General features: G+C 50.5%; 16 protein-coding genes and 2 long non-coding RNA genes across 28 annotated transcripts in view; 10 read left to right on the forward strand and 8 right to left on the reverse strand.

Annotated features, from left to right (window-relative positions):
• Window positions 1-7723: 7723 nt before the first annotated feature.
• On the reverse strand, window positions 7724-15080 carry LOC128800978 (uncharacterized). Its single transcript, XM_053966543.1, has 11 exons — window positions 14780-15080; window positions 13801-14559; window positions 12861-12964; window positions 12257-12409; window positions 11921-12031; window positions 11276-11417; window positions 10550-11103; window positions 9865-10047; window positions 9532-9642; window positions 8476-8614; window positions 7724-7965 (listed from the first exon to the last, which is right to left on the reverse strand). The coding sequence occupies exons 2-11, from the start codon at window positions 13961-13963 to the stop codon at window positions 7859-7861; spliced, it is 1767 nt and encodes a 588-aa protein (XP_053822518.1). The 5' UTR covers window positions 13964-14559; window positions 14780-15080; the 3' UTR covers window positions 7724-7858.
• Window positions 14312-19429, reverse strand: LOC128800830 (uncharacterized). The gene is made up of 9 exons (XM_053966273.1): window positions 18551-19429; window positions 17621-17724; window positions 17017-17169; window positions 16681-16791; window positions 16036-16177; window positions 15400-15863; window positions 14780-14932; window positions 14449-14559; window positions 14312-14344 (listed from the first exon to the last, which is right to left on the reverse strand). The coding sequence occupies exons 1-9, from the start codon at window positions 18711-18713 to the stop codon at window positions 14312-14314; spliced, it is 1434 nt and encodes a 477-aa protein (XP_053822248.1). The 5' UTR covers window positions 18714-19429.
• A 3304-nt stretch (window positions 19430-22733) lies between these two features.
• LOC128800977 (uncharacterized) lies at window positions 22734-34080 on the reverse strand. Its single transcript, XM_053966542.1, has 18 exons — window positions 33780-34080; window positions 32801-33559; window positions 31883-31974; window positions 31267-31419; window positions 30931-31041; window positions 30286-30427; window positions 30021-30113; window positions 29030-29181; window positions 28699-28809; window positions 28051-28192; window positions 27121-27224; window positions 26517-26669; window positions 26181-26291; window positions 25536-25677; window positions 25271-25363; window positions 24280-24431; window positions 23949-24059; window positions 22734-23442 (listed from the first exon to the last, which is right to left on the reverse strand). The coding sequence occupies exons 2-18, from the start codon at window positions 32961-32963 to the stop codon at window positions 23275-23277; spliced, it is 2193 nt and encodes a 730-aa protein (XP_053822517.1). The 5' UTR covers window positions 32964-33559; window positions 33780-34080; the 3' UTR covers window positions 22734-23274.
• Window positions 34081-48588: 14508 nt separating this feature from the next.
• Window positions 48589-52253, forward strand: GKN2 (gastrokine 2). The gene is made up of 6 exons (XM_053966274.1): window positions 48589-48627; window positions 49580-49633; window positions 50130-50261; window positions 50742-50852; window positions 51638-51791; window positions 52091-52253. The coding sequence occupies exons 1-6, from the start codon at window positions 48589-48591 to the stop codon at window positions 52180-52182; spliced, it is 582 nt and encodes a 193-aa protein (XP_053822249.1). The 3' UTR covers window positions 52183-52253.
• Window positions 52254-62609: 10356 nt separating this feature from the next.
• Window positions 62610-67672, forward strand: BMP10 (bone morphogenetic protein 10). The gene is made up of 2 exons (XM_053966574.1): window positions 62610-62950; window positions 66400-67672. The coding sequence occupies exons 1-2, from the start codon at window positions 62617-62619 to the stop codon at window positions 67341-67343; spliced, it is 1278 nt and encodes a 425-aa protein (XP_053822549.1). The 5' UTR covers window positions 62610-62616; the 3' UTR covers window positions 67344-67672.
• Window positions 67673-76334: 8662 nt separating this feature from the next.
• ARHGAP25 (Rho GTPase activating protein 25) lies at window positions 76335-91128 on the reverse strand. Of its 2 annotated transcripts, none has more exons than XM_053966451.1 (11): window positions 90789-91128; window positions 87364-87548; window positions 86705-86792; window positions 85440-85559; window positions 84470-84674; window positions 82668-82800; window positions 81926-81999; window positions 81272-81393; window positions 80159-80343; window positions 79136-79704; window positions 76335-78495 (listed from the first exon to the last, which is right to left on the reverse strand). In XM_053966451.1, exons 1-11 carry the CDS (start codon window positions 90847-90849, stop codon window positions 78285-78287), a joined length of 1953 nt encoding a protein of 650 aa, XP_053822426.1. In that variant the 5' UTR covers window positions 90850-91128; the 3' UTR covers window positions 76335-78284. The 2 variants fall into 2 exon arrangements, with proteins under 2 accessions (XP_053822426.1, XP_053822425.1); XM_053966450.1 differs by having other exon boundaries at window positions 84470-84677.
• A 4097-nt stretch (window positions 91129-95225) lies between these two features.
• On the reverse strand, window positions 95226-117031 carry CDS2 (CDP-diacylglycerol synthase 2). 2 transcript variants are annotated; one of them, XM_053966454.1, is made up of 13 exons: window positions 116908-117031; window positions 108586-108728; window positions 107764-107860; window positions 107014-107111; window positions 106626-106765; window positions 105249-105307; window positions 104616-104698; window positions 103714-103801; window positions 102886-102954; window positions 101773-101925; window positions 101412-101531; window positions 100412-100515; window positions 95226-99338 (listed from the first exon to the last, which is right to left on the reverse strand). In XM_053966454.1, the coding sequence occupies exons 3-13, from the start codon at window positions 107818-107820 to the stop codon at window positions 99209-99211; spliced, it is 1101 nt and encodes a 366-aa protein (XP_053822429.1). In that variant the 5' UTR covers window positions 107821-107860; window positions 108586-108728; window positions 116908-117031; the 3' UTR covers window positions 95226-99208. The 2 variants fall into 2 exon arrangements, with proteins under 2 accessions (XP_053822429.1, XP_053822427.1); XM_053966452.1 differs by lacking the exon at window positions 116908-117031 and adding an exon at window positions 116470-116550.
• Window positions 117032-117180: 149 nt separating this feature from the next.
• On the forward strand, window positions 117181-120471 carry PCNA (proliferating cell nuclear antigen). Of its 2 annotated transcripts, XM_053966456.1 has the most exons (6): window positions 117200-117531; window positions 118349-118446; window positions 118813-118880; window positions 119286-119480; window positions 119746-119869; window positions 119964-120471. In XM_053966456.1, the coding sequence occupies exons 1-6, from the start codon at window positions 117311-117313 to the stop codon at window positions 120044-120046; spliced, it is 789 nt and encodes a 262-aa protein (XP_053822431.1). In that variant the 5' UTR covers window positions 117200-117310; the 3' UTR covers window positions 120047-120471. The 2 variants fall into 2 exon arrangements, with proteins under 2 accessions (XP_053822430.1, XP_053822431.1); XM_053966455.1 differs by having other exon boundaries at window positions 117181-117531; window positions 119286-119869.
• Window positions 120472-120890: 419 nt separating this feature from the next.
• On the forward strand, window positions 120891-127203 carry TMEM230 (transmembrane protein 230). The gene is made up of 4 exons (XM_053966457.1): window positions 120891-121349; window positions 123738-123865; window positions 124226-124348; window positions 126020-127203. The coding sequence occupies exons 2-4, from the start codon at window positions 123770-123772 to the stop codon at window positions 126158-126160; spliced, it is 360 nt and encodes a 119-aa protein (XP_053822432.1). The 5' UTR covers window positions 120891-121349; window positions 123738-123769; the 3' UTR covers window positions 126161-127203.
• A 6494-nt stretch (window positions 127204-133697) lies between these two features.
• LOC128800932 (uncharacterized) lies at window positions 133698-136885 on the reverse strand. The gene is made up of 2 exons (XR_008435069.1): window positions 136755-136885; window positions 133698-134074 (listed from the first exon to the last, which is right to left on the reverse strand). It is a non-coding gene; the product is annotated as an uncharacterized LOC128800932 (long non-coding RNA).
• Window positions 136886-136895: 10 nt separating this feature from the next.
• SLC23A2 (solute carrier family 23 member 2) lies at window positions 136896-189605 on the forward strand. 2 transcript variants are annotated; one of them, XM_053966448.1, is made up of 17 exons: window positions 136896-136988; window positions 158847-159109; window positions 160041-160139; window positions 163106-163222; window positions 164625-164782; window positions 168424-168512; window positions 169776-169846; window positions 170616-170675; window positions 170980-171161; window positions 173982-174102; window positions 175681-175837; window positions 178423-178570; window positions 179115-179220; window positions 181809-181938; window positions 182399-182536; window positions 183716-183811; window positions 184819-189605. In XM_053966448.1, exons 2-17 carry the CDS (start codon window positions 158978-158980, stop codon window positions 185049-185051), a joined length of 2037 nt encoding a protein of 678 aa, XP_053822423.1. In that variant the 5' UTR covers window positions 136896-136988; window positions 158847-158977; the 3' UTR covers window positions 185052-189605. The 2 variants fall into 2 exon arrangements, with proteins under 2 accessions (XP_053822423.1, XP_053822424.1); XM_053966449.1 differs by lacking the exon at window positions 170616-170675 and having other exon boundaries at window positions 136897-136988.
• A 3406-nt stretch (window positions 189606-193011) lies between these two features.
• RASSF2 (Ras association domain family member 2) lies at window positions 193012-205823 on the forward strand. Of its 2 annotated transcripts, XM_053966680.1 has the most exons (13): window positions 193012-193061; window positions 193514-193683; window positions 196387-196471; window positions 196862-197165; window positions 197756-197831; window positions 198724-198875; window positions 199706-199803; window positions 201189-201337; window positions 201417-201518; window positions 202131-202182; window positions 202823-202944; window positions 204237-204334; window positions 204656-205823. In XM_053966680.1, the coding sequence occupies exons 4-13, from the start codon at window positions 197107-197109 to the stop codon at window positions 204723-204725; spliced, it is 978 nt and encodes a 325-aa protein (XP_053822655.1). In that variant the 5' UTR covers window positions 193012-193061; window positions 193514-193683; window positions 196387-196471; window positions 196862-197106; the 3' UTR covers window positions 204726-205823. The 2 variants fall into 2 exon arrangements, with proteins under 2 accessions (XP_053822655.1, XP_053822657.1); XM_053966682.1 differs by lacking the exon at window positions 193514-193683 and having other exon boundaries at window positions 193046-193061.
• A 7343-nt stretch (window positions 205824-213166) lies between these two features.
• PRNP (prion protein) lies at window positions 213167-218408 on the reverse strand. Its single transcript, XM_053966646.1, has 2 exons — window positions 218300-218408; window positions 213167-215452 (listed from the first exon to the last, which is right to left on the reverse strand). The coding sequence occupies exon 2, from the start codon at window positions 215448-215450 to the stop codon at window positions 214671-214673; it is 780 nt and encodes a 259-aa protein (XP_053822621.1). The 5' UTR covers window positions 215451-215452; window positions 218300-218408; the 3' UTR covers window positions 213167-214670.
• Window positions 215090-225058, forward strand: LOC128801031 (uncharacterized). 3 transcript variants are annotated; one of them, XR_008435120.1, is made up of 5 exons: window positions 215090-215126; window positions 216619-216796; window positions 217641-217811; window positions 220633-220899; window positions 224835-225058. It is a non-coding gene; the product is annotated as an uncharacterized LOC128801031 (long non-coding RNA). The 3 variants fall into 3 exon arrangements; XR_008435119.1 differs by lacking the exon at window positions 215090-215126 and adding an exon at window positions 215468-215562 and having other exon boundaries at window positions 216619-216800; XR_008435118.1 differs by lacking the exon at window positions 215090-215126 and adding an exon at window positions 215468-215562.
• Window positions 225059-227459: 2401 nt separating this feature from the next.
• Window positions 227460-234963, reverse strand: PROM2 (prominin 2). Of its 2 annotated transcripts, XM_053966662.1 has the most exons (23): window positions 234622-234963; window positions 233948-233997; window positions 233622-233824; window positions 233419-233539; window positions 233188-233251; window positions 233020-233109; window positions 232710-232909; window positions 232554-232628; window positions 232402-232465; window positions 232128-232287; window positions 231865-232017; window positions 231405-231528; window positions 230803-230894; window positions 230641-230725; window positions 230390-230536; window positions 230234-230305; window positions 230068-230160; window positions 229915-229968; window positions 229476-229556; window positions 228809-228877; window positions 228596-228685; window positions 228362-228468; window positions 227460-227840 (listed from the first exon to the last, which is right to left on the reverse strand). In XM_053966662.1, exons 1-23 carry the CDS (start codon window positions 234836-234838, stop codon window positions 227777-227779), a joined length of 2475 nt encoding a protein of 824 aa, XP_053822637.1. In that variant the 5' UTR covers window positions 234839-234963; the 3' UTR covers window positions 227460-227776. The 2 variants fall into 2 exon arrangements, with proteins under 2 accessions (XP_053822637.1, XP_053822636.1); XM_053966661.1 differs by having other exon boundaries at window positions 232128-232465.
• A 3584-nt stretch (window positions 234964-238547) lies between these two features.
• Window positions 238548-250040, forward strand: DUSP11 (dual specificity phosphatase 11). 2 transcript variants are annotated; one of them, XM_053966588.1, is made up of 9 exons: window positions 238548-238599; window positions 239356-239431; window positions 240479-240610; window positions 243728-243851; window positions 244518-244578; window positions 245458-245504; window positions 246570-246642; window positions 246994-247107; window positions 248263-250040. In XM_053966588.1, the coding sequence occupies exons 1-9, from the start codon at window positions 238565-238567 to the stop codon at window positions 249791-249793; spliced, it is 2193 nt and encodes a 730-aa protein (XP_053822563.1). In that variant the 5' UTR covers window positions 238548-238564; the 3' UTR covers window positions 249794-250040. The 2 variants fall into 2 exon arrangements, with proteins under 2 accessions (XP_053822563.1, XP_053822565.1); XM_053966590.1 differs by having other exon boundaries at window positions 246997-247107.
• A 238-nt stretch (window positions 250041-250278) lies between these two features.
• STAMBP (STAM binding protein) lies at window positions 250279-265687 on the forward strand. Of its 2 annotated transcripts, none has more exons than XM_053966592.1 (10): window positions 250279-250385; window positions 252424-252749; window positions 258435-258510; window positions 259407-259502; window positions 260166-260490; window positions 261094-261218; window positions 262381-262518; window positions 264023-264135; window positions 264717-264816; window positions 265222-265687. In XM_053966592.1, the coding sequence occupies exons 2-10, from the start codon at window positions 252442-252444 to the stop codon at window positions 265276-265278; spliced, it is 1338 nt and encodes a 445-aa protein (XP_053822567.1). In that variant the 5' UTR covers window positions 250279-250385; window positions 252424-252441; the 3' UTR covers window positions 265279-265687. The 2 variants fall into 2 exon arrangements, with proteins under 2 accessions (XP_053822567.1, XP_053822566.1); XM_053966591.1 differs by having other exon boundaries at window positions 250280-250385; window positions 260163-260490.
• A 4646-nt stretch (window positions 265688-270333) lies between these two features.
• Window positions 270334-272368, forward strand: part of ACTG2 (actin gamma 2, smooth muscle) — a 4066-nt gene continuing 2031 nt past the window's right edge. The window contains exons 1-5 of the mRNA XM_053966593.1: window positions 270334-270394; window positions 271127-271296; window positions 271382-271510; window positions 271596-271706; window positions 272347-272368. The exon at window positions 272347-272368 is cut by the window's right edge and continues 63 nt beyond it. Of these exons, the coding sequence (XP_053822568.1) occupies window positions 271171-271296; window positions 271382-271510; window positions 271596-271706; window positions 272347-272368 (388 nt within the window). The 5' untranslated portion in view covers window positions 270334-270394; window positions 271127-271170. The remainder of the gene's footprint in view (window positions 270395-271126; window positions 271297-271381; window positions 271511-271595; window positions 271707-272346) is intronic.

Genomic DNA, 272368 nt, shown 5'->3' on the forward strand with positions numbered 1-272368 from the left:
AAACTGTTTTACAAGAATCACAGAATCACAGAGGACCCACAAGAATTATCAGGTCCAGCTCCTGGGCCTGCACAAGGACAATCCACAGAAGTCCCACCTGAATATTGTCCAAACACTCCTTGAGCTCCATCTGGCTTGGTCCTGTGACAACTTTTCTGGGGAGCCTGTTCCAGCTCCCAAGCACCCTCTGGGTGAAGAACCTTTTTCTAATATCCGACCTAAACCTCCCCTGACTCGGCTCCAGCCGTTCCCTCGTGTCACTGATTACAGAGAGCAGAGATCGGAGAGGTGTTTCTCCACTGCCCCTCGGGATATTGAAGAGTTCCATCTCCCCTCAGTCTCCTCCAGCTGAACACACCAGATACCCTCAGTTGTTCCTCCCGTGGCTTTCCTTGAGACCGTCTTCACAGCCCAATGCCAAGTTTTCAATTTCATCCTGGGAGCAACCTGGGACTATGGCACGGAAACGACTTTTCCGCTGCAATTCAGCAGCTTGTTTTAAAAAGCAGTATGGCTAGGTGCGGGGATTTACACATAAAAATAAGGTCTAAATGTTGTTGCACGTGCAATATGAAATTGAACACTTCTTTCAGTTTCAGTTTTTGAATCTGCAAGCCCGAAGCGATATTCCTGATACGTACAGCTACGCCAAACGGGCATTACATTCAACGGGCTGCTTTACGAGCAGCAGCGCCGCTGTGGATTTGTGATGGGCGGACCGCGCTTTCCCTCCCTCACTGCTGCCCGACGAGAAACACCGACAAAGCCCCTGCCCTGCCCGCGAGGGATTCACCCTTTGCTCAAGGAATAAACGATCGTGCTTTTGGTACGGTGCGCAACGGCTTGAGAGGGCCGGAGGGAGCGGGGATGAGGCGGCGCCGGGCCGTGAGGGGAGCGGTGAAAGGCGGCAAAACCCATCTGAGGCGGCAGCGCCTCAGCGGACCCGGCAGAGCGGCGCTGGCACATTTATGTCGTTGCAGCTTGGTTAATTTACAGTTCTTGAGGTAATTTTTACTTACAAGACGGGTATTAGGCCTGCTGGTGCTGTGTCCAATCAGAATATCTATTTTGTGTTAAAAAAAAAAATCCCTCAGAAATCAGGTTCTTTCAAAATCTTCAATTTGTCTTAAAATACATGAAGGAATTAAAACACATTTATTAGATTGTGCGATGGCATTTTAATTATACTCAAATCACTCTTGAACATTTTTTTGTTCATAGTTTTTCAGGTGTTAACTTTATATTCTGTCTGCTGTAGGATGAGCAGAAAAACAGATTTAAGACTGCATAAAATCCTAACACTTTGTTACACTGATGTGGAATGCTTATGGGCTGTGCTCACAACTTAAATTTCAATGAAGCGCAGGCCTCACCCTTGTTGAGAGAGAGCTTTCCTAGCATGGTAAGCGACTCCAATCTTCTGCATTATTGAGAATATTTCTAGACCTGTGTACTTAAATAGACATTTTGAGAGTTGCAGTGTTGATGTCTCCTGCGGCTCACTGGAATCTTTGCTGTCATGTCCCTATTTAGAAATCTCTTTTTGAGTCTCATTATCTTCTTGATCAGTCAAAACCTGAATCAATTTAAATTCTCTACTTGATCAGTCAAAACCTGAACCAATTTAAATTTGACTAGCGAACATTTGAAATGTAATGGTTTCCCAATTAGAGCAAGAAACCTTCCAGGGTGTCATATTGCAAGTACATTCCCTGGGTTGGGAAAGAGCAACTGCTTCGCTTCATTCGTTCAGTGCTAGTTCCACGTTTTGTGCAAAAGTTTGAAATGTTACTGTAGGACACATGGTGAATTAAGGCTTTTCGTGAATTGAAAAGAAATGGTTGGAAATGTATTAAGCATTACAATGTGTAGTATTTTAATAAAAGCAGGAGTCTGTGTCTGTGATGTTAAAGCAGTTTTGCGAGCAGCTGGACCTTGCTGAGGGTGTTTTACTCTCCTGGGGACGGTATTGCAGCAGGCAAGGTATTGCAGGTATTGCAGCTGCTGGGAGCAGCTGTGCCCTGCTATTCCCTGCCTGGAGACCAGGGAAAATATAGGTTGGATATTAGGAAAACGGTTTTTACAGAAAGGGACGTAAAGTATTGAATTGATCTGCCCGGGGAGGTGGTGGAGGCGCCGTGCCTGGATGTGTTTAAAAACAGACTGGACGTGGCACTTGGTGCCATGGTCTAGATGAGGTGCTGGGGCTGGGTTGGACTTGACGATCTTGAAGGTCTCTTCCAACTGTGTGATTCTGTGTGTGATTCTGTGATTCCGTGTGTGATTCAGTGATTCCGTGTGTGAGTCTGTGATTCTGTGTGTGATTCTGTGGTTGGAGCGAGCAGCGGCTGCCCCAGGTTGCCAGCCTGGCTGCTGGGCTCTCTGTGCTGCGCGGGGACCGCGGGGCTGCGAGATCGACACCACGGACTCTGCTCTGCTCACATCCCGGCTGCCTGGGGGCGTCTGGAATCATCATCTGTGATAGGGCTCACGGCCCCCAGGGACACACTCCCAGTGCATCCCAGCAGGATCAGGGAAGAGGGCTGTGCTTGTGACACCCCAAGGAAAATGCAGTGTCAGGTTAGAAAAGGAGAGGAGAGTGTCTCCAGAAACCCCAGGCAAGGCAGACAAGAACGGTTCTTTAAATGCTGCAACTCTACAGTTGCTTTTCTTTGGAGGTGCTAAAAAATTCTTGGTTGCAGTTTTGCTTTGGTTTTCAGGTCAGTTGACCCCTTAGAGTGCCCAAGTGGCTTTTCCTGAAGAGAACAGGCTGCTGCGTCCTTTCCTTAGAGCAACCCTGGGATGTTCCCGAGTGCATAAAGTGTCTCTTGGAGTAACTCCTCTCAAAGAGCAAGGAAAGGGCCCCTGAGTGAGGAGGGAAGGTGAACATGGGGTGTTTTCCAGACATAGCGAGTTGCTGAAGTTTTCAATGAAGAAAGTAGGCTCAGGCTTTTTGCTATACTTTTAACCTAATTATAATTTGACTCTTTCAAATTTCCAACTTGCAGTTGGTTAGAGTATGCTTCTTTTCTCCTGTGTTAAACCTTTATTAAACATTCTTAAATAGCATTTGTGTGCAACTCTGGACTGCATTTAATACACTTCTTAATTCTGTTATTTGCACTTTGATTTCTGGGTTCATCAGAATAATAGTCCCTCTGTCTCTTTGCAATTGGTCAGATGGCATGACAATGTTTTTTTCTAAAATAAACCATTGCAGTACTTAGTATGTTGGTAGGAGGTTAGTTATGCTGATCTCTATAAAACCAGACTTTAGTTCACCTGATTTTAAATGGTTAATGTAGAAGATATAGCAAATAATAGGCAGTTAATTTATCTTAACTTTCAAATGTGAAATATCTTGCTCTAAGAAGTTTGAGCCTGATAAGAACATTGATCCTGAAAGAAAAAGAAAAACTGATTAGACTGAGAAAATAAAAGAACATTGTAGTGGAAATTTTTCCAACTTAGTGTTGGAAATGTACCAGGAAAAGTCACTTAAAATTCAACTGCATCATTCTAAATGTATACATCGAGCACTTGTTTATTTTGGAACACCAGGGCTGTCAGTAGCACACTCACCAGGAGCTGGGTAAGCGAGGTAGGAAGGAATTCCTCTGCACAGGGCTTGGATGTGTTTTCCAAGTGGGCTCAAGCTTTGGAGTCTGTTCCTGGAGATAATGAAGTGATTCTCTCTGCATGGCAATTGGTAGGCCCAGGTCTCTGAGCATTCAAATAAACAAAGCCAGACAACAGCGTTTAGGAAAGCCAGCACTAGAGTTCAGAACCTGTACACATTTCTTTGGTGTAGGGGAAGGGGTTATTCCTGGGCAATGCAACTTTCGAAGGAACTTTTAGAGCGATTCAACCCTGCTGAGAAAGCTCTCTTCAGTTCTTGGAGCCTTTTCTGCTGCGTGTATAGGAACAAGTGCTTTTCACTGACAATCTTTTGTCCCACTTTCAGCCACCATCCTACCTTGTCTCCTGGAGGTGGTGTAGGAAATGGTTTGCCAAGCCAAAACCTCTTGCTAGTTGTAGCAATGATGCAGGTGTTCTTTGAAAACACCTTGGTTGCAATGTAGCCCTATTAAAATGAAACAAAACCCCCTTTTTATTGCAAAAAATATACAGGGAAAGAGAAGTGTGTTGCTAGCAAGAGGCACTGGTTAAAAGAAAGGCTTTCTACAGTGCAGATAGTCACAGGGAAAGAAAAATATTGGTCCTTTCCATTATATTGTTTAGGTAAATGTGTCATGGAGGCTGACAAGCGACTTTGGTAAAAGGTAAATTGCCTCCTCCAGCAATGCCACGTGTATGATGTGTTCTTCTGCTTAGGGCAGGTGAAGGAATTTGCTGCTGAAAAGCTAATGCAGCACACAACTCTGCTGCTAATTGATATGTACTCTTACTTTTTATACATAATATCCCAAAGTTAAATCTGAAAATGGGTTTGCCTTATTGGCAGGTGCCCTGTGTTCACAGAAGCATGACGAGTTTCCTGGGGAAGTGCTCTGATAAGAGGAGGCTTTGATACCTGCCTGATTGAATTCATGGCATACAGGGAGGTGAGAGAAAAGTGGTCATGGTAAGCTCAGTGTATTGAACAGTCACTTTTAAATGAAAAATAATGATCATCAGAAACAGAGCAGAGATTCCTAGTAAACTTGTAGTGATGCTTTGTGCCAGTGTGGCAAAGGACTCAGCCAGAAGTTGTGCCTCTGACCAAAAGCACCACTCAAACCACGGGGGTGGTAATCTTGCTATGTTAAAAATGTTACATGAGTCCCTAGCGATCACAAGGTTGGTTCTAAAGCATAGGAATTGCTGAGTTCTTTTGCTGCCCTTCCTTCCTGAGCTCATTCAGGATCTGCTTTCTTTTTGTCAAACATGGCCCTTAATCTTCACAGAGCCTCTTCAGGAGAGTAGCACCTGATTATGGACTAAGGGCTGATTTGAGAAAGGGACCAGAAACTAAAGGTAGCAAAACATGTGAGAGGGAGGAGCAGTGACATGGGGCATTTTGTATCCCCTGTTATTTAGGAAGTAGATTTTAATCATTCTCTGAATTTGATATGCAGAGCCATGGCCCAGGAGCCTGTGGTACTTTAGATTTGCTTTTTTGCTGTGCCTTTTCCAGGTTCCAGAAGCAGCACTCCCAGAGGAGCTCACTTCCCAGCTCCCCAAGTGCTTTGTATTTGACAGTTCTGCCAGTCCCTGTGTGCTGATTGTGCTCTTGGCTGCAGTTCAGGGTGGGTTTGCACACTAAAGCTTCCTCTGCAGTGCCAGACTGGCCTGATGGGGACTCAGTGTCTCTCTGATCTGATGTCTCTGAACACTCTTCTCTTCTGCCATCCATTGCCAAGGATCATTATTTCAGCTGTTCCTGGAAAAGCCAGGGGATCTTACTTTGTTTGGGAAGGGGAGGCTCAACTGTCACCTGTGCTGCTCAGGGCCATACTCTGTCCTTGTGCTCCTGCCTGGCACCTTGCTGGAGCTCTGTGAGTGCCAAGGAGGTGCAGCAGACTGCCAGCACTGTGAGTGGAGTGCTCGGCTTTTCATCTGTTTCACATCCACTTCATCCTTAACTCGAGGTGTCAAATATGGTGAATGAAAGTGGTAAACTACCAAGGGGGAGGATTTACAGGTCTTCCAATCAGACTGATTTGTGGATGCCAAATGCAGACAGGTTATGTCCTTATCTTCCAAGATACCAAAAGCACATCAAAGTCTTATTTCATATGTTTATGTATGTTTCGTAAGAAAGTCCTATTTTAGCCTCTGGAAATTCCATAAATTGAGCCCTCCTCAAGACAGGCAAGACAAACCGAGCTGTACAATCCTCCTCCCTCCAGTGTCATTAGTAGTGACTTGGAAAGCAGTTTTGTCCCTGGCTTCCACCAGTCCAAGCCAACTTGGCCATTACAGAAATGCATCACCCTTGGAACCCTGACCCTCCACATCTTCCACCAGCTTCTGAGTGCTTGAGCAGTTTGTGTGGCAAACACACAGCTCAGGCACTTGCCATTAGCACAGCTTACATAACTAGTGACAGTAGCCAGGAAAAAGGGCAGGTGTATGGGGCTTTGCATAAAGACCCTGTTTTCTTTTAGTCCTTTTTAAAGCTCTGCTCAAGGCATTCTGTTTCTATAGTAAATTCTTGTCCCACTGTGCAGCAACCTCCCAAGGGTAAGAAACATTCCGGATTTCACCCTTTCCTCAAATTACTGTTTCATCCTGTGCACACACATTTTCATGTGTTTTTTCTGCTCCTTGTGGTCTAGCAAGAGTAAAACTGATGAAAATATTTCTGGTTTCATCCTTGAAGCTGGAGCTTGAGGGTTTTCTTGTAAGTATGGAATGTGATTCATTCTGTCCTTGAGCCAGTTTTTTAGGCTATGTCATGCTACCTTTATCTAGAGCATGGCATGCCCACCTGAGTGCAAATGGGAGCATGCAGAATTATGTTGGTTTCTAGAGGTGTTGCTTTGCTCTTTACCTTTTCTCCCACTATGTGCTGACTCCCTGATAGAGTAAATATTTATGAAAAGTACCTGGAGAAAAACCCCATGTGTCACCTTGAGAGTTTATTATGATCATATAATCTCAGCATAACTTGATTGAATCTTCCTTTTACATGTTTAAATTTCCGTTTGTTAATCAGACTTGAACTGAAATGCTGCAATTTTACTTTTCACTTGAAGCTCAGGGTTCCCCTGTTTATCTGGTTTTTAGTGGATGACTAGTGTTTTTTTGTGTCAAATAATGGGTCAAATTTTTCTGGCAATTTTATAAGTTAAGAGTAATTCTGTAGCTTTATAAAGTAGAAGTAGATGGGGATTGATATTTGTCAAGTGCTCTTGTCAGCTCAGCAGAAACATGACTCTATTCCTAGCTTAATTTGTATCCAATTCATACTACTGAACACTGGGAGGATCTCATAGAGAGAATCTGGAATTTGCTATCAGGAAAGAGACATGCTCCTGGCAGCAAAAATGGAAGAAATCTTTCATTTTGTAGAAGCATTAAGGAAGACAGGTTTTTTGTTTGTTTGTTTGTTTGTTTGGTGGTGGTGTTTTGGTTTTTTTTTTTTTTTTGGGGGGGGGGTGTGTTTTATTGTTTGTTTGTTTGTTTGTTTGTTTGTTGTTTTGTTTTGTTTTGTTTTGTTTTGTTTTATGTCCATGTCTGAACTAAAGACATTTGGGAGGAGATGAGTGGGAATCTTGCACTGTCCCCAGGGATCAACAGTTGTGTTAATACTGTGTATGCATCTTTAGAGTACATTTTCATCCACGCCAGTGTACAACGTGATGCCCTGTAGCCAGTCTTTGCTATGCACTGGAAAATGGAGAGTTCTATAAGAGCAACATGATAAATTCCACAGAGACTGCCCTTGCCCTAAAGAAGGCAAATTCACTGCTTTGCCCTTCTTTCTTTCTGCCTTTTGTGCCCCCCTGAATCAAGATTCTTAATGTAAGGCATCTTTCCCCGAACAGGGAAGGAAGGTCCTAACTGTCAATGCCTTGTTTCTACCATACACACCCTGGGGCTTGCCCAGCTCTTTGTCTGTGCCCTGTGTTGAGAGCTGGCAATTAAAAGAGCATTTGAAGGGCTCAAATGGGGCAGAAGGGAGACAATAAAAATATTTCCATGGAAATTTCAAAGATGATCGAAGGGTAGAGTAATGAGAAACAAGCCAGAGGTCATGTATGCAAAAGATTTTTAATTGAAAGCTCTAGTCAACAAATGATCTGTTTCAGCTTCTGAACCACGAAGAACAAAACTCTTGAAAGAAGAGATGTCAGGGAAGGACGGTATCAGGGTTGGCTTTGGGCAGCAGCTCCGAAGGCTGGATCTCAGTTCAAGAGAGGTAATGATTTCCGACCTGTCCATTACCACTGCAGTACTTCAGCTCCACAAGTCTCAAGACATTAAGTGCAATGCATGATTGTTGATTGTATTGGGGTACTTTAAAAAAACAAACAAAAAAATTACAATTAGTTAATGGGGAAGATATTAGGTCATCGATAAGAGCTCATTTTTGTTGCTTGAAGTGAACTAGGTAGTCCATAGCTGCTGTATAAGAAATCATTGAATAGACAAAGAATCTCTTTGAAGTCATGAAAAAAGACTGTCTGTAATAGAGAAATGAGAGAACAAAGCTGCTTAGAGCTACCCTTTCTCTTAATGTAGACATTGCAGGGAATATCCGTGTGCAAAATCCTACGCAATAACTTAAGCCACCTTAAACTTCACAGAAGGGAGTAGTAGTGGTATAGATCAGGTCATTTATGGGGGCTGTGACTCTGCCCTTGGTTCAGTCCTGAGCTTTGGATATGTCAAACCCTTTGTGCAACTGCTGAAACCTTTGGTTTCCATCTGACTCAAGGTGGAAGAGCAGCAAGTGTGCATTGGTCATTCCCCAAGGGAAACAAATGCCAGGTCATTTAGAGACAGAATTCCTTTGCTTGCACTCACCATGAACTTCATAAGCCATGTAGGTGGTGACTCCACTGCACATAGAGAAGACATCTGATCCATAAGACTGGAGGTTGTTGACCAGTCCATTGGTGACAAAGGTGATCTCCTTGGTAGGTCTTCCAAAACCGAACAGGTTCTAAACAACAAATACCAGCATTCAGCAAGTTCTCAGGAGCTGGTTCCCTTCTAGGCCTCTTCCTAGCACTGGAAGGATGAGTTGGGGCTGGGTGTTTGAGTCCAAACTGCCTTTAGGGACCCCTTTTAATTCCCTGGGGACCTGTGGGACCACTCACAAGCCTTGAAGGCAGCTGCAAAGGCAGAGCTCGTTCTAAGGGAGTCAAAGCCTTGAGGCAAGCCACGATCTATAGCTAAAGCTGAATCTTTTTGCTATGCCTTTACTGATAACACTCTGCAGGTTTTCTTCTGCCCTCTAGGTGTTCTTGCTCTTTAAAGCCTTGGTTTTTTTAAGGACTCAGTTCTGAGTCTTCAGTAGAAGCCAGTGCTTACCAAAGATGAGTATGCTAAATGCTGATCCCGTTTTTAAAATGTCTGTGTTAATTTAGTGGGCAGAGTTCACACAACATGGTAGTTATTTGCAAACATTTTGAGAGATGATTTAAAATATTCTAGCTTATTGGGATATTTGTTCTTAATCAACTGCACCTAAAACCAAAGCAATTATTTTTTTTTACCATGCAAGGAATGGAAGATTTTAAAGGGTACCTTTCCACATATCTACATTCTTGGGTCATAAGAGAGTATTAAAAAGAGGTCAGCATAAAAACTCATTGCAAACTATGTAAAAATTACCCAGAATATTTACAACATTAAGTAAAAATGAGTAATATTCACCTTAAAGAATTTATTCTTATTTTTGAACCTTTTAAAATAAAATATAATTCAAAATAAATTGAATTACATAATTAACAGTGTGATAGAAATAACTTCTAAACATCTAATGGTTTAAAAGGCTTTGAAAATAGCAGACTTCCACATATGTTTACTTTCAAATACTGAGCAACATTCCAAGTGACTCCTCCATTAAATTCTTACCCTCCTCTCTGCAGCCACTTTGACAAGTGCAGCAAAGGTAGGCATCTCACTCCTGTTCATGGTGGAAATGTAGCACGTTCTTTCTGGCATCACTTTTGTTGCAATGACACCCTGCGAAACAAAATTATTCAGCACTCACAATTCAGTTTTTTAGAACTGGTAACACTGGAATAAAGTTCGGATTCAAACAATAAGAAATGCCAAGAGTTTCTACCCGATATTCATGGTCTCAAAAATTTAGGATAAAGGCAACAATCCCAGCCACTGGGCCAGCTGTATGAGCAGCCAGTCTTATTGTATACTTTTTGAACAAGCCCCCTCCCTGCCACTCACCGTGTTGTAGTTCCAGATGGTTTTCCAGGACAAATGGTTGCTCTTTTGCTCTATAATTGCCCTTTGTGTTTGGCTATTGATGCTTATGCTCTGTGAGACACCAGAGATGGAGATTTGAGAGTCCCCACCAGAGATGGAGATGTGAGAATCTCCATCAGTGATGATTTGATGGTTGTTATCCCACTGCAGAGATAAGAAAACCACATGAAATATTGTCAGACTGTGCAAGTAGCTAGGTCTCACAGCATATATTTACAAAAAATCCCTGCAAAAAAACATTAAGCGCTCTGATCTAGGGAGGGATGGCAGTAGAGGTGTACTTTCAAATGAGGGAGAGATATTTAAAATAAAAAAAAAACCAAACAAAAAAAAGGCTGTGGTGTTTGGCAGAGGACATAAGAATTCTTTTTGTGGATTCAGTGAATCACTGCTGCATCAGACAGCTGTCATCTGCTGCCTTACAAGTTGATGCAAACTAGAGCAATGGCCAGAGTAAATCCACACTGCTCAAGGTCTATGATGGAAACTTCTGCTCACTCAATCATCTTTTAAAGCTTCCCCACCTTCAAGCAGGAACCTCGCGAAAGAGGAGATGCTAGGCAAGGGCATCACGGTTGGCATTGGGCAGCAGCTCAGGAGACCATCCATTGGGTTCATACAAAGGTAATGCCTAAGGTTTTCTCACCTGACCAGTGCCATTCCAATTGCCGTTCCAATTGCCATTGCCATTCCAATTGCCATTCCAGTTGCCATTGCCATTCCAATTGTTGTTCCAGTTGCCATTGCCATTCCAGTTGCCATTGCCATTCCAATTATTGTTCCAGATGCCATTGCCATTCCAATTGTTCTTCCAGTTGCCATTGCCATTCCAGTTGCCATTGCCATTCCAGTTGCCATTGCCAATGCCATTCCAATTGCCCTTCCAGTTGCCATTCCCATTCCAATCGTTGTTCCAGATGTCATTGCCAATGCCATTCCAATTGTTGTTCCAGTTGTCATTGCCATTGCCATTCCAGTTGTTGTTCCAGTTGCCATTGCTGATGCCATTCCAATTGTTGTTCCAGTTGCCATTGCCAATGCCATTCCATTGGCCATTCCAGTTGCCATTGCCGTTGCCATTCCAACTGCCATTCCAATTGCCATTCCAATTGCCATTGCTATTGCAGTACTGCAGCTCTACAACTCTCAGGACATCGAGGGTAATGCAGGATCCCAGATTCCCCTGGGGTCCTTGGAAAGCTGGAAAAGAAAAGATGAAACCCCATGAGCTGATGCCTGAGACCGTGGCTGAAGTTCTACAGGAGGTTTTCTTTGAGTTTTGAGGTGGATGAGCAGCAACTGTGCCTTAGTCATGCCCCAAGGAAGAAATGGCCAGGTCAGTAACCCTCAGAATTCCCATGCTTGCACTCACTGTGAACTTCGGAAGTCAGGTAGGTGGTGAGTCCACTGCACATAGCCGCGATGTTTATTCCGTAGGAGTAGAGGTTGTTGACCAGTCCATTGGTGACAAAGGTGATCTTCTTGGTAGGTCTTCCAAAAACGCCAATCAGGTTCTAAACATCACAAACCAGCATTCAGCGAGATCATTGCCAGAAGCTGGTTCCTGCGTGGGCTTTTCCTAGCTCTGGGAGGAGGACTCTGGACTCTGTGTTTAATCCCCAACTGCATTTAGGGATACTTTTTAATCCCCTGGGGACCTGAGGGACCAATAGCAAGCCTTGAAGGTGGCTGCAAAGGCAGACCTTGCTCTACAGCAGTCAAGGTGCAGGAAACTTGAGGGGAAGTGGCGGCACAACAAAAGCACTGAAGGGCGCCACAGAGAAGCGGTTTGCCCAGCAAGCTGCAGAGGCCAACATCCTCGGGGAGGGAATGCTGCAGCCCCTTTCTTTTTTTGGCAAAGCATTCCTACTGTGCATTTCTCATCTACATTGCTTTTTAAGAGAAAGGAAACTCTGCCACTAGGAACAACCTGATCTTCTCCAGAAAGAAAAAGCACATGAAGAAATGCCCCAGTGATCTCCAGGGCCAGGAACCTGCTGCTCCTTTGGAACCTTACCCTGCTCTCTTGTGCCAGGTGAGCCAGATTATCAAAGCGGGGCATCTCGCTTCTGTTCATGATGGAAATGTAGCAGGTGTTTTGTTGCGTGACTTTGGTTGCAATGACACCCTGTGAAATGAAATTATTCAGCACTCACAATTCTGGTTTTATCAACTGTTTATGTTGGGATAAATTTCGGATGGCTACCCAACTAACGAATGCTGAGTGCTAGTGCCCCAGACTGTGGACTCCAGACATTCAGAATAAAGAAACAATCGCCATCCCTGGGCCAGCTGTATGAACAGCCGGACTCCCTGGATGCTTTTTGAAGGAAGCCCTCTCGCTGCCACCCACCGTGTTGTAGTTCCAGATGGTTTTCCAGGACCCGGTGACGTTCCTTCTCTCAATGATTGCCACACGCCATTGCCTGTTGATGGTCACAATTTGGGACTGGCCCCCAATGATGACTTGGGTGTTGTTGAAGATGCCGCTGGGAATCTGCTGAGTCTAAAAAGCCAAGGGAAAGAAGACGGTTTGCCTTTGAAGGGAGACAGTGATGTCCCCAAAGCTTCTGAAAAATCCCTGCTGCTATGGAAGAAGTGCTGCCTCCTGGGAAATGCCGTCACTGCCCTCAGTGTTTTCCAAAGGACCCAGAATCAAGGCTGTGGCAGTGGGCAGAGGCCATAGGAATTCTGTTCCTGGATTCAGTGAATCATTGCTGCATCTGACAACAGAGGTTGGTACATGCTAGATCACTGGCCAGAGTAAATCCACACTCAAAGGGCTTGGTTGGAAACCGCTGCTGACCTATTGCCCTTTAAAGGCATCTGAACCTTCAAGCAGGAACCTCACAAAAGAGGAGGTGCCAGGCAAGAAGGGCATCAGGGTTGGCTTTGGGCAGCAGCTCGGGTTTCCCCCCCATTAGGTTTGAGAAATCTAAGGGCCAAGGTTTTCTCACCGGGAAATTGACACTGCCATTGCCAATGCAGTACTTCAGGTCCACAACTCTCAGGACATCGAGGGTAATGCATGATTCCAGATTCACCTGGGGTCCTTGGAAAGCTGGAAAAGACAAAGGGCCATGAGCTGATGCATAAGACATTGGCTGACTTGCTACAAGAGGGTGGAGGTGTCGCTAAGAGCCAACCAGGTTCATCGGAATTGCTGCTGTGGGAATGTTTGAGCTGCGCAAGGGAAAGATTCTCTTGGAGTCCCCAAAGAGCACCGGCTCTGTGGCTCAGCCAGGAATGCTCACAAAGACCTGCTCTTGAACAGCCTTTGGGATTTCCTGTGCAGAAGTCGGGGCTCTATTGCACTTTGTCCTGCGAGTCCCAATGGCTGGGCATTGCATGGTGAGGCTGCTGCCAGTTTGTGGGCCCAGTCACACAAGCTGTGAGGTTCTGGAAGAATCCTACCAAGTGTAGGTCATGTTAGCCCTGGGGAATTGGATCATTGCCCCAGGGAAAAACCTCCAGGGATCAGAGCGACTTGACTTAGAGTTGTGAAGCACAAGGCTTTGGTGGCTGTCTGAGTCAACTGATGACCAAGCTCTGACCTGAAGGACAGCGGTTCTTGGGATGACCCTATTTCTTGACTGGGTGTATCAGGGCATTGCAGGGTGAGCTAAAACACACCAGGTGCAAATTTCAGCCCCATTGAGCTTCCTGGAGAGGAGCTGTAAGGGCTTGTTTTGGGTCGTTGATGGGGGCTGTGACCCCATCCTTTTCCAGTCTCGGTCTGCCGAGGTGCCGAACCCTTTGGGCAACTGCTGAAGCCCTTGGTTTCTGTGGGTTTTGAGGTGGAAGAGCAGCAACTGTGCCCTAGTAATGCCCCAGGAGACAAAAAGTCCCGATCTCAATATATAGATACCACTCAGAATTCCCACGCTTTATACTCACTGTGAACTTCGTAAGCCATGTAGGTGGTGAGTCCGCTGCACATAGCCGCGATTTCTATTCCATAGGAGTTGAGGTTGTTGACCAATCCATTGGTGACAAAGGTGATCTTCTTGGTAGGTCTTCCAAAAACGCCAATCAGGTTCTGAACATTGAAAACCAACATTCAGCAAGCTGAGTGCAGAGAGGTGATTCCTGCTAGGCCTGTTCCTCTGCAATGATGACTCAGGGCTGGGTGTTTGAGTCCCAGCTGCCTTTAGGGACATCTTTTAATCCCCTGGGGGGCCTGTGGGACCACTAGCAAGCCTTGACAGGAGCTCCAAAGGCAGAGCTCATTCTAAGGGAGTCAAGATGCACGGAACTTGAGGTGAGATGGCAGCGCAAAGAAAGCACTGAAGAGCTCCACAAAGAACGGATTTGCCCAGCGAGCTGCAGAGCTCAACATCCTCCAGGCAAGTGGGGGTGGGAATAATGCAGCCCCTTTCTTTTGGGAAAGCATTCCTACAACAAATTCCTAATCTGCATTACTGTTGAGAGACAGGAAACTCTGCCACAAGACACAACCTGATGGTGTCCAGAAAGAAAAAGCACATGAAGAAATGGCCCAGTGATGTCTATGGCCAGGAACCTGCCACTGCTTTGGAACCTTACCCTGCTCTCTTGTGCCAGGCGGGCCAGGTCATCAAAGCGGGGCATCTCGCTTCTGTTCATGATGGAAATGTAGCAGGTGTTCTGTTGCCTGACTTTGGTTGCAATGACACCCTGTAAAATAAAAGTATTTAGCGCCCACAATTCAGTTTCTTCCAAGCATTAATGCTGGGATAAAGTCGGGATGGAAAGTATAACTAATGCTGGGTTTCAGTGCCCCAGACTAGGACTCCAAAAGTTCAGCATAAAGAACCAATCACAGTCCCTGGACCAGCTGTACGAGCAGCCTGACTCCTTGGATGCTTTTTGAAGGAAGCCCCTCCCTGCCACTCACCGTGTTGTAGTTCCAGACGGTTTTCCAGGACCCGCTGTAGCTCCTTTGCTCAATGACTGCCACACGCCATTGCCTGTTGATGGTCACAACTTGGGACTGGCCCCCAATGATGACTTGCGTGTTGTTGAAGATGCCGCTGGGAATCTGCTGAGTCTAAAAAGCCAAGGGAAAGGAGACGGTTTGCCCTTGAAGGGAGACAGTGATGTCCCCAAAGCTTCTGAAAAATCCCTGCTGCTATGGAAGAAGTGCTGCCCCCCGGGGAGTGCTGGCACTGCCCTCAGTGTTTTCCAAAGGACCCAGAATCAAGGCTGTGGCAGTGGGCAGAGGCCATAGGAATTCTGTTCCTGGATTCAGTGAATCATTGCTGCGTCTGACAGCTGTCATCTGGTGCCTTTAGAGGTTGATGCATGCTAGATCACTGGCCAGAGTAAATCCATGCTAAAGGGCTTGGATGCAAAGCACTGCTCACTCCTTGCTCTCTTTCAGCATCTGAACCTTCAAGCAGGAACCTCACGAAAGAGGAGATGCCAGGCAAGAAGGGCATCAGGGTTGGCTTTGGGCAGCAGCCCGGGTTTCCCCCCCATTAGGTTTGAGAAATCTAAGGGCCAAGGTTTTCTCACCGGGAAATTGCCATTCCAATTGCCGTTCCAATTGCCATTGCCGTTCCAATTGCCATTCCAATTTCCATTCCAATTGCCATTGCCGTTCCAATTGCCATTCCAATTGTTGTTCCAGTTGCCATTCCCATTCCAGTTGTTGTTCCAGTTGTCATTGCCGATGCCATTCCAATTGTTGTTCCAGTTGTCATTGCCATTGCCATTCCAGTTGTTGTTCCAGTTGCCATTGCCGATGCCATTCCAATTGTTGTTCCAGTTGCCATTGCCAATGCCATTCCATTGGCCATTCCAGTTGCCATTGCCGTTGCCATTCCAATTGCCATTCCATTGGCCATTCCAGTTGCCATTGCCATTGCCATTCCAATTGCCATTCCAATTGCCATTGCTATTGCAGTACTGCAGCTCTACAACTCTCAGGACATCGAGGGTAATGCAGGATCCCAGATTCCCCTGGGATCCTTGGAAAGCTGGAAAAGAAAAGATGAAACCCCATGAGCTGATGCCTGAGACCGTGGCTGAAGTTCTACAGGAGGTTTTCTTTGAGTTTTGAGGTGGATGAGCAGCAACTGTGCCTTAGTCATGCCCCAAGGAAGAAATGGCCAGGTCAGTAACCCTCAGAATTCCCATGCTTGCACTCACTGTGAACTTCGGAAGCCAGGTAGGTGGTGAGTCCACTGCACATAGCCGCGATGTTTATTCCGTAGGAGTAGAGGTTGTTGACCAGTCCATTGGTGACAAAGGTGATCTTCTTGGTAGGTCTTCCAAAAACGCCAATCAGGTTCTAAACATCACAAACCAGCATTCAGCGAGATCATTGCCAGAAGCTGGTTCCTGCGTGGGCTTTTCCTAGCTCTGGGAGGAGGACTCTGGACTCTGTGTTTAATCCCCAACTGCATTTAGGGATGCTTTTTAATCCCCTGGGGACCTGAGGGACCAATAGCAAGCCTTGAAGGTGGCTGCAAAGGCAGACCTTGCTCTACAGCAGTCAAGGTGCAGGAAACTTGAGGGGAAGTGGCGGCACAACAAAAGCACTGAAGGGCTCCACAGAGAAGCGGTTTGCCCAGCAAGCTGCAGAGGCCAACATCCTCGGGGAGGGAATGCTGCAGCCCCTTTCTTTTTTTGGCAAAGCATTCCTACTGTGCATTTCTCATCTACATTGCTTTTTAAGAGAAAGGAAACTCTGCCACTAGGAACAACCTGATCTTCTCCAGAAAGAAAAAGCACATGAAGAAATGCCCCAGTGATCTCCAGGGCCAGGAACCTGCTGCTCCTTTGGAACCTTACCCTGCTCTCTTGTGCCAGGTGAGCCAGATTATCAAAGCGGGGCATCTCGCTTCTGTTCATGATGGAAATGTAGCAGGTGTTTTGTTGCGTGACTTTGGTTGCAATGACACCCTGTGAAATGAAATTATTCAGCACTCACAATTCTGGTTTTATCAACTGTTTATGTTGGGATAAATTTCGGATGGCTACCCAACTAACGAATGCTGAGTGCTAGTGCCCCAGACTGTGGACTCCAGACATTCAGAATAAAGAAACAATCGCCATCCCTGGGCCAGCTGTATGAACAGCCGGACTCCTTGGATGCTTTTTGAAGGAAGCCCTCTCGCTGCCACCCACCGTGTTGTAGTTCCAGATGGTTTTCCAGGACCCGGTGACGTTCCTTCTCTCAATGATTGCCACACGCCATTGCCTGTTGATGGTCACAATTTGGGACTGGCCCCCAATGATGACTTGGGTGTTGTTGAAGATGCCGCTGGGAATCTGCTGAGTCTAAAAAGCCAAGGGAAAGAAGACGGTTTGCCTTTGAAGGGAGACAGTGATGTCCCCAAAGCTTCTGAAAAATCCCTGCTGCTATGGAAGAAGTGCTGCCTCCTGGGAAATGCCGTCACTGCCCTCAGTGTTTTCCAAAGGACCCAGAATCAAGGCTGTGGCAGTGGGCAGAGGCCATAGGAATTCTGTTCCTGGATTCAGTGAATCATTGCTGCATCTGACAACAGAGGTTGGTACATGCTAGATCACTGGCCAGAGTAAATCCACACTCAAAGGGCTTGGTTGGAAACCGCTGCTGACCTATTGCCCTTTAAAGGCATCTGAACCTTCAAGCAGGAACCTCACAAAAGAGGAGGTGCCAGGCAAGAAGGGCATCAGGGTTGGCTTTGGGCAGCAGCTCGGGTTTCCCCCCCATTAGGTTTGAGAAATCTAAGGGCCAAGGTTTTCTCACCGGGAAATTGACACTGCCATTGCCAATGCAGTACTTCAGGTCCACAACTCTCAGGACATCGAGGGTAATGCATGATTCCAGATTCACCTGGGGTCCTTGGAAAGCTGGAAAAGACAAAGGGCCATGAGCTGATGCATAAGACATTGGCTGACTTGCTACAAGAGGGTGGAGGTGTCGCTAAGAGCCAACCAGGTTCATCGGAATTGCTGCTGTGGGAATGTTTGAGCTGCGCAAGGGAAAGATTCTCTTGGAGTCCCCAAAGAGCACCGGCTCTGTGGCTCAGCCAGGAATGCTCACAAAGACCTGCTCTTGAACAGCCTTTGGGATTTCCTGTGCAGAAGTCGGGGCTCTATTGCACTTTGTCCTGCGAGTCCCAATGGCTGGGCATTGCATGGTGAGGCTGCTGCCAGTTTGTGGGCCCAGTCACACAAGCTGTGAGGTTCTGGAAGAATCCTACCAAGTGTAGGTCATGTTAGCCCTGGGGAATTGGATCATTGCCCCAGGGAAAAACCTCCAGGGATCAGAGCGACTTGACTTAGAGTTGTGAAGCACAAGGCTTTGGTGGCTGTCTGAGTCAACTGATGACCAAGCTCTGACCTGAAGGACAGCGGTTCTTGGGATGACCCTATTTCTTGACTGGGTGTATCAGGGCATTGCAGGGTGAGCTAAAACACACCAGGTGCAAATTTCAGCCCCATTGAGCTTCCTGGAGAGGAGCTGTAAGGGCTTGTTTTGGGTCGTTGATGGGGGCTGTGACCCCATCCTTTTCCAGTCTCGGTCTGCCGAGGTGCCGAACCCTTTGGGCAACTGCTGAAGCCCTTGGTTTCTGTGGGTTTTGAGGTGGAAGAGCAGCAACTGTGCCCTAGTAATGCCCCAGGAGACAAAAAGTCCAGATCTGTACCACTCAGAATTCCCACGCTTTACACTCACTGTGAACTTCGTAAGCCATGTAGGTGGTGAGTCCGCTGCACATAGCCGCGATTTCTATTCCATAGGAGTTGAGGTTGTTGACCAATCCATTGGTGACAAAGGTGATCTTCTTGGTAGGTCTTCCAAAAACGCCAATCAGGTTCTGAACATTGAAAACCAACATTCAGCAAGCTGAGTGCAGAGAGGTGATTCCTGCTAGGCCTGTTCCTCTGCAATGATGACTCAGGGCTGGGTGTTTGAGTCCCAGCTGCCTTTAGGGACATCTTTTAATCCCCTAGGGGGCCTGTGGGACCACTAGCAAGCCTTGACAGGAGCTCCAAAGGCAGAGCTCATTCTAAGGGAGTCAAGATGCACGGAACTTGAGGTGAGATGGCAGCGCAAAGAAAGCACTGAAGAGCTCCACAAAGAACGGATTTGCCCAGCGAGCTGCAGAGCTCAACATCCTCCAGGCAAGTGGGGGTGGGAATAATGCAGCCCCTTTCTTTTGGGAAAGCATTCCTACAACAAATTCCTAATCTGCATTACTGTTGAGAGACAGGAAACTCTGCCACAAGACACAACCTGATGGTGTCCAGAAAGAAAAAGCACATGAAGAAATGGCCCAGTGATGTCTATGGCCAGGAACCTGCCACTGCTTTGGAACCTTACCCTGCTCTCTTGTGCCAGGCGGGCCAGGTCATCAAAGCGGGGCATCTCGCTTCTGTTCATGATGGAAATGTAGCAGGTGTTCTGTTGCCTGACTTTGGTTGCAATGACACCCTGTAAAATAAAAGTATTTAGCGCCCACAATTCAGTTTCTTCCAAGCATTAATGCTGGGATAAAGTCGGGATGGAAAGTATAACTAATGCTGGGTTTCAGTGCCCCAGACTAGGACTCCAAAAGTTCAGCATAAAGAACCAATCACAGTCCCTGGACCAGCTGTACGAGCAGCCTGACTCCTTGGATGCTTTTTGAAGGAAGCCCCTCCCTGCCACTCACCGTGTTGTAGTTCCAGACGGTTTTCCAGGACCCGCTGTAGCTCCTTTGCTCAATGACTGCCACACGCCATTGCCTGTTGATGGTCACAACTTGGGACTGGCCCCCAATGATGACTTGCGTGTTGTTGAAGATGCCGCTGGGAATCTGCTGAGTCTAAAAAGCCAAGGGAAAGGAGACGGTTTGCCCTTGAAGGGAGACAGTGATGTCCCCAAAGCTTCTGAAAAATCCCTGCTGCTATGGAAGAAGTGCTGCCCCCCGGGGAGTGCTGGCACTGCCCTCAGTGTTTTCCAAAGGACCCAGAATCAAGGCTGTGGCAGTGGGCAGAGGCCATAGGAATTCTGTTCCTGGATTCAGTGAATCATTGCTGCATCTGACAGCTGTCATCTGTTGCCTTTAGAGGTTGATGCATGCTAGATCACTGGCCAGAGTAAATCCATGCTAAAGGGCTTGGATGCAAAGCACTGCTCACTCCTTGCTCTCTTTCAGCATCTGAACCTTCAAGCAGGAACCTCACGAAAGAGGAGATGCCAGGCAAGAAGGGCATCAGGGTTGGCTTTGGGCAGCAGCCCGGGTTTCCCCCCCATTAGGTTTGAGAAATCTAAGGGCCAAGGTTTTCTCACCGGGAAATTGCCATTCCAATTGCCGTTCCAATTGCCATTGCCGTTCCAATTGCCATTCCAATTTCCATTCCAATTGCCATTGCCGTTCCAATTGCCATTCCAATTGTTGTTCCAGTTGCCATTCCCATTCCAGTTGTTGTTCCAGTTGTCATTGCCGATGCCATTCCAATTGTTGTTCCAGTTGTCATTGCCATTGCCATTCCAGTTGTTGTTCCATTTGCCATTGCTGATGCCATTCCAATTGTTGTTCCAGTTGCCATTGCCAATGCCATTCCATTGGCCATTCCAGTTGCCATTGCCGTTGCCATTCCAATTGCCATTCCATTGGCCATTCCAGTTGCCATTGCCGTTGCCATTCCAATTGCCATTCCAATTGCCATTGCTATTGCAGTACTGCAGCTCTACAACTCTCAGGACATCGAGGGTAATGCAGGATCCCAGATTCCCCTGGGATCCTTGGAAAGCTGGAAAAGAAAAGATGAAACCCCATGAGCTGATGCCTGAGACCGTGGCTGAAGTTCTACAGGAGGTTTTCTTTGAGTTTTGAGGTGGATGAGCAGCAACTGTGCCTTAGTCATGCCCCAAGGAAGAAATGGCCAGGTCAGTAACCCTCAGAATTCCCATGCTTGCACTCACTGTGAACTTCGGAAGCCAGGTAGGTGGTGAGTCCACTGCACATAGCCGCGATGTTTATTCCGTAGGAGTAGAGGTTGTTGACCAGTCCATTGGTGACAAAGGTGATCTTCTTGGTAGGTCTTCCAAAAACGCCAATCAGGTTCTAAACATCACAAACCAGCATTCAGCGAGATCATTGCCAGAAGCTGGTTCCTGCGTGGGCTTTTCCTAGCTCTGGGAGGAGGACTCTGGACTCTGTGTTTAATCCCCAACTGCATTTAGGGATGCTTTTTAATCCCCTGGGGACCTGAGGGACCAATAGCAAGCCTTGAAGGTGGCTGCAAAGGCAGACCTTGCTCTACAGCAGTCAAGGTGCAGGAAACTTGAGGGGAAGTGGCGGCACAACAAAAGCACTGAAGGGCTTCACAGAGAAGCGGTTTGCCCAGCAAGCTGCAGAGGCCAACATCCTCGGGGAGGGAATGCTGCAGCCCCTTTCTTTTTTTGGCAAAGCATTCCTACTGTGCATTTCTCATCTACATTGCTTTTTAAGAGAAAGGAAACTCTGCCACTAGGAACAACCTGATCTTCTCCAGAAAGAAAAAGCACATGAAGAAATGCCCCAGTGATCTCCAGGGCCAGGAACCTGCTGCTCCTTTGGAACCTTACCCTGCTCTCTTGTGCCAGGTGAGCCAGATTATCAAAGCGGGGCATCTCGCTTCTGTTCATGATGGAAATGTAGCAGGTGTTTTGTTGCGTGACTTTGGTTGCAATGACACCCTGTGAAATGAAATTATTCAGCACTCACAATTCTGGTTTTATCAACTGTTTATGTTGGGATAAATTTCGGATGGCTACCCAACTAACGAATGCTGAGTGCTAGTGCCCCAGACTGTGGACTCCAGACATTCAGAATAAAGAAACAATCGCCATCCCTGGGCCAGCTGTATGAACAGCCGGACTCCTTGGATGCTTTTTGAAGGAAGCCCTCTCGCTGCCACCCACCGTGTTGTAGTTCCAAATGGTTTTCCAGGACCCGGTGACGTTCCTTCTCTCAATGATTGCCACACGCCATTGCCTGTTGATGGTCACAATTTGGGACTGGCCCCCAATGATGACTTGCGTGTTGTTGAAGATGCCGCTGGGAATCTGCTGAGTCTAAAAAGCCAAGGGAAAGAAGACGGTTTGCCTTTGAAGGGAGACAGTGATGTCCCCAAAGCTTCTGAAAAATCCCTGCTGCTATGGAAGAAGTGCTGCCTCCTGGGAAATGCCGTCACTGCCCTCAGTGTTTTCCAAAGGACCCAGAATCAAGGCTGTGGCAGTGGGCAGAGGCCATAGGAATTCTGTTCCTGGATTCAGTGAATCATTGCTGCATCTGACAACAGAGGTTGGTACATGCTAGATCACTGGCCAGAGTAAATCCACACTCAAAGGGCTTGGTTGGAAACCGCTGCTGACCTATTGCCCTTTAAAGGCATCTGAACCTTCAAGCAGGAACCTCACAAAAGAGGAGGTGCCAGGCAAGAAGGGCATCAGGGTTGGCTTTGGGCAGCAGCTCGGGTTTCCCCCCCATTAGGTTTGAGAAATCTAAGGGCCAAGGTTTTCTCACCGGGAAATTGACACTGCCATTGCCAATGCAGTACTTCAGGTCCACAACTCTCAGGACATCGAGGGTAATGCATGATTCCAGATTCACCTGGGGTCCTTGGAAAGCTGGAAAAGACAAAGGGCCATGAGCTGATGCATAAGACATTGGCTGACTTGCTACAAGAGGGTGGAGGTGTCGCTAAGAGCCAACCAGGTTCATCGGAATTGCTGCTGTGGGAATGTTTGAGCTGCGCAAGGGAAAGATTCTCTTGGAGTCCCCAAAGAGCACCGGCTCTGTGGCTCAGCCAGGAATGCTCACAAAGACCTGCTCTTGAACAGCCTTTGGGATTTCCTGTGCAGAAGTCGGGGCTCTATTGCACTTTGTCCTGCGAGTCCCAATGGCTGGGCATTGCATGGTGAGGCTGCTGCCAGTTTGTGGGCCCAGTCACACAAGCTGTGAGGTTCTGGAAGAATCCTACCAAGTGTAGGTCATGTTAGCCCTGGGGAATTGGATCATTGCCCCAGGGAAAAACCTCCAGGGATCAGAGCGACTTGACTTAGAGTTGTGAAGCACAAGGCTTTGGTGGCTGTCTGAGTCAACTGATGACCAAGCTCTGACCTGAAGGACAGCGGTTCTTGGGATGACCCTATTTCTTGACTGGGTGTATCAGGGCATTGCAGGGTGAGCTAAAACACACCAGGTGCAAATTTCAGCCCCATTGAGCTTCCTGGAGAGGAGCTGTAAGGGCTTGTTTTGGGTCGTTGATGGGGGCTGTGACCCCATCCTTTTCCAGTCTCGGTCTGCCGAGGTGCCGAACCCTTTGGGCAACTGCTGAAGCCCTTGGTTTCTGTGGGTTTTGAGGTGGAAGAGCAGCAACTGTGCCCTAGTAATGCCCCAGGAGACAAAAAGTCCAGATCTGTACCACTCAGAATTCCCACGCTTTACACTCACTGTGAACTTCGTAAGCCATGTAGGTGGTGAGTCCGCTGCACATAGCCGCGATTTCTATTCCATAGGAGTTGAGGTTGTTGACCAATCCATTGGTGACAAAGGTGATCTTCTTGGTAGGTCTTCCAAAAACGCCAATCAGGTTCTGAACATTGAAAACCAACATTCAGCAAGCTGAGTGCAGAGAGGTGATTCCTGCTAGGCCTGTTCCTCTGCAATGATGACTCAGGGCTGGGTGTTTGAGTCCCAGCTGCCTTTAGGGACATCTTTTAATCCCCTAGGGGGCCTGTGGGACCACTAGCAAGCCTTGACAGGAGCTCCAAAGGCAGAGCTCATTCTAAGGGAGTCAAGATGCACGGAACTTGAGGTGAGATGGCAGCGCAAAGAAAGCACTGAAGAGCTCCACAAAGAACGGATTTGCCCAGCGAGCTGCAGAGCTCAACATCCTCCAGGCAAGTGGGGGTGGGAATAATGCAGCCCCTTTCTTTTGGGAAAGCATTCCTACAACAAATTCCTAATCTGCATTACTGTTGAGAGACAGGAAACTCTGCCACAAGACACAACCTGATGGTGTCCAGAAAGAAAAAGCACATGAAGAAATGGCCCAGTGATGTCTATGGCCAGGAACCTGCCACTGCTTTGGAACCTTACCCTGCTCTCTTGTGCCAGGCGGGCCAGGTCATCAAAGCGGGGCATCTCGCTTCTGTTCATGATGGAAATGTAGCAGGTGTTCTGTTGCCTGACTTTGGTTGCAATGACACCCTGTAAAATAAAAGTATTTAGCGCCCACAATTCAGTTTCTTCCAAGCATTAATGCTGGGATCAAGTCGGGATGGAAAGTATAACTAATGCTGGGTTTCAGTGCCCCAGACTAGGACTCCAAAAGTTCAGCATAAAGAACCAATCACAGTCCCTGGACCAGCTGTACGAGCAGCCTGACTCCTTGGATGCTTTTTGAAGGAAGCCCCTCCCTGCCACTCACCGTGTTGTAGTTCCAGACGGTTTTCCAGGACCCGCTGTAGTTCCTTTGCTCAATGACTGCCACACGCCATTGCCTGTTGATGGTCACAACTTGGGACTGGCCCCCAATGATGACTTGCGTGTTGTTGAAGATGCCGCTGGGAATCTGCTGAGTCTAAAAAGCCAAGGGAAAGGAGACGGTTTGCCCTTGAAGGGAGACAGTGATGTCCCCAAAGCTTCTGAAAAATCCCTGCTGCTATGGAAGAAGTGCTGCCCCCCGGGGAGTGCTGGCACTGCCCTCAGTGTTTTCCAAAGGACCCAGAATCAAGGCTGTGGCAGTGGGCAGAGGCCATAGGGATTCTGTTCCTGGATTCAGTGAATCATTGCTGCATCTGACAGCTGTCATCTGTTGCCTTTAGAGGTTGATGCATGCTAGATCACTGGCCAGAGTAAATCCATGCTAAAGGGCTTGGATGCAAAGCACTGCTCACTCCTTGCTCTCTTTCAGCATCTGAACCTTCAAGCAGGAACCTCACGAAAGAGGAGATGCCAGGCAAGAAGGGCATCAGGGTTGGCTTTGGGCAGCAGCCCGGGTTTCCCCCCCATTAGGTTTGAGAAATCTAAGGGCCAAGGTTTTCTCACCGGGAAATTGCCATTCCAATTGCCGTTCCAATTGCCATTGCCGTTCCAATTGCCATTCCAATTTCCATTCCAATTGCCATTGCCGTTCCAATTGCCATTCCAATTGTTGTTCCAGTTGCCATTCCCATTCCAGTTGTTGTTCCAGTTGTCATTGCCGATGCCATTCCAATTGTTGTTCCAGTTGTCATTGCCATTGCCATTCCAGTTGTTGTTCCATTTGCCATTGCTGATGCCATTCCAATTGTTGTTCCAGTTGCCATTGCCAATGCCATTCCATTGGCCATTCCAGTTGCCATTGCCGTTGCCATTCCAATTGCCATTCCATTGGCCATTCCAGTTGCCATTGCCGTTGCCATTCCAATTGCCATTCCAATTGCCATTGCTATTGCAGTACTGCAGCTCTACAACTCTCAGGACATCGAGGGTAATGCAGGATCCCAGATTCCCCTGGGATCCTTGGAAAGCTGGAAAAGAAAAGATGAAACCCCATGAGCTGATGCCTGAGACCGTGGCTGAAGTTCTACAGGAGGTTTTCTTTGAGTTTTGAGGTGGATGAGCAGCAACTGTGCCTTAGTCATGCCCCAAGGAAGAAATGGCCAGGTCAGTAACCCTCAGAATTCCCATGCTTGCACTCACTGTGAACTTCGGAAGCCAGGTAGGTGGTGAGTCCACTGCACATAGCCGCGATGTTTATTCCGTAGGAGTAGAGGTTGTTGACCAGTCCATTGGTGACAAAGGTGATCTTCTTGGTAGGTCTTCCAAAAACGCCAATCAGGTTCTAAACATCACAAACCAGCATTCAGCGAGATCATTGCCAGAAGCTGGTTCCTGCGTGGGCTTTTCCTAGCTCTGGGAGGAGGACTCTGGACTCTGTGTTTAATCCCCAACTGCATTTAGGGATGCTTTTTAATCCCCTGGGGACCTGAGGGACCAATAGCAAGCCTTGAAGGTGGCTGCAAAGGCAGACCTTGCTCTACAGCAGTCAAGGTGCAGGAAACTTGAGGGGAAGTGGCGGCACAACAAAAGCACTGAAGGGCTTCACAGAGAAGCGGTTTGCCCAGCAAGCTGCAGAGGCCAACATCCTCGGGGAGGGAATGCTGCAGCCCCTTTCTTTTTTTGGCAAAGCATTCCTACTGTGCATTTCTCATCTACATTGCTTTTTAAGAGAAAGGAAACTCTGCCACTAGGAACAACCTGATCTTCTCCAGAAAGAAAAAGCACATGAAGAAATGCCCCAGTGATCTCCAGGGCCAGGAACCTGCTGCTCCTTTGGAACCTTACCCTGCTCTCTTGTGCCAGGTGAGCCAGATTATCAAAGCGGGGCATCTCGCTTCTGTTCATGATGGAAATGTAGCAGGTGTTTTGTTGCGTGACTTTGGTTGCAATGACACCCTGTGAAATGAAATTATTCAGCACTCACAATTCTGGTTTTATCAACTGTTTATGTTGGGATAAATTTCGGATGGCTACCCAACTAACGAATGCTGAGTGCTAGTGCCCCAGACTGTGGACTCCAGACATTCAGAATAAAGAAACAATCGCCATCCCTGGGCCAGCTGTATGAACAGCCGGACTCCTTGGATGCTTTTTGAAGGAAGCCCTCTCGCTGCCACCCACCGTGTTGTAGTTCCAAATGGTTTTCCAGGACCCGGTGACGTTCCTTCTCTCAATGATTGCCACACGCCATTGCCTGTTGATGGTCACAATTTGGGACTGGCCCCCAATGATGACTTGGGTGTTGTTGAAGATGCCGCTGGGAATCTGCTGAGTCTAAAAAGCCAAGGGAAAGAAGACGGTTTGCCTTTGAAGAGAGACAGTGATGTCCCCAAAGCTTCTGAAAAATCCCTGCTGCTATGGAAGAAGTGCTGCCTCCTGGGAAATGCCGTCACTGCCCTCAGTGTTTTCCAAAGGACCCAGAATCAAGGCTGTGGCAGTGGGCAGAGGCCATAGGAATTCTGTTCCTGGATTCAGTGAATCATTGCTGCATCTGACAACAGAGGTTGGTACATGCTAGATCACTGGCCAGAGTAAATCCACACTCAAAGGGCTTGGTTGGAAACCGCTGCTGACCTATTGCCCTTTAAAGGCATCTGAACCTTCAAGCAGGAACCTCACAAAAGAGGAGGTGCCAGGCAAGAAGGGCATCAGGGTTGGCTTTGGGCAGCAGCTCGGGTTTCCCCCCCATTAGGTTTGAGAAATCTAAGGGCCAAGGTTTTCTCACCGGGAAATTGACACTGCCATTGCCAATGCAGTACTTCAGGTCCACAACTCTCAGGACATCGAGGGTAATGCATGATTCCAGATTCACCTGGGGTCCTTGGAAAGCTGGAAAAGACAAAGGGCCATGAGCTGATGCATAAGACATTGGCTGACTTGCTACAAGAGGGTGGAGGTGTCGCTAAGAGCCAACCAGGTTCATCGGAATTGCTGCTGTGGGAATGTTTGAGCTGCGCAAGGGAAAGATTCTCTTGGAGTCCCCAAAGAGCACCGGCTCTGTGGCTCAGCCAGGAATGCTCACAAAGACCTGCTCTTGAACAGCCTTTGGGATTTCCTGTGCAGAAGTCGGGGCTCAATTGCACTTTGTCCTGCGAGTCCCAATGGCTGGGCATTGCATGGTGAGGCTGCTGCCAGTTTGTGGGCCCAGTCACACAAGCTGTGAGGTTCTGGAAGAATCCTACCAAGTGTAGGTCATGTTAGCCCTGGGGAATTGGATCATTGCCCCAGGGAAAAACCTCCAGGGATCAGAGCGACTTGACTTAGAGTTGTGAAGCACAAGGCTTTGGTGGCTGTCTGAGTCAACTGATGACCAAGCTCTGACCTGAAGGACAGCGGTTCTTGGGATGACCCTATTTCTTGACTGGGTGTATCAGGGCATTGCAGGGTGAGCTAAAACACACCAGGTGCAAATTTCAGCCCCATTGAGCTTCCTGGAGAGGAGCTGTAAGGGCTTGTTTTGGGTCGTTGATGGGGGCTGTGACCCCATCCTTTTCCAGTCTCGGTCTGCCGAGGTGCCGAACCCTTTGGGCAACTGCTGAAGCCCTTGGTTTCTGTGGGTTTTGAGGTGGAAGAGCAGCAACTGTGCCCTAGTAATGCCCCAGGAGACAAAAAGTCCAGATCTGTACCACTCAGAATTCCCACGCTTTACACTCACTGTGAACTTCGTAAGCCATGTAGGTGGTGAGTCCGCTGCACATAGCCGCGATTTCTATTCCATAGGAGTTGAGGTTGTTGACCAATCCATTGGTGACAAAGGTGATCTTCTTGGTAGGTCTTCCAAAAACGCCAATCAGGTTCTGAACATTGAAAACCAACATTCAGCAAGCTGAGTGCAGAGAGGTGATTCCTGCTAGGCCTGTTCCTCTGCAATGATGACTCAGGGCTGGGTGTTTGAGTCCCAGCTGCCTTTAGGGACATCTTTTAATCCCCTAGGGGGCCTGTGGGACCACTAGCAAGCCTTGACAGGAGCTCCAAAGGCAGAGCTCATTCTAAGGGAGTCAAGATGCACGGAACTTGAGGTGAGATGGCAGCGCAAAGAAAGCACTGAAGAGCTCCACAAAGAACGGATTTGCCCAGCGAGCTGCAGAGCTCAACATCCTCCAGGCAAGTGGGGGTGGGAATAATGCAGCCCCTTTCTTTTGGGAAAGCATTCCTACAACAAATTCCTAATCTGCATTACTGTTGAGAGACAGGAAACTCTGCCACAAGACACAACCTGATGGTGTCCAGAAAGAAAAAGCACATGAAGAAATGGCCCAGTGATGTCTATGGCCAGGAACCTGCCACTGCTTTGGAACCTTACCCTGCTCTCTTGTGCCAGGCGGGCCAGGTCATCAAAGCGGGGCATCTCGCTTCTGTTCATGATGGAAATGTAGCAGGTGTTCTGTTGCCTGACTTTGGTTGCAATGACACCCTGTAAAATAAAAGTATTTAGCGCCCACAATTCAGTTTCTTCCAAGCATTAATGCTGGGATAAAGTCGGGATGGAAAGTATAACTAATGCTGGGTTTCAGTGCCCCAGACTAGGACTCCAAAAGTTCAGCATAAAGAACCAATCACAGTCCCTGGACCAGCTGTACGAGCAGCCTGACTCCTTGGATGCTTTTTGAAGGAAGCCCCTCCCTGCCACTCACCGTGTTGTAGTTCCAGACGGTTTTCCAGGACCCGCTGTAGCTCCTTTGCTCAATGACTGCCACACGCCATTGCCTGTTGACGGTCACAACTTGGGACTGGCCCCCAATGATGACTTGCGTGTTGTTGAAGATGCCGCTGGGAATCTGCTGAGTCTAAAAAGCCAAGGGAAAGGAGACGGTTTGCCCTTGAAGGGAGACAGTGATGTCCCCAAAGCTTCTGAAAAATCCCTGCTGCTATGGAAGAAGTGCTGCCCCCCGGGGAGTGCTGGCACTGCCCTCAGTGTTTTCCAAAGGACCCAGAATCAAGGCTGTGGCAGAGGGCAGAGGCCATAGGAATTCTGTTCCTGGATTCAGTGAATCATTGCTGCATCTGACAGCTGTCATCTGTTGCCTTTAGAGGTTGATGCATGCTAGATCACTGGCCAGAGTAAATCCATGCTAAAGGGCTTGGATGCAAAGCACTGCTCACTCCTTGCTCTCTTTCAGCATCTGAACCTTCAAGCAGGAACCTCACGAAAGAGGAGATGCCAGGCAAGAAGGGCATCAGGGTTGGCTTTGGGCAGCAGCCCGGGTTTCCCCCCCATTAGGTTTGAGAAATCTAAGGGCCAAGGTTTTCTCACCGGGAAATTGCCATTCCAATTGCCGTTCCAATTGCCATTGCCGTTCCAATTGCCATTCCAATTTCCATTCCAATTGCCATTGCCGTTCCAATTGCCATTCCAATTGTTGTTCCAGTTGCCATTCCCATTCCAGTTGTTGTTCCAGTTGTCATTGCCGATGCCATTCCAATTGTTGTTCCAGTTGTCATTGCCATTGCCATTCCAGTTGTTGTTCCATTTGCCATTGCTGATGCCATTCCAATTGTTGTTCCAGTTGCCATTGCCAATGCCATTCCATTGGCCATTCCAGTTGCCATTGCCGTTGCCATTCCAATTGCCATTCCATTGGCCATTCCAGTTGCCATTGCCGTTGCCATTCCAATTGCCATTCCAATTGCCATTGCTATTGCAGTACTGCAGCTCTACAACTCTCAGGACATCGAGGGTAATGCAGGATCCCAGATTCCCCTGGGATCCTTGGAAAGCTGGAAAAGAAAAGATGAAACCCCATGAGCTGATGCCTGAGACCGTGGCTGAAGTTCTACAGGAGGTTTTCTTTGAGTTTTGAGGTGGATGAGCAGCAACTGTGCCTTAGTCATGCCCCAAGGAAGAAATGGCCAGGTCAGTAACCCTCAGAATTCCCATGCTTGCACTCACTGTGAACTTCGGAAGCCAGGTAGGTGGTGAGTCCACTGCACATAGCCGCGATGTTTATTCCGTAGGAGTAGAGGTTGTTGACCAGTCCATTGGTGACAAAGGTGATCTTCTTGGTAGGTCTTCCAAAAACGCCAATCAGGTTCTAAACATCACAAACCAGCATTCAGCGAGATCATTGCCAGAAGCTGGTTCCTGCGTGGGCTTTTCCTAGCTCTGGGAGGAGGACTCTGGACTCTGTGTTTAATCCCCAACTGCATTTAGGGATGCTTTTTAATCCCCTGGGGACCTGAGGGACCAATAGCAAGCCTTGAAGGTGGCTGCAAAGGCAGACCTTGCTCTACAGCAGTCAAGGTGCAGGAAACTTGAGGGGAAGTGGCGGCACAACAAAAGCACTGAAGGGCTTCACAGAGAAGCGGTTTGCCCAGCAAGCTGCAGAGGCCAACATCCTCGGGGAGGGAATGCTGCAGCCCCTTTCTTTTTTTGGCAAAGCATTCCTACTGTGCATTTCTCATCTACATTGCTTTTTAAGAGAAAGGAAACTCTGCCACTAGGAACAACCTGATCTTCTCCAGAAAGAAAAAGCACATGAAGAAATGCCCCAGTGATCTCCAGGGCCAGGAACCTGCTGCTCCTTTGGAACCTTACCCTGCTCTCTTGTGCCAGGTGAGCCAGATTATCAAAGCGGGGCATCTCGCTTCTGTTCATGATGGAAATGTAGCAGGTGTTTTGTTGCGTGACTTTGGTTGCAATGACACCCTGTGAAATGAAATTATTCAGCACTCACAATTCTGGTTTTATCAACTGTTTATGTTGGGATAAATTTCGGATGGCTACCCAACTAACGAATGCTGAGTGCTAGTGCCCCAGACTGTGGACTCCAGACATTCAGAATAAAGAAACAATCGCCATCCCTGGGCCAGCTGTATGAACAGCCGGACTCCTTGGATGCTTTTTGAAGGAAGCCCTCTCGCTGCCACTCACCGTGTTGTAGTTCCAAATGGTTTTCCAGGACCCGGTGACGTTCCTTCTCTCAATGATTGCCACACGCCATTGCCTGTTGATGGTCACAATTTGGGACTGGCCCCCAATGATGACTTGCGTGTTGTTGAAGATGCCGCTGGGAATCTGCTGAGTCTAAAAAGCCAAGGGAAAGAAGACGGTTTGCCTTTGAAGGGAGACAGTGATGTCCCCAAAGCTTCTGAAAAATCCCTGCTGCTATGGAAGAAGTGCTGCCTCCTGGGAAATGCCGTCACTGCCCTCAGTGTTTTCCAAAGGACCCAGAATCAAGGCTGTGGCAGTGGGCAGAGGCCATAGGAATTCTGTTCCTGGATTCAGTGAATCATTGCTGCATCTGACAACAGAGGTTGGTACATGCTAGATCACTGGCCAGAGTAAATCCACACTCAAAGGGCTTGGTTGGAAACCGCTGCTGACCTATTGCCCTTTAAAGGCATCTGAACCTTCAAGCAGGAACCTCACAAAAGAGGAGGTGCCAGGCAAGAAGGGCATCAGGGTTGGCTTTGGGCAGCAGCTCGGGTTTCCCCCCCATTAGGTTTGAGAAATCTAAGGGCCAAGGTTTTCTCACCGGGAAATTGACACTGCCATTGCCAATGCAGTACTTCAGGTCCACAACTCTCAGGACATCGAGGGTAATGCATGATTCCAGATTCACCTGGGGTCCTTGGAAAGCTGGAAAAGACAAAGGGCCATGAGCTGATGCATAAGACATTGGCTGACTTGCTACAAGAGGGTGGAGGTGTCGCTAAGAGCCAACCAGGTTCATCGGAATTGCTGCTGTGGGAATGTTTGAGCTGCGCAAGGGAAAGATTCTCTTGGAGTCCCCAAAGAGCACCGGCTCTGTGGCTCAGCCAGGAATGCTCACAAAGACCTGCTCTTGAACAGCCTTTGGGATTTCCTGTGCAGAAGTCGGGGCTCAATTGCACTTTGTCCTGCGAGTCCCAATGGCTGGGCATTGCATGGTGAGGCTGCTGCCAGTTTGTGGGCCCAGTCACACAAGCTGTGAGGTTCTGGAAGAATCCTACCAAGTGTAGGTCATGTTAGCCCTGGGGAATTGGATCATTGCCCCAGGGAAAAACCTCCAGGGATCAGAGCGACTTGACTTAGAGTTGTGAAGCACAAGGCTTTGGTGGCTGTCTGAGTCAACTGATGACCAAGCTCTGACCTGAAGGACAGCGGTTCTTGGGATGACCCTATTTCTTGACTGGGTGTATCAGGGCATTGCAGGGTGAGCTAAAACACACCAGGTGCAAATTTCAGCCCCATTGAGCTTCCTGGAGAGGAGCTGTAAGGGCTTGTTTTGGGTCGTTGATGGGGGCTGTGACCCCATCCTTTTCCAGTCTCGGTCTGCCGAGGTGCCGAACCCTTTGGGCAACTGCTGAAGCCCTTGGTTTCTGTGGGTTTTGAGGTGGAAGAGCAGCAACTGTGCCCTAGTAATGCCCCAGGAGACAAAAAGTCCAGATCTGTACCACTCAGAATTCCCACGCTTTACACTCACTGTGAACTTCGTAAGCCATGTAGGTGGTGAGTCCGCTGCACATAGCCGCGATTTCTATTCCATAGGAGTTGAGGTTGTTGACCAATCCATTGGTGACAAAGGTGATCTTCTTGGTAGGTCTTCCAAAAACGCCAATCAGGTTCTGAACATTGAAAACCAACATTCAGCAAGCTGAGTGCAGAGAGGTGATTCCTGCTAGGCCTGTTCCTCTGCAATGATGACTCAGGGCTGGGTGTTTGAGTCCCAGCTGCCTTTAGGGACATCTTTTAATCCCCTAGGGGGCCTGTGGGACCACTAGCAAGCCTTGACAGGAGCTCCAAAGGCAGAGCTCATTCTAAGGGAGTCAAGATGCACGGAACTTGAGGTGAGATGGCAGCGCAAAGAAAGCACTGAAGAGCTCCACAAAGAACGGATTTGCCCAGCGAGCTGCAGAGCTCAACATCCTCCAGGCAAGTGGGGGTGGGAATAATGCAGCCCCTTTCTTTTGGGAAAGCATTCCTACAACAAATTCCTAATCTGCATTACTGTTGAGAGACAGGAAACTCTGCCACAAGACACAACCTGATGGTGTCCAGAAAGAAAAAGCACATGAAGAAATGGCCCAGTGATGTCTATGGCCAGGAACCTGCCACTGCTTTGGAACCTTACCCTGCTCTCTTGTGCCAGGCGGGCCAGGTCATCAAAGCGGGGCATCTCGCTTCTGTTCATGATGGAAATGTAGCAGGTGTTCTGTTGCCTGACTTTGGTTGCAATGACACCCTGTAAAATAAAAGTATTTAGCGCCCACAATTCAGTTTCTTCCAAGCATTAATGCTGGGATAAAGTCGGGATGGAAAGTATAACTAATGCTGGGTTTCAGTGCCCCAGACTAGGACTCCAAAAGTTCAGCATAAAGAACCAATCACAGTCCCTGGACCAGCTGTACGAGCAGCCTGACTCCTTGGATGCTTTTTGAAGGAAGCCCCTCCCTGCCACTCACCGTGTTGTAGTTCCAGACGGTTTTCCAGGACCCGCTGTAGCTCCTTTGCTCAATGACTGCCACACGCCATTGCCTGTTGATGGTCACAACTTGGGACTGGCCCCCAATGATGACTTGCGTGTTGTTGAAGATGCCGCTGGGAATCTGCTGAGTCTAAAAAGCCAAGGGAAAGGAGACGGTTTGCCCTTGAAGGGAGACAGTGATGTCCCCAAAGCTTCTGAAAAATCCCTGCTGCTATGGAAGAAGTGCTGCCCCCCGGGGAGTGCTGGCACTGCCCTCAGTGTTTTCCAAAGGACCCAGAATCAAGGCTGTGGCAGTGGGCAGAGGCCATAGGAATTCTGTTCCTGGATTCAGTGAATCATTGCTGCATCTGACAGCTGTCATCTGTTGCCTTTAGAGGTTGATGCATGCTAGATCACTGGCCAGAGTAAATCCATGCTAAAGGGCTTGGATGCAAAGCACTGCTCACTCCTTGCTCTCTTTCAGCATCTGAACCTTCAAGCAGGAACCTCACGAAAGAGGAGATGCCAGGCAAGAAGGGCATCAGGGTTGGCTTTGGGCAGCAGCCCGGGTTTCCCCCCCATTAGGTTTGAGAAATCTAAGGGCCAAGGTTTTCTCACCGGGAAATTGCCATTCCAATTGCCATTGCCGTTCCAAATGTTGTTCCAGTTGCCATTGTCAATTCCATTCCAATTGCCATTCCAATTGCCATTGCCGATGCCATTCCAGTTGTTGTTCCAGTTGTCATTGCCGATGCCATTCCAATTGTTGTTCCAGGTACCATTCCATTTGCCATTCCAATTGTTGTTCCAGTTGCCATTCCAATTGCCATTCCAATTGTTGTTCCAGTTGCCATTGCTGTTGCCATTCCAATTGCCATTCCAATTGCCATTGCTATTGCAGTACTGCAGCTCTACAACTCTCAGGACATCGAGGGTAATGCAGGATCCCAGATTCCCCTGGGGTCCTTGGAAAGCTGGAAAAGAAAAGATGAAACCCCATGAGCTGATGCCTGAGACCGTGGCTGAAGTTCTACAGGAGGTTTTCTTTGAGTTTTGAGGTGGATGAGCAGCAACTGTGCCTTAGTCATGCCCCAAGGAAGAATTGGCCAGGTCAGTAACCCTCAGAATTCCCATGCTTGCACTCACTGTGAACTTCGGAAGCCAGGTAGGTGGTGACTCCACTGCACATAGCCGTGATGTCTGCTCCATAGGAGTTGAGGTTGTTGACCAATCCATTGGTGACAAAGGTGATCTTCTTGGTATGTCTTCCAAGACCTATCAGGTTCTAAACAACAAAAACCAGCATTCAGCGAGATCAGTGCCAGGAGCTGGTTCCTGCTTGGGTTGTTCCTAGCTCTGTAATGATGACTGATGGCTGGGTGTTTGGGTTCAGATTGCCTTTAGGACGCCTTTTAATCCCCTGGGGGTCTGTGGGACCACTAGCTAGCCTTGAAGGCTGCTCTAAAGTCACATGCTTCTAAGGGAGTCAAGTTGCTGGGAGCCTGAGGGGGAGTGGCAGCGCAAGGAAAGTGCTCAAGAGGAGGAGTGTGGCCGCTCTGTGGAGCCAGAGCTCCTTCCAAGGCATTTGCTCCATCACTGCCCTCGCCCCTCTGGGGCACCCGGGCTGTGACTGGAAGGTTGGCATGAGAATTCTCATCCTCCATCCCCCTCTAGTTTGGAACCATAGAGGGCAAAAGCAAGCCTGGGCAGATACATTTGCTCTCAGACTATTTGCAAATGGTGTTTAGCACCCCTCTCTGAGAACCCTGGGTGCTCAAGTGTAACACGTCTTTCTGAAAGCCCCCTTTGAGATCATTTCAAATGAATTGCTGCTCTGCTTTCCTCCTGGAGTGATTTGTGGCCTGGGCCAAATCATTGCCTGCTTTCCTGTCTTTCCTCTGAGTCCCTTGGTTCCCTCTGCTCTCTCAGCTAGGTCCAGAAGCCTCCTGTTGTGGCCCATCCCATGAATTTGGGAGAAAAGCTGAGGAATGGGTAGATGCTTTATCAGGCCCCAAATCAAAAAGGAGTCTGGCCAAGAATAGTTACAAAGCTAAGTTCTGAGCTGACCAGTGCAAACTGGTAGTGAAAAGTCTGTGAAGGACTTTGAGATTTTGGCATAATAGGATTAAGGCCCTTGAAGGGCTTCTTAGAGCAAGGCTTTGCCCAGCAAGCTGCAGAGCTGAATATCCTCAAAGAAAGTTTAGCTAGTTGAGGGAATAATGCAGCCCCTTTCTTCTTTTCACAAAGCATTCCTGAAACATGTTCCCAATCTGCATTACTATTGAGAGATGGAAAACTGTGCCACAAGACACAACCTGATCGTGTCCAGAAAGAAAAAGCACATGAAGAAATGGCCAAATGATTTCTATGGCCAGGACCCTGCTACTCCTTTGGAATCTTACCCTGCTCTCTTGTGCCAGGCGGGCCAGGTTATCAAAGCGGGGCATCTCGCTTCTGTTCATGATGGAAATGTAGCAGGTGTTCTGTTGTGAGACTTTGGTTGCAATGACACCCTGTAAAATAAAATAATTTAGTGCTCAAAATTCAGTATCTTCCAGCTGTTTATACTCGACAAAACCATAACTAATGCTGAGAATTTCTACTCTACATCATGGACTCCAAACATTCAGAATAAAGAAATTATCACTGTCTCTGAGCCAGCTGTAATAGCAGTCAGTCTCCTTGGATGTACATGAACAAGCCCCCTCGCTGTCACCCACCGTGTTGTAGTTCCAGACAGTTTTCCAGGACCCACTGAAGCTCCTTTTCTCAATGATTGCCACACGCCATTGCCTGTTGATGGTCACAATTTGGGACTGGCCACCAATGATGACTTGCGTGTTGTTGAAGATGCTGCCTTGTGTGTTGTTCAAGATTATGCCTGGAATCTGCTGAGACTAAAAAGCCAGGGGAACAAAGACATTTCACCTATGAAGGGAGACAGTGATGTCCTCGAATTTTCTGAAAAATCCCTGCTACAATGGAAGAAGTTCTGCTGCCCCCCGGGGAGTGCTGGCACTGCCCTCAGTCTTCTCCAAAGAAGCCAGAATCAAGGCTGTGGCAGTGGGCAGTGGCCATAAGAATTTTTTTCATGGATTCAATGAATCATTGCTGCATCTGACAGCTGTCATCTGGTGCCTTTAGAGGTTGATGCATGCTAGATCTCTGGACAGAATAAACCCATGGTCACGGGCTTGTTTGGAAAGCTGTACTCACTCATCGCTCTCTTTCAGCATCTGCACCTCTCAAAAGAGGAGATGCCAGGCAAGAAGGGCATCAGGGTTGGATTTGGACAGCAGCTCAGGTTCCCCCTATTTGCTTAATGACATGTAAGGGCTAAGGTTTTCTCACCTGTCCATTGCCATTCCAATTGCCAGTGATATTCCAAATGCCATTCCAATTGCCATTCCAGTTGCCATTGCCATTCAAATTGCCATTCCAGTTGCCGTTGCTGTTGCAGTACCTCAGATCCACAGCTCTCAAGACATTGAGGGTAATGCATGATCCGAGATTCACTTGGAGTCCTTGGAAAGAAAGAAAGGAATAAACAAAAACCCATGAGCTGATGCCTAAGACCTTGCCTGCCTTTCTACAGGAGGGTGGTGGTGTTGCTCAGAGCCAGCTAATTCCTAAAGAATTGCTGCTGTGGGTATGTTTGAGCAGTACAAGGGACAGATTCTCTTGGAGTCCCCAAAGAACACCAGCTCTGTGGCTCAGCCAGGAATGCTCACAAAGACCTGGTCTTGAACAGCCTTTGGGATTTCCTGTGCAGAAGTCGGGGCTCTATTGCACTTTGTCCTGCGAGTCCCAATGGCTGGGCATTGCATGGTGAGGCTGCTGCCAGTTCATGGGCTGTGATGTTCTCAAAGAATCCTACCAAATATAGGTCATGTTAGTCATGAGGAATGGGATCATTGCCCCAGGGAAAAACTTACATGGGAGGAAGCCACTTGTCTTAGTGTTGTGAAGCACAATGGCTTTGTTGGCTGCCTGGGTCAACTGATTACGAAGCTCTGACCTGAATGACAGCAGTTCTATGGACAACTCCTCTTCTTGGCTGAGTATTACAGGTGAGCTCAGGTGTGGGCTAAAACACTCTGAGCTTCCCAGAAATGTACTGTCAGGGCTTGGTTTGGGTTATTTATGGGGGCTGAGACCCCACCCTGTTCCATTCCTGATCTGCGATCATGCCAAACTGTTCGTGCAACTGCTGAAGCCCTTGGTTTCTGTGGGTTTTGAGGTGGAAGAGCAGCAACTGTGCCTTAGTAATGCCCAGGAGACAAAAAGGCCAACCCAGAATTCCCATGAATTCACTCACTATCAACTTCATAAGCCATGTAGGTGGTGAGTCCGCTGCACATAGCCGCGATTTCTATTCCGTAGGAGTTGAGGTTGTTGACCAATCCATTGGTGACAAAGGTGATCTCCTTGGTAGGTATTCCAAGACCAATGTGGTTCTAAACATTAAAAACCAGAATTCACCAAGATGAGTGCCAGGAGCTGATTCCTGCTTGAGATATTCCTAGCTCTGGGAGAATGTATTGGGGCTGGGTGTTGGAGTCCCAGCTGCCTTTAGGGACACCTTTTAATCCCTTGTGATTTGTGGGACCACTAGGAAGCCTTGAAGGCAGCAACAAAGGGAGAATATTTGCCCAGCAACCTGCAGAGCTAAACATCCTCAGAGAAAACAGAGCTGGTTGTGGGAATAATGCAGCCCCTTTCTTCTTTTGGCAAGATATTCCTACAACAAATTTCCAATCTACATTACTGTTGAGTGAAAGGAAATCCTGGCACTAGACACAACCTGATCCTCTCCAGAAAGAAGAAGAAGAAATGAGCTAATATACTCCAGGGTCAAGAGCATGCTACTCCTTTGGTTTCTTACCCTGCTCTCTGCAGCCAGTCGGGCCAGATTGTTAAAACTGGGTATCTCAGTTCTGTTCATGATGGAAATGTAGCAGGTGTTCTGCTGCCTGACTTTGGTTGCAATGACACCCTGTAAAATAAAAGTATTTAGCGCTCACAATTCAGTTTTTCCAACTTTTGAGGTTGGTTCAAAGTTGGGATGGAAGCTGTAACAAATACTGTGAGTTTCTACCCCACACAGTTTACTTCAGATGATCAGAATGCAGAAACAAGCCCCATCCCTGGGTCACGTTTTTAACCATCCCAGTCTGTCCACTTACCCTGTTGTAGTTCCAGATGGTTTTCCATGATAAATTTTGGCTCTTTTGCTCAATGATTGCCACCCTTGTTTGACTATTGATCTTCACACCTTGTGAGATACCGGTGATAGTGATTTGGGAGTCTCCACCAAAGATGATTTGCTGGTTTCCATTTGTCTGCTGAGACTGGAAAACCAAATGGAACACTTTCAGATGGTAACATTAGGCAGTGTTGTCTCCATTGCTTTTAAAAAACCCTTGCTACAATAGAAAAAGTTCTGTCCCCCCCTTTAAAAGCCAGAAGTAGCCTCAGTATTTTCAAATAGACCCAGAATCAAGGCATTGGCATTGGGCAGTAGCCATAAGAATTCTTGTCAAGGATTCCATGAATCATTGCTGCATCTGACACCTGTAATTTGGTTCTTTTAGAGTTTCATCTCTTTGAGAAGACTTCAATTCTTTTCCTTCAAAGTGTTGGAGAAAGAATCAAGGAGATTTCATGAAGCAGGGAATAGAGGCAGAGTAGCCATGCATATGGAAATTGGTCACTGTACTCACGTAATCAGCAAGGGCTGGATTCAGGACGAGTCCAAGAAGGACTGCAGTCAAAATCTGAAATGAAAATCAAATAGAAAATGTAACTGCAACTCTGGCTGACAAATTTGGCCATGACAATCCTCCTTCCCTTTTCCTAATCTGATGTTTAAGGCTCCTTTTTGGATCCTTTTTTTGCTTTCAACCTGGGATTGCATCAGTGCTCCCAAAGGGAGGCACCCTTACTTTACCCCAGGGTGCTCAAAGTAGACACATTTCTCGCTCTCTCAAGAGCTGAATCTCAAGCTGTTTCTCAGAGCTGTGCAGGCACACACAGCTATTTTAGAAGAGGGAGGAGAAAGCTTTTCCATTTCTTCTGCCCTGGCATTACAGGGAAGGGCTTGATGCACTAGTGCAGTGCTCCAGTGGTGCAAAAGCGTTGACAATAATGGGCATGGATTAGGCTTCCTGGTTTCTGAATCATGTCCAGCCAAGCCGTGAAGAAATCCTTACCTCCTCAGCTCCTCTGGGGAGCAGGGGCTGAGCTGCTCCTTCTGGAGGAGCACAATGGCCCCAGAGAAAGCCTTAGTGCTCCAGAGAGGCAGAAGCTCTTCTGAGAGATAAAGGAACGGGTTTGAATCAAAGGTTCAGTTTGTAAGGAGGAAAAGCATGCATACTTACAGGGAGATGCATCCTGACTGCAGAGCTGATGCTCCTGCAGGTAGAAAGAGCAGTGTGAACCCTCCACCTTTTATATGTTTTCAGAAATCACTTTAGAAATGCTGAGTGTTACAATAAAATTATTTTGTCATTTGTTTCCCTGTCATTTGTCCCTGAAAATTATTTCCTGGCGTAACTACTTGATAAACATGGGGATTGTACTTCTGACCCTTTTGAACCCCTGGAGTCTGATAGTTATCAACTAGGAATCCATTTGCAGTGAAAAATTAAATATGTTTCTAGTATTTTTCTAACATGTACTATTTACTTTTGAAAATTCACATCAAACCTTAGACCGGAGATATCCTAGGACTTAAACAAGAACATAAAAAGCTTTGCATTAGACAAAATATGAAAGCCTTTTTACCTTCCAAAATATACTGTATGTTATCGGGTCACCATAGCACCCAATAAAATGCAGCAGTGAGGTCTGAGGCATCTGTGCCTCTGTGGACTTGTCAAAGCAGCCCTGAGACATTTACACATTTCCAGTTTTATTAATTTACAGCTGTTGACAGATTTTTCCTCTTAAGTACATGAAGTTAAAGCAGTTTCGTGAGCAGCTGGACCATGCTGAGGGTGTTTTACTCTCCTGGGGACGGTATTGCAGCAGGCATTGTCCCTTGCCAGGAGCAGCTGTGTCCTGCTATTCCCTGCCTGGAGACCAGGGAAAATATAGGTTGGATATTAGGAAAATGGTTTTTACAGAAAGGGACATAAAGTACTGAATTGATCTGCCCAGGGAGGTGGTGAAGGCGCCGTGCCTGGATGTGTTTAAGAACAGACTGGACGTGGCACTTGGTGCCATGGTCTAGATGAGGTGCTGGGGCTGGGTTGGACTTGACGATCTTGAAGGTCTCTTCCAACTGTGTGATTCTGTGTGTGATTCTGTGATTCCGTGTGTGATTCAGTGATTCCGTGTGTGAGTCTGTGATTCTGTGTGTGATTCTGTGGTTGGAGCGAGCAGCGGCTGCCCCAGGTTGCCAGCCTGGCTGCCGGGCTCTCTGTGCTGCGCGGGGACCGCGGGGCTGCGAGATCGACACCACAGACTCTGCTCTGCTCACATCCCGGCTGCCTGGGGGCGTCTGGAATCATCATCTGTGATAGGGCTCACGGCCCCCAGGGACACACTCCCAGTGCATCCCAGCAGATTCAGGGAAGAGGGCTGTGCTTGTGACATCCCAAGGAAAATGCAGTGTCAGGTTAGAAAAGGAGAGGAGAGTGTCTCCAGAAACCCCAGGCAAGGCAGACAAGAACGGTTCTTTAAATACTGCAACTCTACAGTTGCTTTTCTTTGGAGGTGCTAAAAAATTCTTGGTTGCAGTTTTGCTTTGGTTTTCAGGTCAGTTGACCCCTTAGAGTGCCCAAGTGGCTTTTCCTGAAGAGAACAGGCTGCTGCGTCCTTTCCTTAGAGCAACCCTGGGATGTTCCCGAGTGCATAAAGTGTCTCTTGGAGTAACTCCTCTCAAAGAGCAAGGAAAGGGCCCCTGAGTGAGGAGGGAAGGTGAACATGGGGTGTTTTCCAGACATAGCGAGTTGCTGAAGTTTTCAATGAAGAAAGTAGGCTCAGGCTTTTTGCTTTACTTTTGGCCTAACACCTGTTTTCAACCCCAGACTTCATTTAATACACTTCTTAATTCTGTTTCTGCAATTCAGTTTCTGAGCTGTTCAGAGCAATAGTGCGTCTATTTGCAATTGGCCATATTGCATGGCAATATTTATTTTTGAAGCAAAACATTTCACATTGCATCACATTACTACATTTTACTATGTCAAAAGAAAAAGAAAAAAGAAAAAGAAGAAAATAAGTCAAAATAAAAATAACTTATGCTGATCTCATCTTAAATATGAGTAATGTAGTAGTTATAGCACCATTTTCTTCTAGTATTGATGAATAATTACTCAAGGCAGTATGTGAACTCTCCCTGAGAAGTTGTACTGGAAAAGGTTTAAATGCCAAAATTGGGAGAATTTTGCAAGAACATTAGTTTTGCAACTTGTCTTTGGAATTAATTCTGCTTTTTCAAAGGGTTTGTAAAAACACAGCACAGACCAGTGTAGGTTGATGATTAATTTTACTGAGATTCAGCAGCTTCCATACAGAGCAGAAGAAAGATAAATGATTGAAAATATGATCAAGAGAAGATTATCAAGGTGAACAATCTTACTAATGGGTGCACAGTTCTATGAATTTTCTTCTGCAAACTTTGTCAGGAGTAACCACAGTAATGAACAGGCAGTTCATTAATCTTAAATTTCAGTCATGAAATATCTCACTCTAAGAAGTTTCATCCTGATGAGAAGTTTGATCCTCTTAAAAAGTTTGATCCTGAAAGAAGAAGAAAAAACCTATTAGATTTGGACTGACAAAATATGAAAATAAAAATGTAGCTGAAATGCTTCCAACTAGTTGCCTAAAAATTCCAGTTTTATGTCAAGAGCTAGAGCCCAGAACCTTCCTGAGAATGGCTGGGCTCCAGGTCATTGTACACAGGAAAGTGACAGACCTGCTGGGTTTCCTTGGGTATGTATAAATGGATGTATAAAAAGTCATAAAAAAGCACAGGATCTCAGTAAGTGACATGATCATGTTTGCTTGATTCTTCTTTTATAATTCTGTTAACCTGTGCTAATTCTGGAACACCAGGGCTGTCAGTAGCACACTCACCAGGAGCTGGGTAAGCGAGGTAGGAGGGAATTCCTCTGCACAGGGCTTGGATGCGTTTTCCATATGGGCTCAAGCTTTGCAGTCTGTTCCTGGAGATAATGAAGCGATTCTCTCTGCGTGGCAACTGGTAAGGCCCAAGTACCTGAGCATCAAAGAAACAAAGCCAGAAAACAGCGTTTAGGACAGCCAGCACTAGAGTTCAGAACTGGCCATGCACATACTGAGAGCAGCTCTGCCAAGAAGGACCTGGGGCCTGGTGGGTGACAGGCTGGACATAGTGCAGAACTGGCCATGCACATACTGAGAGCAGCTCTGCCAAGAAGGACCTGGGGCCTGGTGGGTGACAGGCTGGACATGACCCACCAATGTGCACCGACAGCCCAGGAACCCCCCAGCCCTGGGCTGACCCCCAGTGTGGGCAGCAGCTCCAGGGGGATTCTGCCCCTCTGCTCAGGTGAGACCCATCTGCAGAGCTGCCTCAGCCCTGGGGCCCAGCACAGGAAGGACCTGGAGAAGCTGTAAGAGTCCAGAGGAGGCACCAGCATGACCAGAGGGATGGAGCAACTCTGCTGTGAGGAAAGGTTGAGATAATTGGGATTGTTCATCCTGGAGGAGAGAAGTTTCAGGTGACCTCATTGTGGCCTTCCAGTACTTGAAGGAGCTGACAGGAAAGATTGGTCAAGACTATTTACAAGGGTCTGGAGTGAAAGGACAAGGAGAAATGGCTTCCCACTGCCAGAGGGCAGGGTTAGATGGGAAAAAATTCTTCCCCATGAGGGTGGGGAGGCCCTGGCACAAGTTGCCCAGAGAATCTGTGGCTGCCTCATCCCTGGAAGTGTCCAAGGCAGGCTGAACAGTAATTGGGGTTATTCCTGGGCAAGACAACTTTTGAAAGAACTGTTAGAGCGACTCAACCCTGCTGAGAAAGCTCTCTTCAGTTCTTGGAGCCTTTTCTGCTGCATGTATAGGAACAAGTGCTTTTCACTGACAATCTTTTGCCCCACTTTCAACCACCATCCTACCTTGTCTCCTGGAGGTGGTGTAGGAAAGGGTTTGCCAAGCCAAAACCTCTTGCTAGTTGTAGCAATGATGCAGGTGTTCTTTGAAAACACCTTGGTTGCAACGTAGCCCTATTAAAATGAAACAAAACCCCCTTTTTATTGCAAAAAATATACAGGGAAAGAGAAGTGTGTTGCTAGCGAGAAGCACTGGTTAAACAAAAGGCTTTCTACAGCGCAAATAGTCACAGGGAATGAAAAATATTGGTCCTTTTAATTATATTGTTTAGGTAAATGTGTCGCGGAGGCTGAAGAGACACTTTGGTAAAAGGTAAATTGCCTCCTCCAGCAATGCCACGTGTATGATGTGTTCCCCTGCTTAGGGCAGGTGAAGGAATTTGCTGCTGAAAAGCTAATGCAGCACACAGCGAACCAGAAACAGTCCCAAGGCTGAAGGAGCACATTTTCAAGCATGTCCTCTAAAATACAATGAAGTTTTGTTGAAGCTTTGGTGGTTTTTAGAAAACATTTGTCTCTTTTGCCATTTTTCTTGTGCCATGGTGGCAGCTACTTACAGCCTTGAAGTCCCAGATGGTTTTCCAGGCCTCAGACCCATCCTTTGGGTTGGTGCTGACACTGATCTCAGAGTGGGTTGAGTTTTCACTGGGCTGCCCATTAAAGTTGTTCTCCATGTTCTGATTTTTGGAATAGATTAAAAGAGGTAAGGATTTAGCTTCCTGGATTCCCAGCAGTGTTTCACTCAATAAAGCATTAGCTGCAGTAGCCATGTTTTGGGAAATTATTGCTCTTGGAGATCAGATTAAAGGGGAGAAAATTTCTTGGCTCAGAATGAAGATGGGAAGCCTTTACTTTCTAAGTAATCAAAACAATTCCTTACTGTTCTTTCCCCAGCAGGATCTTGCTGGCACCAGATTACTTACAGTATTCTACTGTAATTTGTGGTCAGATCAATCATGTTAATATTTGTTTCTTTCCACACCATTATTTTCAGTGTTTATGCTCATCTCAGGACAGACTTCCCTGATTCCATGTGTGGTAACTGTCTTTTCCCCCTTGATACATCAAGCATGGAAATAATTTCTTAGTTATCATAGAAAAAATAAAATGTCATTTCCTTCTAAATATCAGACTTTAAAAAGCAGCTTCACTTCCAGAAACACATTTCTCAGAGGGAAGAGCTAAAGCCAGTAGTTCCTGTGGCAGTAATGAGTAGCTGTGTGTAGCTCTATACTTACATAGATGGCAAGAGCAGGAGCCAGGAAAACTCCAAGGAGAGAAGCAATCACAACCTGAAATGAACATTTGGAATTCAAAACACCTGAAGATCATGCTGCTTATCTTGCATCAAATTATTTTCTGTCTTAAAATAACTTTGACTTCCTGTTTACTTTGTGTACAGACCTAGCACTTTCTGCAGTGAGGTCCAGCTGAAGAGGATTGAAATATGCAGGAGAATTATTTGTTGATGAGTTCACAGAACACATGCATAGAAATAGCTCTTAGCCCCAGCAGTGCACCTTGCCCAGGCAAGAAGGTCATTCAAACACAGTGGGTTCTAAAACTTGCCCAGCCCCAATTCAGTAACTTATTGGAAAAAATGTGTTCTGAAATATTTTCTTTGTAAGAGTGAGCTTTCCACCTCGAGCTTTTGATTTCAGACATGGAGCAGATCTGAGAAATATCCATGTGCACCTGTTGTGAAGAGTTGGAATATGGGTGTACATTCCAGCTCTGTACTTGGAACACAGCAGCAAAGGGATCCGAGCATCTTCACAGTGATCTCATCCTCCAAATACAGGACTAACAGTCTAAAGGGAGGCTCAGACTCTTCTGTTCAGAAAATTGGGATATCAAACATTTGTTACCCCTTATAAAGCCACAGAGTTTCAACAACTCACTGCTGTTGCTGTTGCCCGGGTTTGTCCACACTACGGCTGATATCTTTTGGAGAGATTTCCTATTGTTATAATGAAAAATTCTTTTGGGATAACTATTGTGAACAATTATTCTCTTGAAGAGAATCCTATAAATATTGAATCGGTCCCAGATTTTATCTCCTTCAAAGGAGGATTTTGATGAAAATGGTCCAAGTCTGACTTAGAGTACTTAAAAGTAATGCTTGGGAATTTTTTCTGCACCAGTATCAGGCTGCTGTAAATACCTCAGTGTCACCATCCTGCACTTGGAGTCTCTTGTGTCACGCTCTCAGCAAACAGGTGAGCCCTAACTTTATGTGACTTGCTGAGACTGTTGATTTGCCTCTGAGTGGTGAAGGAGAGAATATTGTCCTGTGGATGTGTCACGAGTGTGTGTCACCCCTGGAACACAGCTCTTCTCTCTTTCATATTTAAGCATGTAGAGTTCTATCCCTGCCAAAAGGGAGATTTCTCCCCCGCAGTCCCCACCCCTTTGGCATTTTCACTTTGTCAGAAATCACTAAGAGTTCTCTCAGTGCCAAGAAAAGCTCAAAACCATTTAAAAGCTGCCCAGCATTAAGAGTTTTATGAGAAAGTGATAGGTGTACTTACAGGGAACTTCATTTGGATGTCAGGCCAGGCCAGCTCTGCTGCTAATTGATGTGTACTCTTACTTTTTATACATAATATCCCAGAGTTAAATCTGAAAATGGGTTTGCCTTATTGGCAGGTGCCCTGTGTTCACAGAAGCATGACGAGTTTCCTGGGGAAGTGCTCTGATAAGAGGAGGCATTGATACCTGCCTGATTGAATTCATGGCATACAGGGAGGTGAGAGAAAAGTGGTCATGGTAAGCTCAGTGTATTGAACAGTCACTTTTAAATGAAAAAAAGAAATTAGAAGCAGAAGCAGAGCAGAGATTCCCAGTAAACTTGTAGTGATGCTTTGTGCCAGTGTGGCAAAGGATTCAGCCAGAAGTTGTGCCTCTGACCAAAAGCACCACTCAAACCACGGGGGTGGTAATCTTGCTATGCTAAAAATGTTAATTTTCTGCTTGTCAAACAGGGCCCTGAATCTTCACAGAGCCTCTTCAGGAGAGTAGCACCTGATTATGGACTAAGGGCTGATTTAAGAAAAGGACCATAAATTTGTGGTAGCAAGGTTCACCGAGGGATTCTGACTCATAAGCTGAGCCTCACTCTGCCTGAGGACTGGCCAAGGTGAAATTAGAGGGGTTTAAACCCTTCTTAGGCAGCTTCTTCCTTCAGCTACTTCCTATTGGAGGGTGCCTCTAGCACTGTGGTGCTTGGGTTCAAGCACATGCCTGCTGCTTTCAGGGGTGTTCCTGGAAGATGTGTCATGAACTTGTGGGCAAAAAGTCTCCAAAAAGCAAGGCTTGCCTATTGGAATTATATCGAAGGCTTTGCCTGAGACAACCAGCTCGGGCTGTGTCACAATCACGTTAATTAGGCAAATGCCTTTTTTTAGAAATTAACCTTTAGTTTTTGTCCTTGTCTGATGGGATCAGCAGAGTTCAGTCAGTGCAATGCAAGGTGCAGATGGTGAGATCATGGCTATTGTAGTTTTCCTTCAGTAAACAAGTGCTGATCTCCCCTGCTACTCTGCCCTTACCTGTGCCTCAGCACATGGATGCTGAGGAAAGCAGGAGCTGCTGCTTCTTAAGTGTTCTTCAAACAAAATGAGTACATGAAGGCACAATCACTGAGGAAAAGTTAAATTAAGCCCTTTTTTTAACTTGTGGTGCCTGAACCCTGTTAGAGTCCTACTGTGAAATACTTACTTGACTGTCAAAATGTACTCTGAGTATTTCTGACATACCTGTAATCTTAAAAATAAAGATTCTGTTGAGAAGAAGGGACAGAGCCAGCTTTCAAGAGGAGTGCAACCTAATTAGTTTAACTGGGTTTAGCAGAATTTGGTATCTGTTTATGTGTTTTCTGATATATTGCTTAGCAGCATGGCATTGTTACTCTTGAGATAACCATTTCTCATGTGGACTTAGGTGGCATAAAGCAAATGTGTGCAATTTCCTTTTTTTCTTTTTCCATTGAGGCCTGTTAGCTGAGAGATATTTCTGTACAATCTCCTTCTCCTTTTTTTCTGATAAGAGAAATTACAGAAATGTGTTTGCTGTTAGTTTGAGTTCTTGTTTTATTGGGAGGAACCAGCCTTGATTATGACCTTCCAGCAGGAAGCAGAGTGTGATTCATGCAGGTGCCAGCACTGGCTGGTGCGGGACAGCGGATGAGGAGGAGTCCGGGCAAGGTTGCAGTCACCTGGGAACACCAGAGAACATTCTGGTGGCAACATTGTGGTCGTTGGCATTCTCCCAAAATGCAGCCATCAGTGGGGATTCAAAGGGGGAATCCCCATCCTGCTCCTTTTGTTTGTGACCTCCTGCGCACCACGGAGCCTCTGGGTTTTCATGTCACTCCCTCGTGTGCTGAGCGGGCCAGAAGTGCCCCAGGCTGTCCTGTGAGGCACAGCTGTTTTTCCCAACTCCGTCACTCCTTTCAGTTCATGTGCTCTGCCCATGGTGGTAACTGATCAGAAATGAGCAGCACTTCTTGTTAAGAATGGAATGGAATCAAGGAGTCCCACAATGGTTTGGGTTGGAAGGGGCCTTAAAGATCATCCAGTTCCAGCCCCCTGCCATGGACAGGGATGCCACTCACTGTCAGGTGGCTCAGGGCCCCTTCCAATAATTTCAGTGAAAGAAATGGCTGAAGAATTGGTCTGTTTGTTGTCTGACAAGGAGGCCACCATGGCACAGGTGTTTCTTCCCTGCATCCTTCTGCAGACTGTCAGTCAGGCTGTTAGGGATTGTGTTTCAGACGACAAAATGCAGTTTGTGTGAATAAATAGCAGTGTTATTCCCAATGTCATTTAATTCTGGACAATATCCTGTTAAATACTTTAAAAAATAGAACCAGCGATGCTGAAGTTTAAACCAGTGAATAATGGCCATTTGCAGAGTGATTGATTTACTGAGACTTACTTTAAATGTGCTTTAAATATATCTGGGTCAGGTTATCTGTGCCAACCCAAAATTCAGATAGGAGGCTTACGACATGTAGATATGGACTTGTTCGAGTCATGAAGGAAAGTTCTGTCAAGTGTTTCCCACACCTCCTGCAAGATATAAAAGTTGAAGGTCTCTGGGACTTCCTTGCGTTCTTACCTTCTGCAGCCTCTTGTTCTCATCTGAAAGAAAAATGAAGAGATTTGTGAGTATATCCATTTCTGTTGAACTTTTAATACTGTAAATTCTCACTTTTAAAAACCAAAGGATATAGAGGAAGATGCTCAAGTAAGTGGTACAATAATATGATCTGTGTGTTGTTTCTTTGGGTGGAAAGAGGAGAACTTATATTTCTTGGGTCAGCAAAGTCAGTGAAAGCCTCATTTGAGCAAAGAATGCAGAATTGCTTACAGTTCAGAAGGGGGGTTTGGTTATGATTTAATGATTGCAGTTGTAGAGGCAAATCCAGAGGTAACATGGCATCAAGGAGGGACTTCTGAAAACTGCAGAAATGCCATGGTTAAGTTATTCTGCTTTTTCAGTTACAGGCAAAGGAGACCCCGATAGCAAAAACTTTACAATGAGGAACTGAAATTGTTTTCAGCTAATATACATGCTAAGTGGATGATTTTTCAAACTGATGCTCCAGCTCCTTCCCTCAGTTCATGAACTGGGATTTTTTATGGCACTGCCTGGTGTTTCTGACGAGTGAGAATTCTGATTCCTTTTACAGGCTGCAGTCCTCATATGCCTGGGAGTCTTTTGGGCTCAGACTTCTGCGTTGGACGTGAGTAGAGTGATGAGCCTTGTCCTGCACATGAGTGTTTAAAATGTGTTGGGTCACTGGGCAGGGGCAATAGAGTAGGAAGAAAACCACAGACGAAACCAAAACCAACAAGTTACTTGTTGTCAAGTATAGAGAAAAAGAGCTTTTGCCAGAGGTTCTGTACAGGTGCAAAGTAACAAGCCAGGGGGACAGAGGTCCCCTTAGTTCAATCAAACATTTGGAGACTGGAGCAGTCTCCTGCCAGTCCCTGCTGCCCAGAATGACTGGGATGTCCCATGCAGGTTTTCCCCAGCCTGCAGGAGGGCCTGTTTTATAACTGACCTCCAGCTCAAGAGCCTCCTCAGACTGCTCCAGGGTGCAGTAAATACCAAATCCCAAGAACCCAGAGTTCCTAAGGGATTTGGTATTTACATGAAGCAGAAAGCATCGGGGGTTGTTGCGCCTGCTAAAGATGGAAGCCAGGTGATGAACAATGATTTTATGCTTTTTACCAAAGACCTTTACCCTGCGAGATCCCATCAGCAACTATGTCACTGGGACCATGACCATCCACAGCGAGGAGCACATCGTTGATGTCCACGTCCGCTCTGGCGTGTACTCCTCTGACACCATTTTTGACTACACACACGTGAGTAAATCCAAGGATCTGCCTCCAATTGACCCCTGAGGAAGTTTTTAAAATCAGAGCTTATTTTAGCGTATTCTCACCACATCTTGTCCCTGAACACTGTTTCTTTGAGGACTCCCAGCACCTCTCTTCCTCCTTTCTTCATCCGTACGATGGGGCAGTTTAAAAGACTTGTAATGAAACTTGTGGTGGCAGTTCCTGCAAGTGAAGAAGGTCCCTGACCTCAGTGGGGCTGGAGGTGAGGATGGGCTGCCAGCACTCATGGGCAGCAGAAATCTCTCAGAAATTATGCTTCCAGTCTCAGGGACAGGCACCAGGACAAGCTGGCTCCATTCCCCAAAGGAGAGAAAGGAAATGCATTCATTCCTCAGCAGCAGCCTCTGCACCACTTGCTGTTCCTTCCAGATTGCCCCAAAGAGTGGAGAGCACCAACTAATGTCAGCGTTTCTAATGATTTAACCTCAATTCTTTCCATCATAGGGGTATATTGCCACCAAGCTGTTCTCACGAAATGCCTGCTTTATCATGAAAATAAAGAAGGATATAATCCCAGACCTGCAAGAGATTGGACGTCTGGCTTTTGAGAGAGAGGTGACTTTGTGGGGAACCCTCACTGCTGGCAAGGAAGGGGTGGGAACAGTGTGGTGTGAGGGGGACCCTCCACTCTGCCCCTAAAGCAGCTCAGGAATGACTCATGCTGTCTTAACAATGATGGAGCTGTTCTGACAAGACACAGCTTGAAGGGAATATCATGCAAACATTCTTTTAAGATAATGAACCATCATGGCCCCCCTGCAGTTTTATAGGGGGTTGTCAAGGTGTCTCAAGCTGTATAATCCTCTGTCCTTGGAACTGATGTCCTTTGGCCATTTTGAGGTGATCACAATATTAAGTTCAGGCAAACTTTCCCTTTATTCATTGTCCTGTTGAAATTTTGACCTTGACACTGCTTGAAATTTATTCTTTTTTGAGAACAGAAAATAGAGATCAATTTACTTTGACCAGATTTTGACTTCCTTGTTCATGCTGAGGTTTCAGGAGACTGGAAGTATTGCCTGGAGGTGAACTGGAGTTTGGCCCGTTTTGTGTCAGCCCAGTAGCACATTTGCAGCAAAACTTGATGCCAATAATATAACTTATTATGGCAGCAGTACGGCTCAGGCTTGCTGTGTTGGCATAATTAATACCTAATGAATTTTGTTACTGAATAGATTGAAATGATTTTTTTATTTAAAAGCATGAAGTTTCTTTATCTAACGTTCTTTTATGAGGCAAAGGAAGGTGATTCTGGGTTTGGGAGCCTTCTCAAAGGGTAGAGTCCCAGTAGAGTGAAGCTAAAGCTACACTTTTGACGGTGTTTAACCTTTTCTTCTCAGACCATGAGGGATGTATATTCTCCGAATAATGTGTGGGCCCAGTTCCAACCTGGCAGTTCCAGGCTGGGGCATTTTAAAGACTGGATTCTCTATGGGAAACACATTGAAAATCTCTGCACGGGGCTGCCTCTCTACGAGCTGGTGGCCACTGAACGTAAGTCACAGGTGTCTCTGCCCCAGGGCACCTTCCTCCTCTTTGAACCCAAATCCTCGTGGTACCTTGGGGCTGTGCAGACATTTCTTCCCCTTGAGTTGCACTACAAATGTTCTGCACAGTTTTGAGACAAACAGAAGCCTTGAATAGGGCCATAATTGGGGATTGAGATTTATCTGTTTAAGACTTTTCCTAGCTGGATACAGGGACCTCATCTGGTAAGGAGATGCTGATACTGAGATATATACTGACATAAATACTGGTACTGATACTAGCTTCATTTTCTTGGGATTTTTTAGCACCAGCAGATGCTGATGGCTGTGCCAGTGCCGGCATTCCAAGCATTTTGGGCCTTAAAATCTGTGAAGAACTCATTGCAACTGAATATTGACATTTCTGTTGCAAGGAAATGCCTTTTTGCATGTTTTAGTGGTGGTAACCATGTTCTCCAGCTGGAACAGAACTCGGGTACGAGGCTCAACCTGCCTGTCCAAAGCTTTGATGCATAACAAGCCTATGACATAGAAATAAATATAATGCTTTAATAAATTAAAGAATAAATATAAATATATTAAATAAATAGAATGCTTTGTCTGTTTCTTCAACCCAAAATCAGAACACAGTGACAGTGGGCCTTGTGAGTTGCCCTTGCAGAAAAGAGAAATTTCCCCCTTGGTCCATGCCTGTGCTGGGGCTGCAGCATGGCCCAGGCGTTGGTTTGTGCTTCACAAAGAGAAGAAACAGAAACAGAATAGATTCTTCCAGTGGAGAACTTCACTTTGGCATCAGCATCCAGGTGTTGGCTCACCTTGTTAGGATGGCTGGGGGAGGAAGCAAGCAGGTGAATGAAGATAAAGGGGGGAGCAGATCCACGTTACCCCCCCCTTTGCAAAGCAGCTTGAGTCCTGCAGGGCCAGTGGAAATTTGCAGCAGTTTGAATGATGCAGTGGGTCAGAGAGGTTTTCCAAGCCTGGGCAGAAGACACTGTCCCAGCTCTAAAAGTGCCTTGGAATAAAGCTTTCCTTTCACACAATGGCAGGGCACAAAGAGCTGTGACCACTTGCTGAGTGTCCCAGTGCCTTTGTGCCAGGAGCTGCTGGAAATCCAGGATGGGGCAGTGCTGGGGCCACCTGCCTGCTCTGGGGCAGATCCCAGGGAATGGCTGAACTCTCACAGCCTTCCCTCCAGGGCCTGGAAGGGGTGTTTGTTTTGGGGATGAAGACTCAATGTTTACTGTTTATTGGAGCCTTGAGTGGCTGCCAGAGGGCAAGACATTCCTCTGGAGGAAAATGGCCCCAGGTCTGCAGTTTGTAATTTTCAAATCAGGCTCCTGGTCAAACCATCTGCTATTTAATAAAAGAGCATTTCATCACATGGTGAAGCTGTTCTTTTAGATTAATTGTATTCATGACAGGCTGCAGATTCTTGGTGGTCCAAAAAATGTTTCTGGAGGGTCAAGCTTTGTTAATTAAGTCCAGGAATAGTTGTTCTATGTTCTGTGGACCCTGAAACCAGCCTCAATACCTCATTATCTGCCATTTAATTCTGAGCTAGGGAGGTAGTGTTCTTGGGCTTCCTCACAAATGGAAGAATATTTTTTCTAGATTTAAATTTTAGTTTGTAGTCTCATGGTATCAGTCAGGCCTATGAGGAATATATTTTTTATATATTAAGTTTGCATTTTGACCTCTGTGTTTGTTGTTTGGTAAAAAAAGCTTCCATTCTTCATCTGCTCTCCCAGCCCCTCCAATGTCCAGGTGTCCAGCTCATGGGAAATTTCTGGATGCAGCACCTCAGGGGCAAATCTGGAAAAGTTTTCCTTCTGTTCCCAAATTGCAGCTCTGAATTCACAGCCCTTGAGCCTCCCTGTTGGTATCACCAACAACCACAAAGATCATGCTAGAAAAGGCTGCAGAGCAAAAGAAATGTATTCTTGATTTAAAATAACTAATCACAGGGCAAACAGAAATGTTCAGCCAGCTCTGAACAAACCAGAGAAAAGGACTTAGGCAGGAGCAAGAAGTTTGATGTTTTCTTTATTGATACTGTATTTGCCCTTGCTATTTCCTGCCATTTCTTTCTTTGTTGACTAGGCCACAGTTTATAATATGCTTTATGGACCTGTCTTGGATTATAATTAATCAGTTTTTCTTATCTTGCAGGTGCTTGATATTATAACTGGACTACAGGGAAAGACCAAAGAGGTAAAAATCAGCAACAGGTAAAAAATATCCCTGAAGATCAGATCCAGTTGTTGCCTGAGGTAACTGTAGTCTGAAAATGTCAGCCTTTAAATCCACCCTCTGTCAGCTCTGAATGTTCATGATGTGAAGGAAATCTCAGAATCATGGAGTTGTTAAGGTAGGAAAAGGCCTTTAAGGTCATCAAGTTCAACCATCAACACCACTGCCACCACGATGGTCACCATCAAACCATGTCCCCAGGTGCCACAGCCACACGTTTTTTGAACACTTCCAGGGATGGGGACTCCAGCACTGCCCTGGGCAGCTGTGCCAGAGCTTTACAACCCTCACATGAAGAACTTTCCCCAAAATCCACCCTGAGCCTCCCCTGGCCCAGCCTGAGGCCGTTCCCTCTCCTCCTGTCCCTGTTCCCTGGGAGCAGAGCCCAACTCCCCAGCTGTCCCCTCCTGTCAGGAGCTGTGCAGAGCCAGAAGATCCCCTCATGTCCCCCTTTTCTCCAGGCTGAGCCCCTTTCCCAGCTCCCTCAGCTGTTCCTGGGTCTCCAAACCCTTCCCAGCTCCATTCCTGTCTGCAGATGTGCTCAATCTTCTCAATGCCCTTCTTGCCATGAGGGGCCAAAAGCTGAATGTATTAACATATAAAACCTTTCATTCTATGAATCACTTAACTTAGAGGTGCTCTGTCTGATGTGAGACATCTGCTGTCCTGGAGCTCATGAGGTACCAGTGTCTTTGTGGGTCGTTTGCTGGCAGAGGATCTTTTTGCATTGTGATCCATTGTGATTCTTTTTGCATTGTGAGGTTTTCCAGGGGAATGGATGGAAAATTCCCAGTGATTTCCATGGGAGGCACCCAGAGCCCAGCAGCCAACCTCAGGAACAATGGTGGAGTTGTGTTCTCAGTGCACAAAGCCCACAGCTCGTTCTGATTACCACCCAAGGTCAACGTGCAGGTGGATAAGGTGGAGCTCCTTGGCACTGAGCACAAATGTAACACCTGGAGAACAGCACAGCCCCTGGGAATCTGCAGCAGGAGAGGGGCAGGGCTGCCCCACTGGCTCTGGAACCCAAAGCGGTCACCAGAATGAAAAAGGAGCCAGTGCACGAGCTTAGATCCTAAAAACACATTGGCCGGAAGAGCCTAGAGAGGGAGAAAGTGTCAGGATGAGATTCAGTATCTTGAAAGTTACCAGATGTTCCCAAGAGCTCCTCTCCACCAAAGTAATAGCACATCCTGGTTATTATCTAACTTTATCCATCACATTATCACATTATCTAACTTGCCAGCCAGGCTTGTTCTGCAAAAAGCAGGGAATTTATTTGATGTGGAAGATCACAGATCACAGAATATTCTGAGCTGGAAGGGACACACTAGAGAGCTCAGTGGGAATGTCTGGGTGTGCCTCAGTGAGTATCTCTGTGTGTGTGTGTGTGTGTGTGTGTGCACTGGCAGCTTCTGTAAACTAAAACCATATTTATTCCTGGCTGGAATGTCAATATAATGCTGATTGTTTGCCCCCAATTTTTTTTTTTTTTTTTTTAAAGCCTGAAAGGTGTTTGAAGGCATTCCTGGAATCCAAGCCATGGTATGGTTGGATGCCACTGACAGCTGAAACATGTCAGGCATCCAGGGCAGGCAGGATTAGCCCACTCTGGCCACATCTCCACCTCTCTGCAGCTCAGCCTTCCTGATCCCCATGGGCAGGGAACCTCTGTGCTCCCTCACTTGCAAGGACATCAACTTTTCCAGTCCTCTGTGCTGCACATCAATCCAAGCTGCTTTTAGCACTGAGCCCATTCCCCTGAGAACCTTCAACCTCCCCAAATTTCCCAGTGTACAGGACAATTTCCCAAGGTAAAGGTGTGACAGCTGCACCACTGGTGATCCTCTCAAACCCAGAGATGAATGTGGAAACTCTTACCCTGTTGAGAAATACCTTGTAACACATGACTTAAATTAGGAGGAATGGCAGATTTTTATATATCTTGTCTGACAGGACAGAATAAGTTTTCCAGTTTGCATTGAGTCATGAAAAGGGACAGTTATTAACATTTTCTCCCTTACAGGAAGAATTCCCACTAGCAGGGAAAAATTAAGCCAAACTGGAGAATTCAGCCTGCTAAATTAAATAGAAATTGTGTGGTCTGGGCAGGCCAAAGGTGTGAACAGGTTCTTCACCTGCTGGATCTTCCCACCCTTTTTTTTGCGAACAATGCACAGTAAGGAGAGGGAGGGAAATCATCCATTTTGGAAGACCAAAATCTACCCCTGGAGTGTTTGTCTGTAACCACTACAAATTGCTGTGGTCTTTCAAACACAGCAAGATCCATGTGCAGGAGGAAAAGAGGACAAATTCCTCACTCCAGCTTGACTCAAGGTGCTCAGATCATAAATTATCAGCAGGTGAGCATGCACCATTGCTTATTTAGAATAAGTGAATGTCTTGGCCGGTGAGCCAGGCCAGATTTCCAAGGATTACACCTCAATCCTGGTGCGTTTTTTTCTTTCTCCTGGAGCCAAGCATGGAGAGAGATTTCCATTGTCCACTAGATGGCAAATGGTGACAGCAACCTCGGCAGTCGGGACCCGCGTTTGTGAGATGGGCTGCTAAAAACACCGGCTGTGAGCCAACCACGGCTCAAAAATAAAATAGATTTAATCCTGTCTCCCTGCTCCCCAGGAAGTAAAAACTGACTTGGGATACAAAGCATTAGAATTCATTCTTTCAGGTTTCCAATCCAGTGGGATGTTTATTTTCACTTGTAATTGCGCCCCATTTGGTGATTAACTGAAGTATTTTTTGATTTCTTAATGATTTTAAACTTTTTCTCTTACATATTTAGAAATATTTATGAAATATTAAAATATAAATATAAAATATAAAACATAAGATAATATATAATCTAAAATATAAAATTTTAAAGTATATAAATATATTTATATACTTTTTATATATTCTATTATATAATGAGCCACTGCCTTCACATGGCCTCATCCTCTGCTGGGTTTGTGTCTCTCTCACTCCTGCCAGTCCTTTTCTCTGCCCTTTTTTCCATCTCACCAAGAGGCAGTTCCCACTTTATTTAATTTTCTGAGGCTGTGTGCCAGGAGAGGATGGTGATTCAGACCTACTCAAGGGGACCTCAGGTTGCTCCAGCTGTTTTTTTTTTTGAGTAGAAAACCAAATGTAGCATAAAGTCAATCCTTTTGTAGCAGTGCTGAAAGAGGAGAATACATCCTTTAAAAATCAGTTAGTGTTTGCTGGTACTGGGGTGAGAACTGAGGTGGGCATTGAACCAGGCTGCGTGACAGCTCCTCTCCAACCAAGCTGTGCATCCAGGACATTTCCCAGTTTTGTAAAGACATCTGAGGAGCTGTTGCCACTGGACCCTCATTTGCTTTGCCTCTTGTGAGCTGTTTTTTAACAGCTGCCAAGAAAAAAAAAAGCCATTTTGATGTGCTGGTGAAATTCAGAGAGGAACCAGTGCTTCAGTTTGGATAGCTGTAAGATAGATGTAAGGCTTGGATAGATGTAAGATTTTCCAGGTGAGGAGCATTCAGCAGCTGCCCTGTGAGCTCTGGCCAGGCCCCTAACCAAAGCACAGCTACTCTGAGCATCCCAGCCAAAATTTGCAGAAACCAGGCCAAGGGGAACAGAACATATTTGTAATTTTTGCTGCAATTTGAAGTCAAAATTAGTGAGGTGTTTGAGCCAGTTTGCCTTAAACAAAAGGATGGAAAACACAAAATTTGATATTCAGCTGCATGGCAATCAAAGCAGAGAGAGGCCTCTGACAACCTTAATTTATATAATTCCAGTCATTGAGTTACAAAAAATAGAATCTAGTACACTTTCATCTTAGAATTTTTAAGGCTAAACTTAAGAATTCATCTTTGAATTTTTAAGGCTAAACTTAAAAAGGTATTTTTTAATGAATCAATCTTCTCTACTGCTATGTACAATTTGCTTTCCCTTTCTGATTCCAACCCTAACATTAAATAAACAGAGCAAATATTAGACATGCTTGTCTAATTTTTCCTCATGTTTTGCTGATGTGATTACAAGCTGTTGACTTAGACATTAATATCTCGTGCTGAGATATCAGCTAACACTGCCAGAAAATATTCCATCTCTGTTTAGCACTCAACTTGTCAGTTTAATAATTCCATGTTATTAATCAAAATTGTCAGCAAAATAATTTCTGCTGACCCGAGTCTGTTTTTTTCCCCATTGTTGAAGACTCCTCAGTTCTCAAACCCAAGGACAAAATGTAGTGATTATTTCCAAGAACTTTGTTCATTTAGGGCTGGGAGAGCTTTTAAATGGAGCTCTGATTAATGAAAAGAATGGTATCCCTCAAAAAACCTGCTTGGACATGGAGCTGACAAGGAAAGGGGACAAGTCCGGGAGGCTTCTGAAAGGTTTTGTTCTGCAATCTTGCTTTTGTCAGTGTCACTGAGCTGCTCAGAGAGTTTCCTGAAGTTTAACACCCACATGAATACCAAAGCACCACAAAACAACTGCGTGATGAGAGAAAGAATTTCAAAAATGTAAAATTAAAACTTTCTCTTGACCTTTTTCTGTCAAACTGTTCTGTGAAGGGAGTGTGATAAGAAGCCTGCAGAGTCCAAACCCCTGGGATTAAACAGCAGCTTCTCTCTGTTCATTAGCACTGCTCTCACTCTGTGAAGATATCAAATAGGAATTGATTTATTTTTGACCATGTCTCACCAGGTTTGAATTAATTGGGGACAATGACTAAATACCATAACAGTTATTAAATTTTTAATATTATTAGAGACTGCATCCATATCTACCAAGGCATGTACCAACCTCATGGGAGGGGAGACAAATCAAGAGATTTTGAGACATTTCTCATCCTATAAATGACATAATGATAAATTATATCACTTAAATGGGCTGAGCAGAGAACTTGGTGGGTGCTACAAATTTCCCAGTGGAGTGCAAAGCCCAGTCATGGCAGCTCCTCCAAATATCTGCTGGAGGAGCGAGCACAGTGGAGCTGGGAGCTTGTAGGGCCTTTGCTGCACGTGACTGACAGGACACTGACAGCAAGGCCACGTCCAGCTATTTTTTCCAGCTCTTTTCTTTCTGTTTCAGTTCCTCAGGCTTTGCACTGGCTTGGAGCTCACAGCTTCTCCTCATTTCCCTGTGCTGCCACGTGGCCTCTGACCCACGACCAGCCCAGGTTTCTCTTGAGCAAATGCACGAGGATGGAGTCCCTCCCTGGAGCTTCTGCCACCTCAGCAGGATGGAAGGAGGGGGAAAAGGGAATTTCCAGAGGCACTGCAGGTAGTTTGTGTGCCCTGCTGGTTTGTGGGGTCCCCATCCTTCTTACTTGCCTGGGAATGGCTGAGGGAGAGGAGTCCTGGGCTCCCCACATGAAGCCAGTGGTGCTCCAGGTCAGGAGGAGCTGCTGTCCCTCAGTTTAAGGAATTCCCTGGGTCAGGAGCTGCTGTCCCTCAGTTTTAGGAATTCCCTGTCCTTGTGGCTGCCCAGCCTTCTCCCTTTCCTTCTTCTCCCTGATTTTTTTTCTTGATCTCACAGGCTATAATGCACGGCCATGTTTCCCCCCCTCCACCACCCTTTCAATGAATACCATCCTTTCATTTTCCAGTGCCATCTGAAATGGGAATAGAGCCCCTGGGAAGAGCCCATTTATGGACAGGGAATCCAGAGCAGCCATGAACCAAGGCACACAGGAATAAGGACTTGGGCAGATGCAGGAATGGAAACTAATTTTAGTTATTGCACTGCAAGCTCATCACACTGTCAGTGTCACACTCCTCTTTATCTCCCATCTCACACCCAGCAGTTACCTCATGCCACAGCTATCTCCTGACAGGAACCATTGTGGGGCATTTTTGCAATAATTCCATCCTTGTATTTTGGAAAACCTCAAATCACATGCTGTGGTTGCTACAGCACGTTTGCATCCCTCTCCTGCTTCCCTGCAGTGGTGTGACTGAGGTCCCTGATTAGGGAGCAGCCTTAACCCAAAATTCCTGAAAAAAATAAAAAAAGAAGGACCAGAGAAACATTTTTACACATTTTAAAAGAAGCCTACTATGCAGTAACACTCTAATGAAATTTTTAAGGTATGGACTGCTGAACCAAAACCCACATGAGTTTACAGCTGGGGAAATTAGATGTGGCACTGTATAACTGGCAGACTTTTTATCCTCTGGGGAACTATTCATGCCCAGAAAGCCCAGGGCACTGAAGCAAACACTGATCACCTTCTCCTGGGAAAGGTTCCCCCTCGAGGCTGCTTCAAGCCTCTGGCTGAGGGCAGGTGTTCCTCCCTCCCAAAAAACAGGCTAAGGAAGGGTGAAGATGCTTCAAAACCACTTCACATTCCTTCTTGCCTAGAGAGGCATCCCACCCTCAGGATCTCCTGTACCCCTTGGCCAAGGGACCTTTCTGTGACCGCTCTGCAATCCAGGCTGCCCAATGAGCACCTGCTGCTGATGCAGTGGGGTCCTTGTTAGGGTGCTGCAGATTGAATCATGGTTCAGCTGTGATGCTTATTAATGTTCTCTCTCCAGCTACCTCAGGTGATCTAATTAGCATTGATTTTTTGAAAAGCAACTTCTTTCTAGGATTCTCATTGTGTTGGTAAACTGAAGTGCATAAGGGGGGAGAAAAAGACAAACCATTTCAGTGACATGAAGTAAAGCCCTTCTGTTACACAATTCAGTTCAGAAAAAGTAATTATCAGCATGTTAAAATCATCAGCCTGCAGCTTAAAGAAACAGGAAGCTGCTTATATATCAGATGTGCTCCCTGGGTATCCCTCATGTGACAAATCCCCACCAGGGTCTACATGAAATAAGTCAGGAAACCCAGCACAAGCTGCTTTGTGTACAACCCCTGCACTCTGCCATTGTTCAAGGACTTATCAAAACCAGAGCAGAAATGCGAAAACACTTGGAATGTCTGAGCTCCTAATGAGACACGGAGGCAAGACACTTGTGGGTGAGGAAATGGGAGTCAGATCCCTGTGCTCACAACTGTTTTTGCTTTACACAGTCATAGCTGCAGGGTGGGAAATGGCATCAGGTATCCCACATTCAGAAGAAGAAAAGTTGAATAAAACGAGGTTCAAATGCCATGTCGGTGTCTGCCTCCGTGACAGCCACACTGCACATGATTTTCACAAAAATATTGATATTTAAATAAAAACATTGAGGATTAATTTAAAACAGGCATGCCTCGAGCATGGTTCTCATTCTTGTGGCTGTTTGTGATAGGTTTGGGCAAATGACAAAGGAAGAGAATTGCAGAGATGGGGCAGCAAATCAATGGATGTGCTCAGACAAAAAGCGGAGTCCAGAAAACCCAGCAGGTCAGTGGTTTAGTCTTTGGGTAAAGTTCTTAATGCCTGCAAGGAAAAGCTCTGCAGCACGAGCAGAAATGCCTCTTTATCTTGAGTGCTGAACCCCTCGGGGACAGGCACTGAGCTCTGGCCATGCTGCCAAAACAAGAGCACTTCGGAAAGTCCACGGAGAACAGGGAAATTTAAGTGGACATTGTTTTCTATGAACCAGACCAATTTTTGCCTGCACACTGCTCACTTTTTTGTTGAAATTAGCACACTAACGCAAAAAGCGCCATTAATTTTCACACGTGTTTTTGCAAAGTCATTTCTGTATTCTCCAACTGTGTCCCTGAGCTGTTTGAATTGATGACAACCTGAAATCAGAGTCACCTGTTGGCCTTTGTGTGTTTTCAATAATTTTTTATTTAGCAGTGCTGTGACTAAAGCAAGTATAACTGTGATTTGCCAAGTCACATATGAAAGATGAATGAAATAAAGATTTTCTGAATCATTTGCAAATGCTCCAGTCATGGAATCATGGAATACCTCAAGTTGGAAGCGACCCAGGAGGATCACCAAGTCCAACTCCCTGCTCCTCGGGGGATGTGATTCTCCTTGCTCACCCTGAGCTCTTCTCCTCTGCAGGGCCTCGTGGTAGCACCAAAGCTCTTCTCCCAAGCTTTGCAGAAGAACGGAATTTTTCCCAAAGAAATTCCTTCTTAAAGTAAAGACCTCACTCTAAAATAGTTTTGAAAAGGGCAGAGGGAGCTGTTGTTTGCCCTTGGCTGTTGTTTGCCCTTTGCCTTGGTGAAATGGGTACATTTGGAGAGAGGCTCTGTGGGATTCTCGTGCTCGCCTGAAATCCACGCAGATGGAAACGGTTCACATACAGCGGGCAAAGTCAGCTACCGGGAGGGAGAAAGGAAGGGCAGCTCCTCTCCGAGAAGAAACTTGTCCTATCTCTGAGAGTCCCACGCAGAATGTTTACAAAACGCTCATTAAGGGAGAGGGGATGGCGAGATAGCAACAAATCTGGTGAGCAGCTTCCACTGGCCGAGATAAGAGAGGCAAGGCGGCCATAGAGGAGAGCGAGATCCAATTACCGAGACCTGGTTTTGGGGAGGGGGAAGGGGCAGACAGACAGGACGGATCACAAGTTTCAAGACAAGAGCTTCCAAACTTGTCATCCCCCTGTGACACAGCCCAGCGGATAAAACCGCCACCGAGCCCACACCAGAGCCAGAGCTCGTTGAGCGCGGTTGGAGGCTCGGGCGAAGACATGGATTCTGTCATCCTCCAGCTCTGGGCTGTCCTCTCCCTCCTGGTTCACCTTGCAGCCTGCAGTCCCATCCTGAGCTTGGAGCACTCGTCCCTGGAGGAAGACGTGCCTCTTTTTGATGAGATCCTCTCCGAGCAAGATGGGGTTGATTTCAACACGCTGCTCCAGAACATGAAAAATGAGTTTTTGAAGACGTTGAACCTCTCCGACATCCCCCTGCATGAGTCGGCCAAGGTGGACCCGCCAGAGTACATGCTAGAGCTGTACAACAGGTTTGCCACAGACAGGACATCGATGCCTTCTGCAAACATCATCAGGAGCTTCAAAAATGAAGGTAAGAGCTGCTCATCTCTGGGGGAATGGATAGAAAGGAGCATCCTTAGAGCCAGTGTGAAATGTCCTAACCAGGTACGGAGCGTGAAGCGTGCTGGGGAAAGGCCTTTGGTGAGGATGGCCTTGGAAATCAGCAGCTGTGGCAGGGCTGCCCAGACCCCAGCTCTGGGGGGAGATTCTTCGTCCTTTGCTCTGGAGCCTGTAGGGTTTTGGGGGAAGGTGTGTCTTTAACATTGGGGCAGCACCAAGTGTAATTTCAGTTCATCAATTTCTTTATCCCCGTAGTGACAAATATAATTTGTAATCAGCTGATTGGTTTTTTAAATGGATACCTTAAGTAATATTTGAATTTAAGGCAAGACTCATTTTTACACACTGTTCAAAGTGTATTTTCAAGTGAAATATTTTAAAATTATGAGCTTAACCAGGTACAGCTTTCTGTTAATGCCTTCTCACTGTTGATCCCCATGGCATTTGTAAAGTTTTCTTCCTTTGGCATCGGTGCACAGTCCAGAAAATACACAAAAGTAAGTGAAGAGGAATTTTGGATAACCAATAGTCTGGAGTACCAGACTATATCCTAATAAAAACAAACAAAACCTGAAGAAGCCTAGTTATCACAGAATCACAGAATATTGTGAGTGGAAAGGGACGCACAAGGATCATCAAATCCAACTCTCAAGTGAATGGCCCGCACAAGGATCAAAGACATAACCTAGGCATTATTAACCTCCTGCTCCAACCAACTGAGCAAATGCCCTTGTGCCATTTCCCTCTCTTTTCTCCTCTGTTTTTCCTTGTGCCATTTTCCTCTCTTTTTTCCTGTTTTCCCTTCCACATTCCCCTCAGTTCAACAAGGACATGCTAAGGCTTCAGCACTAATATTCAATAATTTTCCAATACCTTTTTACACCAACACATTAAACTAAATAAACGTTTTTATACTGAAAACATTTTTCAACTAAACAATTCCATGCATCCATTAATCCACATGGCAAATGCAAGTGCTTTGATTCATGTTCAGTTACCATGGGGCACATGTGGCTGTTCAAGCTGCCATGGGGCCTCTCTCACCCTCTGTCCCTTTAATTATTGAAGTTAAAGACATTCTTGCATTTTCCTCAACATTTGCAGTTTCTAAATGATGAGCTGTGAGGAGAGGCTGAGTGGAAGTCACCTGAGTTTTGCAGGGCAGTGAGATGCCAGGAGAGACTCCCAAAGCTCTGTTCTGCTCCCATCTCCTGCCAGGCGCAGGCAGCCTTTACCAGCAGTGGATTTCTGCTGTGAAGAGACTCTGCACTGTGATTTAAAGTTTCTTTGCATCTCCTTTTCCCCAGTGTGGAGAAATTTGTTGGAGGGTTGGTGGCAAACCAGTTGCAGGCAGTGGTGGCCAGTTGCTCACCTAGCCGTGCCTGTCTCTGCTCAGCAGCAGGAGTGAAGGCACACATGTGGGAGGTGTTGTTCTCATTTTGTGCTATTTGAAAAAGAAACCATTAACAAATAATCACAAAGATTGCCACAGCGTGGTAAAGAATAAAACACCCTGTGGTTTGGTGATGCAAATCTGAAATCATTCCACCTGCAAAATTCAGGTTTGAAGCATCAAAATGGCACGGACTGACCTTTGCCAGGTGGTGTTGGCACCTCTCTGCTGTCCTGCTGTGCCTCTTGCAGAAATTCTGCAGCAAATGGGGAAAACTCGTCTTAAATTTCTGCCATTTCAGATTTTCTCTCACCTGTTCCAAGCCAAACCAGCAAGATGCAAAGCGAGACTGCTGATGGGAACACAGCTTCACAAATACATGCAGTTTAAGGACTGTGCAGTTCATGTTTTTCGTGTGTCCTCAAAGTCTGGATAAATAAGAACCATTCCTTTCATGCTACAGAGCTCTTTTGAAAGAGAAATTAATTGCTTGCAATGAGGACAAGGAGAAACAGGCCATGGAATTGTTTTGTTCACCTGCCTGCTGAAAACTGGCAGTAATCCCAGTTTCCTTGCTATCCATTAAATCCTTTATTATAGAAATATAACAGGTGGCATGGCTGGAATTAGCTCTTTGTTTTAACCCGTGGACCATAACAGTTTAGCTGTAAATTGGGCTGTAATCAGTGCTTAATACTTGAAACAAAGTTTTAAGGGAAATTTTTCTTTTCCTACGGACTCCAGATCTCCCTTCCCAACCCTCCCAGGGGTGTACTGGAAACAGCAGGAGGTCTGGCACCCTATGGACTTCTCAGCTGGAGAGCAGAGGCACATCTTGGCTGTATGAGAGGTGCTCAGGGTCTGCTCCTACCCTGGCTCTCCACAGTGGGTCCCGCTCCCACCTTTACCAGCTGACAGGGAAACGGAAGCAGAATCTCTCCTCCTCTTCTTTGTGAAGAGATGAAAATGCAAAATTAAATAAATAAATAAATAAATAAATAAATAAATAAAAAGGCAGGTGCCTCAAAGCCTCCAAACTGGAGTTAAACAGCACAAGTCACGTGCTGAAGTTCACAGCTTGCCTAAGTGCACTGGTGGAGCATGGCCAGGCCTTGTGGCTTTATCAGAGTCATTTTTCTACAAACACAGAAAAACTGGGGAGGACAGAGATGAAGGGAGTAATAGGTCACAAGCAGTTTGCCTTTGCATTAATTATAGCTACAGCCCCTGTGTCCCAATCTGCAGCAAACACACCCTTGCGAGCAGATCCTGTGCTGTGGCAAGAAATTAATATTGCTGTGCAGACAGCAGCAGTGCAGCCTGGACAAGCAGCCCAGGTGACAGCAGACATTGTCTTTCCCAACTGTGCTATTGCTAAAGGTGCCCAGGGGGCCTGGCTGGGTGCAGCTGGTTGCTCACCAAAGCCCACGGGGCCTGTGGCGGGATTGCTGTGGCTGCCAGGTCACCCTGGTGTCACCACCTGCTCTTCCTGATGTAAAACATCTTCCAAAGCAGCTTTTCCTCCCCAAGTGCTTGGCCCTTTCCATGTCTGAGGGGTGTTTGAGCAGCAGGGAATTCCTGCTAGCACAGGAACACTGCAGCACACACATTTCTTGTGTTTGCAGATTGTATGTTGTCCATTTCATGTTGGCCCCAGTGCCTGCACCAATGAATGTTTCCCCTTGTTTATTAAGTAATTGCTGTGCAGCAACCTAGAAGTGATTTCTATGTCATTATTAGGCAACACTTTTTTAATATGCAAAACTTCCAGTTGTCAAGGAAATCCCTGAAAACCCTGGAGCCAGAAGGAGGATCACTAAACCCAGGTCTGTAGCATGTCTGGGACCTTGTAGTCCTTACACATCTAAAATAAACTCGGCCCTTTTTCCAAGTACAGTTGTGGGAAGTGCTGAAGAAACAATTTCCTGGAGCTGTCCAGGTGAAACCCAGCATGCTGGGTGACCCTCAGTGCGTGTGTTTGTGGATGCATTGACTCTCCTAAAACATTTGATATTTGTCCCTTCCAGACTTGGATTCACATCCTATAGGCGTGACGGGAACTCGGAAATACCCGCTGCTGTTCAACGTTTCCATCCCACACCACGAGGAGATCACCATGGCCGAGCTGAGGCTCTACACCCTGGTGGAGCGAGACCAGAGGCTCTACGAAGGGCTTGATAGGAAGGTCACCATCTTCGAAGTGCTGGAGAACATCCACCTGGGGGCTGGGGAAGAGAGGAAGCTGGTGGCCCTGGCCTCCAGGCACATCTACGGCACGAGCAGCGAGTGGGAGAGCTTTGAGGTGACCGAGGCCATCCGGCGCTGGCGCAGGGCAGGGCTGACCACGCACCGGCTGGAAGTTCACATCGAGAGCAGGGAAGGGGAGGAGCAGAACGGGGAAGGGAAACTCGATATCGACATCAACTCCGAGGCCAAGCACCTGCCCCTGTTGGTTGTGTACTCTGACGACCAAAGCAATGACAAAAAGGAGGAGAAGGAAGAGCTGAACGAGATGATCGACCACGAGCAGTTCCTGGGCCTGGAGAACTTGGAGGTTGGCAATTTCCATGACCAGCCCGGGGAGGAGGCGCTGCTCCAGATGCGCTCCAACATCATTTACGACTCCACCGCCCGCATCCGGAGGAACGCCAAAGGCAACTACTGCAAAAAGACTCCACTCTACATCGACTTCAAGGAGATTGGCTGGGACTCCTGGATCATCGCCCCAGCGGGCTACGAAGCTTACGAGTGCCACGGGGTGTGCGCCTACCCCTTGACAGAGCACGTCACACCCACCAAACACGCCATAGTCAAGACTTTGGTTCACCTGAAGAACCCCCAGAAAGCCTCCAAGGCCTGCTGCGTGCCCACCAAACTCGACCCCATCTCTATCCTCTACTTGGATGCAGGGGTGGTCACCTACAAGTTCAAGTACGAGGGCATGGTGGTGTCAGAGTGTGGCTGCAGATAGTAGGAGGGAACGCGCGCATGGGGAGGGCACGGGGGGAGTATTTAATGATTCAGTCTGTAAATTTGTACATTTGGGATTTCCTATTTAATGAGGTTATTTAATGAGGCCTGTACAGATAATTGTATGTTTCCTGCCATGGGGAATGGGCACGTCGCGTAGGGATTGTATATTTTGTTCCTTTGCTTCCTTCTTGCTGCTCTTCGCTGTCCAGATCAGAGTCTCTCCTCCTGCCAGGGCATGGAGCTGATCACTGGATTGTTTGGGAGGGCTCTTGGTGCCAAAAGGGCACATCCAAATTCACGGAAATAAAGGCATATTTTTGTACTTTATTAATGTTGATTGGCATCTCCAGGGCTTTCCAGAGCTGTTAAAGATACGAGAGTGATGGGCAATCACACCTAGATTGTTCAGTGTTCTGTAATGCCTTCATAAAGATCTTTACCTGCTCATTTTTTTCTTAATTTATCTCTGTAGATCTTACGTCCTGATCATTCTCAAGCTCCTGAATTACTAAGGTGCAAACAAGGTGGTTTGTTTTCCTTTTTTTCTTCACTTTCTTCACTCTTTTCCTGTTCCAGTCAAAAACAACTGGCAGGGATGATTTGGCATCTGGAGCAGAAGGGCACCATTCCCTTTCCCATCTTTCTTAGGAAAGCAGATGGCCCAGGAGCAGTGCCAGGTGAGGGCCAAGGCGAGAAATTCCCCCTGTGCAGGTTTATTATAAAATCACTCTGAGGCAGCTCTGGCTTTGCTGCTCTCGAGGGCCAGAGCTTTAGGTGGCAGAAGGAAGTGCAATAAATTTCCTGAACCCTTGGAATCGTACCAGCTAAAATTGTCCTTGAAATTCCTACCAGCTAAGAAGCAGTGCCCATTCCCAGCCAGTAAATCCCAGGAGATGCAACTGCACAATCCGACTGGAATGGCCCAGCAGTGCCAGGCAGAGCAGCAGAGCCCTTGGTGCCAGTGGGACATGAGCATCTTCCCTTTCTGTAAGTGCAGAATTGTCGATTCACAGGGATATTCCTCCCCCCAGACTCCACAGATGGAGTCACATGCCATGTTTCCACCACTCTTCTGCAACAAATTGTGGTGATAAGGAGGTGTCGGGGCTGAGAAACAATAGACCCGTCACTTTATTTATACTAAGCTGCAAATTTGTCAGATTCTTGGGAAAGTGTAAGTGATGTTGACTCTTTTAGCCTGTACCAGAGCCTACTGTACTGTCCCTGCATCTGTTTTACACTTTTAAGGGAAAGTTATCTTCCCTGGAAGTGATAAGGGTCTTTGAAAGAATCACTCCAACACTTCATGGGAATGAACACCAAAGACTTTATCATGCACCAACTAAACCCAATTTCACCCATTTTCACACATGCTCTTCTGTGCTTCCCATAATTTATTGACCTATTTATTGACTGCCTGCCTTTGTAATATAATGTAGAATACAGAATGTTTTATTTTTTTGTGCTTGTGTGTAATCCCACTTGGATAAAGCTGATCTCACTCTACATGGAATCTCTCTGTTGAGTTGTGTGGCACAGAGAGTGAGGCTGCTGACTTCTTTTTCCTCCCCTGGATACTTGTAAATTCCACTTGTAAATACCCCCTTGCTCACAGAGCTGCTCCCTCACTGTAGTGATTTCAGTGGAGTTCTGGAGTATGGTCTCATCCAATTTACAGCTCCTCTTGCGGGGGTATCACAGCTCTAAGTGCTCAGCTGTGTAGTTTATTGTAGAGTTATGCAGTCTCCAGATAGTGGCCTGCACACTGGGCTGTGATATTGCTTTATTCCTCACCCTGTGAGTGAGTGACAGCCCTGACAGACCTTTCCCCCTGCAATCAGAGCCCGTGGCTCATGGCACGCTGGAGGAATTTGGGAGAGGTGTGACACTTGCTCTGCTGACATCAGCTGCAGCAGCCAACGGTTGAAGTGTGACCACACAGACCCTTTCAAAACTATCCACGATTCTTATGAAGCCATTTGCCAAGACAAGCCATTCACCTTGTTAGGAGTGATAATCCAGCATTAGGGAGATAATCCGACATTTGCTTTTATCATCTCATTTCTGCGGGCGCTGCCGTGGCAGAGATCTGCCCTCCCTGCCTTTCCCCCCATCCTTCCCTGACTGCACCAATGGCTCTGAACAGACTGCAGGGAAAGCTGTGCCTCAAAACCAATAAATAACCCCCTGCAGTTGCCCATAAATATGTGAAAGTCTCACTGTAAATTCTCACTTGGCAGAGCAGAGCAGTGCCTGCACGCTGTGTCTGTCACAGATTCACTCTCTGTCCTTGTCTGGCAGAGATTTGCTGGAGCACAGCAGAGTCTGTGGAGTGTTCAGGTACAAAGCAAACACAGGCCACGTGTCATTTTATCAGCTGCATGTGTGAACTTCTACAAGATCAGCAAAATTGTCAATAAATACCAATGGTGGTCCTTCAGAATTAGGGGGCAGCCACTGTTTATGTGAGTAACTTCTCTTCCTAAAGAAATGAGGAATGTCCTGCTGATGGAGGAAGATTTCAGCCAGAGTTTGTGGTGAAGGAAGTAAAGCTGTGTCTCATTGTGCTGTTCTGGGAGAAAATTGAGCATCTCTTGAATCCTTCAGCTGCACCTCAGATCAGAACTCCTGGGAGTGGTGTTTCATTTATCAGGGGTGTCTGTCAGGACTCCACAGCTGCTTCATGAGTAAAATCTTCCCTTTGCCCTTTTCAATGTAACCCTGCAAAGGTATTTCTTGGATGTTCATGCAGTTCCATGACAGAGATCAGAGAAAAAAAAAAAAAAAAAACAAGGGGGCAGTTATTTCCTAAAGAGCTCTCCCCAAACAGCAAATCAAGGCTGTTTCTGCAAGTTCAGAGGTGCTTGGCTTTAAAGCCCCTGTCCAAGTAGACACAACACTCACAAATAACAGGGTGAGGGTGTGACAAGAGCCAGGGCTGCCAAGCTGGGAGTCCCAGGAGTCCCTGACAAAATGTTCCAAGTCCCTGAAAAACTGTTCCACTGCATGTTTTCCTTTTTTTTTGTTTCTATGTTCCTTCCTTCCATCCATCCATCCATCCATCCATGCACATTAGTACTCTGACTTCTGTTTCTAAAAAATTTTTGTCACATTAAACTCTGGTGTGCATTGATTCTCCTTTCATTTCTGATCTATTTTATCTCAGCATATCAGTAGATGTTCAACTTAAATCTTCAATTCAATCTTCATTTTAGAAAGGTTTTGGAAAATATGGTTTCATGGTGGAAGTATCCATCCATCCACCCATCCATCCACCTCTGAATTATTGTAAGCTACTAAAGCAACCCTGTCTTGCCAAAATCATCAGCATCAGTAGGATTTTTGCTTTCACCTGTTTCTAGATGAGCATGTATAAGAAACTGTGAGCAGCTGTGCAGCCCCTTTTTTGCTGATTGCTGTATAAAATTCCAGGCAGTGCTTTCAGGCTAAGCAGGCAGGAACAGGCAAAGGAGTGGGAGAAAAACAAATAATCCCAGAGAGGAAGAGGCTGGAGAGCAGCTCAGCGAGGCAGCTGAGGGAAGACCTTTGGTCTTGGATTGCTGCTCTTAAATCCACACACACGGAGCCTCCAGAAGAGCATGAACCTCAAGACATCCTCCTCTCTGCTAGGGCTGTGCAGGAACGGTGACAGCCGTGTCTCCTGAGCCAACACTCAGCAGCCAGGGCAGATTTCACCAAGCACTTGGAAGGCTGAGGTTCCCTTAAGGGATCCCTATCTCTGAGCTCTCTGCACATGGGCTACAATTCCTCAAATAGATTTCTCCCCGGAGCCTCCCTGGGTTGTCCCTCCCTGGGGTGTGACCCCGGGCTCCAGGCTCATTCTGCAGTGGAGCTGATGGAGGAGACAAATTCCCACCTTTTGGAGGGCCAAACCTGACAGCTCAGGGTGCTTCTCCTGGCCCTGCCCTGCTCTGGGCTCTTTGGGGTGTTCTGAGAGCCTGTTCAGCCAGGAGAGCAGGGCACCCCTCTCCCTGGCTCTGCCCATCCCATTTGGGGGTGCCCAAATGCCAATCTTTGGGGGAAAAAAAATGCATTCCTCGATATTGTGGACACATCTCTTTCCACACCTCTGTGCCCTGCCAGGTGAGCAGCACCCTCTAAAGGCATGAGGTGAAGCTCCCCAAAATTGAGCTCACTCAGGGAAAATCATCCAAAGCAGAAGCCAGAACCTGCTCCAAATTTCTCCTCCCCAAAGCCGCTGCACTGCCCTTCTGAGACTGCTCAGAGGGCAAGGCAAACCAGAGTGCAGCAGTGCAGAATTACCAAAGGAAAATGCAATTTTTGACAGCCCCAGGCAGGTTGGTGCCTGGGTTACCCACAGCACGATGGCAGAGCTGGAGTTTAGGATTTTCTGTGACACACACTGAGCCAAAGCCCTGCAAAATCTACTGGGATTTTAGAGAGGGGGGAAAAATTAGGAAAAAAAAAAAAAAAAGGCAAGATTTCATTGCACTTGAACATCTGCTTCAAACATTTGAAAAACTACAGCCCAGTGTTAATTTAAACTTCCTTATAACCCAGTTCAACATTTGGAGTGCAAACACTGTTAATAGGATGGGAACCGGGGTGGTGGTGGCTTGCTTACTATATTGGGAAACAAAACCAGAACAAAACCAGCTTGAGATAGAGCTTTTGTTTATGTTGCTGACCCATCTGTCTTCATTAATGCATTATTTACAGGAAAAGTTAAAAAATTAGCTTCTGCTCCCCCTTCAAGTGCAGCAGCAACAAATAAAGGATGAATGGTTCGTTTGCCCTCAACTAAAAATGGAAATTCTTATCAGCACCCCTTGGAAGAAGAGGTTTATGATGTGGAGAGTATTATTGTTGGGTATTAGTGCCTCTGGCCACAGCTGGGTGTTTCCAGCCCAGGGCAGCCAGGGAGGTGCTGTGTCACAGGAAGCAGAGAGCAGCCACAAAACATCACCCTTACCTTTCTCCAAACCCCTGCTTTGTGGTTAAAAGCAGAAATGCTGTGGTGTTTCCCCTGTACTGACACAAGCAGGGTCATGGTGTGATTTTCCTGGGTGTGGAAAATTTGGGGCTGAGCCCTGGTGGCCCAGGAATCACCCAGGGCCACCTGGCCCTGAGGAGATGTTCAGTGTGATTCTGTTCCCAGCACAATCTGATCCACCTCCTGCTCAGCATTTCAAGGGCTTAGCAAGACTTCTGATTGTATTTTTTAAGTAAAGACAGGAAATAGGAGGGATAAGAGCAATCAAGAAGTCTGCCATAAAGGAAATTATAGGAGAGGAATGGATTTCCGTGGCACAGAGCAATGCTTCCTGAAGGGTGTTGGCTTGCTCCCTATCTCCCAATATTTTGTTTTCTGTGATGACCAACAGAGGCAACACGCTGTGGTTTAGTTTAGCTGGGCAGCTGCAGCAGCATTTATTCAATATTAACACCAAGGAATATTCAATATTAACATTATAAGGAAGTTGAAGGGATGAGGGCTGAGGGATGCTCCCTGCAGCTCTCCAGCTCCCCAAACAATGTCCTTCAGCTCTGTGTGACTGAGCCTGTCCAGGCTGGGAGCTTCACAAGGTGTTGAAAATGTATGTGTCGAGTTAAGTGAGAAGGTTTAGACACAGGGTGGTCTCTGCAATCAGGTACAGTAGCTGGCTAGCAACAGCAGCTAAACAACAGCTCAGCCTGCCAGGGAGCTCAGGTTTATGTTGGCTTTGCTGTAGCAACTCCTTATCTGCCAGAGATTAGAGCAGCTCCCATCAGTTGTTGTGGGATTTGGTGGAATCCGTTTCCTGAGCTGTCACCAGGGCTGGCTGGGCACGGTGGGGATGCAAAGCTCTGGGAGAGCAGAGCTGCAGCTCTGCCCCAGCTCTGCCTGCTTTTAGCATGTCCAGGTTTTATGAAAACTTGTGGTAGAATGAGTTAAATAACTGTGTTATTGAAATTTATATGATTTTATAAAATATAGGTCAAAATTAGTCAGATAAAATAAATTTAGGTTAGATATAGGGAAAGAGTTGTTCCCTGTGAGGGTGGGCAGGCCCTGGCACAGGGTGCCCAGAGCAGCTGTGGCTGCCCCTGGATCCCTGGCAGTGTCCAAGGCCAGGCTGGACAGGACTTGGAGCAGCCTGGGACAGTGGAAGGTGTCCCTGCCATGGCAGGGGTGGCACTGGGTGGGCTCTGAGTCCCTCCTGTTGATCCACAGGAACGTGAGCCCATGCTCCCTGGAGACCCACAGGCTGATGCAGAGGCTGAAAGGGGTTGAAATTATTCAATTCTGACTTTCAGCTGCTGAAACAGACACAAACCAGCAACATCATGCAAATGCAGCCTGCAATCCTAAATATTCCCTGGAGCTTCGCAACAATTTTGATGTTATTCTGGCAGGGAAAGCAGCTGCTTCCATCCACAGTGGCTGAGCTCCCTCCTTTTCGCCCTGGATTTCTTCTTCTCTGCCCATCGACAATTTGCACCAGCTGCAAATTTGCCCCAATAATATTGATTGTGTGTCCTGTGCTTCCTCTGCGGGCCCTAATTAGTGCACTGGAGATAATGAGCAGGGAGTTAATGGCAGGGGAGCGGGGCTGCCCCTTGCCAGCCCTGACTCTCAGGGCACAGCACTAATGAGCTCCAGGGTTTTGGGCTCAGCGAGCATTTAACCCTGCTCTGTCACCCCTTGGACAGAGCTGGCTCAGCCTGGCCTTGCCCACAGCAGCCCCTGATGGACTGGGAGCCACTGGGACACAATAAAACCTCTGGGAATGAGGAGTTGCAGCTCTCTGCCAGCTGCTCTCCTGACAATACCCATCCTGCTCCTGCAGCATTCCTCCCAGGGCGTGAAACCACTGTCTTCACCACAGGCACCCATGGTGCCAACGCTTCTGGCCCAAACCTTCAGCTCAAAGTTAAAAAAAGGAGGGCCCAAGCCTGGTGATCGAGTTATTGTCACAAATATTTTTACTGTAAGTTGGGACTCAGGACCCCCAAGTCTTGGTGTGGCTCTGCTTTGTGTATGCCCTGCAGGCATTTCCAAAGGCTCCATCACTTCTGTGCTTTTGGGAAAAGCAAAAATCTGCCACCTCAAAGGCCTGACCTTCACTGGCACAGACAGAGGGATCAGGTTGGTCTGAGCTGAGCTCTCAGGTGCAGACTGGGACAGACAAAGGGACCAGTTTGGTTTGAGCTGAGCTCTCAGGTGCAGACTGGGACAGACAGAGGAGATAATGATGTGTAAACATCATTAAATGTGTCCCACATCTCCTGCAAACTGTAAATGTGATTTATCCCCGTTTCACACTTTACAGAGCTTTCTTTACCCTGCATAGGAGGGATATAGCAAGAGAGCAACACGTTCCCAGTCCCCCAGTGGAAACATCCCTTCCCAGGGTGTGACAACACTCCAGTTTCCAGTGGACATTTTGACCTTTCACTCTTCAGCGCTGTCTGTAGCTGCTGTGTTGGGAACAACTGTCCTTGGGGTGCTTGGCTGACCTCCTGACTCCTTTTGGAAAGGCATTTCCATAGAGCTCTCAGCACTTCAAACCAGCACCAGACTTTCAGTGGCATCAGAAATGTGGATGCATGTGAAGGGAACACTTGACAGCGCTCAAAAATCCATCCCTGGAGCTCCAGGAAGGGACACGCAGGGTAAAGGTGTCGCTGAAAAGACTCAAAAGCCCCCAGTGGCCTTAGGGGTTGAGTGTGGATCTCACCCAGAGCACGTGGAGCTCAAGGGGAGCCTCTCGGGCTGGATGGCAGCCTGGGCCAGCCTTTATCAGGGAGACGAGGAAGGAAACACGGCAGCACTGCCAGGGAAAGGAAAGATTTACCCCTCACATGCTCAGAACACAGCTGCCAGGCCAGGACTTATCCTCATTTCGTTAGCCAGAGGTCGGAGCCTGGCCCCTGCCCCCCTGGCTGGGGGAAATCTCTCCCTGGGTGCTGAGATTACAGGAACCTGCCCTGTTCCCTGCCCATTATCGGGACATTGTGTGAAGAGGGCTGAAATATCACATCATGTTTTTACGCGTGATAAAGCAAATTTTCACAAGCCACACCAGCGGCTGCTGACGGGCCCTCGGCCACACAGGGGTGCAGGGGGACCTTAGGGACAGGGCTCTGTGTGAAAAGGGCTTTTTGTGAGGCTCCCTCCCCCAATGGGCTCAGGAGAAAGAAAAGGAGGAATTTCCTTCCCTATTCACCTTGCTGGATTCTCTGCTGTTCCCTAAAGGCTGAGCACACCCTGCAGTGGCAGCACCACCACTGCTCTGCCCCACAGAACCCAAACCCTGCCTCTGTGCTTGAAGTTATAAACCTTATTTGTTGAGAAACCCAGTCCTGCTGATGGGAGTTACCTGCTGGGGAAGCTTTTGCAGAGGAAAGGGGGAGCTCCTGCTGCCCTTGATGGGGATCCTCCTGCAGGGAGATTTTGGCAGTGTGGCTCCTCCAAGGACTGGAGCACATCAGCACTCAGAGTCTGCTTGAACACCTCCCAGCTCCTGAACTTGCAGGGTTTGGGGCTGGAACAGATGAGGATTTTCTCCAGAGAGGACAACTCTTAGCCCCTGCTACCCGGCGTGTTCCCTGGCATTATCAGGACGCTTCTTTTTTCCAGGTTATTGGTCCTGCAGGTCACTGTGGCTCCGTAGATCCCGGTGCTGCAGCAAGGTGGCAGGAAAACACAGGGAAAGAGGGACAGGGGACTGCTGCCAGCCTTTGGGACACTTCTTCCTCCCCACCTCGGTGAACAGTTGCTGGTACACCCAGTCTGGTGCATTTTCTCCCCAAAATCAGCCTGGTCTGGGGGTCTCCTTCAGCTCCCACGTAAAGGAAGGGAGGATGGACTGCATCACTCTGGAATCCTGGGGAGAACAACATGTTCTCCCTGCTCCTGGGGTCTGGACAAGGCCTCCTCAGCCACGGCTGGACACTTCCCGCACGTCCACCTCGCCTCCCACAGCAACGTGCTCCTCTGGGCAGTGGCCAGGCTAAAAAAGGAAACTTCCTATCATGCCAAAAACGCAATTTGATAAATATGAGGGGAGAAGTCACAATAAGCGTGACTGGCTTGGGATCCAAACACAATAATGTGGGAAGAAAAGTTTTATTTTATTGCCTCTCGTGCCTACCAAACCCTTGGATACAACAGAGTGAATTCAGAAAATTAATTTATTTCGTGAATACCTGAGAAAAGCAGAACAGACTTTCTGCTCTAGCACAAAGAATGCAGTGCGGGGACTGAAAGGATGGCCTGAAAGGTGTCTTACTTTCGTCCCACACAGCATGTCTGAACAGTTTTGGATGCAATGGGATCTATGGTTTAACAGCTCTAATTTGGAAAGCCATGTTACATTTACAAGGAGAGGAAAATCCTCAGCCTGATCTCAGGGTTATCACCTTGGTAAAGTTCTTGTGTCCTCGTGGTGCAGGAAGGTTAAGGGGTGAAAAATGTCTTTTTGGAGGTTTCCAGGCCTACAGGACAGGGCTGGAAAGAATCTTTTTTCTCTGTGGTAGACAATTTGTTGTGCTTTTATATGGCAGGAGCAGCATCACCCTCTGCAGGGGATCCAGAGTCAGTGCCCAAAACCTGCTGAGCTGAAAGACCCCAAAACCCCCACCATGAGTTTGTAATGTCCCCTGCCCCAGGAACAGGAGAGATTCTCTGCTGCTCCCACCCCAAAAAGCTTCCTGGCCTGGCTGCAGAAGTGGAGGGAGGGAGGAAATGAGGGCTGGGCACCGGGCAGTTTTCGGGGATCTCACGTTGTGGGGTCTCCAGCAGAACATGTGCAAGTGCAGAAAATCCAGAGCAGGCTCTGGGCTGAGCAAAGAGGACACCCAGCCCCTCAGGGATGAAAAGGGTGCAGTTTCACAGGTCTGGCATGGGCAATTCATGGTTCTCTGTCTCTGGAAAAAGCTCATTAAAAAAAAAATAAATCCTCATTCTCTTACAGCACCCAATGGCAGCACCAGCTCAAGGTGCCCGTGGCTCTCTCCCCTCCAGGCTCTCAGGAACTTCCAGCCACCTGACCTCTGCTGGAAAGTCTCTCTGTCACAGATGACCTCTATAAACCCTGCAAATGTTAATGGGGGGAATATCTTCAAAGAGTCCCTCTGATCCTGCAGCCACGGGGTTGTTTTGCCTATCGCAGCAGCGGAAGCGCAGGAATGTGCAGTTTATTTTAAATAACGTGCACTTGTCCTAATCGTGGGGATTTCTGAGCCTCAGCCAAGCCTTTGCACGTCATTACAGTCGGCTGTGAAGGAATTATTGGCCTCTACACACTTTTGATCTTTGCAGAAAGGAGCGTGTGGCATTTCCAGCCCAGATGTTCGTGATGCTGCTCCTGAACCCGTCGCAGAAGTTTCTCCTTGATGACTCCTGGGCCTCACGCTCACATTGGTGAGGAGCTTCTTGCAGAGATAAAAAATTAAATAAACGCTAAAACAGCTCTGTCAAGGTCATCTGAAATCACAGGAAAGACTCGTGAATGTCAGCTGTGAAATGGTGGCAGACACTTTGGAACCTGTGAGTGTTCCAAAGTGTGAGTTGGGGGATCCAAGGACATTTTGCCTGTGGGTATCTCCAGCAGGAAGCCAGGTAGCTGGAGGAGGGACACTTCTGGTTCCTTCTCGTGAAGGCACCACAGGTCCAGAACCCAAACTTCTGAGTGCAATCCTGACTGAGCAGCAGGAAGTGTTACCTGTTCTCCAGGTAACCTGAGCAGCTGAAAGAAGGGTTGAAATAAACACACCCAAAAAAGCTAAAGGATTTTTCTGACATTTCCTGGTTCAGAGCATGAACCAGCCCCTAAGCTCTGCTCTCCTTCCTCCCCCTGGCCTGTGGGCAGGAGCAGGACCCTGGACAATACAAGTCCCTGGCTCTGAACCGGCAGTTCCTGAGCATTCCTGCAGCTGCCTTTGGTGTCTGTGAAAAGCTGGGTGTCTCCTCCTAGTTGGTTTTGGCACCAGTTTGACTCGTGGCTTTAGTTAAGTTCTTTATCTCCTCCTCGAGCATCCTGGTTTTCTCCTCCAGCTCCTCCCGCGAGCGCTCCGCGTTCACCAGCTGCAGCTCCAGCTCCCCACTCTTCTTCTTCTCCTGCTCCAGCTCCTGGTTCAGCCTCACCACTTTGGCCCACACTTCATAGTTTTCCTTCTGGAGGCTGTGAAGGGAAACAGGGCATGGAAGGATTGGATTGGATTGGATGGATTGGATTGGATTGGATTGGATTGGATTGGATTGGATTGGATTGGATAAGGGCTGGGAAATCATTTGGCTCTCAGGGAGTCTGACCTCAGACTCCCTCAGCACCAAAACAAGCCAGAGGTACTGCCCTGAGCCCTTCAGTGGCCACATAACTTGATCCAATCAATAAATGTGATACCTGTGTATTGATAATGGGATAACAACATGTGGGGCTGATGGTTACAGCCAATGGTGTAATAATGTTGTGGTGACTTCTGGAGAGCCTGATGGTCCAATGGCGTGCTAATAGCAGGAATTATGACAGGAATTATGCAAAGGCCTGCAGGAACACTGTAGTGCCACTGAATGATGGCATAAGAGCTATGGAGCATTGATGTTGGAATAATACACCCACAGCTCATGCAGTATCACTTTTCAGACACATCAGTTTTGCACATCAATTTTCAGACAGCCTGTTCAATGCTGTATTTTATCTCTAATCACTGCTCAATGCTGTATTTTATCACACATCACTGCTATGACATCCTGCACAACACTGCTGGTGAATGCTGTGTGCAGTGTTTGCTGCCACAGCACGAGCTGCTCCCTGCAGTTACCTCTCAATCTGCCCCTCGTAGTCGCTCCTCTGCGCCTCCAAATCATTCTCCAGCTTGTGGATCACGCCTTGCAGGACCTCCCTGCTGTCCTGCTCGGGTCTGGGGTCCTCAGCAGGGCTGCTGGCGGGACTGGCAGGTTCCTTTGGCTCGTGGCAGGGGCTGAAGCAGGGCAGGAATTCCTTCTCGGAGGTGCTGCTGGCAGGGCTGAGGCTGGAGGCGCTGCCCTCGCCGCTCTCTGCCACGCTGTCACCGGCTGCAGCCCTGTGGAGGTCCAGCAGCTTGAAGAGATCATGGGACAACGTTCTCTTGTGTCCATCACAGGCCACAGGGCGCGGGCTGCTCTTCCAAAGGTCGCTGGCCAGGACATCATTCCTGTCCCTGCTGCCCTTCTCCCCCGGAGCAGCCAGGAAGGATTTCCTCGTGGGTAAGGTCTGGGTTCTTTTCCTTGGCTGCGTTTTCCACGCTCCCAGCATGTCCGTGGGCTCCGTGTCCTCCCTGGGGACGCTTGAGGGGGCAGCTGGGCCAGGGGTGCTGCTGGAATTGGGGTGATCCCTCCGGAAAACAGAGCCCTGGGGGAGACAGGGCACAGCCACTGCTTTACAAAGGGCACACTGGAACGTGCTGGGGGAATGGCCACACTTTCCCATTAAAAACCCACTTCAAATCGCACCACATTCACCATTTCTGCAGGGATCCCTTTGAAGAAAAGCCTTTAATCCTCAATGTTTTCCCCTCAGCAGCCTGAGCTGGAAAGGTTTCATGTGCTCAGCTGTTCGGCCACAAAGCTTTGGGAGTTTTCACAGTCCCCAGAACAGCAGATTTTCCACAGGAAAGTGGAAAGTTTATCTACATCATTTTCCTGATGTAAATATTCCAGGGGTGACAAACACAGTTTTTTAACCTATAAATAGCAAGTGCTTCTAGGGCTCGCTGACCTGTCAGAGCCTGCCACTGTTAACCACACGTTTAATGAACGTCGGTTAATTTGTTTATTTATCCCCCTGGGGATAAATCCAGCCTTACCATCTGCCTTTGGGTGGAGCCTCTGGGGTCCTCTGCAGCTCCCCAGCCCACGGAGCTGCGAGGGACAGGAGCTTTCTTCTCATTCTGTGGGGCAGGTGGGGAGGGAGGCACATCCTTGGAGGGGGGAAAGAGCTTCTCGTGATCACTGATCATCACAGTCATCACCTTCTGCACCTGGGGCGTGCCTGGAGGAGGCAGAGACGGTCAGGGGCAACGCCAGGGCCTCGGGATCCCTCCCACCCCTTTGGCTTTTCTGGTGTCTGAAATGGAGATGGAACAGAAAACAAGGAGCGGGACCATAAAGCCAAATAAAATAAAATGGCTTTGTGGAAAATTCTCAAAACCTGACAGAAGGCTCACATCTCTATGCAAACCTTAAGATAAAAAATACTGACTTAAAAATACCATAAAATAAGACAAACATCGTTGAAAGAAAATTAAACTAAAAACAAGTTTCAAAAAATAGCATTACAAATAAGGCTAAATACTATTTTAAAAACTAGAACTATAAAAAATACATTATAATAAGACCCACAAAAAGTAATTTTAAATTATTAACTCTAAAACATTCATTTACAACATAGTTTAACTAAAACTAATAAACCAAAAATACACTTATAATATATTGTCAGTAAAAAATAGTGAACTTGTAATTGTAATAACACAAATTATAACATCTATATTATCTCACTCTTCACATAAGACTAAAAATAGAATAAAAATTTTTAAAACAACTCTCAGTAACCCCATCACTAAGTAAAAAAAATATATATATAATCCAACATAAAAGGAGTACCCACATCTCTCTGAGTTTCCTCTGCTCCCCCCAAAAGATTTTACACCTTCCTGCTCTGAGCAGCACAGAGATGGCCTCACCCAATCCCTGAATCTGCTGAACTCCAGGAGGGGAGTTTTTGTCACTTTGTCACTTCCTCAGGGGGTTTTGTCACCACAAACACATTTACAGCCCAACAAACACACGGCTTGGCTCTGCCCTGCGCCCAGGCACATTTCTGCCTTGCTTTCAGCAGAAAATCTTCCATTCTGAGGCTGTGGATGCAGCTCGGGATTTCCAGGCCAGATGTTCCCACGGCAGTGAGTTTCTCTTTTTACCTCTCATGATAACTGCAGGGTCCTCCATCCTGGGCCTAATCAGGTTCACCCCAATCACTGTGGCCAAGTTGTCCACACTCATCTTGTTGACGCTGGAGTTCAGCTGGATTTCATAGAGAAACCTGCCAGAATTCCACAGCGGATATTTCACATTTCAGAGATGGCAGATGGCAAAAAGTCCTGCTGAAAAAACCCTGATTCATCCTCCCAGCTCTTCCTCTCAGTCACAAGGACAGAAACACTCGGGCTCAGGGCTGAACTGGTACCAGAATAAAAAGCACCATGTGAGGAGCTGCTCCCCTTAGGAACAGATCAGAAGGGAAGGGAATCCTCTCATCAAATCTCCACCCAGGCTGGGTGAAACCGGAAGCTTTTGGTGCACAAGGCTTTTGTCCAGGAAAGCTACATCTGGTTTTAATTCCCAGGTTTTCATTCCCAGGGTGATTAATGAGTGAGTTTGAGGGTGGTGATTCGTGCTCAGGGGGTTTATCCCGGGGGCTGAAATTCTCCTCTACAAAAATCAGGACCTGGTGACTCAAAGGGAAGCAAAGCACAGCTTAAGGAGGCTCTGCCCGGAGGGGTCATCCTTGGGGGTGACATTTCTGCTCCCCACCACCAAACCTGAGCTGCCCATGCCTCGTGCAGAGCACTGACCTGCAGATGTAGCTGAGGAGGTTGTAGTTGTCTCTGGGGAGGAGGGACAGCTGCTTCAGGAGCTCCTGGTGGCCCTGGATGGTAAAAAACAGCTCCAGGAGGGTTCACAGGACCCCGGAACTGCTCCTGGTCACTCCAGCCGTGCCTGGGTGGGGTCTCCTCCTGGACACTCCACCAGCCCCAGGCCAGTGGGGTGTCCCCAGCCCTGGCAGAGTTCCAAACACGTGTGGTGGCACTCGGGGGCAGGGCTGGGTGGTGAGCCTGGGGGTGCTGGTTGATGATCTCGGGGATCTTTTCCAAGCTTAGTCATTCCATGACTCTGGCTCTCCTGGCATTTGCTCCCCTCGGAGCTCCATCTCTCCCTGGAATATTCTGCAGGGCTCAGCAAGGAGGGGCAGCAGGAGCAGGGTCCCTTCCAGCCCAGCCTGTGTTGGATGAGCTCTGGGAAGAGCTGATCCTGCCTCATCTCCTCCAGTGTCTTGTGGACATTCGGGACATTTTTAACCCCAAACAGAAGCAGGAATTTAAGCTTGAAAATTCACAAACCCACGTGGCCAAATTGGGAAACCCCACTGGCTTTGGGGGAGAGTTTTTCATTTTCATTTTTTCCCTTTTTCTCTCCCCAGATTCCAAAGCTCCGTGGCTGACGCTGCTGTGTGCCTTTGCCCTCTCCAGCTCACAGCGTGCCCTGGCACCGAAACTGATTTTAAGGCCGGCAGGAGGAAAACAAAAGCACCTGTACCTTTGTCTCGTCAGCCTCCAGAGCCTGCCCACAGAGCAGGAAATCCTCGTACTGCAGCCAGGGCACCACGGGCTCCGGCAGCTCCCGCAGGTACAGCTTGAGCAGGGAGGCCACGGTGTGGACATCGGTGTCCCTGCAGGGCAAGGGACGCTCAGAGGCAGCGGGTGCCCAGGAGGCTCTGCCCCAGCTCTGCCTGGGCACAGGGAGCTGGGCAAGGGGGGGCCACGGCAGCCTGGGGGCACCCACAGCCAGGGGATGAGCTGAAGACTTGATGGCACCATCCCCAGGGTGGCAGGAGGGTGGCAGGTGCCAGTGTGCACACCTGGGCTCAGCTGGGGTGGCAGGAATTCACTGCCAGGGCCCCCAAAGCCAAGCTTTGAGCAAGCACAAAGCCACAGGCTCAGCTTTACCCAGCTGTCCTTCCCTTGGGCATGCTGGAGCCTGGCAGACAGAGCCTGCTCTGGCTGCTCCATCACCCTGGCACGGCTTGGGCACAGCTTTGGCACAGTTCTGGGCACAGCTTTAGCACAGCTCAGGGCACAGCTTTAGCACAGCCTTGGGCACAACTTTAGCACAGCTTTGGGCACAGGTTTGGGCATGGCTTTGGCATAGCTTTGGGCACAGCTTTGGCACGGCTTAGGCACAGCCTTGGCACAGTTCTGGGCCCAGCTTTGGGCACGGTTCTGGGCCCAGCTTTGGGCACGGCTTCAGCACAGCTTTGGGCTTGGCTTTGGGCATGGTTTTGGCACAGCTTTGGGCACTGCAGGAGCCAAAGCCAACAGCAGCTGCCCTGGCAGGACCCAGGGATTGTTTCAACCTCCCTGCTCTGCTCTGGGAACCTAAAATCACTTTTTTTCCCCCCACATTTAACGAGTGGGAGCTGCAGCTCTGGAGCACCACCCTGGCTCTTGTCATTGCATTCACAGGGGTGGAGAACCCAGGAAAAGGGAGCAAAGCCTTTCTCCCAGCTCCCCATTCCAAGCAAAACCTTTCTCCCAGCTCCCCATTCCAGGCAAAACCTTTCTCCCATCTCTCATTCCCTCCCCAGAGCCTCCCCAGGATTTCAGAGCAGGGTCGTGGCTGATGATCTTGGGGATCTTTCCCAGACTTTCCCTGGCTCTGGTTCTCCTGGCGTTTGCTGCCCTGGGAGCTCCATGTCCCTGTGGGATGTTCTGCTGGGACAGATGTTTGCAGCTTTGCAGCTTTGTATTTACATCCTGTCAAGGGGACACTGTCAAGACCACGGGCCTCTAATCTGACCTACCTTGATGTGGCTAAACTCTGATAAACTTCAAGCAAAACCCCCCAGCTCAATTATTTTTAGGACTGGTTGGGGCTGTAAAATACTGATATTTTTACAAGCACACATAAACATAGAGGGACTTTTTCAGAGCCCTGCTTTTGTAGCACCTACCAGTATCCTCCACCGGGCACCCTGGGTGCCTGGGCTGCAGCAGCAGCAGCGTCCTGACACTGCCCCCTCCACCCAGCCCTGCCTGTGGGCTTTGCCTTCTTTCCAGGAATCTCATCCAAGCACCCTCTGACTCCGTTTTTGTGGTTCCTCCTGGATCCCCTCTCCTCATCAAGCCTTTCTGGAAGGTTCCTGCTGAATTCCCTCTCCTTAAGCCATTCTGGAAGGTTCCTGCTGAATTCTTTCTCCTCAAGCCCTTCTGGAAGATTCCTGCTGGATCCCCTCTCCTCCTGGAGCCCGGCTGGAGGGTTCATGGCTCCTGCAAGGCTCTGGGGGTGGCCCTGGCTGGTTTTCCCGGGATTTCGGGCTGGAGCAGGGGGAGCAGCGTCACCTGTGGAAGGAGGGTCTCTCCCCGGCGTCAAAGGCGTCACGGAGCTGCCGGACCAGGTTGTCCTGGCCGGGCAGGCGGAAGATCCCCTCCTCGGCCATGCCGTGCTCCCGGATGAACTCGGCGCTCTTCTGCACCACGATGGGCACCAGGTGCTGCCCGAATTTCTGCTCGTGGGCCATGGTCTGTGCCAGGCACTGCCCAAACACTGCTGGGGACAGGGCACCGCAGCACAGCTCAGCTCAAGGTTTGGCTTTTGTGTTTTCCACATGCTGTGCTGCGTTGGTGTGGAACTCTTATACTCCGTATGAAGCGTTAGCGAGTTCTCCTTGCAGCTCAGTCAGACAAAACCATCCCTTTCCAGCCCACAACCAAGGACCATTGCAGCTTTGGGCCCAAGAAGTGCAAACAACAGCGAACTGGGGAGCCAGGGAGAGCTCAGAGCCCCTTCCAGGGCCTGAAGGGGCTCCAGGAGAGCTGGAGAGGGGCTGGGGACAAAGACGGGACACAGGGAATGGCTTTCAGCTGAAGGAGGAGAGATTTGGCTGGGAAATTGGGAAGGAATTCCCAGCTGGGAGGGTGGGGAGGCCCTGGCACAGGTCCATGGCTGGGTGACCCAGAGCAAAGGGGGCAGAAAGGATGGAATTCACACAATTCACAGAATTCAGGATGGGCTGGGCAAGAAAAGGCAGGGGGAAAGCAAAGTGAGGATTTTGGCAGGTGAAAACCAGCATTTTTTTCAAGGCTTTATCCCTGAAAGGGACTTTTTCTCAAGAACATTTTCAGGCTCAGAAAGGAGGTTGAAGAAGAAGATGGAGCCAGCCCAGAAAAGTTCATCCCTGGCTCTCCTCAGCACTGCCCCTGTTTGGAAGGGCCAAATGGGGGAAAGTCCCCCATTTTCCAGGGATTTCTGGGCCAAACCCTGGGCCAGAAGAGCTGCAGGGCACAGCCCCCTGTCCCTGTCTCCTTTTACCTCCCGAGGCCGAGCCCAGCGCCCTCCGGATGGATTTCACCCACTCCTCCATCTCGGCCTGGGAGCTGGCCATGAGCACGCAGGGGTCCTGCACTGCCCGGGGCTGCTCGCCTGCCAGCCCTGCAAAAACACATTTACAGAGCAGAAAAACTCATTTAGAGAGCAGAAGAAACTCATTTACAGAGCAGAAAAAGAACACATTTACAGAGCAGAAAAAGCACATTTACAGAGCAGAAAAAATTCATTTACAGAGCAGAAAAAATACATTTACAGAGCAGAAAAAAAACTATTTAAAAGCAGAAAAGACATTTAAAGAGGAGAAAAGACTCATTTAAAGAGCAGCAAAGACTCATTCTTGTTGTTTTTTTTTTTGTTAAATGGTCCTGGCTCCGAATTTCCCCGTTAAACCTGCAGGGGAAGAAGAGTTTGGACATTTCCCACCTTGAGATCTGCAGGGAAGGAACAGAAACTGCTGCAGCTGCAGCTCGGCAGATAATTCTGGTTTGGGGCAAATTTGGGAGAAAACTTTTGGAAACACCACAGGCAGGTGTGAGCTGCCAGTGCTTTTTTGGGTGCGAGAGAACCACGGGAGAAGCATTTTCTCTTGTAAAAAAGTCTCCACAACATTAACAAAAAGGACTTCTCTCCCTAAGAAGGCTGAAAAAAGACCACTTTAAAGGTAATCAGCTGACTGAAATTTTAAGTTTTGTTTCTTTACGTTGTCATTGAGGAAAAAAAAAAAAGTGGGGAGAGGAGAAGTATTCTGAAACTTTTGTTTCAGATTATTAATTCTGATAATTATATTATTATAATATTATTAGATATAATTCTGTTATAATATTATTTTTATTATATATAATGATATTATATAAGTATTAATTCAGATTATTAATTCAATATTAATTCTGAAACTTTTGTTTCAGAATTCTTATTTCTTATTTTTCAAATATGATGAAGGGAAGGGAAGGGAAGGGAAGGGAAGGGAAGGGAAGGGAAGGGAAGGGAAGGGAAGGGAAGGGAAGGGAAGGGAAGGGAAGGGAAGGGAAGGGAAGGGAAGGGAAGGGAAGGGAAGGGAAGGGAAGGGAAGGGAAGGGAAGGGAAGGGAAGGGAAGGGAAGGGAAGGGAAGGGAAGGGAAGGGAAGGGAAGGGAAGGGAAGGGAAGGGAAGGGAAGGGAAGGGAAGGGAAGGGAAGGGAAGGGAAGGGAGATGCCCTGGGGATTTTGGGTGGCCAGCCCAGCCCAAGAGCACGAGTGGGGCGTCCTCACCTGGGATGATTTCAAAGATGAATTTCCCTCCTTCCTCCGGGTTGGTGGCCAGCACGTTGACGGAGCTCCCCTGGAGGGACAGGCAGCCCTAGGACAGAGCAGAGCCCCTGAGTGCCACCCGTGCCAGGCCAGCGTGGTACCCGGGGGGGAACCTTGCCCTCCCACGCCAGGCAGGAGGTCATTTATACAGATATATGGACAGATATACTCTTGTATAGATATAAATGTACAGATATACTGAGTATATATAAGTAAATATACAGATGTACTCGAGTATATATAGAAATATACACATATACTCGTGTATAAATAATATACAGATATACTCGTGTATATATGTAAATATACAGATATACTCGAGTATATATATAGAAACATACAGATGTACTCGAGTATATATAAATATACAGATGTACTTGTGTATATATAGAAATATACAGATATACTGCTGGCTGCTGTGGGAATCCCCTCCCGGCCCTCCCGACCCTCCCCAACCCCCTCCCCAATCCCTCACCGATCCCATCCCCAGTCCCCTCCTGACCCTCCCCAATCCCTCCCGACCCCCCCAGACCCTCCCAAGTCCCTGCCCCGGGCTCTCCCGGGGGGCACCCACAGCTCCCCGCCCTGCACCCCCGGTCTCGGGGCTGGCCTGGCCCCACCTGCGGCTTGGCCTCGTCCTCGTCCTTGTAGTAGAGCAGGTGCTGCCCGCGGAGCACGAAGAAGCGCAGCTGCCAGTTCTTGACGATGGAGCGCTGCTTGCGCAGCCAGCCCAGCTTCAGCGGCCGCGGCTGCTCCGCGCCCGGCACCGCGCTCTGCACCGCGCTCTGCACGCTGCGGGAGCGGGCTGCGGGGACAGGGACAGCGGTGGGACAGGGACACGGGCTGCGGGGACAGGGACAGCGGTGGGACAGCGGTGGGGACAGGGACACGGGCTGGGGACAGGGACACGGGCTGCGGGAGCGGGCTGCGGGGACAGGGACAGCGGTGGGACAGGGACAGGCGTGGGGGACAGGGACAGGGCTGCGGGGACAGGGACACAGTGGCGGGGACAAGGACAGGGCTTTGGGGACCCATCACAGGGCTGCGGGGACAGCGACAGGGGTGTGGGGACAGCAGAGGGCTGTGGAGACAGGGACAGGGGTGTGGGGACAGGGACAGGGCTGGGGACAGGGACACAGCAGTGGGGACAGGGACAGGGCTACAGGGACGGGGACAGGGACAGGTGTGTGGGGACAGGGACACGGCGGTGGGGACAGGGACAGCAGTGGGACAGGGACAGGGGTGTGAGGATAGGGACATGGCAGGGAGACACTGGGTATGGGAACACTGGGTATGAGGACAGAGGGACACTGGGTATAGGGACAGGGGGACACCGTATGGGGACACTGGACATGGAGACATGCGGACAGGTGTGGGGACACAGGGACACGGGACACTGTATGGGGACACTGGATATGGGGACAGGGGACACTCTGTGGGAACACAGGGACACAGTGTGGGGACAGAGGGACACAGGGACAGAGGGACACAGATTGGGGACAGGGACACGGGGACAGAGGGACACAGAGTGGGGACAGAGGGACACGGGGACTGGGGACACAGTGTGGGGACAGAGGGACACGGGGACAGAAGGACACAGTGTGGGGACAGAGGGACACAGGACAGGCTCTCGGCCCCTGCTCTGCTGCGAGCTCTGGCCCCAGTTTGCAGAGGAAGTGGCTGCAGTGGCTGCCAGTGTGAGCTTCCTTTTTCCTGCGTGGGAGCAATTGCCTCGCAAGTGAGAAAAAAATCATTTCTGGGGCTGGTTTTTTTGTTTGTTTTTTTTTTTAATGGCATTGTGTGGGGTTTGCGTCCTCCCTGGAGCAGCAGCGACAGCAGAGTGACCCAAAAGCTTTGGAGGCCCCAGTTCAGCCCTAGGGTGGTGCCAGTGGGGCAGAACTGACATTTCTGGGGCTGGAAAGTCTCCAAGGATGGAGAAACACCAGCATGGGTTTGGCGCTGGGCAGAGCAGCATCCCTGTCACCTGCTTGCCTGGCCCCACTGGTGACATCCCCAAATGCCTCTGGGACAGCCAAGGCCTGGCAGGGGTCACTTCCAGGGGGGATTTTTGCCTCTGCAGCCCCCCCAGAGGCAGCCCAGCTGGGCAGAGTTTGCTTTGATGGCTGCAAGGCATAAACAAAGCGGTGACTGCAGGGAGCGGGGGCTGCACGTGGTGACTCCCTGAGCTGGAACCCCCTGTGCAGGCAGGGCTCCAGTCCTCACTCCAGGGGTGCCCCCACTTCCCCTCCCAAAACCCCCCAGGGCAAGGAGCCCCTGGGGTGGTGCCCCCCGAGCGTTTCCTGCACCAACGGCCTCTGGGGTTGGGCATTTCCTGCAAAACCTCCTCCCCCAGCAGGGAGAGCTGCCCCTGTCCTGCTGCCCTCGCCCCAAAATCAGGAGTCAGGAGAGGGGGCTACAGTGGCCACCACTGGCCAGAGCCTTGTCCTGGGCAGGAGCCCCCCTGGCACCCCCATTGCTGGGAACTGGCAGTAAAAAAACACCAAAAGAGCTTCGGCAGGGAATTTCTGTTTCACTGAAATCAGTTTCTTTGCAGTTCTCCAAACGCTGCCACAGGCAGGGCTAGGGCGAGCAGGGGGAAGTGTCCCCGGGCCACGAGGAGCCAGGGAGGGCAGTGGCAATCTGCAAGTATTGCAAACATCTGCAAATGTGACTTTCACATTTCTGCAAATGAGGCCACAGCAGCCCTGGAGCAGCACAAGCACACAAATTCACACAAACTCACACAAACTCACAGAAATTCATACAAAGTCACGCTCTCCCAGCAGCTGGAAGCTGCAGAAAGCACCAGGGCTTTCATCACAAGCAGCTTTTTTTGGGAAAAAAAGGCAATTCCTGGTACCAGCAAAGGCTCAGGCCTCTGTCCCATCTCCACCCTCTGCTCCCCAGAACCTTTGGTGTCCCCTGGCCTTTTTTCCTGGCTTGACTTCCCCCACTGCTCCACAGCCTCTGGGCAAAAAAATATGAATTATCCCAGGAATGAGGAGTGCAGGATAATCTGTGATAATCCATGGGGATTTCTCCCCCGGGGTGTGGGGATGGCACTGAGCTCAAGTTTCTGGGCCGTCCCAGTTCTCATCTGGGGCTTCCATCCCTTCCCTTGGGGCTGTGTGTGCAGGGAATGCTTTGGCCACTCTGGTGAAAGTGCCTTCAGACAGAAATCCAGGTTTCTTGGCAGGAAAATCCAGGCAGAGAGACCAGCTGGGTCCAGCTCTGCTCCTAGCTGGGACAAAACCAGCCCCAGCGTGGATTTTTGGCACCATGGATGGCCTGGGCTCAGGCTGGGCCCTGCAGCCCCCTAAATCCCCTCCCTGACCACACCATCACCCCTAAATCCCCTCCCTGACACATGATCACCCCTAAATCCCCTCTCTGACCACACCATCACCCCTAAATGCCCTCCCTGACACATGATCACCCCTAAATCCCCTCCCTGACCACACCATCACCCTAAATCCCCTCCCTGACCACCATCACCCCAAATCCCCTTCTGGCTGCTGACCCCACGCCAGGCTCGGGGGTTTTGCCAGCAGGGCTCCCACACTCCATCCCAAAGGTGCTCTCCGGTGGTTCTTGTGCTGGAGAAGGGCCCGGGCTGGGTGAGAGCCCAGCCGAGGCTGGGCAGGGCCGGGAGCGGGGTCAGGACACCCCAGGGTGGGGCTGTCCCACAGCCCTGGGAGTCCGAGGGCCCCTCAGCACCCCTGAGAAGAAACCACTGATGTGAGAGGAGCCGGGACCCCTGAGCCAGGGCCAGCTTGTTCCCTCCAGCCTGGGCCTGAGGGTTTGTGCCACCAGAACAGCCTGGGTGGCTTAAATCCCCCCCCAGACCCGGATTTTGGGGGGCAGCAGCCCTGTCCTCCTGCTCCCGCAGCATCCCTCGCTGACAAAGCTGCAAATCACTTGGAATCATTTGGCTCTGCCTCTACTGAGCCAAAATCCCAGCTGGGCATGGCCCAGGCCCCCCCAGCCCCTGCCCAGCCCCGGGCCCGTGTGGACACGGAAGGGCACGAAGCAACACTCGCGGTACCTATTTTTGCAGCATCCATCTTCAGGTTGAAATCCCAGTTCCGTGGCAGCTTCAGGGACATTCTGGATCAGGAAAAGTATTTTTTTCCTCTTCCCTCAAGGTGAGCTTGCCTGGGAGAGGGGCTGGAGCCCAGCCCTGATGGTCCCGTGGGGGTCCCCCCACAAAGAGCAGCACCTTGGCGAGGGCTGGTTTACCAGCGAGCTTCCTGCCTCTGAGAGCAGCAAAAACCCCAAAAAAAGTCCTTTCCTGCCCTGCTTTCCTGCCCAGCTCTGGCTTCCCCAGCGGTGCTCTCAGGTGGTGCCAGCCTTGGGCCCCCCTTGTCCCCTGTCCTGGCCCAGGGGACACCAGCCCAGCCCGGGGCCGCTCCCCAGGCGCCACTCGGGGCATTTGAGGAAGTGGTGTCAGAAGCTCTGCGTGTCCTCCTGCAGCTCTGAGAGGAGGAACAGCCTGTCCTGGGGCTCTGGGGAATGTCCTGCTGAGGGACAGAGCCCGGGGTGAGCCCAGGGTGAGCCCGGGGTGACGTCTGTGCCCGTCTGTGCCTGTCCTGGGGCATCCCCAGGTGGCACTGGGGGCTTTGGGGTTTGGCTTGTCCTGTTCTTGGCTGACATGCCCACGGCTGAGTGAAGGATTTTGCAGCCAAATGGGGATGAAATGGGGCAGCTCTGGGAGGAAAGGACATGGAAATCAGAGGGGTGAGCACCAAGGGGTTGTGGAGCCATGGTTTGGGTTGGGAGGGACCTTAAATCCCATCCCAGCCCACCCCTGCCACGGCAGGGACACCTTCCACTGTGCCAGGGTGTTCCAGACTGGACTTGGGCACTGCCAGGGATCCAGGGGCAGCCACAGCTGCTCTGGGAACCTGTGCCAGGGCCTGCCCACCCTCCCAGGAACAACTCCTTCCCAATGTCTAACCTAAATCTATGTAATCTAACTAATTTTATAAATAATATTATTTAATCTAGCTACATTTTATAAAATCATATAAATTTCAATAACACAGTTATTTAACTCATTCTACCACAAGTTTTCATAAAACCTGGACATGCTAAAAGCAGGCAGAGCTGGGGCAGAGCTGCAGCTCTGCTCTCCCAGAGCTTTGCATCCCCACCGTGCCCAGCCAGCCCTGGTGACAGCTCAGGAAACGGATTCCACCAAATCCCACAACAACTGATGGGAGCTGCTCTGAGCCCCAGAGGCTCCAGCGGTGCCTTGGGAAGGCTGAGCTAGAGCAGAGTCACAGAATAAAGCAGGGATTTATTCAAAGGATCTCCTCCATGGATCCACCTTGGGCAGCACAAAAGCCCAGCCAGGGCTGCACCCAGGATGAACCAAAATGGTCCCAAAATGAGCCCAAGATGAACCCAAAATGGTCACAAAATGAGCCCAGGATGAACCAAAATGGTCACAAAATGCACAAACAGTCACGGGGTCTCTTGCTTTTCTAAGTTCTGCTCCATTTACATATTTGGGTTAATTGTCCAATTCCAGCTTTAGGTTATGCAGTCCCGTCCTCCTTGTTTTCCTCTCTTCATTCCACGTTGTTTGTGCTCTTGGGCCTGAGATTTGGGTGGTTGTCCTTGGTCCCAGACAGAGCAGGAATTGTTTTGGCTCCCTGCTCTGTTTTTTTTGTTTTATTTTTATTAATTTTTAAATTTTAATTCTAATTTTTAATTCTTTAATTCTTTAATCTTACTGTTTTTAATATTAATTTTTTTAATTTAATTTTAATTTTTCAGTTTTTTCTATTTTTAATTTTAGTTATTTTAATGCTTTAATTTTAATGTATTTATTTTAAATTTTAATTTGATTTTAATATTTTATTTTTCATTTTTAATTTTCATTTTAATTTTAATTTTAAAATTTTTATTCTAATATTTGAATTTTAATATTTTAATATTTATTCTTTATTTGATATTTATTTTTATTTTTCAATTTTTTTTATTTTAATTTTTAGACTTTAATTTAAATTTCAATTTTTTTTATTTTAATTCTTAGACTTTAATTTAAATTTGCCCTGGCTGTGTCCGGAGCTCCCTTCGCAGCCCTGTCCTGGGCAGGATGTCACGGGGTGCCGTTCCCTCCTGCAGCACGGAAACTCTGCCTGAGCCCAGCCCAGCCCCGGGCTGCGGTCACCCCGCAGAGCCCAGCCCCGCACTCCAAAACTGCCCTGACACCGGGAGCTCAGCCCTGCACCCCAAAACTGCCCTGACACCGGGAGCTCAGCCCCGCACCCCAAAACTGCCCTGGGCGCAGGGAGCTCAGCCCTGCACCCCAAAACTGCCCTGACACCGGGAGCTCAGCCCTGCACCCCAAAACTGCCCTGGGCGCAGGGAGCTCAGCCCCACACCCCAAAACTGCCCTGACACCGGGAGCTCAGCCCTGCACCCCAAAACTGCTCCAGCACCGGGAGCTCAGCCCTGCACCCCAAAACTGCTCCAGCACCGGGAGCTCAGCCCTGCACCCCAAAACTGCCCCGGGCACCGGGAGCTCAGCCCCACACCCCAAAACTGCTCCAGGCACCGGGAGCTCAGCCCTGCACCCTAAAACCGCTCCGGGCACAGGGAGTTCAGCCCCACACCCCAAAACTGCCCCAGGCACCGGGAGCTCAGCCCTGCACCCCAAAACCTCCCCGGGCACCGGGAGCCCAGCCCTGCACCCCAAAACTGCTCCAGCACCGGGAGCTCAGCCCTGCACCCCAAAACCTCCCCGGGCACCGGGAGCTCAGCCCTGCACCCCAAAACCTCCCCGGGCACAGGGAGCTCATCCCTGCACCCCAAAACTGCCCTGACACTGGGAGCTCAGCCCCGCACCCCAAAACCGTCCCGGGCACCGGGAGCTCAGCCCTGCACCCCAAAACCGCTCCGGGCACAGGGAGTTCAGCCCCACACCCCAAAACTGCCCCAGGCACCGGGAGCTCAGCCCTGCACCCCAAAACCTCCCCGGGCACCGGGAGCCCAGCCCTGCACCCCAAAACTGCTCCAGCACCGGGAGCTCAGCCCTGCACCCCAAAACCTCCCCGGGCACCGGGAGCTCAGCCCTGCACCCCAAAACCTCCCCGGGCACAGGGAGCTCAGCCCTGCACCCCAAAACTGCCCTGACACTGGGAGCTCAGCCCCGCACCCCAAAACCGTCCCGGGCACCGGGAGCTCAGCCCTGCACCCCAAAACCGCTCCGGGCACAGGGAGTTCAGCCCCACACCCCAAAACTGCCCCAGGCACCGGGAGCTCAGCCCTGCACCCCAAAACCTCCCCGGGCACCGGGAGCCCAGCCCTGCACCCCAAAACTGCTCCAGCACCGGGAGCTCAGCCCTGCACCCCAAAACCTCCCCGGGCACCGGGAGCTCAGCCCTGCACCCCAAAACCTCCCCGGGCACAGGGAGCTCAGCCCTGCACCCCAAAACTGCCCTGACACTGGGAGCTCAGCCCCGCACCCCAAAACCGTCCCGGGCACCGGGAGCTCAGCCCTGCACCCCAAAACCGCTCCGGGCACAGGGAGTTCAGCCCCACACCCCAAAACTGCCCCAGGCACCGGGAGCTCAGCCCTGCACCCCAAAACCGCTCCGGGCACAGGGAGTTCAGCCCCACACCCCAAAACTGCCCCAGGAGCCCCCCAGCACCGCAGCCTCGGCAAGGACAGTGCCAAGGGAACTCTGTCCTGGGCACCCCTGGGGGCAGCCTGCTCTGGGCTGAACCCCAAATTCCAGGTTGGTCTGGCTTGGGAAATAGAAAAACTGGGAACTGGCTGCTCCAGGAATTGCTCCCGGAATTGGCTGCTAACTGAACATTGCTAAATACTGAACATAGCTAAGTATTGAGCACTGCTGAATATTGAACATTGCTGAACGCTGCTGAATATTGAGCACTGCTGAATACTGATTATTGCTGAATACTGAATATTGTTGAACATTGAACACTGCTGCCCCTGTTGGAGGTGGGAGTTGGGTTTGGAGGCACCTGCTGGAGTTTCCACCGAGCTCTGCTGCTGCTGCTGCTGAATTTCTGCAGGGACAGGAAGCCCTGAGAGGCAGCTGAGGCTGAGGTGATAAGTCAGAAAAACAGACAAAATAGCAGCAGAGCTAAAAATAGCATTTTGCTGGGTAAACAGAGGGTTCTGCCCTCCTGACCCCCAGCAAGGGCTGGGATCAAGGAGTGACCCAGGGGAAGAGGAGCTCCCAGGGATGTTCCCCACTCCCAGTGAAATCTGCAGGTGGAATGAATCGTGCTGGGTTTGCAGGGGGAGCAGGGCCAGCACCCATCAGGGTGAGCCTGGGTTTGTGGGGTCACCACAAACCCCACAGGGAACGTGGGATCTCTCAGGATGTGTCCCTGCCCCTCTCCAGGAAATCCCTCAGGAAGGAGAGCACAAGGCAGGGAATGAGGGAATGCCAGTTTGGGAAACGTGGAGCACCCACAGCGCTGAATGAAACTCCCCCACAGGTAATGGAATTTATATTTATTTAACAGTAACATACAGTATATAAATAGGGTAAATACTTTGAAATATACAATATTTCACATTCTAACATTCGGTCAAAGGAAGGCAACTCTACGTGTGCAGCTAGAACTGGAACCAGAAGAACGATGCACAGAGAAAGAACAGGCCAGGCTGCAGAGCAGGGGCTGCACAGGGCTGCAGGGGCTGCAGGAGCTGCACTGGGCTGCAGGGGCTGCACTGGGCTGCAGGGGCTGCACAGCTGCCACCCGGGGCTGCCACAGGGCCCTTGGGGACACAGCTGTCCCCAGGAGGGCTGGCCGGGCTCACACAGCCCTGCCCTGCTCCCAGCACCCAGGCAGGGGAGGGGGAGAGGGCAGAACCCCCCCAGCCAGGCCTGGGGGCTCCCTGCACACAGGGGACACAGGGGACATTCCCTGGAGGGGACATTCCCTGGAGGGGACATTCCCTGGAGGGGACATTCCCTGGGAGGGGACACTGGGATGGCACAGCCCAGCTCTGGGGATGCTGCAGGATCCCAGCTCCACTCGAGAGCTGCCCCTCAGCCCAGGGAATCCTGTTTCACCCTGGTAACTCTGTTTAACCCTGGGAATTCTGTTTCACCCTGGTAATTCAGTTTCACCCTGGTAATTCGGTTTCATCCCGGTAATTCAGTTTCATCCTGGGAATTCTGTTTCACCCTGGGAATTCATTTTCACCCTGGGAATTCAGTTTCACCCAGGCTGATCCCAGGTCTGGTGCTTCCCCGAGCAGGGGCTGGCCCTGCCAGCCTCACCTGGGCTACAACGAGGCAGGGAAAAGCAAAATTCCCACCCAGGTGTCCACAGACCTGGCCCAGCCGTGGGTCAAACCCGTGTCCAAACCCAAGCAGCCCCTAAGAACCCCTGGGGGTGTCCAGTGTCCCCTCCCCATGGCACTGCCGCCTCCCTGGCTGGTGGCCGGGGACACTGGTGGCTCCCACACCAGCCTGGGACCTTCCCACGGGGTCCTGTCCCCTCCTCCCAGCCCACACACACAAACCCCTGCTCCCCTCTGCCGCTCTGCCCTTCCCTTCCCTTTCCCCTTTCCCTGCTCTGAACCTTTCTCTGTGTCAGGCTAAGCTGCAGCCCTGCAGCTGCAGAGCTGCCCCATCCCTGGGGTCCCTCTGTGCCCTCCAAATCCCCGGAGCTGCAGCATCCCCAGGGCCCTGCAGGGCCACGGGGCTGGGTGAACAGAGGGTTCTGCCCTCCCTGGGCACCAGTTCCACCCCAGCAACAGGCAAAGCCAGGAGCAGCAGCTTCCCATCCTCCCCAAACCTTCCCGTCCTCCCCAAACCTTCCCGTCCTTCCCAAACCTTCCCGTCCTTCCCAAATCTTCCCATCCTTCCCAAACCTTCCCGTCCTTCCCAACCCCCAGCCCTGGCAGTGCCCAGGGCAGAGCTGCAGGAGATTCCCTGCCCATGGCAAAGGAGGTGGGACAGGATTTTAACCCCCCCTCCATCCCAAACCCAAACTCCCCACCCTGTGAGTTTAGCTGCACAACAACAATCCCAAGCCCAGCAAATGTCTGATCAGGGAATGTCTGATCAGGGAATGTCTGATCAGGGAATTTTTGACCAGGGAATTTTCTGACCAGGGAATTTTCTGATCAAGGCATTTCTGATCAATGAATATCTGATCAGGGAATTTCTGAGCAGGGAATTTTCTGATCAAGGAATGTCTGTCCAGGGAATTTTCTGACCAGGGAATTTTCTGACCAGGGCATTGTCTGACCAGGGAATTTTCTCATCAGGAAATTTTCTGATCAGGCCATTTCTCATCACAGAACAGTTTCTGTTCAGGCCGTTTCTGAGCAGGCAGCCACCCACAGGCAGAGCTCTGCTGCTCCCCCAGCTGCTCCGTGGAGCTGCTTTGCCCTCCAGTGCCCACATCCAGCACTGACAGCCCAGCCTGCCCCAAAGCTGCAGCAAAGCTCTGCCCTGCTGGCACGACAGGACAGCGACAAAAGGGTTAAAGCACACCAGCAGGAGACTAAGGACCCACCGAGGGGATTTCTCACTAGGGACAGAGCACAGCTTTGGGATATTTATCAGCACTGTCACTTCTGCCTGTGAGCAACAGCCACCAGAAGGGATTTTGGCGAAGGGCAGGGAGAGTCCAGAGAGCCCCAGCTGGCCCAGGCCCCCCTGGCACTGCCTGGCTGGACTCAGGCAAAGCCACATCAAACACAGCCCAAATATTGCCCCTGGGCACGGCCAGGTGGAAGCACCTCTGTTCTCCTCTGCACTTTCTGTATCAGGGGCTCGCACCAGAATTTGTTCCATCGATAGAGAACAAACCTAATTCCAGCTGGAAGGGAGCAACCACAGGAGAAATCCACAAGCAGGGGAAATGTGTGTGAACACCAAAGGCAGTCCTGAACTGCTCGGTGCAGAACTTTGCCACTGGGAATGCTCTGCAAGAGCAGAGCCTGCTCTGTAGCCTGTGCTTTCCACCAAACACCTGAATTTGGGGCACACAGCTCCTGCCCAGGGAGGCAGAGCAGAGCCCAGCACTGCAGGAGAGAGGCTGGCACCTGTGCTGTGTATTTACACACACTCAGGATAAAGGAAACCAGAATATGGAGGGAAAGCTCTGAATCTGGGGCATTTTCAGGTGGTTTATTCTCTGCTGACGCCAAGCCAGCTCGCAGCAGGGGAAGGGCCACATGTGGCTAAAGGTTTGTGGCAGCAACTGCTTTCAAACTCCAATGTAACTTCTGCAGGAGCTCTCCCTGTCACTCACACCCCAGTTTAAAATAAGGGAAAGTTTCTCTCTCCCATGCACAAACTATGGAAAGAAGGAAAATCAGAGTCACCTCATGTTTGGGAACATTGCATGAGGTGTAAATGGGGATGGTATCTGGTCACAAAAAAAAAAAAAAAACAAAGTTTTACAATCTTTAGGGCTCTTGTTTTTAAATAATAAAAAAGTATGACAAAATAAAGGAAAGTACTTCAATAAAAGTACAAACTATTTCTGACAAGATTCAGTGAGCAAAGCAGGACAGAAGCCTGCAGAGAAATGAACCCAGACTGAAATGCAACACAGACCTTGGTAAACTCAGCAGCACGACTTCTACAACTCAAGTAACAAACAGACATGATCCCTGAAAGAAAACAAAACCCCCAGCTGCAGCTGGAGCCCACCCAGCAAGGAAATTGGCTGGAAACTGCCCCTCAGGCTCCTTCAAATATCCCAGTGTGGGGTTTCCAAGCTTGGAGAAATGAAGAAGTGTGGTTTCTAAAGGTTATTTAATGGGGGGGAAACAAACCAAGGTGTTTGAAGGTTGTTCTCACCTGGCAGGAATTGCTCAGTGAAACTTCAACGCTCTCCAAAACTCATTTACTCCCATGGGTTTTGGAGGAATCTGGACCTCCCACATTCCCCACGCAGCTGCCACTTCCTCAGCTCCCCCTGCCCAGCCTGTTTCTGCTTTAACTGGCTACAAAAATCTGATCTGCCAGAGCATCAGCCCAGCAGGGAGGGAATGTGAGAGGCACAGCAGGAGCAGCAGGTGGGAGCAGCTGCAGGTGGAAATGGGGCTGGGTGAGCACAGGATCCTCCTCCTTGTGCCAGGCTGCACTGCTGGGGCAGCTCCCACTGCACCCCCAGCTGTCCCTGAGGAGGAGGAGGGTCCCCAGAGCTGCCACCCTGAGCAGGAGGGCCAGAACATTCCAGCAGGACAGCCACACCCTCCTGCCCCACCCAACCCTCCCGAGCCTCAACTCCTTCCTTCTCAGCTACAAACCCCAGATTTGCTCGTTTGAACCAAAGCTCTATAAATATATTATTTAGAAAAAAATAAAATAAAATAAACCACAAATGCGAACATTTACCAAGAAAGGAGGAAAAGTTACAGTGAAATGAGGCCTCGTTACTGTCTGACATCAGGCAAGGCAGGAGCTCCTGGAGGAGGCCGCTGTGCTCTCAGTCCTGTCCCAGCCGTGCCTACGCCTCCTCGGGGCTGCCCAGGACTCCCCTGTCCACCAGGTGTGCTTTGAGCGTGTTGAAGATGTGCAGCTGCTGCTCCGGCCGCAGCGTCAGGAACTGCTGGATCAGTTTGCTCGGGTTGGGGCCCCTGGAACACAAAGGCAAGGTCAGCACGGGGCTGCAGGGCAATTCCAGAACGTTCCAGGGAACGTTCCCTTCCCCCAGGAGCCCAGCTCCACCTGGGATGTGGGACTTGAATTTGCAGGGAAGACACTGCTGAGGCAGAAATGGAAACAAGTGTCCAAGGGTGGCCTTGCAAACAAGGCTGGAGGCTTTGGAGAAATATGAAACTGTGAAAATGCACTGTGGTAGGACCCACGAGGGGAATTTTAGATGGTTGGCTTTAAGGCATTTACAGCATGGTGTGGCTAAAGAAAATAATGTAATGTAATGTAATGTAATGATGTAATGTAATGTAATGTAATATAAGGTAATATAATATAAGGTAATATAAGGTAATATAAGGTAATATAGAATATAATATAGAATATATATTATATACACTATAATATATTAATATAGTAATATAGTAATATAATGTAATGTAATGTAATATAATAATTAATTATAATATATTGTAATTAGGAAATAGTTAACCTCTGATTGTGGTGGTGTGAATTATAACATCTGTATTGTCTCACTCTCCACGTGAGACTGGAAATGGAATAAAAGGTTTAAAAACACCTCTCAGTTACCCCATCTCTGGGTCAGAAAAGGACATGATCCGACAGAAATGGACTCCAAAGGCTGAACTGCAAACACAAAATAAGCCCCCAAACCCAAAACCCAGCCTGTCTGCAGAGGACTGTGAATCCATCACATTTCTCTGTGGGTGGAGAGAAAGGGTTGACTGATCTTTGGACCAGTGTGGTTGGAGAGGTGGTAATTCCATCCTCCAATCCACGGGCACCTCTGGAACTCTATAAATACCAGATGTTCCACTAAAACTTTCTCTTTTTCTCCTTTGAACTTACCAAGCTTCTGTGTACTCATTTCGTGCCCAGTAGCGACAACCAATAGTAACAATGTTTTAAGTTAAGGACCAGTTGGGTCTACCTGTATGGTGACTGTCTATAAAAACAATGGGTTTCTTAATAAAAACCAAATAATGAAGAGGTTAATCAAGCCACTATGAGCCATGGAATCAGAGCCCAGCATCACCTGATGAAGCTGGCGATGTAGACGTTGACAAAGGTGGCCATCAGGTACTGGCAGTCGAAGCGATCCATGATCCCCCCGTGGCCCGGGATGGTGTTGGCAAAGTCCTGGCAGAGCAGAGGGATACCACTGAGCCCTTCCCAGCATCTGTGCTGCCCTTGGTGACCCCACACACCACACTGACCCCCTGCCCCAGCCCTGCCCAGAAGGCTAAGTCAGACCAAGGAAACGTTGGGGTTAATTTCTCCCTGCTTCTGGAAGTTTCTGCTGGAGCCTGAGGGGCAGCTCTGCTGCTCGAAGGTCAGGGAAGGCAAATGTTTATCTGCTGCCACCCTGCCTTGCCTTTCAAGGCATCTTAACTGAGCACAGGCTGTTTATACGTGAAACCAGCCTGCAAAACATCAAGGGAAACCTCAGATTGCAAAACTTCCTGGCTGGGTCTTCCTTCCCCTACCTGCACCACAGCAGGGTTTAGAATATCACGGTTAAATTCTTAAGGTCTCTTCCCTTTTGGTCAAAAAACCCAGATCCTGCTCCAGCATTTCATCTGTGTCTGAACAAACCTCCCTTCCCCTGGAGCTCTGGGACTGCCTCGAGGGGCAGCACTTTGTATCTCCTCCCCAAGACCTCAATCCCCTCCCCAAAATCTCCATGCTCTCCCCAAAACCTCCATGCTATCCCCCAAACCTCCAGGACCTCCCCAAGATCTTCATGCCCTCCCCAAAACCTCAATCCCCTGCCCAAAATCTCCATGCTCTCCCCAAAATCTCCATCCCCTCCCCAAAACCTCCATGCCCACCTCAAAAGTTCCATTACCTCCCCAAAACCTTTATGCTCTTGCCAAAACCTCCATGACCTCCCCAAAACCTCCATGCCCTCCCCAAAATCTCTGTGCCCTCCTGAAAACCTCCAAGACATACCCAAAACTTCCGTGACCTCCCCAAAACCTCCATGACCCCCCCAAAATCTGTGACCCCCCCCCCCCCAAACCCTCCATCCTCACCTTGATTTTGAAGGCCCTCTTGAAGCCACTGGCGAAGAAGCCCCCAAAGGGCCCGATGAGGGAGGCGAAGGTGGACAGGGCGATGCTGTGGATCTGGAAGGGGTACATCCGCACGGTCTTCTGCAGCACAAAGAGCACAGCAGCACCTTCAGTGTCTGCCCCTCCTGCTGTGCCCCCCAGGCTTTAGCTCAGCTGGCTTTCAGGCGGCTTCACGTCCCAGCAGATTTGGGGTAACCCCTCTGGGATCCCAATCCCCAGCAGGCACCGCCGCGCTCCCCCTTTGCTCTGACAACCACAGTCCCGCTCTGCCCTCGCCGGTCCCACCCCACAGAACAAGAACCAGGGGCACAGAGGGTCGTACCCAGCCCAGCACGGAGTGCAGCCCCACGGGAATGTTGTACTCCTGCAGCTGGAAGAGCTCCGAGGGCTCGCAGTCCACCGTGAAGCTGTTGGTGTCGTTGTTGAACTCCACGGGGCAGGTGAAGCAGCGGTACCCCGACATCACGTAGGACAGCTCCAGGGAAAGAGAGAGAAAGCAGGACTCGTGTTTCCCTCAGGGCTTCCTCCAGGGGAAAGGCCGTGCAAGGAGGTGAGGGAGGAGGGAAGCACTCTCCCAGCTTCATTGAAGAGATTGCTGAGTAATTACTGAGCGGCAGTAATTGGCTAAGGGCAGAGGAACAGCAAGGCTGCAGTCCAGGCGGAGGGGCAGCCACAGAGAGGGTCACAAAAACAGGGCACAGCTCTCCAGGAGCGTGGAATTCCCCCCAAACACAGCCCCCAAACAGGCACAGCACCACCCTGCAGCAGCAGAGGGGAAATGGTGAATTATTGCCATCACAGGGGTTAGAAACTCCCTGCAGTGCCAGGCTCCAGCAGTGCCCGCACAGCCACGGACCACCTCAGACCCTGGCAGCACGAAAAGTTTAATATCTGACAGAAATTCAAACCCTGGCAGCAAGAAAAGTTTAATATCTGACAGGTTCAAACTCTGGGACCAAAAAAGGTGAAATATCTGACAGAAATTCAACCCTGGCAGCACAAAAAGTTTAATATCTGACAGAGATTCAAACCTGAGCAGCAAGAAAAGGTGAAATACCTGACAGAGATTCAAACTTTGGGAGGAAGAAAAGGTGAAATATCTGACATGGATTCAGGGCAGCAAGAAAAGTTTAATATCTGACAGAGATTCAAACCCTGGGAGCAAAAAAAGGTGAAGTATCTGACAGGAATTCAACCCTGGGAGCAAGAAAAGTTTAATATCTGACACAGATTCAACCCTGGCAGCAAGAAAATTTTAATATCTGACACAGATTCAAACTCTGGGACCAAAAAAGGTGAAATATCTGAAAAATTCAAACCCTGGCAGCAAGAAAAGGTGAAATACCTGAGAGATCCAAACCTGACTGCATTTTTAAACAGAACACCCTAAGAAAGGGAAAGCTCCTGTGGAGGAAGAACCACGATGGACACTCACCAGCAATCCAAAGAGAACAGTGGAAAAAAATCCTCCAATAAAACCCTCCCAGGTCTTCTTTGGGGAGAGCTGCCAGGGAGAGAGCAGAGAAATGAAAATATAAAAAAAAAATTAAAATTATTCAAATTATTCAAATTATTAAAAAATTCAAATTATTAAAAATTCAATAATCTCTGCAGCCCCTCCTCACTTGTGAGCTGCTGAGGAGGAGTTTGGTCAGTTTGTTGCTCACAGGTAAAATTTTACAAAAAAAGGTAAAACCCATGCCTTACTACTCCAGATCCTGTAACAGGAAAAATCTGCTTAACCCCATAAGAAAAAAATACAAAAATCAATTTACCTAACAGGAAAAGAAAAGAAAGATGTAAGGAAAAAAAATTGTAAGTAAAACAATTTACACCTATAAAAATAAGAAGTCTATCCCATGAAAATCTGTAGAGAAAAAATGTAAACTATCTAGAAAAAAATGTTTAATAAACGTATACACTAACCATTCTTATTATATATATTATTATTATAGATATATTACATATACACTAACCACTCTCATTATATATTATATTATATTATAGTTATAGATATATTATATAATATATATTATATTAAATATATTATATATATTATATATATACCTAACCATTATTATGATATTATTATTATAGATATATTACATATGCACTAACCATTATTATTATTGTTATTATTATTATATATTATTATTATAATAATATAGCTGGGGGAGCCCAAGGGAGCCCAAATCCCCCCAAATTCCCCCAGATGCCCCAAATCCCCCCAGATCCCCCCGCTCCCCCGACCCCCAGCACAAACCTTGATGAGCGGCGTGCGGCCGAAGAAGAAGCCGAACATGTAGGCCATGATGTCATTGCAGATCACGCAGGAGATGGGCACGATGAACCTGCGGGGACAGGGGGCACGCTGGGGGGCTGGGGACACACTGTGGGATTGGGGGTCACACTGGGGGACAGGGGGCACGCTGTGGGATTGGGGGGCACTCCTGTGGGATGGGGATCACTCCTGAGGGATCACTCCTGTGGGACTGGGATAGCCCCTGTTGGATCACTCCTGAGGGATTGGGATCACTCCTGAGGGACTGGGATAGCCCCTGTTGGATCACTCCTGAGGGATTGGGATCACTCCTGAGGGATTGGGGTCACTCCTGTGGGACTGGGATAGCCCCTGTTGGATCACTCCTGTGGGATTGGGGTCACTCCTGTGGGACTGGGATAGCCCCTGTTGGATCACTCCTGTGGGACTGGGATCACTCCTGTGGGATCACTCCTGTGGGACTGGGATAGCCCCTGTTAGATCACTCCTGTGGGACTGGGATCACTCCTGTGGGATCACTCCTGTGGGACTGGGATCACTCCTGTGGGATCACTCCTTCGGGATCCCAAATCCCCAACAGGCACCGCCGCACTTCCCCCTCTGCTCTGACATACACTCCCCAAAACCTCCGTGACCCCCCCCAAAACCTCCATGACCCCCCCAAAATCTCCATATTCTGTTCAGGGCAGAGGTCCTGGACTCCCCTGGAAGTGCCCCAGGCTGGTTGGGCCTGGAGGAACCTGGGACAGGGGATCCCAGAAAAAAACAGGGATTCCAGAAAAACACAGGGATCCCAGGAGAACACAGGGATCCCAGGAGAACACAGGGATCCCAGGAGAACACAGATCTATTTTTCCCAGCAGCTCGGGTGCAGCAGAACTCACCAGATCATCCCTTCAAAGAGGTTGTGGATGATGAGGTGGGACTGGGTGACCACGATCAGCAGCGTCACGTGGGTCCAGCCAAACTGCAGGAGAGGACAGCCCGCTCAGGACCCCTCACAAAGCTCGTTTGTTCATTCATTAGCTGCTTGTTAATTAGCCAGAGGTGCAGGACAAGAGCTCTCGTGCTGAGCTCTCCTGGCACCAAGCTCCCAAAGAACATCTCAGTGCTGGAGGAAGAGCTGAGCAGGAAGGCTGGGCTTCTGGCTGAGCTTTTCCAACCTGAATTTAACCTCACCAAAATATTAATTTGAACCTCCCCAAAACACGAATTTGAACCTCACCAAAACAAGTATTTGAACCTCACCAGAACACAAATTTGAACCTCACCAGGACATGACTTTTACCTCACCAGAACACGAATTTGAACCTCACCAGGACATGACTTTTACCTCACCAGAACACGAATTTGAACCTCACCAGGACATGACTTTTACCTCACCAGAACACGAATTTGAACCTCACCAGAACATGACTTTTACCTCACCAGAACACGAATTTGAACCTCACCAGAACATGACTTTTACCTCACCAGAACACGAATTTGAGCCCAGCAGCCCCCGAAGCGAAGCTCACCATGTAGAACTGCAGGCGATAGTGCTTCTTCACCAGACTCAGCACAAACATGCAGAAACCTGAGGGGAGACAGGGGCAGAGTCAGAGCTGGCAGTGAGCCTCCAGCAGCCAGGAACCCAAACTCCTGTGGGTCAGACTGCAACAAAATATTCTTCTACGTTTAAATAAAAATAGAAATATTACGTATATAATGTGTGTTATTATATCTATATAGAAATATGTATCATTATGTTTTTAAATATAAAATAGATATTTAAATATTACTTGATATTTAAGTAAAATATAAATATTATATATATATAATGTGTATTATGAATGTATATTATGTATTAATCTATTTTTATATATATGTATCACTATACTTCTAAATATAAAATATATATCTAGATAAATATTATTTGATATTTAAGTAAAAATATAAATAAATATAAAATGTGTATTATGAATGTATAATATGTATTATTAAACATATGTATAAACATGTATTGTTCTAATTTAAATAGAAAATATATATTTACATAAATATTATTTGATATTTAAATAAAAAATAAATATATATGAGTATTATGTATGTATAATGTGTATTATTATATGTATATATAAATATGCATCATAATTTTAAATATAAAATATATATTTAAGTAAAATATTTTATATTCAAATATAAATTTAAATATTATATATTATGTGTGTTATGTATGTAAGCATGTATTGTTATATTTATATATAAATATGTATCATTATATTTTTAAATATAAAATATATACTTAAGTAAAATATTATTTTATATTTAAATAAAATATTAATATAAATATATAATTATATGATTATATCTTTTAGATATATATTTAGATAAAATATTATATTTAAATATAAATATCTATTATATTGATATACAGAAATACATTTTTATATTTTTAAAACATAAATCTTTTAAAATGTTATTATATTTTATTATTATATTTTCTAATAGTTTATGAGCCTTTGATCTGGGCTCAAGGAGCACTGCCCTGCAGCCACACCACGCAGCCCTGGGCCAGATGAACCACTTGGCTGCCCCACGAAGATTTTGGGGTTTTCTCCTCGTTGTGAGGATTTTCCAGCACCACCACAGCAAGACTGGCCACTGCTGGCGTCCCCGGGGAGCAGAGGGGATTCTGTGCCCAGCTGGCAGATGCCCCTGGTGCCCACCTGGCAGATCTCCCCCCTGGCAGATCCCCTGGTGCCCACCTGGCAGATCCCCTGGTGCCCACCTGGCAGATCTCCCCCCTGGCAGATCCCCTGGTGCCCACCTGGCAGATCCCCTGGTGCCCACCTGGCAGATCTCCCCCCTGGCAGATCCCCTGGTGCCCACCTGGCAGATCCCCTGGTGCCCACCTGTCAGGTAGAGGGCGAAGGAGATGAAGCGATGGTATCTGCTGAGGATCCGCAGCGGCTCCTCCCTCTGCACCAGCGTGAAGAAATAATCTGTCACCGTCTCCCCATAGAAGAAATAATTCACACAGAGCAAAAAGTACCTGGGGACAGGGGAAATAATTCACACAGAGCAAAAAGTACCTGGGGACAGGGGAAATAATTCACACAGAGCAAAAAGCACCTGGGGACAGGGGAAATAATTCACACCAGCAGGAGTGGGGTTAGTGGGGTTTTGGGGTGGGTTAGTGGGGTTTTGGGAAGGAATTCCAGCTGGGTGCACAGGTGAGAGCCCAGGTGAGTGCCCAGCTGGGTGCACAGGTGGATGCCCAGGTGAGAGCCCCTCACTCACCAGCTGAGCGTCCTGAACCAGGGCAGGTCATAGGAGTGGTACACGTTGTAGCCAATGGTGATGATCTCGTGGAAGCATTTGATTTGCACGCACATCACCTGCACAGGAAGGACATGCAGGCACTGAACCCCTGGGGCTCAACACCTCAGCCCTTGAGGAGACACCTGCAGGCACCTGCAGAGCACCTCCAGCAGCTGCCACTGGCCCTGCAGGAGTCTTCCTGCCCTCCCCGGGAAACTCTGGGTGGAGTTTTTCCCTCCCAGGCCCACCCAGGAAACTCTGGATGCCATTTTTCCTTCCCAATCCCATTTTCCCTCCCAATCCCACCTGGAAACCTCAGGGTGCCATTTCTCCCTCCCAGTCCTACCTGGGAAGCTCAAAGTGTCATTTTTCCCCTCTCACTCCCACGTAGGAAGCTGAAGGTGTTATTTTTCCCTCCCAATCCCACTTTTCCCTCCCAGTCCCACCTGGGAAGCTCAGGGTGTCACTTTTCCCTCCCAATCCCAGGAGGGAAGCTCAGGATGGAGTTTTTCCCTCCCCAATCCCACCTGGGATGCTCAGGGTGTTGTTTTTCCCTCCCCTTTCCTCTGCACACACACTCTTGTGTGAGTTGCAAATACTGAGCAGCAGATTCCTCTGGTTTCCTCCACGGACAGAGGAATCCAGGATCTCTGGAACACAAGGCCCTGAGCTCCCCAGCAACCTCCCCCTGCTGCAGGGAAGGTCAGGACACCTCCCTGGAGCACTTACAATTGTCATCAAGACCATGGGGCCCAGGTAGATGATGATGAAGAAGAAGGTGATCATTGCCAGCGTGAGGATGCCCCTCACCCACCAGTTCTTCCATCTGGGCCACGGAGAAGGAAAACATCAGAGAAAGACAAGGCAGAGCAAGGCAGCCACACCAACTTCTGCTGTGTGCCACAGGAAGGACAGAGAGCCCTGGGAACCCCAAAGTTCCTCTCAGCAGTGCACAGAGACCTCGATGTGCTGATAAGGGCTGGCTGCAGCAGCTGCACCTCAGCAGAGAGCTGAGCACCTGCCAGGGCACTGAGACGGGCCAGGGCAGCCTCTGCTCCTGCTCTGCAGCTCTCCCACCCCTCGGGCAAAGCTGCAGCGTGAACTCCCATAAAATGGGGATGAGAGAGGGGATGGAGAGAGGGGATGGGAGAGAGAGAGGATGGGAGAGAGGGGATGGGGAGAGGCTGCTCCTCCAACTTCCAGCAGCCCCAGGATGGACAGAGCCCTGCCCAGGGAGTGATGGACAGGATGGATGGACAGTGATGGATGGACAGGATGGACAGTGATGGATGGACAGTGATGGATGGACAGGATGGACAGTGATGGATGGACAGTGATGGATGGACAGGATGGACAGTGATGGACAGAACCCTGCCCAGGGAGTGATGGACAGGATGGATGGACAGTAATGGACAGTGATAGATGAACAGTGATGGATGAACAGGATGGACAGTGATGGACAGAGCCCCACCCAGGCAGTGATGGACAGGATGGATGGACAGTGATGGATGGACAGTGATGGACAGAGCCCTGCTCAGGGAGTGTTTTTACCTCGAGGACAGGTTGGAGAGGGCCCTGTTCAGCACCTCTGGGGTGTCATCTGAGGTTGGCACTGGGGATGAACCCCCGAACTCGGACTTGCTCTCGCTGTCTGACGCTGTCTCTCCATCCAGCCTGTTCTCAGACTCGGACTCCTGCAGCACAAACAGAGCCAAGGAGCTTTAGCAGCCACTCTGGGCTGGCCCCAACACTTACCAGCACCCGGCTTCTGCACCAGAGAGGGAGGAGAAGGAAATATCCTGGGCATCACCCAGGGCTAAACACATGAGAAGCACCCTCAGGTGTTTCAGTGGCATCCAGGAGGGTTCTGATGGTCCCTCAGCCTCAGCAGCAGGCACAGAACAGGGCCTGTTCCCCCTGCACAGCCACAGATGCCTCCAGGCTGATTAACGAGCATCTCCAAGTGCTCCAGGGCTTGTTAGCAGGAATTTTCACAAGGTCCCAATCCCCAGGCAGGTCTCAGAGAATGTAGCACTGCCCAAATTAGCCAGGAAGAAAGGCCTCCAAGTGGGCAGGCTTAAGACTTGCAGACAGATTCCTGAAACACTGGGTGCTTGAGGAGACTAAAAATAACACTGAGCCCATCCCCAGGCAGCTGGGGAGGAAGAGCCTGGCTTATCACCCTGGCCCAGGCATCCCCTGTGGCCAGGAGAAACCCCAGGTGCTGCAGAGGGACACGCTTGCCTCTCGGGGGTCTGGAGGTCGAGGTGACCCCGGGAATGCAGAGGTCCTTGCTGCCCAGCCCACACAGCCAAAGGAGTCGGAATGCCTCTCAAGGTTATTTCTCTTATTTGTAACATGCTTTCTCAAGGAGCTGAGCTCTGTCTAGCAGGTCCAGTCTGCCACAGACTCCCACCCCCTTGGGCTGGTGTGTAGGAGTGTGCTCTTTGTTGATGGAGTAAACAAGTTCCCCTTTGTCTCCTTAAAAAGGACAAAAGCCCAGAAGTTTCTCTCCTCAATTTGGTTAAAAGACACCTCATAGGACCTTGGGGACTTCACCTCAAACTTAAGGATACCCAACTGGACAGGAGCCAAAAAGTCCCCCATAAGCAATTTACCAGAAAAGAGAACAAAAGAAGAAAATCACTTTTGTGAAGTGTTTTAGCAGAAGCAAGAACCTCTTGCCCTGGCTCAGTTTTTCTCTATAAAGAGCTTTTTTATTTTGCCTTTTATTAAAACTTTTTGTTTCCAACACTGTCACAGGAGCCATCCTGCTACTTTTATGCCACCTGAGGTAGCTGAGCTATCAAGAGTATAATGCTTATCTCTGAGAGCTTATGAGACCTGGCTTGAAGAAAAAAAGCATTAGTGGTGTTACCATTTTATACCCAAAACTACGTGTGCCATGTTTACAATAACGTGCCAATGTCTGTCATCTGTGTTGGACAGTGAAAAGTGTCACCATCACACCAGGACATGGAGGGCAAGGAGAAGGAGAACAAGGCCAGGACACACCCAAATCCCTCCATCTTGTCCCTTTGAACCCCATTCTAAAAACCCCAAAATTCCACTTTTTCACCCTGTGTTAACTCAACTACCACACTATTCAAACCCCTGTGGCTTGTAATTCCTCACACAAAGTTGGCAGTTTTTTCCACAGGCTAAGATCAAAGCCACAGGTGTTTTTGACTTCGTGCCAGGGTCTCGGGACAGCCAGGGCAGCCAGAGGGATGTCCTGGGTTCCCACACCTGCCCTGCCCCTGGGACTGCTCCCCAGCCAGCCCTGAGCCAAGTCCTGTGCTTGGGGCTGAACAGACCCAGCAGAGGCAGCTTTGCCAGGGCTGGGAAGGGGATTCCAGGTGAGTCCTGGCCCTTCCCAGGGGCACTTTTCCCTCTGGCCCAGTCCCTGGGCAGGGACAAACCCACAGCTTGCCCCTGATTCCAGCAGCACAGCTCCGTCCTGCTCCTGCCAGGAAGGAAAGAAGGAAAAGGGCACTCCCTGGGGAGCATCCAGCAAGGCAGAGTCCGTGCCCTTGGCCTCTGAAAACGCCCTGAAAAGTGACTTTGCCTGCAGGAAAAGCACAGGGGGAGCCGAGCTGCCAAATGCTGGCAGCTCTGCAAACAACGAGGCTCCAGGGGATGAATTCCCATTGTTTGCAGAGCTCCAAAACATGGCTGGGGTGCCTGCAGCTCAGCAAGGCTGGAGCTGCTCCCTTATTTAAAGCAGGAAAAGGTAGTTATTCCCTGTCAGTGGCTGCGGGCCAGGCTCTGAACTCGGAGAAGGACAAGGAGGTGGAGGCAGCTAAAAATACCTCAGTGATGTCAGAGATGATTCCCAGGGATGAGCAGAGCTCCAGCCAGCAGCACCCAGTGTCACCCAGTGTCACCTCCTCCTTTCCCTCCCCCACGGGGGAGGGAGGCTTTGGGTTTGCCCCCAGCCCCACACCTCTGCCAGCCCTCACACGGCTCTGGGCAGTGAGATGCAACCTGGCTTTTCTCTCAGGGGATTTTTAACTGACCCAGAAAACCCATCTGGAGCTCAGACTTTGGGGAGATGTAGTGCCACTCAGCTGGGAACACAAATCCACAAGGCAGCAGGCAGAGACTGGAAATTATACCACTCCCTGGAGAGCACAGATTTGGCATCTCCTGGGCCAGCACAGGTCAGGCTTTGGGCAATCTGGGCTCTGTATTTAGCTGCAGCCCCTGCTCCCATGGCAGTGTGCTCTCCAATAAAAGGATTTCTGCAGAATTCCCCTGGGAGCAATCAGAATAGCTCCAGCCAGACCAAACTCAGCTTCTCCCCAGCCCAGGCTGAACTCCAGATCCTCCAGCACGTTTCTCACCCAGTCCCAGTGTCCCTCACCCCACACAGCTCTCCAGCCTGCTAAAAGGACCCAAGCAGCACCCCTGAGCTTTGCACCCCGAAGTCAAAGCAGGAAATTGCTGCCTGCAGGATCAGAGGCTTCCCAAAGTGCTCAGAGAGCAGAAGGGAGGGACAGAGCAGCTGTGCCTGCCTCACTGCCAGTGCTGGCCAAGAGGGGATGAAAGGAAAGCTCCAGGAATGAGGAATGTGACGGTGGAACCGAGCTGATGTCCTGATCCCTGTCACATCCTGATCCCCTCCAAAGCCTGATCCCTGCTCAGCCTGATCCCCTCCAAAGCCTGATCCCCTCCAAAGCCTGATCCCTGTCACATCCTGATCCCTGCCCAGCCTGATCCCTGTCAAAGCCTGATCCCTGTCACATCCTGATCCCCTCCAAAGCCTGATCCCTGTCACATCCTGATCCCTGTCACATCCTGATCCCCTCCAAAGTCTGATCCCTGCCCAGCCTGATCCCCTCCAAAGCCTGATCCCCTCCAAAGCCTGATTCCTGTCACATCCTGATCCCCTCCAAAGCCTGATCCCTGTCACATCCTGATCCCTTCCAAAGCCTGATCCCTGTCAAAGCCTGATCCCTGTCACATCCTGATCCCCTCCAAAGCCTGATCCCTGTCACATCCTGATCCCTGTCACATCCTGATCCCCTCCAAAGTCTGATCCCTGCCCAGCCTGATCCCCTCCAAAGCCTGATCCCTGTCACATCCTGATCCCTTCCAAAGCCTGATCCCCTCCAAAGCCTGATCCCCTCCAAAGCCTGATCCCTTCCACATCCTGATCCCCTCCAAAGCCTGATCCCCTCCAAAGCCTGATCCCTGCCCAGCCTGATCCCTGTCACATCCTGATCCCCTCCAAAGCCTGATCCCTGTCACATCCTGATCCTTTCCAAAGCCTGATCCCTGCTCAGCCTGATCCCCTCCAAAGCCTGATCCCCTCCAAAGCCTGATCCCTTCCACATCCTGATCCCCTCCAAAGCCTGATCCCTGCTCAGCCTGATCCCTTCCAAAGCCTGATCCCTGTCACATCCTGATCCCTTCCACATCCTGATCCCTGCTCAGCCTGATCCCTTCCAAAGCCTGATCCCCTCCAAAGCTTGATCCCCTCCTCAGATCCCCCTGAACTGGGAATGAGCTCTTCTCACTCCCCAGATCCCCCTGAATCCCTCAGATTTTATAGGACCTTGTGCCACATACAGGCTAGGACTGGCTAATTGACACTATTTTTATACCTTTTATGCAAATTGCCCCCATCAGCCTACAAATCATCAGCTGAAGCAGCTGAGTGGGTGCTAAGTAACGGGTTTGAGCCTGAGCTGATGCACCCTGGGGTGATGCCACCCAGCTGTGGCACTGCCCTGGGGACACCTCCCCTCCAAAGTCACCATCCCAGGGCACTGCCCTCACAGCCAGGGGGGTTTTAACCAATTTGGGGCTATTTTGTTGGTTTTCTCCAACCCTGCAGGCGAGCCCAGGGCTCCTCCTTCCATTTATCATCTCAGGATTGAAGCTTCTTACAGAATAATGGGGAAAGAGGGATGCAGGAATAAAATCCAGATGAGAATTGATCCCAATTCCTTAATTCCTGCACAAGTCATGATGAAGAGAAAGAGTCCAACCCCAAATCTGTGCGAGGGCTGCCTCTCCTGGCTGCTGAACCAGAGCTGGGAAAATCCAGATACCTGCTCACTTTTCCTGTCCACGAAACCAACAGCTCTCAGCAACGTTTGCCAACGGGTATTTCCTCACCCTGAAGGAAGGATACGCAGAAAATTGAGTTTGTTTGAGCTTCCTTTACACAACTCCACTCCTTCAAGAGGCTGGTGAGAAATCTCTGCTCACTCTGAGAGGGTTTTCTCATCGGATTTTTCACACAAATATCCACGACATGATCTCAGTTGCCATAGAAACAAGCCTGCTCTCTCCCTGCCAAAAAATCTTCTGCCCAACACAGATATCCAGTTAAGTACCCAAGGCTGGCAGATTAAATTAGCTCCAGAAATGCCATTATTTAGGTGCTATCCTTGGAGCCAGGCACTATTTTATTTAGACTTCCTGCCAGATTTCAACAAAAAGCTGTGATGGAAAATGTTGTAAAATAAATGCTGAAAAGGGAAATGGAGTTGCTTTTTCAGGCAACAGAGCTGACAGCTGGAACAGAAGGGACCAACTGCACCTCTGCTCTCACCTCTGCAGGATCAAAGCAAATACAATTAATTTAATTAATACAAACCAAGCAGCTTCAGTAATGAAAACTTCAATGTTTTCCACAAAGGGCTTTAATTCCTAATTTACATCCAGAGAACTGCCCCATTCCTCTTCCCTCTTTAACCCCAGTAATGAAAACCTCAATGTTTTCCACATTTACATGGGGGAAACTGCCCCATTCCTCTCCCCTCTTTAGCCCCAATAATGAAAACTTTAAGTGTTTTCCCGAAGGGGTTTAATTCTTAATTTACATCCAGGAAAATGCCCCATTCCTCTCCCCTCTTTAGCCCAGTAATGAAAACCTCAATGTTTTCCACAAAGGGCTTTAATTCCTAATTTACATCCAGAGAACTGCCCCATTCCTCTCCCCTCTTTAGCCCAATAATGAAAACCTCAATGTTTTCTAGAAGGGGCTTTAATTCTTCATTTACATCCAGGGAACTGCCCCATTCCTCTCCCTTCTTTAACCCCAGTAATGAAAACCTCAATGTTTTCCAGAAGAAGCTGTAATTTTTAAACCCAGGATCCCCTGAGGCAGCCCAGGGGACACACCAGGGCTGGCACACCAAGCGAGGGGCAGAGCAGCACAAAGTGAAACCAGACTCTCCCTGTGTTTTGCCAAAACAGAAAATTGGCAACAAGCCCAAACCAGCACGATCCTGATGTTTACATCCCACTGAAAAGGCATTTCTGCCAGCACAGAGCTCTTTCCAGAAGCCTTCAGGGTTTCTGTCACATCGAATATGCTGGATGGCTCCCCTTGGCAGGGCTCCGGGTGTGACACAGCAGGAGTGGCCACGTCCCCTCCCCGAGCACCTGCACAGAGCCCAGAGCACCAGGAATTCCACACACCAGTGGCTCTGCTGCTCCCAGGCTCCTCCAGCACTAAAAACACAACTGCAGCAGGAAATCCAGGGCAGGGAATCCAGGGCAGGAAATCCAACCCTGCCACGGAGCAAGGAAAGCAGCACACCGAGGGTTCCGCCGAGGAACAGCCCCCTGGTAACCTCCCTGCAGCTGCATTTGGCAATTTGGGGAAATTCTCTGTGGTTTCTGGGATGGAACATCCCATTCTGCACCTCGGAGGAGCTGTTCCTCGCTGCCTGGGAACATTTCACTGCTTTTTCTCCCTCCCCTCCTGCGATTCATTTTGAGCTGTTTGACGAGGAGCAGCACAACAGGAACGTTGCCTTTCTCTAGTAAGGACACCCCAGGTCAGCAGCTCGAAGGAAATGTCACAGGAACCTCCTTCAGAACCTCCTTCAGAAGGTTCACTGCACGTGAAAACACGGCGTGGAGACAACAGGATGGTCCTCTGACCTTCTTTAGAGTACAGGATTGTCCTCTGACCTTCTTTAGGGGCAGCTAAAGCCGATCCCAGCTTGGCCCAGCCAGTTTGTTGTGCAGCAGCCCTGCCAGTCCGCCAGCTCCCAGCATGGAAAAATGGAATACAAAACTCCCAGAAGGTTTTCTGCTGCAGAGGTGAGCACAGCTCAAGGTCTCACCCTCTGCACAGCTGGAGCCATCTCAGAGCTCCTTGCCCAGTGTCAGAGAGCTCCAGTGAGGGAGGCACAGCCTCCAGGGTGAGCCACTCCCAGCACTTCTGTCCCAGATCCCTCCCTGACCACATCAGCACCACCAAGTTCCCCCAAAAGCTGCCCACACAGCCTCCAGCAGGTGTTGAACTGGCATTAAAATCGCATTAAAATCGCACTAAAACCGCACTAAAATCACATTAAAATTGCATTAAAATTGCATTTAAATTGCAGGAGAGCTCTGCCTGATGATTTGGTGCTGCTCTGAGCTGCTGCCGGGGGCTGAGGGACCAGCCCGAGGTGAGTGCATCAAAGCCCAGCACGGCAAGAACTGCTGCTCCCTGCAGCTCCTGCTCCCCCTCACCCTGCACACGTCATTTACAAACTTCTCCCTGGCTGTTTGCCCCTCCTGGTCCCCTCCTCTTTGGGGACATGCAGGAGCAGAGAGGACAAGGGTGACAGAGGGTGACAAAGGGTGACAAATGACTCACGGAGCAAACCCTGAGCATCCGGGCGGGCTCGGGGCTGGGACAGCAGGGATGGCACAGGGAAACAGAGCCAGGTTTGCTCCCCGTGCCTCTCCTGCCGTGAAAAGGAAACTTTCCTCTTTGGAAAAAGGCGATGCCAACCCTCATTAAACCCTGGGGATCATTTAGGAGGTCCCAAACCCTTCCCGAAGGGAACCTGAGGGGTTTGGAACCCTCCTGTCATTCCCTGGGGATGATTTAAGATGTGTCAAGGCAGGTTTGGACCCCCCTGCCATTCCTTAGGGATGCTTTAGGGGGTCCCAGGGCGGGTTTGGACACCCCCTGTCACTCCCTGGGGATGATTTAGGGGGTCCCAGGGCGGGTTTGGACGCCCCTACCATTCCTAAGGGAGGATTTAGGGGGTCCCAGGGTAGGTTTGGGCCCCCCCATCGTTCCCTGGGGATGATTTAGGGGGTCCCAGGGCAGGTTTGGACCTCCCTACCATTCCTTAGGGATGCTTTAGGGGGTCCCAGGGCGGGTTTGAGCCCCCCGTCGCTCCCTGGCGCTGGCCTGGCGGGCCCCGCGCTGTCCCCGCAGGGAAGGTCCGTGACCCCACCTGAGCCATCCCCCAGACAACCTCCGCACCCCGGGGCCGCTCCTGCAAACAGCCCCTCGGGCGGGATCTGCTCCGCCGGGGCCAGTGAACCGAGCGCGGGGCAGCCCGGGGGCCGCAGGGCGGCCTCACCGCGGGCCGGCGGGACCCCGCGGCGCGCAGGCCCCGCGCCCCCCGGCTCCCCCCGCCCCCTGCCGCCCCCCGGTGACCCCTGTTCCCCGGTGCCGCTCCGCACCTTGTCCTGCGGCTCCCGGGCCCCGCCGGGGCCGCGCCCGGCCCTCAGCCGCGCCTCGCTCATGCCGGACCCGCGCCCGCCGCGCCGCGCGCCGCCGCCGCCAGGGGGCGACACCGCACAGGCAAAACCGCCAACTACCAATAGCGCGGAGGGGGCGGGGCCTGGCGCGGGGGCGAGGCGTGCCCGGATGTGGGCGCGCGCCGTGATGGGCGGGGCGCGCGCGGAGGCGCTGGCCAATGGGAGGCGTGGGATGGGCGAGGGGGTGGGGCTTAGTGGGGAGAGGCATGGCCGCGCCCAGGTGTACCCGGATGGTTGGGGGGCGCCATGATGTGTGGCGCGAGAGAGCGCGCGGGAAGGTCCCGGGCGGTGGGAGAAGCGTGAGGGGTTTCTCTTAGGGGACAGACGGGTTTGTGTTATGGCTGATTTTCGCTCAGGTACCTGAGGAGAAGCGCGCACCGAGCCGTCCGTACGGCCAGGCCCCCTGTGGGGCACCAGCGGCGCTGCAGCGACCGGGCCCCGCCGCCATCGCTGCGCAACGAGGCGAGACGCGGGGGCCTGTGTAACCCGCGTGGTGATTGGCTCCCGCCGCACGGAGGGGCGGGACTAAGGGGAGGAGCGGCGCTGGGATTGGCCGGAGCGCGGCGGGGACCTGTATGTGAGCCCGGAGGGGGTTGGGCTGAAGGAGGACAGCGGCGCTGATGATTGGCTGCTGCGCGGCGGAGGGCGGGGCGGCGAAGTGCATAAAAGGGGCTTGGCGGGCCGCCTCGGCGGATTTTCAGTTGTTCCGCCTTGGATTTCGTCCGTGCGCTCCCGCTGGTGCTACTGGTAAAACACTGCCAAGATGTTCGAGGCGCGGTTGGTGCAGGGCTCAGTGCTCAAGAGAGTGCTGGAAGCCCTCAAGGACCTCATCACCGAGGCCTGCTGGGACCTGGGTTCGGGCGGCATCAGCCTGCAGAGCATGGACTCCTCGCACGTCTCGCTGGTGCAGCTCACGCTGCGATCGGAGGGCTTCGACACGTACCGCTGCGACCGCAACATCGCCATGGGCGTCAACCTGTCCAGGTCAGCCGGCGGCGGGCTCTCGCGGGGCGCTGCCATGGGGCGGCCGAGCAGGCCCGCGGGCTGTGGCGCTCAGGGCAGCGCGGGGAAGGGGGTGTGAGGGGAGATCTGGGGGCGAGGGGTTGCCCTGGAGGTGTGGGGGGTGCCGGGGGCGCTCGGAGCCCGCTCATCCCTTCTCTCCCCCCTCCATTCCCCTCACGGCTCTCGCGCCGTTTTTCGCCGCGCGTCGCGGCCGTGACGTCACTGCCGGCGCCGAGTGGCGGGAAAAGGCAGCGCTGGCGGGGGCCGCCGCCATGGGCCCGGGGGGGGGGGGGGGGGGAAATGAGTGACGGCTTTAAAGCCCTGCCGCCTTCTGGAAAGGCCCTACGGAATCCTGGGGAGCGGCAGGACCAGCACTGCCGCCGGGTCCGGGAGGTGGTGGTCCTTCCTGCCCCACTGGGCAGCCCTGTGAGGCGCTTCTGGAGGGCTGTGCCCAGCTCTGGGCTCCTCACGAGAGGAGAGACACGGAGCTCCCGCGGAGGGTGACAAAGATGAGGGGCCCGGAGCTGAGAGAGGGAAATCATCCCTGTGTGGAAATATCCATGAGAGGGGGCAGAGGATGGATCCAGGATGTGCCCAGCCGTGGGACAAGAGGAACAGGCAGGAGCTGATGCACGGGAAGTTCCACCCCGTGTATGTGGCAGAACTTTGTGGGTGACCAAGCACTGGAAGAGATTGGCCAGGGAGGCTGGAGAGCCTGATAACTGTAATACCACATCCCCTCCTGCTCTGCCAGCTCCCAGCCCCGTGAGGAGCTCTCACCTGCCTTTCTCCCCTGCAGCATGTCCAAAATCCTGAAATGTGCAGGGAACGAGGACATCATCACCCTGCGGGCCGAGGACAATGCTGACACCTTGGCGCTGGTGTTCGAGGCACCCAGTGAGTGTGGGGTTTTGGGAGCCCTTTGTCACTGGGCGGTGTTCAGGCAGCTTCACAAACCACAGGGGTGCAGAAGGGAGGGAAATGGCAGTGGGAGGGGACACCTGGTTCTTGGGACAGTCTGGAGAGTGAAACTTAATTAAGTTGATCAGTATTTTCTTTGTAAGAGGAAGAATGTTTCAGGCTGCGCAGAGATGTTTGTGGCTGTACCCTTAGAGCCCATAAAAGGCTGCTGGGGCATTCCAGCCCTAAGGAAACAAAGAGAAATCTTACTGTCATTATTGAGGGGGTTTTACTTGGGGGGAGTGGGGTCCAGTTGATGATTGTCACTCTGCTGTTTGCTGTAACCATGCTTTGCTTCTCCAGACCAGGAAAAAGTTTCTGATTACGAGATGAAGCTGATGGATCTCGATGTGGAGCAGCTGGGAATCCCAGTAAGTAACAGCTCAGGTGACTGGTGGCACTGGTGTGGAACTAGGTTCACATCAGATCCCATAACACAGCAGCCTTTGGAGCGCTGGACAGGCCTGGGGCTGGCAGGGTGTCACTGGGAGTGCCCAAAGGGTGGCACAGTGTCACTGGGAGCACCCCGGGGCTGGCAGGGTGTCACTGCAGGTACCCCAGCCATGGCAGGGTGGCAGTGTGGGTGTCCCTGGGAGTGCCCTGGGGCTGGCAGGGTGTCCCTGGCATTCTCCAGCCCTGTCAGACTGTCCTTGGGAGTGCCCAAGGGGTGGCAGGGTGTCACTGTGAGTGCCCAAGGGTGTCACCATGGGTGCCCCAGCCCTGGCAGGGTGTCCCTGGGAGTGCCCAGCCCTGGCAGGCTGTCCCTCTGCCCCCAGGAGCAGGAGTACAGCTGCGTGGTGAAGATGCCCTCGGCCGAGTTCGCGCGCATCTGCCGGGACCTGAGCCACATTGGCGACGCCGTGGTCATCTCCTGCGCCAAGGACGGCGTCAAGTTCTCGGCCAACGGCGAGCTGGGCAACGGCAACATCAAACTGTCCCAGACCAGCAACGTGGACAAGGAGGAGGAGGCTGTGAGTGGGGATGCGGGGCCCTGGGCTCGCCTGCAGAGCCGGTTCTCTGCCCTCTGGGGGATCCTGGAGTTGGGAAGGATTTGGGTTGGAAAGGGCCTTTGTAGAGGTCACCGAGGTCACTGCAGTGAGCAGGGACAGGGCCATGGAGCCCCCGAGTCCCTCCAGCATGAGCCTTACCCTGGGAGCTGCAACAGTGCCAGGCAGGCTGGGAGCAGCCATGGCCTGAGCTGTGCCAGGCCTCTGGAATCCTCTCCTGCTTGCCCAGGTTACAATAGAGATGAACGAGCCGGTGCAGCTGACCTTCGCCCTGAGGTACCTGAACTTCTTCACCAAAGCCACCCCCCTGTCCCCCACGGTCACGCTCAGCATGTCTGCAGATGTTCCTCTGGGTGAGTACCAGGCCTCTGCCTGAGCAGAACTGGAGCTTGAGGCTGGATGTCACGTAGAACCCTCCAAACTGCTTTTCTTCATTCTCTCCCCCAGTTGTGGAGTACAAGATCGCTGACATGGGACACCTGAAGTACTACCTGGCCCCGAAGATCGAGGACCAGCAGGAGGGCTCTTAACTGGAGCAGGACTGGGGGAGATCTGCTCCTGGCTGGAGGCAGCAATTCCAGAGCCTTGGAGCATCCTGGGAGCACTGTAGCTGTGTCTTGTAGATATCTTTGTAAATATTTTTCAACTCGCTGTTTTGCTATTCTGCTGTCATTGGAAATAGGAAAGCTGAGTTTTTCTAGTCTGTTCCTGTACTCCCAACAATCTCTTGGATGCTGTTGAAGGTGAAATTTCGTACTCCTTGCAGCTGCTCTTGGAGAAGAGGGGCAATATTTAATGGGTCAAGATGTATCCTGGAGTTTCCCCTGTGGAGCTGTAGCTTAGGGTTGCTGTTTTATTATCCCACCAGTTTATGTGACCTTACTTCATTTATTTTTGAAGCCGATAATTCTGACTGAAACTCAGAAAATGGAAATAAAGAATATAATTTCCTGGAGTTTGTCACGTTTGAATGCGAGTGGGTGAATGGATGCTTTTGAAGCTGTGCTGATGTGCCCTGACTCCCTTGTCAAGGCCCAGAGTTCCAGCTCTGGTCACTCAGAGGTGTGGAGGAGGTGCCAGTCTGTTCCCTGATGTGGCACTCGGGGACAGGCATTCGTGGTGACCGTGCTGGTGGAATTCACGATCCTATAAAGGCGTTTCCAACCCAAACGCTTGCCCGGTTTTCAGTACGTTTTTTTGGGAGGCTGTACTCGGCAAGACACGAGAATCCTGGGGCGGAACTGCCTGAAAAGCTGTCCCCGGCGGGTGACAGAGGATGTCACCAGGTGGCAGTGCCGGCCACGAGCGAACCCCGCTGCTGCCTGGGAGGAACAATCCCTGCCCGGCCCTGGGGACAGCCCTGCCCGGCCCTGGGCTCCTGCAGGGCCCCGCACTCCTGCGCATCCCTGGCAGTGTCCCGGGTCAGCCAGGACGTGACACCCTGGGACAATGGGAGGTGTCCCTGCCCACGGCAGGTGTGGCACTGCGGGGGATTTAAAGCCCTTCCCCACCCAAACCATTCCAGGATTTTGGGTTTAGACACTGATTTCCTGCTCCTGTGCTTCAGCTGCCTCCCTTGAGCTGCCTGGTGTCTCCAGCTCCTGACCCATTTATCCTCCAGCACCTTCAGGAAAACGTCTGGCAAGGAACACCTTTCACCCTAATGTTTTTTTAGCAATTCCTAACCTCCCGCCCCCTTACCCTGGGGGCTCTTTCCCCTCCCGGGGCGGTGCCGGGGCAGAGGAGGCTGGCCCGGCCCCGCCGTGACCTGGAAGGGAAGCGGCGTCACCGGGATCGACTTCCCGGGGCCGGGATGGAGCGGGCGAGCGGCAGGTACCGGGGCTGGCCGGGCCTGCGGTGGGCTGGGATTGGGTTCGGGGTGGATTTGGGGTGGGTTTGGGGGGGTTCGGGTGGATTCGGCGTGGATTTGGGGGTTCGGGGGGTTCAGGTAGATTCAGGGTGGATTCGGGGTGAATTTGGGGTGGTTTGGGGTTGGAGTTTGGGTGGGTTCAGTTGGATTCGGGGTGGGTTTGGGTAGATTTAGGGTGGTGTGGGTGGGTTTGGGGTGCTTCGGGGTGGGTTTGGGTGGGTTCAAGGGAAATGGGGTGTTTTGGGTGCACTTGGGTGGGTTTGGGGTGGTTCGGGGTGGGTTTGAGTGGGTTCAGGTGGATTAGGGGTGGTTTGAGTGGATTTGGGGTGTTTGGGGTGGATTTCGGGTGGTTTGGGTGCGTTCAGGTGGATTTGGGGTGGATTTGGTGTGTTCCAGGTGGATTTGGGGCGTGTTGGGTGGATTTAGAGTGCTTTGCGTAGGTTTGGAGTGGGTTTGGGTGCATTTGGGTGTATTTGGAGTGTTCTGGGTGGATTTGGGGCGGTTTGGGTGGATTTGGGGTGGGTTTGGGAGCGACACGAGGCCAGGACCCCCCCATTCCAGGTGTCCCCCGGTGTCCCCACTGTCCCAAAGCCACATCCCCGCCCGTGCTGGTTTGCCGTGGGGGAAACGCGGGGCTGTGCTCACGGGGATTCAGGATTCTGGACGGAGCCGCCGTGTTTGGGTTTCCCAGCTCCTCCACGGGGTTTAAAGCACAGCTGCCATGTTAGAAATTCTGAATTTCAGCATTAATGGTTTTGGCCAAGCTGCTCAGGCCCCGATTATTTACATGGCTACCAAACAGCACAGCATTGTGCTGGTTCCTGCTCTTGAACCATTGGGGTGCTCGCTTGGTGTGAAGCTCAGTGGGGTGGAACCTGGCCCTTAAACTTGAGATCAGAGAGAATATTTTATATTTTATACACATTTGTCCTGCACAGCCTCTTTCTCGTTGGTAAGTGAGGCAATGGGGAGGACAGGACAGCTTGTGCAAGTGTCAAATGGGAATAATTCAGAAGAAGCCACTGAGCAGCCCGGTAAATAACGGGGCAGTGGGTAAGAAAAGAGAACAAAATGGGGCAGAGCTGGTAAATCTGGCACCTTTCAGAAAGCTTGGTTTATTCTGGCTTTTTCCCCTCCTGCACATCTACCCTCAGGCATGTGGGAGTGCCTGGGGCTGTTTGGGTCAACAAGGATGTGTGGGGAGCAGGAAATGTCACCCTGCAGGTGTTTCCATTATCCACAGGGCTGAAAAGGTTTTGTCCGTGTCTGGTTTTTTGCCACTAAAACAAAAGCCCAAAGTTCAAACCACAGGTTCAGTGGTGGGAATTTCAGATCAGAGGGGATTTTTTATAAAAGTCAATTTTACAGCAGGAGGAGCAAAGCTGGGTGGGGAATGTGCCAGCAATTAGTGACAAAGGGCTTCAGTTCAAGTGGAGACTCAATATTTTGAGTGGATGCATCACCTCTGATGCTAAAGAGTGTTGTGGAAACAGAGTTTTTATCCCTTCCTGTTGGCACCGCTGGAATATCTGCTTTTGTTCCCTTGGTTCCAGACTTTCTCAGAAAATAAAAGCTCTATTGAGGCTTTGGGAGGTGTGGGGAGCCCTTCCCTGCCTGTCCCCTGGGAATCTGTGTCCTGCTGGGAGAGAGACAGGGGGAGCTTGGCAGGATGGATCCCTGGGCAGCTCTGAGGGACAGCAGCTGGCTTTGATCCCTGTCCCCAGGGTGTCCCCCTGGCACTGGGAGCCTGCTCTGCACGCCTGGGCTTTGGTGACCTCACCATTCACACTCTGTCCCCTTGTCCTGCTCCCTGTGAGTCACTCCTTCTGTCCCCAGGACACCTCCATTTCAGCCCAGTTTCCAGTGGTTTGCGTGGGTTTTTTTGTTTATTTTTTTTTTCCTTTCCCAAAATTGCTCTCTTGCAAAATCTCCTGGTGGTTGAAAAGCTGTTTTGTTCAGCTCTTTGTTTGGGTTTATTTGCTGGTGTCCAGTTCAGAAACAGCCAGAGCTTGGGCATCTGTGTTCTGGCAGTGGGAGCTCCTGGTGGAGTGAGAGCTGGGTAATACCCTGGGCCCTGCCCGGGAATTTCCAAATTTCCATCTGGTTTGAAGCACAGGCTCTACCTTGATTCCAGACATTGTTGCAGCTGTATCCATTTTGCATTTCAGCCTTCAAATGAAATGCTCAGATCCTCTGTGGGAAAAGCTTTAATTTACCAAGGGGAACAGAGCTGGTTTTGGGTGGCACAGCCTTGGCAGGGGAGTTTCTCTTCAGAAACTTGAGTTGTGTGTCTCTCAGACTCCCAGCACTCAGTTTTCTCTCCTGCTGTTGCTCCTGCCCCTGGTTCCCAGGCTGTAGCTGATGCCCAGGCCCCCCTGGCACGATGCCGTCACGGACCAATCTCTCTGCTGGGATCCCCAGTAGCAAAGTGAAATATTCCAAGCTCTCCAGCACCGATGATGGATACATTGACCTGCAGGTAAAAACTGGGGGAGGAAGCTGTGAAACCACGAGGATGGGCAGCCACAGCTCGGCCTTGCACGGGCACCTGCTTCTCGTGCATCTCTGGTGGAGCAGCTTCAGCTCAGAGAGGGGCAAAGCCTGGAGGGAGCCAAAACCTTGGCCCTTCCCCTCTGGAAATCCCAAAGAGCCTTCCTGGGAACAAGACTGGGAGTAGAGGCTGGCTCAGCAGGGTGGGTCTCCATGGGCAGAATTCCTTCTGGAGGGCAATTCTGGACCAGAATTTTGTCCTGTGCCAGCTGTGGGGTCCCATCTGTGCTGCCGTGGGAGGGGAGCTGTGCCGAGTTCATCTGTTCAATATTTGCGTTTTTCCATCCAGTTCAAGAAGAGCCCACCCAAAATCCCCTACAAGGCCATTGCACTGGCCGTGGTGCTCTTCATGATCGGGACCTTCCTCATCATCATCGGAGCCCTGCTGCTGGCAGGGTACATCAGCAAAGGGGTGAGTGCTTCACCACACTCCTGGCACTGTCCTCAGAGCTGCCCTGAGCCCTCACTGCCCATCAGGGGACAGCAAACGGCCTCAAGTCGCACCAGGGGAGGTTTAAATTCAAAATTAGGAAAGGTTTGATATGGAAAGGGTGGGAAAGGCCTGGCACAGCTGCAGTGGGAGTGTTCAGAACACGAGGATGTGGCACTCCAGGACACGGGTCAGTGGTGACCCTGGGGGTGGTGCTGGGTCATGGTTGGACTTGATGACCTTGAAGGTCTTCTCCAGCCTCAAGGATCTTGTGATCGTGTTCAGTGGAGAACTTCAGAGCCACAGGAAGTGAGCAGAACATTGACTTCCACCACAGCCTGGCTGGGCTGGGCATCCCCAAGTGTCCCTGGGGAGGTCACATCCCTGTCCTGGAGAGATCTCAGCCGTGCAGGGACAGGGAGGAGCTGCCAGACCCCGTGTGGGGCACGGCAACGCTTCCCCATCTGGCTGTGGGTGATCCCTGGGAAGGGGATCTGCTCCTGCAGTTCTGGGTGCTGCTCCCTGTGCTGTTGGCTCAGGGGGGGCTGGCAGCTCTGCCTTATCTCTGGCAGCAGCAGCCTCTGGGGCTATCAGCAGCACCGCAGGCACAGATCCCTGGGCTAGTGCTCGGCCTCGCTCACAGCTCCCAGCCCTGGCTGCACATCCAGGGGGTCCCTGGTGAAGGATGGGGTCCCTTGAGGGTTCCTGCAGCAAGGAGGAGGGGCCAGGACAGGATTAAAGGCTCAGCCTGATGACAGCTGAGATATTTCTGGTGGAAGATGGGTTTTTATTTCTCAGCTCGCCAGGCCTTGGGGATGGATCACAGAACCACGGGATGGTTTGGGTTCAAAGAACCTTACAGATCACCTCATTCTGAGAATTCCTTCACATCTCACCTGTCTTGGGCAAGGCAACCTTCCCCTAAACCAGGCAGGGTGTGTGAGGGAGGAGAGCCCCTCACACAGTGTCACTGTGGTGCCTTGAGAAGGCTGAGCTAGAGCAGAGTCACAGAATAAAGCAGGGATTTATTCAAAGGATCTCCTCCATGGATCCACCTTGGGCAGCACAAGAGCCCAGCCAGGGCTGCACCTAGGATGAACCAAAATGGTCACAAAATGAGCCCAAGATGAACCAAAATGGTCACAAAATGAGCCCAAGATGAACCCAAAATGGTCACAAAATGAGCCCAGGATGAGCCAAAATGGTCACAAAATGAACCCAAGATGAACCAAAATGGTCACCAAATGAGCCCAGGATGAACCAAAATGGTCACAAAATGAACCGAAGATTGAACCCAAGATGAACCAAAATGGTCACAAAATGCACGACTGCTCACAGGGTCTCTTGCTTTTTTAAGTTCTGCTCCATTTGCATACTGGGGTTAATGTCCAATTCCAGCTTTAGGTTATGAAGTCCCATCCTCCTTGTTTTTCTCTCTTCATTCCATGGTGTTTATGCCCTTGGGCCTGAGAGTTGGGTGGTTGTCCTTGGTCCCCAGCTAGAGAAGGAATTGTTTTGCTTAGCTGCTCTGTGAACAGAGCTTACAACACTTAACACAAAGCTCAGAGCTGCACGCTAACACAGCACAGAACCTGAAAAATACCAAAGCTGAGCCCTGAGACACCCCCTGCCCTTTGCCCTGTGTCCCTGCAGGAGACTGACCGGGCCATCCCCGTGCTGATCATCGGCATCCTGGTGTTCCTGCCGGGCTTCTACCACCTGCGCATCGCCTACTACGCCTCCAAGGGCTACCGGGGCTACTCCTACGACGACATCCCCGACTTCGACGACTGAACCGTTCATTAATCCCGCTCTAATTAGGCTGCTCGGAGCTGGTAGTTCCCCTGGATGCTGGCAGGGCACGGCCGATGCGTGTCCCTCGCGCGGCGCCGCTTCCTGGCCTTGAGGTGTTGCAGGTTTTCCAGTTTGGGGGTGGGGGCTCCAGCCCAGAATTGACCAAAAGGAATTGCAAAGAACTTGGGATTTATGGGATTTTTTTTCCTCTCCGGGTTGCGTAATTCCGCTCGCTGGGAAGCTCTTCCTGGGCGAGGCAATCCTTGCAATTTTCCAAAAATAGATGAGCTGGTTTCAGCAGCGGATACTTGTTTTTTCTCTAAGTGTTTTCTAGAGTTTATTTTAGCTTTCCATGAGATTGTGGTTATTGTTGGGTTACCTTTGCAGACAGACCATCATTAAATTCTCCTTTTGCTCTCTGTCCATCAGAAATGCTTCCAAACTACCGGTCCTGGAGTAAACAGAGTCTGATGAGAGAGGGAAAGCAGCACTTGCAGGAAGTGATTTCCACAGTGCACTTGCTCCACAGCTCCCTGTCACACTGACCAAGCTCATTTCCCCACAAACGCCTCCTTCCCAAGCAAGCTTTCCCCGTGCCACTGTTGCTTTTGGCAAAACCTGCTCATCCTTCACAAGGACTGGTGTTGGAGTTCGCTCGTTATTTAAACAACCAAATGGCTACTGGGAGAAGGATTGGAACCCAGACTCAAGTGTCCAAATATCAAAAATCTTGGGCTTGACTGATGTGGGCATTGGAGACACTTGAACTCCAGCTGTCTATCTTCTGGAGTCCTTGTGTAGATAATTTGCTGTGCAGACCTGCCCAGGCCAGTGAAGAGAAGTTCTCTGTGCAGTTTGTGCTGAACAAACCCCCTCTAGATTGCTTTGCCAGCTTTGCTGATGTGTCATTCAGGGAAAACAGAGCGATGGCTCCACTTGAGTGAGGTCAAACCAGGCTGTCTCCTGGTTCTCAGTGTCCTGGACAACGAGCAGCGATGCAAGTGGATGCATTTAACTTGAATAAAGTTCTATATTCTCTGTAACCACAAGTTTGTCCTTCCCACCTTCACAGGTGTCAGAGTGCACTAAAAACTGTCCTGGGCTCCAGCTGCTGTTGCCTCCAGCTGCCAGCTGCTGCTGGAGTGAGGGAGGCAGCAGCTCTGGAACAGCCCCAGCAGTGTCAGTCTGCACAAAGCACTCCACAGCTGCCACCTGAGCCCCAGGCGGGTGGAACATTCTGGAAGGAGGAGGCAGGAGTGACCACAATCCACAATCATGGCTGGACAAACACCTTGCTCTGAACCTACTCCTGGAATTGCCTTTTTTCCTCCTTCAGTGCTGCAGATTAAACCCAAGCTCTTTTTTTTTAACCTGCCTCTCTTCCCTCACTTGTCTCCACTCCCCTGTGTGAACCCCAGCACTCTGAGGAAGAGCTGGTTAAATAGTTAAATTCAGGATCTCCCTTTTTCCACCTCAGGAGGTTCCCTCCCTGCTGCCAGCCCCAGCTGGGGTGGGACGGGGGACAAGGGACACGTGCTGCTGGCAGCAGCTGGAATATGTCAATTACAGCTGGCTCTGACCAGGAGAGCTGCTGCTGACGTCAAGCCATGAATCAGCCTCTCCTAGGGGACAAGAACCTGCGTTTATTTGGATTTGGGGAACAGAGGAAGTGGAAGTTTAGTTGGAAAAAGCAAAGAGGGAGGGAGAAGATGAAGCAGTTTGGGAAGGGGGGGTCACCTAATTGGGATAAATGAAGGGGACAGGAGAAGGAACTGGACTTGGGTGATCCCTGTGGGTTCCTTCCAGCTTAGGGCATTCTGTGACTCTGTGTTTCTGAGAACATGCTGATGTTCCTGGAGGAAAGGAATTAATGAATTTACTGGTCTTGGACTGAGGCAAAGTCCTCAGGCAGCACAGTGAATAAATAAGCAGGGCTGTGTGAGGGATGGCCAGATGAAAAAGTCCTCTTTTTTATATCTAATAAAATAGGGGGGGTTATATCTAATTGGGAAAAAAAGAAAAAATTGGCCCTTCCCTTGGGTGTTTGTCCTGCTTTTCTCAAGATCTCTGCCCTGAGAGCTCCTCCAGGCCTCCATGGCTGATCCTGGTGGCCTCTCCCTATTGCTGTCCTGGGAGCTGCATCCCTTCAGCAGCCAGGGGACTTCACCCAGCCCTTGGATCTCCCTTCAGCAGGCAGGGGACATCACCCAGCCCTTGGATCTCCCTTCAGCAGGCAGGGGACATCACCCAGCCCTTGGATCTCCCTTCAGCAGGCAGGGGACATCACATCACCCAGCCCTTGGATCTCCCTTCAGCAGGCAGGGGACATCACCCAGCCCTTGGATCTCCCTTCAGCAGGCAGGGGACATCACATCACCCAGCCCTTGGATCTCCCTTCAGCAGGCAGGGGACATCACATCACCCAGCCCTTGGATCTCCCTTCAGCAGGCAGGGGACATCACCCAGCCCTTGGATCTCCTTGGCCTCCCAACCACTGCAGACACCTTTGGTTCCCCCTCCCAGCTCGGGGCAGTCCTGCCTTTACTTCCTGCCTTCTCAGCCTGATGAAAACAAAGAATTTTTGCCCTTTTCCCAGGGCTCTGTGCTGAGCCAGCTGTGCTTCCCTGCTCCCACTCCTGTGTCCTGTGTGAAATGTGGATGTGCACGTGCACAGCAGTTCCTCTCCCCTTCCTGAGCACAAAAGCAGCCTGAGGATTTTTAGGAATGCTGGATTGGACTAAAAATAGTCCAGACAGTCCAGCAAGGCCATGGCAGAGCCTCCCAAGAGAGCTGGCTTTGTTCTGTGGTGGAGCCAAGGGTTGGGAGGGGGGGAGGAAACTCGATTGTTGATTAGAAATTATTGTTTCCAATTGATTGAACTGCCTGGTTTGCTGCTCTGGGCTCTGGCAGACCATGGTTTGTGCTGGTTCAGGACTTGTTACCCTGAGGCCTTTCCTTCCCTGCTTTCCTGTGTCTAGGAAGGTGTTCAGGAACTGCTTTTAATCAGAAGTAAGGCAATTACTGGGAGCTCTGTTCTGCCTGGCCTGCATGGACAGAGCTTTCTCCTGATAAGAATCAGGAAGTGACATTTCCTTCCTCCACACTGCACTTGGGCTGGATTCTGAGCCATGCTGTTGTCCTCATCCCTGGGGCAGCACAAAGGGACCTGCTCTCCCACAGCAACACACATCCATGAGATCCCTGCGGAGCTTTTCCAGCTCTGCACTTACAGAGAGGAACAAAACTGTGATAAATCTTCTTTGAGAGGACTTTCAGCTCCTGTGAAACAGCAGGTTTGGCACTGGAGCAAAAATTCTGTGGAGGAATCACCATTTCATCCTGGGCTGTTAAAGCAAAGGGCAGCAAATCCACTGGTCACCACTAATTAATTTTGTTTTGAAATATTTACTTGGGCTGAAGTAGTAGCTGCTCTTAAGTCTTTAAAGGATTAGCTGCCTGCTACTCTTTCGTGCCTGCAACCATTTATTTAAGCTGCAAATCATGCTGTTAACCTGTCACGAGAGGTTTTAACCTTCTTTCTCTTGTCAGTGGGAAATGCCTGGTGCAGATGGCCCTGCTGATGTGACAGAAATTAAACATCCAGTCAGGTCCTCTGGGCTCTTCCCCCAGCTTCTTCAAGGAGGGGGCAAGACAGAAAATGCATGTAGTGATAATTGTCTGCATCAGGGTGTTGCAAAGCCCGAGGAGGGGCTGTGAGGAGTTTAGGGAACATGAGTTGTGGGTGATGCAGGAGCATCAGTTTCTGAGCTAAAGCTGTGTGTAGCAAAGGAAATGCTCTGGATCTAGAACAAATCCTCGAAGAAAACTGAGAAGTCACCTCAGCAGGGATTATTTCTTACTCTCAGGCGCGTGTTTAGTGTAAAAGGGAAAGATCTCAGGTTCTTAAACCTATAAATACTAATTAGCATCACCATATAATTTTCTAGCAGTTTTCATGAATGTGTCAAAAGAAGAAGTCTGCCAGCTCCTATAATCCTCATTTTTCTTGTCTCTCAACACTAACAGCCCACAGCACAGCATGACCTCTTCCCTGCTATTTTGGGTGGTTCTTTTCCAGACAAATGCCTTATTTTCTCTGTATTTGATACTGGAGGTCAAGAGAATCCTCTCTGCCTTTTATTGCACAAGAACAGAGGCAGGATTGTAACAGGGCCAGTGCAAATGTGTGCCTAAAAATAAACCAGTGGATGGTCTCCAGCTTCAAACACAAAAAGAGTATTTGTAGAGGTCTCTCTTTGTTGCGTGATCGAGTTTCAGATCACTGAGGAGACACTTCAAAGTTCAGCTGACAAGCAGTTCGTGGTTTAATCCTCCCCACGAAACAAAGGCAACTCTTTGGCTTGGATCCGTGGTCTGCTCCCACCCTGGAGCTGGCAGAGGCTCACTCTGGATGGATCATCCCTGGGGAAGGTGCAGTGTCCGGGGTGCTGTCCTGGGCTGCTGCCTCCCACCCTGGCCACGGCCTGGGGCTGCAGAGGGACAGGCAAGCCCACAGCCCTTCTGCCACCGCTGCTGGAAACAATTCAACAGTGGCAGGAGGGGCCAGAGCTTGCAGAACTCTTCAGTGACACTGCTTGGCACCAATTAAGAATAGCAGAGAGGTGGCACTTCAGGCAGGGAAGGGGTTAACCAACTACAGGGCACTTTTTGGGGGAGAAGTTGGAGTTCATTGTTCCAGGGTCTCTGTGGATTTCTTTTTTGTCCTTTCATCTCTGATTCTTGGTTCTCATCAAAGGGGTTGCTAGTCCTTCCTCTTTGTTTTCCCTTGGCCTGTGCCTTCACCTGTGAGCAGGAGCACACAGGCAGAGCTGTGCTGGCAGGGAACTATAAATAGAGAGCCTGGCCAGACCTGTGGCATCCGTGCTGCTATAATTGCCACTCTGCACTCTCGTGACAAGCCCTGCTCCAGCTGTCAGGGCAAGGAGAACTGCAGGGAGCCTCCACAGTCAGTCCCAGAGCTGGCTCTGCCTGTGGAGCTCTGCTGTGGGCTCAGTTCTCCCTCTGCCTCCAGGAGTTCTGCTTTTCCTGTGTGTGTGTGACCATTCCTGATGTCTGCCCAGTGGGATTTGGGCAGTTCAGTTTCAGCAGCTGCTTTGTAGAGGGCTCGTGGTCTAATTGATGCCTCAGCACCTTTGTTTGTTTTGCCCTCTGCCCCTTGCTGGAGTGGCTGGTGTGTCTGTGTCACTCCTGATGTCACCATGAGCTGTTGTTGCTATGTGCTCACACAGGGGATTAGGTGAGTCATGGGGTAAAAGTGACCCAAGCCCTCCATCCTTCCTCTCTGAGGAATGACTTGCAAGTGGGTGAAAGCAGGGACTGTGTCTCTGCTCTCACTGCTCTGCTGAGGGATGAGTAAGCAGCCACGAGGCACTGCTGCCCGTGCTGTGCACAGTGAAGGACCTCTTTTATTCTGTGCTATAAAATTCCTCTAATGGACTTCAAAATGATTTAGTGCAACGTGTCCACCTCATTTTGGAAATAATTTAAGTGGGAATGAGCTGCTCTGGTCCTGCTCATCCAGATCTGCCCACAGCAGCTGCTCTTTATTCCCAGAGCTTTGAACAGCCCCACATGAATGTGACACAAGGTGACAAATCCCAGCTTGTCTCCGCCCTTGGAGGCCATCCCTGCAGATGCCTCAGGGTTCATCCGATGGGGAGAAGATCTAATGGAACAGAACTCCAGGGTGAGTGTGCCCAGGAGAGCAAAACCATCGGGAGCCATGAGCCCCGGGCTTCTGCCGTGCCTCTGCTGCTGCCACACTACCTCCGAGCCAGATGTGGCTCCAGAGACTCAGCATTTGGACAAGGAGAGCCCGGCAGGGGAACAGACCAGGCAGGACAAACACAGGCTGCTCTCCCGGCCCCCTCCTGCTCCCACTCCTCCCAGGATTTAAGGGCTTATTTCAGGAGCTGTGCTTTTGGGAAGCAGCCTGGGGATAAACTCGGAGAGGTGACTCAGCCCATCTCCTCCTCCTGTCAAACACGGGCTTTGCCCCTGACTCAGCAAGTGAAATCTCATTTCTTTTGTACAGCCCTGAGGTACCAGACAGAACAGCAGCAAGAAAATTGCCTCCTCCTGCAGAGCACAGGCTGTCCAGCTGAGTTAATGTCACCGGGAGCTCTCTGGAGCACTCTCCCTGCCCTGGATTCCTCTCAGCTCGGGATGAATATCCCGTGGGCAAAGCAGAAGGACCTGGGATGGGCTGTTTGTACTCTCCTGGTTGTTTGTACTCTCCTGGTTGTTTGTACTCTCCCGGTTGTTTGTACTTTCACAGTTGTTTGTACTCTCCCGGTTGTTTGCACTCTCCTGGCTTCCACAACCTCTTCTCCACTTCCAAAATATTTTGCAAACCCAAAGCTGAAGGAAGGTCTCCTCTCTCCAAAAGCTGCCAGAGGGGAGAGGACCAGCAGGCACCCAACAGTCCTGCAGCCCCGCAGATCTCCGGTCCTGCTCACCTGCTGATTTATTCATGACCTGGATTTAAACGCTGCCGATCCTCCCCCAGGGGCTCTGCCGCGTGGGTCGCCGGCTGCAGCCTCCGTAATTTGAGAACTTGGCCCGAGATGCTCGGACCAAAAGCTCTCTTTGCTACCGAGAGCACTTTGCACTAATTAAACTTGGTAAAAATTATTCCTGCCTCCATTTTGCAGATGACAAATCGGGGGGTTGGGCTCGGCTGGCAGAGCCCATCTCGGTTCTGAGAAAGAAACACTTTTTTTCTGAGAAAGAAACACATTTTTTTCTAACTCGAATTCCACCTGACACTGGGGGGAGCAGCAAGTCATGGGTGTCCCCGAGATAATGATACATTCCTGTGGGTCGGGAGTTTACCACCAGCTGCTGGAGGTGGCATTTTAACCAAGGGCTGCTCACACTTGCTTTCCTCACCTCACAGAGTGAAACCCAGGGTCTGCTCAGCTGCCCCCCTCAGTTTATCATTCCATATTCCAGAGGGAGAAGTAAAAAAACCCCCACTGCTGGTGAGTTGTTAATTTTTTTGGGGGCTTACTTGGGGGAGTCTCCACTCACCTCCTAGACTGCTGTTGAAATAGCAGGGGTTTCATTTTTATTTTGTCTAATTCAGTGGAAGATATTCCTGTTATCCATATACAGGAGTGCTGGGTTCTTCTTAATTGCTGGACTACATCTGTGGGATTCGCACATAATGTTATTAATCTAATGCAAGGCAGGTTATTTTTTTTTTGGTTTTTTTTATGATATAAAAACTAAACTCAAAACATGCCAAGAAAACAAGATTGGAAAGGAGCTATGGAGCCCAGACCCAAACCAATGATAGGATCATGGGATGGTTTGGGTCCATTGGAAGGGACCATCTCAATTCCACTCCCCTGCCAAGGGTGAGGATGCCATTCACTAGATACCATCCCTGGACGTGAAGTTTTCATTTGGTCTTTTGGACATCCTGTGCTCAGATCAGTGATTCACATCCCAGCCAGGACAACACTTGGGTTTAAAAATGGAAATTTTGAGTAAGAGACGCTGGCCAAAAACATTTCAGCACTGACATTTATGCCAGTAACGTTTGTACTGCATCTGAGGAAAAACCTGACCTGCAGTCCTATCCTTTGATCCACATAGAGCCACGAAGAAACAACCCAAATAAAGCTGGGGAAATGACCTCAGTAAAGCTTCCGTGGACTGTTTGGTGATAGGGTGCAGCAACACCTCACCTGCTCAGGTAAGTCCCTGAGTGAGTTTTGAGGAGCTCAGGTAACCCAGACAAGATGGAGAAAACACAAGGAATGTGTCTCCTGTTGGATCTCAAAGGTCAGCACACCAAATGATTGATGACTGCTAATTCCTCCTGCTGCGTGCTCATGAAGGACGTGCACATCCCACGGCTCCAATTCTTCCAGCTTCTTTCTGGATCTGTGGATCATTCAGGCAAAGAGGGATTGAATGTTTAGATAAATACCTCAGGGTTCTTCACTACATTTTAATAATGCAAATTATATATGCCAATAGTCCCAGTAAAACTGTAAAATTTCCACTTCTGTAGCAGGACAGTGTGATGGCATAAAATGGACTCTGACTTCCTGAACAAGGGAAATGCCAGGGAATTTTCTCAAACTTTGCAGCACAGGAGGCCACCTGGAAGGGAATTTATCAATTTAAGAGGAAAAAGGAATGAAAAAGGCTTTAGTGGGTTTGAGCCCATGGTTCCAGGGGGTCTAGCTGTGTCAAATTCAATTCTTGGAGCACTAAATCCACCTTTATCATCCTTCCCGGCTTGTCCTTGGGATTATCGGGACCCTGAGGTCTTTATCTGTTACATTTCAATCTGACTGATGTGTTTTCTCTGGCTGTATTTCCCTCTGCCATTTTTCACCTGGGGAGGGCAGGGTTGGAAAATTTCTAACCCTCTAAAATAAAATAAACAGAGCTGTGTGTCTGTCCCTGATCCTGAGCACAGGGGGGGGGGCTTGCAAGGACTCTGAGCACTTCCTGCACAAACTCCTGTCAACAGCAGAACTGCTGCAGCCTCCATCAATCTGACATTACTAAAATGGCCCTCCTGTCACCCCGCCCCCCCCACCTTGACAAACAAAGGCTTTTAACGCTTAAAAGCTGTACTGAAGTCTGTGTCTACATTTGGGATAAGGCCAGGTATTGAATAATGCCAGGGATCAATATCCATAGTCAGGCATTGTGCCTCAGCCCTGCCCTGTACAGTTCTCCGTATGTCTCATTGGAAAAACCTTTTAGAAGCTTAACCAGGAGAGTGTTGCAGTGAACATGGAAAAAGATAAATATGGGAGGATAAGCACAAATGCTCCAGAGGCCTTGTAGGGTCTCTGGTCTTAAAGTAAGCTGCTGGGTTTTAATGGGATTGGATGAAACCCTCTTGGTGGGGGGGTGGGAGGGAAGGGGTTGGACAGCTGGTGAGCAAACACCCCGCCAGCATTCCTGCTTGCCAAACACTGCACGAGCAGCAACGTTTGAAGCAAGGACCCAAAAGATCCCCAGAGAATTGTAGGTCTGGCTGAAACAGGGCCCACTTGGTGCCAGTGGCATGGGGAGTGCTTTCCCATCGACTCAGGGCTGCACCTTGACTAAACAACAGCAGGGCTGGGGGAAGAGAGCCCAGCACGGGTCAATATCGCCTCAATGACAGGTGGCGTCAGGAGAAAGGGCAGGAATCAGCTGAGGGGCTCGGCCCCAGCTGCCCAGAACAGCCCTGAGCAAGGCAAGGAGCCACGAGCTGCTGTGGCTGAGAACTGCACGTTCTGGGAAGGGCAGGACACAAATTAGAGCGAGTTAACGTTGTCAGAAGCCATTAGGGATGTCAGATGTTGCCGAGAGGGACGTGAGAGAGGCAGAGTCCAGCGCTGGGTACCGGAGCTGCAGACGTCAGCGGTGCCTGAAAACACCCAGCTCTGTGGGCTGGGAGGGGGGATTTGTCACATTCGTGTCACATTCGTGTCACATTTGTGTCACATTGGTCCTGGCCCCCACCAGAAAACAGGAAATCTCAGGAAAATGGTGTTTGCGGATGTGATGGAGGTGTCATCTTTTGGGGGATTCAGCTTAGCCTCCTCTAGTACAACAGGGGAGGTTTAGGTTGGCCACCATGAGGAATTTCTTCACAGAAAAGGCGATTAGATATTGGAGCGGGCTGCCCAGGGAGGTGGTGGAGCTACTGAGGTGTTTAAGGAATGGCTGGATGTGGCACACAGTGCTCCGCTCTGGTTGGGATGGTGATGACTGGGCATAGGCTGGGCTTGACCTCAGAGGTCTTTTTCCACCTAAATGATTCTGTCATTCTTTTGTTCCTCCCTAAACTCACCTTCCTATTTTAAAAGTTGGATTTTTTACTAAAATATAGTAATTTAAAGAAGAAAAATATCCAAAAAGAAACCCCAAAGCAAAACCCCAAGAGGGCCAGTGCTGGGGGCACCAGGTGAGCACTAGGGGCTGGAGAGGGACCCCCAGATGAGGGGCCCAAGGGCCTTTGTTTGGGGACCTCATCAATATCCATCAATGTCCATCAATATCTGCAGGGAGGTGTTGGAGATGGAGCAGGTTCTGCTCCCTGGGGCCCAGCAGTGGGACAAGAGGCAATGGGCAGAAACTGAGGCATGGAATGTTTTACCTGAACACATGGAAGAACTTTCCTGTGCGGGTGACCAAGCACTGAGTCCCAGAACCAGAATAACAGAGTTACACAATCCCCTGATTTGGAAGGGACCCACTGATCCGGCTCTCGGCCTTGCACAGCACATCCCAACAATCCCACCGTGTTCCTGAGAGCCTCGTCCCAACCCTGCTGGACCTCTGCCATCCCTGAGGCCACGACCATTCCCTGGGGAGCCTGTTCAGCGCTCCACCGCCCACAGAAGCTGCGGAATGTCCCTCACTGGGGATATTCCAAACCCGTCTGGACACAATCCTGTCCCATGTGCTGTGGGATGCCCCTTCCTGAGCAGGGAGGTTGGACCAGATACCCCACTGGGGGTAATCCCTTCAACCCGCCCCATCCCGTGACTCTACGATTTGTGTCCTTCACGCGTAAACCCTTAACATATCCCTGCAGCTGGATGCTCCTCACCCTCAGGGAACACGAAGCTGCTTCCCCCTGCCGAGGGCCGGGGCCGCCATGGCGGCCGAGCCCTGAGGGAGCGGGGCCGGGGCCGCGCCATCTTGTCGGGGGCGGAGGAAGCACCCGTCCCGCCCCGTGCTCTGCCTGCCGGGGCCGCCCGGCCCCGCCGCACTCGCCGCGGAGACCGAGGGGAGCGGAGCCGCAGCCCCCAGCGCCATTGCCGCCCTCAGCCCGCCATGGCAGGTGAGCCCGTCCTCCCCCTCCTGCTGCCGCCCTGAGGGAGCAGCCCTGAGGGAGCGCTTCCCCGCCGCGCTCTCCCCTCAGCGTTTTCCGCCCTTCACCTCCCGCCTGCTGTCACCTCCGTGCCGGCCCCGCATCCCCGCTGCTCGCCCCTCGCTGCCCCGCGGGCCGGAGGGTCGCGGCTCCCCGCAGCCTCCACCATGTTAGCCGGCCGCGGTTCACCTTGGCCGCGCGGCTGCCACGCCGTCCGCACCTCTGCGCTCCTCCTCTCCCTTTTATTTCGCATTTGTGGGTTGAATAAACCCTTCCCTGGGCTCCGCGCCGGCGTTTTCTGGCTCGGCATCATCGCCAGGGGATGGGGAAGGGGTGCGGGGGATGCCCGGGGTGGCACCTGCGGTGCGGTCACCTGCCCGGCCGGCAGCACCGCTCAGGCATCATCCCCAGGTGGGGTCTTCTCTCTGTGCCGCTGAGGTAGGGTTTTTTTTTTTTTTTTGGGTTTTTTTTTTTAATTTTTAGATTATTTTTTTCCCTTTAAGCTGAGACAAAATGGGTGGCAGAGCCGTAAGCTTGTAGATGGGATGGAGAAATGCAGGTTAATTCTCCCCTGGTCCTGAAGGGGTGGCCTCGCTCTTCCCTGATCCCGTTCTCGTGATACGCTTTAAAGCTTCCCCCCCTTCTAAAAATTATTTATTTGCCTTTTTATTTTTCTTTTTCAGTGCACATCGAGGCAGTAAATATTTCAATTTTCTGCTTTTTAACTTGCAAGCCCCGTTCGATGTCGTGTGTGGTTTTGTGGTTTTCTTTTGTTTTAAGGTACATTTTGGGTAGGAAGAAGTGATGTAGGTAGTGCAGAAAAATGCCTGAACAAAGCTTGTTGCAAGCCTAGTAGGGTTCCTAGAATAAGGACTAACCACTATCATACATTCCTGTTATTGGTGGCTTTTGCCTTTTTTCCATAAAAGCTGGGAATGAGGCAGAGGCTTTCCAGTTTTATTCCCATCCCTTCATTTTGGAGCCGTCGTTGTCATTTTGTACGCAGGGAAGAGCAGCCCTTGAGGCAGTTTGGGGCTCTCCTGGCCAGGTGAGTGCGGGCTGGGCTGACCCCAAAGGCAGCAGCAGAGCCGGTGGAAGATTCTGGCAGCGGAGGAAATCCCCCGAGGTGTTTAAGACAAGGTAAAGACCTGGCCTGTTAATTTTTTCCGCCTTGTCATTTTCCACACGCAGCTGACTCTTGGTGTGAGTTCAGTGCCAGGTAAATGCCAGGCTCCTTCTTGCTGATGAGCTTTCATATTCAATAAAAACACCCAATGCTCTATATTCATAGGGAGCTTAATATGTCTGTGTGTCCTTACTGCAGTGTAGTGCTGCCAGGCTTGAGCAGGCTTTAAATTACCCAGTTTAAGCTTAAAAAAAAGAGCTGTTTTGGGTAGTGTTTTTCCTGGCAGGTGGAGTTTGATGCATGCTGTAAAACGAAGTGGAGAAGCAAAACAAGTGCTGGAGTGATGAGCAGCTGATGGGCTGCACAGTGCTAGAGCCAGGCTTAACTGCACACCTTGTCTGCCAGGTGATTTCAGTGTAGATAAAGGATTATTGCAACAAGCATCTCAGGTTAGCAGACTGGAAAATAATCTTGAGATATGTGGAACAATTGGATTAGTTGATGAGCTCTTGTACCCCTACTCCTAGCTCCCAGTCATGATCCAGATACCTTGAAATTAGAGCAGTGTTAACATGGAGATGCACTGAAACAAATTCAGCCTTGGGCTTGCAAGGAGGTTAAACAAGCCCTGAGATTTTTATCATGGATTTAAACAGGCCTTTGGTTTAGTCAAGATGTGAAGAGGACCCAAAAATGTTATGTCAGAGCCCTGGGGACAAGAGGAGGTCACGCTGGGGTTCTTGGTATGGGTTGTGCTCCTGCTGTGGCTTAACAGGCTGAACTGAAATGGTTTAATATCCATCCCAGTGTGGCACTGGGCTGTAAGCCCTGCTCTGAGCCAGGCTTAGCTTTGCTGAACTCTCTGGAAGCACACGGCTCTCAGCAGATGGAAGGAGCAGGATGGGAATCAGGTTCTCAGAGCACGGGCCTGTTGCTTCTTCAGCATTTTCAGCACGGAAACAAATCCAAGGATTTGGAGGAAAAGCAGCCTCTCAGTCAGTGTCAGGATTTGGGCTGCAGGTTGATGGGTTTTCCTTGGGTGACAGCAGCAATTTAAGCAGCTCCCATCCCTCACCCCCTGGCAGTGTCCCCTTTCTGTTCGAATCTGTTTGGGGAATTTTTGTGCTCTTTGCCCTCCCTGAGCCCAGGCAGACCTGAGTGTACCTGCCTAAGTCCGTACTGAGTGGTGTGTGGGTGTATTTAAACCTTGCTAATATGAGAATTTCTGTCTCGTGAAGGTCGTCTAACAGGGAGTTGAATTCCAATGGAGAACTAGAAATCGCTTCTTTGTTTGGTATTATTTGGCTGGCAACTTCTTCTTCAGGGGAAGCTTGAGATAATGGCAGTGTTTGAGGATTGTTTTTTCCCTAATTTCCTCCACATTTGTTCAGAAGAACCTGTAAAAAATGCTGCATTTGTGTGCAGCTCCTATTTCAAATGTTTTTTGAAATTCAGCCGAGTTTTTTCCTCTTTGATTCTGTCCGTGTGTTTGGGGGTTTATTTCTTCCTGGTGTAGCCAAACCTGCCAACTTCCTCGGCTCGAAGGGGTGTCCCGAGGGGCTGTGACGTGGTTCTGTTGTGGTGTGGAAGTTGATTGCAGACCTTTGAAAGGAAAATGGGTGAAACTGCAGGCATTGTCGGTATGGTTTCCTGCAGAAGTGGCTGCTAAGCTGCTCTCCGGACTGGTCTGAACTGCAGCGATTAAACAAACCTCTCCTGATCCTCAGGGCAGGAGAGGGCAGCTGGCACCCCTGGGAGCTGTTCCCACCACGAACTGGTGTCGTTTGGGAGGTGACAGAATCCTGGAATGGTTTGGGTGGGAAGGGACCTCAAAGCCCACGCAGCGCCATGGGCAGGGGCACCTTCCACTGTCCCAGGCTGCTCCAAGCCCTGTCCAGGCTGGCCTTGGACTCTTCAGGGATCCACAGCTGCTCTGGGCACCCTGTGCCAGGGCCTCACCCCCCTCCCAGGGAAAGATTTCTTCCTGGGAAGTTCTTGTTCTGCTTTAGCTGCTCCTGTCAATGTCTCCGTGTGAACCACATAAGAAATCTCATGCCCCAGAAGTTTCTGTTAGGGCCATTTCTTCAATAGATTTATTTTGCTTTCAAACACTTCTTTATGTGTTTATCCTTACAGGGGAAAATGCAGATGGCTGCACACAACCCTTGTACTTCCACTGGAGCTGATGGTTTATATGTTGCTGGAAAATCTATTTATATCAAGTGTTATTTATGAAGCCTCAGTGGTCATGACATGGCCTGACAACAGTTACCATGGGGGTTATTTTACTTAAAAGCTGCAGGAAGACAATATTGACAGACAGGATGAGTAAGAGACGAGCATCCTGATGTAGTGGAGGCAGGAGTAAAATAAATCATTACAAATGAAAGCTCTTGCTGTGTTCTCCAGCCTTCCCGGGGGTGAATCGTGTTCAGCCACGGCCAGCTTCGTGGGGTGCACAAAATATTTCTGTCAGTGCTTGGGAGCATATTTGCTTTATGGGCAAATGTTTTCAGTTGTTATGAGCTGTCTCAGGACAGGGTTTCTTTGATGGCAGGAAAGAAATCTGATGTTATTTGGCTGTTTTCAGGTTGTGGGAAGGAAATGCTTGCTGTCTGAATGTTTTTCTGTTGGAGATGAATCTACATGGGGATTTCTTGCCATGGTAATTTGGCCCGGAAAGGAGCAGAGCTACTTCCTTGGAAAGGCAGTTGGGGTGTTGAGACATCGCTGGCACTCGGTGGGGAAAGAGAGGAGGAGGGAGAGCTGGACTTGTGGCTCCTGTTGTAATTTCATCCCTTCCACTCGCATTCATCTCGGCCCTTTCCGATGTTTTGGGAACATCGGGAATTCCCCACGCAGCTCCCGGCTTTCTCCAGCGGGACCGGAGCCGAGTTTGGGTTTTGTGGTCCCCAGTGTTGTCACAGTTACCCTGGGGGCTGTGGCTCTGCCGTGGCCGCGGGGCAGGGCTGGGCTTTGAGAGCTCCGGGAAGGTTTTGGGAAGGATGGATTGGCCACGAGGCTGTGCCCAGAGGCTCCCAAAGCTCCGGGTTTGGCTGTCTCCCTCCTGGGATGAAATGCTCTGTGTTCCCATCCCACAGCTCCTTCTGATTGCTGAGGAATGGCTGGGCTCGAGGTGACTGTAAAACTAGTATTTTAATGAGTTTATAATTGGAAATGCAATGATCTGAATCTCCCCATGTCTCAGTTCTCAGGCCAGAAGATGCAAGTGGTGGTTAAGGAGGGGACAGGGAATGCATTTAACATCCAAGTGTCTGCCATTACTTATTTCATTTTAATATAACTTCTAAATAGCAGCTTCAAGCGAGAATAAACTTTATCCTGTTTTGCTGAAAGGAAATTTCCAGAGTTCCTTCTCAACACATTCAGGCAACCAGAATATTTTATTCTTCCCCCGAAACCTACGTTACTAAGCAGTAATAAATTGATGTGTGTTTCTAAGAGTGTCCCAGGCACCTTGGGGGGATGGCGTGGCTGCATTTTGGAGGCCGATGCATCTCTGTCCTCTGAACTAGGAATGTTTTGATCTTGGACTTGCGTCAGCAAAGTGCCTGAGAAAACAAGCTTTGTCTGATAGTTGTATTTTTAGGAGCAGAGGAGTCCAGTTGTGGTGAAGGAGCTGAGATATCCCTGGGAGTACCTGGGAGTATCTGAACTTCCCAAGCTCTGAAAACAACAACTGGCCTGGTTTCTGTGTGTTTGGGTTAAACCAGCGTGTGCCCTTCCTGATCAAAGGGACTGTTTGAATTTGTCACCCCCTTCATGCTCACTGTGGAGTAAAACTGCTGGAAGAATGGGCCTCAAATGAGTACGGTGGTGAAGGGATTGACTCACCATTTGTTGGTTTTGACTGTTGGGAAATGTGAGTCACCAAACTGATTTGGAATTTGATTTTGAATGGCTCCATGTCCCCCAGTTCGCTGTCTGAATTTATATTTAAATCAAACTGTTGCAGGTCTCCTGCCATTCGGGCAGTTGGCTGAAGCATTTTGAGAATGCAAGGTAGTGGGAAAGTAAGTGCAAAGCAGTTTCGGGGGGGCTCTGAAATGTGCTGACATTCCTGGGCGTTAACCTCGGGTGTGAGCTTTGAGCAGTTTGGGCTCTCAGTGGAGCGACACATTTTAATTGGCTTTACTCCTGTTTTGCATGGCCGTGAAATGGCAGCCCAGGGCAATAATGTCGATTTTAGTGGTTCGCTGGCTGTTACCCACTTGTGAGATTGTAAAAGTTAACAGAACAAAGTGCAGCTTTAATAGGAAGGCGCCTTAAACACTAATGCACTTGGCAGTGTTTATGTGCTGGGGTGGTTAATGGGAATTTATCCCAGGCTCCCAGCCCTCTGGAAGTCCCGTGGATCTGCTGCCAGCGATGGCAAGGAAATGCTGGAAGCCTTTGACCACCAAGCCCAGCTTTGCTGAGCTTTGTGAGCACCCTGTTTTCTAGCCCAGAAGCCACCATCTGAAGGGCTTCCTATTTTTGTGACCTTACTCCTGTTACCACTTACCTGGAGCGTCTTGAATTTCAGCCTGAAGCTGAGCTCAGGTGCTGCTGTGCTGTGCTTTTAAAGGGAATTGTGTGTAAATGTTCTCAGCAGCACTCAAGGTCGCGGAGGGGATCTCATGAAACGGGCACGTGACTCCATGTCATGACTTTCACTTTTTATTTGGGAGCTTGGGAGGGAAATAAAACGCTGCACTGCGAAGTTAGCAACCTTCTCTTTTGTGTGCTGATTGCAATGAAGCTGTCTCGGAGCTAATAGCACTTAGTGGACTCTGCTGTGGGAAGGTTTGCATTTTTGTGGATTCTTTGAGTCCCTGTGACAGGAAAAAACTAATTTTGCTTTGTTTCTTACTTATCCTTTGTGTAGAGAATCCTGTATCCAGACTCTCACCATACCCAAGCAAACACATCCTTGTTTTTGCAGACTGTGAAGCACCAGCTCTTCACAGGTTACAGCTGCATTTTATCATTTTTTTGTGCAGAATTAATTGTTTCTGCAAGGTAACTAAGTCTTCCTGATGCAAGCAGCATTTGCTTGGTCATATTTTAGCAGGTTGGGGCTTTTTGATAAAAACTGACAGATCATGGTTTCCTGACGAGCATTTTGTTGTGTTAAGACCAAACCTAAGGAGTAATTTGGATTGAGACTGACAAGAAAGAAATTGGAGCTGCAGGTCCCTGTTCATAGGCTCAGAGTGCAGGAAATAATTGCTGTATTCTCATACAGTGTCCTTTCATCTCTGGGAACAATAACAATTACCAGTAATTTGCTGATATTGGATGTATTTGCATGGGTGCCATTTAATTTTGTGTGTGGAATTTTGGGAGGTTGTGCTGAGCAGAGTCATTATTACCAATATAATTTCACAGGCTCTGGTCTGGTTTATTCAGCCTGTTGGACACTTGTTATTTGTCATTATTTCAGCTCAGTGATAGATGCTTTTAAAGCTCAAACAAAACAAAACAAAAAAAAAAGGATGGATGAGGGAATGAGGGAGAGGATCTGGGGTTTTTTAATAGCCAAGTGTTGGGGGTTTGTTGTAGTCCTGTCAGATGTTTTCCTTGTCCATCTGTCCTGTTGGCAAATAGCAGGAAAGGCAAAGGATGGAGGGCTGAGCTCCTTTGGAGTCGTGATCCTCCTGGTGAAAACACGGTGTGAAAAACCCCTCCTGCAGCAGGGGAAGAGCTGCTGGTCCTGTAAACATCCCCTGCTAATGAGCTGCTCTGCTTTGGAGGGGATCAAACACAGCTAATGCTTTTCATGGAGATGCCTAATCAGGCACAATAGTGCCAAGTAAAGCTGTCAATTAAAGCTTCTATTAAATAGCTCGGTATAAATGAGCCTGAAGGCACAACGCTGCCTGAGCTCCCCTCCTCGGCTGCTGGGCTCTGGTAAAGATTTTGTGATCAGTATTAGCCCAGTTTTGGAGCTCACTTAGGTACACTCTGTCTGCATTGGTCTTTTTTCCTAATTACTCAAAGGGCAGAATGTGTGCTGAAGTGCTGCTCCTTCAGATAGCAGCAGCTAAGAAGTCTTGCATTTATCTGATGCCAATTAAGTAAGAATAATTGAGATTATTTTGTTAAAAGCAGTGCTGAAACACATCTGCCAAAGAGCCCTGAAGATGAGGCAGCCATTAAGGCATGATATTAAACCCACAGTATATTGGTTAAAAAAGGATTGGTTTACTGGCAGAAATCACAGAGAGGTTTACTGAAGGTGAATTAGAGGTTAATTTTACTGAATTTTCCAAAGACCTTTTAAATAAAAAGTCTTCCCAAAACCAAGAAGTTTTCCTTCAATAACCTATAGCTGATATAAACATTATTGTAAGTAGTGTGAACTCTGAAAATGTTGCAATTCTTTGTGCTTTTCCTGAGCAGGCAGTTGGGTGTTAAACTGGCTGTTCCATTTCTGTCCCTTCACTTGGAGAGGGCACTTACCCTTCTTTACCAGTTCTGCTGCTCGCAGGGATATTTAATGCATTAATATCTATTTAATGCACTCTTAATTACCCGCTCACACAGGCAGGAAAATTTTCAAAGCCACCGCACTGAGTGCCATCCCCATCTCTGCCTGGTGACGTGGTGTGTGACACAGGAGTGAGGTGGCAGCTGGCTCCTGTCCCCTCCTGCTGCCCCATGGATTCAGAGGTTGCAGGGGCCAATAAATGCACATTTGTGAGGAGGTCGGTGCAGGAGCTGCTCTCACCTGAGCCTGCCTCAAACAGGAGCAGGGGAGTCACCCAGCAAGTCTGGCCGAACACAGAAACACTGCCAGGCTTGTTGTGAAATTAATAAATTAGTAATTGCTTGGCTTAACATGTGGGAATCAAACCCAGGGCTGCTTGCAGTTGTTTGGTGTGTGGGCAGGGGAGCAAGGAGTGCTGGTTTGGCTTAAATATCATTAATGGCAATAATGATTTAATTTTTCCCCAGTGGCTGTGGGAAACCGAGCCGTGCTTGGTGACCAAAGCTCCTGGGGCAAACAGCTGGGCACCGGTTATTGGTGGGAATATCTGCATCTATTCTTGCTAATTCAGTGGATAATGGCATTTGTTCTTGCTCTGTGACCCCAAGAGATGCTCTGCCTGTGCCCTGCCTTGTGCCAGCTCCAGCAGAAGCTTCTCCTGCTGCTTTGGGCTTGGCTCCAGGTCAGGACCTCCAAACCTCGGTGTGGGGTCAGAGCAGCCGTGCCAGGATTGCACTTCTCGCAATCCTGGAGCCACAGGACCTTGTCCTGGGAGCCCAGCAGAGGCTCCTGAGAGTCCCTCTGGCCTTGCCCCTCAGCCCCGGGAGCTTTGAAGGCTTCCTCTGTAAGTGGTGTGAATTCGCTGATTATTCCCAGGAAAGATTTTGAAGTAATCCCGAAGGAGCAAAAGGTCACTGAGCAAGAAGGGCATAACTCTCCCAACTGGATAATTAAAAAGAAAATTAAAAAGTGTGCTAAGTTGAGATTGACTTGTGGCCATGCTTTGAAGATTAAAAGGATTTGGTTTTTTTAATTTTGGATGCAGGAGGTTGGGATTGGTGGGAGGAGGAGTTGGGCTGTGAATTACTGAGCTGTGAACAAGATCCCAGGATCACTGACCAAAACGATGGATATCTGCTCTTTTCCCTCCCACTTTTTAAAGCATTTCGTCTTGCAGCTGGAGTTTTCAGCCTGGCTGCTCACTGTGTAATGCAGGGTGATTTTTAAGCATCCAAGCAAATGACATATTGAATGAAAAAGTAAAATTATTTTGTGTAGAAGTGTTTTGCCTTTGGAAAATTAAAATAGCAGCAGCTTCGGCTGAAGGGTGGGACTTCTCATGTTCTTTGCACAGCGTGTTGGATTCTTCTGTATAGTTTAACCCACCCATCTGAAACTGTTAGCAGTCACAAAAACAGGGAGAGAAAGGTAAAATATGAGTGTGCAAAGTAACTGTGTGTGGAATTTGGAATGGGTTGGGACGGGAGGGACCTCAAAGCCCACCCAGACATCTCCCACTGTCCTGGGTGCTCCAAGCCCTGGCCTTGGGCACTGCCAGGGATGAGGATTCCGGGAATGCACGGAGGTAATGATGTGTTCAGGGTAATCTGGGAACACACGAAGGTAATGACGTTCCCTACCTCTCACCCTGCGCTGTTGCTCAGGCTTTGCTTCTGGCTTTTCTTCGAGGACAGAGGATTTGAGCTTTTGCCTGTAATTACAGGAATACCTGGAGCTCCAGGAAAGGAGTCTGACTTCATTTATGAGCAGGGTGGATACAAAAACATGTCCCAAAAAGCACATACGTTCTCCAGTAATTTTGGAAGTGCTTTGATCTGTGCCTGTGGCGTGCAGGGCTTTGGCTCCACTATTCTTCTGTTGTTCTTTCTTGACAATGATTCCTTATTTCTTGCCCAGAAATCAACCACAAGTATTCCTAAAGGCACTTCCATCTTGTAATTACCTTTTCACACAGAACTCTGTGTCTGCTTTGATGTACATCTCAGATCCTGGGTTCTTCTTACAAGTATTTAAAAATACACCATTGCAGGAAAAGTCCTAATAAACACCTTAATAATACAGATGAATTAGGGATTTAAGAACAGAAGTTGGCCACAAAGCATTGCATTGTCCAGCTGGAAATGTGTGATTCGTTAGCCATGGAGAGAGGGATTTGTGGGCTCAGGGGGGACACCCTGAGTAGGAGCCAGGGCTGGGCATCGCTCCCAGACTTACCTGGGGAGTTTTCAGAGCAGTTCCAGTAATTCTGGTGTTGATTTGAGTCAGCACTAGGGAAGAGCAGTAGATGTTTTCATGTTACAGCAGATCTTCTGGTAAGTGCTTTCCCAATTCATAATTCAGTACATTTATAAACATCGCTGGAAGCTCAAACTTAATAGCTGAGTCTTTGTGCCGTTCCCAGTTGTGGGTGGAAGTGGATCTCTTTATTGTGCTTGTGTGCGATGCTATTTTCTGGGTTTGCTGTATTATGTTATAACTGTGTTTTGGAGCATGTTCATGAGAGGCTGCTGATTAAATAAGCTGATGCAAAAGATCACCTATTTGCTGTGGCTTTGGGAGGAAGAATCCTTAAATTAGGAGGTGGCTACAGAAATGTAGTGAGGGGACTCATTGAGCTGTCAGAAAGAAGGCCTCCTCCAGCTCACCCTCCAGATGAAACAGGATGTTCTTGCAGGGAAGCTGTGCCTCTCCCTGAGCACTGTTGACTGCATCACTCTTCCTTTTGGGTGATTTTTCTTGTTCTTACTGAAGGTTCAAAGGAGGGTTTTGGTTAGCAGGTGTTTGCAGTGCCTGGGTTGCATTATTGTCATTTTTGGTGTGGTGGGACATAAGTGTTGTGTGTCACCTCTGTGCAGGGGGCCTAGTGGACTTAGAGAGGGATTTTATCTTGCCTGAATGCTGCAAAACTGCAGAGAAAAATCCTCAGAATAAATATTCCAACTCGGAACACTGTCAGTAGTTATTAATGTGTGTCCAAGAGCAAACAGAATTTGGCTGGAGCACTCGGAAGTGTTGGTTCATCCTCAGACTGAGCACTGAGTGTCTGAGAAGGAGGCAGAAAATTGGATTTTCTTGTAATAATCAAAGTGAACTCCTCCTAGGAGTAACATTTCCAAGCAGTAGAAATGCTTCCACCAGTTTGCATTTCAGATATTAAGCAGGAAATAAAAATGTTGAGTGGCTGTGTCGGACCATCACGACCAAGCTCCCTAGGCTGAAGCAGAGTGAGATAAATCCTCTGCTGTGATTCCCCTCCCACAGTAAAGTGCAGCCCCACACAGCTCTCAGCTGTTCATTCCCACCTGGCTTCCACACCAGTTTGGAACTTGGAAGCTGCACTTGGAATTTTGAATTTTGTATTAGCATTCTCCTGCAGTGACAGTGCTTCCAGTCCCTGCCCACTCCAGGGAATTGTAACCCAACCACCCACCCTTGGTCTGTCCCGACATCAACCCTGGCAGCTGGGATTGAAGTGGAGGTGCCCAGATTAGCAGGTGGTTTATTTGGATTGAGTGTAAATGCAGCGTAATCAGAAATTAATTGTTCGAATGTTGAAGTTCTCCAGTCACTGATGATGAATTTTGGAGCAATTAGTTTTAATTGCAAGGTAAATAGTCAAGTCTTTGATTGCATACTTAAGAATTTTAATTGCATTGAACTCAGTTCTACTTTGAACTGTGATATTCAGGGCAAGAAGTATTTGAGTCTCTATTTAAAAAACTAGTTGGATTAAACAACAGTTGGACATTGGAGGAAAAAAGCAAATGGCTTACTTCTTTCAAAACCTAAAGTTTTCCTCTTGCTCTTGATCACTCAGTTCTTTAGCTCCCTGTGAGCACATCAAATGCCTTAAATCTGAAACAATTCAAACACTTTTTTCCTTAAAGTGTTATAGTTTAGTGATCTTCAGCCAGTCTGGGTACAGCAGTTGGTGTTTTGTGGTCTTACAGTTTGGTGATGTTTGTGTCAAGGGCTCTAAGATTTCTTTACGTTAAATGAAGATGTTGGTGAAAACGTTTCGCAGTCGGAAGGAAGGCGGAAAGGAAAGGATCTAATAATTGGAAAAGGAGCAAACCGAGGGGGAATCTTTTCAGCATCTCTTTGCAGTGGGGTTTAAAGGCTGGCACATCCCGTGGGTTTGTGTGAGCACACGCTGCAGAAGGGAATCAGTGGAGATCCTTGGGATCTGAGCAAGGGGTGAATGAGGAGCATTGCACAGGACAGGCGTCAGCTCTCAGTTACCCCGTGCCCTGCTCAGGCCTTGGCTCTGATGTGGGACCGAGCACACGCCGAGCCTGGAGCAGCGCGCGGCAAATTCTGGCTGGATGGAGCTGGGGAGCTGAATGATGGAGCACAGAGGGGCTGGATGGACTTGGGGGGACTGGATGGAGCCTGGGGAGCTGAATGATGGAGCATGAGGGGCTGGATGGAGCCTGGGAGGCTGGATGGGACTGGAGAGCTGAATGATGGAGCCTGGGGCGGGGGGCTGGATGGAGCCTGGGGAGGGGGCTGGATGGAGCATGGGGGGCTGGATGGACTTGGGGGCCTGAATAGAGCCTGGGGGGCTGGATGGACCTGGGGGGGTTGGATGGAACCAGGGAGCTGGATGATGGAGCATGGGGGGCTGGATGGACCTGGAGGGGCTGGATGATGGAGCCAAGGGGGCTGGACAGCACTGGCAGCCTGTCCCTGCCTCCACACACTGGGGTGCAAAAAGGGCATTTCAGGTACACTGAGCTCACCTTTGTGCCCTGGAGCTCCCTGTTCTTGGCCAGCTCTGGGTTGGGTGCAAGGGGTGGAGTCACTGGTAAATCCAGGCAGGAGCTGCTCACTGGGTGCTGCCTTGGGGTGGTCTGTTCTGCTTATGGCTTCCGGATCAGTTGTAGGGTGATGGTGTCTCGTTAATCCTTTGAAAAGGGAAATGGGGATGAGTTACTCGGTGGCAGCTTGAGGCAGAGGCTGTGATGTGACAGATGACAAAGTGATGATCAGGAGGGTAAGGACAGCAGGGCTGTGCTCCCACAGAAGGGGAGTGGGGCAAGGAGAAGAGATCCATGGGAAGCAGTTTTAGAATCCTACAATTGTTTAGGTTGGGAAAGACCTTGAAGATAAAGTCCAACCATTAAGCCAGCACTGCCACATCCCCCACTAAACCATGCCCTGAATGCCACGTCTCCATGGCTTTTATACACCTCCAGGGACAGGGACTCACCCACTTCCCTGGGCAACCTGTTGCAGTGCTTGGCAACCCTTTATTTCTTGTTGGTTTTGTTGTTGTTTCAAGTCTTTCACTTCTTCTCTTGCGTCTCACTTTGCCCTGTGCCCATCGTTGTTACTCAGCGTTTTTCGCTGGGGAAGTGGAGGAGCCCAGCAGAGTCCTGGTATGTTTCAGTTCCCAGTGAGGTTGTTGATCCCTTACCCTTGTCTTAGGGAAGAGCTTTGACATCTGGGACCTCTCGAAAATTTGTCCGTTTGCTGATAAAAACATTTGCACGAGGGAGGCTCGTGAAAAAACACTCAGGTAAAAGCTCCATCCTGACTGCAGCTGCTGCAGCCAGGCATGGAAATGTTTGTGCCAGCTGTGTTTGGGGGCTCTGGCTGGGTGTTCCCCCATGATTTTGTGGCCGAGCTGAAGCTCCCGGGGCCGGCCTGCTTTGCGTAAACCCGGCGGAGGTGTGGAGTAACGGGGGAGTAACCGGGGAGTAACCAGGTGCTGCCTCCTGCCCTGCCCTTGTGTAACCGTAGGCTGGGAGCGGTTACACAATGGGCGAGTACAAAAAGAGTATAAAAGTGCTCCTGGGGGATGAATGTCTGCATCCTCCAGGCTGCTGCTGCTGCGGGAGCTGCCCCCGAGAGCTCGGTGCAGGTTTGCCTTGGGATTCACAGCCCGGTGGGGACGGTTGCAAAAATTCAACTGGTTTGGTGTCAGCATTATGAAATAAGAAACTTAAAAAACGTCTATTTGCAGGTGTTAATAACTAACTTTCTGTATCTTAAAGGTTTGAGGGCTTAATTTCTCATTTTAAAATTGCTATCACTGTAGAAAGATATTTACTATTTCAAAAGTATTTGCTCTTTTCTGTTTATCCATAAACCTTGCTTTCCTTTTATCTTTAAAAAATGATAAATATTGAAATGATATGGTATTTATGTAGTAAAAGAGATATTAAGAAAGCTTGAGCACAAAGGTACAGCATCTTGGTTAGTTTCTGAAAGTTTATTAATTCTAAGTCCTAATAAGTTATGCTAAATGGAAGTGTTTATTTCCAGACAAGCCTAAATAGATGTAAGACTTTTCAAGTGTGGGATCAGTTGCTGGCTTTGTATTGATTACTGGGCTCAAGCTGTTCCCTCTCCAAAGGAGCCACAGGGAAGGAGCTTCGCATCCAGAGCCAAAAAATTGGCACATTACCTCAATTTACTTAATAAATGGAATTTTTCCTAGATGAGTCTCTAACTCCACCTTTGTTTTAACTTGATTAAAGTCTTGGAAAGAAGGGAGCTTTCATCAAAGTGCCAAGTCCAAGTACAAAGCAGGCTGAGAAAGGACCCAGTGTGAGCTCAGGTTGCTTTGAGGGCCATGAAGGAGCTTAACGAGCTGGGTATTAATATCCATAATACCAGCGAGCTATCGGAATGCCCAAATTATTAATTCTCCCCAGGACTCCATAGCATTATAAATCAAATTACTGTGTGCCATGCACTGTGCCAGGTGTGCTGAGCTCCAGGGCAGACTGAAGGAGCCGTGAGACAGAATTGAATTTTTATTTACCCTGAGTCTGGAGAGCTCTGCCGGTACAGATAACGAGCTGTACATTGTCATTTCCCACCTTCTGCTTGCACTTCTTTGGAATTTAATCTCGCATCCCTGTCCACTGGTGGGGTCTCCTGGAGGGTGGCAAATGCACTGCGCAGAATTTGGGCAAAACTGCTGCCCTTTGGGACAAGAAAATGGGAGTAATGGGGCGAAAGATGAGTAGGAACTGCTTGGCCAGCAGTGTTCTGATCAAACACCCTGCAGGGTGACTGATGCTGGAAACACATTTCAGCTATTCTGGTTTAGAATCCCAGCCTAACTAAGCTCGCAGTTAATAACTTGACTTAACTAAACTTGTGGTTTTTGAAAGCTCTGAGATCCTGTGTTAAACTCCTCATTCAGCTGGATTTAAGTCCCCTTCTCAACGAGCTCATTCACACAGGAAGCTAATGAGATTTCGCTAATGTGCTTTAAATACATGGAAGGTTTGAGCTCGGCATAACTTTCCTGCTTAGCTTTGTGTAGACTTGCCCTAATAACGTTGGTCAGTTATTAAAGCACCGTTCTGGATGGCAGTCAAAATACCAACTACTTAAAAATTCATTAGTGCCTCCACAGAAAGAATATGTTTGTGCTTTGGAGAGCTATTTCGAAGTGAAGAGAGAAGCTTCTTAAAGTGCCCATCAGCTCTTTTTAAAACCTAAATTGAGCTTTTTAGAGCTCAGATGTGAGGAAGTTCGGGTATGTAGCAGCATTTTATTTGTCTCTGCTGCAGGTAAAGACGGACTGTGTGGTGTTGGGTTAAATTTGGAGTCTGCTTTTCTTGTTGTGGATGTGGTTCAGTGGAGGAGGAATCTCTGGAGCGTTCAGGATGTAGTGGCATTTCAGTGCAGCTTCAGTTGATGGGAAGGAGCTGGAGAGGCCCCTGCTAAAGACAAATCACGAGTTTCCTGGGACCAGAGAGGCTGCTCCAAACTCCCCGAGAAAAAACTCCCTCCAGGACTGAAGCAGGAGGGTGGCTTTTACAAGTAGCAAAAGAAAATTAAGTGTGGGTTCTGAGCACCTTCTTCACATCTGTGAGATGGTGAAAATGCCCTGGAAGGCAGAAGAAATGCCTTTGAGGCGCTCGTGCATGTGTGGACAGTGGGTGGGACCTCACAGTTGCCATATCCAGGCTCAGATCTGGGATGGAGCAGCTGGGGCAGTTGGACTCGTGGTTCTGCAGACAGGACTTTGATTGCATCCTTTGAGCGCTTACAGGGCTTTTTTAACCTGGGTGATGAGAGGTTTGTGGAATGTTTTTAACTGGGGAGAACCTTTTTCCTAGGAAAACATCCAGCACCCTTTGGACACCTCTGAGTAGCAAAATTCTCTTTTGAAGAGAACTATTCAGTGCTCTTTTGGTGGCTTGTAATTTGGTCCTTCATATTTGAAAACCCCTTGGTGATGTGCTGTTCTGTTTCTAACAGGTTCTCAGAAACAAATAACTCTGATGTTTGTTTATTTGAGCTGTGAGATAAGTGTGGACAGCTGTGCAGGCTGGAGAGGGAAAAGGGGAACAGTGTTGTAAAGTTCTTCTGGAATTAAAAACAGCAGAAAAGTGAGAACACGGATAAATCCAGTGCCTGGAGCACAGCAGACAATAAAAATATGAGATTTGGGGTTTTAATGGCACAAAATGTACAGAGGTTTTGTGAGGGTGTAGCTAGAGCCAGTGGCGATCTGGAGAAAACTGCTGTTCCATAATTAACTGGGAATTGCCTTGCTTTGGTGTGGAATCATGTGTCTGGCCAGGCACAGCTGTGCTCTATAAGCAAACTCTGTCTGATTGGAGCCTCCCCAGCGTTCCTCGTTATCTGCCTTGCTGGAGCACTCCCTGCTCACTTTGGTGAAGGGTTCTGGGCAAGGAATTCCTGCCACAGCTCCCCTGATCCCTTGGCATCCGTCCTGTGCCTTCTGCAGCTCCCTGGGTACCCGGTGCCAACCCCAGGCTCTGTCTGCCTGTCCCCTCTCTCTGTCTGCGTGTCCCTTCTCAGTGTCTGCCTGTCCCCTCTCTCTGTCTGCCTGTCCCTTCTCAGTGTCTGCCTGTCCCCTCTCTCCTCTCTGCCTGCCCCCTTTGCATGTCTGCCTGTCCCCCTCTCTGTCTGCCCGTCCCCTGTCCCCTCTCTGCCTGCCCCCTCTCTGTGTCTGCCTGTCCCCTCTCTCCTCTCTGCCTGTCCCCTCTCTCTGCCTGTCCCCTCTCCGTGTCTCCCTTTGGAGCCCTGCCTGGCCCGTGGCACCTCTGTCCCACAGTTTGGTTTCTCTCTGACTTGTCCTGCCGAGCAGGATCACCTGCTTGGCCTAAATGCACTTTTTTTACCCCAAACCAAGTAAATCCAGTGCTTTTGTTGCTGGCTTCAGCTCTTCACAGCTGTGACACTGCAGGAACTGAAAATTTGCTTTAGTCTCAGCCTCTGGTGTGTCCTTCCTGCTGGGAGCTCCCCAGCCTGAGCCATGAGCAGGTGGGGTTAAAACTGGTTTTATCTTCTGCTCAGACTTGGTACATGGAACAAGAAAACAGCATGCAGGGAGTCCAAGTCCCTTTCCACCTCCCTGCTGCCTGTCTGCTGCCAAAAATACAATCTCAGACCTAGAGGATGCGTTGATTGTGTTAAAACACATCATGTGCCCGAGCTCCAGAGGTGCCAAACACTTGGAAGTGCCAGGGAGGTGGTGAAATTCCAGAGGCACCTCAAGTGGGATGGCTTTTGGCTGAGCATCATCTCTGCTTGCAGGAGAAAGTTGGTCTGTTCACATGAGCCTGACAGCTAATTAAAATAATAAATTGATGATGGTAATTAAGCAGTGACCTTAATTTGATTCTAATCCCCTCAGTGGGTGCAACAGCCGGAGTTTTTTTGGCTCTTCAGGCATCTGTGACAGCCAGAAAGGTTCTGGTTGGCTGTGCCACCACTCCCTGGGGAGGTGTGACATGGGACAAGCCCAGGCGTGGGCTGTCCCCTCCCCAGCTGCCTTTATCACCACACTTGTTGTGCTTCCTTTAGAAATATTCCCTTGTGCAGCGGGGCAGGGCCACCAAATTCAGGCCAGTCCCTGATTCTCCACAGGGTGGGGAGGCCAGGCCCACAGGGACTGGCTGGGGACCAGGGCAGGGATTGTCTGAAGGGACAGGGAAAGTCTAAACTATTTTGGTTGTCACTGGGTGGTGGGCTCAGCTCAGCTGGGAGAAATTTAGGATCCAGCTGGAATTCAGCCTTCCTGGTTTTAGAACGTTTTTGGTTTGAGTTTGGCAAATAAGGGCTACACAGGAGGTCCTTTCACTTTGGAAAAACTGTAATTTTCAGGGCTGGAAGTCATGGGGGAGCCTGAGCTTCCTCCAGAGGGTTAATCTCTAGGTCTGCTCATTGCAAATGAGCTTTACAACAGCGTTGCCATGTCCTGAGCATGGCCATGCCCAGTCCTGGTGCTGCCAGGCAACAGCACCAGCAAGAGGAGTTAAAAAAAACCCCAAATCAGCCCAAACTGAGAGAAGAGCCCCAAGAACTTGCCAATTGCCCAGGAGTGTCAAAGCCTGGAGGTCAGGTGGGCTTTGTTTTCCCCAGTCTTTGTTTTGCCAGGCTCTGGATTCAAATATTGATGTTGAAGGCCCTTCAGCAGCGTAGGGAGGAGCTGCCACAGCAGCAAATCTGACCCAGGGAGTATTTTTGGTTGCTTCAGCCAAAAGCTATATGCAGTGCTTTTAAAGGAAGGGGAGGTGTCTGGCTCCCACTGCCTGCTCCTCTGGGGGTCCGTGGCCAGTTTTCCTTGCCATGGCAATCAGCTCTTTATGTCTGTCTGCACTTTCTGTCCTGCCCAGGTTAACCCTTGGATCTACTTAAGAGATGAGCTGTGAAAGGGTTTTTTACTGACTCACAGCCATTTGGGTATCTCGGGAAGTGGAAGCTTTGCAGGGGCAGATTTTCCTGCAGGAAAACCTTTGTGCTCCAGTGGATGTTTTTATTTGTGGTGGAGGTTCCAGAGCAGAGACTTGCTGGGAGAGAAAGAACATTTAAACACAGTCTTGCATCATAGATCTCCCTATCTCTGGGTTTTACCTTTTTTCCATGAGCTGTGAAACACATCTTGATTAGTTTAAAAGAAATAGCAGCGACCTTGGCAAAAGGGAAGGTGTGGTGGGTGGTCCTGGAAGCACCCAGAGAGAAGGCGATGTTGTGTCAGACCAAGCACTGCCACCTCTTCCTGTCCTCTGCTGGTGGCTCCGAGGCTGGAGGAACCTTTTGCTGGAGAAAAGGCAGATGTTGGAGGTGCAGAGTGGCCAGGAGGCTTTTCCTCCTGAACTTGCACCTGGGCTCTCCCCTGCCCTTTGTGTAAATCCTAATCTTATCTCCAGCACTGTAAAGCCCTGGCCTCTCTTGGCCTCCTGTGTTAAACACACGTGTGCACTGGAGGTAATTCATGTGGGAAGGTGAGTCCTGACAGAGGTTGCACTCTCATTGGATCCCAGCCTGCAGATAATGGGTTGTACTGGGTGCACCTGCCCGATGCTGAATGGGTTTTATCTCTTCTGTTTTATCTCTTTTTTCCAGGACTTTTCAGCTCCTGAGGAGCTGGGTTTGCTCTGGAGGGCTGTAAAAATGCCTGGGTCATGTGGTAGGACATGGGGGCTGATAAGGAGTGATCTCTCCCAGGTAGCTTTAGGCAGCAGCAGAGTTTATCTTCTCCTCTTTGACACTCCTGATTGCAGAATGAAAGCATTCCAGGAACCTCTGATGATCATCTGTGCCATTAAGTGCAATGGTAATTGCTGGGTAGAAGCAAGAAGAGCTGGGAAATTCCTTCTCCTGGTTTTTCTTGGACCAAGCCCGTGACACAAACCCTCCCTCTTTTTAGGAAAAGAAGCAATGAGGGGGTTTTGGCCTGTGAATTGGGAGTTGCCTGTTTGGGAATTGTTATTTCAGCTCTGGTGTGTCAGCTGTCAGCAATTCCACGGATCCAAGGCAAGCTTTGCTGCTGTCCAGCTGGGATTCCCAGGGAGTGCTCCAGGCCTGGAGAAGACAGCAGCCCTGCTGGTGTGCAGCATGACAGAGCCTGGTCTCTCCTCTCTGAAGATGCTGCTTAGTGCCAGCTGAGCAGCTGAGGCTGCCAGAGCACCTTAGAGCAGATCCTGTGCCTGGCAGCTCCCCTGGCTCAGATTTATTGGCCCTGGCTGAGGGAGGTGTCCTGCTGCCCTTCCCCTTCCCAGTCCCAGAGGATAAAGCTGCCAGACTAAACCTCACCCGTCTCCATCTCTGATTTTCTTGGAGAATAAAATACATCTGCAATGACAGAGGAAGGCAGATTCTTTTCTCTGTGTTCTTGTGTTCTAGGAAAATAAAAAAGCAAAAAAAAAAAATCTCATTTCTCTACAGGGAAAGCAAACAAAAAACCCCTCCAAAAATCCCAGCCCAGTGCCCCAAACCTTTAACCAGTACCTGTTAACCTGTTAACCAGTTAACTCTCCTCTCTGCCCTGAGCTGCACTTTGTGGTTATTGTGAAAATGGGAATGACAGTTTTTTTCCAGAGCAATGAGTATTCAAACCAGTCTTCTCCTTCAGTCTTCAAGTGAGAAATAATTATGCTACCTTAATATTTACTCTTGCAAACAAATCTTAACTCTGATTTGCAGGCACTGCCTTCCATGCCATACTGGTTTAATTAATGCTTCAGAGGATCTCAGTGCCCAAATTGTCTTTTTTATGGAACTTTTCAGGAGATACCTACATCGCTTTGAAAGTTTTAATATGTCTTTCACCTCAAGGAACCAGAATTTTCCAGCAAATGGGCAATTAACAGCTATTAAGATGTTCTAAAATATTAGTATTCATATATTAGTACAGTCCTGAATTGCCCTCAGCAGAAGAGTCTTTCTCAAGTTCAGTTATTATTGCAGTTACAGTAGACAGGAGCTGCTGGCATTTCCTGAGCAGCATCTGGAGGGGAGACTTTGGGAAAAACCCAAGTTCTACTTCTTCATTTCCAATCCAGACCTGTGGTTGTGAGTGCCCATGAGCTGTGTTTCCACCTTAGGGTTCAGCTGAACCCATCTTTAACTTGCTTTTGAAGTAACACCAGTGTGGGTGGGTCCTGCTGCAGAAAATTCCACTTTTTGTGGCTTTCAAGAAGCCATTCTGCAGGTTCTGTCCTGTACTTTCACCTGTACCTGACCTAGTTGAACCTGTAGGTGTAGGCAGCTGTGTTCTCTGTTTAAAGCTCAGTAACCACAGGTTGCAAAACTTGGGTTTTCTGTGCTGTCCTGTGGGGAGTTTAGGTTCAAATATGTTCATTCGTGTTCTTTTGTCTTGGAAATGGAAAATGTGGGAGGACAATGGACTGGCTGGTCTGATTTAAGGAGCAAATGTGGGAAAACTGTACTGGAGTGAGCCACTGAGGTGTCTGACCTTTCCAGTTCCTGTGCCAGAAGAGAAGTGAAACTCATTAAAATGCAGAGTTTATCCTCAAACAGTTCCTTCAGCATCAGGCAGATCACTTGGGATGTTCTTCATACTGCTGAGAATTTCGGGACAGTTTTGGGTTAGGATGTCCAGCAGAAGGGGCTGTTTCTGCCTGAAAGGCAGGTGTGCCTCGCTGTCCATCCAGTCTGAGCTTCCCAGATCCTTTTTATTTCCAAGTAAGTTGATGCTTTTTATTTCAAAGTACATTAGTTTCAAAGAAAGGACTCAGTAATAGAGGTAACCCTGGAGCAGCTCTGGAAATTCACCCTCCTTGGAGGAGCCCAAGCCTCCTTTGTGCTGGACATTCAGCTGTTCTGCACTGCTCTGTGCTTGGAGTTTGTTCCCAAAAAGTTCTGTGGAAATCTATGAGATTGGAACAAACCTCAGGTGTCAATGTGCTATTAATGATTGAAAAACACAGGAGAAGGATGGGAGAATAATCAGAGTATTCCCAATATGGGAGAATTTCAAACACCCTGACTAGTAATTATCAGGGAGGAATGATGAGAGTTGGTGAGTCACGAGCATGAAAGGGAGCCCAGGCTCTGGGGCTTGTGCACATGTGTTTTAGGGATCAAAAAATATTAAAATACTCTCCCTTCCTGATAGAGTCCTGGATGCTGAGAGTTTGAGACTTTCTGTGCTGACAAGCACTGACCCCCAGGAGAGCACTGCACTTGACCTGAGGCTGTGGAGAAAACTTCCAAATTTGATTGGTAACACTGAGATTGCGGGTGTGGAGTTTGATTACGGGTGTGTAATATCAGAGTGGAAAGCTTAAGAGTTTAGAGCTTTAGAATATAGAATAACTTTAACAGAAGGAAAGAAGCCAAGAATCAACATATGATGGTGCCCATGTGAGGAACGAACTCAGGACCTCCAGATTATGAGACTGACTTATTTCCCCCAAAAAACCCCAATTTCTCCCTTCCCTCCTAGGAGCCGTTGATGGGAACGCCCCGCTGACATCCCAGCTGGATTACTGAGCTCCTGTGTGACTCCTGGAGCTGCTGCAATAAGGAGCCATCCTTCGCTCTTGGCCTGGCCCAGAGGCACCTCCTGGGTGCTGCATGCAGGTGCTGGACGTGCTGGAGCCCATGGGGATCGGCAAGAACACCACGTCCAAGGCGGTGGAGGCGGGAGGCTCCACGGAGGGCAAATACGAGGATGAGCCCAAGCACCCAACCTTCTTCACCCTGCCCGTGAGTGACCCCAGCCCCGCAGGCAGGGAGTGGTGCTCCAGGTGTACTGACCTACAGGGGTACAGATCTCCAGGTGTACAAACACCTCCAGGTGTACCGACCTCCAGGTGTACCGACCAACAGGGGTACAGACCTACAGGGGTACACACCTGCAGGTGTACAGACCTGTACAAACATCTCCAGGTGTACAAACACCTCCAGGTGTACCAACCTGCAGGTGTACAGACCTCCTGGTGTACCGACCTACAGGGGTACAGACCTACAGGTGTACAAACACCTACAAGTGTGCAGACCTACAGCTGTACAGATCTACAGATGTACAAACACCTCCAGGGAATGATGCTCCAGGTGTATAAAGACCTACAGGTGTACAGACCTACAGGTGTACAGACCTACAGGTGTACAAACCCTTCCAGGGAATGATGCTCCAGGTGTACAAACCTACAGGTGCTGTGTGGGATGTCTTTAGGGAGCTGTGGGGTGTTTTTAGGGAGCTCTGTGAGATGTTTTTATGGAGCTCTGTGGGGTGTTTTTAGGGAGCTCTGTGGGGTGTTTTTAGGGAGCTCTGTGAGATGTTTTTAGGGAGCTCTCTGGGGTGTTTTTAGGGAGCTCTGTGAGATGTTTTTAGGGAGCTCTGGGATGTTTTTAGGGAGCTCTCTGGGGTGTTTTTAGGGAGCTCTCTGGGGTGTTTTTAGGGAGCTCTCTGGGGTGTTTTTAGGGAGCTCTCCGGGGTGTTTTTAAGGAGCTCTATGTGATGTCTGTCCCTAGCCCTGCTGTTACAGAAATGATGCCTTGCCATGCTCCTCACGTTTTCTAAATGTCAGAGCCAGATGTCAAGTGCCCAGAGAGAAAACTGACATACGAGGTGTGATGGCAGAGGAAATGATGATTTAAAAACTACATCTCTTTCTGGTTTTGTTCCGTTTTTAAGGTTGTGATAAACGGTGGAGCCACGTCCAGCACTGATCAGGACACAGAGGACACGGAGCTCATGGCCATCTACACCACGGAGAATGGCATAGCAGAGAAGGTCTGTGGGGCTCCCCTGCTAGCCCAGAGCTCATTCTTGCTCTCCCAGCTCCTGCTTTTGCTCCCCTGACTGGGAGGTTTCCTGTCCCAGAGCTGCTGATTTGCACATTCCCATCACCCCAGGCAGTTCTGCCCTTGTGACTGCTGGTCACACACTTTGGTTGCAGCACTTGGGGCATGACTCAGGAAATGGTGGAAGCAGTTCATGCCCTTGGTTGGGATTTTTCCAGCTTTTTTCTCCATTTCATTCCCTAGGCCTGTTCAGTGATGATCCTGCAAGCTGAGGTGGTGTGAATCTGAGCTTTTGTTTAAAATAAGGATGTGGGTTATGGTAAATCTGAACTTCTGAGATGTTCAGTCAGACTGGCTTTTTTTGTCTCTGAAAAGCCTCATCCTGACCCAGGTTTTTCAAATGTCCTGATTGAAACAGGAACAAAACTTCTGGTTCCAGGCAGGGGCATCATGATGCTCCTTCCTTCAAGGCCATAGTTTCTCTTGGGGTAAGGATGACTCCAAGGGATGCAGTTAATGCTTTCACTCCTGAATTTCAGATTTAAAACATCCCCTGAGCAGCCCGAGGTGTGTCAGTGCTGGGTTTGAGCAGAGCCTGGGCCTGGTGCACTCCCAGCTCAGTCTGCCCAGGTGTCTCACCGCCATCCCCATCACACTCACATTTCATGAACAGGGTTTTGTTACCTGTGAAAGTCTTTGATGGCTGGGGCTGGAGTGGAGAGGCACAATCTGATCAAAGCCTTGAGCCACAGGTGTTTGGGTGGAATTGTGCAATGAGATAAGCCATCTCTAGGCACCAAAGTGTTCCTGCTTTTCCCAAACGTGTGCTTCCCTCTCTCTCAGCTGATCCATGGGGTCAGAGCTGCGGGTGATGGAGAATAATTCACCTAAAAGAGACCTTGAACTTCAGAGGAAGCAGATTCCCCGAGTTAAAGCTTTGCTGTGGCTCCAGTGAAGGAACAGGGTGGGGAGCCCTGGCACAGGGTGCCCAGAGCAGCTCTGGCTGCCCCTGGATCCCTGGAGGTGCCCAAGGCCAGCCTGGATGGATGGAGCAGCCTGGGACAGTGGGATTGTTGTTTTCATTGTTGTTTTCTCCAGAAATCTCAAAAAAAAAAGCCCTCAACTCACAACCTCATCCAAAATAAAACCCTCAGTCAGCTAAGCCATCAGTTCCTTCCCTCATGGCAACAGAACAGTTCACTGTTCTGGCTTCCTTTGCTACTTTAAATTTGTAGGATATTGTTTAATAATAAATCCAAAACTGCCCCATAGGACAGAAAATGAAAGATTCAGTTCCTAAGTGTGTGGGAATTGTTCAGCACATGAAAGGAATGTGTCCCTGCCCATGGCAGGGCTGGCACAGGTCCTTGCAGCCCAGCCAAGGAATGGTCAGGTTGGACATCAGGAGGAATTTTTCTGTGGAAAGGGTGGTCAGGGATTGGAAGGGGCAGTCATGGAGTCCCCATCCCCATGGTGTTCCAAAAATGTGTGGCTGTGTCACTTGCAGATGTGTTTGGTGATGCCCATGGTGGTGCTGCTGTGCTGGTGGTCAGACCTGAGGATCTGAAAGGGCTTTCCCAACCTCAACCATTCCATGGTTCAAATTCCTGATTTTTTTTTTTTTTTTTTTTTTTTTTTTTTTTTTTTTTTTTTAGAGAATTGGAGAGAATTTGCTCCTTTTTCAGTCACTGAGAAGCTGTCACTGGTGCTGCAGGCCTGGGGAGAGCACTGCCAAGTTGCTTTAGAGAGTTCTCTCACATGAGAGTTCCTGCATTCTGCATTTCTGCTGCAGTACCCTCAATCTTCCTGCAGCCCTGTGCCCCCCTGCACTCCCTGGATGTGAATTATCCCCGTGGATTTGCTTTCCCCAGCACAAGGCTGAGGAGGGAGGGGAGTGCCAGGCTCGGTTTGGCTTGCTGGCCTTGCAGGTGGCACCAAGTGGAGATCACCTCAGCACAACCCGTGGATGTGTTGGGGTTTTTTTGGAGGAGTGGAGACCATTTGAGGCAGTCACGAGTCTGGCAGAGCTCCCAGGCTCTGTGTGAGGCAGCTTCACGTGGGCTCCGAGTGTCCGGGGCTGGATTAGGGGCAGAGCAGCTGTTGTGTAAGGTCATTTTTCAGCTGCTTGGTCTGAAATTACAAAACCTGATACTTCCTCCTGCTTCTGTTGTTGTGCTGGGGCTCTGGAGCATTGTGAGTTTGTTCCCGGGAGTTTCCAAACCAGAGGAAAAGGATTTCACTTACTTGTGACAGAGAAAAGGCAGAGCTGGCCCTTGTTTCACTGGGAAATCTGCAAGGGTGTTGATGTGTCTGTGGTCAGTTGTCCATTGGCACATGGTAGGGCACAGCATGGCCTTGCCTAAATTCCTGGGGGAATTGAAATTCCTGCAGGAATTCTGCTTGGCTGATAGAATTTGGTTGGGGATTAATTTGGGTGTAATAATTAGAATTTTTCCTGACTGCAAAAATGAGGGGGAAGAAGGAAAATTTTAAATTCTTTGGCTAAAAGTGGTTAACCAAGATGAAATTGGATAAGAGCAAAGCAGGGAAGCAATTATCATAATGAGGATTTATTTTTGCCAATGATTTTGGTCTCTGATGCAAGGACAGAGCTCTTAGTTCCAATTCCTCCCTATTTTCTTTTTCTGTTTGTTTTTGTGGTTTTGGGGTTTGGTGGGGTTTTTTTAACAACCTTGTCATGATGAATCCATTTTGGGGCACCTTCTGGCTGTGCCAGATCAGTTCTGTCATAAATCAGCAATTATAAATAAATAAACAGGGAGTGTTCAGGAGGGAACGTGTTGGCTGCAAATTCAGGAGCAGGATGTGGCAGGCTTTGAAATTGTCACAAATGAGCGTTGCTGAAGCAGCCTTGGAGTGCCTGGGAGCTGCCTGGCAGTTAAATTCACTTTATTCTGTGCAGCACTAACCTGCTGGTGCCCCTTGTTCCTGCAGAGCTCCCTGGCAGAGACCCTGGACAGCAGTGGCAGTTTGGATGCCCAGAGGACTGACATGATTTACACCATTGAAGATGTTCCTCCCTGGTACCTCTGCATCTTTCTGGGCTTGCAGGTACATCCCCAAGCAGAGACAGTTTTTCCTTCTGTAGCTCTTAAAGTTTGTTGAGGATTTTCTGTGCACTTCATTGTGTGTGTGAGTTTTATCCTTCTCCACTCTCACCTGTTTGAGGAAGGTGTTAGGAGGTTTCTTCTGAAGCTGATCACGCTCAGAGCATTGCCCTGAGAATGATTTTGAGGGAGGTTTTAGGAGGTTTCTTCTAAAGCTGATCACACTCAGATCATTGCTCTGAAAATGATTTTGAGGGAGATTTTAGGAGGTTTCTTCTGAAGCTGATCACGCTCAGAGCATTGCCCTGAGAATGATTTTGAGGGAGGTTTTAGGAGGTTTCTTCTGAAGCTGATCCCGCTCAGATCATTGCCCTGAGAATGATTTTGAGGGTTTTAGGAGGTTTCTTCTGAAGCTGATCACACTCAGATCATTGCTCTGACAGTGATTTTGAGGGAGGGGTTAGGAGGTTTCTTCTGAAGCTGATCACGCTCAGAGCATTACTCTGAGAATGATTTCAGTTTTCAGCTCCTGAATTTGTGAGAGTCACTCAAATATTTAGAGTTACAAGCTGCTGTTGGTCAGTGAGTGAGCAAAGGCTCAGTGGTGGCCTTCACAAGGGACAGTGGGCACCTCTGGAGTTAGAGATGGGGAGAGAGAAGTGTTTAGACCTGAAATATGGAATAATAAAGCTGTTACTGCAGTTATTTCAGTTCTGAGAGCATCAGCCTGCACCTGGCTTGCCTTTGGAGCACGAGCAGGTGCTTCCTGCAGGGAGTGGGGCTGCAGTGGGCAGCAGAGCAGCTCCAGTTCCATCTCCTTCCCTTCTCCAGTGGTAGTAACATCTGTCCCACAGGAATGCTGAGAATTTGGTCATCTCTGTAAAGGACCTTGAGATCTCCAAACAAACACATTCCAAAACATCCTTTTTTATTTCTGCCTTCTCCTCAAGGACAGGCAGTTCTGTAGGAATTCTGTTTTTACTTGTGTGTGGAGGATGGTGAAAATTTGTTGGTTTGTTTTTCCTTTGGTGTGCTTGGGTTGAGGAGGAATTAAGGAGTCCTTGGGAGTTCCTTTGTGTGTGAGCCAGGGGATGTGAGCCAGTGGGAGTGGAGTTATTTCTGGGCTGGAGGCTGCTCTCAGCACACTTCCCTGCATGCCTCCTAAGGAGAGCAGTGTGGAGCTGCTTCAGGACCCTGTGGATCCCCCAGAAATCACAAAAATCAGAACCCCCCCCCCACATCAGGATCACGAGAAAAACACTGAGAGGGAAGCTCAGGGCAGGGGGAGCTCTGCTGGGGGCTCAGCAGCAGCAGAAGGAGAAGCTGCTGATGGCCCAGAAAGGAATCAGCTGGTGCTGATGGAAGGGATGGGTGGCTTGCAGCACTAACCCCCCCTGTGCCCCCAGCACTACCTGACGTGTTTCAGCGGGACCATCGCCGTGCCCTTCCTGCTGGCCGATGCCATGTGCGTGGGCTTCGACCAGTGGGCCACCAGCCAGCTCATCGGGACCATCTTCTTCTGCGTGGGCATCACCACCCTGCTGCAGACCACCTTCGGCTGCAGGTGAGGCTGGCCTCGGACATTTGGGGCTTCCCAGCATCCAGGAATGGCGGGGGGGATTTGCAGAGGAGAGACACAGAACTGACAGCAGCGGTTTTGGAAAGCTGCTCCCCAAAAACATCTCGGGTGGATGTGAAATAACACAAGGCATCCCAGGGGTGAGAAAATACAGCAAGGAGAGGAAACCCAGCAGAACAGAGAAGGCAGAAGTGTTCCTGGGAGAGGAAAAATTTATACAGCTTGGTAAAGAGGGGTTGCCTATGGTGGTTTTATTAATTTCTTCAGTGAAATTCTTGGCGATATTTAGGTGGTTGTGATCAGTCCTACAGCAAATGGCATCCTGTGAAGGGCTTGGCAAGTTAAAAAGACAGGGGAAAATGGTGAGGGAAGCTTGTCACTCTCTCTGAGCTGAGTCTCTGTTACCTCCCAGTCCATGGAATAATTTGGGTTTATTTGTTGGCTGCTCTGAGTTATGGGCAGTGATCATTCCTGGAGCTGGGAACACACACATAAAGGTGTGCAGGGATGCTCTCACCTCTCCTTAGGAGGGTGGAAGAGCCCAGGTGGCAAACCCTTGTATAAATTTGGTGTTGGCAAGAAGAGATAAAGATAAATCCTTCCAAACCCGTGTTCCACTGCACAGCTGTTTAACGTGCTGACCTAAACTGTGGGAACAACTAAAACCTGCAGAGTTACTTCTGCATCTTGAATAAAGCCAAACCAGAAGAAAACTACACATTTAACCCTCAGGTGTTTACTGAGGTGATTCTGGAGTCACTCAGTTCACTTTCAGAACAATGTGAGCTGAAATCTTGCTTTCCACTAGAAAATTCCAACCACCTCCCACATTTTTAAGGATTTAGTTAAGAACCAGAGTCTTTAGGTGGCAAAGGTGCCTCAGGAGGGCGTGGAAGGCAAACCTGTGGTGGATCAGCTTTTCATCTAAAACATTTCCTGCTATTCCAGGTTTTCCAGGATACCCTTTGGTTGAGTTACCTTTGCTTCACGTGCTGGTCTTTCTCCTTTGGGGAAAAAAAACATTCCCTGTATTTTTTTTTTTTGTCTTACTGGACTTAGGAGCTCACTCCTCTGTCTTGAAAAGTTCACTCTGATGATAAAACAACAGAGTGGAAATGGTTGGAAAAAAAACTTTCTTTCCCCCAGTGTATTTTCTGTTAGTAAAGACTCCCCAGAGTCAATAATCTGATTTCCAACCAGGCTGGCTCCTCGTGCTGTAACCATAAATTCTCATGTACCTTGTCTGGAAGTTTGTCATATTTGGGGTTTTTTTCCCTCTAACTAATCTTGGCTTTTTATCACTTACTAGAGAGGGATTTGGGGCTCATTCACAGAGAAGGGGCCCAAAATTACAGTGCCATCATTTTGAAATGCTCTTTTCTTTCCGTGTAATCCCACCCCTGCCCTCCACCCTGCTGGGATTTTTCCCTTTTCAGTGGCTCCCACTTGCACTGTAGTTACATTTTGATATCCCTGAAGGCCAAATTGTGTTTGGGTCTTAAAATAACTTCTGTTTCAGGAGGAAATTTCCACGCTGGGATGTTTTATAACTATTCCCCATGTGATGGGGGGTTTATGTAAGGCTGGGAATGGGATACAGCAGCACAGGCCTCTCAATGAGATTTGCAAGTATTCATTAGCAAGCCTGTCAACTGCAAAGTATTTCAGCAAATAAAGGTTTCGAGAGGTCAAATTCCACGGTTTAAGGGTCCTTAAAGATGGATTTAGCTCGATTACAGGCGGAGCTGTGGTCAGTTGGGTACCCAGACCAGTTCTAGGAATTCCAGCTATTCACTGGGTTGTGCAGTGAGCCCCAGCTCTGGCAGGGGTTCATTAGTGGGTAATTAGTGGCACTGAGACCGTCACACACAGCTTTAATCCATGCCAGGGTGGCAGCTCTGGTGCTGTGCCCTGCACTGGCTCAGCTTTCTCACATCTGTGGGACATGGGAACGTAAGGACACATTTCCAGATGCCTTTGCCTGCAGAAAAACTCTTGTCTTCACAAGGGCCCGTGCCAAAATGCAGCAGCTTGATGATTTAGACACAAAATTGACGTGATACCCCACTCAGGAGCTTTGGTGCTTTAAGCTTTTTGGTGCTTTAGCTGGCTGGCAGCGAGTGGCTGCCTTAAAATCTGTAAGTCACATTTCAAACTGCAGCTGTCACTTGAGAAAGAGACAGATCTTGGTTGACTAATTTTGAACAATTTGTTAAAAAAAAATTTCAAGTTAAATTACGTTTTCTTTTGCCTGGCTTAGGGGAGAAAAACCCCACAATTTTGAGCCTTTTGGGAGCTCCCTCAGTTACCTGTGTCACGTGGAAGTGGAGCAGGACCAGGTGCTGAGATGTGATTTTCCATCCTTGTGCTGGTGTTTAATGGGATACAGAACAACCCAAGCTGGTAGCAGTGACCTCAGCACTGGAGAATGTGTTTGCAGTGTGTGTTTACCAAACCTCTGAGGGGGCTGTGTAGGTGGGGATGGAGCAGTAGCAGCTTGTTCCAGGTATTGCAGCCCTGCCATGGGCACCAGCTCTGCTTCATGAACCTGGCAGGATGAGCTGAATCATTCCCTGAGCCACCAGCCCTGACTTCACCGAGGTAAAGCTGGGGTTTCTGCACAGAGAAGCTCCCAGTGGGAGTTCTGTCCAGCCAGCCATGCTTGGGTGGCTCATGGAGTTTATGAAGTTTGAGTTTCTAATGCAGTTTTCAACATTTGGAATTGCCCATGGCCCAAACTGCTCCTGTGAACTTCACAACTCCCATTAATAACAAGCTTCTGGTTTGATCTTTTCTGTGCTCACTGTACACCATTTCCCCCCCAACACTTCCCCTCCTGTGAGCAGTTTCTGATCTTTACCTGAACCTGAGCAGTTCTTTTGCCTGCCCTCAATTCCTGAGCAATTCCTCGTGTCACACCTTGGGATCTCCTGTTAAAGGGAATCTCCTTCATTGCATGAATGCCAATATCTGTAGAATAGTTCAGAGTGCATCTGCAGTTAAGTAACGTCGGGATATTTGTTACACAAGGCACAGTGAGGTCAATAAGTTCATACTTGGTGCAGGTAGATCCTCTTCAGATCTCTACATCTTTAGGGAAGTATAAACATCAATGCTAAGAATGTCATCTTGAAATTCTCATGGTGTTTGTATTTATTAGTGGCAACCACTTGGAACATCTAATCTGCTCCCATCGAGCCAGCAGTTACACATGCACTCCAGAATGAGTGTGCTCAGAGTCATGCAGAGGGGAGGGATGGAGAGCTGCAGGCTGCACCTTCAGAGAGCAGTTCCTGTGCTGGGATGGTGAAAGCTGCACCTTCAGCACTCTGCTCCTCCACCTCAATGTCCCCCTGTGTCCCTGTGCCTGCCACCAGTGCCTGGCCCCTGGAGTCACCTGCTTGGTAACTCCAGGCAGGTGTTGTCGGCTCTTTGCCTCGTGAAGTCTTTGTATTTCTCTGTTGTTTGTTTTTTTTTTTTTTTTTTTTTGGTTTTTTTTTTTTGGGTTTTTTTTGTGAGAAATCCTCTTATTTCCCAGTTTTAAACTCAGTGAAGGGTGGTTTGAGTGCCCACCCACTGCAGTGACCCCACAGAATGTCACCATCTCTCCTCTCCCTTCCCACCAGGTTACCCCTGTTCCAAGCCAGTGCTTTTGCGTTCTTAGCACCTGCCAGAGCAATTCTCTCTCTGGAGAAGTGGAAGTGCAATAACACAGGTAACTGTTGTTTATCCTTGTTCAGGTTTAAGTGACAAATGGCCCAGGCCTCGTGGAGTGCAGCTGTCAGAACTTCTGATAGAAAAACTGGGAATAAAGGGCAGGGAATATGGAAAGCTCCTCTTTTTACAGTGTTAAAATACTCTGCCACAGAAGAGTCCTAAAAATGTCCTGTTTTTGGGGATTTTTTAATATGAAAACGTTGACAAAAGAACTATAACCATGGCATAAAGTAGTTCTTCTGTTCCATTTACATTCTGCAAATGTTCCTTCCCGTAATGTTCCAAATATTTGGAAATAGCGAGTCCAAGTGAACCCTTTGAAGTTGTGAGTGGGAGGGAGTTTGAGCAATGTACAGCATCACCTCCAGACCAGGATTTTACCCTGTTGAAGTCATACCTGACAGGTTTTGACAAGATTTGGGTGTTTTTTTTCACTCTTTCTCTGCTGCTGTCATCATCCTGGAAGGTTTGAACTTCAGAGGGAAGAGATTCTGGTTGGGATGGGAGCATTTGCTTTAGATTGGACTGGAAGGTGAAATGTCCCTGGCAGTTTTCTGTTCAGTGGGGGGTGGTTATTCAATACCAGGGTTCTGGGCAGTGGGAAGCAGCAGCACAGGGAATAATCAGGCTGCTCACTCCTGACTGAAGCTCTTCCCAGGGCTCCTTTGGACTCTCTAATAACTGAATTTCTGTTATTTGTGTGTTTATGCATCTCTGTTAACTCACATTCAAGATATGATTAATACCCAGCTTGTTGAAGGAAACTCTCTAATAACCCTGGGTGGCAAAGCCATTTTCCCCAGGACTCCAGCTTGTAAAAAAGAGCTTTGCTGCATCTTCCTCCTGCACTCTTTCACCTCCCAAAGCTGACAGGTGGGGATGTCACCACGGGTCAGCTCATTCAGAGAGTGACCTCCACTGGGGAGCAGCAAGCCCTGGAGTTTGAGATTCCTGGGGTGCAGCTGAGTAACTCCCCATTGGAGTGGGGACAGAACTCCTGAATGACCTTTCTGGCTGGAAGTCAGGGCATTTTCCTCTTGGAACCCTGGTTGCTGAGAATTTTGGAGCAGAGGGAGAAGGGAGGGGTTGGCTCCTGGGGAAGGTGAGCCTGGTGTCCCTTCATTTGAGCAGAACTTGCTCTCTGTGTGAACTGGGGCTCCTCTGCCAGCCGCAGCACGAGGAGGGATTTGATTGTTGTGGAATGGTGGCAGAGTGGCTGGGCAGTAAAAGAAATCCCTGTGTTTTTTCTCCCTTCTGCAAGATCTGACAGTTGCAAACGGAACAGCAGAGCTGCTGCACACGGAGCACATCTGGTACCCCCGGATACGAGAGGTAATGTGGGACTTGCCTTTTGCTGTCACTCTCTCCACTTCCAGTTAAGTTCCTCACTTAATCATCTGTGTGTTCTTGTCTTTAAGTTGGTAATTTCTTGTTTCACTGCGATCTCCATTTGAATTTATCCCTTTCCTCATTTCATGGAAGTCTTCATCTTTTCCACCTGCTCATTGCTGGACAGCAAATACCAGGAGTTAGTTACCACATCCCAAAAGACGTGCAGTGAAATGCTCAAGAGAGATGAAAACTCTTTCTTGTAACCTTGATTTGTGCTCGCTGGCAGCAGTTCAGCTGCTGCCAGGCCCCTTGCCTGCTGTCCCTGTGCAGTGGGGCTGGCCCTGGAAGGTGAATCTGCAGTTAGGAAATCTGGTTCCTTCCCAAGTGTCTTTTAAGTTGGAGACTCTTGTGATAAGAGGCCGTTTCTCCCAAAAGACTTGTGAAATCCCTGGAACTCCTTCTCCACTGCAGTGTGAAGTCGTGGTGCCCTGCAGGGCAGGCTGAGGGCTGTGCCACGCCAGGGTGGCAGGTAGAGTAGTCCAAATGAAGGCGTGTGTCATGGAATTGATCTCCCATCCCGTTGCTTTGGGCTGCCAACTTTTTCTTAATTAAAAACAACCCCTCTCTCTTCCCCATGTTCAAACCATAGCTACATCCTGCCAAGAGCCCTGCAGCCAAGAGGGCTGACAGTCTCCTGAGACCACAACGCTGCTCTAATCCAGCTTCTAAGGAGCACTTGTGACCAATGCAGCACACACTCTGCCCCTAGGAGCTAGGAGCATCACCTCGTGGCGCACCAACCCTTGCCGTTCGATCTGAGAGCTTAAAGGTTAGCCTGGACCCCAGGTCTCCTGTCTGACAGTGTGATGTGCTTTCCACACAGATTCCAGACTGGCCCACTGGTCTGTTGTGTAATAGTTTTGTGGAGAAAACCATAAGTGTTATGCTTAAAGCAATAAGTCACTTAAACATAATGAGCTGTTTTATGACAAAAAAAAAAAAAAATTTGCTGAGTTCTTCTGTGTCACTGAATTCTTTTAACTGCAGTTTGTAATCCAGAGCAGAAAAACAAAGGGTTTGTCTTTGCCTGTCAGATGGCACTGAGCTGCCTCTCTGCCCTGTTGTGTGTTCAGATCCAAGGTGCCATCATCATGTCCTCGCTGATCGAGGTGGTGATCGGGCTGCTGGGGCTGCCCGGGGCCCTGCTGCGCTACATCGGCCCGCTGACCATCACCCCCACCGTGGCCCTCATCGGCCTCTCGGGCTTCCAGGCTGCTGGGGAGAGAGCTGGCAAGCACTGGGGCATCGCCATGCTGTGAGTACCCCCCTTTCCTGCTGGGCAGGCAGAGATTTGGGGTGCCAGGGAGGAGGCAGCTCAGCTGCGTCGGTGCTGCTGGTGCGGAGAAGCACCGTGAGAAACACCAAGAGTCTGGATGAGGTCAGCTGGAAATGTGGGAATAAGGGCAGAGCAGCTCAGGGGAGTTGCCTGAAGCTTTTCTCTGGGAAGAAATCCTTCTCTGGGAGGGTGGGGAGGCCTCAGAGCAGCTGTGGGTGCCCCTGGAAGTGCCCAAGGCCAGGTTGGACAGGGCTTGGAGCACCCTGGGATAGTGAAAGATGTCCCTGCCCATGGCTCCTTCATGGACCTGGATGGGCTTTAAGGTTCCTTCCAATCCAAACCATTCCATGATAGTGTGAACTCGAGGAGAGAGGAAAGGACAGTGGCCAAAAATGAGGTGTGGAGAGCAGAATTTTATAAAGCAGGAGTTGGTCTGGGAGCCATTGGCTGGCTGGAGTTCAGTGCTGTAGAAAAGATGATTTAGCAGAGCAGCAGAGAGATGAAATGCAGTGAACAATTTGTATTTCTGGGCTGGCACTGCCTGTTTCCTCCCCTGCAGCAGCAGGTAAATCCCACTGGTGGTGCTGGTTCCTCTGCCATCTGTACTGGTTTGCTTACCTGTGCCCAAGAGAAACTCATTGGTGTGATGGCAAAGGGCACAAGCATTCCATAAACACCACCAGAGGCTGAGCCATGAGCAGAGAGGTTCCTGCCAGGGGACAAAAAGGCTTTTAGAGGGAATTTCAGGGCCTGAGGCGTGTGTGCCATCAGCTGTAGGAGCCAGAGAAATGAAAGAATGAAAAGGAATCAGTGAGGGAAATGAAGAGAAGGCAACAGCTCCCCGTGTGGGTAAGCAGCCAAATTCAGAGGCTGGGAACCCCATTTTAGGGAGAAAAGAGGCTGAAGGAGTTCCATGTGCAGCACCCACTGTGCTGGCTCTGGGAGCAGGAGGAATGCCTTGATGAGATCAGATTGTGATCTCACTAATCTGTTTGCACGGTGCTTTGAACATGTAAAGTATTCTGTAAGTGCAGCTTATGATTAAAAGGGCTCTTTAATTCTCTTTTATCTCGCATGTTGGCATCGTGAGTATTTTTGTGATTCTGTTGTGTTAAGCAGCTGGTCCAAAGGAACGTTTTATTTGTCTGTAAAACAAATTCTCTGCGAGTTGGGGCTAACGTTAAATGAATCAAGCAGATCTTTGAATTGGACATGGAAACGTGTAATTAAAGTTGACATTTTTGCAGATGGAAAGAAAAATAAATCAATTCAGGAGCGGGATTTAAATGGTACCCAGTCAATAAAGTATTTCTGGGTTCTGCCATGCAAAAATGTGCACTGGATTGTTGGAAACCACTCCACAGCTCTGGGGAGCCACTCAGAAGTGACTCCAGCTCTGTGGGATGTGACTCCTGGAGTTGTCCTGGCTGCTCTGATGAGATCAAGGCCCTGGATTTCTCCCTGGCCCTGCAGAATCAGCTGGGGGCCTCTGGGAGCTGATTGTCCATGTTGGATAGGATTCCCAATTTCCTGACTTGTTCCATGGCTGCTTCACTTCCTCAGACATTTGCACTGATATTTGTGAAGAGGAGAATTATTGCTGAGTTGGGCTTTGCCTGTTCATCCAGATTTTACTGGGGCATTCAAGGGTCTGGGGCTGTTTCACAGCCAACAGAACATTCATTGCAATCATTGAATATTGTATTTTTCACAGCTCTGTACTGAATCAAATCCAAAGTCCTCAGGGGTGGTGTGTGAGGGAGGGGAGCCCCTGGTGGATTTTTGGGGAGATTCTGGGTTTTCCTGCATGGAAAAGGTGTGCCTTTTGCTTTTCTTCTGGACTGCTGAGGGCTGTAAATGCCCCTCCTTTTCCTGGAGACTGGGGGAAAGAAAAACTGGTTTGTGTCTGATCCGGGGCAGAAGAGAGGCTGAAAATCCTCTTTTTATTTTTGAAGTCAGCTGATAAAAACATCATCTCAGATTTCAGCAGAGCTTTGCTTCTTCATACAGCTCCAGTCTTTGGGAGGCCCTTTCAGAGCAGAGCTGGGTTGAGAATTGAGAATTTCTCGTTCAGAATTGAGCAGCATGACCAGGCTTCTGATTTTTCAGGGCAGTGGGGGCTTATTTTAGCTGTAAAAAATAATTTTTAATGTATAGAGGAGCTTGGCAGTTTCACTGTCAGGGGGAAATGCAGAATAATTGAGACATCTAATACTGGTGAGCTGCGCTTGTAGCAAATCTTGGGGCTTGGGCTCCGTTCTGCTTCATTTGCAGCTAAATAATGAAAGATTCATATTAAAAAAAAAAAAAAAAGGGTTCTGAAGAACAGGAAAATTTCCCTGACAGAAGTTTCCTCAAGTGCTTTGGAGCTTCATGCAAATTTTGAAATGTAAAAATTGCTGTACACAGCCCTGCAGTTTTTCTGTTTCTTGCCAGGGGCTGGCAGCAAGTTTTGTGCTTTAAAGAGCAGCCCTGGACCACAGGTGGGGTTTGGGAGGAAAGGAGGGGCAGCAGAGGAATTTTAACTGAAATCTCCCTTCAGTCTGTCCCTGATTCATTTTATCTGCCTGCAGCTGCTGAGTTTTGCAGCACTGTAGAATTCAAATTCTGTTTTGGCATTTGAGGAATAATAATTTTAATCATTTTGCTGCCTTGTCGTCTGCTGAAATTGAAAATCTGCATTTATGTTCTATGTCCAAAGGGTCTGAAGAGGTTTGTGCCAAAAAGAATTTATCATATATTGGTGCTAATGACATTTCTCCCTTGTCCCACCCTCCTTCTCCTCCTTTTTTTCCTCAGGACTATTTTCCTAGTATTGCTGTTTTCCCAGTATGCCAGAAATGTCAAATTTCCCTTGCCCATTTATAAATCCAAGAAAGGATGGACAGCATACAGGCTGCAGCTTTTCAAGATGTTCCCTGTAAGTCATTGAACTTGTTCTTCCTTAGGCAAAAAAAAAAAAATAATAATCTGGGTTTTTTGAGGGGGGGGGCTGATGTTCTTGGTTTTGATTTTTCTTCACAACAGAATACTCACAAAGGTGAGATAAAAGCTCAGATGGCTTTATTGGAAATGCCATGGGTCATTGGCCAAAGGAAATATTCAGGTTTTTTGATGATTGGTTTTAAGGTATTTATAGTTCAGCGTGGTAAAAAGTTGATAGGTTAAGAAATGTTTGTAGTGTTTTGTAATTAAGAAATAATTTTTGGGTTTTAGTTGTGATGTTTTGAATTATAATATTTGTTTGTTTTTTTTTAATGAGATTGAAAATGGAATAAAAGTTTTTAAAATGTTCTTTGGTTATTTTATTTTTGGGTTAGACAAAGGGTATTGTCCAACAAATTAGACAAAACACTATAAACATTATATAGGTATATAATATTATAACACTATACTATAAGTACCTTAAAACCAATCATCTAAAACCACCCCTCATAAATCCTACTGCAATACATCTTCCATAATTCTAGTTCTCCAAAACATCTGATCTTATTTACAAAACCATCCTTTAAAACGTTTTTCCAACTCCATTTCTCTCTCAACATCTATCCTCCTCCATAACATTTCTAAATCAACATTTATCTCAAAGTAAATGTAGTATGTAAATAGTGTGTATTTTACATACTATTTACATACAGTATCTATATATTGTATGTATTTTACATGCATACAGTACATCTATGTATTTTACATACTATTTACATTCAGTATCTACATGTAGTATGTATTTTACATACAAATACATACAGTATCTATATATAATATGTATTTTACATACTACTGATATACAATATCTATATATAGTATATATTTTACGTACTATTCGCATACAGTATCTATATATCATATTTTACATACTATATGCACACAGTATATATAATAAGTATTTGACATAAATACATACAATATTTATATATAATATGTATTTTGTATGCTATTTACATACAGTATCTATATATAGTATGCATTTTACATGCTATTTATGTACAGTATATATAGTATGTATTTTACATACGATTTACATGCAGTATCTATATATGGTATGCATTTTACACACCAACCCATACCATATCAACCTTCTATCACACCCTAAAAGCTCTCCACCAATCCAGTTCCCCCAGCTCAGGCTCCCAGCTGTGCAGCACACCCCGAGTGGGAGCTGCGAGCTCGTTCAGCACCCTCTGTGCTCCTGTCCCCCAGATCATCCTGATTTATTTATCTGCTCCTGTCCCCCACATCATCCTGATTTACCTGCTCCTGTCCCACATTTCATCCTGGTTCACCTGCTCGTGTCCCCCAGATCACCCTGATTTACCTGCTGGTGTCCCCCAGATCATCCTGATTTATGTATCTGCTCATGTCCCCCATTTCATCCTGATTTACCTGCTCATGTCCCCTACATCACCCTGATTCACCTGCTGTGTGCCCCAGATCATCTTGATTCACCTGCTCCTGTCCCCCAGACCATCCTGATTTATTTATCTGCTTGTGTTCCCAGATCATCCTGGCCATCCTGGTGTCCTGGCTGCTGTGCTTCATCTTCACGGTGACGGACGTGTTCCCCCCGGACAGCTCCAAGTACGGCTTCTACGCGCGCACGGACGCGCGCCGCGGCGTGCTGCTGGTGGCCCCCTGGTTCAAGGTGCCCTACCCCTGTAAGTGTGTGCTCCCAGGAGCCCAGCAGGGTCCTTGCTCAGGTTCCACAGCTCTGCTGGCTCTGTCTGAGGTGCACTCCATAGCCCTGGTTCCCCAGGAGCCCAGCAGGGTCATTCCTCCTGTTCCACAGCTCTGCTGGCTCTCTCTCAGTGGTTTATTCCATAGCCCTGGTTCCCCAGGAGCCCAGCAGGGTCATTCCTCTGGTTCCCCAGAACCCAGCAGTGTTATTCCCCCTGTTCCAGAGCTCTGCTGCCTCTATCAATGGTATATTCCATAGCCCTGGTTCCCCAGAACCCAGCAGTGCCATCCCCCCTGTTCCAGGGCTCTGCTGGCTCTCTCTCAGTGGTTTATTCCAAAGTCCTGGTTCTCCAGGAGCCCAGCAGGGTCATTCCTCTGGTTCCCCAGAACCCAGCAGTGTTATTCCCCCTGTTCCAGAGCTCTGCTGGCTCTCTCTCAGGGGTTTATTCCATAGCCCTGGGGAACCCAGCAGTGCCATTCCCCCTGTTCCAGGGCTCTGCTGGCTCTCTCTCAGTGGTTTATTCCATAGCCCTGGTTCCCCAGAACCCAGCAGTGTTATTCCCCCTGTTCCAGGGCTCTGCTGGCTCTCTCAGTGGTGCCCTCCACAACCTTTGGGTGGTGGATGATCCGTCCCTGGCAGTGTCCCAGGCTGGGCAGGGCTTGGAGCAGCCTGGGACAGTGGGAGGGGTCCCTACTCATGGTTCTGGAGGGCCCCTCCCAGTCCAAACCATTCCACAGTTCCAGCACACACCACTCTCATTGCCTGCTGGTGGTTTTTCCTTGTTTTCCTCTTCAGCTACTGCCTTAAGGTCTCACCCAAGGAAGGCTGAGGTTCTGAAGCTGCAGTTTGCAGGATTGATCTGGGTGACTCTCCTGATAACAAGTGACTGGAGCTATAAGGTGGAATCCAAGGGCTGGCTGATTTATCAGTCCTTGGCAATGCTGTTGATGTTACACAGTGCCAGGGACAGGTTTTTACAGCTCTGCTGAAGTCACTGACTCTCATTGTCTGAAGAATCACTTCTGTGGGGAGTTCCTCCCAGCCTGCTGCACTTCCCTGCTCCAAACACACCCATTCCTGGACGAGCACAACTGTTCATGGCAGAAAAATGCCCTGACTTGCCAAGGCAGTGCTGGCACGGGCAAGTCAGAGAATGCCAGGCCCTGCTTATCAGAGGGCAATGAAATTATTTACAGGAGAGCACCAAACACTTCACACAACGTTCTGGGTGCGTTTTAATGTTGGCCACCTCTAAGTTTAGAGATGGCACAGCTGGTTCACCCTTCAGAAATGAGCAGGGTAATTAGGGAATATTATTCTTTCAGAATAGAAATACAGGAATTATCAGCTGTGCCACCACGTTGTGATGAGGCAGCTTTGTTGTGGTTTTCCATATGCTCTGGTTCTTAAAAGAAACCACTTCTAAAGCAGCAGATGAAGAACAGAAGCTTTTAGGAAAGAAGAGGAGGAAAACTTCTCCACCCTGATCAGCCCATTTGTATTTGTAAGCTTCATTCACTCTTGTGACTGAAGATCCCTTTGTTGCAGAAGGCTCATCTATTTCAAAGAGATAAAAGCATCAAGGCAATTGCTGTGTAAAACCTGCCAGGCTTTTCTGCAGGCTTAAATTAATCTTATTTTCTCTACTACAAAAATTTGGAGCTGGGAGGTGTTTGTGCAGTGATCAGAGCTGGTGGTTGTCATCCTCTTTGGTCCACTAAACTTGTGACCAAAGTGAGTTTTTGGAGCAATAATAATGCAGTGGCATTTGCCTCACTGGCCAGGATTGTTTTCTCATAAGCTGTAGCTCAAATTCCTGATTCCTGAACAGGAGGAATTTTTTTTTTTTTTTCAGTAGGGTTTTATAGTTCTCTGGGACTTTTCCAAGTGTGATCAAAGCAGTTGGTTTGGCGGTTTTTCCTTTGCTCCTTTCATCTCCTTGAACTCGCCAGACTGTGTTAGAATGAAGGGAGTTTGTTGTTCCCACCAAAGATAAATAAACAGTGCCTGGGGCAGTGCTGGGCACTGGGGAGGCCCCCCTCAATCCCAGGGTCAATTCTGGCCCCTCAGGACAAGGACATGGAGGGGCTGGAGCATGTCCAGGAAGGGAATGGAACTGGGGAAGGGGCTGGAGCCCCAAGGGGCTCAGGGGGAACTTCTGGCTCTGCACAAGTCCCTGTCAGGAGGGGACAACTGGGGTGGATTTGGGATCTTATCCCAAACAGGGATAAGGGACCAGGAGGATTTAGGGAACAGGGACAGGAGGAGAGGGAACGGCCCCAGGCTGTGCCAGGGGAGGGCCAGGTTGGATATTGGGGAATATTTCTTGCCCAGAAGGGCTGCCCAGCCCTGGAACAGTGCTGGAGTCCTCATCCCTGGGGGGACTGAGCAGTGCTGTGGATGTGGCACTTGGGGACGCGGTCAGCGCTGGCCTGGGCAGTGCTGGGGGATCCTAAAAGCCCTCCCCAACCCAAACCACTCCCCGATCCCAGCAGGTTTCTGTGTGTTTGGGTAGCCAGGCTGTGTGCTGGGGCAGGAGAGGTTTCAGTTCTGCTCTCTTCACAGTCCAGTGGGGCCTGCCCACCATCTCGGCGGCGGGCGTGATCGGCATGCTGAGCGCCGTCGTGGCCAGCATCATCGAGTCCATCGGCGACTACTACGCCTGTGCTCGGCTCTCCTGTGCTCCTCCTCCTCCCATCCATGCCATCAACAGGTCTGTTCCAGCCAGAAGTACCCCCAGTGTCTCGGCCTGTTTGGGTTTTTGCTTTTCCCCCCCCCCCCCCCTTTGGATAAGCAGGAACGTGCTCTGAGGTGAAATGTTGGTCAAGGTGCAGGGCCAAGGATCTGAAATGCAGGGTGGAACTGGCACCTTGGCTTGTTTTGTTACATTTGAATCCTAGTCCTCTTCCTGCTGGAGTCTGTGGAATTTACCAGCACAATTTCCATGAGGTTAGAGCTCTAAACTGGTTCTGGAATTGGGGCTGTCAAAATCACCTGGAATGCAGTTTAGAAACAAAGAGCAGTTCTGAAGTTTTGCTTGAATTTTTAATATAATTTCCTCAGTTTAAGAACATGGGGATCTAAGACTCAGGAGACAGAACCCCAGTGTGTTTCCCAGGTGTGTTGGAGCTTGAAACATGAATTGCAGTAATTCCATGGTGGAGCAGATGCCCCTGTGGCATTCAGGCATGGGGCACCCTCGCAGTGGATGTGTGCCTGCACCAAGGTGACTCCTGTGTTCTCTTTGGGATTTACAGGGGGATTTTCATCGAGGGCCTCTCCTGTGTTCTGGATGGAGTCTTTGGGACAGGGAATGGATCCACCTCCTCCAGCCCCAACATTGGGGTCCTGGGCATCACAAAGGTGAAGTGCTTAGCTGTGAGCCCTCAGGGGCTCGAGTGTTCCTTGTGTTCATGATTCTCTTCCAGCAGACCATTCTGCTCCATTCCTGTGCACACAAACTTCCCAGATCATTCTGAGTGTGCCTGACTGTCTGTACCAGCTCTTGTCTGAGGGAAATGCATTACTGTGCATCAGGACCTCAGAAATCCTTTTATTCCGAGGAAAAGGGAGTTGGAATCCCCATAAAGCAGATGCTGCTGCACAAACTGTCTCTTGGAAAACCCAGGCAGCATTCCAGGGCTCTGGGGTGGTTTGAGTTGAGGCATAAACACTGTAAACTGTGTAGAAATTGCTGCTTTTTGGATGTCTTGGCTCTGAAAGCATCAGTAGGAAGTGACTTTTTAATGCCTCACTTACACACAGTAAAATGCAACGTGAGGTGCTTGGGCTTTACTGGGACGTGGCACTGGCACAGGGGCTGCAGCCAACGTCATTTTAGAGTTAAATGTACCCTAAATGTTCGGGTTTAAGGCTTAGGGGTTTACCTATTTCTGGTGGTGTTGCTCAACAAAACATGTGAGTGCTTGAGGAGCTCCTTTGCTCCCGTGTGGGGCTGGATCTGTGCCTGGATGAGCTGGGTTGGCTGCAGAGAGATCTGCCTGGTATTGTTAATTTAACCTTGGTAAGAAACAGCAGCAGCATTGCTAAGAGTGATTTATGTTGTAAATGGATCCATCTCGTTGGGTGTTCAACATGGGAGCCATAAACCCTTCGTGCAAGGGTAGAAAATGTCTGTCCTCCACTGGCAGTATCTCATCCCCCTGGCCTGATGACATATAAATGCTGTATTTGTCCTCAGCCCTCCCTTGTGCTGCACAAAGGGTGATTCTGCTGGGTTTGGGGTGCAATTCAACACTAACAGCACCATCTGCTGTCCGTGCCAGTCGCCATCCAGCTGCCCGTGGAAATCTCCTAGGAGAGAAGTTCTGCTCGGGAAAAAAACCTAAAGAAAGGTTTCTTCTGTTCTGCTCCCTTCCTATTGTTACTTCGTGGGGGTTGAGATGAATTAACAGCACTTTTTGTGAGCAGCCCACAGAAATGAGTGTGCATTTCATGCTGGGTCAGTGGAAAGTTGAAGGGGCAGCTGTGGCAGGGAGTGGAGCTGCCCAGAGTGGCACAGCTGCAGCAGGCTGTGCTCTTGTTTCCCTGCCTGCACATTCATTCCCCAAAACCCAGCAGTTCTTCAGCTTCAGACAGAATTTTGGCTCAGAGATGCTCTGCTGTTGATTTGGGAGAGGAAATCTTCAGTGGTGCATCACCAGGGCGCTTCCCTCCCTCGAAATTGGTGTATAATTACACTTAGAATTTAAATTCTGCTGGATGGAGGTGCTGCAGAGCCTTTGAGCCAGTGTGTGTTTTACTTGATGAGAGCAAGATCAATTAACTCTGATTAGCTGGGGCTAAAGCAGCTCTTGCCATAGTGGTGATGCTGAAATGGAGGCTCCAGGTACCATTTGATGCACTCCAAAATAATCACTGTGTGTGTCTGTGGGAATAAATACAGAGCCTGAGCTAAATGCTGCCTGGGATGTTTTCAGTAGCTTTCCAGAGGAGCTTAATTTGTTTGCATAAATAAATGTCAACTATCATGCAGCTTTTCAAAGGATTTGCTTGTTTGGCAGGAAGAGAATTGTAGGGCAGGATCTCAGTGGCCCTGCAGAAATGAATATTTCTATAGAGAGCAGAGAAAGGTGCCAGCCAAATTCTGTTGTAATTCCTGTTGATGGTGTAGCAGAGCTCTGTTTGCAGGGGAAGGAGCTCTCCTGGAGCTCAGCAGTAAGGAATGTGGGGCAAGGAAGGACTTCTCCCTCCTCAGGCCTGTTGGGTCTGTAGTTTCTCATTTCTCTCATTTAGCTCAGTCACACATGATGAACAAATGGATATTTTCTTTTTGAACCCTGCTGCTCTGTACCAGGGGACCTGCAAAGGGCTTTTCTAGAACCCATCTTAATGTAAAGGAGTTTTTGTTGCCCCTGGGGCTCCTCTTGTGGCAGTAGAAGATGTTAAAATACCAACTTCAGGTTTAGCCACTACCCCTGCACCACAGAGAGCCACTGCCTGCTTGAATCTTGAATTCTTAAAATAAAACTGGGAAGGAAGTGCAGGCCCTTGGTTTCAGTGTTAGCACATCCCTGATTTGCATTCAGCCCTGCTCTCTGAGGGTGTCACAAAACCAGCTGCTAAGCTAAGCCTAAAATTCCTGCCCCTCCTTCCCAACACCTAGGAGCTGTTTCACCTATTCCCGTGTCCCCAGGCAGCAGCACAGAGAATTTATTTGATATTTTACATTTGCCATCTCTCCTCGGCATGGTTTGCACCACGTTTCCTGCTGACTGTGGCAGCTCCAGATGGTTTCAGGGATGGCCTGGGGAGGCTGGGCTTGGCTGCAGAGCAGCTGTGGCTCAGCCCAGCCCTCTGGCACCCAAACTAAACGTGCACAGGATGGGAGCCGGGAACGAGCTGAAATTAAACCTGACCTACACAACCCAGCAGCAGGTGTGAGGCTGGGCTGAGTGCAGAGCTCACCCCTGTGTCCTGTTTCCCTGCAGGTTGGGAGCCGCAGGGTGATCCAGTACGGAGCAGCCTTCATGCTGCTGCTGGGCATGGTGGGCAAGTTCAGCGCGCTCTTCGCATCGTTGCCCGACCCCGTGCTGGGGGCTCTCTTCTGCACCCTCTTCGGTAAGGGGCTTTGGTGTTTGCTGTTTCTGAGGAATATTTGATCACAGGAACCTGTGTGCTCCTCCAGACACGCTTTGGGTAGTGAAAAAGAGGAGTCCTTTTGTGCAAAAGAATATCCAAAACACAAAGCGAGTGTTACCGGCTTGCTTTACATTCAGCCTAACAGGAGGAAATCTCCAGAGAAAGGAGTGACATTTTCCTAGCAATCTACCAAAATCTTCTCTTTCTGGTTGCAATTGACTGTGGTTTCCTGGTGCACTGGTTCTCAGGTTTGCTAGTTTCTAAACATACGGACTGAAAGCAAGAAGAAGAAAAAGCAGTTGATGTGCTATTAACTTTGCACTTTTCTGACAAACCATTCCTAATGTACTGGGAGGTATCCTTCTGGGATATTTTTCTGGGTTTTTTTTGAAGAAAAAGACTTACCTGAAAGCTGGTCTTTGGGGTGTTTTGTGTTCAGGGATGATCACGGCCGTGGGTCTGTCCAACCTGCAGTTCATCGATCTCAATTCTTCTCGGAATCTCTTCGTGCTGGGATTTTCCATCTTCTTCGGGCTCGTCCTCCCCAGCTATCTCAAACAGAACCCCCTGGTCACAGGTACGTGGTCCTGCTCCTCCACATCAACATTTCTGCCTTGTGCTCATGTGGAAAATCCATCAGGTACAGAGGGTCAGGAAGAGGAACCCCAAATTATGGAGGAAAAACCCAAATTACAGAGGAAAAACCCAAATTATGCAGACAGGAAAGGCTGTAGGTCCAGACAAGCTCTGTGTGTGTTCAGAGGAGAATTCTTTGGGAGGCTGAGACCTGCAGGGAATGTTCCAGTGGGACACAGCTGAAGCTTTCCTGCTTTCTCTGGGTGCATTTCAGCAATGGAAGGGGGCAGTTAGCAAGTGGGCTGAAGGAAAACTGAAAGGGTTTTGTGAGCTCTAAATGGTGCTCAAAGGTTAAGGGGAGACACCAAGGCAGAGTTGGGAAGGTGGGGAATTGTTTGGGGGCTGAAAGTTTCTGTCACTCAGACGTGTTCTGGGTGTTCATTTTAATGAATTCCCTTGCAGACTGTTAGTGGAATTGTAGCTTTGAGGAGTTCCCTGGGAAGGTTTTCTGTTTCCATGTGACCCTCAGCAGTGCTCACGCCAGTGTATGTCACCAGGGATGGACTCAAAGGAAATGTTTTACTGCTTTGGGTTTGTTTGGGGGTTTTTAAACAAAGTATTAACTGACTTTTCTTTCCACTATGCCTTCAGACCAGGATTTAAGGGCATATCTGTCCTGCAGTAAGTGGTTAGAAAAGCAGATCCCTCAAGCTTTATGTGGTTAATGCAGTGTTCTTCCACAACTGGGGCTGTGAATCCTGGCCCCTTTGATAAAGATTTATAAAAAGAATTATTTATAAAAGATTTATAAAAAGAATTATTATTTATTTAAAAAATAATTACATAATAGTTATTATTTTAAAAATTAGGATTTTACAATCTGAACGTTTCTGTTTTGCACTCCACGGTTTCCTGCTTAGCTCAGATTAGTTGTGTCTGCAGTAGGAACTGAAGTGCTGCTTGGTGACATTTCCGTGAGCAGCTGGCAGTTCCTGAAGTTGCATTTTGGGGAACAATGTCCCGCGGTGGTGCCCTGGGGGAAGGTTCTGCACCGACCCCCAGAGCCCTTCCTGAGCAAAGCCCTGACTGAGCTGAGGCACGGCGTTCCTGCTGGGCCTGGGTGGGGATCAGGAGGACGTGGCTGGTGAAGAAACCCAGCAGGTTTTCCCTGTTGCTGCAGGAATAGCAGGCATTGACCAGGTGCTGAACGTCCTGCTCACCACAGCCATGTTCGTCGGGGGCTGCGTCGCCTTCGTGCTGGACAACACCATCCCAGGTGAGGCCTGAGCCATGCTTCCCTGCAGCACTCCCTGGGGAAAGAGAATTCCCTGGGGAAAGGCAGCATTGCCTGGGAAAGGCAGCATTCCCTGGGGAAAGGCAGCATTCCCTGGGGAAAGGCAGAATTCCCTGGACAAAAAGCAGAATTCCCTGGGTAAAAGGAGCATTCCCTGGAGAAAAGCAGCATTCCTTGGGGAAAGGCAGAATTTCTTGGGGAAAGGCAGAATTCCTTGGGGAAAGGCAGAATTCCCTGGGGAAAGGCAGAATTCCCTGGGGAAAAGCAGCATTCTCCAGGAAAAAGCAGAATTCCCTGGAGAAAAAGCAGCATTCCCTGGGGGAAAGCAGAATTACCTGGATAAAGGCAGCATTCTCTGGGAAAAGGCAGCATTCTCTGGGTAAAGGCAGAATTCCATGGAGAAAAAGCAGAGTTCTCTGGGTAAAAGGAGAATTCCATGGGGAAAGGCAGCATTCCCTGGATAAAAGCAGCACCCCTTGGGGCAGAACACCAGCAGGAGATCCCTGCTTTTGGGGCTGGCTGTCCTCACAGCAGCAGCAGAGTCCTTACAGCTGCCCTCCCTTCCCAATTAAAATCCCTGTCAAACCCTTAAAAGAGCTGATAAAAACCAAACCAGTCTCCAGGAGACAGAGTAAAAACTGTCTCCACTAAAACTGGCTTTGAGATCCAAACCTGCTTCTGGTCAAGAGGAAGAATTTGCCTTGTAAATTTGCTTTTGTAACTGGAAAAACTTCCAGTTACAAAATGAAGCAGATAATGTGGTTTTCCCTTTTTGAGGAGCCTGGAAGATCTTCCCAGAGCTTTGCTGGACTTGGTGGCCGAGCCTTGGTGTTTCCTTTCTTCCTTCAGGCTCTGCTTCAGGCCTGTGTGTCCATAACAAGACACCCATGAATATTCTCCTCCCTTTTTTTTTTGATTTCTAGGAAGCCCTGAAGAAAGGGGAATATTTTTTGAATATTCTCCTCCCTTTTTTTTTTTTTGATTTCTAGGAAGCCCTGAAGAAAGGGGAATCCGGAAATGGAAGAAAGGGGTCGGTAAAGGAAGCAAATCCCTGGATGGCATGGAGACGTATGATCTGCCTTTTGGCATGAACTTCATTAAAAAATACAGGTGTTTCAGCTTCCTGCCCATCAGCCCCACCTTTGTGGGATACACGTGGAAAGGCTTCAGGAAAAGCAGTAACTGCAGGAGTTCAGACGAGGACTCAGAAGCTACAGTATAGCCTTAGCTGAAATTATATTACCTAGTTGTAGTCAAAGATGTATTTGCAGTTTCTTGCTGATTAAGAAGCATTAAAATATATGTTTTGTATATCTGCATTTAAATTCTGGAACCAGAGCTGAGACGGATTTAAAAAAAAAAAAAAAAAAAGCTTTTCCTGCTGTGGGTGGTGGGAGCCAGGTCTAGTGTCTCTGGGGCAAATCCTGCTGATTTTGGGAAGTTGGAGAGAGCTGTGCACCTAACTGTTTGGTTTTAAATGGTTTTAGATGGAGGTGAGGAGGGAGGTGCTGCTGCACATTTTTCGTTTTTATGGTGGTTTTATTGAAGACCTCAGTGTTGGTTCCGCCAGAAAAGCTGAACCTTGGAGAAGGAGAGGGAGGGAAAAAAAGAGAGAAAAGGAAAAATATTTCCTTCTGATCATGTCAAATGCCATGGATGATGTTCTGCTGCTCAGTGGTTTGCACATTCCATGTTCTCAGCGCCCTGGAAACCGGGCTCAGCTGATGCTGGCGAATCATGAGAGTTTCATTCTGAATTATCTGTGGTTCCAGTGACACATGCAGTGCTCAGACAGGAAGTTTCTGGAATAACTTTGCCTTTGAAAGCCGTGACTGGCTGGGCTGGCTCAGTTCTACTGACAGCTTTGTCATTTCTGAGCATTTGCTTTCCCCAGCAGCATTTCCTTACGGGGACACACGAGCCTGGGGAGTTCCAAGGATGGGAAACCTGAACTCACACAGGACCTGGAGGCAGCGTTTCGGTTCAGTGCCTGTGTCCAGCAGCATGGTTCCTGGCCAGAAATGCTAATTAGCTGAGCAGCTCCAAGCAATTAACAGTTGTTCCCTGCAGGGAAAGCCATGTGCTCCAAGCGCTTGGCTCTGAGCAGGGTTTTTTGGTTTTTTCGGTTTTTTTTTTTGCTGATGGCTCGCTCTTCTCCTCTTGTGGGGCTTCTCCAGAGGCTGATTCCTGCTGGGAAGGGGGTTTGGGACAGCAGAGACACTGCACCTGCAGCCTCACCCACCGGATGGGTTCACGGGTATTGGGTCCAATCAGGGCACCGCTCAGATTATTCAGATTATCTTTTTTTGTTTCCTGGAATAGTCTCAGCTCTGCTGTTATGTGGGTGTTCACGCTCATCATGCATTCATGATTAACAGTTTTATTCCTGTTTAATGTTCTTACTATTGCAAGTTAGTTTTAGACTTCAGTGTGGCCCCAAAAGCATTTTCAGCTGTGGAGATCATCAGGGAAATGTTGTGTAATGTAATTTCAAGGCCAGTAATGCTCTACGGTGCTTGCGTTTTGTATTCCTGGAAAACCATACCAGTAGATCCTGTAACCCTCTGATCTATTTATCCAAGTTTGACTACTGGACAGGAGCACAGGAGCTCTGTTTTCTCTGAGTCTGCTCCCAGGGGAATTTGTTCTGGGTTATTGAAGCATGGACGGGTTGGGGTGGGGAGGGCAAGGACAGAGCTTGACGGATCAGTACTGAGTAGTGTAGAGTGGGAATGATTCCGTGGATATCGTTCTCAGCATGCCATGGCTGTTTCCAGAAACTGTTTTCCCCCGCTTTTCCCGTGTCCAAGCATGCCTTTGTTCCTGCTTCCCTCGGGGAACTTTCAGTAGTTTGCAGTCTTGGTGTCAGTGGGACTCGGAGCTGGTCGGAAGAGTCGTTGTGTAGTAGACGAGGTTGGTTTGCCTGTGAAACAAAAGTCATTTTTGCTCGTTTTTCAGTGTTTCCTCTCCAGGGAGCGAGGTGTCGGATCCCCACACCCACTGCACGCGGTTTGGGTGTGGGCACCTCCAATCAGTGGCACGGAGCTTCCAAATCCCCCAGCTTCCTGTGCAACCAAAGACACATGGCAGGCGCGGAGGGGTTAAAAATACCCATCCAGAAGGAGAACAAAAGCCACCTCTGGTGGCTGTGCAGCCCGAGGGCTTGTGGTGATGTCACATGCCAAAGTTGGTTATCCTGTAAAAGTGGAGAAAGGGAGGAAAAGCTTTTTAATTTCCAGCTAACTCCAGAGCAAGGAGGGGATGGGAGCAGTTTGTCTCTCTCACCCCGCTGAGGGAAATCCGGGTGAGTTCTCAGTGGATGTTCCCAAGACACTCCAAGTCCCAGGGCAGCAAATCCTGGATAAACTCTCTCTCCTCCCTGGAGCAGAACTCCCCTCCTTCCCCACAGCACTCTCCAGGCAGGTGCAGTCCAGTTTTCTGTTGGATTTAATTCTTTTTGTGGTTCATGCCCATTCCCCCGGCCCCTGCCCTTGGGAGCAGCTGGAATTGGGGTCAGTTTGGATCCCAGCTGGGCAGGGGGGACAAATCTCCACCCTGTCCCAGGGTGAAGGGTTAAAGGTGAGCCCCGGGCTCTGGAAGGACCCCTGGGTGTACAGGAAGGGCTGGGCTGGGGTGAGGCTGGGAAGTTTTGGAGTTTTGGAGTGAGGAGCTTTGAGTGAGTTTTGGAGAAAGGAGCTGCCCTGTCCCATCCTGGGGCTCCTGGAGCCCCCCAGGGGAAGGGGAGCAGTGCTTTTCTTTGGGGGTGAAATCCCTGAGTTCACCCCGGGTTTGTGAAGGTGCAGGGGGAATTTTGGACCTTAAATCTTTCCCTTCTCCTGGTCCCTTCTCCTGGTCCCTTTCCCAAGTGGCCGCTGTGAAATTCCAAATTCCAGGGGTTTGGGTGCCCATGCCCAGCTGCTGGCAGAGGTGGAGAGAATGGAGCTGCAGGTCTGGGGAGCATTAAATTCCAAATTCCGGGGGTTTGGGTGCCCGTGCCCAGCGGCTGGCAGGGGTGGAGAGGATGGAGCTGCGGGTCTGGCGAGAATTAAACATGAATTGTGTGTGCCGGGGCCGTCCAGGTGCGACCTGACTGCCGATGCAATGCTGGATTTCCCCCTCTCTCCTTCCCTGCCTTTTCCAACAGCCAAACTCCGAGTACCCAGGGAAGGTGGCAGCTGAGAGGTGAGTGAAGAGGTGATGAGAAGTTTCAACCAGATTTGGAGAGGGAAAGGCAAATATTCATGGTAGAAATCTCATTTTGTCATATCAGAGGTGGCATCAGTGTATACAAACAAAGTAACTTGGGACTTTTGTAATTGATATTCTCTTGTATTTTTTTTAGGTTCAATTAAGGGTTCTTGCTGACATGTTGAAACACGTTTTCTAAAGCAAATACTTGCAAATTATGCCTATAGAAATTTAGGTTTCGTAGCTGACAGCTATGACTGATCAACGTTGTCATATTGGAGGGACTTCACCACGTACCTCGCTCAGAAAGCTCAACCTTTTCAACCCCAAATTTGCTTTTATTGCCTTTTAATACTGACTTGAAATATGACAACTTGGTTTGTACATGAATATTGCAGTATTTTATTTCCATATATTAAGAAAATAACATTTCCGCTCAGGATGACGGCGGCGCTTTTCCTGGGAGGGAGTGGTATGAGTGTCATGACAATGTCATGTGATGGTAGAATTTCTTCATTGACGAATCTATAGTGGTTGTGTATACTTTATTTACCCATCTTTGTGTTCCTACCCAAAACTGGAGGCTTTTGTTGTTTCCTCCCTGCTGAGCCCTTTGAGGCACAGAATTGGAGAAGAACCCTCAGCGGGGCGCCCCAGTGAGCGTGACCCGTCACCTACACCCCAAAAGTGTGGAAATCCTGACGTTTTGGGCATAGACAGCGCTGCAGGCACTCGTGCTGGCAGACCCCCTTGTCTGCTGCTCGGGCTGAGCCCTTGGCTGCCTCACCCCACCTGAGCAGCCCGTGCTTGCAGGGCTGATGTGTGAGACCAGCATGACCTCCACCTTGCTTCTTCGTGGCCTTCTCCAACCAAAATCGGCTTTTTTCTCCCCTTTTCCTTTCCTTTTCCGAAGCAGGGCCGGTGGGGGGGGGGGGGCCCTCCTTTTTTGCAGTTTGTGTTTTTGGGGAGCTCCGGGTCCTGGAGGGGCTCCCAGGGCTGGCTGAGATTTGGGATGGGTGTTTGAGCCACCCCGAGCGTTCCTGGCTGGAATTCCCGCTGGGCTGGGGCTGGGCAGTGACATCCAGGGCGGCCTCTGCCCTTCCCGTGCTGCCAGCCCCAATAATTCCTGCGTTTGTCTGTTCAGAACAACCTCTGGCATAACAAACTATTGACTGTTCTTAGGCGGTGGGGATAAATTTCATTTTTTCCATGACTTTTCATGACTGACTTTGGCTGTAAAACTTTTTTGTTCAACAGCAAAAGTTTATTTTGGGGAGGGGTTTGTGTTTGGTTTTTTTTGGTTTTTGTTTTTTTTTTTGTTTTTGTTTTTTTTTTGTTTTTTTTTTTTTTTTTTTTGTTTTTTTGTTTTTTTTTTTTTTTTTGTTGTTCTTGTTCTTGTTCCAAGATGTGTAATTCTTTCATGGATCTTTTTTTTTTAATTCCTTTTTTTTTCTAACATTGCTTCATTAAAAAACTAAATATTTAAAATGTAATATTTGGACCAGATGTTGTGAATAATAGTAGATAAAGCTATTTTATTCTGTATTTTTAAAGCTGTTCAGTATAAATAAACGCGGGCATAGATGCAGTGTTTGTCACAGTTCCTTCGGTGGCGAATCGCGGAGTTGGAGGATCCTAGAATGGTTTGGGTTGGAAGGGAAGGATTCCTCCCTAACTGATGGGTTTCTTCCTAATGGATAATTAATTTCAGGATGCAGGTGATGGCAAGACCCACCCCAGAGTCTTCGGGGCAGGTGCTGCCAAAAACCACAACCCCCAGGTGTCTTCGGGACCTCCCAGCTCATCCCACAGCTCCCACCACGGGGAATTCCTGGATTTGTGGGGCAGAGGCACGGATTCCTGGATTCCTGCCCCTTTCTTGGGATTCCTGCCTGTTCCTGGGATTCCTGCCTGTTACTGGGATACCCTTCCCATTCCTGGCATTCCCTGCCCCTTCCTGGGATTCTTCCTGGGATTCCTGCCCCTTCTTGGGATTCCTGCCTGTTACTGGGATGCCCTTCCCATTCCTGGGATTCTTCCTGGGATTTCCTGCCTGCTCCTGGGATCCCCTTCCCGTTCCTTTTGGTTCCTGCCCATCCCGAGGTTCCTGCCCTGGGCTGAGGCACCTCCAGGTCCCCCTGTGTGGATGAAGGAGCCGAGTGTCCCCTGGGCTGTCCCCAGCTCCCCTCATCCCCAGCCCTGGAGTGAGCTCCTTCCTGCGATGTCAAATTCCAGCTTTAACCCCGGAGCAGCAGCGGGGCCTGGGAGCTGGGAACACTGGCTGAGGGAGCCTCAGGTGTCTGCAGCCCTCTCCTGGCTCTGGGGGCACCCCAAAACTGATCCTGGCTCTGGGGATATGGGGACACCCCAAAGCTGCTCCTGGCTCTAAGGACACACCAAAACTGATCCTGGCTTTAGGGACACCCCAAAGCTGCTCCTGGCTCTGGGGACATGGGGAGCCCCCTGCACCTCCCCAAACTTGGATGTGGCCCATGGGTGAGAGTCCAGCAGTGGTGGAGTGGGATGGAGCTAAAACAGCAAAACATCCCCCAAATCCACGGCGAGGGGCTGAGAGCAGCCGTGGGAGCAGGGCCGGGGATTCCTGAGCACTCCAGCTTTGGGTCTGTGCTGAAATCCTGATCCTAATCCTGGCTGATCCCTGTGCTGCAGCTCAGGCAATAATTGTCTTTTCTGCTCGTGTCTCACCCAAACCAGCATCAACCCAAGGTGGGCAGATCCTGGGCAGGAGCCCAAAATCTGGGGATTTTCAGAACGACCAGAACGCCCCCACCTAGGGGTGGGAAAGAGACCCGGGGCAGGAACAAGGAGGGGCTTTTCCAGAGCCACGTCTCTTCCCCTCTGTCCCAGAGCTCCCTGAAAGCTCTCAGGTGCTCCCAGTGTGGATCCAAGGGCAGGATATTGCTCTGAATTTACTGGCAATCACCTGGGGAGGGGGGGCTCACAGCTGAAATCATGAGAAGCTGCAAGTAGGAAAGAAGGGAATTTTGGCTGCTTGCTTTGGCTGGGGGGAAATAATGAAATATTGGTGCTGGTGCTTTATTCTGGGGCCTGGCAGGAGTAAATCCATCCAGCTCGTGGTTGAGAAGGCACCTGCTGTGGTCCCTGCGTGGTGTTCAGCACGGCAAAGCTGACTCAGCCTGCAGGACAGGTACTGTGACATCCTTTCCATCTTTCCTGGGGGATTTTGGGCAGCCTGGAGGGGTGGGAGTTCTGTTTTCCTCCCGCAGATCTGTGCTCACCCCACTGTGGAGGCGGCAGCAGCTGCAGGGAGCCCTCACAGGGCAGGAATGGGTCAAATTCTTTTTATTTGGGAAATAAATCCCCCCTTCCAGGCTCCTGCCTCCCCCCACTGCCCGTGCACTGGTGGCAGTGAGCAGGACATGGCAAAAATCAGGATTTAACCCCAATTCCACAGCCAAGATCCCCCTGTTCTCCTGCAGGTGCCCACCCCAAACCCCGGATTTATTTTTATCCTCTTTGCATCCACCCCACGAGCTGATGGTCAGGGGAAGCTCTCCCCGTGTTTGGGGCCGAATCTCTGGGGTTTGGGGCCAGCTCCATTGTCCTCTCTTCCCACCACAAAGGGCCTCTCATCCCCGCCAGCCCTCGGGATGCTGCTGGAATATCAATCCTGACCCGGCCCCGCTCACTTTTGCCGAGTCAGTGCTTCCCTGAGCCAGATGGCTCCTCCAGAACTTCTCATATTTTACACAGAAATCCAAGAAAATCTGGGAAAAAAGGCCCATTCCAGCCTGTGCCTGCAGAGAGCCTGTTTGGCTCAAGCAGCTGCTTTGATTATTTCTTTGTTTTGGGGTTGTTGTTTTTTTTTTTTTTTTTTTTTTTTCCTTTCGTGTGGGCTGTTTCTAGGCAAATTCCTTAAAAAGAAAAAAAGCCCAGAGAAGCCACAAAGCACTGGGAAAGGTCAGGGGCAGACAAAGGAGGAGGGACACGGCCGCTGCTCCTCTGGAATACTGAACACCCACAAACTCCCACATAATTTCCCCAAACTCCCACAAACTCTCCCCAAACTCCCCCAAACTCTCCCCAGGGTGCCAGGACCAGACAGGCAGGATGGGACCCTGATCCTGGGAATGCTGAGTGCTGGCTCAGAGGTAACTGTGACCCCCAGCTGCAGCTGCAGCTTCCAGACAGATTTTATTTGAGTTTATTTCCTCCTCCATCCCCTGCTCGGGGGCGGTTTTGGATCCGGGTGGGATCCCGGGGTCCAGTCCACGGCCCCATCCTAACAACAGAACAGCCAAGGGTGCTGCCTGCACGGCTCTGGCACTGGATATCCCAGGATTTGGGGCTTTTTAGGGCAGAAACAACCGCTCCAGCCTGTGGGATGCAGCCCACAAATTCCCTCTGGGAATTCTGGACAAAGCTGGAGCTGATTGTCAGAGCATTTCCAGCCCGGCTGCGTGGGATGGGGATTCCTTTGGGATTCTGGTCTTGGCAACAGGGTTGGAGAATCCCTTGGGATCCCGATCCTGACATGGGGAATGGGGGATCTTTTAGGATCCTGTTCCTGCCATCGGGAATGGGGGAATTTTGGGATCCTGTTCCTGCCATCAGGAATGGGGGATCCTTTGGGATCCTGTTCCTGACTCGGGATCTTTTGGGAGCCTGGTTGTGACAGCGGGGATGGGGCGTCCTTTGGGACTCTGGACTTGGCACCAGGGATGGAGAATCCTTTCAGGACCCGCTCCTGAGGTGCAACCCGGCTGGAGCCAGGCTGTCCTTCGGGACCCCAGATCCTTCTGGAACATCCCTGGAGCATCCTTCGGCATGTCCGGGCGGGGACAACCCGGCTCCCGGAGGTGGCATCCTTTGGGGTCCCCAGCCCTGGCACCCGGGAAGGGATCCCGGAGCCGGGATGTCCTCCGGGTTCCGGGATGACCCCGGCTGCGGGAGGGGGTGTCCCCCGCGCTGCCACCCCCGGCCCCGCCCGCGCCCCGCCCCGCCCCGCCTAGGGGCGGCCCTACGGGAGCACCGGCTGCGAGCGGAGCGGCACCGGCACCGGGTGAGTGCGGGCGGGATGGGGCATCCCCATCGCCGTCCCCATCCCCGTCCCCATCCCGCTCTCCATCCCCATCCCCGTCCCCTGCGCGGGGAGCGGCCCCGGAGCTGAGCCGCGGCCCCCGCGCAGCCGGGAGCTCAGGGAAAACCGCGCCGGGAGCGGGGGGGACCCGGCCCGCACCCCCGGTGTCACCTCAGCCCCCCCCCCCCGGGCGGCCTCAGCATCGCCCTCCGCGCCGGGCCCGCGGCTCCCTCCCGGCCACGGCTCCTTCTCGCCCCGTCCCGCCCGCCGCTGTCCCGGGGGCCACCGGGAGCCCCTGGTGGCCACCGGCTCCTCCCGGAGGGCTTCACCCTGAGTGCGGCTCCCTGTGCCCAGGTGCCCCGGCCCCCCTCCCACGGCACCCCCGGCCGCTCCGCCGCCGCTCAGCGCTCCCTCCTTCCCCTCTCCCCTTCCAGGACGGAGCGGCCGGGCTGGAGAACAATAGCGGCGCTGGAAAACAATGGAGCGGCCGCACCTCCCCGCCTAGGGATGCGGGCCGGACGCGGGGCAGGAATCCCAGCGCGGCGGTAGCGGAGGCACCGCGGGCAGCAGCGCGGCCGCTCCGGCGCAGGATCCGCGGCGCGGGGTGAGCGCTCGGCCGCGCGGCTCCGGTCCGCCCGTGCCCCGGCACCGCGGCTGCCGGGGCTGCGCCGCCTCCGGGCGATGCTCTGGGCACCGGAGCGCCCCTCGGGCTGCTTAAAAGCCGGCCCGGGCTGCGGGGAGCATCGCGGCCTCCCCGGGGAGCGGGATATTCCCACAATGCCTCGGCTGCGCCAAATCCGCGCCTCCCGCCCCAGCGGGGGATGCTGCGGGGGTGGGGGTGGAACCGAGGCAGCGAAACCCCCCCAGAAACGGAGATTTCTTTGCAGGAGCAGGGAAGAACATCGCTCTCCTGCTGAAAGCTCGGTTTGGGGGGGGTTTGCTACTTTTGTCCTTGTTTTGTCGTGCTGGAGCTCCCCGGAGCTCAGCGGGAGCCGTGCGGGGCTGTGGATGCGGCCGGGCTCGCTCAGGCTGGGCTGCAGGGATGCGGGACGGGGTTTGGGGGGGTTGTTTTTGGGGGAGGGAACAAGCCTGGGCACCGTGGGCTCCGTCAGGCCCGGGAGCAGCCGAGAGGAGACAGAGAGGGCCGGGACCCTCCTTGGTTTGACCCGGAGCTGTGCTAAAAGCGCTTTGCAAAGCGCCAGGAGAGGCTCGGGCCGGGCAGGGCACGACGGAACCGCGTCAGCTCCGAGGGGGGAAACTGAGGCACGGGGACGGACACGGCCCCAAACTGCCAGGGTTGGGCAATGCGGCGACTTCCACTTTGCCAGCGCTTTGATCTGGGTGGCTCCCAGCCTTTCCCGAGTGGTTCCCAGCCTTTCCCGGATGATTTCCAGCCTTTCCCGGGTCATTCCCAGCCCTTCCCGCGTGGTTCCCATCCTTTTCCCACAGCCACGGCGGGATGTCGGGGTCGGCAGTGCCGGGGGGTCTCCAGGAGCCGCCTCTCCCCTCCGCTCCCAGCCTGGCTCTCTCCAGACCCAAAAAAGGAAGAATTTGCCCCTTTCCTCAGCGCTAGGAAGGGGATGTGATGACGGAGGCGAAGGTGGCAGAGCCAGGGCGTAAACAGGAAACGACTCCTCAGCACGGGAGGATGAACCTGCATTTTGGAGCTGCCCTCCCAGCCCAAAACAAAATTTGTTTATTTTAATTTTTATATTCTTATGCCTGCAGTTCATCCCCGTGTCCCCTTGGAGGGAATTGGGACTTTGGCCTCGCCCCTGGGCATCACCAGGATGCTCCAGAGCAGAGTGGTACCAAAGGCTCCACCCTGGGCTGAGCTGCTCTAGGAGGGTTCTTTTCACTGAATTTGGTGTTTTTGCTGCTCTAGGAGGGTTCCTTTCACTGAATTTGGTGTTCTTGCTGCTCTAGGAGAGTTCTTTTCACTGAATTTGGTGGTTTTGGCCCCATTTTTGCATCTGCCATGTCCTTTAATCCTCCTTGAACGTCCCCAGAGCTTTTCATCTCTTGCCAGGGGACCCCCACGAGGGGGATGCTCATTCCTGCACCTCACACCTGGGAACCCCCAAATCTGGGCCCCCCCCACATGCAGCTGCTGCCCCAAAAACCCCACGGGTTTATCCCAAACCCTTGAGCCAGCTGCAAAATCCTCTCCTGGTACCATTTTTGGTGGATAAATGGGATTATTCCTGCGTTTGTTCCCTGCGGGAGGATGTTCCCAGGACAGGCAGCTGCAGGAGGAGAATTGGTGCCAGATTTTGCCCAATTTTGCCAGATTTTACCAAAACACCCACGCAGCTCCTCAGGAAACCCAAAGCTTTGTCAGCTCTTCTGCGATTTTTCAGTGCCGACTTCTCGTTCTGCTTTTTCTCCAAGCCCCAGGGCTGGGCTGGGCCGATTTCCTGCCCTTCCCCTCCTGCCACTGAAGAGCTTTTGCTGTTGCAAATCAATTATTTCCCCCAGGGGTTTATCCCAACATGTGGGATGGAACCCCGGGATCGCCGCCCTGCAGAGGCTTTGGGATCTGGGTTCATCCTCCGGCAGGTTTTACTGCCTTGGCCTGGATTTTGGGGTGGAATTGGGTGTTTTTCTTCCAGGAAAAGGGAATTTTGTGTCCCAGGGGACTGGGAGGAAGCACGTGGCGAGGTGGGAGTGGAAGAAACCAGCGCCTTGTGGAGCAAACGCTTTTTGCTCGCCTCAGTTTCTCTTCCAGGAGAAGGGAAGGGAGGGAAAAGACGCTGAAAAATGAAATCCTGTGCAGGATTCCATCCAGGGAAAAGCACGACCCCAAAAGCCCTTTTTTCATCATTCAAAACCGCCCCAGTTCCCCATCCCGAGGTGTCTTTGAGGCCCAAAGTGAGCGTCCCACGGGCTTCACCCCAATCCCCGCTTGAAACCCGTCCTGCAGCATCCAGAAATCCCCCTGAGCTCTGAGCCAGGGCCTGTCCCAGGGTGGGATTTTGGGATCCAAAAACCCGGCTGGGATGATAAAAGAGGTGCAGGATCAGCCCAGCATCTCAGCCTGCTTGGGAATCTGCCCTTGGACGGTGCAAGGAAGCGGCAGCCGGACCCAGCCCTGCGCCTGTGCGGCTCTGTAGGATGGAAAAAGAGGAAAATAATCGGGAAAAAGGAACAATTCCCATTTTACCCCCTCCCACCCGCGGCTCCGGCGTCGCTGGGACACCCGCGGGTGCTCCAAATGCAAATTTAGCGTAAGGATATCTCCGCGGGGATTAAATTTTCAGCGAGTTCGCGGCGCCTCTGCCCTTATCTGATCTCCCTCCTTCCCCAGCGCTTTCCCCGGAGGAGCCGCACCAAGCCCCGCCCGCACCTCCGAGCCCCGCCCGCCGTCCGGAGCCTTTTCCAGCGCCGGAGGGGTATACTTTATTTTTTGTTTATTTATTTGTTTATTTATTATTTATTTATATTATCATTACTTTTTATTGTTTATATTTTAATTATTTTCTTCTTTTCTATTCTTATTTTTAATTTATTTTTATTTTATTCTTATTTTTTCCTTATTCTTATTTTTTATTCTTATTTGTTATTCTTATTTCTTTTATTTTTATTAATTTTTATTTTTATTTATTTTAATTTTTAATTTTTAATTTTTAATCTTTATTTATTCTTATTTTTTGTACTTATTCTTATTTTTTATTCCTATTTCTTTTTTATTCTTTTATTAGTTTTAGTTTTATAATTTTAATTTTAATTTTTTTATTTATTTAAAATTTTAATTTAATTTTATTTTTATTTCATTTTTCCAGCCCGGATCCCAGCGTGGTTCCCATCCCAGTTCCCAGCCCGGTTCCCATCCCGATTCCCAGCCCGGTTCCCATCCCAGTTCCCATCCCGATTCCCAACCCGGTTCCCAGCCCGGTTCCCATCCCGATTCCCAACCCGGTTCCCATCCCAGTTCCCATCCCGATTCCCAACCCGGTTCCCATCCCAGTTCCCATCCCGATTCCCAACCCGGTTCCCAGCCCGGTTCCCATGCCGGCGCGGCCCCGCCATGGAGCTCGGCGGCGGAGGGGACGCGGTGCCCTGCGGGAAGGACAAATTCATCTCCAGGTACCGCCGGCAGCGCGACACGCGGGGACACGGGGGAGACACAGATGGGACAAGGAGGGGACATGGGTGGGGCCACGAATGGGGACACGGGGGAGACATGGGTGGGGACAAGGGGGGGACACAGTGGGACACGGGGGGGACACGGGGGGGTAAACGGGTGGGACGTGGCAGGACATGGATGGGACAAGGAGGGGACACGAGAGGACATGGGGAGACACGAGTGGGGACACGGGGAGACACGGGATGCAGGTGAGGACACAGTGGGGACACAGATGGGACAAGGTGGGGGTAAACAGGTGGGACATGGATGGGACAGAGAGGAAGACACGGGGCTGGAGCGTTCCTGTTGTTCCATGGGATATGGGATATATAAATACATATAAAATACTTTTAAAATATATAAATATATTAAAATTGCATAAATATAAATCTATAAATAGAAATATAAATTATATATACATATATATACACATTTATATATATATTAAAATATATTAATATATATGAATATGTATGAATATATATTAATATATATGAATATATAGGGTGGTGCACCCCATCTCAGCCCCTTTTTCCCCATTTTCCCCCAGGAATGAGCTGCTCCTGCACCTCAAGACCTACAACATCTACTATGAGGGGCAGAACCTGCAGCTGCGGCACCGGGAGGTGAGGACAGAGGGGATTGAGAGGGAAAATTTATATTATTATATTATATTATATATTATATTATATTATATTATATTATATTATATTATATTATATTATATTATATTATATTATATTATATTATATTATTATATTATATTATATTATATTATATTATATTATATTACATTGTAGTATATTAATGTTATAGTATATTATAGTATATTATAGTATATTTTATTATTTTTATATTTATATTGATATATTTATATCAATATTATATATATGTAATTGCCATTCAGATTTTTTATATATATATGAATTTTTACATATAAATCTTTATATTATATATATTAAAAATCATTACTTTATATATATAAAATCTGCATTCAAATTATATGCATATATCTGAATTTTTATATGATTTGTAAACCTTTATATTATATATAAAGGTTTATATTTATATTAATATTCTGTGTATAAAATCCTTATATTCTGTGTATAAAATTCCTATATTCTACCTATAAAATCCTGATATTCTGTGTATAAATTCCTTATATTCTACCTATAAAATCCTTATATTCTACCTATAAAATCCCTATATTCTGTGTATAAAATCCCTGTATTCTACCTGTAAAATCCCTACATTCTACATATAAAATCCTGATATTCTGTGTAAAAAATCTTTATATTCTACGTATAAAATCCCTGTATTCTACGTATAAAATCCTGATATTCTGCATATAAAATCCTTATATTCTATGTATAAAATCCCTGTATTCTACCTATAAAATCACTATATTCTACATATAAAATCCTGATATTCTGTGTATAAAATCCTTGCATTCTGTGTGTAAACCCCTGATATTCTGTGTGCAAAACCCTGATATTCTGTGTGCAATTGTGGCCGCAGGAGGAAGGGGAGCTGATCGTGGAGGGGCTGCTGAACATCTCGTGGGGGCTGCGCCGCCCCATCCGCCTGCAGATGCAGGACGACAACCAGCGCATCCGCCCGCCGCCCTCCTCCTCCTCCTGGCACTCGGGCTGCAACCTGGGCGCCCATGGGTGAGTGAGGCCAGGGGCAGCCCCAAAAATACAGTCAGACAGCCCCAAAAATAGAGTCAGCCCCAAAAATAGTCAGACAGCCCCAAAAATACAGTCAGCCCCAAAAATACAGTCAGACAGCTCCAAAAATACAGTCAGCCCCAAAAATACAGTCAGACAGCCCCAAAAATACAGTCAGACAGCTCCAAAAATACAGTCAGCCCCAAAAATACAGTCAGATAGCCCCAAAAATACAGTCAGATAGCCCCAAAAAATACAGTCAGCCCCAAAAATACAGTCAGTCAGCCCCAAAAATACAGTCAGCCCCAAAAATACAGTCAGATAGGCCAAAAAATACAGTCAGACAGCCCCAAAAATACAGTCAGCCCCAAAAATACACTCAGACAGGCTCAAAAATACACAGTCAGCCCCAAAAATACACACAGCCCCAAAAACACACAGCCCTAAAAACATACAGCCCCAAACCCACACAGAGAGCCCCAAACCCCCACAAACATCCCCAAACCCACACAAACAGCCCCAAACCCACACAGACAGCCCCAAACCCACACAGACATCCCCAAACCCACACAGACATCCCCAAACCCACACAGACAGCCCCAAAACCCACACAAACAGCCCTAAAACCCTACAAGCAGCCCCAAACCCCTCCCAGCCTGTTGGGCCATGCAGGTCGCACCCCCGGCTGCCTCCTCCAGGTTCTGTCCCAGCTGGAATTGGGGCTGAGGGACAGGAGTTCCTGGGTTGTCCTTCCCTCTGCAGCCCCATGGGGACAGAGACCCCCGGCCAGGGACCCCCGGACACAGCACCCACCCCTCTGTCCCCCCCAGGTCCGTGCTGAAGCCCAGCACCCTGCCGGACATCACGGTGACACACGGGGACACCGGCACCGGGGACACCGGCACTGGGAATCCCGGGAATGGCGCAGGTGAGCTCGGGAAGAGGAACGGGGACAGAGAGCAAAGATCCCTGCTGGGATCCCACCCTGGGATTGTTCCCCAAAAATCAGCAATCCCACCCTGTGCTGGGATTGTTCCCCAAAAATCAGCAATCCCAGCCCGTGCTGGGAGAGTTACCCAAAAATCAACAATCCCAGCCTGTGCTGGGAGTGCTCCCCAAAAATCAGCAATCCCAGCCCGTGCTGGGAGTGCTCCCCAAAAATCAGCAATCCCACCCTGTGCTGGGATTGTTCCCCAAAAATCAGCAATCCCAGCCCGTGCTGGGATTGTTCCCCAAAAATCAACAATCCCACCCTGTGCTGGGAGTGCTCCCCAAAAATCAGCAATCCCAGCCTGTGCTGGGAGTGCTCCCCAAAAATCAGCAATCCCACCCTGTGCTGGGAGAGTTACCCAAAAATCAACAATCCCACCCTGTGCTGGGAGAGTTACCCAAAAATCAACAATCCCACCCTGTGCTGGGAGTGCTCCCCAAAAATCAGCAATCCCAGCCTGTGCTGGGAGTGCTCCCCAAAAATCAGCAATCCCACCCTGTGCTGGGAGAGTTACCCAAAAATCAACAATCCCACCCTGTGCTGGGAGAGTTACCCAAAAATCAGCACTCCAGCCTGTGCTGGGAGCGCTCCCCAACATCCCCTGGTGCTCTAGAGGAGAGTCCCGGGCGTTGTTTCTCGTGCATCCCAGAGGAGCTGCAGAGCAGGGCCAGAGCTGTCCCCGTGCCCATCCCCGGGGTCCCCCGCTCTCGGGGTCTGGGTGTCGAGGTGACCCCAAGAATGCAAAAGTCCTCGTTTCCCAGCCCATGCTCCTCCAAAGGAGGAGTCTGAATGCGCAGGGTCGGCTTCTCAAGGTTGTTTATTTTCCCTTATCTAGAACATTCTCTCTCTGCCCTGCTGAGCTCTGTCCAGCAGCTCGGCCATGGCATTCTGTCTGCCCTCAGGGCGCTGTTCACATTTTCTACCCAAAACTCCATGTGCCGTGTTTACAATAACGTGCCAATGTCTGTCATTGATGTTGGACAGTGTGTCTACCCTAAACCAATAGAAAAGTGTCACCATCACACCAGGACATGGAGGGCAAGGAGAAGGAGAACAAGGCCAGGACACGCCCAAACCCCTCCATCTTGTCGCCCTTGAACCCCATTCTAAAAAGCCCCAAAATTCCACTTTTTCACCCTGTGTTAACTCAACTACCACACTATTCAAACCCCTGTGGCTTGTAATTCCTCACACAAAGCTGGCAGTTTTTTCCACGGGCTAAAATTGAAGCCACAGGTGTTTTTGACTTCGTGCCAGGGTCTCGGGACAGCCAGGGCAGCCAGAGGGATGTCCTGGGTCCCCACACCCCGGGTGTTTTGCAGCCCCCAGGCCGGCGGAGGAGGCCCCGCAGCTGATGCGGACCCGCAGCGACGTCGGCGTCCGGCACCGCGGCAGCGCCCGCACGCCCGGTGAGCAGCGGCGGCTGCGCCGGCACCGCTTCTCCATCAACGGCCACTTCTACAACCACAAGGTGAGCCCGGGGGCCGGGGGCAGCCGGGGGGAGCCGGGGGGAGCCGGGCAGGGCTCTCAGCGCTGCTTGTGCTCCGCAGACCTCGGTGTTCACGCCCGCCTACGGCTCCGTCACCAACGTGCGCATCAACAGCACCATGACCACGCCCCAGGTGCTCAAACTGCTGCTCAATAAATTCAAGGTACGGGCACCAAGCCCCCCCCTCAGCGCTGCTCGGAGTGCGGTTTGTGTTGTGCTTAAAAGAAATAAAATTATTTTATGGCTTATAAGTGTAAAATCTGCATTCGGATTTAATATATTTTTAATATTATTTATATTTTTATATATTAAATTTATATACATTCTATATTATTTATCTTTTATATTTATATATTTGTATATAATATTCTATTTATATATTTATAAATTTATATTTGTAGTATTTATATAAATTTTAATTATATATATGTAATTTGCTTTCAGATTATATATATATGAATTTTTTATATAAATCTTTATGTTATACATATAATCTTTACATTTTATACAATATATATAAAATGTTTGTATTATATGTATAAAATCTGCATTCAGATTATATATATTAAAACATCTATACCCTAAATATATATATATACACGTTATAGATTTTTATATATTTTTTTAAATTAAATTTTATTTTATATATATATATATATATATATATATATATATATATATATATATATGTATATATATAAAACCTATACACATATATATAGTTTATACCAGGGCAGAACCTGTCCCTTTAGCGGAGCTTTGTCTCTCCCCCCAGATTGAGAACTCTGCAGAGGAGTTTGCTCTGTACATGGTGCACACGAGCGGAGGTGAGTGCCCCAAATTACCCCAGATCAGAACGCCTCAAATTACCCCAGTTCGGAGTGCCCCAAATCCCCTCGATGGAGTGCCCCAAATTACCCCAGATCAGGGTGTCCCAAATCCCCTCTCTGGAGTGCCCCAAATTACCCCAGACAGGAGTGCCCCAAACCCCCTGGACAGGAGTGCCCCAAATTACCCCAGACAGGAGTGCCCCAAACCCCCTGGACAGGAGTGCCCCAAATTACCCCAGACAGGAGTGCCCCAAACCCCCTGGCTAGAGGCGCCCCAAATCCCTGCAGCACTGCCACCTGTCCTGGTAGTGTCAGTACCACCCCAACACTGCTGGTACCACTCTGGCACTGCCAGTGTCACCCCAGCACTGTTGTTACCACCCTGGCACCACTGGTACCACTCTGGCACTGCAGGTGTCACCCTGGCACTGCCGGTACCACACACACACTGCCATTGTACCCATGTACTGCCAGTGTCACCCCGGCACTGCCAGAACCACCCTGGCACTGCCGGTACCACCCTGGCACTGCCAGAACCACCCTGGCACTGCCGGTACTGCCCCAGCACTGGTGGTACCCGCGGGCAGCGCCGGTACCCGCGGGCAGCGCCGGTAGCGAGGCCGTGCTTGCGTTGCAGAGAAGCAGAAGCTGCGCGGCAGCGACTTCCCGCTGCTGGCCCGATTGCTGCAGGGCCCCTGCGAGCAGGTGTCCAAGGTGTTCCTCATGGAGAAGGACCAGGTGGAAGAGGTCACCTACGATGTGAGTGTGGGCTCGGGGAGTTTGGGGCGGTTGGAAGCCAGGGAGTCGCGGGTTTGGCCGGGAAGGGACCCTAAAGCCCACCCGGTGCCACCCCTGCTGTGGCAGGGACGCCTCCCGCTGTCCCGGGTGGCTCCAAGCCCTGGTGTCCAACCTGGCCTGGGACACTGCCAGGGATCTGCTTTTTTGGGAATCCCGTGCCAGCCCCTCTGCAGCCTCCAGGGAGGGACTTGTCCCCGATTTGCCCCGATGGATTTGCCCCAAGGGATTTGTCCCAAGGGATTTGTCCCTGATTTGCCCCAAGGGATTTGTCCCAAGGGATTTGTCCCCGACTTGCCCCGAGGGATTTGCCCGGAGGGATTTGTCCCAAGGGATTTGTCCCTGATTTGCCCCGAGGGATTTGCCCCGAGGGATTTGTCCCCCATGTGCCCCGAGGGATTTGTCCCTGATTTGCCCCGAGGGATTTGTCCCTGATTTGCCCCGAGGGATTTGCCCCGCTGCGGTGTCTGTGCATGAAAACCGCCGATCCCACGGGGAATTCCCGGTGTTCCAAGAGCAGCCCCCAGCCCCATTGTGCCACCCCGGACCTGCCCTCGGAAGAGCCATTTCGGCGGAATTGCTTTTCCAGGCGGGTGGGAGCGGCTCCCCTGTGCCATCTGCCGGCTTTGTGTCACCCTGTTCTTCTAAAAGTTTTAAAGTTCTTTTAAAAGTTTTCTGTGCCTTCTGGTGTTTACATATTTCTACTAGAGTTTCTCACGCACTGTTCATGTAAATAATGATTATTTTATATTCTTTGTGGGAGGAGAAAATTGATGGACTGTTAGTTTAACCAGTGTAATTAGAGAAATAACAATTTCATCCTCCAATCCACTGTCACTTTTAGAATTCTATATATTATGAAGTCAGAAATAAAATTAGCTGCTTTTGTTCTTTTACATCTTAAAGAAAGTACATAAGTTATTTCATATCGTAGTGCAACAGCTGTGCTCTGAAATGCCGGCCCAAACCGGGTGCTTTTGGGGTGAATTTGGGATAAAGCAGCTCTGAGACTTTGGGGACGCTCAGGCAGAGCCACCTTTAGCAGCCAGTTGGTGAATCAAAACAAATAAACCTTAGGCAGATCTTTTTCCAGTAGTTATCCACTTCTTTGCACGAGCTGATGGTCACAAGCATCATTTTCTTTTAGGGCTTGCTGCAAAATTTTGGGATCCTTGGCTAAATCTATGGAGGGGATTCGGGGGGGGGTTCAGGTCATCCCCCTCTTCACCATCTCCTGCCGCTCCTCTCCCACCCAGGTCGCCCAATACATCAAGTTTGAGATGCCCATCCTCAGGAGCTTCATCCAGAAGCTGGAGGAGGAGGAGGACCGGGAAGTGAAGAAGCTGAAGCACAGGTACATGGGGCTGGGGGGATGCCAGCAGGGAAGAACATTCCTGAAAAAAACTCATTTGTGCAGCCTGGGATGCTCCAGTGCTGGGCTTTTCCCTGCCTGGTCATCCTTAAGTTTGGGGAAGTAGAGAGTGGGGGAAAAATAGGGGGGAAAAATCCTCGTGTCGGGATTTTTTGTGGGATTTGCAGCCCATTTTTGTGGTGTTTCCTGCAGTGGTGCAGCTGCCAAAGTGGGGTTTGGCATCGCCAGAGCGGGGTTTGAATTATTCCGGGGGTTTTCTCGGCTGCTGGAAAATCCTTTTTTTTTATTTCTGTGCCTCCCCAGATACTCCATCCTGCGGCTGATGATCGAGCAGAGGCTGGAGGAGATTTCCGAGGGCCCCACGGCCATGTGAGCGTCCCTGGGATGTGCTGCGCCAAATCCCGAGCCCGAAACGCTCCCGGTGTCCACCTGGGCGGCTCCAGCCCTGAGCCACCCCCATCCCACACCTTCATCCCCGTGCAATCCTTGGGGGGCTCCTCCCAGGAAGGCTCTGGCTGGCAGCAGCTTCAGCCAAAACCTCAAATCCCTGGAAAACACAGGGGAAAAAAAAAAAAAAAAAAAAAAAAAACAGAAAAAAAAAAGAGGAAATCTGGAATGCTGCCAGCATTCCAGGGCTGGAATTTTGGGGGCTCGGTTTGGAAATGCCCAACGTGGCTCCCAGTGAAAGTCCTGCTGCTTGGTGGCAAGAGAGCACAAAAAATTCCTCTTTTTTTTCTTTTTTTTTTTAGAAAAAAGCACATTCCCAGCCTATAACCGCAATAATTCCCAGGCGTTGGGAGGGTTTTGTAAATCCGAAGGGGTGGCTGAGATTTTGGGGGGGGGTTTAACCCTGACCTGGGGGCTCATGGGTGGATTTCCAGCCCAGGAGAAAATCCCGTTTTTTCCGGCGCCTTGCCCAGAGCCGCGTCTGTGGCGTGGCCGCCTCCGTTCCCCCGCTGGAATTTGCACTAATATTTAGGGATTTGTAGGAAAACCACGATGTCAAACCTCTCTGGTAGCTGTAAATGCCAAATAGCACTCACAGGGATGCCTGAGGACCTCGAGCCTCTTGAGGGGTGCCGGGTGGGAAAGGGGGGCAGGCAGGAGGAGGGGGAGGCAGAAATAAAGAGGATTTTGGTTTTCCAAATCCATTTTCCAGCAGAAAATTATCCTGGTGAAACCACCACCAGCAGCTGGAAAAACCTCTTTCCTCACAGGCTAAACCAGCAATACCCATTTTATACCTCGATGTGAACTAAACCTCTGACTTTCCCCATTTCCCTTTGAGTTTTTGCAATGCATCTTTGTAATTTTTTTTTTTAATTTTAATTTTAATGGTACCTTTTCCACCTTTAACTTGTGCTGGGGAAAGTGTTGTACAGCGAGAGGAGCTTTTGATGTGTTTGAAGGATGATTGTGGCACTGCTGCGTGAATTAACAAGGAAATAAAGTAAAAGATGTAGCAACTTAATGCAGAATGAAACCCCCTGAGTCAGATCCTGGCTTGTCCAAAATAAATCACTTTTTGTGGCTAGAAATGCCATGGAAATGAGTAAAAAGTGAGATGAGGGAAAAGAGTAAATCCTGAATCCACTGCCTGAATGCCAGTGGAGAAGTTCCCCAAGGAGAAATGCTCTCACCTCCCAGATTTAGACTCCCACCTAAATTTCTGGAGGATTTTTGGGGAACACTGGGCTGGTTTAGGGCCTGGCTTGTCCAAAATAAATCACTTTTTGTGGCTAGAAACGCCATGGAAATTAGTAAAAAAATGACATGAAGGAAAAGAGTAAAACTGCCTGAATGTCAGTGAAGAAGTTCCCCAAAGAGAAATGCTCTCACCTCCCAGATTTAGACTCCCACCTAAATTTCTGGAGGATTTTTGTGCTGCTTTAGGGTTTATCCAGCCCTTAGGGATTATTCATCCCCAGGGATAATTTATCCCTGCGGTCTGCAGGCTCCATCCTGGGGTTATTTCCCCCCAGAAGGTAAAACCCGGCTTGTTTTGGCCTCCTGGCAGCTGAAGTCGCGGTGTCCCCGCGGTGCCCGGAGCTCAGCCGGCCCTCCCCATTATCCCTCCCCGCACGAGGGGCAGGACTTCCCGCTGATCCCACCGGGACAAGCCCACAGCGAGCCAAGCCCGGCAGACGGGCAGCGCCAGCACCGGCCCCGGCGCACGGGTAAGGATCTGTGCGCTCCCGCACCTCGGATTTGTGGGGTGAAAAGAGCAGGATTTGGGTGCAGAGCGAGCCGAAAGGTGATCGGAATGTGGTTGGCACAAAGCTGGGATGGGGAGAGCAGAGCCCAGGGATGCTCCAGCGCTGGGGTTTTCCCTGCCTGGTGATTTGGGCAAGTAGAGATTGGGTGGGGGGGGGAAATAAGAGGGAAAAATCCTCGTGTTGGGATTTTTTTTGTGGGATTTGCCGCCCGGTTTTGTGGTGTTTGTGCCGACAGCTGGAAGGGGGACGCTTTCTTTAAAATAACCCCATTTTAAAGTGCTTTCTTTAAAATAACCCCAAAAAGCCAGAGGAGCGGGGCAGGAAAAGGAGGCAAATTAAATTAAATTTTAATTTTTGAAGCGCTGGGAGGGGAACGGGGCTGGGGGCAGGGGGGGTCAGGCCTGGCACCTTCCACCGGGGAGGGAATCGCTGACACAGGGATGCCACGGCCGGGGATTTTGTCCAAAAGCTTTTGTCAACACGGCCGCGGCTGTTTTTTGGGGATGGTTTGGGGCCCGCGATGGCTCAGCAGCTTCGGCACAATGAGTGTGTTTGCTCAGCCCCGGGGAGGGGGAACCTCATTCCTGGGGGGAACGGAGGGGTCGGGGCAGTTTGGGGACTTTGGGGTTGCTTGCCCCGTGTTGCTCCCTGCTTGTTGGAAGTATGGGATGAGGTAAAAATGTAAATTAATGTGTTAAATTACAGAATTCTGGATTGGGGTGGGTTGGGAGGGGCCTTAAAGATCATCCAGGCCAACCCCTTGTTATGGGCAGGGATGTCTTCCACTGGAATGTATAAATTACGTATCGATATAATATATAAAAATAGGTATAAACACATTCAAATATAGTAAAATAACACCACACTTATTTATATCATAATATAATAATATATAATAAAACAATAAACTACTTATTAATATAACAACATCAAATATATAATAAAATAATACCATACTTAATAATATAATAATACAATATTATATAATACACGACATTGTCTATTATTATGTATTAATGGTATCTATTAGAAATCATTAGTTATTGATCACATATATGTTCTGTATTATCTATAATACGTAGTGACCTGGACAATGTATGAATATATAAATAAATCATAAAATAGGGATAATATAGAGAGATAAAAAGAGACAATATAGAGATAAAACAGAGAGATAAAGATAATATAGAGATAAATAGAGATAATATATAGAGATAAAAGCCACTGAGATCAGTTTGGTGCTAATAACACCAAGTTTGGGGGTTTGATCCCTGCCTGTGCCACTCACAGAACCCCAGACTCACAGAATCACAGACTTACAGAATTCCAGACTCACAGAACCCCAGACTCACAGAATCACAGACTTACAGAATTCCAGACTCACAGAATCCCAGACTTACAGAACCCCAGACTCACACAATCCCAGACTCACAGAACCCCAGACTCACACAATCCCAGACTCACACGCTCACAGAATAGTTAAAAAAGACCCACAAAGGTTGGAGAAGACCTTTGAGGTCACCAAGCCCATCCCGTGACCCCCCAAACCACCCAAACCGCTGAAGAGCTGCTCTCCATCCTCGTGGGTCCCTTCCAGCTCAGCGGCTCCTCCGCGCACAACCGCACAAATAACGCATCAGCCCCGCACGGATGGCTAACCCTGCTCCGGGCAGGACCCCTGCTCTCAGCCCCTTCGTTGTCCCGCAGGTGGGGCAGGATGCGGCCCCCGGAGCGCGCCTGGTGCTGGGCGGTGATGCTGCTGCTCGTCCTCCTCAGCGACGCCGCCGGCGGCCGCCGCGGGGCCGGCGGGAGGAGCGCCGGGGCCGGGGGGCTCCGCGGGGGCTTCCGCGCCGTGTCCCGCGGAGGAAGCGCCCCGGGCCGCGGCTCCAAGGTGGCCGGAGCCATCGCGGCCGGCGCCGCCGCGGGCTACGGGATGGGGCTGCTGGGTCGCCCGCGGCCGTCCCGCCTGGGTCACGGCATCCCGGCGGCGCGGCAGCCGCCGGCCGCGGGGGGGTTCCACGCCGGGGGCTGGCCCGAGCTGGGGGGCAAGCGGGGAGCCCCCAGCAGAGCCCCCGGCGAGCGGCGCGCCGGGCTCGGGCTCGCCCTGCTGCTGGCATCGGGAGCCTGCCTCGTTAGCCACGGGCTGCAGCGCTGAGGGCACCCCCGGCGACCCCCGGGGATCCCCGGCCGGCCGTGCCCGCCGGCGTTTCGGAGAGAATTGACTTTCCTGGGAGATTGGATGTGGCGTGGGGAGGTGGGAGAGGCACTCCTGGCCGGCGGCCGGAGCTGGGTGGGCACCGGGAGCCGGATCCTGCGAGCCCCAGCCGAGACCGGGGGGGATCCCGTGAACCCCAGCCGGGACCGGAGGGATCCTGCGAGCCCCAGCCGGGACCGGAGGGATCCTGCGAGCCCACCCGGGACAGCACCTGCGTGAGCAAAGGCAGCAGCCCTGCAAGGACCTGTGGAAATCGGCCCCCGCAGTGATGCCGGACCGGCCCGGCCGGCGCTCGGCTCGGGATTCCCGTTGCACGGCTTCACCAAAAAATGCTCCTTTCCCCCCAGAAGAGCGCTGGGACTCGCGGGGAGGGGGGTGTGGGGCTTGGAAATGGAGGCCTCAGCCTCGCAATAAAGTTTGGCCTTGAGACATGCTCTGATTTTAACCAAATCCATCGTCTTTAGCACTGGGAGCCACGAGGCTGCCGGGGGACAAACCCTACCCGGTCCCATCTCTCTGGCTTTGATATGATCCATCCCAATCCTCGATATCCCAATTTTCAGCATTTCCTGCCCAAAACACTCACACCTGTTGGAGTGACCCTGTCTCAGGTGCTGTGTGTTTGTCGGGGAGGAGGCAAATCCCACCTGGGAGACACAAGAAGGAGCAGTGAGGGATGGTTTGTCCTCCAGCAGCTGCATTTTCTTCTCTAATCCCTGTCCTGGGGGGGTTAAACCTTCCCTAAATCCAGGTTTTAGCCGCAGCAGATCAACCATTGCTGTGAGAATGGAAAATAAAGCGGCTCCAAATGGAAAATGATCCCAAAAAGGCTCCTGGGCAGGTGAGACCCCCATCCTCTGGCAGGTGAGTGCTCACTGGAGGTTTTTGGGGCTGGATGTTTGGGAGTGGCTCATCTCTCCTGGGAATTAGGATATGAATGCCCTTAAGGAGGGGAGGAGGTTGGGTCTCACCTCTAATCAGGGTTGAAAGGAGCCCCAGGGAACAGATATTGATTTTGGGGGCTGGTTTACAACATTAAAAATTCTACAGGAGTCACTTCTCCCAAATCTGCCCTAAACCAGGATGTTCCTGGGGGCTTCAGAAACTTTTTGGAGCAGGGATGTCCCACGGCCTTGTCCAAACCACCACCATGCCTGGCTGAGGAGCAGCTTTTAGTGTCAACAAACCCCTCCACGCCTCCAACACACCGAGGGCTTTTTTTTTTTCTTAATGGGCTCGTTTAAAAACCCGGCAGAACCTCCGGCCGCAGCTCGGATTTGCATTTTCCACCATTTGTTTCGCGTCCAGAGCCGGGTCAAGCTTCGGTGTCTGCATCCCTCAGGAGCATTCTCTGTTCCTGGCCCTGACCTGAGCTCAGGGACGCTGCAGGAATGACCCCGCTCTTCCCAAATCGCATTCCCGAATTTATTTCTTGCCTTTTCCCTCCCAGTGAGCGATACCCGGGGATGCTTTTAGCGTGGAAAGGATTTTCCGCAGGGACACGGACAAGGAGAAGTGTTTCCCAGTGCCTGAGGGCGGGGTTAGGTGGGATTTTGGGAAGGAATTCCTCCCTGTCAGGGTGGGGAGGGGCTGGGATGGAATTCCCAGAGGAGCTGTGGCTGCTCCTGGATCCCTGGAATTGTCCAGGACAGGGCTTGGAGCAGCCTGGGACAGTAGAAATTGTTCCTGCCCATGGCAGGGGTGGCACTGGATGGGATTTAAACCGAACCACTCCAGGATTCCGTGATAAAGTGTCTGGGATTTCACGGGCTTGGGTCGGGCTCAACACCACTGCAAAAAAAAAAAAAAAAAAAAAAAAGGAGATTTAAGATCCCCTCCAAAAGCTCCGTTCTCCTCCCAGGTTTAATTTCCAGCCCCCGCTGCAGGGAGGGAAAAGGGAAAAAAAAAAAAAAAAAAGCCATAACAGCAATTAACAGCCTCATTAATCACCTCGTGCTGGGAGCTCTGGGGTTGGAGGCTCTGCCCGGAGAGCGGGGCTGACCTCAAGCACCCCCAAACGTCGAGATCCCTTCCCCAGGTGAGTGGAGAAGCCAAACCTCGGCATTTCCCAGCTCCGAGCCGGCACCAAGCCCAGCAGCACAGCAAAATAAAGTCATTTTTTACTCCCCCTCATAGTCGGGCTGAAGCACCAGTCAGCCTTTAGAGGCAGAAAGTGCTGCTGAGTGCCCCAAACAGCCCCAAAAGGGCGTCACAGCCCGAGAAAAAGCTCTTTGGGACGCCCCGGGTGACAAGTTGTGCTCGTGCTTCACCACCTGGGCCTAAAGGGCGTTAAAATGCAGCACAAAGCGGTTTTGGAGCGGGTTTTTTTGGGATATTGAGCCATGTGAAACCAAGCCTGGGGGCTGCAGCCGGGCTCGGACGGGAGATGGAGCTCTTGGCCCGGCATCCGCACCCCGGAGCGGCCGCGGCGATGGAACAGCCCCGGCCGAGCTCTGCGCCCTTGCTTCGCATCCCAGGCCTGGAAATCGGATTATTCCTCCCCCAGCTCTCTGCAAAGCGGGCGGCAGTGCGCCGAAATTCCTCTTTTTACGGCTTTTTCCAGGCGGGAAAAGTGTGTTCAGCTGGTCTGCCTGGGTGCGGGGTGTTTGTCTGGGGAGATGGGGGATGCCAAGAGCTGTGTGATGAGAGATATGGAGAAAACCCTAAAAAAATCACCTCCAATTTTATTTGATTTACATTTTGGGGTGTATTTGGGGGATATCAAGTGTTGTGTGATGAGAGATTGGAGAAAATCCTAAAAAAAATCACCTCCAATTTTATTGTATTTACACCTTGGCGTGTATTTAGGGGATACTAAGAGCCGTGTGATGAGAGATTTGGAGAAAACCCTAAAAAAGATCCAATTTTATTGTATTTACACTTTGGGGTGTATTTGGGGCATACCAAGATCTGTGTGATGAGAGATTTGGAGAAAACCTTAAAAAAAATTCCAATTTTATTGTATTTACACTTTGGGGGATGAGTATTTATACTTTGGGGGTATTTACATTTTTGGGGTGCATTTATTACCGTTCTGGTGAATCGGAAACTCCTCCATGCGGGGCTCCTGTGCATGCTGCAGGATTTGGAGCATTTAGCTGGTTAATTAATTTCTCTGCTTCAGCAGATCACTGCAGAGGGGTAATTGGATCCAGCTGTCCTGTGAAAGGACACAAGAGTTGAGAGTGTCACCCCACTTGGGTGTTCCCAGAGCCAGGAAAGTTCTGACCTTCCCTGCTGAGCTCCAAAAATTCACCCCAAACCCCTGTGGTGGGTTAAAAAACCGGGGTGCTGTGTGTGCAGGGAGGGGGAAATGTTGTTTTTGAGCTCATCTGAGCATCGCCAATGTGTTGGGAGGGAGGGAATTGAAGGTTTTGGGGTTAAAAATGAGAAAATTTGTTGTTCTGCTGCTGTTGAGGTCAAACCCTCCCCTGGGGAGTTCATGGGGCAAGGGCTGGGAGCCTCTTCCTGGAAATATCCATGAGTTCATCTCGGGAAATAGTTTTTTTTTTATTTTTCATTCTTTTTCCCCTTCCTTTGGAGGAGGTGAAGTTTTTCCTTCCTGCTCTCGGGGGAATTCCTGCTCCTCCCGCGGGGCTGCAGCCGGGGCTGCTGGAGGAGGGGTCCTGCGGTTGTGGAACGCAAATAAATGGAAATAAATCCCATGGAGAGCGATTTGCACCGGCAGCAGCTCCGGGGGGCTCTGCCCCTCGGCCCCGCTCAGGTGAGACCCCACCTGCGGGGCTGGGAGCCCACCTGGAGGGTGTGGAGCTGCTGGGGCGAGCCCAGAGGAGCTGGAGCTGGGCTGGGAGAGCTGGGAATGTTCACCTGGACAAGGGTCCAGGAGAGCTGGGATGTTCACCTGAAGAAGGGAAATTCCAGGGAAAGCTGGGAATGTTCCCCTGGAGAGGAGAAATTCCAGGGAATGTTCCCCTGGAGAAGGGAAATTCCAGGGAGCGCTGGGAATGTTCCCCTGGAGAAGGGAAGGATCAGGGAGAGCTTCCAGCACATTCCAGGGCCTGAAGGGGCTCCAGGAGAGCTGGAGAGGGATTTGGGATAAGGGATGGAGGGACAGGACACAGAGAATGGATTCCACTGGGAAAGGGGAGATTGAGGTGGGATTTTGGGATGGAATGAGGGTGGGGAGGGGCAAGGATGGAATTCCCAGAGGAGCTGTGGCTGCTCCTGGATCCCTGGAATTGTCCCAGGTCAGGCTGGAGCCACCTGGGACAGTGGGAATTGTCCCTGCCGTGGCAGGGGTGGCACTGGATGGGATTTAAGGTCCCTCCCAGCCCAAACCACTCCAGGATTCCGTGATAAAGTGTCCAGGATTCCACAATGAAGCAGGGCTTGGGTCGGGCTCAACGCCACCGAAACAGCAAATGTAAAAACTCCTTTATTAGGACAGAAACTGGAATCAGACAGAAATGAGAAAACATTCCTTGGGCTGCAGCGATACCATCGGCGGGGGCAGGGGAGGACAAACGGTTGACTGGGACTGTGGGGTTTGGGCCAAATTCGGTGCTGGAAGGGAACAAAAGCTCCCTCAGGCTGGGGTCGGGGAATGGGGAGGGTGGGAATGCAGGAAATGCAGAAATGCAGTGGGGCCCGGGGGCTGGCACACAAAGGAGGCTGCCGGGCACCTTGGCTTGATCCGTTTTAATTTGTACCAGACGTGGAACACTTAGAAAAGGCTCAGCACGGCAAATCCCGGGCATGCACCGTGCCGGGGTTACAAAACATCCGCAAAGTCCGGGGCACCGCCAAGCCCTGCTTTTCCGGTGGCTGTCCTGAAAGGTTTCTTTTCTCTCTGTTTATAGATATTTATATATATATATAATATATATCTTCACTTAGCTTACACCAATGCAAAAAAATAAAAAAAAAAAGGAAAAAATAAATCTCATTTAGGACAGTGTTAATCAGTGCCTTGCAAAAATAAAACGCACGAGAGATATTAAACCGAGCTCGGTTCCACAAGCGCAGCGCCGCGGGTGTTACAGCTCATCCCCAGCCCAGCATCCGCACGAGAAGCAAGAATTTCACCCGTTGCTTCCACAGGGCAAAGGAATTACTCACAAATGTGACTTTTTTTTTATTTTTAAAAGCATCACCCTTGCCAGGCCCGTTTTTCCCGGTGCTGTTTGCTGTACCGGTGTGGTTCAGCTGGTTTCAGTCTCTTGCTCTGTGCCTGACCCGCCCTGAGAATCCTTTGTGCTGCATTTTAGCGTCCTTTAGGCCCAGGTGCTGAAGCACGAGCACGACTTGTCACCTGGGGCATCCCAAGGAGCTTTTTCTCGGGCTGTGACACCATTTTGGGGCTGTTTGGGGCACTCAGCAGCACTTTCTGTCTTTAAAAACTGACTGGTGCTTCAGCCTGGCTGTGAGGGGGAGTAAAAAACGACTTTATTTTGCTGTGCTGCTGCAGGGGGTTTTTGCAGCGTGCAGGGTGTGGAGTGGCTCCTTATGTACACGGGGATGGGGCTTTTTTTTTTTTTTTTTTAGGATGAAACGATTCAAATCTTTCAACCTGGCAGCTTGAAAACCCCATGGCTGCCCCTCTGAGAACCCCAGGGAACGAGGGGGACTGAGGGGTGAGATAAAACCCTGCCCGTTAACGAAGAGGACTTTTGGAAAAGCTCCTGCGGAGCTCCCTTCTGCCTGGTCCCTCTCGGGGTGGCCCCGAGGAGGAGGCGAAGGCCGCGGTTTTGGGCTCCGGGGCCGCGTTTGGGGTGGAAAAGGAAATTTTTCATCCCGTTTTTTGCCTAAACCAGAGGCGCCGCAGAGCGCCCCAGGGGCTCCTCGCCAAAACCAAGCGAGACCCGGGCGGGGGGACCCCACGGCGGGAGGGGGGACACGGGTGCCACCTGGCAGCCGCAGGCGCTCTCTAGTGCAGGGCGGCGAGGACGAGGAGCAGCAGGGCGGCCAGCGAGGCGTCGTCGGCGAGGCGCGGCCGCGTGCCCGAGGCCAGCCGGTACTCCTGGTACTGCTGGATGCACATCTCGCGGATCACCTTGGTCACCACGCGCGTCTCCAGCTCCGCCTCCGTCTGGTTGAGCGCGGCGCCGGTCTCCGAGGCGTTCTTCCTGGCGGCGGGGCCGATGTTGTGCTCGGTGACGGTGATGTTGAAGCAGTCGGCCACGAAGACGTCCTGCGGCACGGGGCCGCGGTAGTCGCGGTAGTACACCTGGTTGGGGTAGCGCGCGGCGTTCTCGTTCCACCAGCGGTACTCATCGGGGCTGTCGAAGCGGTAGTGCATCCCCGACATCACCCGGCCCATGGCGTAGCCCCCCAGGCCCCCCACCACGGCGCCCGCCGCCGCCGCCCCCGCCACGTGCTTCAGGTTGGTCTTGGGTTTAGGCGCCTTCCACGGCTTTTGGTGGTAAGTTCCTCCGCTGGACGGGTTGTAGCCCTGGTTCCAGCCTGGGTAGCCGGGGTTGTGGGGGTAGCCGGGGTTGTGGGGGTAGCCCGGGTTGTGGGGATAACTCGGGTTGTGGGGGTAGCCGGGGTTCTGGGGGTAGCTGGGCTGGCGGGGGTAGCTGGGCTGGCGGCTCCCCGTGCCCCAGCCGCCGGGTTTGCCTTTGCCCTTCTTGGAGGAGGCGACGTCGGTGCCGAGGCCGAGGAGCAGCAGCAGCAGCAGGCAGGAGGTGCCGAGGAGCCGGGCCATGGCTGTGGGGACAAGGACAGCGTCAGGGCAGGGCCACACCCCACCCCAGGGCCACATAAAACGCGGCTGGTCCCCTCAAATCCAGCGGCAGAATTAACAGCATTGCACTGAGGTTGTGTTTACCCCACCCCCCAAACCCTTTTATTTATACATACATGTAAAATATTTTATATATTTTATATATATATATATATATAAATATCTATATATATAAATATATAATTTATATTATATATATATAAAAATATATAATTTATATTATATATATAAGTTAATTAGTGTATTTTTATATATTTCATTTATTATTGTATTTATATTTATTATTATTGCATTTATTATTATTGTGTTATATATGTTTCTTGTATTTTTATCTATTTACATATATGTATATATTTTCATATATGTATATATATGTGAGTATATATGCATTTTAATCTATTGTGTATATATAATATATATTAAAATACATATATGTGTATTTTTATATATTTTATAGATGTATTTTAATCTATTTTATAGATGTATTTTAATATATTTTTATATGTGTATTTTTATATATCTAGATACATGTATTTATATTTTTAATGTATGTATTTATTTATATATATATATACGTATTTAATTTTTTGGGCCCTTGGTGCTGCAGGGAGGGCAACGCCCAGCCTGGCCCTGGGAGGGTTCTTTTCCCAAATTCCCAAGATCTTTTCCCAAATTCCCAAGTTCTTCTCTCAAATTTTGCCCAAATTCTTGTTAATTAAGGGGCATTTTTGGAATTCAGAGTTTGCCAGCATCACTGCCTCAGTGAATGCCAGTTCACAGCTGGCATTGCGGGCATCTCCCACACTGGAAAAGGATAAATCCCATTTCTAATCTGGCCGGGACATTTGCAAATCCTTTGGAAAACACCTCAAAGACCAAAAAGGCAGAAGACCAAGAGCTGCCAGACCCCTCCGATGCCTCCCCGCAGGGCCAGGGGCACCGAACCGCTGCTGCCCTGGGTTTAGTGAAAGAAAAGAGATTTTCCATCCTGCCCCCCTCCCAAAATCACCCCTGGCCTGCCGGGCAAGGTGTGGGTGGGCATTTCAGCATCCCTGGATGTGCCTTCTGCCTCGTGGTACAGCAAGAAATTATTCAGTTGGGGTCCTAAATTTTTTTTTTTTTTTAACAGGGATTAATGGAGCAGCTTCCTTGGGGAGCCACCCCAGGAATAACCTCAAGGCAGGCAGGAGATGCTGAAGGTTCCTACAGCCAAAAAGGCCAAACGAGCCCCTGTTTAAAGCAGAAATTCTTCTGTGGCCACCTAGACGCGGATTTGTGGCCCACAAAAAGCAGATTCCTCTCCTTGGGTTTGTTAGTGATGTTTTTTTCTCCCCTTCCCCTGCCAGAATCTGGTTTTTAGTCCAGCAATGTTTGGATTACAGGCCCTTCAGGCTCAGTGTTTTGGGTGGGATCCTTAGCAAGAGCCTCAATAAAAACTCAGGGGGATGCACAAGCCCATCCTTGGGCAGGAATTCCAGCTTTGGGATTTGGAAAAATCCGGGCTCGGGCTCGCTGCCTCCCTCACCCCGCAGCACCCACCCGCTGGGGGCAGGGATGAGATCAGGGAGGGTTAAAAATAGCCAAAAAGCAGGGGAAAACAACCGGCTCCTTGGTGCTCGGGAAAATCAGCAATGGGGGAGGGAAAAGCAGCGAATTGGGTATTTTTAAAAATACATTTTTGGAGCTATCACTCCCCGCTGTGAGCTCTGAGGGGTTAAAAATCAGGCCCTGATTGATTAAAAATTTAAAAACCTGGTTGGAGAGGGGTTCTGGCAAAGCATTGCGGTGGTTTTCTTGAGGAAATCGCGGGGTTTGAGGCTGATTCAGGAATCGTGGGATATCGCAGCGCTGAGCTGCTCCTCTAATTGCCTTTAGAGCTCTGACAAACAGGATACGGGCGCTAATTAGCGAGCCAGGAGCTTCGCCCCAAATAAATCAGTTCCCTGGCCAAAGCCCTGAAGGAGCAGCTTCCTGGGAATCCGGGATTTTCTCCCGGAAAAATCCCAGATTTCTCTCGGAGCAATAAAAACCCGGAGCTGGGATGTCTCTGCTCGGAAATTCTATTTATGGCCTGACCGTGGCATTAATATTAAGTTACAGATCGAGTGATTTCACAGGGATTTTTTTTTTTTTTTAACCTTTCTCCCCCAGATTCGCCCTCTCGGCGGATGCTAGAAATGAGGAATTGATTCAGGTGGTTTTGTGGCGGAGCTGATTTTCCGTGCCGGAGGAACCCAGCGGAAAATGGAGGCTGCGAGCAGCAATTACGTGCTCGGCGTTGGCAAGGAGGTTTCGCTCCGGAGGGGAAAAACCAACACCCAGGTGCCAAAATATCCCTGGAAATAACCTCGGGAAAGTCCCCGGGGAGGGGGAGAAGGAGGGAAGGGAGGTGGGGAAGAGGGAGGTGGGAAGATGCTCGGGGATGGGGGAGTCCGGACCCTCCTGGGCTGAAAATTCCGGCCTGGGGCTGTGGGAATTGGGAATGAAATGGGAATTTCCCTGAAAATGTCACCCCTGGGGTTAGAAATCTCTCCCTCGCCCCTTTCTCTTTCACTTCCCCGAACAACGGGGGAGCAGCTGGCGGCCGGGGGAAAGAGCAGAACCCTCGGAGAAGCAATTGCGGATGTTGAGTAAACGCTGAGTAAACAAGAGCCGGGCAGGAGCAGGGCTCTGGCTTTTAAGGAGCCGCTGGAAATGTCATTTTCTTGTCAGGGAAAGAGGCAGCGCCGCATCCCCGGGGCTCAAACCCCCCTCGCCTCTGGGTTTATCCCTCCCGGAGCCCCCCGCGTCCCGTTTTGCCCGGCACTCACCGGCTCGAAACGCGCTGTCCGCTCGCCCCGAGGTGAATCAGCCGCGGAGCTCCGCGCAGGAATAAATAGCGAGAGGGAGGAGCCGCTCCGGAGCAGCCCGGCCCCGCTGAGGCCAGCCCGCATCACTCACCCATCATCATCATCATCATCATCCTCATCATCCTCACCCATCCCCTTGCTCAGGGAAACCCGCGGCCGGCTCCCCCAAATCCCCGGCTTCGCCCCAAATCATCCCCCGGGCACGGGGAGCGACGGCGGCGGCCAAAGGAGAGCCTGGGAAATCACGGTGTTCCCGTGGTTTGAGTGGGGGATTAGCAGGGTTTGAGGCTGGTTTCAAAACCTCGGGATATTGCAGCAGTTGGATTTTATACTGGAAACATAAAATTTCCAGCCCTGAGGAAATATCAGGGCTTGGGGCTGATTTAAAAACCTTGGAAAACTGCAGAATATGGATGGTTTTATTGAAGAATTATCAGGGCTTGAGGGTGATTATAAAATCTCAGAAAACTGCAGAACATGGATGATTTTACTGAAGAATTATCAAGGTTTGAGGCTGATTTTAAAATCATGGAAAGCTGCAGAACATGGATGGTTTTATTGAAGAATTATCATGTTTGAGGGTGATTATAAAATCTCAGAAAATTTCAGAACACGGATGGTTTTACTGAAGAATTATCAGGGTTTGAGGTTGATTTTAAAATCTTGGAAAGCTGCAGAACATGGATGGTTTTATTGAAGAATTTTCAGGGTTTGAGGCCGGTGGTAAAATCTTGGAATATTGCAGCAGTTTGGATTTTATACTGAGGAAATATCAGGGTGTGGGGGATGTTGGGAAATTGAAATATTTGGATGGCTTATTGAAGAAATGTTGGTGGGATCATCAGGATTCGGGAATCTTGGGAAATTGCAGTCCTTTGATGGTTTATTGAAGAAATAACAATGGAATCATGGGGATTTGGGGCAGATTTGGAAGTCCTGGAGTGTTGCAGCAGTTGGATTTTATACTGAAGAACTATCAGGGCTTGGGGCTGATTTAAAAATCCCGGGAAATCGCAGCACCTGGAGGATTTCATTGAAGAATTTTCAGCATTTGAGGCTGACCTGAAGATCCTGGAATATCGCAGCGTTCAGATTTTCTACTGAAGGGATATCAAGGCTTGGAAAATCCTGGAAAATTGCAGTATCTTGGTGGTTTATTGAAGAAACACCCGCCAGAATGAGGAGGTTTGGGGCCGTTTTGGGAATCTTGGAAAATCACAACGCTTGGATTTTTTTTTAATTGACAAAACATCAGGGTTTGGGGTGGGCTGGAAATCTGGGAGAGGGCAGGATGCTTTGAGCAGCTGCTGGCTGCAGCTCCAAATCCATTGTCCCGGGGATCAGAGCTGCTCCCAGGGCTGGTGGAGAGGAAATAAAACCAGCCCAGACCTCGGGGAGAAAGGATGGATTTGCCTTTCAGACCTGTCTCCCTGCAGAGGAGCAGAACTCACTCCTGCAATCTCAATTTATTTCGAGGAATCCTGAAATTCAATGGGAGGAAATGCCACGGAAAACAATCAAAAATCCTGTGGGATGGCAAAAATGGGGTTTTTTTGGAGGGTGATGATGTATGAGTGGAATATGCAGAGACCTGAAGAGCAGAATGGAGGAGTTTCCCAATTTTTAGGGTTTTCCCAACTTTTAGGGTTTCCCAGGAAGTGTCCAGGGCCAGCTTGGAGCACCCTGGGACAGTGGGAGGTGTCCCTGTCACGGATGAGATTTGAGGTCCCTTCCAACCCAAATTCCAGGGTTTTATGATTTTAACACACCCCAAACCCTCCTGAGGGTGCCCAAAACAGCTGGGCCTGGAATGCCCACCCTAGGCCACATCTGGATGGAAAAGGGATTTTGCCCCACAGCCCTGTGATCCATCTGGCTGGGCTGTGTTGAAATAAATTAAAGTGGCTTCTCCCTGGCAGGGAAATGGGAAAACACAAATGTTAATCCAGGCAGGAGAAGATGAAATGAGCAGGATTGAGGTCTGTGGGCCTGTGGATGCCCTGCCCTACAGGAGGAATTTGTTCTGTGTGTGGAATGGCTCCTGATTGCCTGCTTTGGGTTTAAATATTCATCCAAATTCCATGCCAGGAAAAGGAAGAAACCAGGAATGGGCTGGTTGGGGTGAATTAATCCTGCATTAATCTAAAAATCTCCTGTAATAACTTGTTCCAGGAGAATGACAACATGGGCAGATTATTCATCTGAAAAGAACATTCACTGATAATTGTGCTGTGGCCAACACTGAAAAATAAACCTTTTTTTTTTTTTTTTTTTTTTTTTTTTTCTGGAAACAGAAGTTGTGTTTGCAGAAACAGAGATCCCAGCTGCACATCAGTCAGGAGCATGGATTATTAACGAGTTTTTAATTCCTCGTGGAAGTCATCAGGGCTGAACCTTCCCAACCACGGCAGCTCTTTAATGGATTTGCAGCAGCCCAGGGTATAATTTCTCTCAGCCTCAAGCCAGGAGCTGCATCGAGCTCCTCAGGAGCTTTGGCCTTTCTTCATCCACGGTGGAAATAACGCCCCAGGCCCTGTGCCAGCTCAGAAATCATTAATGCGGTGAGTTTTGCTCAGAAAAAGCTGACTGTGGTTCTGGGGAGGGAGGAAAGTTCATCTCTTCCATCACCTCCCATTGATTTTGTGTTGTTTTTTTATTGCTTGGGTTCATTGAAAATGTTTTTGTTCACCCAGCTCTGGCTTTGTAAAGGCAGGGTGAATATTTAACCCATGGTGGTTAAAATGTTTATCCATGGGGTTAAAAATGTTCATCCAGTGGGGTTAAAAGTGTTCATCCATGGGTTTTAAAATGTTCATCCATGGGGTTAAAAATGTTCTTCTGTTGGGGTTAAAATCTTTATCCATGGGGTTAAAATCTTTATCTATGGGGTTAAAATCTTTATCTATGGGGTTAAAAATGCCCATCCATGGGTTATGATTATTTTAGGGTTAAAATGTCCATCCATGGAGTTATAAATGTTTATCCATGGGGTTAGAAATGTCCATCTATGGGGTTATGATTATTTCAGGGTTAACAATGTCCATCCCTGGGGTTCTGATTATTTTCGGGTTAAAATCTTTATCTAGGGGGTTAAAAATCTTTATCCATGGGGTTATAAGTATCCATTCCTGGGATTTTGATTGTTTTCGGGTTAAAATGTTTCTCCATGGGGATATAAACATCCATCCCTGGGGTTCTGATGATTTCAGGGTTAAAATCTTTATCCAGGGTGTTAAAAATGTCCATCCGTGTGGTTCTGATGATTTCAGGGTTAAAAGTCTTTATCCATTGGGGTTATAAATGTCCATCCCTGGGGTTCTGATTATTTTAGGGTTAGAATCTTTATCCAGGGGGTTAAAAACATCCCTGGAGCTGCTCCAATCTGCTTAGGGCTCTGCTGAGCCCTGGCCCCATGTAAGCTCCTTACCCAGATCCCAGCGATGGATCCAGGCCTGGCCCTGCATCCCCTGATGGGACACGGCCCCAAAAAACGCCTCTGGTCCCTCCCGGGCATCACCGGGGTGCTGGGAGGTAAAATAACAGCTTTTATTAAAAAAAAAAATAACATTAAAATGCTCGTTTGGGGGAAAAAATATGAATTTAGGAACAGAAATTGGTAATACAAGTGTTTGGAAGTGGGAGGGAAATAGAGTTTTTGAGGCTTTTGTTTAAAAAAATAACATTAAAATGGTCGTTTGGGGGGAAAATGAATTTAGGGATAAAAATTGGTGATAAAGGTGCTTGGAAGTGGGGGGAAAATCGAGTTTTTGAGGCTCTATCTTATCTACTGGAAAAATTGAAGTTCTGAGGTTTTTATTTTAAAAAAAAGTAATGTTAAAATGCTTGACTGGGGGAAAAATTTAATTTATGAACAAAAATTGGTAATAAAATTGCTCAGAAGAAGGGGGGAAAAATTAATTTTGGAACAATAATTGGTCATAAAATTGCTCTGAGGAGGGGAGGAAATAAATGAATTTTGGAATAAAAATTGGTGATAAAATTGCTCTGAAGAGGGGAGGAAATAAATGAATTTTGGAATAAAAATTGGTGATAAAATTGCTCTGAAGTGGGGGGAAATGGCGTTTTTGAGGCTCCGTGTGGATGAATTTCGGAGATGGCAGCAGCCGGCCCCTGCTCGCTGCCTGCTCCAGCTCCAGCCCGGCACTGGAGTTAAAAATAACAAATCCCAACAATTCCCCGCTGTGCCTGGGAAAGGGCTCCAGAAAGGGCTCCTTGTGCCCTCTGGCACGGAGAAATCTCCTTTTTCTGGTTAAAAAAAAAAAAAAACAAACCCTCCCTAAAGGCGCCGAACAAAGCCTTTCCCAGAAACTCCCCCGGAATTCCACTCGCGGCTCCTTGGCAGGAAAATGGGAATTTTTCCCCTCTCGGGGCAGGGCGGGTGGCGTGTGACTCACCGGCAGCTTTTCCTCGCCTTTTTTTTTTTCTTTTTTTTTTTTTTTTCGGTTTATTTCGAATTTCGGAAGGGATCCGGGTGACGTTAGGGGACGCCAGGTGAGGTCAGCGCCCCAAAAATAACCCGGGATGGGCTCGGGAGGTCCCGTTCGGGCACCGCCCCTGCCCCGCTGGAAATTCGGGTTTCAAATTCGGGGCTGCTCCTGGTTGGGCAGGAAAAAGGCAGGAAAAATCGGGGCGCTATATATAAAAATAGAACATATATATAAACATTTATATATACGTGTATAATTCATATATATTTTTATTTATATGTATATTTTATATATATATAATTTATATATACATTATATATAAATATATAATATACATATATAAAGATATATCTATAAATTTACATATAAATTTTATATATAAAATAGATAGGAAAATATATTTATCTATAGAAATAAAATAAATATATAAAATATTTATATATTTCTATATATAAATATAGAAATACCTATAAAATAAATATATATAAAATAGATATTATATATTTATGTGTATTATATATATTTATATACATATAAATTCTAGATTAATTATATTATAATATATTATATATAATATATAATATTTCAATAAAATATCTATTAATTATATATTTATATACAAATGAATTATATATAATAATATATATTATATATAATTTTTATATAAAATTTTAAATATAATTTATATGTATATAATTATATTAAAATTTCTATATGTAATTTACATAGATTATATATAAATTTTATATTATATTATATTATATTATATTATATTATATTATATTATATTATATTATATTATATTATATTATATTATATTATATTATATTATATTATATTATATTATATTATATTATATTATATTATTTTTTTAATTAGTGGAGCTGCCCATGAGGGCTCTTTCCAAAGCCACCAGGGGAGTTTCACACACGGAATATTCCAGAATTAACTCTCCATCCTGGAAGGGCCCATCAGGAAAGGCTCCGGGAGCCAAAACTGGGAGGAAAAGCGTGGGGGAGGCTCCGGGGATGCTCCCGGGGGTTGCCATGGCCACGGCGCCGTTTCCACGGCTACCGAGGGATGCAGGAGCGGCTGCTGCAGTTAAACCCCGCTCAGAACCGTCCTGCAGGCTTAGCTAGCCCAGAGCTTAAGGGCAGCTGTGCTTCCAGAGGGTTTGACTCGGGAAAATTGGGATTTATTTCGGAAAAGTGGCATTTGCAGCGTCTCCCCAGAGATTCCCTCCGAGGTGAAAAATCCACTGAAAATCCCCAAAAAACATTCCTGCCTCTGAGCCAGGATGGTGCCCTGGGAATGAAATGTGGGGAGGAAGGGATGGGGATGAGATGAGGGGTTCATTTCCCGCCGCTGGAAATATTTTGGATAAAACTGGACTGCAGAGGGTGGAGCTGGGCTGGGTTTAGGGGCTGAGCAGAGCCCAGCTGTGCCAGTTTTTGGGGCTGACAATTCTCCCAGAGGATTTTCCTCCTGGGTTTTACCTCCTCAGCTTTTCCAGAGCAGCTCCCAGCGGCCTGGAGAATTCCAGGGCAGTTAAATTCCTGTTAAATCCGTGCAGAGAGCTGGAATGACCAGGCAAGGGCTCTTCAGGGCTGGGACTGTCGTGGCAGCAGGAGGAAAAATCCAGAGGGATCCAGAATATTTTTATCTCGTGGTGCTCCCAGAGGATGGAGGAGAAAGGTTTGTAAAGTGCAAGGGTGGAACAGCAAAGCCCAGCTCAGGACAGGTTGTTTTAGCCCAGAAAAGGGCAAAAAGGGCTTTTCCTGTCCCTAAAGCTGCCTCTGGGTGATGCCACCACTGCAATGTGGCCTTTTCCCAGCAGCTTTGGCCACCTCGGCCCCTGGCTTGGCTTCCCCAGAGGGATTTTGGGCAGAGAAGAGCGATCAAAACACAGAAAATGAAGGAAATTGGGGTCAGGGCTGGGTGTTTGTCCTGAGCTCACACCAGAATCACCCCAGAGGCAAAGCCCCATCAGCAATTAATAAATAGCAATTAATTATCAGCATTAATCAAGCTTACTTTGTTTTTCCCAGGGTGTTCTTTTGCCTGTGTTCAAGCCTGGAACCACTGTGCCTGAAGAATATTTTTGTGGCATCGATAATCCAAGGAGTTTTGATGTTAAAAACAGGAAAACAAGAGCAAAACCTCTGGGATTTGGTTTCTCACAAAGCTGAGTTCAGGAGCCAGGAGGGAATCAATCCATGCCTCAAAAAAAAAAAAAAAAAAAAAAAAAAAAAAAAAAAAAAAAAAACAAACCCCAAAAAAACCCAAACAAACCAAAAAGGGAATTTGGTACAATTCCATCAACTCCTCAGCTGAGATTGAGTAAAACCCAGCTGGGAATTGGGGTCTCGTCCCTCCCTCACTCCTGGCTGCAGAAAGAGCTTTAAAAGGAACATTTTGGGGACGGGGATGAAATTCTGAACAATTCCCCACGGCAGCTGCTTTGTGCCTCAGCTTCCCGAGCTGTTTTTAGGGGATGATGAGGAAAACGGATGGAAGAGGTCACAGATCCTTTTTGTGGAGAAGAAAAGGAGGTTGGTGTTCAATGGAAAACGGGGAGAAAAATCGGGGGAAATGGAATAAGAATGGGGAAATTGAATGCTGTTACAATTGCAGGAATGAGCTGATCCTGGCTGGGCTTTTCCTGCATTTCTCCTCCATTCCGGGAATAGAGAAGAACAATTTGAGCCCTGAAATAGGAAATTTATATACAATTTTCAGCCCTGAAATAGGAGCTGGGCAGCAGCACCTGGGCTGAGCAGAGCTGCCAGAGCTGCAGCCCTCTGAATTATTGATTATTTATGGATTATAGGCACTTCCCGGGGCAGCAAGGACAGCAGCAGCGAGGTGAGGCGTCCCAGGGGCTGGAGAAGGGAGGTGGTTTAATCAACACGAGTTAATTAAGTGCTTAAAAGGCAAAGAACACAGATCCGGATAAAGTGAGATAGAGGAAAAATATCAGAGATCACAGATCCAGATAAAGTGAGAGAGAAAAACAAAACTCAAAGAACACAGATCTGGATAAAGTGAGATAGAGGAAAAATATCAGAGATCACAGATCCAGATAAAGTGAGAGAGAAAAATAAAACTAAAAGATCATAGATCCGGATAAAGTGAGACAGAAAAACAAAACTAAAAGATCATAGATCCGGATAAAGTGAGATAGAGAAAAAAAAATCAAAGATCACAGGTCCAGATAAAGTGAGACAGAAAAACAAAACTAAAAGATCACAGATCCAGATAAAGTGAGATAGAAAGGAAAAAACACCTAGAGAACACAGCTCCAGATGAAGTGAGATAGAAAAACCCCTCAGATGGTTTCCATGTGGGCTGAGGACATCCCTGGGGATAGGGATTCCTGCAGAAATCCTTTTGGGACTTCCACTTTAAATTTCTTTGGAAAAAAACTTTCCAATGCTGACCTCTGCAGGCTGAGGAGCTGCGTAAAACCCCGGGCAGCAAAACCCTAAATAATGCATAAACCAGGTGTTTTTACTGTGGGTAGGAAAAGCCGATAATAGAATAAAAAACGTATAAATAATGTATAAAAACGGGGCATTTCTCTCTCGGCCGGCAGACAGAGAGCTTTTATGGGGAGGGAAATCCTCGTTTGGTGCATCTGCAAACCCCTGGATGGATTTGGTGAATAATTTCCTGGCTGGACAAAGCCCTGCCAAAGCAGGGGGTGAAGGATCTGAAGGAAAAGCAGGAATTTCACACCAAAACAAAGTCACAGATGGGGAGATAAAGGGCTGGGCTTCCTTGGGATGGCAGGCAGAGCCCTCTGCCCATGCCAGGGGATGGACCAAAATGATTTTTAATGTCCCTCCAACCCAAACCCTTCCATGGTTGTACCCACAGCAAACCCCACCTTCACCTGCAGTTTCAGCCCGGAGCCCCCAGCTCTAATTAAGCTCTAATTAACAGCACCTCGAGGCTAGGAGGGGCCCCACCCCTGCCGTGGGGTTATTAGGGGGTGGAGATGGGGCTCCTCTGGGGTTTGGGCCATCCATGTCCCTGTCCCCCCCATGTCCCTGTCACCCCCATGGCCCTGGAGCCACCTCAGGCCTGGTCCTGTCACCAGACCCCCCCCCCCCTGTGTCCCTGTCACCCCTTCAGCCCTGGAGCTGCCTCAGGCCTGGCCCTGTCACCCCCCACCATGTCCCTGTCACCCCCTTGGGCCTGGAGCCACCTCAGGCCTGGAGCCACTTCAGGCCTGGTTCTGTCACCCCCACCTCCCCCATGTCCCTGTCACCCCCTTGGCTGTGGAGCCACCTCAGGCCTGGCCCTGTCACCCCCATGCCCCTGTCACCCCCTCAGCCACAGCCCCAATCCTGGGGCCCCCTCAGCTCCTGAACCCCCCTGGCCACAACCCCGACCCCAGAGCCCCCCTCAGCCATGGCCCCCCTCAGTCCTGGAGCCCCCTCGGCCATAACCTCAACCCTGAAGTGCCCCTAAAGTCCCTCAGACATGGACTACCCTCACCCCAAAACCTCTCAGCCAGGGACTCCCCTCACCCCAAAGTCCCTCAGCCATGGGCTCCCCTCACCCCAAAGCCCTTCGGCCCTACAGCCCCCTCCCCCCAAAGCCCCTCAGAACCATTTCCTGTGGATAACAGGGACATGGAGAGTGCGAAGAAAAGAGCCAGGGGCAGCTTTTTAGGAGAAGGTTTTAATGAGCCCCACACAGCCATGGGGTGCCGGCAGTGGGGGATTGCTGTGGGGTGTCAGAGGGGTGGGGGAACCTCCCCTTCCAGCCGGGATCAGCCGGGAGCCCCCCAGAGATCCCAAATCTCCCAATTCCCGCACTTCCCACGCCCGGGAAGGACGTCAGACCCCAAAGGACACCGAGAAAGAGACGTCAGAGGGATCCGGAGCCCCGCGGAGCTTTGGCACAGGTCGGTGCTTTGGGGTTGGGCTTGGGTTTGGGTTTGTGGCAGTTCCTGGGGTGCCGCACCCGGCAGAGCCCCGTCCTAGAGCTTGAGCGCCGTGACACGGGGGATGTGGAAGGGACAGGTCTCCTCTGACCCCGTGGAGCTGCGGGGGAGAAGGAGAAAGCCCGAGGGATGGTCAGGGAGGAGTCCACACCCCCGTCCCCGTGTCCCCTTGTCCCCGTGTCCTCCCATCTCCTTCTCCCCCTTGTCCCCTTGTCCTCTCTGTCCCCGTCCCCTCCCCATCCCCTTGTCCCCGTGTCCCCCTGCCCCGTGTCCCCCTTGTCCTCTCTGTCCCCGTGCCCTCCCCATCTCCTTGTCGCCCTCTTCCCCGTGTCCCCTCGTCCCCTTGTCCTCCCACCTCCTTGTCATCCTTGTCCCCGTGTCCCCTTGTCCTCTCTGTCCCCGTGCCCTCCCCATCCCCTTGTCGCCCTCGTCTCCGTGTCCTCTCATGTCCTTGTCCTCCTGCCCCGTGTCCCCCTTGTCCTCTCTGTCCCCTTGTCCCTCTCGTCCCCGTGTCCTCCCCGTCCCCTTTTTCTCCCCATCTCCGTGTCGTCCTCGTCCCCCCGTGTCCCGGCGTCGGTTCCTCGTGTCCCCCGTGTCCCCCCGTCCCCGCCCGCCCCTCACATGAGCCGGTTGCGGATGGGGCGGAAGTGTTTGGTGAGTCTGACGGCGAAGATGATGCTAGGGATGAGGAAGAAGGTGCAGCAGCCCAGGCTGAACCAGAAGGCGTTCTGCAAGGAGAACCCACCGCGCTGAGCGGGGCCAGCAGGGCAGGGGCAGCCCTGGGCTCCGGAGGGGTTCGGGGAGCCTCGGTGCTCCCCAAACTCCTCACCGGAGTCCCGCGGAGGGCATCCCTACCCAGGGCTCAGCGATGCGGTCGCACAGGATGACCCGCCCGTTGTCCAGGGCCGTGGCGAGCGGCTGGCACGAAGCCACGTCCTCCCTCAGCTGCAACGAGGAACGGAGAAAAGGCGTCACGCCTGGCTGCTGGCGTGCATTCTGCTTGCGGGGGAGGATGCATGGGGGCTCCCGGGCCCCAAAAATCCCCGCGGGGTGGCGGGGAGCTCTCACCGTCTGCCCGACCCAGTTGAGGTACTGGGAGAAATACCGCAGCTCCTTCCTGGTGAAGCAGCCGAGCTCCTGGGCAGGGGGAAGGAAGGCAGCCTGGAGGGAGAGCCCCGCACTTCCCAGCCCGGATTCAGCCCTGCACTTTCCTAGTCTGGATTTAACCCTGCACTTTCCCAGCCCGGTTCCATCCCTGCGTTTTCCCAGTCCGGATTCAGCCCCGCATTTCCCAGCCCAGTTCCATCCCTGCACTTTCCCAGCCCAGTTCCCTCCCTGCACTTTCCCAATCCGGATTCAGCCCCTCACTTTCCCAGTCCGGATTCAGCCCTGCACTTCCCAGACCAGTTCCATCCCCGCACTTCCTAGTCCGGAATTAACCCCGCACTTTCCCAGCCCAGTTCCATCCCCGCACTTTCCCAGCCTGGTTCCATCCCTGCACTTTCCCAGTCCGGATTCAGCCCTGCACTTCTCAATTCGGATTTAACTCCGCACTTTCCCAGTTCGGATTTAACTTGCACTTCCCAGTCCGGCTCCATCCCCGCACTTCCCAGCCTCTCTCCGGGCTAATGCAGGCCAGGAAACGAGGGCTGAAGGCTCCCGCTGCCCTCTTCTCCCTCTTTCCTCCCGGCTGCGGGGGATTCCACCCGTGCTGGTTCGCCCAGCCCCACCTCACCTGCCGCAGGATCTGCTGGGCCTGCACCGGCAGCCGGGCTTCCACCGAAGCCGTGGTGGCCAGCGTTCTCCTCACCCGCTCCTGGGGAAGCACAGGGAGGGCAGAGCATCCTTAGGGCCCAGAGCAGCGGAGTGGGTGCCCGGGGGGTGCAGGGAGCAGCCCCAAATTGGGTCTGGGTGACGGAGGGCAGGGAAAGGGGGATGTGCCCTGAGCAGGAAAAACCCTTTGCGGGGGGATTTCTGGTTTGCAACAGCAAATCCAATCCCTAAAGGAGACTGATTCTCCTGGCTGGCATTTTTCCTGGCTCTCCCATCACCCTGCAGCTGTATTGTATTTTTTTTTTTTTTTTTTTTTTTTTTTTTTTTTTTTTTTTTTTTTTGGCACATGGGAGCCACGGAGCACCACGAGTTTTTTGGGGCTGGAAGAGACGCGCGAGTACCTTGAGGTGCGGTGCCAAGTGGGAGAGGAACTGGACGCTTTCCCCCAGCTTTGCCTGCGGGACAGGGAGGTGAGAAAAGTTCAGAAACCTCAAGGCTGTCCCCTTCAAGGGGGCGCCAGTGGCACCGCTGCCACCAGCCCAGCACGGACTCACCACCAAAGCCTCCTGCGACTGCACCGTGGAGTTCTGCATGTGCCACAGCGCCCTCGCCTCGGCTGCGAGCCGCCCGGCCACCGTGCTGTTCCTCTGCGGGGCACAGCGGGGTCAGCCCGGCCCCGTGGCCGCCGAGGGCTCCCCCTCCACTCGCCCCGCCGCTCACCTGCATCTTCTGCAGCCCCTCCAGGTTCCTCGCCAAGCCGGGCAGGCTGGTCTGCACCACGGGGTTTTCCATCTGCGGGGAAACGGAGTCGGGGGCTGCCCAGAATCCAGCCCCACATCCAGCAGCGGGGTCTGGCTCACGGCGAGCACCCCTCACCTCCTCCTGGAAGCGCCCGTAGTCCACCTCGTCCACCCCGCTGCGGGCGAAGGTCTCCAGGTCCTGCCTGCCCTCGCTGCGCAGGAGCCTCACCTCTCCCAGGTCCGCCGTGAAGTCTCCCAGGCGTTTTTGGAAATCAGCTGTGTACTGTAGGGTCAGACAGGGCGTTCTGCAGGGCTCCCAGTAAGCCCAGTAAAGCTCGTGCTTCCCCCCTGCCACGACCAGCAGCTCTGGCTGGAGCCGGCCCTCACCTTGGGGGCTTTCAGGTGCTCGTCCAGGTCGTAGGAGCTGTCAAGCTGCAGCACCTCCCAGAGCCCCGCACCGCTCTTGCACTCCCTGGAAGGCAGAGGGGCATTGGCAGAGTGATCCCAAAGCTGCCCTGGCTGCCCAGGGGCAGCTCCTGCAGCGCTCACCGGTACGCTGAGCTGAGGTTGGAGTCCCTCCTGAGGTTGAGCTGGCGGGTGAGGTTCATGGACGGAGGGAGATTCCCGGGGGTGTCGATGAACTGGGCCAAACAGGAGGAAAAACAGGGTCAGGGTAAGGCAGGGGTGCTCCCAGCAGCGATCCTGCGGGTGCTCTGCCCTCGCAGGGCTATCCTGGGGTGACTCGTTGCAGCCTGAACTAATTTTGGCTTTATTTGGACATTCCCCACTGCGGAGCCTCGCCGGGTGTGTTTGGAGGGACCTGCCCGTGTGTGGCACTGCCATGGGGACAGTCCTGAACCTAGTCCCAAGGCCCAAATCCCTCTCCCAGCCCTGTCACAGCGAGCTGCCTGCCCCAAGCACCCCAGGGGCACCCAAGGACCAGGGAACAGCAATTAGGAAGTGAATTAACAGCACAAAGGTGATTCCCAGCTGATGATGCAAATCCGAGGAGCTAATCCTAAACTTAATCTTCTGGTCTAGGACAGGGTTTTTCCAGTCGGGTTTAGCAGGAGGCCACAAAGCCTTTGGAGGTGTTTTGGTGCACGGAAGGAGAGATTTACAGAGAGATGGGTGGATATGTGGCCACCCACCTTATAAATCTCCTGGTTGACCCAGTTCCTGCAAACCAGTGTCTGGATGTTGCCCCCGACCAGGAAGGTGGCGAAAACCAGGAGGATGAGGAGCCAGGAGAACAGGAAAGCCAAGCCCACGCCGCTGAAAGAGGGAGAGGAGGCGGCCGCTGGTGGCTTCGCAGGCCCAAGCGGGCAGGAAGGGACCTGCCCGGCCAGCTGCAGCCCCGCGGCTCTTTCCCGAGCCCGGGCACGCTGGGCTGGGCAGGGCCCTGGCAGCGGGGTGTGCCAGGCAGCGGGGCCAGGCCGCAGGAACTGCCAGCTCCCAGGGTAGAGCAGCTTCTCCCAAAGCTGCCGGCGCAGGCGGTGGCTTCAAAAGCTTTTCCGCTGGGACCTCTCCCAGCCCCTCCCTTGGCTTTGCCTGGGTTTTTTGGGGGGTAGTGTGAGATGGAGCAGCCCCCCAGCACCCAGAGAGGCTTACACCAGGAGAAACTTGGCGCCAGCTTCTCCTCGGCACTCGTAGTCGCTGGGGTCCTCCCGCTTGGAAAGCCCGTACGTCCCCAGGGCCATTCCCATCACGTTGCAGGCGAGGATGAGGAGGATGATGGAGCACAGCACCGTGCCCGCGATCCACCTGGAGGGAAGAGCAGCAGGGCACAACCTCGAGATGCGGGGCTGAGGCACCTGGGGCTCGGGGCCCTTGTCTGCGGCACCCCCTGCGCCCCGTCGTGCCCCCGGGGTCACCTGTAGTGTTCGAAGCGCTCCGCCTCCCGCAGGTACGGCTGGCTCCGGTGCTCCGCCTCCTCCAGCGCCTCGCTCACGGGCCGTGTGTAGTCGGGGAGGGGGAAGCCGTCGGCGATGGACTGCACCTTCTCTGCCGTGCGGGCCAGATCGGCCCGCAGATCTGCGGGGCCAAGGCTGGGCTGGAGGGGTGGATGGTCCCTGCACCCCACCCCGTGTCCCCAAGAGGATTCCCCGCGTGCAGGATGTCCCCACTCACTGTGGCAGCCCCACTCACCCTGGATGACCTGCGCCATCCTCTCCACGGCCAGCTCCGGGATGGAGTTGAAGGTGCCATTGCCCTGCAGGGAAAGAGTGGGTACTGAGCACCTCGGCTGGAACTGCCTGAGGGTCCTGGACCCCCCCCATGCTTCACCCCAACCCCCCAACCTGGTGAATCATCTCCGCAAAGTCACTTCGGGGCAGACCGGCCAGCGCCTTCAACACCTTCTCCACTGACGGCACCTTGGGGTGGAGGAAGGAACCTGTGAGCCCCGAGGCAGTGGCACGGGGAGGTGGCCACAGGGACCAGGAGCCCGTGCCCACCTTGCCGTAGTCGGCGCCCAGCTGCAGGCCCTGTGCCCTGCCCAGGACACTGGCGCAGGAGGTGCAGCGCGGGTCGTCCAGGAGCGCGACCACACGGTGCCTTCGCTCCCGCAGCGCCGGCTCCAGCTCGGCCCGCGCCGCCGCCAGCGCCCGCGCCGTCCTGTGCACAATCTGTAAATGGTGCAGCGAGGTCTGTAGGTCTTAAAGAGAAAGCCCAGGGCTAGGTCACGCCACTCCGCTTGGCCGCCCTGGCGAGGCTTCGGCCCCGGTGTTGGTGGCGCGGACAGCGGCGCTCCCGCTCCAGCCGTACCTCTGGCCCTGTCCTGCAGGTCCGCCAGAGCTGCGTAGGTTATGGCCTTGAGCTGCGCGTGGATGGAGAGCCCCACGCTCCGGCTGAGCCCTGCAAGGCACCGCGGCGCCGTCAGCACCGCATCCATCCCCAGGGCAAGCTCGGGGTGCTGCCCGGCGCCGTGCTTACCCGCCAGGTCGGAGATGATCTGCTTTCGGGGCACCTCGAACTTGTCCACCACCATCTGCACGCCCTGCCAGGAAAGAGGAGCCGGTCAGCTGAGGGAGGGGAGGGAGCCCCACGTTGCCACTCAAAATACATTTTTAATGCAGCTCTTGCCTGCCAAACCATCCCCTGAGGGAAACGCGTCCATCCCTGGGCAGCGCCCCACGCCGGGGGCAAGGCCGCTCAGTGACCCACCTGGGGGACGTTGGCAAGGTGCTGTCGCAGCGTGCGCAGGGTGGAGGGCACGGCCCCCAGCCCCGGCTCCATCTGCCCCTTCACCCGCTGGCTGGTGACGAAGGCGCAGGTGACGCTGACCCTGCGGGCAATGAGCGGGCGGTGGCGGTAAGGCGGCGACCCCCGCCCAGCGCGGCTTTTTGGGGGTGATTTGGGGCACTCACAGGATGACGAGGGAGGTGAAGGACAGGCAGGCCAGCAGGCAGCGGCGGCGGCAGCCCAGCGAGCGCCGGTGGGCGCGGAGGCGGCCCCCGCAGCGCCGCCGGCTCCGGCAGTAGCAGAAGCACATCCCAGCCACCGGCACGGCCACGGTGAAGAGCAGAGCCACGGCGGCACAGACGACATAGCCCAGCTCGTACTGCACCACCTGAGCCGCAGGAGAGCTGCGTCGGCACCTCTGCACCGAGCTCGGGGCTCTCTGAGTGCCCAAGTGCCCTGTGTCAGGTGGAAAACATCCCCGTGGCATCCCTGGCCCCACGGCCCGGCTCACCTGCGATGTCTGCACCGAGCCGGGGTCGTTCAGCACTGTCCTGAGCAGCTCTGCAAAAAAATAAATCAAGGCACAGGCAGAGGGGGCCCCACCCGGTGCATCCCCAACCTTCTGGGGCAGCAGCACCAGGGCAGAGACTGAGCCCTCTTCTGAACCCCTGGGGGGTTCTGAACCTCCCTGGGGACCCCTGGAGCCGCTCTGGGACAGAGGCTGAACCCTCTTCTGAACCCTGGGGACCCCTAGAGCTGCTTTGGGATGCAGGGATCGCAGCCAGCAGAACACCCAAGGTCCCAGCAGCAGCGAGATCGCTTTGCTTGAGGTGAGGAATCATTACCCAGCTCATCCCCACTTTTTATGTTTTCCCCCTGGTAAACAGAGCACCCTCCATTTGGTTTAGGGCAATTTTCTGGATTATTCCTGGGGGATTTACCATTAATTCAAAGACCCTCCCATTTTTAATCCATCCGCATCCCAGGCAAGGAACAGGGATATTCATGGATCTATAACAAACATTTATTTTGAGGTGAATCCGTCTGCCATTCATTATTTATCTGTAATTTAGAGCAGCCCAGCTACAAGAAACAGTAGGAAGATGCAGCCGAATCCATCTCATTTCTTTGCAAACCCAGTGGACTTGATGACCTCAGAGGTCTTTCCCCCGGCTCGGGGCTCACCTGTGGGCAGCGGGTTCTGCTGGATGAGGTCCAGGCAGCGCCGGACGAGGCCGTAGAGGGGATCCAGCGAGCTGGGCACGCGGTGCAGCGCCGGCACCCGGATCTCGGCGTGCCTGTCGGTGAAGCGCAGGACGCCGCCGGGGCTGGACGGGTGGCACTGCTGGCTGGCAGCGGCGCGCAGCAGCGCCCAGGCCAGCAGCAGCCCGGCCGCCCGCATGGCTCCGGCGGTGGCGAGCAGAGAGCCGGGGGCTCCGTCAGCCTGCGAGCGGGCGGAGGGGCATTCCCGGCGCCGGACGGCTCGCTCCGGCTGGGCTGCTGCTCCGGGAAACCTGCCTGACGGGTCAGCCGCCGCGCAAAGCCCAGACGCTGCCGCGGCTTGTTCCCCCCACGGGCTCCCCGGGGCGGCTGGGCTTGGCGGGGCTGCGTGGAGGCGTCTCCCAAACCATCCCAGGCCTGTTTCGCAAGCCCCGGCATCCCTGAGTCACCGCCGCGGGGTCCCCGCTGTCGAGGCCTGTCCCCAAACCCGTGGCAAAGCCTCCACGGGGTTTTGGGGAGGGGGACGGGGGGTGCTGCACCCCCTGTGCTTGGGCTGGAGGGTGCTCGACTTCACCACAGCTGGCTTGGAAGGAGGGATTTGAGGTTTTGGGCATGGCTTGGGGGTGGGAAAGCCCTTGTGGGGGGATGCTCGTGTGTGGATGGGGCACCCGGGGGTCAGAATCACCCTTAGGAAAAGCATCCCGAGAGCTGGGGTAGCAACAAGGAGAGAAAATACGGAGGAGCACATGGAGAGGGGCACTGAGGCCCAGCCGGGTGTGAGATGAGTTTTCCAGCCTCAACCAGTGCCTGTCCCACACCCCGCGGCGGCCGCGGCTCCTTCCCAGGGCCCGGATCCTACTCGCCCGCATGGGTCGAGCGCTAATTACAGGCTCGGCTAGAAGCGCAGGAGGCTCAACCTGATCTCTCGGTGCGGGGGGAGCAGCCCCGCTGTGCCCAGACGGCCCCGGGGCATCCCGAGAGCCGGGACCCTGCTCGGCCGGGCGGGTCGGACCGGCCCTTCCCCACCGCCGGCTGCCCACGCCCCCGTCTCCCCGGCGTGGATGCTAATCCGGGTGCTTCCCCTCCCTCTGGAAAAGGGGATTTCTGCCCAGCTGGAGGTGCCACCAGCTTTTTTTCCAGGCTCATCCCCACCACCCGCTTGGGAATGGGATGTTGGGGGCGGGAAATTCCTGTCCTGGCTTGGTTTGTCCCATCCCGGGCCAGGAAATCCTGGGATTTTCAGGATTTCTGTGCCTGGCAAGGGAGCCCTGGCTGCCCATGCTGGTGCTGGGCAGTGATGGGGATGCCAGGGATGATTTCCCACCGTGATTTCCCATTCCCACGATGGTTTCCCAACCTCTATTTCCCATTCCCACGGTGATTTCCTAACCCCAGCCTGGATTTCCCATACCCACGAGGATTTCCCATCCCACCCTGACTCCCATTCCCACGATGATGATTTCTCATCCCCACAATCGATTCCCATGTCCACGAGGATTTCCCATCCCCAAAATCATTTCCCGTTCCCATGAGGATTTCCCACCTCACAATCATTTCCCATCCCTCAATCACTTCCCATTCCCACGAGGATTTCCCATCCTCACAATCACTTCCCATTCTCACAAGGATTTCCCATCCCCACAATCATTTCCCATCCCCACAATCATTTTCCCTTCCCACAAGGATTTCCCATCCCACAATCACTTCCCATCCCCACAATCATTTCCCATTCCCACAAGGATTTCCCATCCCCACAATCACTTCCCATCCCCACAATCATTTCCCATCCCCACAATCATTTCCCATCCCCACAATCATTTTCCGTCCCCACAATCATTTTCCATTCCCACAAGGATTTCCCATCCCCACAATCACTTCCCATCCCCACAATCATTTCCCATCCCTAAAATCATTTCCCATTCCCACGAGGATTTCCCATCCCCATTCCCATCTGACTCCACAATGATGATTTCCCATCCCCACCATCATTCCCCACTCCCACTATGATTTCCCACAGCGATTCCCCATATCCACGATGTTTTGCAGGGCCAACAAGGATGTTTTTGGGGCTGGAGGTGATTTTCATGTCCAAGGGGAAGGGATGGAGTATCACCTACCCCAGTGGTGGGAGGGGGTGATTTTGGGATGGTTTTGGGTTTTTTTGCCCTCTCTCTTCCTGGCCCAGGGGACAGCTCCTGCTCCCAGCTGTGTTTGGGGCACACCAGAACAGTGTGGCAGTTATGGGGTGGCACTTGTGGGATATTTGTGGGAATGGGGTAGGGATGCTGGCTCCAGCGATGCTGATTCTGGGAACACCAGCACCGATTAGGGACACAGGTACTGGGGATACTGGGACCAGTCAGGGATTCTGGTACCGGTACTGGCACAGGCTGGGGATGCCAGTCCGGGGTGCTGGGACTGGGACTGTGATACTGGTACCAGCACAGAGACACACACTCCTGCTGGAGTGATGGTGCTGGTTCTGTACTGGAATGGCGGTGCTGGTTCTGGTACTGGGGCAGAGATGTTGGTGCTGGTGTGGTGATGCCAATGCTGGTGACACTGGTACTGGAACGGTGACACCGGTACTGGGGCTGTGACACTGGTTTGGTACTGGGGCAGTGACACTGGTTTGGTACTGGAGCGGTGACACTGGTTTGGTACTGGGGCAGTGACACTGGTTTGGTACTGGAGCGGTGACACTGGTTTGGTACTGGGGCAGTGACACCGGTACTGGGTCAGTGACACTGGTTTGGTACTGGAGCGGTGACACTGGTTTGGTACTGGGGCAGTGACACTGGTTTGGTACTGGGGCAGTGACACCGGTACTGGGGCAGTGACACTGGTTTGGTACTGGAGCGGTGACACTGGTTTGGTACTGGGGCAGTGACACCGGTACTGGGGCAGTGACACCGGTACTGGGGCAGTGACACTGGTTTGGTACTGGGGCAGTGACACCGGTACTGGGGCAGTGACACTGGTTTGGTACTGGGGCAGTGACACCGGTACTGGGGCAGTGACACTGGTTTGGTACTTGGGGCAGTGACACCTGTACTGGAGCGGTGACACTGGTTTGGTACTGGGGCAGTGACACTGGTTTGGTACTGGGGCAGTGACACCGGTACTTGGGGCAGTGACACTGGTTTGGTACTGGAGCGGTGACACTGGTTTGGTACTGGGGCAGTGACACTGGTTTGTTCTCGGTGCACTGGTGCCGGTTCGGTCCTTGTTCGGTGACACCGCTTTGGTGGCCCCAGTTCAGTGTCCCTGGTTCAGTCCCGGTTTGGTGGCCCCAGTGCGGTGGCCCCAGTTGGGTCACGGTTCAGTGCCAGTTCGGTCCCGGTTCGCTCCCGGTTCGGTGGCCCCGGCTGGGTCCTGGCTGGGTCCCGGTTCGGTGTCCCCGGTTCGGTCCTGGTTCGGTCCTGGTTCAGTGGTCCCGGTTCGGTGGCCTTGGTTCAGTCCCGGTTCGGTCCCGGTTTGGTGGTCCTGGTTCGGTCCCGGTTCAGTGGCCCCGGCTGGGTCCCAGTTGGGTCCCGGTTGAGTCCCGGTTCGGTGTCCCCGGTTCGGTCTTGGTTCGGTGGTGCCGGTTCGGTGGTCCTGGTTGGGTCCCGTTTTGGTCCCGGTTCGGTGTCCCCGGTTCGGTGTCCCTGGTTCGGTGTCCCGGGTTCGGTCCCGGATCGGTGTCCCCGGTTCGGTCCCGTTTCGGTCCCGGTTCGGCGGCGCCGGTGGCGGCGCCGCTCCGTGGCTGCAGTACCGCCCGTGACCGCTATGCGGCGCGAGAGCCGCAGGTCCGCGCGGGAGGCGTGGCCTCTCTGCGACGGGCGTGGTCTCAACGTGGGGGCGTGGCTAGTGCGGCTCCGCGCGCGCCGGAAATGACGTCGCTCGCGGGCGCGGCGGCGTCGCCATCATGGCGGGCAGAGGGGCCTGGCGCGTCCCGGAGCGGTGAGCGCGGCCCGAGCGCGGCCCCGCCGCCCCCAGCGCCTCCTCCCGGCCGGGGGCTCCCGGCTGCTGGGAGGGACCCAGAGCCCGGCCGGGATCTGGCAGCGCCGCGTGGCACCGTCACATGGGGGGCGAGGGGCTGAGGGGATACGGGGTGTGAGGGACTGAGGAGTGTGAGGGGCTCTGGGTTGTGAGGGTCTCTGGGGCCGCAGGGTTTGAAGGTCCCCGGGCCTGGGGAGGCTTGAGGAGACGCTCTCTGACCGGCGTGGGAGTTGAAGGTCTCTGAGCTAGGGGGGAATATGGGGGTCCCTGGGCCGGACAGAGTTTGAGGGGTCCCCAGGACAGGGGGGAATTCAGGGGTCCCTGGGCCAGACAGCGTTTGAGAGGTCCCCAGGACTGGGAAGAATTTGGGGGTCCCTGGGCCAGACAGGGTTTGAGAGGTCCCCAGGACTGGGAAGAATTTGGGGGTTCCTGGGCTGGCCAGAATTTGAGGGGTCCCCAGGACAGGGGGGGAATTTGGGGGTCCCTGGGCTGGCCAGAGTTTGAGGGGTCCCCAGGCCCGGGATTTTGGTGGCCCCGGGTCGGGGGTCCCTGGCCATGGGGGACTGTGAGGGTCTCACAGCAGGGTGAGGCTGAGGGCTCTTAGTGCTGCTGAATTCGGGGTTCCCTAGCCGGGGGGGGGTGTGTTGCCGGATTCGGGGGTGTCTGGGGGGCCCGGGCCGGGGGTCCCTGCCCCGTTTGACCCCCCCGTGGGCCCAGGTGGACGGACTACACCCCGCTGGGCCGCAGGATGCCGGGCACGCGCTTCGTGGCCTTCAAGGTGCCCCTGACCAAGGTGAGGGAGGGTCCGGGGGGGTCTTTTGGGGTGGGGAACAGCTGGGGGGGGCCTCGAGGGAATTCCTGATCCCAAAATCCAGAGCGGGGTTTGGGAGGGGTCAGTGTGGCAGCAGCTGGGCTCTGCTCCAGGGAACGGGGACAGGGGGAGAGGAATCAGCTCCAGGCTGGATCAGGGGGAATTTCTTCCTGGGAAGGGCAGAGAGGTTTGGAACAGGAGGAAAGAAATCAGCCCCAGGCTGGATCAGAAGGAATTTCTTCCTGGGAAAGGCAGAGAGGTTTGGAACAAGAGCAGAGGAATCACCTCCAGGCTGGACAGCAGGAGGAATTTCTTCCTGGGAAGAGCAGGGAGGTTTGGGATGGGATGGGGACAGGAGGAAAGAAATCAGCTCCAGGATGGACAGCAGGAGAAATTTCTTCCTGGGAAAGGCAGGGAGGTTTGGGACAGGAGGAAAGAAATCAGTTCCAGGATGGACAGCAGGAGAAATTTCTACCTGGGAAGGGCAGGGAGGTTTGGAACAGGAGGAGAGGAATCAGCCCCAGGCTGGACATGAGGGGGAATTTCTTCCTGGGACGGGCAGGGAGGTGTTGGAGGTTTGGAGTGCCCACCCTGGAGGTGTCCAGGGAGCTCCTGGAGGTGGCACTGAGTGCTCTGGGCTGGGGACAGGGTGGGCATTGGGCACAGCTGGCACTGGGGGGTGTTGAGGGGCTTTAGCAGCCTCGGGGGTTGCGTGGTTTGTGTGTTTGGGCAGAATTCCCACCAGCAAAGCTGCAGTGAGTGTTTGTCACTGCGGGGTTTGGCCACGGTGGAATTTGTCACTCACCCCTGGGAGCTCCCAGCTGAGCAGCCCCAAAGCTCTGAGCAAATCCCTAAAACTGGGTGATTTAAATATTCTTTTCACCCAGACAATCCCAGAATTCAGTGACCAAACTGTGATTTTCTGCTGCAGCCTTTGCTCCTTGCCTGATCTCCAGAGCAGAAGCCTCTCCCCACCCCTCCCAGCACCCCCAGATTTTAATAACTGCTTCAAACAATCATTTCCTGCAGAGCTTTGATCAGAACCTTCTGCCAGAAGAGAGATTTTCCCCTCAAGACCTCATCAGGAAGCTGCAGGAGAGGAAGGAGGAGCTGGGGTTGGTCATCGACCTGACCTACACTACGCGCTACTACGGGCGTGAGGTCAGTGCTCAAAACTGAGGAATTCTCCTCAAAAATGCTCCCTGGGAGGGCTTGGAATCCTCTGCCAGGGCTGAGGTGGAGCCTTTCAGGTCAGTGGGGAGTTTCTGATCAATTATCCAACCCCAAATCCTCTGAACCAGCCCAAATTTGGGGATGTTGAGCGGGGGTTTTGGATTGTCCTGTGAGGGAAGAGCTCAGTGCTCAAAACTGGGGAATTCTCCTCAAAAACACTCCCTGGGAGGGCTTGGAATCCTCTGCCAGGGGCTGAGGTGGAGCCTTGCAGGGAGGGATCAATTCTCCAGCCCCCAGATTTGGAACCAGCCCAAATTTGGGGATGCTGAGCAGGGGTTTTGGGCTGTCCTGAGGGAAGAGCTCAAAACTGGGGAATTCTCCTCAAAAACGGTTCCCTGGGAGAGAGAGAGGGGCTGGAATTCTCTGCCAGGGGCTGAGGTGGAGCCTTGCAGGGAGGGATCAATTCTCCAGCCCCCAGATTTGGAACCAGCCCAAATTTGGGGATGCTGAGCAGGGGTTTGGGGCTGTCCTGAGCTCAGAACTGGGGAATTCTCAAAAACAGCTCCCTGGCTGTTGCTGGGATTTTGTGTTAGAGTCAAAAATCAGACACATTGTTATTTTTTATTTTGAGTCAAATAGCTGAATCTTTCTGGTAGATTTTTTGGGTTTTTTTTTCTTTTTTTTTTCATTTTTTTCCTTTTTTTTCTTTTTTCTTTTTTTTTTTTTTGGTAATTTTATATTGTATCAGAAGGTGCTGTATTGGAATTTAATAGGTTAATGAATCATTGTGTCCATGTCTGTTAAATTGTTTTCTTTTTAGAAAGAAATTAGGTACATTTATAATTAGACATATTTATTAAGTGTGTATATTTATATTTATATGTATAAAATATATACTATATATTTATAATATATATTTTATATATCTATATATGTTTCATATTTATATTTATATTTATTATATAGATTTATTATTTATATATACTATATAATATATTTATATAATATATTTTATCTATTATATCTATTTTTAATCTTTATTATATATATTTATTAGGTATATTTATTTAATTTAGGTATATTTATATTTTTCTTTACAGGCTGGTTTGAATTTAATAATAATTAACTCAAGTAAATAATTGAAATTTAGTTGATTGGTTGGTCAGAGCCAGTGTATATATCTATTAATTTTTTTTCTTTTTAGGTTTGTTTGTTTGTTTTTGCAGGTGTAGGCTATTTTCTCACAAAACCAGATTGTTAAATAAAAGTTTGTTAAATAAAATATTGTTATGTAAACTGATTGCTCCTCTCATGAAGAGAACTTTTCTTACCTAAAACCATGTAGCTGCTCTTTAGGGGTTGGTGAGAAAATTCATCTTTTTCTGCTTTATTGCCTGTGATTTTTAATTAATAGGAGTCTTTGTGTGAGGAAAACTCATTTTTTCTGGTTTATTACCTGTAATTCTTTAATTAATAAGAATTTTTGTGTGAGGAAAACTTTTTTTTTCTGGATTATTATCTGTAATTCTTTAATTAATAAGAATTCTTGAGTGAGGAAAATTGGGGTTTTTTTTTGGTTTATCACCTGTGATTGTGTAATTAATAAGAATTTTTGTGTGAGGAAATCTGGTTTTGTTCTGGTTTATCCCTTGTAATTCTTTAATTAATACGAATTTTTGTGTGAGGAAAATTGTTTTTTCCTGGTTTACTACCTGTAATTCTTTACTGAATACAAATTTTTGAGTGAGGAAAACTGGTTTTTTTCTGGTTTATTACCTGTAATTCTTTAATTAATAAGAATTTTTGAGTGAGAAAAATTGGGGGTTTTTTTGGTTTATCACCCGTGATTGTGTAATTAATAAGAATTTTTGTGTGAGAAAAACTTTTTTTTTTGTTTATCACCTGTGAGTGTGTAATTAATAAGAATTTTTGTGTGAGGAAATCTGTTTTTTTTTTTGTTTATCACCTGTGAGTGTGTAATTAATAAGAATTTTTGTGTGAGGAAAACTCTTTTTTCTGGTTTATTACCTGTAACTCTTTAATTAATAAGCATTTTTAAGTGAGAAAAATTGGGGTTTTTTTTGGTTTATCACCTGTGATTGTGTAATTAATAAGAATTTTTGTGTGAGGAAAACTGGTTTTGTTCTGGTTTATCCCTTGTAATTCTTTAATTAATATGAATTTTTGTGTGAGGAAAATTGTTTTTTTCCTGATTTATTACCTGTAATTCTTTAATTAATATGAATTTTTGTGTGAGGAAATCTGGTTTTTTTTGTTTATCACCTGTGAGTGTGTAATTACTAAGAATTTCTGTGTGAGGAAAACTGGTTTTTTTCTGATTTGTTACCTGTAATTCTTTAATTAATAAGCATTTTTAAGTGAGAAAAATTGGGGGTTTTTTTGGTTTATCACCTCTGAGTGTGTAATTAATAAGAATTTTTGTGTGAGGAAAACTGGTTTTGTTCTGGTTTATCCCTTGTAATTCTTTAATTAATGTGAATTTTTGTATGAGGAAAATTGTTTTTTCCTGATTTATTACCTGTAATTCTTTAATTAATATGAATTTTTGTGTGAGGAAATCTGTTTTTTTTTTTGTTTATCACCTGTGAGTGTGTAATTACTAAGAATTTTTGTGTGAGGAAAACTGGTTTTTTTTCTGATTTGTTACCTGTAATTCTTTAATTAATACGAATTTTTGTGTGAGGAAATCTGGGGTTTTTTTTTGTTTATCACCTGTGAGTGTGTAATTAATAAGAATTTTTGTGTGAGGAAAACTCTTTTTTCTGGTTTATTACCTGTAACTCTTTAATTAATAAGTATTTTTAAGTGAGAAAAATTGGGGGTTTTTTTGGTTTATCACCTGTGATTGTGTAATTAATAAGAATTTTTGTGTGAGGAAAACTGGTTTTGTTCTGGTTTATCCCTTGTAATTCTTTAATTAATATGAATTTTTGTGTGAGGAAATCTGGTTTTCCTGGTTTATCACCCGTGATTGTGTAATTAATACGAATTTTTGTGTGAAGAAATCTGTTTTTTTTTTTGTTTATCACCCGTGAGTGTGTAATTAATAACAATTCCTGTGTTTTCCTGCACTTCTCCCCGCAGGAGCTGCCGTCCTCGCTGCGCTACTGGAAGATCCTGACCGTGGGCCACCAGATCCCAAACAGAAAAACCATCCTGAGGTTCAAGTACCTGGTGAAAAAGTTCCTGGCAGCCAACAGGGACAACGGTGAGCATGGCTCTGCTGGGCCAGCAGGAACTCCTGTGCCTTCGCTTCAGCTGGGAATGCCAAGGCCAAAAACTGGCCAAAAATGGGCAAAAAATGAGCAGTAAACGGGCAATAAGTTGGCAATAAATGGGCAAAAAAATTGGCAATAAATGGGCAAAAATTAGCAGTGAATTGGCAAAAAATTGGCAGTAAATTTGCAATAAATTGGCAAATATTTGCCATAAATTGTCAATGAGTTGGCAGTAAATGGGCAATAAATTGTCCAAAAATTGGCAGTAAATTAGCAATAAATAGGCAGTAAATCGACAAAAATTGGCAGTAAATTTTTGGGGGGATCTGGGAGGAAAAGCAGCTCAGTGTGGGTTTGTTCTGGGGGGTTTGGGGGGAAAAGCAGCTCGGTGTGGGTTTGGTTTGGGGTTTGGGAGGAAAAGCAGCTCAGGGTGGGTTTGTTCTGGGGGGTTTGGGGGGAAAAGCAGCTTGGTGTGGGTTTGGTTTGGGGTTTGGGAGGAAAAGCAGCTCGGTGTGGGTTTGTTTTGGGGGGTTTGGGGGGAAAAGCAGCTCAGTGTGGGTTTGGTTTGGGGTTTGGGAGGAAAAGCAGCTCAGGGTGGGTTTGTTTTGGGGAATTTGGGAGTTAAAGCAGCTCAGGGTGCCCTGTGTGTGCTGCAGATAAACTCATCGGGGTGCACTGCACGCATGGCTTGAACAGGACCGGCTACCTGGTGTGCAGGTGAGTTCTGCTTGTCCAGAGGCTCAGTGCTGGCAATTCCAGGTGAGTTCTGCTTGCCCAGAGGCTCAGTGCTGGCAATTCCAGGTGAGTTCTGCTTGCCCAGAGGCTCAGTGCTGGCAATTCCAGGTGAGTTCTGCTTGCCCAGAGGCTCAGTGCTGGCAATTCCAGGTGAGTTCTGCTTGCCCAGAGGCTCAGTGCTGGCAATTCCAGGTGAGTTCTGCTTGCCCAGAGGCTCAGTGCTGGCAATTCCAGGTGAGTTTTTGGCCACTAAGGGGCTCAGTGCTGGCAATTCCAGGTGAGTTCTTACCCAGATTGGCTCAGTGGTGACAATTCCAGATGAGTTTTTGCCCAGAGGGGCTCAGTGGTGACAATTCCAGGTGAGTTTTTGGCCAGATGGGCTCAATGGTGACAATTCCTGCTGAATTTTTACCCAGAGGGGCTCAGTGCTGGCAATTCCAGGTGAGTTCTTACCCAGATGGGCTCAGTGGTGAGAATTCCAGGTGAGTTCTTACCCAGATTGGCTCAGTGGTGACAATTCCAGGTGAGTTTTTGGCCACAGAGGGGCTCAGTGGTGACAATTCCTGGTGAATTCTTACCCAGATGGGCTCAGAGGTGACAATTCCAGGTGAGTTTTTGGCCAGATGGGCTCAATGGTGACAATTCCAGGAGGAAACAAGAATGAAATTATTTCTGTGACCCCAAACTCGCCAGGATTCACAGCTTTCCTTAGGGCTCGTTTTTCATCCCAAAATTCAGCAGGAAATGCCGATTTTCCATACGTAAAAGGTTTAAAACACTTTTTTTTTCCCTGTTTGAATCACCCCCAAGCTGTCAGTGTTCTCCTAATGAATTGTGGAATGGGTTTTGCTGCTCTTTCAGGTACCTGATCGATGTGGAAGGCATGGAGCCCAGTGCTGCCATAGAGTGTGAGTGTCCTGCTGCCATGGGGAAGTTTGGGACGGCTCCAGGGAGGGAACCGGGCTTGGCTGAAGAGCAAATTTTGGGAGGAAACTTTTAAAAGAGGTTTTTTTAAAAGTAGTTTTAAGTGGCTTTTCTTTTTATTTGGGAAATTTTTTTTTTTTTTGAGAAAAGTGTAAAATTTTTAAAATATAACTTAAGTTTTTAATTTAACAAAGTGTTTACAAGTATGAAAAATGAAAAGCTTTAATAGAACTTTTTGTTGTTTTGAAGAGATGGTAAATTTAGGAAGTTGTTTTTTTTCTTTGTGGATTGTAGTTTGGCTTGCTGAATTTTTTATTAGCTTTTGTGGCAATTTTTACATAAATAATATATTTATTACATAAATAATATATAAAACTATATATTTATTGCATAAATAATAATATTTATGTAATAAATATTACGTAGATATTATATAAAATATATACTATATCATATATATCATATATATGATATATATTATCATATATATAATATATATATTTGTATCAATAATATATGTTTTATATATAAATTATATATTTTATGTAGAAATATATATTTATTACATAAATAATATATTAAAATATATTTATTACATAAACACTATATAAAAATTTAAAAATATAAATATTCATAAATTTTTATTTTTACAATAATTTGTTATTTTAAAATAATACATAAAATTATAATTATAAATAGATATTATATTTTATGTATAGATAGTATAGATTATATATATCATATAATTATATATTTATAATTATATTTTTATTATATAAAATATATATTACATCTTAAAATTGTATTTTTATTATATAAAAACTTTTTATTAGCTTTTTAGGATTGTAGTGTCTTAGGCCCTGGTGGGTTATAGGTGCTTTTTTGGGTTTTTAGTTTAGAGTTTTTGTAGAAAAAGAACATTTATAGTCCAGGGAACTTTATTTTTTGGTTTAGTTGGCTAAAATCCAAATGAAAAGCAGAATTTTTCTGGGAGGGTTTCAGCTGAGCAGCCACGAGGGTGACTTGTGTTGGGGTCACTCTGTCCCCAGTGTTCAACACAGCTCGAGGGCACCCCATGGAGAGAAGCAACTACATCCAGGACCTGCAGAGGAGAGCCCAGGGGTGAGCCTGGGTGTCCCAGGGCTGGGGGAATGTTTGGAGCTCTCCCAGGGCAGCCTCAGTGGGATCCTGGGGAGAAATCCCTGCCTGGGAGGGGCTGGGATGGAATTCCCAGGAAATCTGGGGCTGCTCCATCCCTGGTGGTGTCCAAGGAGCAGCCTGGGCTGGGGGAAGGTGTCCCTGGGTGGGACTGAAGGTCCTTTCTGACCCAAACCATGCTGGGCTTGGAGCTGGATGGAAAAAAAAAAAAAAACCCAGGTCTCCTTTCAGGGTGTGATGTGATCACTCAGTGGGTGAAAAAATCCAACTTCCCAATGAAAACTTTGGAATTCTCTTCCAAATTCCCTTCAAAAGCAGCTGTGAAGTGAAGAGTTTGGGCTCGGATCTCCTCAGGAAGAAAGGCAGTGCCCCTGCCAAGCCCCAGAAGCAGCTGGTGAAGCACCCCCAGCCCCCCCTGGCAGTGCCCAGGTAGGTGTCTGCCCCTTCCCCTGGCCCAAGGAGCTGCTCCTCCCTTTGGGAACACAATTCCAGCTGGGATTTTTCCAAGCTGCAGCTCCCCCAGCTCTGGCAAGGGTGAAAAAAAAAAAACCAAAAAAAAAACCTTTCTAAAAGATGTTCAGAGCCAAAATGCCAACAGCAAAGCAGTTTGGGAGCCACTGCCAGCTGTGGCACAGCTGTGGCTCCTTCCCCTCCTCCCCAGTTCCTGCTGGAAATGGGAAAATTCCTGCTGGAAATGAGAAAATTCCTGCTGGGAACGAGAAAATTCCTGCTGAGAATGGGAAAATTCTTGCTGGGAACGGGAAAATTCTTGCTGGGAATGGGAAAATTCTTGCTGGGAACAGGAAAATTCTTGCTGGGAATGGGAAAATTCCTGCTGAGAATGGGAAAATTCCTGCTGGAAATGGGAAAACTCCTGCTGGAAATCCTGTCAGAAATGAGGAGTGAGCCTCTCTGGGAGTTCAGGCTGCAGGAGCAGGCTCTGGGTGCTCCCAGAGGGGCTCAGGGTGCTGCCACCAGCCCTTTTTGGGGTGCTGATCCCCAGTTCCCCTGCAGGAAAGGCTCTGGGTGTTCCCACAGCCCTTTTTGGGGTGTTGATCCCCAATTTCCCATCAGGAAAGGCTCCCAGAGGGGCTCTGGGTGTTCCCACAGCCCTTTTTGGGGGTGTTGATCCCCAATTTCCCATCAGGAAAGGCTCCCAGAGGGGCTCTGGGTGTTCCCACAGCCCTTTTTGGGGGTGTTGATCCCCAATTTCCCATCAGGAAAGGCTCCCAGAGGGGCTCTGGGTGTTCCCACAGCCCTTTTTGGGGGTGTTGATCCCCAATTTCCCATCAGGAAAGGCTCCCAGAGGGGCTCTGGGTGTTCCCACAGCCCTTTTTGGGGTGTTGATCCCCAATTTCCCATCAGGAAAGGCTCCCAGAGGGGCTCTGGGTGTTCCCACAGCCCTTTTTGGGGGTGTTGATCCCCAATTTCCCATCAGGAAAGGCTCCCAGAGGGGCTCTGGGTGTTCCCACAGCCCTTTTTGGGGGTGTTGATCCCCAATTTCCCATCAGGAAAGGCTCCCAGAGGGGCTCTGGGTGTTCCCACAGCCCTTTTGGGGTTCCTGACTCCCCGATTTCCCTGCAGGTACCCTGGCAGTGCCAGGCAGGGGCAGCGGCCCGGCCCCACGGCTCAGGGACAGCCCCAGGGCCTGCGGCAGCTGCAGCACTGGGAGAAGCTGGAGCTGGGCCAGCACAAAAAGCTGGATCACCTGGAGCAGAGGAAGCAGAAAAAGCTGGAATATCAGGAGCAGAGGAAGCTGGATCACGTGGAGCAGAATCATCTGGAGATGGAGCATGAGGAGAAGAAAAAGCAGAAAAAACTGGAGCATCTGGAGCAGAGGAAGCAGAAAAAGCTGAAACATCAGGAACAGAATCATCTGGAGCAGAGGAAGCAGAAGTTGTTGGAACATCAGGAGCAGAATCATCTGGAGATGGAGCATGAGGAGAAGAGGAAGCGGAAAAAACTGGAGCATCTGGAGCAGAGGCAGCAGAAAAAGCTGAAACATCTGGAGATGGAGCATCTGGAGGAGAGGAAGCAGAATCATCTGGAACAGAATCATCTGGAGCAGAGGAGGCAGAAGAAGCAGAATCATATGGAGCAGAGGCAGCAGAATCATCTGGAGCAGAAGAAGCAGAAAAAGCTGAAGCTCCAGGAGATAGAGCATCAGGAGCGGAGGAAGCAGAAGAAACATAATCATCTGAAGCAGAAAAAGCTGGAGTATCAGGAACAGAATCATCTGGAAACAGAGCACCTGGAGCATCAGGAGCAGAATCATCTGGAGCAGAGGAAGCAGAAAAAACTGAAGCTCCAGGAGCAGGAGCATCTTGAGCAGAGGAAGCAGAAAAAAACAGAGTATCAGGAGCAGCAGCATCTGGAGCAGAGGAAGCAGAAGAAGCAGAATTATCTGGAACAGAGGCAGCAGGATAATCTGGAGCAGAATCATCTGGAGATAGAGCGCCAGGAGCAGAAGCAGCAGAAAAAGACAGATAAGAGAGAGCAGAAGAAGCAGAATTCTCTGGAGCAGAATCGTTTGGAGATAGAGCACCAGGAGCAGAGGAAGCGGGAAAAGCCGGATAAGAGACAGCAGAAAAAGCAGGATCACCTGGAACAGAATTATCTGGAACAGAGGCAACAGAATCACCTGGAGACAGAGCAGCAGGAGCAGAGGAAGCAGAAAAAGCCAGATAAGAGAGAGCAGAAGCAGCAGGATTTTCTGGAGCAGAATAATCTGGAGATAGAGCAGAGGAAGCAGAAAAGGCCGGACAAGAGAGAGCAGAAGCAGCAGGATTTTCTGGAGCAGAATAATCTGGAGATAGAGCAGAGGAAGCAGAAAAGGCCGGACAAGAGAGAGCAGAAGCAGCAGGATTTTCTGGAGCAGAATAATCTGGAGATAGAGCAGAGGAAGCAGAAAAGGCCGGACAAGAGAGAGCAGAAGCAGCAGGATTTTCTGGAGCCGAGTGCCCCGGGGCAGCCCTGCAGCGTGCCCCCCAGGAGCTGCTGTCTGTCCCCACCCCACAAGAAGAAGAAGCAGCAGCAGCAGCAGGAGCTGTGTCCCCCCCGGAGGCAGCAGGACATGTCACAGGAGCAGCCGGGCTGCAGGACAGAGCTGCTTTAAATCTGCTTTTTTAATCTGCTTTTTTTAAATCTGCTTTTTTATTCTCCCTGCCCACAGCTCTGCTGCTTCTCCAGGAACTTTTTTAACCCGGTGCTGTGTCTGATCCGTGAGGGATGCTAAAGGAACATCCCTGGAGCCTTCAACAAAGCGGGTTTTTGTTGATTTCCTCAGGGACCGGCCCCCAAACGCGGATTTTTATGCTCCTTTTTACCCGTTTTTGCTGAAGTAAACTCCCACGCTGTGCAAACTCCGGCCTGGCTGTGGAGCAGTGATTTTCCCTGAGGGGCCCGCGCAGGATCCGCGCTGCGGGGGGGGTCAGGCTCGGGTTTGGGGTGAGAACGGCCGGGTTTGGGCCGGGGCGCAGCGCGGCCTTTCACGGGCGCTGCCCCTTTAAGACCAGCCGTGACAACGTCACGGCGCACGACGTTCCCCTAAGGGAGCGGAAGCCGCTTCGCAGACGGGCGGAAGTAGGGGGCTGTGAGTTCCATGCCCGGATGTTGAGACGGCTTCTGATTGGCTGCCGGGAGCGAGGCCTCGGCCGGTGGGGAAGAACCCGGAAGTGCTGAGGGGGAACGGCAGCTGCCGGCGCCAGGTCAGGGCCGGGCCGGGGCTGGGGCGGCCCCTGCGGGATGGGGGGTCCCGGCCTCTGCTGGGGGGTCCCGCTGGGCTCCAGGGGCGGCTTGAGGCGCCAAGGCCGCGGTGCTGGGGCGTCCCGAGCTCCCCCGAGGAGGGCTCCGGTTGGGGGGGTCTGGTATGGCGGCGCGGGCAGGGGGGTCTGGAATCTTCCCTTGAAGAGGAGGGGACCCGCCCCGGAGTGTTCCGGCGGTGGGATATTCACTTCAGGAAGGAGGATCCCATCGCGGAGGGGGTCTGGCTGTGGGAACCTTCCCTTTAAGTTCCTATCCTAAATGCTAAATTAGTTTCTAACCGAAATTAATTTCTAAGCGCCATGTCTGACGGGAAGGGGGATCTGCTGGGAGATGTTTCCCCTCAGGACAGGGGGATTGGTTTTGGGGCTCCCCTCGCCCCGTTGTGGGGGAGGATCTGGGGGGATCCTGTTGGGTCAGGATGGATCTGGGGGGATCCTGGAGCTCTGTGATTCCCTGATTTCTGTGATTCCTTGAGTCCCTGTTTTCATGATTCCCTGATCCAGTGATTTCTGTGATTCCCTGATTCCATTATTCCTGATTCCCAGATTAAGTGTTTTAGTGATTCCCTGATTTCCCAATTCCTCGATTCCCTGATTCCCAGATTCCCTGATTTCTGTGATTCCCTGATTCCCACATTCAGTGATTCCCCGATTCCCTGATCCAGTGATTTCTGTGATTCCCTGATTTCTCTGATTCCCAGTTTTAGTGTTTCCGTGATTCCCTGATTCAGTGATTCCCTGATTTTCCTGATTCCCACATTCAGTGTTTCTGTGATTTCCCTGATTCCCACATTCAGTGTTTCTGTGATTCTCTGATTTCCCAATTCAGTGATTCCCTGATTTCTGTGATTCCTTGATGCCGTGATTCCCTCATTTCCCTGATTCCCCGATTTCTTTGATTTCCCTGATTCAGTGATTCCATGATGTCTGTGATTTCCATGATTCAGTGATTCCCGATTCTGTGATTCCCCCATTCCCCAATTTCCTTGATTCCCCGATTCAACAATTCCTTGATTTCCCCAATTCCCTGATTCCCCCAATCCCCGATTCCCCTATTCCCTGATTCAGTGATTCCCTGATTCCCTGATGTCTGTGATTCCCCCATTCCCCAATTTCCCTGATTCCCCAATTCAACGATTTCCTGATTTCCCCCATTCCCTGATTCCCCCAATCCCCGATTCCCTGATTCCCTGATTCAGTGATTCTCTGATTCCCCGATTCCCTGATATCCTGATTTCTGTGATTTCCATGATTCAGTGATTCCCAATTCTGTGATTCCCCCATTCCGTTATTTTCCCAATTCAGTGTTTCAGTGATTCCCCCATTCCCCGATTTCCCTGATTCCCTGATTCGGTGATTTTCTGATTCCCCCATTCCTTGATTCCGTGCTTTCCCTGATTCAGTGATTCCATGGTTCCCTGATTTCCCTGATTCCCCGATTCCCTAATTTCTCTGATTCCCTGATTCAGTGATTCCATGGTTCCCTGATTTCCCTGATTCCCCGATTCCCTAATTTCTCTGATTCCCTGATTCAGTGATTCCCTGATTTCACCATTCCCCAATTCAGTGAGTCACTGATTCCCTGATTTCCCCAATTCTCTGATTCCCCCATTCCCTGATTCAGTGATTCCCCCGATTGAGTGATTCCCCCAATTCCCCCATTACCCAATTCCCTGATTCCCCCATTCCCTGATTCAGTGATTCCCCCGATTGAGTGATTCCCCCAATTCCCCCATTACCCAATTCCCCGATTCCCCCATTCCCTGATTGAGTGATTCCCCCAATTCCCCCATTACCCAATTCCCTGATTCTCCCATTCCCTGATTCAGTGATTCCCCGATTCCCCAATTCCCTGATTCCCCCATTCCCCAATTCCCCCATTCCCCGATTCCCTGATTCCCCCATTCCCCGATTCCCCAATTCCCCGTTTCCTCTCCCAGCCAGTTCTGATTCCCCCTCTCCATCTCTCCGTCCCTCGCAGCGTCCAGCGCACGTGGCCATGCCCGGCGCGGGCAGCGCCGGCCTGGCTCCCGAGCAGCACACGGCCGTGCCCGGCGCGGGCAGCGCCGGCCTGGCTCCCCAGGAGCAGCATGTGGGCACGGCCGTGCCCGGCGCGGGCAGTGCCAGCCTGGCTCCCGAGGAGCGCGTGCGGCGGCTGGTGCGGGCGGGCAGCAGCGTGCAGGTCAGCGAGGACGTGCCCCCGCGGCGCTACTTCCGCTCGGGCGTGGAGATGCTGCGCATGGCCACCGTCTACTGCCAGGAGGGCAACCTGGAGCACGCCTTCATCCTCTACCACAAGTACATCACGTAAGGCAGGGCCTGGGCGGGGGCTGCGCGGCTTGGGGGCGTGGGGGACACCCACAGGTCTGGGTTCGGGCCAGAGACCTGACCCTGAGGGCTTTGGGGTGCTCTGCTCCTCAGGGCTTTGTGATGCTCTGCTCCTCAGGGGTTTGGGGTGCTCTGCTCCTCAGGGCTTTGTGGTGCTCTGCTCCTCAGGGGTTTGGGGTGCTCTGCTCCTCAGGGCTTTGGGTGCTCTGCTCCTGAGGGATTTGGGGTGCTCTGCTCCTCAGGGCTTTGGGGTGCTCTGCTCCTCAGGGCTTTGGGGTGTTCTGCTCCTGAGGGCTTTGGGGTGCTCTGCTCCTCAGGGATTTGGGGTGCTCTGCTCCTGAGGGATTTGGGTGCTCTGCTCCTCAGGGCTTTGGGGTGCCAAACTGGGGTGGGGTTTGGGACTGGCCAGGAGATGTGGGAAGGGTGAGGCACAAAGCCACATCTGGTGGGACTGGCCAGACGTGAAAAAGGTGAGGCACAAAACCACAGGCGTGGCTCAGACTGGCCAGGAGATGTGGGGAAGGTGAGGCACAAAGCCACAGGCGCAGCTCAGACTGGCCAGGACACATGGGGAAGGAGAGGCACAAAGCCACAGGTGGAGCTCACTTGTGAAAGTTCCCAGAACCCATCATCCCAGAAAAGTGTGGCTTGGAGATCATCCAGTTCATCCAGGCAGGGTCACCTGGAGCAGGTGACACAGGGCCACGTCCAGGTGAGCTTGGAATGGCTCCAGACAAGGAGACTCGAGCTGTCCCAGGGCTCTGCCACCCTCCATGGAAAGAATTCCTTCCCCTGTTGAACTTGGTTCAGTTTCCAGGGTATAGTTTCTGTCCCTGCCCCAGTGCAGACTCTGGCAGCATCCTGTGACAGCCCTGTGGGACATGGGCCTTGTGGGAATGAAATTCCCTTGGGATCCAGCTGATCTTGGATCTCTCTGTCGCTCTGGAGACTCCTGCCAGCAGCAGAGAGGTTTGACCAACCTCTGGGTCAAAGTTTGCAGCTGTTCCAGCACCTCAGTCGGCCTCAGCTTTCTTCGGGGCTGCCTGTGGCATCCTAGGGCTGGGCAGGGATTTTTGGATCCAGGGGAAGGATGGAGGCTGGGTTGTGGTGCCTCTGCTAATCCACCTTCAGAGGAAGAACCTTTTTTTCCTCTGAGCCTTTTTTTCCTTTTTTACCTCCGAGCCTTTTTTCCTTTTTTCCCCTGGGCCTTTTTTCCTCTGAGCCATTTTCCTTTTTTTTTCCCCTGAGCCTTTTTTCCTTTTTTCCCCTCTGACCCTGTTTTCCTCTGACCCCATTTTACTCCAAGGTTACTACACCTTCCACAGCAGGGATTTCCTTCTTTGGGACTATTTGAGGATCCATTTCTTTCTTTTACACCTTTTAATTTCATTCATTCTTACACCTCAGCAACATCTGTGGGTGTTTAAAAGGATAAAAACTCCGATCCCAGGGGTGCAGTGTCCTGTTCCTGTGGGGTTTTCCCTCTCAGTCTGTCCCTCCTGCTTTGCTCGGTGCCCCTGCTGCCATCTGTGCTGTGCCCACTTGCCCCAAAGAGCATTGGCACCTCCGTGGGCATTTTCCCTGCCTGCCCCTGTGTGCGGGGCTGCTGCCCCTCAAACCCAACACATTTTTCTCTGATTAGCTTTGCTCCCCGCCTCGCACTTCCTGAGCTTTTATGGGCATGGTGGCGAGGCCCGGGAGGCTGCTCGGGGAGCTGGGAAGTGTAAAACCTTTGGGAAGGGTTCCCAAAAAAAGCTTTGGGAAGGGTTCCAGGCCCCTCGGGCAGCTGGGGCCAGAGGAGAAACGTTTTAACTAAACAAACGAGCTGCGGGCTGGGTCACTGCGGCAGCCAGAGGTGTTGGCTCGTGTCCCCAGCTGCTTTCAGATGATTCTCCTGGCATTTCCAGCCTCCCTGGAAACCTTTTCCACAAGGGTGAACCTTGCCCTGGTGGGATTTCTGCACTGGGAGCTGGATGCCACTGTCATTTCTTCCAGCGAGGATGAGGAGCTGGAGCTCCAGCAGTAGCTTTGGTGTTTTCTAGAAGTTTCTAAATGATGCAGAGAGCAGGAGGAGGCTCTGGAGCCTCGTGGATTTGCTCTGCTCCCCTTTTCCTGGGAATGGAGGAGCTGGGGGGGTTGAGCCTGGAGAAGAAAAGTTTCTGGGGAGAGATGAGGGTCCCTTCTACTGCCTAAAAGTTATAAAAATGAGAAATTTTTACACAGGCAGAGAGTGTCAGGCCAAGGCAGGGGGATGGTTTTAACCTGACACAGGGCAGGGATGGATGGAATATTGGGACGGAATTCTTCCCTGTCAGGATTGGGAGGGGCTGGGAGAGCAGCTGGGGCTGCCCCTGGATCCCTGGAATGCCCAAGGCCAGGCTGGAGCAGCCTGGGGCAGTGAAAAGTGTCCCTAGCATGGCTGGGGTGGCACTGGATGGGCTTTGAGGTCCCATCCCATCCCAGCCATTCCATGATTCCATAACTATCCCCAGGATTTTTGTTGTGTCACCTTGCAAGTCTTTCCTTGCCTGTGGTCCTGAGCAGCTTCTCCTGCCTTCATCCAAAAGGGTGTTTGAATCACCAGCAGGAGCACTGGGTTAGTGTGGTAAAGCCAAATGAGAAGGAAAAAAAGGAATAAGGCACAACTTTGAGCCAAGTAAGAAGGAAAAAAGAAACAAAACACAACTTTGAGCCAAGTTAGAAGAAAAAAAAATTAATAAGACACAACTTTGAGCCAAGTAAGAAGGAAAAAAAGAAATAAGGCAAAACCTGGAGCCAAGTAAGAAGGAAAAAAAGGAATCAGGCACAACTTTGAGCCAAGTTAGAAGGAAAAAAGGAATAAGACACAACTTTTCTGTAATGTTGGGGCTCCTCAGTTTGCTTGGGTCAGCTCCAGGGACTCATGGGGGTGTCAAAAGGGCCTTGAGAGCCACCGGCTTGGCCTGGGCACCAGAGCTGGCCTTAAAAATAGTCCTGGCTCTGGCTGCTCCACAGCTGCTGCTCGCTGGGCTCGAGAGGTTTGCAGCAGCCAGAACTGCTGGCTGTGGGAGGTTCTGGTGTGGCCAGGCCCCAGCAGGGCTGGCTGTGGGATCCAGGAGCTGTTCCAGCCCTTCCTCTGCCCCGGGCTTTTCCTCCTCTCCTCCTCCTGCCCACATCTTTCCCCGACTTGTGGAAACCCAGCTGTCCCTGCTGGTTTTTCCATCCTGCCCAGGCCAGCATCTGCTCTTAATCCTGCATAATTAATCCCTTCCATTTGGATCCAGGAGCTGCCGGCAGCGCTTGGGGCCGTGCCGTATCTCCTCGGCACGGTGACCTACTTCACAGCCCCAGCTGGGATGGGGGGACCTGGCTGTGATTTGGGGTTCTGGGGGGCAGCCAGGGCCTCTGCAGGGCTCCAGGCTGTGCCCTGCCCCTGCTGATCCCACGTCCTCTCCAGGGGCATCCAGGGGGGCACAGAGCCCTGGAGGGCTGGGAGCAGCTGCGCGCAGAGTGTTGGCAGAGCTCCTGAGCCCTTCCTGCTTGGCTTTGCTTGCTTGGTTTGTGCTGCTCTCTGTGGCACTGTCTTTTTCCTTTTTTCCATTTTTCCTTTTTTCCATTTTTCCTTTTTTTCCTTTTGCCTTTTTTTTCCTTTTTTTTCCCTTTTCCCTTTCTTTTTCCCCCTTTTCCCTCTTTTTCCCTTTCTCCCTTTTTCCCTTCCTTTTCCCTTTTTCCCTTTTCCATTTTTTTCCTTTTTTCCCCTCTTCTCTTTTTTCCCTTTTCCCCTTTTTTTCCCTTTTCCCCTTTTTTTCCCTTTTTCCCTTTTTTCCCTTTTTCCCTTTTTTCCCCTTTTCCCTTTTTTTCCCATTTTATTCCCTTTTTCTCTTTTATTTCCTTTCTCCCTTTTTCCTTTTTTCCCCTTTTTTCCTCATTTTTCCATTCTCACTTTTGTCCCCTTTTCCCTTTTTTCCCCTTTCTCCCTTTTTTTCCGCTTTTCCCTTTCTTTTTCCCTTTTCCCTTTTTCCCCCTTTTCCTTTCTTTTTCCCCCTTTTCCTTTCTTTTTCCCCCTTTTCCTTTCTTTTTCCCCCTTTTCCTTTCTTTTTCCCCCTTTTCCTTTCTTTTTCCCCCTTTTCCTTTCTTTTTCCCCCTTTTCCTTTCTTTTTCCCCCTTTTCCTTTCTTTTTCCCCCTTTTCCTTTCTTTTTCCCCTTTTCCTTTCTTTTTTCCCCTTTTCCTTTCTTTTTCCCCCTTTTCCTTTCTTTTTCCCCCTTTTCCCTTTTTTCCCCTTTTCCCTTTTTCCCCTTCTTCCCTTTGTTCCCCCTTTCTCCCTTTTTTTTCCCCTTTCTCCCTTTTTTTTCCCCTTTCTCCCTTTTTTCCCCTTTTTCCCTTTTCCCTTTTTTTTTTTTCCCTGCCTAAGCTCAGCCTAAGCACTCTGTCACCGCTGGGGACTTGGTCACAGATTAACTCAAGATGTCTCAAGCCTGGGGAGCCTCAGGGAGCTGATCCAAAGTGAACTGCCCCTTGTTTGGGGCATTTTCTCCTTGTTTTTGTGCTTGTAGAGGGATCCCATTGTGGCCTTACAGGAGGCTTCTAAAAAAAAGGGATTTTTTTTACCTGAGCAGTGACAGGACACGGGGGAAGAGCAGAGCTTTGGATTGGATGTTAGAATGGAATTCTTGCCTGGGAGAAGAACAGGGAGCCCCTGGATCCCTGGAAGTGTCCCTGGACACTGGGACTGAGCTCAGTCCTGCCAGCATAGAATTCTCCCTCCTGCCTGGAACAGCTGGGCTGCAGAGCCCAGAGCTGGTGGGAACTTGCTTTTTGCTCGCCTGCAAGCTCTCCCTGACTGAGGTGTGAGTTGATTTCCCCTCCTGCACAAAGTCCCTGTCCTCAGGGAGGACGGGGAGCCCTGAGTCAGCTCGGGTGGAATCCCAGGATGCTCCCATCCCATAATACTTTGTCTATTTGAGCCAGGTCTCATAAGCTCTCCGAGACAAACATCACACCCTTGATAGCTCAGCTACCTCAGGTGGCATAAAAGTAGCAGGATGGCTCCTGTGACAGTGTTGGAAACAAAAAGTTTTAATAAAAGGCAAAATAAAAAAGCTCTTTATAGAGAAAATCTGAGCGAGGGCAAGAGGTTCTTGCTCCTGCTAAAACACTTCACAAAAGCGATTTTCTTCTTTTGTTCTCTTTTCTAGTGAATTGCTTAGGTGGGACTTTTTGGCTCCTGTCCAGTTGGGTATCCTTAAGTTTGAGGTGAAGTCCCCAAGGTCCTATGAGGTGTCTTTTAACCAGATTGAGGAGAGAAACTTCTGGGCTTTTGTCCTTTTTAAGGAGACACAGGGGAACTTGTTTACTCAACAGGGGGCACATTCCTGCACTCCCAGGTGTGGGCAGCTGCCCCAGCACCTGCCTGAGTCACTGCAGTGCCCTTGGTGCTTCAGAGCAGATTATCCATGGTTCTCTTCCAAAGAAATGTGTTTGTCCCTGAGGGTCACCTCCAGAGGCCAGGTGCGAGGAGATCCCGTGTGGGCTCTCCCGTGGGATTGGGGGAGATCTGAGCGCTGTGCACAGCTCCAGGGGCTCTGGTGGGCTGGAGGCTTCCTGCAGACAGACAGAGGGAGCACGGGGGGTCCCCCAGAACCCCACTGCGTGCCCTGAAGCGCGGCTCCTGTCCCGTTTTCCAGGCTCTTCATCGAGAAGCTGCCGCAGCACCGTGATTACAAAAGCGCCGTCATCCCCGAGAAGAGGGAGACGGTCAAAGTAAGTGGGGACAGCAGCAGGTCTGGAGTGGGAACGTGCTTGGGGTCCTCAGCCTGGGCCTTCCCCGGCTCTGGGATGAGGGATCCACACAAATGCTGAGAAGCCTTGGCTTGGACAAGCAGTTCTGAGCCCTTGGGAGTTCAGGTCTGGGCCCCTCACTCCAAGGGGCTGGAGCGTGTCCAGAGATGGGAACAGAGCTGGGGAAGGGTTTGGAGCCCCGGGAGCAGCTGAGGGAGGTGGGAAGGGGGCTCAGAGGGAGAAAAGGCGGGTCAGGGGGGCCCTTCTGGCTCCTCACAACTCCTGCTCAGGCTCTGCATTCAGGGAACAGGGACAGGATAAGGGGAAACGACCTCACATCGCACCAGGGGAGGCATAAGTTGGGTATTGGGAAAATTTCTTCCCCAAAAGCTTTGTCCAGTCCTGGCACTGGCTTCCACCACCCCTGGAAGTGTTCCAAAACACCTGGGGTCATGGATTAGGGGTGAACAGCTGGAGGAATGCTTGGACTCGATGATCTTGGAGTTACTTCCCCACCTAAACAACTCCAGGATTCTCAGAGTTACAGTTTGGGGGGTTCTCACCCCGTTGCCCTTGCACTGGACTGGCTGTGGTGTCCACTTTACCTCCTGGGCTGTCCTTTCTTCCCTGTTCACCTCCCTGCTTTTCAAAGACCATGAGTGGCGCCTGTGATTTTCCTTTTCTCCAAGGCAGTCCTTGGAGATTCCTGGCAACCTCGAGAAGCTGCAGCTCCCCTGCTCAGCACCGACCAGAAGAGGAGAGCACGGCACCACCCGAGCTCTTGCTCAGTGATTTTAGTGGTGGTTTTTGGGCTCTTCAGCTGCTCAGGTTTCGTTTGCCTTGCCTTGGGGCTGCTGATGCTGTGTTTCCTCCCCCAGAAACTGAAGGAAGTAGCCTTTCCCCGAGCCGAAGAGCTCAAGGAGGAGCTGCTAAAGAGGTACGCCAAGGACTATGCTAAGTACAAGGAGCAGGAGGTGAGTGCCAGAGACTGCAGGCTGAGCTCCCCAGGAGCCCCCCAGCCTCACAGGCTTCAGAAGCTCCAGGGTGCTCGGGAATGTCCGCTCTGGGTGGCCCCAACCTTTTGCAGGCTTGTCCCCTGCTGTCCCTGCGGGTGGCTCTGTCAGAGGTGGCCCTGGCTCTGCTCCCCGTGCATCCCCAGCTGGCCTGAGCTGGGGCTGTGTGCTTACTTTGTTCTCTCTGCCCCACGAAAGGAAAGCGCCACATGATGAAAAATTAGAAGCAGAAATTAAATTTAAAAAGGGGGAGGGTGTCGGGGTTGTGATTCCACCACAACCCCAGGATCTGTGTGGGCAAAGCAGTCACCTCTGCAGTCAGTTTTGCCCTGGATTTCAGAGACAGGATAGAGGGAAATCAACCTGGGATTGTAATTCCATGGAAGAGGGAGGGTAAAGCAGTGGTTTTCCTGCCCTGGGTGCAGCTGGCTCTGGATCTGTGCCCTGCAAGCTGAAGTTTCCTTGCAGGAAATGCTGTTTGCTGGTGACCTTTGGGAATCACCTGGGAATGGCTGGGGGTCTGCCCCGGGCCCATGTCCCCCTCTCTGCTGCCATCCCTGGGCGTGTTCCTCCTTGCAGCAGGAGGAGGAAGAGTAATTTGCACACCCTCTGGCTTTGCAGCAGCAGCTGGAGGAGGAGAAGACTCGGGTAGCCCTGATGAAGCAGCAGCAGGCAGAGCAGGAGCAGTTCCACGCCTTCGAGGAGATGATCCGGCAGCAGGAGCTGGAGAAGGAGCGCCTGAGGATAGTGCAGGAGTTTGGGAAGCCAGAGCCAGAGGCTGTGGATGGTCCCCTCATCCCTGGCGTGGAAAAGCCCCCAACAGATTTAATCCCAAAGGTTCCAGTCTCTCCAGTTCACCCAGCAAGTCCATCAGCGGGGACTGTGCCCTCCAAACCTCCTGTTGTGGACAGATCTTTGAAGCCCAGTGCTTTGGGGAGCACAGAGAACAGTTAGTACCTCTTGGAGCAGCCCTTCTCCCTGCAGGTGCTGAGCCAAACGCAGCCAGTTTCTCTGGGAAGCTCTTGGAATTTCCTGATCATGGGGGTTTGCTCTCCCAGGTCACTGGGTGCTGTCCTCTCTGCTCTTCAGGGTCTGCCGCCTGTTTGCTTTTCCTTGATCCAGATCCTTGCTGGGGGTTGGGGTTTAGCTCCTGGCTGGGCTGACTGAATCCTCCTCCTGACGAAATCCCACTAAATGTGGTTCCAAAATGCTGATCCAGACATGTCCAGTGGCTGAGTCTTGCCCAGTGACAGGTCCTGCTTAAAATAACATTTCCTGAGGGTGTGTGGTTTCATTTTTAGTAACAAAACGCTCCTTTTGACCCCCTGCCAGAGGATCCTTCCCCTCTCAATCTCCCTTTCCCCGTTCTCAGAGAGGTGGCACCTGTCCTTTACCAAGTGTCACAGTGACACATTTCCCTGAGCCCACCACTGGAAGGTGACTTTACCTTCCCAGGTGGATTTTCTCCATGTGCTCCCTTCAGATCCTGCCCTGAGGGACTTTGTTCTGCAGCATCCCTGGCTCTGCTCACCGTGCTCCCTCCTCCCCACAGGTGCAGGTGTGGATGTCCTTCGGCAGGTCATTGTCCCCAGGGAGCTGTGCCACAAGTTCCTGCAGCTGGCTGACGCCAACACGGTGCGGGGCGTGGAGACCTGTGGGATCCTCTGCGGGAAGCTGGTAAGGAACCGTCCCCCATGGAGACCCCAAAAGTGCCACAGGGACTGCTTGTCACCATGCCACAGCTTTGGAAGTGGCTCAAGGACCCTGATTTTTGTCCTGGATTCTTGAGTGTGGTGTCAGGCTTCCGTGTGAGTGTTAGGGATGGCGTGCCTCTCCCTTTCCTCATTTTTTGGGTTAGGGTTTCCCCACCCTGAGTCCCCATTCAGCTTCTCTCCCACTGGCGACACTCCTGGTGACATTGTTTGTCCTTTGGGTGTCCCAGCTGGTGGCCCTCACTCAGACAAGGCTGACAGGACGCTGTTCCCCCTCCAGACTTTGCGTGCCCAGGTTTTGTTGGCGGCTCCAGCCCATCTGCCCTGAGCCACTCCCAGAAGTTTGCTTTGAAATGAAGTTGTTTGATGTAACAACTCCCTGCAGTCCAGCTGCTTCCAGACACTGGGGATGGTTGAGGGATGAGGCATCATCCCCTTTGGAGTGGAGAGCTGGCTTTGGGGGGTGTCCAGGGCTTCTCTGAGCTCCTGTGGGTGCTCTGTGCAGCAGGGAGAAAGAAACGGGAAGAAAACCCTGCAACTCCTTTGGAAAAAATCCTGCAGCTCCTTTGGAAAAAGTCCTGGAACTCCTTGGAGCTGCACCTGCAGATGCATCCATGTGTAGGGATGTGCCCCTTGTTGATAGAGTGACCAAATTATCCTTTGTCTCCTTAAAAAGGCAAAAAGCCCAGAAGTTTTTCTCCTCAATTTGGTAAAAAGACACCTCATAGGACCTTTGAGACTTCACTTTAAACCTGGGGCTGCCCAATTGGACAGAGGCCAAGAGGTCCTGCCTGGGTAATTCACTAGGAAAAAAAGAGAACAAAATAATCAATCGCTTTTGTGGGGTGTTTTAGCAGGAGCAAAAACCTCTTGCCCTCAGCTCAGTTTTTCTCTGTAAGAACTTTGTTATTTTGTCTTTTATTAAAACTTTTCCTGTTTCCAACACTGCCTCAGAAGCCATCCTACTCCTTTGATGCCGTTTGGGCCAGCTGAGCTACCTCAGGTGTAATAAGAGCTCATAAGGCCTAGCTTGAAGAGAAAACTGTCACCCATGGGCTTGTTCCAAGGCTTGGGCAGGTGCCTCATGCCTGGGGGTTACATCTTCCTGGCGTGGCCCTGCCTTGCAGATGAGGAACGAGTTCACCATCACGCACGTCATCGTCCCCAAGCAGCTGGGGGGCCCCGATTCCTGCACCACGGAGAACGAGGAGGAGCTCTTCGTCATCCAGGACCAGCACGGCCTCGTCACCCTGGGCTGGATCCACGTGAGTCTCCTTCCCCTGGCACTTCCCTGGCCTCCAGCCCCAAGGGGAAGGGCTGCTGGAGGAGAGGGCAGGGAATGGGCAACAGCCTCTGCTTGGGTTTCTCTCCCTGGCACAGCCTCGTTCACTGCTCTGAAACCCAGGCCTGGTTCATGTTTGGGTCCTTTCCTAAAGCATCAAACCCTTGGAAAGGGAAGGAGGAAAGGTTTAGATAGGATACTGGGAAGAAACCCTTCCCTGTGAGGGTGGGGAGCCTGGCACAGGTTTCCAGAGCAGCTGTGGCTGCCCCTGGATCCCTGGGAGTGTCCAAGCAGCCTGGGACAGTGGAAGTGTCACCCCATGGCAGAGGTGACACTGGATGAGCTTTGAGGTCCCTCCCAGCCCAACCCATTCTGGAATTCTCTGGAAGTGGGATCTCAGACACGAAGCTCGTGTTTCCTCCAGCTAAAAGCCAGCTCTGGTGGCTCTGTGGGGACACCCCAAGCTCCTGTCCTAGAGGGACACATCTCCCAGGCCGCGTCCCTGCGCTGTGCCAGCTGTGCCAGCTGCAGGCTCCTCCCCAGCTGCCTGCTGTCCCCATGGAGCCTTTGGCAGTGGGATCCCTGCCAAGCAAAGCTGAGTAATCTCTGGAAAGCAGCAGCTGCCTGAGGGCTTGGGCAGGGAATCGCTGCTGCTCCGGAGTGCCTGCTCCATGCAGGGTGGCTGCTGCAGGGCCACCTCTGCCGTGACAGCCCTGCCACGTTCGGGGACCCTCCAGAATTCCTTGGGCCCTCCTGCTGGTCTTGGCAAGAAAACCCCAGCGAGGGCTAGGAGCAGGAGCAGGAGCTGGGCGGGCTGGTGCCTGTCAGGGGCTGTACAGCCCTCCGTGGTGTCCTTTTGACACACACTCCTCCCGTGGTGTCCTCCTCGGGAGGTGCTGAGCCCCGGGAGCTGCACTCGAGGAAGGGGTGAAGGTGTGAAGTGCCCTGCAAGGATGTTGTTGTGGCTTCAGGGTGTGGTTGGTTTGTTGTTTGTTTTTTTTTTTCCATGGGATGTGGCAGGAATGCAGAGCTCCTTTTGTAGGTAACTCCAAGTGGAAAAGAGGAGCGCACGTTTTAGGACAATCCAAAAAAAAAAGGAGAGAGAGAAAAAATCCCAAGAGGGCTGGAAGGGACACAAGAGCAGGGAGGACAAGGGGGAATGGCTCCCCACTGCCAGAGGCAGGGTTACCTGGGGTGTCAGGAAGGAATTCTCGCACGTGAGGGTGGGGAGGGGCTGGGATGGAATTCCCAGAGCAGCTGGGGCTGCTCCTGGATCCCTGGAAGTGCCCAAAGCCAGGTTGGATGAGGCTTGGAGCAGCCTGGGACAGGATGAGGTGTTCCTGCCATGGCAGGGGTGGCACTGGATGGGCTTTGAGGTCCCTCCAACCCAAAGCATCCCACAATTGCACGACTTGCACCCCAGCTGTGTCCCCTGTGTGTGCTGTGCCCCGGGGGGGTTCTCCCAGCTGTCCCCTGTGCTGTTGCAGACCCACCCCACACAGACAGCCTTCCTGTCCAGCGTGGACCTGCACACCCACTGCTCCTACCAGATGATGCTGCCCGAGTCCATCGCCATCGTGTGCTCTCCCAAGTACCAGGAGTGAGTGAGGGGTCCCGGGAGGGGGTGTGGGGTCCTGGCAATGAGTGTGGGGGTCCCAGGAGTGACACTGGATTCTGGGACTGAGTGTGGGAATCCAGGAGTGACTGTGGAGTCCCAGGACTGACTGTGGGGTCCTGGGACTGAGTGTGGGGTCCCAGGAGTGAATATGGGGTCCCAGGAATGAGTTTGGGGTTCCAGGAGCAGGCATGGGGTCCCAGGAGTGAGTGAGGGGTCCCAGGAGTGACTCTGGACCCTGGGAGTGGGTGTGGGGTTCCAGGAGTGAGTGTGGGGTCCTGGGAGTGGGTGTGGGGTCCCAGGAGTGGGTGTGGAGTGGGATGGGATCTGGGATGTCACAAGATGTCACCCGTGGGACTGGACGGCTCCTGTGAGCTGTTTCCAGGGGCTGTGTCTGGGCACCCCTGACAGGAGGTTCAGGAGAGGGGTGTCCCAGGAACTGGGGTGTCCCAGGAACTGGGGTGTCCCTCAGGCTCCATCTCTGCTCCTGCTGGGGATGAGCAGCCACTGAGTGCCCCGGGGCCTGCAGAGGCTGGAGCTCCAGAGCTGCTGTTCCCCTGCTCCAGGACAGGGTTCTTCAGGCTGACGGAGCATGGCCTGGAGGAGATCTCATCCTGCCGGCAGAAGGGGTTCCACCCACACCCCAAAGACCCCCCTCTGTTCACGGTGAGCTCCTGGGGGCTCTGGGGAGGGGGCTGGGTGTGCTGGACCCTGTGCTTGGGCTCCAGCCACGCTGAGCTGCTGGGCTGACTGGGAGCTGCCCTCCAGCTCCCAGAGGAGGTGCAGGAGCTTCCCAAGGTCCTGCAGGTGTTGGAAGTGTGCTGCAGAGCTGCTGGCTGCAGGAGCAGGGCGAGGCAGCAGCCCAGGGCTGTTCTTTGGGGGAAGGGATTTGTGTCTGGGGCTGCCGTGGTCGCTGTGGGGCACTGGGCAGGGCCAGCAGTTGGGGTGATGCCGGAGCTGGATCCAAGGGCCGTTCTGGGAAAGCACAGGTCATGTCAGGAGGTGGAGGAGACTCACCTGAGCTCTGGGAACATCTGAGCAACCCCTGTCCCCTCTTATCCTCTCTTCCAGACCTGCAGTCACGTGTCAGTAGTGGAGAGAGACGTGGTGCTGCTGGATCTCCGATAAGCCTCTCGCCTCGTCCCCTTGCAGGAGCCCCCCCACCTTCCTCTAGGCCTCGGGAATGTGTTTTCTCCTCCTGTAGCAGATGATTTCGACCACGTAGTGACCCCTCCCTGCCTCCCCCGTGGTGGAATCGGCTCCCTGCCCTCCATGGGAGCCCCTGGAGCCTCGGTGCCTGCCGTGGGGCTGCAGGCGTGGGGAGAAGCTCAGAGACAGAAGCCAACACTACAGCAGTTGTTTAACTCTAATCCACGGCCTCCTGGGGAGGCTCCCCGTGACTTGCTGCAACCCTGAGCTGTGGGAACCTCCTCAAGTGCTTTTGGGACTTGCCCACTTTAACCCATGCCTTGTTTTGTCCCTTGTTCCGGTCTCAGCACAGCTTCCAGGAGCAGATAAATCTTTCCTATGCTTTAAACCCAAGCCTTGCTGGTCCTTCTGAGCCCCACACAAGCTCAGTGCTGCCTGTTGGTACTGGTGTGTCTGCCTGGGGAGGGAAGAGGGCCCACACTGCTTTGGGATCCTTCTGCCAGCATTTCAGGGCTGCACATCCCTGGATGTGGCCCTGCTTTGCATCCCAGCAGTGTTTAGGGGTGTCTGGGCACTTCATCCCTTTTCCTGGGTGGGGCATCGCCTGGTGTTTCTGTGGAGGAGCTCGGTCTGGCTGCCATCACCACTCCAGGTTGGAATTCCAGCAGCTTTGACCACTTTCATCCCACTCCAGGATGGGATTCGAGCAGCTTTGACCACTCCCATCCCAATCCAAGACGGGATTTCCAGCAGCTTTGAGCACCCCAATCCCACTCCAGGATGGGATTCCACAGCTTTGAGCACCCCAATCCCACTCCAGGATGGGATTCCACAGCTTTGAGCACCCCAATCCCACTCCAGGATGGGATTCCACAGCTTTGAGCACCCCAATCCCACTCCAGGATGGGATTCCACAGCTTTGGCCACCCCTGTCTCACTCTGCAATGGAATTCCCACAGCTTTGAGCACCCCAATCCCACTCCAGGATGGGATTCCACAGCTTTGAGCACCCCAATCCCACTCCAGGATGGGATTCCACAGCTTTGAGCACCCCAATCCCACTCCAAGATGGGATTCCACAGCTTTGAGCACCCCAATCCCACTCCAAGATGGAATTCCAGAGCTTTGAGCACTTCCCTGCTCCCAGCTCCCGGTGCCTGCTGGCCTGTGCACACCCCAGAGCAGCAGCAAGCCTGGCCCAGGAAGCCCGGCCTTGCCAAAGCCGAGCTCAGCCGCTGTGCAGGACCCTCCTGGAGGTGCTTTAGTCGGGTGCCAAGCCCAGAGTTTCCTTCGGGGGGAGGGAAGCAGCAGCATTCCAAGGTGGGAGGCAGCTGTGCCAGGCGTGCTCCTCATCCCCGCAGGCTGGGATGGTCGGCACATGGGGCAGGGGAGGGGAAGGGGCTGGAGCCGCCTTCCCAGCCGGCGTGCGAACATCCCCGGCACGCCCGGGGCTCTGTCTGGCGCACATGGATGGCATTATCCGCGCTGGATTTTCCTCCCGTGCCGCTCTTTTCTCGTTTTCCCGGAGCTCCCATGTGGGCTGGGGTCTGGCTCGGTGGGATCCGTTCCTTTCTTGCGTGACAAGTGCAGCTTTTCCCCAGTCACTTCTGGGAACAGGCTGGCCCCCGGCGGTGGGAGGGGAGAGAGGGGCCTCGGGGCACCTCTGGGAACTTGTTTTCAGCCCTAATTAATTGAAGCCGTGCTCGGGAGGGGGGTGCAGATTCCGTGGTGCTCATCCCACAGCTCCTCAGCCTGAGGGCTCCCCCGGAGCAGCGTGGGGACACAGAGTGGAAAATCCTGCCTTGCCAAGCAGCAATTCCTTCAGATCTGTGGGGATTTATCCCAGCTCCACATCCCTGCAGCTCTCAGGTGTCAGCTGGCTCCAGGACAGGAGCTGGTGGTACATCACCACTTCTGTGTTGTCCCAGTGACTGACAAACCTTCCCAAGGGAATTTTCCACGTTCCTTGGAGCAGGGAATTCCTCAGGTCACAGCTCAGCTGTCACCTCCCTCCCAGCCCTGCTCCCTGAGTTCCCAGCTCTGCTCCCTGAGCTCCTGTTGCATCCTGGGTTTTGCTCCCAGCCCTGCTCCCTGAGCTCCCAGGCCCGCTCCCAGCTTTTTCATCCCATTTTTTCACCCCAGGTCCCTTGAATCCTCGCTTTGTGTGCCAGTGAATGTCGATATCCAGGCACTGCCGCCGCGTCCCTGCTCTCCAGCTGTGCCAGATGTCACACCTTAAAACCACCCAAACTTGGGCTGGGCTTGGGAGGAGCTGACCGCGAACACAAACCACACTCAGGAGTGATTTATTGGCGGCAACAACGCGGGTCGTGTGTTCTGGGGGGATCCCGCAGGCAGGGAGCGATGCTTATCCCCACCTCAGCAGAGGGAACGCATCCCAATCCCTCTTTTCACGCCTTTGCCCATCCTCAGCAGCATCCCCAGGGGTTCCGGGCGTGAGCATTCCCCCCGGGAATGCCGGGCCGGCACCGGGAGTTCGGAAAGGCGGCGGCCAAGCCGGGCTCGCCCCCTCCTCGTCCCTCGGCTGTGCCGGGGGATGCCTGGCGTTCCTGCGAGCATCCCGGCCCTGCCGGCGGCTGGATCGGCTGCGGGGGCCAAACCTTTCCTTTTTAGGCTGCGCCTGGCTCCCGCTCGGGGCTGACGGGCAGGGATGCTCGGGGATCCCGCAGGGATGATGGGGCAGCCCGGAGCTCCGGAGCTGAGCCGGGCCCGGCGACAGGGATGGGGGCTGCGGCTGCTCCGGGGCGCTGCGGGGTCTGTGCCTTTGGGAATGTGCCCCTGGCTGGCTTGGGATGGGATTCCAGCTGCTACCTCCATCACCCCCTCTTCCCTCCCCCGCTCTGCTGGCTCTGGGGAGAAATTAATTTTTAAGGGTTTCGGGTTTTTTCCCCAACGTGTCATACGCGGCAGCCTCGCCCCTCGGTGATCTCATGTTTGGTGGGGACCCAGCCGGGCCAGGGTGTGAGGTGGCAGCAGGACCCCGGGGCTGGGGCGTGGGGGGACACCAGGGCAGGAGACACATCCAGCCCCTGTGAGATGTTTCACAGGGAAAGGGAACCTGGCAGAGCCAGCCCTGGGGGACCAGGGGCTGTGGATGGACTGGCAGTGCTGGGGACACTGTCCTGCTCTGAGGGGTGACAGCCCAGAGGGGACAGAGCCATCCCTGGGAGACCTGGGGCTGTGCTGGGGGGACACCATGTCCCTGTCCTGCTCTGGAGGTGACAGATGGGACCGAGCCAGCCCTGGGGGACCCGGGGCTGTGGATGGACTGGCAGTGCTGGGGACACTGTCCTGCTCTGAGGGGTGACAGCCCAGAGGGGACAGAGCCATCCCTGGAGACCTGGGGCTGTGGATGGACTGGCAGTGCTGGGGACACACCATGTCCCTGTCCTGCTCTGGGGGGTGACAGCCCAGAGGGGACAGAGCCATCCCTGGAGGACACTGGGGCTGTGGATGGACTGGCAGTGCTGGGGACACTGTCCTGCTCTGAGGGGTGACAGCCCAGAGGGGACAGAGCCATCCCTGGGAGACCTGGGGCTGTGGATGGACTGGCAGTGCTGGGGACACACCATGTCCCTGTCCTGCTCTGCAGGTGACAGATGGGACAGAGCCATCCCTGGTGGACTTGGGGCTGTGGATGGACTGGCAGTGCTGGGGACACACCATGTCCCTGTCCTGCTCTGGGGGGTGACAGCCCAGAGGGGACAGAGCCATCCCTGGAGGACACTGGGGCTGTGGATGGACTGGCAGTGCTGGGGACACTGTCCTGCTCTGAGGGGTGACAGCCCAGAGGGGACAGAGCCATCCCTGGGAGACCTGGGGCTGTGGATGGACTGGCAGTGCTGGGGACACACCATGTCCCTGTCCTGCTCTGCAGGTGACAGATGGGACAGAGCCATCCCTGGTGGACTTGGGGCTGTGGATGGACTGGCAGTGCTGGGGACACACCATGTCCCTGTCCTGCTCTGGGGGGTGACAGCCCAGGGCCCATTCCCTCCCTCTGGAACCATAGGGGACACCTGGACCTTTGTGTCCCTTGCCTGTGGTGGCACCCTGCAGCTCCTTGTCACTGCTCCAGTGCTGGGATGTCCCTGCCCCGGGCACAGCTTAGGATCAGCCTGGGCCCACCGTGCCTCAGTTTCCCTCGAGTCCCCCTAGCTCCGGGGGGGTGACTCTGGGGCATCTCTGCTGCCTCCCCCGGGTGCTCCGGGAGACTCCCTGGTGAGGGCCCGTTGTCCTTAAAAAGGCAGGCAGGACTTTGGGAGCCTCTGGTTGGCCTCTGCCAGGGCCAGGGGCCACTGCCAAGGCTCAGCCGCAGGGCTGGGGGCGGCCCCGGCCCCCCCCCGGGCTCGGGGACAGCACCCACCGTGTCCCCTGGGGGCTCTGAGCTCATCCCCCCCCTCCAAAATCCCCCCGGGAGGGACCAGAGCCAGGCTCACCCTGAGCGCGGGGTCGGGATTTGGACCCACAACTCCTGGCCTGGCTCAGGCCGAGGATTTGGGGCACGAGGAGAGCAAAAGCCCAAAAATGGGGGCGGAGAGAGAGAAACCACGGGGAGAGGCATCCCAGGAGTGCCGGGTGCCAGGGCGGCGGGGGGAAGCGAGGCCGGGAGGAGCCGCTGCGCCGGCCCCGGCGGCTCAGCCCCGTCCCGGCCCCGGGGTGTCCCCGCGGCAGAGCCCCAAAGCCACCTCCACCCGGCTGGGGTCTTCTCCAGGAGCTCCCCAGCAACCGGAGGCGCTGCCACCTCCTTGTTGCCAGCCCGTCGCTTATAAGGACTTGTGTCTCACTTGTTTATGGGAGCGGAGCATAAAAGGAGCGGACTCGTTGCCTCCCAAGCATCCCTGCCATACATTTTCCTACAATAATTAACCGTGCCGGGTCCCACCACCGGCCCAAGGTCAATTTAATGAAATAAAACACCTTATATGGCCATATGGCCGACACACCATCACTGAGCCTATTTAGGGTCTTTGTTTAGAGCGGATCCGCCTCTGAGGTTCCTCGGGCTCGCTGGTATTTATACCCACGGCGCATCGGGGCTCGGTCCCAGAGGAAAGGAGCTCTCGCCTCTGTGGTGAGTACTGCCCTGCCCAGCCCTGCTTCCCTTCCTCCTTGGAGGACAGCGAAAACACCCCGGGGGGGGGTTTTGGGGTGTCCCAGCATTTATGGGGTGGCCCCAGCTGGGTTTGCCTGCCACGGAGGGGGTGCCAGCCCCGGCACGACCCCGCAGCTGGGGGCCTCGCTGGAGGTAACGAGAGCTGGGCTGAGGCCAAAGCAGGTTGTGCTCTTGCAGAAATCCCTGCGATTTGGGTTTTTTTTTGGTTTTTTTTTTTTTCTTTTTGGGCTTCTGCAAGGTTTTGCCTGTTTTCCTCTGGGAGCTCATCCTCTGGCACAGGGGGCACCCCCTGGGAAGGGCAGTTTTTTTTTCCCCCCGTTTTTGGGGGATGCGAGGTCAGAGCAGCAAAAGGCTGCTGAGACTGAAGTGGATGAGAGGACATCACCTGGCACCCCCCTACCCGCTTTTGGGGGTCACCGGCCGGGCACAGCAGCACTGGAGCTCCCCAGGGAGGCTTTGGCACCGATTTTGGCCAAGAAGAAGCTGCAGAAGGATGGAGGAGCAGCACCCACGGGGAATGAGCATCACCCCCCCTCCCAGCACCACCACATCGGGCTCGGCCCATGGAGGATTTTAGGGGGCTGCCCATCCCCGAGGACTCCGACACCTCCGACCCCAAATCCGGCAGCGGCAGCGCGGGACGAGCCCCGTCCCCGGCCACTCCATAACCCCCCTTTCCCCCCTGGCCAGCTTCTCCCCCAGGTCCCCCCAGCACCGAGCGCTGCCACCCCACCATGTGTGACGAGGAAACCACGGCCCTGGTGTGCGACAACGGCTCCGGCCTCTGCAAGGCCGGCTTCGCCGGCGACGATGCCCCCCGCGCCGTCTTCCCCTCCATCGTGGGGCGGCCCCGGCACCAGGTGGGTACCCGGGGGGCCGGGGGCAGCCCCCAGCCCGATCCACTCACCGGGACGTGGCTAACGAGGCCTCTCTTGCCGGCGCTAGGGCGTCATGGTGGGCATGGGGCAGAAGGACAGCTACGTGGGCGACGAGGCGCAGAGCAAGAGGGGCATCCTCACACTCAAGTACCCCATCGAGCACGGCATCATCACCAACTGGGATGACATGGAGAAGGTGAGGCCCTGGCGGGGCGGGGAGTGGGGTCGGGCCTGCCCTCCCTTCGGGGTGGTGACACGCCAGCTCTCTCTGCCCGCCTTAGATCTGGCACCACTCCTTCTACAACGAGCTGCGTGTGGCCCCCGAGGAGCACCCGACCCTGCTCACCGAGGCACCCCTCAACCCCAAGGCCAACCGGGAGAAGATGACCCAGGTAGGGCCTGGGAGATGACCCGTGGATGGGGCTGGACCCTCCAAAACCGCAGGAAGGGCTGGGGGATTTGGGGGTTTTGTGGGGTGCAGGATAATGGCAGAGATCCCAGTGGGAAGTTCCTGTGCCTGATGGCCCCAGGGGTCTCTCGGCAGCACGTGGACCTGCAGGATTTGCCCCACCACATGTTCCCCACGCCATGCACCACCCCACGAGGCTCTGTGCTCTGTGGTGACCCACGTTTCTGTGCCATCCCTTGACCCACGGGCTCCCCACTCTGCACAGCCCCACGTGGCTCTGTGATCTGTGGTGACCCACGTTTCTGTGCCATCCCTTGACCCACGGGCTCCCCACTCTGCACAGCCCCACGTGGCTCTGTGATCTGTGGTGACCCACATTTCCATGCCATCCCTTGACCCACGTCTCCACCTCTTGGCCCACCTTTTCCCACCACCCACGTGCTTCCCTCCCTGTCCTCTGTGCCCCACAACGCCACTGTCCCCCCGTTCCTCCGTGCCCCACAACCACCTGCGTGCTCTCTCACGCCGTGCCCCGACCCCAGGAAGGCACAGGGGTGGGGTGGGGTGTGCTGGCGACCCCCGTGCCCACCCCTCACCCCCTGGCGCATCCTCTCCCCTCCCAGATCATGTTTGAAACCTTCAACG

Source organism: Vidua chalybeata, chromosome 28 (genome assembly GCF_026979565.1).
Source record: "Vidua chalybeata isolate OUT-0048 chromosome 28, bVidCha1 merged haplotype, whole genome shotgun sequence".
Lineage (NCBI taxonomy): Eukaryota > Metazoa > Chordata > Aves > Passeriformes > Viduidae > Vidua > Vidua chalybeata.

Bases quoted from the DNA above. Each gene is read 5' to 3' on its own strand.
- STAMBP (XM_053966591.1), top strand. From the start codon at position 252,442: ATGCCCGGCGCGGGCAGCGCCGGCCTGGCTCCCGAGCAGCACACGGCC. The intron at 262,519-264,022 runs GTGAGTCTCCTT...GTGCTGTTGCAG, and splicing joins TCACCCTGGGCTGGATCCAC to ACCCACCCCACACAGACAGC. The intron at 264,817-265,221 runs GTGAGCTCCTGG...CCTCTCTTCCAG, and splicing joins AAGACCCCCCTCTGTTCACG to ACCTGCAGTCACGTGTCAGT.
- ARHGAP25 (XM_053966450.1), bottom strand. From the start codon at position 90,849: ATGTCCCTGAAGCTGCCACGGAACTGGGATTTCAACCTGAAGATGGAT. The intron at 84,678-85,439 runs GTAAAAGGAGAC...CCCTGTCCCCAG, and splicing joins GCTGGGCTCGGCCTCGGGAG to CAGTGTTTGGGCAGTGCCTG. The intron at 82,801-84,469 runs GTGACGCTGCTC...CTTGCCCTGCAG, and splicing joins GAGAGACCCTCCTTCCACAG to GGACACCGATGTCCACACCG.
- GKN2 (XM_053966274.1), top strand. From the start codon at position 48,589: ATGGCACAGGTGTTTCTTCCCTGCATCCTTCTGCAGACT. The intron at 50,853-51,637 runs GTGACTTTGTGG...TTTTCTTCTCAG, and splicing joins GTCTGGCTTTTGAGAGAGAG to ACCATGAGGGATGTATATTC. The intron at 51,792-52,090 runs GTAAGTCACAGG...GGGATTTTTTAG, and splicing joins CGAGCTGGTGGCCACTGAAC to CACCAGCAGATGCTGATGGC.
- SLC23A2 (XM_053966448.1), top strand. From the start codon at position 158,978: ATGCAGGTGCTGGACGTGCTGGAGCCCATGGGGATCGGCAAGAACACC. The intron at 164,783-168,423 runs GTGAGGCTGGCC...CCTTCCCACCAG, and splicing joins CAGACCACCTTCGGCTGCAG to GTTACCCCTGTTCCAAGCCA. The intron at 182,537-183,715 runs GTACGTGGTCCT...CTGTTGCTGCAG, and splicing joins ACAGAACCCCCTGGTCACAG to GAATAGCAGGCATTGACCAG.
- LOC128800830 (XM_053966273.1), bottom strand. From the start codon at position 18,713: ATGTTGGTTTTCAATGTTCAGAACCTGATTGGCGTTTTTGGAAGACCT. The intron at 17,725-18,550 runs GTGAGTGTAAAG...TGTCTTTTCCAG, and splicing joins CATGGCTTACGAAGTTCACA to CTTTCCAAGGACCCCAGGTG. The intron at 14,345-14,448 runs GTAAGGTTCCAA...GTCTTGTGGCAG, and splicing joins GCCTGGCACAAGAGAGCAGG to AGTTTCCTGTCTCTCAACAG.
- DUSP11 (XM_053966588.1), top strand. From the start codon at position 238,565: ATGGCGGGCAGAGGGGCCTGGCGCGTCCCGGAGCG. The intron at 240,611-243,727 runs GTCAGTGCTCAA...TTCTCCCCGCAG, and splicing joins CGCGCTACTACGGGCGTGAG to GAGCTGCCGTCCTCGCTGCG. The intron at 244,579-245,457 runs GTGAGTTCTGCT...CTGCTCTTTCAG, and splicing joins ACCGGCTACCTGGTGTGCAG to GTACCTGATCGATGTGGAAG.
- LOC128800977 (XM_053966542.1), bottom strand. From the start codon at position 32,963: ATGTTGGTTTTCAATGTTCAGAACCTGATTGGCGTTTTTGGAAGACCT. The intron at 24,432-25,270 runs GGAATGGCAATT...TGGCTTTTTAGA, and splicing joins CTGCAATAGCAATGGCAATT to CTCAGCAGATTCCCAGCGGC. The intron at 24,060-24,279 runs GTGAGTGGCAGG...TTTATTTTACAG, and splicing joins CCGTCTGGAACTACAACACG to GGTGTCATTGCAACCAAAGT.
- PCNA (XM_053966455.1), top strand. From the start codon at position 117,311: ATGTTCGAGGCGCGGTTGGTGCAGGGCTCAGTGCTCAAGAGAGTGCTG. The intron at 117,532-118,348 runs GTCAGCCGGCGG...TCTCCCCTGCAG, and splicing joins ATGGGCGTCAACCTGTCCAG to CATGTCCAAAATCCTGAAAT. The intron at 118,447-118,812 runs GTGAGTGTGGGG...TTGCTTCTCCAG, and splicing joins GCTGGTGTTCGAGGCACCCA to ACCAGGAAAAAGTTTCTGAT.
- TMEM230 (XM_053966457.1), top strand. From the start codon at position 123,770: ATGCCGTCACGGACCAATCTCTCTGCTGGGATCCCCAGTAGCAAAGTG. The intron at 123,866-124,225 runs GTAAAAACTGGG...TTTTCCATCCAG, and splicing joins ATGGATACATTGACCTGCAG to TTCAAGAAGAGCCCACCCAA. The intron at 124,349-126,019 runs GTGAGTGCTTCA...GTGTCCCTGCAG, and splicing joins CAGGGTACATCAGCAAAGGG to GAGACTGACCGGGCCATCCC.
- LOC128800978 (XM_053966543.1), bottom strand. From the start codon at position 13,963: ATGTTGGTTTTCAATGTTCAGAACCTGATTGGCGTTTTTGGAAGACCT. The intron at 12,965-13,800 runs GTGAGTATAAAG...TGTCTTTTCCAG, and splicing joins CATGGCTTACGAAGTTCACA to CTTTCCAAGGACCCCAGGTG. The intron at 12,410-12,860 runs GTGAGAAAACCT...TTGGCTTTTTAG, and splicing joins ATGGCAGTGTCAATTTCCCG to ACTCAGCAGATTCCCAGCGG.
- RASSF2 (XM_053966680.1), top strand. From the start codon at position 197,107: ATGGAGCTCGGCGGCGGAGGGGACGCGGTGCCCTGCGGGAAGGACAAA. The intron at 198,876-199,705 runs GTGAGTGAGGCC...TGTCCCCCCCAG, and splicing joins TGCAACCTGGGCGCCCATGG to GTCCGTGCTGAAGCCCAGCA. The intron at 202,945-204,236 runs GTGAGTGTGGGC...TCTCCCACCCAG, and splicing joins TGGAAGAGGTCACCTACGAT to GTCGCCCAATACATCAAGTT.
- PROM2 (XM_053966661.1), bottom strand. From the start codon at position 234,838: ATGCGGGCGGCCGGGCTGCTGCTGGCCTGGGCGCTGCTGCGCGCCGCT. The intron at 233,540-233,621 runs GTGAGTGCCCCA...CATTGCCCGCAG, and splicing joins TTCACCTCCCTCGTCATCCT to GGTCAGCGTCACCTGCGCCT. The intron at 229,969-230,067 runs GTGAGTCCGTGC...CCTGTCCCGCAG, and splicing joins AGTCGCAGGAGGCTTTGGTG to GCAAAGCTGGGGGAAAGCGT.
- BMP10 (XM_053966574.1), top strand. From the start codon at position 62,617: ATGGATTCTGTCATCCTCCAGCTCTGGGCTGTCCTCTCCCTCCTGGTT. The intron at 62,951-66,399 runs GTAAGAGCTGCT...TGTCCCTTCCAG, and splicing joins CAGGAGCTTCAAAAATGAAG to ACTTGGATTCACATCCTATA.
- CDS2 (XM_053966452.1), bottom strand. From the start codon at position 116,532: ATGAGCGAGGCGCGGCTGAGGGCCGGGCGCGGCCCCGGCGGGGCCCGG. The intron at 107,112-107,763 runs GTAAGTGCTCCA...CTTCCTGTGCAG, and splicing joins CCATGGTCTTGATGACAATT to GTGATGTGCGTGCAAATCAA. The intron at 103,802-104,615 runs GTGAGTTCTGCT...CTGTCCCCGCAG, and splicing joins CTCTTTGAAGGGATGATCTG to GTTCATCGTGCCCATCTCCT.
- PRNP (XM_053966646.1), bottom strand. From the start codon at position 215,450: ATGGCCCGGCTCCTCGGCACCTCCTGCCTGCTGCTGCTGCTGCTCCTC.